Source organism: Acanthopagrus latus, chromosome 19 (genome assembly GCF_904848185.1).
Source record: "Acanthopagrus latus isolate v.2019 chromosome 19, fAcaLat1.1, whole genome shotgun sequence".
NCBI classification, from domain to species: Eukaryota; Metazoa; Chordata; class Actinopteri; order Spariformes; family Sparidae; genus Acanthopagrus; species Acanthopagrus latus.
Window position 1 is genome coordinate 22,017,792 of NC_051057.1, and position 287,716 is coordinate 22,305,507.

Below are 287,716 nucleotides of genomic sequence, written 5' to 3' on the forward strand. Positions count from 1 at the left end.
GACCTAATTTGAAAGATTTAAGCCCGTTGGATCAGTATTAACCAGTTGGTCTCAGAGCTGAGTGCACCACACCAGATTTACATTTACTGTGTTTACACGCAGCACCACGTTGTGTATGAATCCTCAGATGAAAGTAGTCCCGATAAGGGAGGTTTGTTAAAAAAAACTACAATGTCCAGGTTGCGAATTAAATGATATATTTGTGACTTGATTTAAAAGATTCAAGCTCATTGGCTCAGAAGGAAAAGACGCTCAGAATAACCCACATCTGTATCAGCACTGTGTGTGAATCCACAAATGAAAATAGTCCCTAAAAGACAAAAGTATTAGCGCCTGCCCTGTAGCGGTTTAGCATCATCACAGGCTACGTATGATATTTTACCATTCGTGACCTGATTTTCATGTCGGCAGGTCGAGGGGATGTTTCGAGTTCGAAAGCGAGGAGGCTTTACAAGCCAGTGACCGCTGTTCAAGTCTGTGTTTCAGCATGATACCACTGGATGTTTTTAAAAAAAAGGAGTGACCCTGGGACAATCTCCAGCTGTGTTTGTAGCAACCAAACTAGATATTTTTAAGCTGCGACATGATGCTTTTCCAATCTTAAACCCAAACAACCATGTCCGCATCATGATCTGTAACAAGCTTGAACAAGACGGAGATAACAACCAACGCTGGAGGAGTTGGCGGACTGTGCCTTTTAACCAGTCCCTGTGCCCTCCTCCCTTCTCTGCATTTTTTATTGTCATTTTCACACCGACTCTGGCTGAAAGGTGAAGCGGATTAATGAAATATGGATGCCTATAAACACAGAGAGTTGAGAGCTTGGATTTGTCCAGATCGGATCCTTTTCCTCTGACAAATCCTGAAGTATCTCAGCTGTCGGGCATAATAGGAGTACAAATTTGTGCCGAGGTTTGCCCTCTGCGTCCCTCCCTGTCTCGCTGCGTGCCCCATAAATGTCATTTTTTTCCCGTAGAGCAACACATGGTGCATGAAGGGGAATATCCAGGGTTTCTATTCTAATGTGAGGAAGTCCTTTAAAAGACCACTTTAACAGGGGGAAATAAATAATTACTTTTTTAATCTGTCACTGATAATTTGCTCAGGACACAACGAGCGCTCATTACAGCCGGGTTTTATACGTCGTAGATATGTCGTATTAGGACAAAATTGGTCTTCGTGGACCGCTTTGTCTGTTGTGATATGTTTACAGAGGCAGCCTGTTAAATAAACTGCACAAAATACCGAGGCAATGTAAGCTCATTCAGTAGCAATGATGCAGTCAAGGGCAGCGGTTATTCATCTCGGGCTGATCTCCTGATAGAACATGATGCCAAATGCAGACGTCCCCTTGGCTCGCTGCATTTTGCGCTATAGGCAAAGAGTTTGATGTTTGGTTGAGAGGACAGGGCAGCGAGCAAAGTGGATGCTTGGAGCGCTTCCAGGGATTAAACTCATGAATCTAGCAGCAGCCAGTGGTCATCATGACACAAACACTGCATGGGTGGTAACGCATGCACAGCGTGGGGTCTTTTGGCTCCAAAAAAAAAAAAAAGAGAGGAAAATAAAATTGAAGCCATAAAACCATAAACGCCTGCAGACATTCCTTCCATCTTCATATTGCACATTTTAGGCATCTCTACATTTTTATTAGATGTGACATATGTTTTGTGACTCATGGCTCGCTGTTTTGATAACTAACGAGTGTATTCCAACATTGGAGATCTTGTTTTTTTGTTGTTTGCTTCCTGGCACATTATTATAGCCAAACCTACGCAAGTCTTTGTGTATAAAAATAAAAACGTGTTACAATATTTATAAAGTAGTCTGTGAGGCAGAGAGCAGCTAACTTTTAATTTTATATTACCTCTGTTATCTTAAAAAAATCACAGCTTAATTACAGCGTTATCTCAGGAAATCAAGACTTTGTTTACTCGTGATTATAATTTCATTATCTCAACACCACGAGATAACACACTGAACCGCCTTCGTGACATCACACTTTAATTATGTGACTAATTGTGGTCGCAGTGCTGTACCTTTCAGTACAATCACATCTTGTGTTTGGACGCTGAATGACAGCTGATGTTGCCGCTCGACACTGTTAGCTCCAGGCGGATGTAAAAGGTCAACACCAGCTCCGAGGTTGTGAAACACACATGTGTCATTAATCGTTTACAATGACAGAATTAAATGAGCATGAACATAACATACATCGATATATTTATGTTCATATTTCATGTGATCCACCAAAGCATGTTGTAATTATCTTAAATGCATTCTATTTTCAACCTTAAATCATTTGCAACATCTTTTTTTTTAATAAGCCTTGCATTGTTCACAGTGGCTCGATATCATCTTTGCATTGCTGTTAGCTTCACTGCTACGTCTGGCAAACAAGTGGTGTCACGTCACCTTCATGGAGTGTGTTACCTGCAGAAGATGACCAACAAGATGTATTTTAGCCACTTAAAAACACATATCCATTAGAGTGCACGCTGTATTTTCAACATTTGTGGAAGGAAAGGAGTAAAGCCGCTGTCTGATGGCAACGTAAAGCTGCCTCCCTTCCTTTCGTGGCGTGTGTTACCTGCAGAAGGGAGTAAAGCCGCTGTCTGGTGGCAAAATAAAGCTGCTTCCCTTCCTTCATGGAGTGTGTTACCTGCAGAAGATGACCAACAAGATGTATTTTAGCCACTTAAAAACACATATCAATTAGAGTGCACGCTGTATTTTCAACATTTGTGGAAGGAAAGGAGTAAAGCCGCTGTCTGATGGCAATGCAAAGCTGCTCTCCTGTCAGTGCTAAGTGCTGCTTTCCCTCCACACAGGGTCATCTTCTGCAGGTAACACACTGATGACAGATAATTACCTCACATCAAAAGAACCAGAACTACCTCTTTAAACTGAGCGGCGATCTTTAGAGCCATGTATAAACGTGTCTGTAGCAGTTGTAGCATCGCTAGGCCTAGCATCTACTTTCCGAGGTGAAGGGTATGTCAGAGTGTTTCGCTTCATAATTTAGAAAATATCCATGTGGCTTAAGATGATTTGATTTGATTTCTATAATATGTAGTTGATGATTAGCACACAATTATATAAAGGTGTAGCATAGTGGTTTAGTCTACAGTTAGGTTAGCTTTTGCAAATGTTTGCATAAATTATTTTAAAAAGATAAAAACTCAAAATATTAAATAAACTATTCTTGGGCGGTTCCCGTGCAGTAACTTTGAGGCCCCCTAAGGATTACACACCTCCTGTTGAAGGTCAGAAAGGTTTTTTTGTGATAAATACCAACAAAAAAACCAAATGAATAAAATACAAGATCCACTTCATAGGTCAAAATTGTCTTCTCAAAGGAGGCAGGAGTAAATGCTCGCTAACCTCAGCTGTGCACAAAGCCAGTAAAGTTCGCCCTGGATATAATGAATGTGCGTTTGCTGCTCATCCATGTGCGTGGCTTCATTCCGAAATAGGACACAAGTTCATGACCCACGTGAGGTAACCTCATCAGTTTTGCTCAAGTTAGGATGACAAAACGATTTCCACCCCCGCTAACATCACGGAGTCATCAACACGGACGACACGCTGACTTCCTCCTTCCTCCACGTCTGCGGAGCTCAGCGACAGCACAGCCAGTACGAGAATATATTACATGTAAACGTACTCATACAAATAAAATATAACAGATTACAGTGTGTAATCTGGTCAAAGCGGGGCAGTGGATGAAGCATTTATAAGCTGCATTAGTTTGATTACTCTAAAGCCCCCGCAGTTTACAGGCCTGGTCAGTAATCAGATTTCCCTCTAACCTTCTCCAAACAGAGGCCGACATCATTAGCAGCTCGAGAAAAACATCAATGGAGCATGTAGAGCCGATTTCACTGGCAGCGTACAGGACGTCTCACTTGTAAATCACAACGCTGATTGGAACAAAGATCCTTAAAAGAAAGTTTAATCTGCAACAGGGACGTTGAAATACGACCTGCGTGCTTTTCCTCTGTAGGAACACTGCAGGGTTTTTTTATATATTTTTTTAAAAATCAGCTGACGGAGTGTAAATTTAATCCAAATGGTGGTTTAAGCGCGCAATAATTTAACTGCTTATGGTGATATTATTAGTAAAATGATTCTGCGACTTTTCACAAGCCAGTGGTCAGAATATTAAAAACACCTCTCAGCAACAAAAAAAGATATTCAGCTTGGCAGTCTCAGAGGGAGTCGAATCAACACCTACAGTCTTCAGGACGTGTCACAATACGTTTTTAGGATCTCACATCGTGTCTGACAGGGGGCAGCGATCACATTCCAGTCCGCATTTCAGCATTCCTATGTGTGAAACCACTGGATATTTTTCAAGGAGGCATCAGGGCAATTTCCAGCCGTATTTGTGGCAACAAAAATCTTATATTTGAAGCCAAAACATGATGTTTTCCTAACCATAACCTAGAGGATTGTAGTGCCTAAACCTAACCGAGAGCACAAGTACATCCAGGTAGTGGACTCAGGATGTTTGAGGGGCAGGGGCCGAAAAAACGAAAATGTGTTATTGTATTTTATCACATTACCACAGCAGTGTGCAAGAGGGCTTTTACAGAAACATGGTGGGAGGACTCACAGCATTAGCCTGCATTGCTTTTAAGCTAGGTGCACCTTACAAACTGGCAATTTGATCACTTGGTGCACACACTACTGTGCAAAATCTCAAAATCACAACAAGATTATTTGACTTGCTCTAGTCAAAATGTCTCATCACAGTTAAATACAATACAATTAGCTAGGAAGTAAAATTTCACAGATGTTTCCTGCTCATTTCGTGGCCACCAAAACCAGTTTTTTTTAAGAACATCTAGGGACAATTCGGTCCACTTTTGGGGAGCAACCAAAGTGGCTATTTGTCTCAGGACAGTCAGACCATCTCCATCTCCAAACAGGCATTTTTAGTTCAAACTCTGATCTTATCCTAAACCTAACCAAGCGCTTTTTGTAAAAAAAAAAAAAAAAAAAAAACAAACCAACTTAAAGTTGTGACATGAAGTAATGTGCCCGGTGACATTTAATCTGGGTTGTGTCGGCCGGCTGCAGCAGATGATTTATTCAGATCGCAGGCTCGATTGTGATTTATTCAACTGGAGTTTGTGACTCTCTGCAAAACGTGCCGCTGGTTGGTTCTTCCCGCTGCAGCACTTCATGGTCATACATGATCCGTGTGCGTCTGACCGGAGGCTTTTCTTTTCTACAGAAATATCCGTTTGTTGATCGAGTCAAACCCACACTCAACCTCTGACTCTGCAACTATTAATCAGGGATTATGCAAATTGCTCACAGAGAGAGAGAGAGAGAGAAACACGCACAAAAGCGTTATTATTATTATTAAACTGTGCGGTTCTGAAACGCAGCCCTGCGTGAGCGTTAATCCCTCCATCTCCATCTCCATCTTTTGTTTTTTATCGCTCCTGTTCTCCTTCTCTTTTCTCTTTCTCCCCCCTTTCTTCCTCTCTCTCTCTCTCTCTCTCTCTCTCTCTCTCTCTCTCTCTCTGTCTCTCTCTCTGTGTTTTTTTTTTTTTTTTTCCTCCTCGCCGTGTTCTGCTGGGGACTTGTGAATGGCAGCCAATGGGAGGGTTGCGTCCCCTCAGCCTCCTCTCAGCCTCCCTGACATCCAACACAGCGAGAAGTGATGCAGCGCGACTGAGACGCGCAGCTGAGGTGGAACAACGGGCAACACACACACACACACACACACACACACACCAAAAGAAAAAGGCTGCAGTGAACGGATACACCGTGCGCCTTGTTCTCCTTCTCTCGGGCTCCGGGACGCGTTTTTAAAAATCTCCACCTTCCTTCCTTCCTCGATTTTGAACTTCGTTATCAGGTGAGCGGGGCTTTTTATTGCTGTGCAACTTCTTCTTTGCGGGGGGATTGTCTCGAGTGTGGCTCGGGGTTTTTTCTCTCTCTTACTTCTCCTTTACGCAGCGTTGGAAGCAGATTCTGATTCTTGTCCGAGCCGGGTTATTCCGGGCTGCTCTCTCTCTCTCACTCTCTCTCTTTATCTCTCTCTCTCTCTCTATCGCGTTCTCTCTCTCCCTCCCCTCTCTCTCTTTCTCTCTCTCTCTCTCACACACACTCTTAACGATAATAATATAAATAACAGTGACCTATGCAGAGATAGTTGCTTATATAAGCGCTTCGTCTTCGTGTTTCAGTGAAAGCACTCGAGAGAGAAAAAAAATCCCATATCGACTAATTACTGGAGGGTTTGAATGTGAAATGAGTTTGAATGAAGTTATCTGCTTCAACTCGCACTTCGATCAACTTTTATTTTATTTTTTTGGTGTGTGTGTGTGTGTGTGTGTGTGTGCGTGTGTCCAAACGACTCCGTGCGTAATTGTCGTCCGTGTGTCGGTGGAAGGTCCCGCACGATGCGGCGCGTTTTGCCCTGCGTGCGCCAAAAAATAAAACCTTTGCCTCTTTCTTTTCTATCTTTTTCATGCTTTTTAAAAAAAAATCACACATGATACTTAAGTCCTCTGCAACGCTCGCTTGAATCCGTCAGTGGTGGTGGTGGTGGAGTGGGGTGTGGGTGGAGGTGGTGGGGGGCTTCGGGGGGATTTATTTCCTCCCTCTCCTCCTCCGATGGTCTTTGCTGCAGCCGGTGGCAAATCCACGGGATGCGAATCGATGCAGGTGGGACAGCGCGCTCTGATAAAGGCGGGATGACTGTCTGTCTATCTGAGGTTTGCCTGCAGTCTCACTGTGATGCCCTGATGCCTTTTTTTTGTACCGGCTGGAGAGATGAGAGGGCCTGGCTCTCCGGCTATTATTGTTATGGGGTGGAGAAGGTGGAGGCACCCTTGTAGTTGAGTCAAGTTTCCTATGTGTGTGTGTGTGTGTGTGTGTGTGTGTGTGTGTGTGTGTGTGTGTGTGTTGATATCAGTCATGTGGCAGTGGATGTTTTTCTTTGCATGCTGAATAATGCAGACAATGAACTTAACTTACTGTCTGACTTGCTAGCAGAGCGAGGAGGCGCACGCTGCTGCTGCTGCTGCTGCTGCTGCTGCTTTGTAAAGTTTTTTTTTTTTTTTTTTTGCCTCCCTGTTGCAGGCAGATTGCTCCATGTTAGTTATTGCGCTGGCTCAATGTAAGCCTGAGGTAATGTGCCTGAAGGCGGCCAAGAAGTTGTTTTGGGGGAGTTGTCAAAACCACCCCGGGAATATTCCGCAATAATCACTCCACTGCACACACACACACACACACACACACACACACACACATGCTTTTTAAATTACAAACAAGGACGGGCTCATCAGGGGAGACTGGGCAAAGATGCTTTACTTTCTGTAAAGAGTATGTTCACTTCTTCTTCTTCTTCTTCAACAACTTCCTGCTTGATTCTGGGAGGCGAGGAGCAGCTTGTTGAGCGGAGATTGTCTGAACCAGAACAGGTTTCTGTGGTCCAGGTTTTTCCCACACGCCTGGTTTTGAAGTTCAGAGATGAAAGGGACAGAGGAGAATCTGTGGCTGATCAAAGTCGTACAGGAAACACGGCAGGTACTGAATATTTAACGGCTCTGCAAATAGAGCTCCTGCCAGTGTGTGTGTGTGTGTGTGTGTGTGTGTGAGGCACGTACAGCTGGATGTATATCTGTATGTATGTCCGAGCCGTGCGAGGCGGCTTTTTGCATGAAGACATTCAAAGTGGCGGTGCAGAGCCGATGTGACAGGCGGGGGGTCGGACACATCAGAGCCACGCGCATGTTTTTTAAAGCACATCTCAGATCACAATAGACAGTCGCTCACATTTCATCTTCCTCTCCTCCCAAATATCTTCCCTCCGCGGGGTCGTGTGCAGCAGCTCGGGGGACACTCCACAAAAAGTCCCAAACGGCCGGGGCCCCGGCCTCCATCCTGTTCTGTCCCTGCGAGCGCTGACGTCACAGGAATGGCGGGTTTACCCGACGGCCAGACGATGATGACCGGTGACCCGAGTTGATTACATTATTTGTGCTCCAGATGGGCAGCATCATTTTTGATGTGTCCCGCTCACAATATTGAACGTTTTCCTAGTCCGCTCTTCAGCGAGGCATCTGGAGCTAATAAAATCATATCCCTGCGTTTGTTGCCGAGGGGGGAAACGTTCTCCGGCCTTCTCTCCGCCCTCGTGATCCTGCGCTCGGGTACTTGTGGACGTTTGTTGAGCCCGTGTGCACAGTGGCTTTAATATGTGTGTGTGCGCTTGGCATGTTTTGAAGTCGGCGGCACAGAAGCACCCTCGGGGGCCATCGCAGCTCACTAGATGCACCTTGATTGTTTGAGTGCATTAGTCACGGTCTGTATGATGCGATAATAAATCATGACGTGGTTTGTGCCGCGAGTGCTCCGGGATTCCTCCGAAGACGCTCTCCTCGTGCCAAATATTTATCTGGAGTTGCTACTTTCAGCGCCAGCCAACTGGGCTTTTCTCTCTCTCTTTCTCTCTCTCTCACTCTCTCTCTCTGTTTTCTTTTCTTTATCTTTTCTATCTTTCCCCCACAACAATGCCCCCTGCTGTCCAGCACAGACTCACCCTGAAGAAAGTGGCAGATCTGACTCTGTACTCCTCCTCCTCCTCCTCCTCCTCCTCCTCCTCCTCCTCCTCCGCTACCATGACATTGTCTTTGATTTCTTGAGGCTTCTTGTGACCATTAGAGCAAATTTCCTGCAGGCACAATGGCAACTTAATAACTGCTCCCTACTAATGAGACAGATTCCCTTCAGAGACGCCTATTTACGGAGCAGTCAGAACCGTAATTGCACAGAAACCAAAATAAAGGGAGACGTTCTTCTCGCCCGGCAACACACATTGGGAGAAGAAATGTGACGTCTACTCCATTTTTCTTTTTTCCTTTTTTTTTTTAAATCTCTTGGCGGTGGCCGGCATCACCTTCTTCCCCCCTCCTCACCCCCCCCGTGAAGGTCAACCCTGGGCTCAGATTGAATTTGCTGCGACTTTAAAAAAAAAAAAAAAGACGTTCGAATGAGCAGTTCTCGACAGGTTTAGGCGGAAAAAGGGATTTGAGAGCTGGACAGCGTCCAGGAGAGTAGAGCGTCACCAATCCTCCCCTCCCCACCACCCACCCACCCACCCACACCACCCCCACCACCACCACCACCACCGGGAAAAGGCCTGTTTTCTCTCCATGTGCTGGGAAGATAAATGCACATGGATCAGACAGTTTACACCTCACTTAACAATGGCTAATTATCTCTCGCCTGCTTTGTGCAGGAGAACACCAATTACACAGGAATATACACATAAATCTATTCTCAAAGTACTCGGATGGCGTTTTGTTGTGTTTGTGTGTGTGTGTGTGTGTGTGTGTGTGTGTGTGTGTGTGTGTGTGTGCGTGTGTGTACAGTGCTGGATGTGGCTGATAGTATGCAGTGCACGGCTTAAGAGCTGGTGATAAGAGAAAGAGTCCAGCTTTATACAGTACGGCGCACTAGGAACCAATGTGACTATGAAATCACTTAGATTCATGTCTTTGGGGTGGGAGACAGAGTAAATTGCTGCCAATGTTGAATAATGCAGTCTGCCAACAGCTTCTTCTTCTTCTTCTTCTTCTTCTTCTTCTTTTCCTTTCCTCCCTCTTCCCCCTCAAACTGTGGCTTGGCTCCACAGCTTTTCTAATTATGAAGTGGCTGAGAGATAGCTTCACAACTGCGATACTGTGGTGGTGGTGGTGGTGAGCGGGAGCTGGCCGAATAGCAATCTAACTGAATTACCAACAAAGCCTGACAGACTTGTGGACTTTAGCGAAACATATTTGCAAAAGTAACATCCTCCCCCCTGCCGCCCCTCCACCCCCACCAACCAACCACGACACCCACCTCTCCAGCCGGGAAGCGCATCCGCACCGGGATGGAGGGAGGAGGAGGAGGGGACACAACATTTTGAAGTCGCCGCACATGCAGGCAGGAACGCAAAGCAAACAAACCCAGTACAAAGAGGGAAGGTGTACAGTTCTCCACACGCTTCTCAGCACAATTTAACAAGATATATTAGTCACCCAGGAGGCAGCAGAAAGCCAGACGTCCACAGTGTACGGCAGACTGCAGTCTGACAGTGGGAGATAGTGATTTACAACAAAGCCCCGTAGACCATGGCACAATTTCAGAGTTGCCGAAATGACACTGGTAAAGCAGGGGCATGAAAGTATATCCACCAGCCACGGTGCATTTCTTACACCGTTTTTTGCCCCGGGAACGTTGTGGGGGAGGGTGGAGAAGTGATGGGGGATTGGGGGGGGGCAGATGACAAATCCAGGTATTGTAGCCACCACACAATGCGGAGCCCGAGCCCCGAAGTGGAATTCTGTCCAGGGTGTCGCCAAAAATAGGAGCACACAAAAACTTTGAAGGGGGAAGCCACCTCCAAGGACACTGAAGCTCCCCGTCTTTCTTAAAATTCGAGGTGAAATCGATTTCCTGACCCCGGCGAGTGTGCCGTTAGGGATGAGGATTGGATTTGGAATTAAATCTCTACGTCCAGTAATATGTGTGTGTGTGTGTGTGTGTGTGTGTGTGTGTTGAGGGGCGGGGAGGATAGAGAAACAATAATCATCTAATAGTGGAAATCACAGATCCAGATCACTATCAAAATCTAATCAGCTGTTCCCGGGCTCCGGGCTGATCTCTCCACCAAATTTCATGGAAATTTGTTCTTTTCCCAGACACCCTGCTGACACACAGATTAACTAACAGGGGTGACAGCACAACTTCCCTTGGCAGAGGTAAAAAATCTGCCCTCCCCCTGATTTACATTTTCATCTTTAGATTGGAATTAACTTCATGTAAAAATAGACCTCTTTTGTCGAAATCGCATCACCGCTCTCACGTTGTTTTCCTGCCTCGGTTTGACGTGGAGAGGATTTTAACTCTCTGTTTCACTGCCTGGGTTTTTACCACAATGGAGGGTAAAGGACAGGAAGTCCTCAGGGAGGTATCATGCCTTGAATCATCATCATCATCATCATCATCGGGTTGGAACTCCAGGGTAGCATCTATATTAACTTCCCTCCCATCTAGAACAGCTCAGATGAACAAATCCTTGTGATACGAGGTGCGTCGCACCAGATCGATTCACTTGATTTGAAGAACTTTGTTGGCGGATGTCCATTCTTGATTGCAGTTGTCGTCATGTTGAGGTCGTTTTACCACAGACACAAAAAAACCAATCCAAAATAGATCGACCAGCTCTGGATTTTTGGGACCCAGTACCAACATTGATCCACCAGCTGATCGTTTTACAACATGTATGCAGAAAATCTTCATGGACACACATTTGTTTTTTGCAATTATCCCTCAAATGTGGTGATCAAAACTTTGTGGAAGAGACCAAACATTCATCGAAGACAAGATTTTTACAGTTAAACAATAAACTTTACTGACCAAAATGAAAACAAGGAAACTTTAGTCAGAATTATATAATTACAACTGATCCTGAGCATCTTTTCTGCAATAAGAATGAATATATTGACACCTATCAGTTCAGCCAATATTACCAATACAGATATATCTGCGGTAGGTTAATATCAGCTGTCAATATTGCCCAAGCAATATATCGGACGGGCCTTAATCGTAAACAAAGCGTACTGATTTTTGGTCAGATTTGTGGGTCAAAACTTCAAGGTGAATGTTTGCAACTAGTAAAACTTTTTCAGTTTTTGAGTCTCATTCCAAGCTTGTCAAGTACTCGGGACCTTGGGACGGCGCTGACCCGACCTACAATCCCAAATCATTTGACGAGTTGGGATTGAGAGTCAAAAAAATCAACTTCCTCCCAACCAAGAGGTTTAGATTTCCTAAATCTGGTCATCTGCTCCCGCACGTTGTCCGACAGCAACATCCTGGAGGTGATGTGTTGTATGACGTGAGTGTTGCAGCCTGGAGGTTAGCTCGTGCAGGAGGAAGACTGTGAGTGAGTGCAGCAGACAGATCATGTCCGCAGGACCTGCCTTTCCCCCCTCTAGTTGGATTCCTGTCGGTGCAAAGCCCAGAGGCTTAACTCTGGCTGCAGTAAGTGGACTGAGGAACGCTAAACACTGTCTGGGGGAAGGCTGCTGAACATGACAGCCAGTTAATAAGTGTATGGAAGACGAGCGAGTGCATGAAGGAGTGGTGGAGGGGGGGAAGGGGGGCAACATTGTCCGTCTGACTTTTGAGACTTTTGTGAAAGCGAAAGGCTGAAGGCGAGGGTCGGATTGGTCGGGACGGAAAGCGGGGGGGATAATATTGACTGTCGGATGACGAGAGGGTAATAGGAGATCAGAGAGTCCAGCCACAGGACAAGGAGCATTAGCGCCTGACTGGAGCACAATGAAGACAGAGGAGGGGAGTGAAGGGAAAGGGTCGACTGGTGGATAAAAGAAGGAGAGACTTTGAAGGAGTGCTATGCTTGTACCGAGCAGAGAGAGAGGTATGGCGGGGCGAAGGCGATAATGATGCTTACTTTACTCCTGCAAGGCAGCCGCAGTGAGAGCTGTCAGCTTCAGGCGACGCTGGCTGGTGGGACGATGCTGGGATGCCACTCGGTATGTTAACCCCCCCAAGGAACCCAGTGACAGTACGTGATAGATTGCGGGTGTGCGAGCACGTGTGTGTGTTTGTTTGCGAGTGTGAGAGGCGACGAGGGGGGGCGCGGGTGTGTTTGCAGGCCCTCGTTGTTTTCTCGCATGTCTGTGCATAGCGAGGTGCGTCTTTGTGTGACTTTTAGCGTGTCAAGTTTTTTTTCTTGGCAGCGGTGAAAGCAGAGTGATGTGATTTTCCCCCCTCTAACAGCCTCCAGGAGTAATGATCCAGGTTATTGCAGATGACGTGTAACACCTCAAGCCAGCGGGCATTGGCGCTGCGTAAACCTGTCCTTATAGGTTAGGCTTCAGGGAGGCTGTTGTCTTGGCGGCGGCGCCCGTGCGTCTCCCAAACCTGTCACCTTCACACGGCGGCCCCTCCTTCTGTGGATAATGGTCTCCTGTCTACGTCGTGAATGATATCTGGACTCCATTGTGCGACCATTTCCTCCGCTGCGCTATTGTCCTGCAGAATGCCTTTGTGATTTCCCCCTTTTTTTTTTTCTTTTTTTTTTTTTTTGTCGAGGTACAATGTGCGAGCCGGATTCCGAGGTGCTGTAAATGAACAGGCAAACACATCAGCAAAGGTCCTATTTACTTTCAATCCCCAGAGTGAAAAAGAGAGGTTTCTGCCATTGTTCTGCGACTTCTCAAAACATTAGGATGGCTCATTGTGAGCGAGAGAAAATAGAAAAGACCTCCACGCAAAACTACCTGCTGAAAATCAAAGCGCCCGTACCGTTCTGGGACCGCACATTCCTCGGGGAAGGACACAATACGAGCTCTCTGCAGCGACATGGGACGAGCAGTAATAGCAGTGCGCTACTGTATCGGGCCCGAATAATACCCAGGGCGTCTCTCAGGCAGTCAGGGGAAACCTGTCCCCTTTGAGAAAAGGTCACTCTCTGAGAACCCCAACAGCTGCACACCGAGCTTTGACATGAATAACTGACAAACGGATGTGTTCGGGTCTCACAGGCCTCCAATTACTGTTTGACGTTGCTGTCCATCACAGCGAAACGGGGCAGGACCTGCCAGAGGACCTTCCAGTTTGCCGGAGCAGGCAGCCTCAGCAGTCCGGCTCTGAGCTGGAGGAGCTGCGAGCACTCTGCAATAATTGAGTTTGATCTAATGAAGGTAATGCCAAACTTGGGTTATTGTTTGCCCGAGGACAATGCGAGAGAGTTTGAGTTTTCGTTGTTGGGAAAAGACGCCGGGGGAATTTCTTTGAAATGGAAAAATTGCATTAAACATTCCATTTGTATTAATTATATTGCGCCTCTTATTAACATTGGCGCTCTGCACAGCAGCAGCAGCGGCAGCAGTGCTGCCGGTGGTATTGGGCTTAAAGCAGCACTCCAAGCAATAATATTAGAGGCAACCATCCATGCCTGAGGCACGCTTAAACTGCCTGTGATGTCACCGTATGAATGAATATAGCTTTATTCTGAAGCATTGTGTCTAGACCTTTGGTCCTGCGAGACATCAGTCACTCAAGTTAGTCACCACTAGATTCAATTAATCATAGCCTTAATTCAATCCGATGGTCGGGCCTCCCAGCTGTAAGCCTCTAAGTGGGTTTTAAGAGAGCTGCAGTCTGCTGGTGTACAGTCCTCTCCATGCAGGAGCTGGAGGGCTGCTGCCTGTCTAGCGGGGATTTAGTGACACTCCAGAGGTCAAGGGTCGGACTGGAGGTGGGAGGTGGAGTCGTTAGCGAACACAACGTGAACAACAAAGAAAAAAAAAAAGTGCATCTGTGCAGTGGACTACCCACCCATCAGCCCGCCCACATGAAACACAGGGAAGCATGTGGCTGACGTGTGTGTATGCATGCATGGACACCCATACACGAACACACACACACACACACACACACACACACACACACACACACACACACACACACACACAGACTACAATGTCAGAAGTCGACCTACAGTAGCAGGAGCAGGCGCTTGTGAGATGCAGTGTGGATCTCCTCCGTCTCATAAATAATGGACGTTGGTGAAGCATCTGTCAACTTTTCTGTCAACCCTGTTCCAGATGGGAGTCAGACAGGCCAGGCCGGAGCAGCGTGTTACATACACATAACAAACCTCCATCCAGTGTGTCTCACGCACCCTGCGCCCTGTTTACATCAGCACGCTGACACCCGTGCTCACCTACACGCCTCAACCTATCTGCTGATTTATTGGGTCCTGCACCCGGGCTTCCTCGACCGTTTCCTCTGCTCGCTGCAGACACACACTCACACACACACAGACGGACACAGATTTGATCATTGCAAGAAAGAGTGCAACCTCCCTTTGGTACACTAAATAAAAGTTAAAAAAAAAAATCTGTTCTCTGTCTAAGTACACAAACATTTCCCCGAAAACCTCTCAGAGTAAACGCATCAGTAGCACCTCCTCCTCCCTCCTCGCTCGGTGGTGGGGAGCCGGTAAACACACACCTCCGCTGCCTTTTTCGTGTTTGTTGACTTAAATATGGCACCGCTCACTTCACATTAAACACTCGCTGTGAGTTCCTCGCCGACACAGCCGCAGAGCCGCGCGCTCACTAACTCATACTTCCTTGACATCTGGCATCCGAGAGAGGGAGAAAACTCTGGGTGCGTCGTCCACGGGCACGAGGCCAGGGAGGGGACGATCGAGGGAGCGAGGGAGCGAGCGCCGGAACAAGTTTTTCGGCGGCAGCCGGGGCGGTAGGATGAGTGGGCCGGGCACTGCCGGGTGGCGGTTACTGTACGGTTGCTTTATGGACTAAAGCGCCGTCTTCCCGGCCTTGTCGTAATAGAGGATTCAGCTCATAAAGCAGCATCATGATTTGCAATAAGCAGAGTTAGGGGAGAGTAATGAAGGTGTAAATCAACTCAGCCATTCTTTTTTTTCTTCTTCTTCTTCTTTTAATCTGACATTGGCAGTCTCTCTCCCCCTCGCTCTCCTTTCTCTTCAGTCCGCCCCCCTCTGCTCCATCACCACCTCCTCCACCACCTCCGCTCCTTCACCCCCCCCCACCTTCTCTTTCTCTTCCTCCCTTTGCAGTAATGGAAAGCCTGGCACGCTGTAATAAAGCAGAGTGAGCAGCAGTATTAGTAAACAGTCTTTGCAATCATTCAGCCAAGTCCAACTCCTTTATTTCGTGTGTGTGTGTGTGTGTGTGTGTGTGTGTGTGTGTGTGTTCGTACGTTGTGAGGGGTTTGTGGGCGTGGGGGCTAATGAATGAGGATGGAATGAGGAGTATTTAATTCCAGTCTGGGAGAGGGGACTATTTGTTGGGCCTCCTCATAAGAACTCCTTTGTTTTTCATTTTTTCACAGAGGGTTCGAGACAAAAAGCCTCCCTCTTCTTTTTTTGTGTGTGGTTTTTTGTCAATGGCGGCATCGAGAATGTAGATGCAAATGTGCTGCACACACACACACACACACACACACACACACAAAAAAAAGAGTAGAAGGACCACACAGCCGCCACCGCTGAGCCCTCACTCGCTGCCCTTTTTCCCTCAAACAGAGACGTCATCAGAATTTTTTTGAAATGGAGCAGTAAGTCGGATTGGAAGCAGTCATCAAAAAAAAGAGAGAGAGAGAGAGGGGGGAGTTTAAAATGCCTGGCTGGGAATCATGTTAAAATTTCCATTCCTCGCTCCAAATCGATCGTATGGGTCCCTGCTCTCCAATATCCGTGGTCACCTTTGCTATAAAGTAGGGTATTACTTCTTTAATGCAGTGGGGTTTCGTTCTGTGACCAGTGAGCGGAGGAAGGAAAAGAAATGTATCTGGTGACCTCAAACACAAAGAAATGATGGCCGAGGATAATGAAAGAGAGCAGCCTGAATTTCCAATACATATATATTTATATATGTTTATACATATATATGTGTGTGTGTGTGTGTGTGTGTGTCGCTTTGCCAGTTCATGAGCAAGATTAGTTGCTTGAAGTCCGCCCATGACATTGGGTTGAATTATTTTCCCCCGTCTGCCTGTTTAACTCCAGGTAGCCTCCGCGGACGCGTTAATGCAGTATTGATTGTTTATCTGTAATAACACCATGCTGTTGCCGCGCCGGTAACAACAGGGGAGGGGAGGGGAGGCAGGAAGGGAGGGAGACGGGGGGGACAGGGGTTTTAGGGACGGAGAGGGGGAGGGTGGTGAGGTGCTGACAGATAACGCACTATACCCCTCTTTTGACTGGTGGCTGCCGATTGTGAATCTGGGGGTAAAACGAGGTGGCTGAACATATCCTATCTGGCGATAGTCCAGGTGTGAAATGGGAAATAGAAACTGGGGTGAAAACGTCAGTGCAATGTGGCCGCTGCTCGATAAGGCTGTCTCGTGTCTTGGAATAATTCAATCTCCTGGTAACTTTCCCCACCCCCCCCCCCCCAGTGCCAACGCCGGCGTCCACCCACTCTCTGCCCCCGGGCCCGGAGCCCATATGGCCGGCTACAGTGTCTCTCTGTGACCTATGGCCGGGGCCTGTTGTTCAGCCAACCCCCCCGAGGAGCTCGGTAATTACAAATAAGCTGGAAGTCGCACCAGCCACGAGGAAAAAGGTGAGTGTGATTAAAGATGTGTGTACAGCAAAGTTCAAGGGGTGCTCCGATGGCGTGCCAGCATATTGAATCGTGTGTCTTGGCAGCGCTCGGGAATCAAAATGCTAACTCGGATCAATCAGGCTTCTTTGTTCATTAGAGTTCGTCCGTCCCCAGGAGTGGCAATGAAAAAAAAAGAGAAACAAGCCACGGCGGCGCTCATTTCGGTGATGAGGCCGCCGTCCCTCAGGGATAACTAGCCGAGGTAAATAAACATGAGTCACAGTTAAGGTCAGAGGAGATCATGGCCGTCTGTTGTTCGTCTCTGAGGACGCTGCAGATCCCTTTTGACGTGATTGGATTGAGAAGAAGTGTGTCGGCGGTGCTGCAGGATGTATTCAACACACGGCAGAGAAATCCTCACATTTCATTTCTCTGCTAACGAAATGTGTATTTATACGAGGCGTTTCGATTCCGATGCCATCGCAAGCCGCGTGGCTTATTCTTGAGCGGTATTCATACAATTCATATTACTTTCATTTGTTTTGTTGTTGTTGTTTTTTCCTCGTGTATCCCAGGGCTGTGCTGATACCCCGGCAGAAGCCCTCTCCCTGTGACAAATGGCTTTCTTAACACTCGGATGCCTCGGTGGTTTTAGTTGGGCGCTGTTTCGTGAGAATTTTGCACCGATTTAAGAACAGTCAAGAAGCCAAAAGCGTCGGCGCACGTCTGTAGCTCCTCTGAAGCCTCGACTATTAATAATGTAAAAACAGGTGCTCCTAACTGTCGCCGTGTTGTTTTATGGTGGGCTTCCAGGAAAGGTCATTACTCTTAGTCGAGGGGGGAAGACACATTTTCTCAGGCGCAGCCTTTTTATTGGGGCCATATTTTAGGATGTGTGATGTCTTTGTTTTAGCTCCATGTATTATTTAGTGTTGTGTGACAATTGTGTTTGTTGCCCGGCCGGCTGCTGACCCGCTGTTACAGTCGATACGCTGCCCCGAATGGAAATGTGCTTCCACGTCGCTCTCTCGTGTAATTGTCACGACGGGGGGAGGCCGAGGCAAAACGTGGGAACACAACTCCTCCGCTGATTTTCAATTCACTGCGCCGAGTTTGACCTTTTTATGTGGCCCTGAATCAATGCATCTGCTTCCAGAGACCTGCTATTCATTTAAAAAAAGGCAAAGGCTGCGGCGTCGATCTTACATCCTAGTCGGCGGGGTGATATTATTAAGAGGTAAACAACGATATTGATATAAAGATAACAGCTTTTAATTAGCGGATTAAATGTGAGTGTTACTCCTGCGTTGATGCGGCGCTGGCCTTTTGCTCCAGACTGCGCCGGAGCTAAACGCACAGAGAAAAACAGACTGCTGCGCTTCGCTGCACACACTTGGGAGGCTGATTTGCATGGAGACGGAGGCTCCCATAACCACCAGTGTATCACCACAAAGGCCACACTGGGGGGGAAAGCAGGAAGCCGGCGGACTCCCCCCCTCCCCCTCCACCTCCCCTCCATTGAGCCTCCTCCGTCCTCCCATCCCTCCCCCCTCCTCCGCCATTGTCAGTCCCTCAGAGGAGAGCTGTGTTAGACCACACGGCCCGCTGGTGACAAAACATGTGCACCGGTGAACAACACAGGGAAGCAAACAACCGAAGGATGTCTCATCTGCTTACATGTCACCGGCTGAATGCCATTAAGCTATTATTCCCAACCCTTTTTTTTTTCCTGCTCTTTATGCGTGAGGACGTCTCGTGCCCGTCTGTTCCCCGCCCGCCGTCGACGCGAGGATGACCACATCTGTTTGCCACCAGGGCACCGGGCGTTATTAATCTCCACGAGAGGACATTTAGCGAAATCAAACCTCCATTTATTAGCCTCTAGCGCGGGATTGGAGAACTGGCGAGGGGAGATAATGACTTTAAGCTCCCCCATTTAGTCAATTAATTTCTGAGAAGTGGTATCAGAAAAGTGCTCGCTTAAAAAAAATAAATAATAATAATAAAAAAAAAAGAAGTGCAAGTCTCTGTTGTTTATGATGACACAGTTCAAAACCATATTTCTGGGCTGAAAGAGTCATTATTCGGCGACTGGAGCTGGAACAAAACCCTGCTGCCCTAATACACTGAGAGAATCTGGAGTGACTTCAGAGAGGAGAGGGACTCTTTAAAATAATACGCTGGGAGGGTCCTCGGCTAGCCGTCGCATGGCCCGACGGTAAACACAGCACATAAACAAGTGCTGCAAGTTCACAGAAGTTGTTTTCTTTTTTTTTCTTTTTTTTTGGTCAAAGTGACAACGGGGAGCGAAAAAACCAGAAAGAGTGTGAGGAGTGAGCTGAAAGACAAGAGCCGAAGAGCGGCGGAGAGAGCTGGCAACCCGCAATTTAGTCCAGACTGTTGCAGACATGAAATCAAGAGCACTAGAGGAAGGGTTACTTCAGGAAGCCCTCTGTGGGTTTCTAAACTGGGCCACTCCGACGACGACGGTTGTGAGAGCTTTTCGGACTGAGTGATGCGGGCTCGGCTGAATGATGGCGCGGTGGAAATAACCAGAAAACAGGGAAAATGGGGGGGGGCTCTCATTGACTTGGCCCAGATTGTATGATTTATATGGGTTATTTGGTATGCATTTGGGCAGCGAGGCAAGGTAATGTGTTTGCAGTGAGCTCTGGAGCGGCTCGCTGGGATGAATGCTGTGGGGGACAACCCCGCCCCCCCCCAGCATCAGATTGGAGGTGGGGGGGGGGATAGTATGAGCTAATTTGTTTGGATTACTGTCATTCAGTCAAAGGCAGAGTCTCACATGGCTGTCATGTACGATCAGGACGCTGATCAAACACATCAGTCGACATAAAGGTCTCGTACCAAAAGCCTTCTTTATGTCTCCGCTTGCAGTCGTTTGCAGATCCAATAACTTCCTCCGAGGCGAGACGGCACTAATGCCCCCATGACACGTCTTCTCTTGAAACTAGTATCAAGAAAATGGCCCCAAAAGACATTTTTATATACGTGATTTTTAATTCAGAGTTCTGTTGATTCTAATATGTCGAGAAAATAAAAGATTCTTGTCCTTGAAATGTCAGCAAATTAGCATGTTTAACTGGATAATGCCTCGTTTGTGCTCCATTCATTGGCATTTAATTAAACTATAAACACACAGAGTTTTCTTCCTAGCTATATTCTGAAGGTTCCTACAGAGGACTTTGTTCATTTATCACTTATAACCCCTGTTTATATTTCATTTATTCCTAAGAAAAACATGGCGAAAATGATTTCTTTCTTTGCTGTTGACGGTGTTTTCTGATTCGTGGGCTGATAAAAACGAGATTTTTTTCAAATTTCCCTCTGTAAAACCTTTAGACTTTGACAGCTAACATGCTGAGAATTTACAGTTTTATATCTGTTGACAGATATAAAATAAAATATCTGTTGACAGCGTGATAAAAAGATGTGAAATGAGGAGCCTGCCCTTATCCAATGTCCAGATTCCTGCTTTTTTAACTATATAATTACCCTGTTTGCATCTTTAAACACACAATTGCAGAAAACAACTGTCTCAATCTGAGTTAAGAACTTGGGAAGTTTCATCTTGATATCTGTGCGTTAACATTTTTACCCTAGTCACTGTTTCTGTCACAGTACATATCTTTAAAGGCTCATTTTTTCTCAGACTCTGAGCCACAAATCTTTACGTCAGTAGCAGCAATAAGCAGCAAACTTCCTGGTTTTATTCCCGTCTATAATCTGAAGGCTTTTCACAGAAGGGTGTGTTCATACATCATCACAGCCTGATTTATAGGGCACTTTATTCCTAAAAATATGGTGGAAATTCACCTTTTTATGGCTTTTGACAGTATTTCTGAATGATGGAGTGATGCAGAGTGATATCCACAATTCCCCATGTAACAAAAGTTCATTTCTGGGGTTAATTTGTGCAGTTTTTAAACTAGATGATGCCTTATTTGCATAAAATATCAGCGAATATGTATCGTCTGAATGTAATTTAAGGTTTAATGGCGATACCTATTAGTCAAAATGTTTTCCCCCAGTTCACCTGTAGTGTCTTGTTAAGAGTAGAAGTGTAGAAGCAGATCTTGGACCGAAGCTTAATGTGCTGTTTAGAAGCAGAGAGGAGGACTTAAGAGAATCTTGGTGCTGTTCCAGCGTCGTAGGTTGAATCCTAATTTTCGTCTGGAGCGCTGACATTCAGTCAAGAATTTCCTTTCAGCTTTGCATTCCAATTTGACTGGGGGGGATTTTCAGCTGTTTATTCAGCAGCATTTTTTTTTTTTTTTTTTTTTATGATGTTGATTTTTTTTTTTTCTTGCCCTCCTCAATCCGTAGACATTGTGATCAATTTCCTCGCCTTAATCTGTGAGGCGTGCGGCGTCTGTATGTCAGATTGGAGTGGGGGGTGAAGTTATTTTCAAGACAATGCGACGGTGTGTCTAGACGCTGTTTCTCAGCTATACAAAAGATCAATATATATTGACAGGGCTCTGAGGGATTTTTGTTGTCTTTCTGTTTGGTCACATCTGTGTCCACTTTGCTGCAAGGACACGAGACACACTGGTTTGTTTTCTGTTCCAATCGGGAGAGCAAAAGTTCATCCAGCCACCTAGTTTTTTGTTTTTTTTTTCGTTTTGTTTTTGGATTATTTGCCAGTGGGAGCTCGGTTGTGAGCCACTAACCCACATGGGTGATAAGATAAATGGACCCGGATTTGGGTCGAACACACCGGATTCCCGATTCACGCTGTAGATTTCTCCGGCGAAAAAATAAAAGATGACGCCCCTCGACGAGGAGGAGGAAGAGAAGGAGGCCGAAAGTAGAGGCACCGATGGTGGAACAACCTGCAGCTGACACCTCCGCACATTAGCAGCCTTTAAGGGCCTCCTCTGTGGATTGTAACACCGCCGTGTTACCTGTGGCACTGGTGCCCAACCTGCCTCCTCTACCCCCATCGCCTCACCCTCCCTCCCTCGCCTCCTCTCACTCGTCGCCCTGGCTGACATTCTCCTCTCTCACTTTTAATTGCACCCCCGGGGCTCTTTCCTGGGTTGCTGTGGAAGTCTCCGGCTCAACGGGCGCGATAGGGTGCTTTGCCGTGTCGCTCATATCCCTCGTTAGGGGTGGTGGGGGGGAGGAAAAAACAGTAAGAAGAGGTGGGGAGAGGTAGAAGAAGGTACGACGACGACGAAGAAGAAGAGGAGGCGTAGGCCCCCGTTCCAAATTAGGTTAAAATGCCATCCAGGCCACGTTGTGTGTATCAGCACATGTGCAGCTGAAAGGCCATTAGCCGGGGCCAGATCCAATATGTATTGACAAATGCATTTGTGCGACTCGCCCGTGTCCCCGTCTCTATCCTCGTGGCCCGCGTGTTCGATAAAACCAATAGATACATTTAATAGCTAATTGTTCCGATTCAAAATGTTATCCCAGGCAATTCTGTGTTGAAATTTGGAAAAAAAAAAAATTGGCAGCAGACGCATTAATCTTGCTTTAACCGCACAACACAATGCACAACGAGTGGTTGTTGCTCCGCGGGACCGACTCCACACAAATCTGTGACAGGCAATTTAAAGCAATTTACTTTTTTTCATTTTTTCATCAAGCATTTTTTTTTTTTTAATGCAATTAAATGGCACATGATACGAAGCGAAAGACGGTGGCGGGCGCGAGACAGCGAGACAAAGTGAACGAGAGTGAGAAGGAGAGAAAATAAAGGCAGCCTTGTGCTTGCTGTAAACACTGCCTCTTAACTGGGAGAATATAATTATGGTGTCATGTTCTATTACACACCTTCATTATGACGACGGTGCTCCCAGAGAAAGCGAACAGGGAAAGACGAGACCTGTGGCTTCCTTGCTTTTTTTTTTTTTTTTTCCCAGCGACTGGTGTTCAAGGAGGACGGCTGCGAACGAGAACATGCTCATTGTTTTCCCGGTCATGGTTACACAGTTACACAAAAAAGGTTTAAAACAACAGTTCATCGATTTTTGTCGGTAGCGTTGCAAGTTGCTTTCTGAGATCTGGGAACGGCTGTCACATCGGAAAACTGGAGTCAGAGAGCCGAGAGAGAGAAGTTGGCTCGGCCGCTAGAAACTTGGTGGAAAAGAGATGGTAGATTCAAGAAACGCTTGGTTGACGGTGACCGGACGAACCATCAGCCAATCAGATCAACAGTCGGAGAGCGCTACCACCAGAACAGCTAGCTGGTAAACAAAACTCTGACCGAAATCAGGCGACAGAAGAGCAAGAACATATTAACCATCGAGAAAACCCTTCAGTAATCAATATAACTGATGCTATAGCAGCTACGCTAACCTCTTAAGGGGCAGACGGGTTGTGGCTAGGGTTAGGGTCAATCTACCGTCCATCGTCAAGTGTCGTTCAAGACAACAAAATGTTTTAATTCCCACAACAACAAAGGCTCTGCTGCCACAGTTCGGCTAAATTTCCAGGAAAACCTTCTGGTGTAGGTTGAACTCAAGAAACTTATATTACGTCGCGTATGTGATGCAACTTGATCGTTTTAGTAAGTTAAAAGAAGTACTCGTCGACTCCTTGTTTCACACCAGACACCAACAGCGACCATCCATCCTCCCACTTTCTCTTCACATCCTCTTTTGCAGCTGTAATAACCACTGCAGCCACCGGTGGTCGCTACAACACAACACAACACACGTAAATCCAGGTTGCTTTCACGGTCGAACTTGTGATATTTCTGATGTGGAAAGGCTCCTTCGGCCACGAGGTTGTCAGCTGAAGTCTTGCAAGATGGATATGTGAGCGCACATGACTGCGTGATCTCGGGAATCGAGCTACCTCACAAGAAGCAGAAGGTTTATTGGAGTGAGTGCGCTGAAATGTAAGGTGTGTGCCAGAGACTGCAGCAGACTTAAAGCAGGCTGTAAACTGTGCTGGAACCGCTTTTTCTCTTCCAGTTCAGTGCAGTTAAAACTGACTGGCTGCTCTTCTCTTCTTGACCCTATCAGACTTCCCTCTCAGCGGCGTTGCCACATTATCATCATTAGTAATCTGAGTAATTAACTGGGTGCCAATAGAAGCAAAAGGCCAGAACCAAGAATTAAGATCCAAGTTGCGAGAAAATCAGAAACCGCCCTCGAGTCTTCCTTTCCGTCGTGCTTCACTCTCGCACGGCACGAATGTAAAGAGGCAGGCATTTTGTCCTCGCCACTGGGCGACATGCGGCACCATAGCATTCTTAACCCGCTGTGACATTTTTTGACATGGCAAAATAAAGCTTTAGCTGACTTACTCCTGGTCGTGGTCCCTTGTCAAGAGAATTATCAGGGCAGGGAGCTGTACAATATGGCTTCCAGGGTATGACAAATGTGGTCAAGGGGGCGAGTGCTCCTCGGGGACGTCGGAGCCCTCCACACAGTGGAAGCATTAGCTTTCCACGGTGACATTATGAAGAAATCTATTGAAAAGGCCGACTTCCCAGTGCTGGGGGACTGGAGGTAGAAGGCTTCATGAGTCCACCCCAGAGACCGACTGGTATTTCCAACTACGCCGAAGCCTACAGCAAATCAATAGCTCAAAGTCCCACATGCTCCTCACCGGCATCAATTAAGTAAATTCATAAAGTCGAGTGCGCTGGGAGTTAGGGAGAGGGAAATAAAAAAAAATAAAAAAAAGGGGGGGGGGATGCTGGATAGAGGAGAGAAGGAGAGAGGAAGCAGCACAAGAAAACCAATCCAGTCATCTTGCAAAATCTGGATAGGAAGCGAGTAGAGAGTGGCAGTCTGAGAGGCCGTTTCTCCACGGGCGTTATTAAGAAGGCTGACAGTCCATCTCACTTTCACCTGCCTCCATCAGCACACGCACTGTTGACCCGGGAGTCTTTTTCTCGTGCTGAGCCAGGCAGAGGACACATGCAAAGTGACTGGCTTTCAGCGAAAAAGCCCAGCGATAATGCATATCAGCTCCGGCCTATGCAAGCAAAGCAGGCGAGGGAGGGAGGGAGGGAGGATGGAGGGAGGGTGGATGCCAGTTAGAGGGTGAGGGTGGGGGTTGGTGCTATAAACTGCAACGCATGAGGGAAAAGAGAAAGAAGGGGACCTAACCCCCTCAGCTTCGACGGCTCTCAATTTGCCTCATAAGGGGAAAGCAGGGCATGCCTTGGCTGCCTTTGGAAGACAGGTAGCGTAATGGATGGGCCAGTCTCCCAGCCTGACTGCTGACGCTGCTCTGACAGGACGTTTCTACCTCTCCTTCACCTCCCCTCTCTCTCCCTCTCTCTCTCTCTCCCCCGTTTGCCCCCTAGTCTTGTCACGGTAACTAAATCAGAGATCAAAAAAACTTTTTTTTAAGTAGGGGTGTGTTCTGGAGATGCTGCTTCTCCCCCTCACGTCACATCCGGACGGTTTGATGGCATCTGGTTTGGAGGCAGCGACCTGAACAGTTGTCGGTCGTGATCAATATTTTATTGGCTTTGATCATATAGGAGCATGGCATGTAAGCTCCAAAGTTAATCAATATAGAATCAGGAATGCCCTTGCGTCGATCGGGGCACAGTTGACGTAAAGAAAACAAAAAATCTATCCGATGTTTCTCTCCCTTTGGATTCCTGCTGTCACCAAAGTAGATGTAAATACATCAGCTAATTGGTTAAGTGTGTCAGGAGGAATGCAGTTGTTCTGATAATCAAATAGGCTATTTTACAGCTTTCTCTACAGCAACAATTAACAGGTTTTCTCTGTTGTATAATTATAAAGTGAATGAAGTTGGGTTCTGGAACATTGGTAGGAGGAAAAACAAGCCAAAAAACCCTGCAAAGTCGGCTAATATACACAAAATACAAGCCAGCGTGAACAAGCTGACAGGCTACTGAATAAACCATAGTATTTTCTTTATAATTTAATGTTTATTATGTTGCTTTTGGTCAGAAAATCATAATTTGCAGTCCACAAACTGATGTAGGCCAGCACAAAATACAAAAAGTTTGTGCTAGCTAGCTAGTGAACAAGCTAGCATGCTACTAGAAAACTAAACTGTCAAAGTGAGTCTCTGTTGGTTTAATGATTATAAACTGAATATTTTTTAGTTCTGGACAAAAAAAAAAAATCATTGCAAAAGTTGCTTCCTTTTAAATGTAAAAAATCAGGTCAGTTTGCTAGCTAGCAAGCCAACAAGTGAGCATCTACAGTTTTGTTCACTGCTATTTAGCTACAACAGTTAGCCTTCTTGCCAGTTGGCTAACACTGTTTGGCAGTTAGACCGCTTTTCACCAGGTATGTGGAGGTCAAATTGTGTGTTGTTGTGTGTGTTCTCTCTTTTCTTTGTGTCTTTTATAACTTTATACTGGTTGGTCTGTTTCTTTCATCATCTCTCTTTTCTTCCTTTGTTAACATTTTGGAGCTACATCTTTGTAAACTGCTACATAGCTACAACAGATAAAGTTAGCTTTCTTGTCAGTTAGCTAACAGCGTTTGGCAGTTAGACCGCTTTTCACCAGGTATGTGGAGGCCCTGTTGTGTGTTGTTGTGTGTCTTCTCTCTTTTCTTTGTGTCTATCATGACTTTATACTAGTTGGTCTCTTTCTTTTATCCTCTCTCTAATTTTCCTTTGTTAACATTTTGGAGTTACAGCTTTGTAAACTGCTACATAGCTACAACAGTTGAAGTTAGCTTTCTTGTCAGTTAGCTAACAGCGTTCGGCAGTTACACAGCTTTTCACCAGGTATGTGGAGGCCATGTTGTGAGTTGTTATGTGTCTTCTCTCTTTTCTTTATGTCTTCCATAACTTTATACAATGTTTTGGACGTGTGTAAACTGTGAAGTGAGGCTCTTTTATGTTATTATTAACAGAATATCTTTGGATTTTTAATGTTTGTCAGATGAAACAAGCCAAAAAAAATGTTAGTTGTATCCCTCAGAATAACTTATACATACAAGCCAGTGTGCTACCTTGCTAGTGAATAAGCTAGCATGCTACTAGACTTGTTTCTTCACGTCTGATATAACTTTAAACAATGTTTGGGCTTTTTTTTTCTGTGATTCTCTCCCACTCTCTTTTTCTTTCTTGTTCAAAGCGTTTCAGGAGCTGTTTTGAAAACTGCTCCATAAAAGAGCTAAAGTTTATTTTTCTTGCTGGTTAGCTAGCAGTTTTCTGTCGTTAGCCTCCGTTTTTCACCAGGTGCGTAATGTTGTGCATAAACTAAGCAAAGTAAGACATACATACAACATTGTTAGTAAGACACGAGTTCACAGTCTTGAGGGTCTTAACATGGTTTTGGTGTCCATGTCATCAGCGGTCTCTGTTTGGGCCAGTGGGAGTAAAAGTAAACAAGACAGTCAAACTGTCTCCATGAGACGGTTGAACAAAGAGCAAAATAGCTAAAAATGCACAACTGTATCAAACTCTCCATTATATGTGTTTGAACCAGATCTTTCTTTGCTGCGAACAGCTTGACAGACTGGTACAGAACTGAAATATGCAGCTACTGTATTTTGTTTATGGAAGCCAACAAAGACACCCAGCCGACATCAAAACCCCCGCGCCAAGTTTGCTATAAAGCCGTCCCTGTCAATGTAGCGAGACATCTGTTTGTGTAAAGCTCAGCGTTTGTTCTCTGACATTCCTTGATGTTTTTTTCTCTGGTATCAGATTGTTCAGATACCAAACTTAGACAAATTTGTGGTATTGTGACAGCAGCGCTGCTTTTTCGACGCCCCAGCACCTTTTTTTTTTCCCGTACTCGTCTTCTCTCGCTCCATTTCCTTCACTCCCCTTCAGTCCGTCTGGCTCCACTCCTGCATGCAGGTCAGGGTACTTAATTCACGTCCAGAGACATCGCTTCCTCATTCCCTAACACACCGTGTGAGAAAGGGAGGGGGGGGAAGCCGACCAGACCTGCCATACATTGGGACTAGACTGCGCCCTCCTCGCGGCGCCCCACCGCTCCCTCCACCCTCGCCTTCTGAGAACGAGCGATACGGAAGAACGTTACAGACGCTCCCCCAGCGGACCCGCTGATAACCCTCCTACCAAAACCCCAGCCGACGGAACACTGGCGGCCTGGATATCGCCCAGCCGGGGAGGAATAATGAGAACAAAAGCAGAATACATGGCCTTCTTTCTCTTCCTACCTCCTCCTCCTCCTCCTCCTCCTCCTCCTCCACCTCCTCCACCCCCGTTCTGCGCTGTTTCCTCTTGTTCCGTTTCCTTCCCAACATTTGCCAGCGCGTTCTGTGTCGGCCTTCAGGAGGACAGCGGACGGAGAAAGCGAGAGCACAAGGGGGGGATGGGGGTGGGAGAAAAATGATTGAGAGACAGGCGAGCGGAGATACACCACTGCCCACATCAAGGCCTCTTCTCCGAGCTCTCTTTTTTTTTTCCAGCAAACAGTCATTTTGTTCAGTATCTTTACACTGATCTTAAGGTAATAAACTGGGGTTGACATTGCCCAGGGTCTCCCATTGGCATTCTGCTGGGTCTGATAACAAAGTGTGCCGAAGCAGATTGTTTGAAAAGATAGAACCGGGCCCGCTCCACACAGAGCCGCGCACTCTATTAGATGTTGATTCAGGGGCGGCTTAATGCCGATAAAGTGGCTCCACACTTGCTTGTACAAGATGTAAGCCCATACGTTTGGTGTGTAATATTTTCTAATCTGATATTTATCAGGTTAGGCAGCACTCAGCCCAGCCCCATCAATCAGATGACTGACAGCCTACGCGTGTGTGTGTGTGTGTGTGTGTGTGTGTGTGTGTGTGTGTGTGTGTGTGTGTGTGTGTGTGTGCGTGTGCGTGTGTGAATGTATATCAGGAGGCTCGTGTGGACGTGACGGCAGCAAGGAAGTCAATCAACATGCAGGTTACAGATTTGAAGAACCGCTTTTATCTGCTGCTGAACGTCTCGGGCCTTCACATGTCACTGGGTGTCGTATAGATCCACCTTCACTTGAGGCTTGAGTTAGGAATTAGTTTAGTATTGATCATTTTGGGTTATTACCTGGTATAAAATGTGAGAAAAAAAGTGCTTCACATTCTCTGAAGAACCTTGTTTGAATTAGTAATCGACTCATATGTTTCCGTTTGGGATGATACCGATTATTAGTAACTGATTACTGATAAACTGCAATTCACACAAGTACTTTACTGTACAATTTTTGGGTACCTCACTTGAGTGTTTTGATTTTTAGTTACTAGTTACTTTGCATAATTCACATTATTCAGCTTATTCAGTACATTTACCCAAATGCTGTACTTGTACTGTGACTTCTTACTGTCACTCCACTACATTTTTTGGAAATATTGTACCTTTTACTGTCTGCATTTTCTTGTCAATTTTACTTACTAGTTACTTTCGGTCAAATCAGTGCATTTTTATACTATTTATATTTAGAAAAATGCTAAATGTCTGAAAAATAATTTGGCCAGACAGTGAAATACTGTACATACTTACAAACATATGTATAATTTACTTTTACATATATTTACACTGCAACATTTACTGCCAGAAAATGACCTTTTATACTTAAGTACATATAATAAAAGATACTTTAAGACTTTTACTCAGGTACCTTTTATAAGGGTGACTTTTACCTTAACAAAAATAATATTTTCACACAATATCTTTACTTTTATGAAGTATGATTGTTTGGATTTTTAACTTAATTGATCTTATTGACAATCAGACACAAAAAAAACACCAATAATTGTAAAAATACTGACCATTTTCCTGATAATCAATCGATCCATCCTGACAAATGTATTGTTTTTGTCTGATGAACTCCCAAAACAAAAGAAACTTAATATATTCAGCAGGAAAATGCTGCATCCAGAAAACGTTGATTAGTTGATTGATTATTTTCAATGTGGGAATCAGTTTGCGACCGAAACATCTGAAATGTAAAAACACCACAAGTTGTAAATGAGACAGAGTTACTCGAAATGAGAAATCAAGAGAGCTGCGAGTGAGGATGTTCTTATTAAATCACTTGTGTGTTTGGTTTTGGATTTTGGCAACACTTTCACTCAGGCGCGGGCTTTTTATGGAATGATTGCTAAATGTCAGGGGTCACCTCAGATCTTCCATCCCGAGCAGGTGGAAAACTTTTAGAAAAAGCAGAAAAACTGCCTGCGGTGGAGAAAAAGCGTCTGAACTGAGACGATGCAGGAAAAGAAAGTGTGAAGATGAGCAACGGATCTGAGAGTGAAAATAACTTTGTGTCATAAAAAGTAGGCCGATTGATTTTATTACAAAACACTCTCTTACTATTTCTAATTTCAGTGTTGTTTTTTTTTTTTGGTTTACTCATTTTGTTTTTTGTACAGTTTTTCGGTATGATTTCAGACTTTTTGCCTGTAATTTCACTTCATAGATCTTATATCTGTATTGATTTTGTTAAAACATTTTTGGAAAGAGACCTTGAGGAGTCTCGGGTCTTCTCGCTCCCGGTCTTCACTCGTTCCAGACTCAATTTTAAAAAGTACTGTGTGTTCAAACGAGCCAAGAACTCGACTGAGTTGGTCTGGACTGCTGGTTATGAAACACAACAAGAGCCTGTGCGGTGCCGCCTCTCCTCCCTGTATTGACTCTCTGTTTCTGTCTGTAAATGTTCCAGGTACTGTTCGACGCCCTATGTGAGTGTGAGGATCCGTTCCTGGTTCAGTAGATTACAGCATGAGGACTGATCCGATACTCTGACCAGAACCCACTGGACACAGACCACTGAGGGGGGGAGACGACAGAAGGCGGAGGTGGTGTGGCCATGGACAGAAGGAAAGCGTACGTGCTGATGGTGCTGTGGGCCGTGGCCCACCTCAGCTCTCCAGGGTCCGGGCTCAGGGCCCTGCGAAGGACTACAGGGGGGCGGAGGGGGTCCACGGGGCTGACGGGACAGGACGCCAATGGAGTTCCGCTCAGGCGCTCCAAACGAGGGTGGATGTGGAACCAGTTCTTTTTGTTGGAGGAGTACACCGGGACAGACATGCAGTACGTCGGAAAGGTAGATTCAGAACACATTTTCTGTTTTTTTTTCCTTCATCAGACACACACAGAACCACAAATCCACAGCAGGGATGAACACACACATTCAAATACAAACTGCGACACACACATATCACACACAGGTGAAGGGGTGGTATCAATACAATCAATATTTAAAGGGTAAATCCACCAATTTCATACATTAGAGTGGGTTTATTTAGTATAAAGTGTTTTGTGGCTCCAGAGGAAGCTTCATATAGTCTGATAAGTTGCCTCCAGTGATGCCACTATGGGGCCAAGTTGCATTGTGGGTAATGGCTGCAACCTGACTTTTAAAAAAAGAACAACAATGTGTGGAATAAAGAAGTTGATATCTCTGGTTGGGTCATCACCATTACCTGCTTTTCAAACTTTCTGCCTACATTACCCACAATGCAACGTAGCCCCCAAGTGGCATCACTGGAAGCAATTTATGTTTCAAGTATCTTTTTGTGTTTCTTTAAGGAGAAGTGAACTGTGCTAAAATTATAACATTGCCAGAGATCTTTTATTGATTGGCTTGAGAAGATGGTTGACTCGGGGCGGATTTGAGAAACGTGCAACAAATTTCTCAATTTCGAATTTCTTTCTCTTTGCTGAATCACTCAGGGGTGGTATTTTGAGTTGATCTCTGGAATCCTTATTTTTTGGGGGAGTATTATTCGAACTTGCAAAATATACCCCTGTCTTTTAAAAGAAGACTGAAAAACTAATGGACAACTGTCAGGGCATGAAACCAGTGATATGTTAATCAAATTGAATCATGTTATGTTGAAGACCTTGTTTAACCAACCTCCTGGGGATGATAAAAATGCAGAAAACAAACAAAACCTTCTGAAAAATTTATTTTTTGCAACTGTAAGAACAACACATTGGTAGGACAACAAAATCTTTCAAATATATTTGATTAAATTAAGCAGAAAGGCACGTGTCACAGCGCTACGTCGTAATTTAATTTCAGTCAAGAACAGCGAAACATCTGGCTGAGCACTTCACAAGCGTTAAGTATTCACTACTGAAGCTACGAGACCTTCAACATTTGACAACTTGTTTATAGAAAACACTTAAAATTGTAGAAGTATTGGTGTTAAAATTTGGTAACATAATGAGATAAATCAAACACATCACATATATATATATATATATATATATATATATATATATATATATATGAATATATATATATATATATATATATATATATATGTATATATCTATGTCCTCTGCTTGAATCAATTAGTTTAACTGACTCCCAATGACTCCTGTGTTGTTGATTTGTGTTTTAACGTGTAAATAACATTGCAAACGTTTCTATTTATATTCTACAAACGGAATGGTGAATTGTCATTTTCATCTCAGCCCTCTGTGAGAGGCGTTCTCAGAATCTAACCTCTCTCGCTCCGACGGCAGTTTGTTCAGAGCGAATTAAAGGCACCGCTCTGGAAGTCGGCGCGAGCGGCTACAGCCACCCACCACCGTTTAACAAAGAGAAAGAAATCCCCGGGATGCTGGCAACGCTGTTAAGTAGATAAGTGATGTCTGAGGAGTGAAGACACCGCGGCTGTGACCACTTCAGTGACAAAGACGGAGAAAAAAAAACACCTTCCATCTTACAAATTATAACTTTAAGCTAAAAGACAACTGCCCTCGGCCTCGTCGCATTGACTCTCTGTCGCCTATTCTGAGCCTTTTTCCTCAATCTCTATCGTTTGTTCCTCTGCGACTATGCCGCCGTCAACACAACACAACTTGAACTTTTTACACGCCGACATTTGAAAAAGTTGCTATTTTGGTCCATTTAAAAAAAAAAAAGCCTCGTTATGTGCTGTTTGGCCAATACATATTTATAAAGAGGGAATTCTGCCACGTCTCTTTTTTTTAGTCCTCCCCATCCATCAGTCCAAACGAATGCAAACTTCACCAGCTGTATTTGCATGTTTAAGAAAAAATAGATTTGTGACACAACATTTTTTTCGGAAAGTTTAGTCGTTATGATAGCACTAAAGAGGCGGAGAAACCAAAACTACCTGCAATGTTTTTCCTCAGTTGCATAATGGTTTTCTTCTAGACAATTATCCTCTGCAGCCTCTCTACACTCAAAGGAAGAGATCCGCTCTTAATTAGAGGCTTCAGAATAAATAACATCCTGTGTGTGAGTGCATCATTCTGTCTCTGGGAATACGAGAATCATCCCCATCACGGGATAGTAGACGTGACATGATACTCTGATCGGCTATTGCTCATGTATCGGCCGTCCGATCCGTCCTTCCTCAGGCTTTGTGTGCTGTCGACTGTCCGATGTGTTTTGCGCTTTCTGTCAGCCGCACGGCCGCCTGCACCACGTCCATTCCGCTCACATCAAGCCGTCCTAAAGCGGCCGTCCTGCCCTGCGGTACAATATGACTTCCTCAAGGTATTATTTGTTCAACAAAATGAAAACACAGTGTCGACCCAGATAACATTGGGCGACGTTACGAGAAAGACGGGGCTGAATAATGCTTGCTTTACATGCAGCGGAGCGGAAGTCAAGATATCACTCTCCTCTCCCAACCTACTGTAATTGAGGAGATTGTGAAGCATCGTCGCAAGGTCAGGACGGCTGAGGAAGGAAGAAAGGCTGTTTTGTGCGAGGAGTTGAATGGAGCCAGTGCTTTGCATTCCTATCGTGTGTCCACGGAGGATAGAGTCATCCAACCAAATGAGATTCAGCAACATACGTCCTCCCCGAGTGAGGGTTGACTTTCAGCCCCGGTCTAAAAGGATTACAACACTCACCATGGCATGAGGCGAGCAAATACGAGGGGAAAAAGTTGAAAAGGACAAAAAAAAAAACACACGCACGGAGTGAATGAAGATCAAAAGTGAGCACTGAGCATGATCAAACCACTTTGTCTTCAGAGAGTGCTGATTGATGTGCCACTCGTCCTTTCAGCTTGTAAAAGGACTAATAGCAAAAGAAGAATGGATTATCTGAGTGTGGTATACACTTAAAGAGCCAAAGGCTGCGGCCTAAGAGCCCGTCTCCTGAAGACGCCATTAAGGGATCAACCTTTGAGCGCCACACTTAATCATGACTCTGAGCGCTTGTTTTCTTCCCCCTTCCCCTGAGCACATGCAGCTGGGCGCCTTTTTCCTCATTGTCAGCTCACTAGCCAGTTAGTCGCATAGGATTGCGGCATGTAGATCTTATCTGATTGCAATTACTGTTTGTTAATTGCCAGATAAAGTACAAGGGATGAACGAGCCGCCCTAAAAGGAATGAATAGCTTTTTTTTTTTTTTTTTGGAGTTGAATCGTTGAGTACGACCATCTGCATCCTGTATCCTCAGGTGGAGGCCATAGTCTCGCAGTCACGGCGGTTATGAAGGGAGGAAAAAAAAACAGAGACACAAAAGGAAAAGCTTTTTGTCATTGCTGGTGACATCATGGCAAACTGGAGAACACAGCACGGAACAAAACCACTTTTGTTTGCTGTGAAAAAGTGAATTGGAAGTAACACAATGGCAGGTTATTATAAACAAGGGAGCCGCTCTTGACACACAGTAAAAGATAGAATGATGAAACTGCACTTGAATTACAACATCCCGTCTCCAGTTATTTGGTAAACTCGATCTCCCCCCCCCCTTTTTTTCCTCTCTCTTTCTCTCTCTTCTTTATTTATTTATTTATTTTTTTTGCAATGGCTGTATCGAGTTGTGAAGAACAAATGAAACTTTAATCTTTCCTGAACAAGCGTAACAAAAGCAGTTGGAAGAGGAAGGAATTAACAGAAGCGATCGAGATGAGCAGACTCTGGCAGCGTCTTGTCGGGGAGCTGGTTGGCTGCTAATCTTGCTAATCTTGCTGTATTGGCCAATGATTTTTTTTTTCCCCTTCCTGCAGGAGGGGAATTGTACACTGCCTCTCATTAGCAGGCAAGCTGCATACAGGCCTCGGAGGGCCCGGGCTGTCACTGGGGGAAGAGAATGTTTGTTTATTTCATTATTTCTTACTTTACCAAAGGGCACATATCCACTGAAAATGGTTAATGGCCTGTGGTTTAGGAGTGTTTGTGCTGTACTATCATATCTCATAAAGTATTTACAGCCCCTGATAGGCCCCAGTGGTTCTGGGCCTGGTGGGTAGACTCCTCAACATAGTCCCTCGCAAGTAAGCAATGTTCTCTGTATGTGAACAAACACACACACACACACACACACACGCACACACACACACACACACACACACACACACACACACACACACACACACACACACTCCTGCAAACGCTGGCCTCCAGTAATGGGCTGAAAATCAGAGGAGAGAAAAAAGGCGAACGAACACAGACATAATATGCTTCCCAGCCCTGTGTGACTCAGCGGCTGAAGCGACCTGGGGGAAGGACTCGAGCGTCTTATGGCAGCCGAGTGGAAAGGTGCAGGGATTTGTGTGTTTGTTTGTGGGGTGGGGGGGGCATGCTCCCTGTTCATGCTCCCCCATTACCAGCTGCTCACCTTGGCAAAGAGGCAAGGAGTTTGCAATATGGCACAGGCCTGGCTGTACCCGCGCCATGCCAAACCCCCGCGGTCTCCAGCGGGACCTGGAGCACACATTGGCAGTGTTTGTTGATTAGACGATAAGTTCCTGCTTGTGCGCTGGGAGGGGGGGCGACTTCAATTACGCTCGTCTCCTCCACAGCGGTGGAAAGGGTGTGATGAGGTCACGCAGCGACGAGGCCTGGCAAACATCTGTCTTGACAACGTGGCGGGGCGAAGCGATGTCTAAGCGAGATACGCCGACGTTACAGCAGCACCTCGGTTGTTCTCCGTGCTATCGCCTGCCTACTACTGTTTCAACACCTGCTGGTTTTGCCAGGGTGAGATTAATTGATTCTCTATCATCAAACATTCAGGCCCTTTCTCTGTAATCAAGCAGTTTGTTAGCCAAGTTTTAATAATATGGGGCACAAGTAGATATGACAGCAGAGCAGCGAGGGTTTAACACATACTGAGGTCATGAGGCCAAAGTTGAAAAACTACTATACGAAACTTTGTAGGAGGATGATGAGGTTGATGATTTTTCAAACGTTTTCTTGATTTGCAGCTGTGGATTACAGCTGGTTTACAGTTTAAAGTGACACAGGGCTATTGAGTTTTAAATTGGATTAAGCTTCATTGAATAGACGGGAACCGTTGGACCTTGGCGGACGTTTGCGCTCACGGGATGCCATTCCAGTGTGCAATTCATAGCCTTATCTTTAATCTCTAATTAATCTCTAGTTTCATTTGCTTTTGCTTTTTTTTTTAAAGAAAATGTTTTTACAGGTTAATCTGGAAACAAATAACTAAATAACACATTTTTTTCAGTAAGGCTTTATAAAAATCATCAGTAATAAACGAAATGTAGTTAATAGTTATTTTATAGTTAGCAAGCAATTAAATGCTTTAGAGGCCATTGTTGTTATTATATGACTTCTGAAGCATTTCATTGTTTGATAACAGCAAAATTACTATTACCGTAATTAAATGTTATAAAATGTAACCTTTACTATTTTATCACCATATATTGACCTTTTATTACCATTTACCCCAAAGTCTAAACAAACAGTAATTTTTAAATGTGGAAACAAAAGATTTATTCAAAAACCTGTGAACATTTAATATTTCAAGCTTTGTCCTGTAATAATCAACAAGAATTTCTTAAAATGTGTGCCTTTATGGAAAAAAAAAATGCAGAATGATAATGCAGGTTTAAATTTTTACTGGAAACATGTTCAAATAGTCCTTTTAACAGTGACATGTTAAAAAAAAAAAAACAGGGCTCAAAAGACAAAAATGATGTAATAAAAAGACATTTAAGTCTAAAATAAATACCAGAATCAGCTGAAAAACACTGTGTATAGTTTGTGTGTAACTGTAGAATCGAAACAACTATTTGTTTTATAAAGAACGAGACAGAGGACACGACCTTTAGGAAGCTACAGCCCTGCAGCAGAGTAAATACAAACTGTTGAGGATTATCTGTTGCTAAAGGATAATGTGCTGCAAATGAAATATGGGACACAAAATTAAAAGATGTCAGATATCCACAAGAGAGAAATATATGTTAACTGACATTTCACCTTTAAGTCTCTGCCGCTCTGACCACATATCTCAAGTTTACACATCAACAGACATTTGATAGGCTATTTTTGTGCACAGTCTGAGGCTACCATCTGGCTACAGAGAAGGCAGCCAGTTCTCGACAGGCCAGGACACAAGGCCTTAAAGGCTAACTGGCTAATTGCCCTAAGCAGCCCACTTCCCAGTGCCATCTTTTTGGCCTAACTCGAGTGAAGCACAAATGGCGGCCAGATCGAGTCTGCACTAACATTTGCTGCACTTGAAGCTGATTAATTTCACAAACAAAGACGGCTCGCTTGTAAGTTCTCACGCACAGATGTCTGATGAGTACCACTTCACTTCTCAGCCCACTTCAAATGAGAAGATGAAGCATGTAGGAATGGGACTAAATATCTTCTACAGTGGAAAAAATGCCAACCATTGGAAATATTATTATATCACTGAGCCTGAGGCTAATTGAGTGGAATATTTTAAAATACATAGTCTGATGTTGATGATATAACAGTTAATGCATTAGTTTGTTTTACAGTTGATTCATTGAAAAGAAACATTATGCTCATATCTGTCTTTAGTCCTTCGAGTATTACTTTATGTGAATAGTTTACCTGTTTTCAATGCAAATCAAGTTGTTTCAAGTATTCTTTGAAATCAAGTTTCATTTTCCCTGATTCGAGTGCAGCGACTTGATCTTTTTTCAGTCAAGATGAAGAGACTCATCTTTAGAAAAGAATGAAAACAAGTTCATATCTGTGGCAGACAGTTTTAAATCATAGACTGACTGTTTTCACTTCTTTCAAAGGAAGAAATTAAGCTTCAAGGTAATTTATTTGTCTTAAAGTGACACAGATTTGCAAAACAAAAGGAACATTTATAAACTCCTCCATGCTACCTAAACACAAGGACAGTTATTTAACACATCTTTGCGTTAATTAAATGTAAATAGTAGGAACAAGACAGTGATGGTAATGTGATGTTGTGGAGGAGACAGGTCTCAGTAAAGATGTTTCATGATGTTGAGGTCGAGACAGGTCTCTGTAAAGATGTGTTGGGATGTTCAGGAGGAGACAGGTCTCTGTAAAGATGTTTTGGGATGTTACAGAGGACACAAGTCTCTGTAAAGATGTTTTGGGATGCTACAGAGGACACAAGTCTTGTGTAAAGATGTTTTGGGATGTTACAGAGGACACAAGTCTTGTGTGAAGATGTTTTGGGATGTTACAGAGGACACAAGTCTCTGTAAAGATGTTTTGGGATGTTACAGAGGACACAAGTCTTGTGTAAAGATGTTTTGGGATGTTACAGAGGACACAAGTCTCTGTAAAGATGTTTTGGGATGTTACAGAGGACACAAGTCTCTGTAAAGATGTTTTGGGATGTTACAGAGGACACAAGTCTCTGTAAAGATGTTTTGGGATGTTACAGAGGACATAGGTCTCTTGTATAGATATTTCAGGATGTTGTAAAGGACACAGGTCTCCCCATACCCTCTAATTGAAAGGACATATGTCAGTATGGATTTGATCCTCCAGTTGAACTCTTTGCAAGAGGGCTTATAAGCACTTCTCCCAAAATGTCAAACTATTCCTTCAAGAAAATAATGATTTTAGGCCTAGCCATTAGAGCCACAATGACTGGATGAAATGGAGATTTTTTGCAGTCTCCCAGAAGCCCTGGTGTTAATGGGTATAGCGTCATGCTCCCTGCCTTGTTTTTTTTACGATTTGGTACCGTAGGAGGGTAGAGGAGAAAAGGCTAGCTATTGATGTGCCAGAGCTTCTGGGTGACCATACTGACTGCACATGTGGCTTTCTTTTCTCCCCCTCTGACAGTTTAATTGTATTTTCGATACAAATTGATCAAAGGGCCATTGTGAATGCACGTTGGGCTGCCACATTGATTTCTAGGAGAGGTTGGCTTTTTTTTCTCGCCCCTCTTAATTTGAGTAGAAGGGCAGCAGTAAATTCTCCTCACCAGCAAGATGGGCGACTGGGAGGGACGGGGTCACTGCAGCAGGTCCTGGAGTTCGATACTCTGGGCTACCTTGTAATATCCTTCAGGGGGTGAGGAGTAACTCTTCAGAACCGCAAGATCTCTCTGTTTCCATAGAAATGACAGTCGACACAGCATATGTCACACTGTCTATCTCACATCACAGCTGAAAGGAGAGGACTCAACGGTTATTAACTGAATTGTCGTGCCGGCAGAGATAGGCAGCTTGATAGACAATCATAGAAAAGGACATTGCAGCTATAACAGCAGGAGAAAGATAATAGTGTTGAAGTGGATTGTTTTCAGCCAACTGAGTCTCTGTTTGGAAGCACATACTGTAAAGCAGAACACAGAAAAACAAATAAAATTTCTGCAGGATGTTCTCCTGGCTTGGTTAAACAGACAGAATAAGGAAAAACAAAACAAGGGTTGTTTTGACCAGGATTCAAGAGGGTTAATGAAACAGTGCTCCACTGCAGATCCTAATCCGAAGATGCAAAAATTCTGCAACACACTCCACTGGCTTGGTGAGACAGACAGAGAAAGGAATGAAAACAGTCATTTTTACCAGCATTCAAGCAGGCGAACAAAATAGTGTTAAAGATGCTAATCCACAAAGCTGTTCGTCTCGCAATGTGCCAGCTTCGCCCTGATAAAACAGCATGAATTAGTAAAGCTTCCGAGCACCTGGGATGAAAAGCTTTTTAATATATGATGAGAAGGGAGACTTTGCAATGTGCTCCCACGTGACCTAGCTGCAAACGCACAATATCCCCCCTCAGTCTGTCCACTGGCAGAGCCAAGAGCGCCTGTAGACACAACAACTCGCGCTCGGAGGGAAAAAATATGCACTCCGAACTGTCAGAATCAAACGTGGCAGCTCACTTGAGTTAACAAGGTGTCAATAACAGACCTCAGAATTAAGTCCCGGAGTCCACTTAAGGGGGGTAAACATGCAGATGACCTCGGTTTGTACTTTGCAAACACGTTCACCTCCTTTTGCCCTTTGCCTCCCCCTGCAATTATGACCATGTCCTTGGTTATTAAAGAGGAGAAAGGGAAGTAGGAAGGGACGCAGTGGGAGGGGAAATGACTGGACAAGCTTTTGATGAGTTCTCTGAGATAAATATGTTGGGGGGGATTTGGCGGTGGAATTAAAATGTCAGCGCATGCTAAGCTGCTGTTCATGCAGAAAAAAATTAAACCAGAGATAGAGAGGCAGAGCAAATAATAATGAGAAGCTCCGCAGACAAGTGGACTCCGGTGGTCCTCTGGCGTGTTGGTCATGTTGCTGATCCATCAGGGATTGGCAGGCGGCGGACGTGTGCGCACTCACGCTGGTACCTCGCCGACTTCGACCCGCTGGCATTCTGTTTTACAGCACTGTGAAAATGCCACCGTGGCCCGGCGGCAGACAAGCACGGTGACAACCTGTATGTAACAGTAGCAGCAAATGCAGAATCTAAACGCTCTGGCTGTGTGTTTTTCTTCTTGGCAGGATGTGAGTTTCACAGGGACGAGGTGAAGCCACGGATGTGTACCGTCGTAACGCGATGACAGTTTACTAAAGATGATATGAATCTGTTAAATAACACCAAAGGCACTTATCAAAGCTGTCAGAGTTTCTTTGCCAAGGCCCAGGATGGTCAAATCACTGATATGTGCTCAGTGCATCAGAAATACTAAAGTGGAAAACTGTGATTCTGCTTTGAAATTTGATTTCGTTGACATCTCTGGTACAAAGTGCTCATCGCTGGGAGGTGTTTTTTAGCTCTGCACTACTTCAGAGATCACCTGTCAATCATACTCTGCAGCCAACGCTGTGATGTTTTCCTTTTTTCCTAAACTTTATGCAGATGAAGTTTTTCTCTTCACCGTGGCTATTTCTGCTCATGCTAATGGGAGATATTTCCCTGGAAAGAGCTAGCTGACACTCAGTGTTCATAAGAGCAAATTAAGCAAATGTGAAAGCTTTCATAAACCCGAGTTTGAATCACTGTTGTGCTATAACAATTAGCAACAGAGAGCTGCAAAGTGGAAATTTATTAAAATGAAAACGCCACAAACTGCTGTTTGAAATTGTTGTTTTGCTGCTGCAGGGATCAGCGTTATCATGTTTTCTCTTCTTTTCTCTCTGCAGCTTCACTCAGATGGCGATCGAGGCGACGGGAGCGTGAGGTACGTCCTCACCGGGGAGGGCGCGGGGACCCTCTTCAAGATAGACGAGAAGTCCGGGGACATCCACGCCACCAAGAGGCTGGACAGGGAGGAGAAGGCCTACTACATCCTCCACGCCAAGGCCATCAACCGCTTCACCAACGAGGCGCTGGAGGGCCAGTCCGAGTTCATCATCAAGATCCACGACATCAACGACAACGAGCCGCGGTTCACCAAGGACGTCTACACGGCCCGAGTGCCTGAAATGTCTGACATCGGTAAGTTCATGCTGCACATATTCTTCATGAGGTCTTCGTGTTGAAGTTCTACAAGACAGGCCTGTGAGATGTGGAATCATGATGACAATATTGTGATTGAAATTGACAATTGACAATTCTGAGCAGATTTTAAGGTGTTTTGGGGGGTTATTTTATGCGATATCCAACAGGGGAAGGCCATAAACACGATTCAGACTTGACCTTGGAACATTTTTTGTCAAAACAGCCCTGACTCAGTGTCACTGTCAGGGGTTTGAGTCCAGATATTTCCTTTTTCCATTTCCTTTTATTTTGTAGGGTCAATCCTCGTGTGAAATCTTCTGTTTTACACTTCCTGTCTGTGCGGTTTCCTGCCTCTTCTGCTCGCCTTTATGTCACCTTCCCCCCGTTAGTGTTTCCTCCCCGGTGTATTTGAGCCCGTTGTTACTGTGTTGCTCCTCGTGTCTCACCGGCATTTGTTGCTTCTGCTCCGCGTTTCATCCTGGTTTGTACTCAGTTTAGTTTTGCTCTCGGATTCGTGCCTTTTTATTTCCCTGTGTTCTGTTCCTTAGATTTTTTGGCTTTATTTCATTAAAGCTTGCTTTTTTTGTTTTTCAACCTGCCCTGAGTTTTAACATTTGGGGTACTTCTTTGTAAACATTAACACTCGAGGGTCTGCTTACTTGCTTACAGTTCATTAGCAGAAACTGGTGAGATGTTGTTGAAAGCGCTGAAAAAAGTTCAGATGTCGACCTTGAAGATTATTTCCATCAAATCCACTCAGTTTTAATTATTTTTCAAACATTTTCAACAGTGTCTGTTGCCTGTACTTCTCATTCAATCTCCTCATTTGTTCACCAGAATGTTGTTTAGTTTTACAACATTCGTACTCCTGTTTTTTCACTGCATGCAGAGCGTGATGTCACAAACAGAGCTCACAAATCATTAAGAGTGATTACATTAATCCCTCCATCCTGACGGCCTAGATCCGTGTAACCATGCAACCCTTCCCCCATCCCGTAGATAATAATACACTGCATAAACCAAAAAACAAGGCGGCAAACACATAATTAATAATGACAAGACAACTATAAATCAATACATCATAACTTATTCCAGTTTTTTAGCTGTACAGCAGGCAGAGACGAGCACATGTAGTGTGTGAAAAGCCCATGTATTGATCATGAAATAGACGATAATTGCGTGTTTACACAAATTAAGGTGTGTGTCTGTGTGTGTGAGGAGCCGGATTAAAAGGCTCATAATTCAGATGGGATAAAGACGTTATAAAATGCCAGTCCTGCCGGATCAATGGGACTTTATCAATCATAATAATGATGCAGACTCAACAAAGAGGGCCCCGACTAATTAATTGAGGGACTAGGAGCTGTTTTATGAGCGGAGAATAAACAAGGTAAAGCGTCTCTGTGACGGTTACAGCGCTGGTGCAGATAATCTTTTAAATACAGCATTGTATCTTATTAAAACAGTATTTAATTTAATTACCAGCATTGTCAGCTGTGTCATCACAGTGAATAACTGCGGATTCCACTTCTGCAGTGGCAGTTTCTGAGCGCCATTCACTGGTTTTCGCATTATCATTTCTTCTTGTCGTTCGGCACCAAATTAAACTTTTATTCGCTGTGCACTTTGGCTCCAGCTCTTAGTCTAAAAGTACATGCCGGCCTCATGAATATATATATACAATATAAAAAGGCTTCTAATCAATACCGGCATGAAAACATGGAGTAAACGCCCTTTTCTGCTGCTGCTGCTGCTGCCACGCTGCTTCGGGGACTGAGGGACATCGGTCTTGCAGCCCAGACATGTGACAGAGTTGTCACTTGGTTCAGCAACCCCAAGAGAGAGGCCGGCACTTATCTAAGGGCAGCACGGGTGCCCATGGCAACAACCGAGGTGTGATGTCACCGCTTGGCAGAGCATGTGTTCACGAGTGGCTGCGTCGAGACACTGCCCCTTTAAATGTGACATATACTTTGAGTTTTATTATAGTCTCACGGCTCTGACATTGTGCTCTCGGACTCTCAGTCTGGGACGACGTTGACGCCGCCCGTCTTTGACAACTGAATGATTACAGTCGGGGTAATTTAGTCCCCCTGCACAAAAAACTGTGATTATTCCTGACTTGTTTGTCAGAAAATTCTGTTTCTCAAAAGCTTACAGTCGACGATGAGATGGCTGATGTGGATCAGTGATATTTTTCTAAAGAGCCGCCATGTCAGAAAAGCCTCTTTGAGTCTAATTCCCTAGTTAAAGGTATTAGCGATCAAGGTTGGCTGAACTTGCTCAGGAATCTTCCCGAACTGTCACTTACACCAAATCAGACAGCCGTGGTCTTTCTCTCTCTGCTTTCTTGGTTCCCCCATTTTTTTTTTCTTTCCCCAACAACATCCATAAGAATCACATCGATTTTTTTTTAATTTTTTTTTTTTTACGAGGGGGGAACTTTCCTCGCACCCGTTACAGATCAGCACTGACATCAAATTAGAGAAGTTTCATGGGGTCGTTATCACATTGTATTGCACAATTCTATATTTATACCACTTTGCCATTAAATATTTCTACTCAATTAATTTTCTTCTGCATGTAATGAGGCAACACTTGGCCCCGCAAGGCGCCATTTGGGAGGTAGCACTTGGCTAACTGTTTCCCTTTGTTCTACTGAAATAGGGCTTCAGCCTCTCTGGAAGAGAAAATGGATCACAGTTGTTCGCCTCCTATCAGATATTTGGCTTCTTAGACACTCCAGATCTGTGGATACACTAATAGGCTTCTTGGGGTTTGCAGTAGAGCCGGTATCGGTGCTGCATGTTTGCTTAGAGAGATATACTTAGAAAAAAAATACATTAGGACGTATCGATCACCGGCGGAAATCAATCATGTGTAAGGGTATAAGTGGCCGAGGGATAAAGATTGGATGGGGTAATGCAAAAGGACAGAAATGATCGGTCGCATTCTGCACGAGCGTGATTAGAAGAGGATCCGACACCTCATCAGAAGGTGCATCAGCTTAGCCAATTATCCAGCAGGCAATTTTCAGCAGTATTGAAGAGTTGATCTAAATCATTGTGATGAATCTTCTTTCCCCCAGGCACCTCGGTAATTCAGGTGACAGCCACAGACGCCGATGACGCCACGTACGGGAACAGCGCCAGGGTGGTGTACAGCATCCTGGAGGGGCAGCCGTACTTCTCCGTGGACCCAGACACCGGTCAGTAATCAGCCACATGTAAAACCCACACAGAGATCCTCTATTGTTGACGCACTTTGTATTCCCGCCTCCAAGTTTAACTGCAGCAGAAGCTCCGTCTGTCAATGCTGCGAGAACACTTCAACTTGTTCCCTGAAATCAGCCAGTTTCAAGAAGTTTCTCTTCACACACTTTTTAAAAAGCCGGCGCGTGATCACATTCATGAAAACTGGATCTTTGGGGGCTTTTCACAGATGAGCCCATGGCAAGAAAATCTCCATCTTTAAGTCCGTTAAAACCTGAAGAGTCCTCAAAAACCTTGGTTTCTTAAAAGAAGCAGAAAAAGTCTGCAGCTACAGTAACACAACGTTTTGTCAAGGACTTTCTGGATGTGGCAGAAACGAGCTGATCTCATGAAGTGATTAAAACAAATTGATTTTCTTTGAGATCAAGTTAAAATAGCCGTATTTTCTTTTTTGCAGTGTATCATCTGCATCACCGTTATGTCTCTCTTTTTAAATGAATCTTCCGTCTGAAGAACAAAAGGGTACTAAAAAATTAATAAACTAATAAAGGTGCATTCTGTAGTTTTTGGGGAAGACATTTTAGTCTCTTCATGATTTCCTGATTTATTTTCCGCCTGAACAAACTAAAATATCAAACTCACTTTGTTTTCATGACTGAATGAACAAACTGACCTTAAAGGACAAACACAGTTTAATACTACTTTGTTTATACATGGCAGACCCGGCCAAGTTTTCCAGCTTGAAACGTAGTCCTGGGGACCATATTTCCCTCTGATAACAGCTTGTTTATTCACTTCTGGTACAAAACTACACAGTGTCCATCTGAGAAACATTTCAACATGTTCTCTGAAGTCCAGCAATTTCAATATAACCCTTTGCCACACTTTTTAAAAGCCAGAGTTTGGCTCAGCATTCATGAAGACAGGGAACTTTGGGTGCTTTTCACAGATGTGCACATCACGAATGAAAACATCCACTTCAAGAAAGAGCCTTAAAAACCTTGGATTCTGAAGAGAAGTTGGCTTTAAAAGAAACCAACTTTTCCCGTATTCTTCCAGGATCTCGAGGAAACGAGCTCTGCTTGATCTCATTAAGAATAAAAAGGTTTTTCATTGGAATCAAGTTAAAATAATCTTGTTTTCTTTTTTGCAGTATATCGTCTGCATCGCCGTCGTGTCTTTTTTTTTTTTTTAACTGAATCTACTGTCCGCACAACAAAAGGGAGCTGATAAAGAGACCTTGAACCTTGAGATCTCTGCGATGAAATTTGATTGCAGAAATGCATCTGAAACATCAAACGAGATCGTCCACGTGTTTGTCCTCCAGAATCGAAAGGCAAAGGGCTTTTCTTTGGTTTTGTGCTGAAATCTGGCAAACAAATGATAACATCTCCCTGCACAGTTTAGCCTCAGTAGACCAGCATGCTCTGCAGCCATGAAGGATGCTGCTCTCTGACTAACGTACACAACCCCTCGCTCTCATCTTCTGGTGCCGGCACTCTCTCCACCTACATATGTAACCCTCAGCCGAACGGAGGTGGAGACGTAACCGGAGCCGAAACAAGAGGAGGCAAGGCGAGTTTCACCGGGAAAGAAAATTAAAAACAATTTGTCAGAGAAAAACTGGTGGAATGCTTTAAACCAGAACCAGAAATACCAACATGTCTGCCTCCTCTCCTCTTGCAGGTTGACGGGCGTGGGGAGGATTTACAGCAGACAGAGTAGCAAATCACCAACCCACCCCTAAAAAAAAAAAAAATCTACCCGCTTTGCTAGTTTTTAATCATTAATGTGCGCTTTGGAACACATCCTGCTCATGTCTTTTTTTTTTGCTTAAACAAAAGAGAAACGACAAAAAAAAAGCCATTTGCAGATTAGCGGAGGGATTAACAGTAATATGGTTTATCCCACATGTGGTATGTAAGCTGACATCCCCTCTTACACAAAGACATGCCTGGACATCACATTATAAGCAGGATTTGTTCCTGCTCTCCTCCTCCTGTGTGGATGCATTGTAGTCATTTAGCGGGGAACAAAGGTGGAGACGGAGATACAGAGCGAGAGAGAGGCTGCAGTATGGCAGCGGTGGAGTATGTTCGCTGCCTTTCCTGCAACGATCGCTGCTCTCTTAGCGCTGTGTTGTCCGTCAGATGTGCTCCAACGTTGTTAGGAAGCAGTTGCATTTGGCTCTTTTTTCTGCAGCGTTATGTATGGGAGGGAGAAGAAAAGAGCAAGTCGGAGGGCCTTTTGAGCGGCGTAGGCCAGAGCGATGCGCGGCGTCAGCCGCTCTCCCTCTTTATCTTTGTTTGATATGCAATGAATCATCTACTCAGTCTGAGAGTGATGAAGTTTGTCAAGGCAGTGTATTTAGGGTGAAATGTATTTTATTTCATCTCTCTTCTCCCACTCAGGTGACGTCTCTCCCTCTCTCGCGTCTTTTTCACTATGCCTCAAACTCAAACTGTTTAATAGCAGACGAGATTTAAGAAGCCGTCTCTGATGGGTAGATGGAGCGCACACCTTTTTTGAGTACGCTGCCAATTACCGCTTTCACTCCGTCTCTGTCCGGACTCCAAACTGGAGATCTAAGGCAGAAGTAAGCAACTGCATGGCACTTGAAAGGGCTGAACATTAACACGGCGTGAATTCCAAAGAGGAGATAAATGACGGCCAATGCCTCAGAAATTAAAGGAACGTTCTGTGGTGGGGAGGTTAATTTTGGGCCCTTTGGTGCACTTTAGCCGTTTAAATCGTAAAGAAAACAGACCCAGAAAATGTGCTCCTGGGTGGTCGTGGAGCTCCGTGCCTCGCTGAGCTCACCGAGCGAGAGCGCTGACCTTTTCTGTAATAAAATGTTCTTAGTGGGTTTAATTCTCCGGCCTGTAGAATCATAAATCTAAAAAAAAAAAAGAAAAAGAAAAAGAAAAATGAAATATCATTAATTCAATACAGCTGATGCACACTGGGGTTATTTTTAGAGATATTTCAGGTGGGCACAGTGATCGTTGGATATATGTGTGCTCCCACCTGTGGAAACGGTTCATTATTTTTATGGCAGATGGCAGGTTGATTTTAGGAAGGTCGACCAGACTTTTAATTATTAAAAACGAAAGACTTATAGACTATTAATTGGCTCTGTTCATGCCAGAGGTGGGCAGTACATCCACATACATCGTTATTATGATGTGAGACTACATCTGCTCGTGGAATTTGGATATCGGACTGATTTTATTCTGCTGAAACAAACCAAATAAACAATCTCTCTTTGTTTTCACGACTGAATAAACAGACGGACCTTAAAGGACGACACAGGTTCATGCTGCTTATCTTTGTTTGTTTGTGGCGGACCCTGCCACCAGTAAACAGCTTGTTTAGTTTGAATTTCTCAGACTTGTTCTCATACTTGTCTTCACCCACTGAGTCAGTTTATCCATATCATTGTTCATTATTTATCAGAAAGTGCTTTGTTTTAGTATTTTGTGAAAGTACCAACAGTCGTCCCTAAAATGTTGCAATATCGATGTTGAGTATATCGTGTAAAGTTTTTTAATGTCTAATTGTGCAGCTTTAGTTGCTACTGTACATATGACAGTTGCATGTTGATAGTTAAATGTTGACTTATTAATAAAACATAAAAAGTATAAGCAAGTATATGATATGATTTCCTGGCCAGCTGTACACTAAGGAATATTTTCATTTTCACCACATCTTCTGATTATTGTCTCCATGAACTAGTTCATCGTGTAGTCGGGAAAAAAAATGTTGATTTCAGTTCTTCAGAGTCCAAGGTGAGCTGCCAGTGTCTTGTTTTGTCCTCTCATCAGTCTAAAAATTGTTTTATGATGCATAATACAGAGGAAAAACAGCACATGTTGACAACTAAGATGCCTTAACAAGCCAGTGTGGATCATCTTTGCTTGTAAAATGACTTTCTGTCAAGTCAAGTGTCAAACTAGTTACCTATTATTCCTCAGTAGATCGATGAATGTTCCCCAAACATTATGTTTGACAGAGAGCATGAATTTCACAACTATGAAAAGATTCGCTTTATTTCTTTAACAACTTTTCTGATTTTCTGATGGACCCAAATGTTGTATTTGCTGCCTCAGAAGGACACTATTCACGCAGCTCCAGGGTCAACGAGGTCACGAGGTCCTCTTGAGCTGAGCACAACGCTTTCAGCTCCACAGAACCTGAAGAGTGAAAAAGGGAACAAATGAGCTCCGGCTGACATTTGGGAACAAATGATAAATACAAGTGGTTCGACTTTTGAGTATTTTGACGCACTTCTCGGCGAGGTCAGCTTCCCATCCAGATTCTCACCAGTGAGATTGAAAACCCTCCATAAATTCTTTTTTTAGGTTTGCATAAATCTTTCCCCAGTTATTAATCAGTCTCCTCATGATCTTTTTTTATTTATAAAAAAGTCATAAAATAGTGAAACATTTTATTTTTGTCAGACCATCAGTTCACAACCCAAAGATAATCAGTTTTCTGTCTTACATGACAAAGAAGAGCCGCAAATTAAAGCATTTTGAATTTTGAAATAAGAGAATTTATGGCTTTTTGGCTGAAACGTCGACCATTGAATAACTTGTGATTGCGGGAAATTAATGTTTGACAAGTGACTGTTAAGGGCTTCAGTGGATTTATGACATTGGACTGTATAAATAAAAAAATTAAAATCAAACTCCCTTGACTCGACTATATAAATTAAAATGTAAGAACACATAGATATGAGTCAGCAGATTGTGTGCAACTGTGTAAAAGCACCTGATCACACAGACTTTTCCTCTTGACATAAAAAAATCTATGTGTTTTTCCATCAGGCCTGATCAAGACCGCCCTGCCCGGCATGGACCGGGAAGTCAAAGAGAACTACCAGGTCGTGATCCAGGCTAAAGACATGGCCGGACAGATGGGCGGACTCTCGGGAACCACGACGGTCAGCATCACCCTCTCTGATGTCAACGACAACCCGCCACGCTTCACCAAGAGTGAGTCCAGCCTCCTGCACACCCACACACACACACACACACACACAGAGTGACCAGTCCTCATGGAAAACCACTTGTCAGTGTGAGCCGGTGCCAGGCAGGCAGCCCCCCATCTGGTGTCAGTATCAAAATGAATTTGGATTATTGCAGGGAGCTCTGGGTTTTTGTGCGACTAAGGCGGGCCTCTTAAAGGCAGCGAATAATTAAATATAGAGCCATATGACAGAGCGAAGGGTCCTGCAAAGTGCATCAGATCAGCCCTGTAATCCCTATTAAATGAACAGAGTACATTCGCTGAGCTTTATCTCCCCCACTCTTCCGCTCTCTTTGTCTCTCTCCCGCTATTAAGTCCTTTCTTTTTCCTCCCTTTTACTCCATAAAAACCAATGTTCTCAATTTAGTGCTCCAACTGTCCTTGGTGCACTTTATACTTCTTTTTGTTACCCTCCCGCTCATCAATCATCAATCCTTCCTTTCTTCTCCCTTCCTACTCACTTTCAGTCTCACACGTTGTCTCCCTTTTCTTCTCTCACCCCTCTCCTCCTCCCCTCCTCCCCTCCTCCCTCCTCGTCTCACTTCCTCTCATGCATCTGGCAAACGGCGAAGGCAGGCAGATCAGACTGACAGATTACTGGTGTCGTCGTGTTTCCCCCTCACTAACAGCGAGCGGCGACTGTACAGTGGGCGAAACAGTAAGGCACGCGACCGCAGATCTCCCGCCGTCCCCCCATTTATCACTCCCTCCTCCCACCACTGAGCTCAGGGAGGGGAGGGGGGGGTGAGACAGACGCTGTCATCCCAGCCTTCCTCCGCCAATGAATGAGCAGCGAGAGGGGGATGGAGGGAGATGGATACGACGGGGATGGAGGAGGTGACAGCAGGGGAAGATAGAGGGAAGAAAGAGGGAGAGTGATGCGGGCGACAGAAAGACAGGCCTGTGATGGAGGGAGGGAGGGGTGAGACAGACAGAGGGGAAGATTGAAAGAGGGGAGGAAGAGGAAGAGATATTGTAATGGGACACCCAGAGGAGGTAGAGTGTCAGGAAGCGATATCATTGTTGTCTGCCGGAGTGATGCCTCTTCTTTTCCACCCAATGCTAAATACCTGTTAGCCTAGGGAAACCTTCGCGTCGCGCGTCCCTTTCCAGTGTGTGTGTGTGCACGTGTGTGTGTGTTTGCGTGGGGCGGCGAGTGTCATCGTCACGGAGACCTGCCGACTCAGGCGTTGCCAAAACACTGTCAGCATGTTTTATTAGTGTGTCAGTGCTGTTTGTCTCCGCAGGCTGTGTGTATATCACGCCCGCTCCCCTGCTGCAGTCCGGCTATTTATTTAAGCATACGAGATGCAGCTGGGGCCGCCGCCGCCGCCGACAGGCAGCCATCAATTTGTCCGCCTCAAACCACAAAATCATCTTACAGACTAAAATAAAAAATAAAAAAAAGAAGAAGAGGAAGAAGCAATTAATTTATGTTAGGCAAATTGGTCCAGAATTTATGTCACATCCTAAACTCGGGAGTCGATACCGCTTGTAGCGACTTCTGCTAAAAGGACTCAATGTCTGTTTTTGGAAATATGTTTTACTGCGTGAGAAATGTGTGCTGCACACGCTGATCTACAAAAGTTGCAGCACTAAATCTCCCACTCGCCCTCTCCCTTTCACACACTCTCCCTCCCCCGGCTCTCTGATTGGCTCTGACTCACTCCTCTCTCTGAGTCCTGTGTTCTCGCCGCCTGACTCACTCGCTCGCACACGCTCTCTTTTTCCACTAACAGGGTCATAAAAAAAAAAGGCTACTTGGGTTGTGACACTCGATCGGGTGTCAGAAGTGGTGTTATTTCTTTTTTCTCTGGTCTGTCTGATGTGTTGTTTGTAGGTTAATCTTTGAGGTGAGTTTCAGGGCTTCTTATAATATGCAACACTCTTGAATGAAAACATCTAAAAAAACAACTAGAAGGACTTTGTGATTAAAATATGTTGTGGATTTGTGTAGGCTGCTTACATTATCCCCAATGTTTCCAACAATGTTTAAACCGAAGTAATCCAGGATGACAGTGCATTTCATTCAGACAGCTCACTTGTGTTAATTTAACTTGTGGGAGAGAGTCAACGAGAATGGAAGGAAGTCAATGAACAAGACTACAAAGTAAGGTGAATAAAACTCAAAAACATGACCCGGTCTGTGAACATTTGTCCCGAGTCAAACCAGATCTCCTCGAAGGTCCAAGAGAGAGTCAGAGAATGAGGAAGGAAGTCCATAAACAGGATGTAAAGTAACATGAATAAAGCTTAAAAACATCCCTCAACATTTGTCTATTGGTAGATGGCGGATGTTTAAAGGTTTCTTCACCACCAGTAAAATAAATTTCACCCCGTGTTACTTGCGCGAGTTTGAACCCAGGACAGTTTGTGTTTATTCGTCGCAAAAAGCCAGATTACCCATTCTGTATCAACCTCTGACTGAGCTCAGCACTCAGCAGAGTGTTCTGGTTCTGGTTCTCTGTCTCCTCCTCTGTAATGTTACGTTCATGAATTGAAGTACTGTCTCACAGCGTTGCTCTGTTTCAACGTTTCATGCAGCCACCCAATCACAATGATGAAAATCCTCTCTTCGCAGCCCTCTTCGAGTTCAGGGTGCCCGAGTCCATTGAGCTCGGAGGGACGGTGGGACTGATCCGCGCCATGGACGCCGACATCGGAGAGAACGCAGAGATGGACTACAGGATCATCGGGAGCGACGGCCCCGGCATGTTTGACATCACCACCAACAGGAGCACGCAGGACGGCATCATCGTGCTGAGGAAGGTCAGTGATCGGTGAAGGGGTATGATGAGGTCGTTTGAGCGAGGGTACTTTCTTCCTCTCTTTTCAAAATGCAATTTGTCATCCTCCATTTTTAACAGTTTCAGTTTGTTTACTACAGAATAGAGCCCTCTTGATAAAAACATTGATATGCTCATTATTTGCAGCTATTACAGCTGTGAGCTTCATGAGCAACAATGAGCGCTTTGTTCCTTTTTTCTCTCCCTGGACCTCGCCTGTCAGGCTGCACTAACCCTCTGATTGGTCGAGCATATTGAGGCCTCACAATAAAGCCTTCAGAGACGTTTCACATGTGATGTTCAGTCATTTGTCTCACGCCTGTCTGAAAGAACAGATACGCTTCTATTTGAATCAATACAGCTGTCTTCACAGGCTGCGTAACAGCCCGCGCTACATGAAACAAAGATAAGACATTAAAGTAAAGATCCTTAAGATTTTAGTCCTGGGTGATTTGATGTCACCAGTAGTTACTGGTGGTTGCAGCAATTGCAGTGTAATACTACAGCAAACACTCCGAGTGCAGCTAGTCTGTCAGAAATACAACAGACAAAAGCAAACCAGTGCATCTGTGTGCAGCTCAGCCAAATGAACCCATGCTGTTGTGAAAAAGCCAGTCAATCCTTGCACATTACGCAGCGTGTCATTAGCAAACACAACCCGATTTCATGCACGCGGCACCGGAAGAGTTCGACAAAACAGCCAAAAAGCAGAGTACAGTGGAGTCGGTTACCTCGCTGAAGAGCTGTCGCCTCCAGCTCGTCACCTAACGTCTCGCAGTGCCTGGCGCCTTCTCTCTCTTGTTATCCTGCGATATCGAGAACTGATCCGCTGTCAAAAAAATTCCAGAAAATTACCATGTTTTTGATGAACGATCAGAGTCAGCGCTAACCGCGGTGACAGATATGTTTGACTGGTTCACAATAAAAGCCACCCACTGTTTTGCAGCAGCAGCAGCAGCAGCAGCAGCACACAGTTCCTTAGATCATGTGTGATTGAAAGTATTTTCAATCCAGCACTGGAATGGTGGACCCCACCACTATAAATATCCTTACTCCATCCTACATAAACAAATACTTTATATGGCTATTTGTACATTTGGTATAGACCTCCAACCTATGTTCATTGGAGCCCGACTGATATGTCATTTTTAGGGCTGATGTTGATAGAGATTTTAGAGAGTAAAAACAAATCTATGTATGTATATACATACAACATACAGACATTTTTATCCCATGGACCCTCAAACATGGTTATTAGAAAAAAGTGATACAGATTTGTAATGGTGGCAAGATATTTTACAGTTTAACAGTAGACTATGTTGTTTATAGTGACATCAATGTACTGAAACTGCAAATTTTGCTGAAAGGTGCTTTTGTGCTTTTGAAACCAGGTGGGGAAAGAGAGAAAAACATGTTTGTTTTTTTTGTTTCTCCTAAAATAAACTTTTTTCCTTGTGAAAGAAAAATAACCTTTTCCCTCACTTTCAGCAGGAGGGAAATCTTTACAAACCAGACGAAAACAATTTTCAGGACAAAAAGAATGTGTGATAGTGAGTGAAAAAAATAGGAGAGAACCAGAGACCTAAAAAAATAGTCTGAAGAGATTTTATGTTCTCTTGAAACACAAACCGTTATTTCTCAAACAAAAAAGTGTGAGTTTTTCACGTTTAAAACTGAACTGAAATTTTAATTTCACCTGTGAAACTGGGCAAAATAACAAATCAGGCAATATTTTTTTTGTTTTAGGAGGTATAAAGCTTTTTGATTTGTTCAACAAAATGGTTTCAAAACTAGAAAAAAAGATTTTTTTTTTTTCCTTGAAGGATTTTTTTTTTTTTTCTAGGAGGAGAAAAAATTCTACAAGCAAAAAGTTTTGTCTAGGAGAAATTGCTTTGTAAGGAGAACTTGTGAAAAACACAATTCAGGAGGAAAAAAAAGTTGTTTTTTTTCTAGGACAAAAAATATTTTTTCTAGGAGGAGAAAAAGTTTTTTTTAGGAGGAGCAAACAATATTTTGTCTGCAAGTGAGTGAGTTTCAGGTGATAAAAAAGATGTTTCAGCTTAAATCTTTTTTTCATGTTTGAAACTGAGCAATTTAGTTTTTTCAGGAGAAAAAGAAAATCTGATTTTTTAGAAAAAAAAATCTGTAGATGATCATCCTATCAGATTGTTTGCCCACTCTGTACCACTTTTACACATGAAAAGGAAATCTATTAATAAGTCTAACATTTGAATTTCATCTGTGAAACTGAGTGTAAAAGCAATTCAGGAAAAAGCTTTTTTTTAGGAGGAAAAAAAAATATTTTGTCTGAGAGTGAGTGAGTTTTTCAGGTGATGAAAAAGATTTTTAGGTGAAATCCGTTATTCATGTTTGAAACCGAGGAATTTTAAAAAAGAATTTCAGTTCCGGCAGGAGAAAGAGGCTCATTTTGTTAAAGTGTTTATTTTGTGGTACTCACTTTGACCACAGGAGGCTGAAGTGCACTGCCTCATGTTCTGAATAGGATGAAAAGCATTCAAGTTTTCTTTCAGGGGAGTTTTGATTTCTTTCTGCACTCACAAATAAAAATACATGCTCTTCTCCTGATTTTTTTTTTTTTTTGCACTCGGTTTCACACATGAAAAAAAAAAATACAGTTCTTCGGAATAAAACATTCAAATGTTTCCTCAGATTAAAAAAAAAACAAAAAAACGATGATCCTGGCAAAACTTTTGTTTCATAGCTTCAAAACTAGGGGTTGTGAAAATCTATTCAGTAAAACAGTGCGTCCTTTTTTTTGGTAAATAAGTAATTATAACAGTACCTGATAACAATTCTATCAGACCACCCTTATTAATGTGACTAAATGTAAGAAATATCACACAATTTCACTTTCATCTTGGTTTTATTAGTGTTTGAGTAGCTTTGACTGTGTGCGAGCGCAAAAATAAAACACAACACAATGAACTGCACTCAATTACACCAGGGAAACTTTTTTTTTCATTTCCATATCCTCTGACAGGCAGAAGATGGACAGTAGAGTTTATTAGTTTCCAACTTACTCCTGCCCACACTCCCAGTACATGTGTTTAGAGCGGGATTCATCCTTCCTCTCAGCTGAGACCAAAGCAGAAATATTGATGCTCAGTATGGATCGCGGCGTTCAGCGGTGTGCTGCGGTGTGTTTCTGATGTATTCAACAGAATCTGGCAGTTCCCTTATCAAGCGGCCCCTCTCTGCAGCCTGCGATCGATCGCTTCCATCATGCCATCATTAAGTGGAGGATGACATAATTGCCTTTTGTAGCCGCTGCGGTGCTGTAGTGGATGTGGTGAGCAAGACAGAGCGTGTGTGTGTGGGGAGTGAGCATGCCCTAATTCTGAACTTACTAATTAAATGGGCTTGTCAAGTAGGAGTGCGTCCCTTCTCTGCTTGTACCGGTCCTTCAAAGCAACACATTCCCACCATTGACGAGCTGGTCCCACACCCTGCCTTAACAAGAAGCGGCGAAAATCACTGACTCATATTATGTTATTATTCATGGCTTTCAGAAAAACGGCTCGTTCCATGTGGATTTTTCAAGCTTTCATTGGCTGTTTCCAGCGATCACGGGCACGGCGTCCTTTCATATGTACAGTAGGCAAGCCTTGTGTGGGGGTTTGCTCGCTCTGATCCTGCTGCTCCTGCTCGGCGGCTGGGCGCACATTCATTAAAATGCACCGCTCCCCAATTATTTCCATCAATAGAGGGATACCTTCAAGTTCAGAGAAAGAGAACATAAAAGCAGAAGCATACCACCGACCTGTGCTTAAATGCACAACGACAGAAAAACACTGGCAATCTTGCAGGAATCGGGTCTGCTAATCAGCCAGCCCAGAACCATAAATTACAGGATGTAAGAGTGGTGTATGGTAGATGCAGGATAATACGGGATCATACATTAAAAAAATAACAAAGCTGCCTCCTTTTAAGTTGACAAATGGGTAAAAATGAAAGCTTGCGCATTGACAGAAAAGGTCGAGCATAAATATACATTAAAATACCTGCATTTACATGTATTTACTGGCAAGGAAAGTACAGATAGTTACATCTTCAGGGGGGTCATTATTTCCATTTTTCTCCTTTCAAATTTAACACATCGTGTGCTGTGTGCGTGGTTTCTCAACTTTTAAACACATGTGCTGCATCAGCTCGAGGACAAGTGTCTTATTCTGTAGAAAGAAGTTTTCTTACAGTAATCTGTCCGATGAATTATTCAGTGAACTAAAATACAAACGTAGAAGTGCTCAACAGATGTGTCCTTCAGCAGAATACCAGTCATCATATTATTTTATTTTCCCACGTTGAAGCTCTTTTGAGTCTTTTTTACTAATCAGCCTCATTCGCAGATGCAAATGTAGAAAATGTGTACAACCTTGATGCGCCCTTAGAGTAAAATAATAAATGTTTCGCAGAGTTGCACTCCAAACTGTATTTCCTCTGTTGCTTCAGCGCTGATCTGATGCACTGATCTCTTCATTTAACCAAAAAAAAAACACAAGCACAAATGAACAGATGTCACCCAGCGCACTCAGAGAGATGACTTTGATTGATTGTTTCATAGAGAGTGTCGAGGATCAGGAAACCAAGCTGAAAAAAACAACAAAAAACACACAAAAACATCCAAGAAGTTGTCATGTCTTTATTTCACAGCCTAAAGAAACACAAACAAGGAAACAGATGTAAAAAATAAGACTCTATACAGTAAAACCAGACTCCCTGGATGAAAAGCTTCTTTTTAACAGCAGCCTGAGTGCTGGTTTTTGTCCATTAATCCGATGGTGTTGTTGTCATGTTAGTTTCCACCAAAATGCCACATCAGTCACATTATTCAGGACGTCGAGGGGCCGTTAAGTGGAAGGCTTTTTACATGTCCAAAAGAGCACAGAGGTCTGATCTGTGCAGCAGCCCATGTGTGTCCATCAAAAGTCTTGTTAGTGTCCTTGAACAAGATGCCGAGCCCTCTCCGAACGCGCTCATTAGACGATGCTCTGGAAAAAGATTGTCAGTTTAATGAATAAAATCCCCCAATCTGACCTGAAATTAAACATGGCAGGATGGCCTCTGGATATTAGTTTGCCGCAAAATCAACAGCAGAACGTGAGGCTGCATACAAATGACTGTTTAAAAGTAAACGTGAAAGAAAAAAAAACAGGATCAGGGAGGAAACAAAACAACACAAAGTTACAGGATGTTAAAGATCTCACACATGCAAATTTTTTTGTTTTCTGCAGCCGCTGGACTTCGAGAGGAAGCGTCAGTACAGCCTCCGTGTTCAGGTGGAGAACGCCCACATCAACCCACGCTTCTTCTCCGTGGGGCCCTTCAGGGACGAGGCCACCGTCAAGATCATTGTGGAGGACGTGGACGAGCCGCCGGTGTTCGAGCGCGCCAGCTACGTCATGGAGGTCAAAGAGGACGCCGCCAGGAACACCATCATCGGCTCCGTCAGCGCGTCCGATCCCGACGACAAGAACAGTCTCGTCAGGTAACAAAGCAACGTCTCGTCATTTAAAGCTTCAGTGTATTGTGTTGCAGGGATATCTAATGACCTTAGCATGCTAACCAGCTAGCCAGTCAGATAACTTTATTTAATCCCACCAGAGGCAATTTCTTTGACAAACTAAAACATACAGAGACCAAAAATCGATGAGTAATAAACAAAACAAGAATAAGATACAATAAAATCAAATCAAATATGTCAAGGAGCTCAGTGGAATAAAGGAATCCATGATAAAGACATTTGATTATCATTCAATAAAAACAAAAAATCTACAAAGAATCTTAAAAACACTGATTTTCAGTGTGAGGCTGTGAAACCAGTGTTAAAAAACACAAAGGAGGCTCTCAATAAAGGATTGATAAAAGCGACAGTTTAATAATTTTGATGCTTTAACTAGACATAAATGAACCCTTAATATCCAAAAACAAACTTTGTGTTCACAGAGAAAAATCTGAGGTCCAATTAATCTTTGATTTTAAAAGTTTTGATAACAGAATCTTAAAAACTTGATTTCCTAGAACACACGCAGAGACACTCCTAGAGGAAAATATTTTTTTTCTTGGAGGCAAAAGTTTTTTTTTCTTGGAGAAAATATTTTTTTTTTGCTTCATTTCCTAAAAGCAGAGAGTGTGCAGGGACGGAGGGGGTTGTTTAGTTGATTTCGTCAGTCTGAGATATTGTTTTCTTTGTCTGACTGCGATAAAGAAAACAAAAGAAACAAAAAGAAGAGTCAGTTTTCAAATCAACCAAAGGTGAGAAGACACCTGGAGGAGTTTGTACCAGGGCAACATTTCCAGTTGTTTACATGTGAAGATGACGTTATTGTAAAATCCTCTATAAGAATTTGACTGTAGTGATTCACTAACTCGCTTTCTCTGGAGCTTCCACCTTTCTTACAATGATGAAAAGCAAAACAGGTCAGAGGATATTTCCATTTTCTGCTGTACTTCACAACAATTACTTAATGCATTTTGTTACTAGTTTCTTTGCAGACGACATGCTACTTCACAGACAAAGCAGGGGAAACCACAGAATCACAAAAACGCCACAAATCAGATCAGCCAAAAATTCTTAGACGCCTACAGACTTGTAAATACATGTATAAGTTACTCTTTGAGTACATTAATTGCCAGAAAATAACTTTAAACTTAATTACAATTAATCTCAGATACTTTTTAACGTTTGACTTTCACTTTTAGCAGTAAAGAAGAAATATTTCAACACGATATCGTTGTGCATAATAATAATTATAATAACACTGGGTTCTGCTGAAAAGCTCAGGAAGAATCTTATAAATCAACCTTTGGTTCAGAATATTTAATCTCAGATATTACATAAATGATGACCTATACACACTTTCAAACCGGAGTAATTTTTAATCTAATAACGGTGGAATACAACTTTTTTCACCCCTTTCATCAATTCAAGTGGTCTTGGACCCCCTTAATGGGAAAAAGTATTCATGCGCAACACTTGTGGAACTCATTAATTTTATATAATCATGCAATTTAAAAGCACCCATTAAGTGAATTATTTAAATATTAACTTTATCTTCAGCATAAACACAAACACGGCATTTAAAACCACGTAATGAGGCCTCGAAACGGAGACGTAACAGACATGACGAAGGTTCCTGTCTTGCAGATACAAAATTATGCAAGTGTTCTACTAAATGGAAGTAATGGCGGCGGGGGTGTGGGGCAGCACCTTCCACTCCATCTCAAAGACTTTTTCATTTTTATGATGCACTAAGGGATTTGGCTCTCAAGGTTGAAGTTCCACCACTTTATTGCAGGTGTCAAATATGATATCATTCTCTTTTATCGCCCATCATCAAGGAGGTAGCTACCCCGTGGCATTTAAAGCTGCACAGTGGAGGGGGAGGACGAGGAGGAGGAGGAGGAGGAGGAGGAGGGAAGCCTAAGGGCTGCCTGGCATGAAGAAGTCACTGAGATGGTTATCTTTATTAGCTCGCACCAATCGCCACAACACCACAAATACACGTTTACATTCAGACATGGATGTACACATATAAATCCCCTCATACATACACGAAGACGAAGATGAACGGTGCATCATGTTGGAAGGTTTTCTAGTTTAATGAAACTCATTAAAACAGTATTTAAGGTTTTCCAACCTGAAATGATTTTATTCTTCCTGTCACACATACAGGAGCAGTTTTTTGAATATTATCCGTAAGTCTGAAAGGTTTTTTCCACCGACAGGTCATCCCGTCTTAAACAGCTGCCAGCTCTTAAAACAGTTTTATTAGGCCTGGTTTTAATGAAGCATTTTAGTGCCGCGATAATCTAAATGCTGTTTCCAGTCGTCAACTTACCAAGGGCAGACTTTGAGAAACTCTCAGGACTTCAGAGTTTGAATATTAATTCAAAATGTCGTCCGTGCTCAGGTTTAAAAAAACACTAACGCACACCACGTTCCTACAAAAAAATGGAAAATATTAAAACAAAAAAGCTAAATTTAAAGTTCAGAGCTCGTTTTAGACACAAATACCTAAACATTCTCTCGTCACATTTTCGTTACTTAAGTTTTATGTATTTTAGGGGAATTATCACAAGACGGATTTCAACCTACCAGTGAAACAAAGACGTAAAAGATGTAAGAAGTCGTAAAGAGACAGAGAGGGAGGGAGTGTTAGTGTCTCGTCTCTGCAGAGATTTTCTTATTTTCTCACTTTGTTGCTGTTCAGGACGCTTTGCCAATCCAACATGGAGTAGCTGCAGGCTTTTAAATAATGTGTGGGAGTGTCCTTACAGAGTCAGCTGGCCATCAACCATTCACCCTTGGGCTCACCTCACCTATAAATACTGGTCGACCCACAAGCGGCTCTAACGACTCTGAAACCCAGAGCCAACAAGTGTCCTTAACAACTCTGTAGGGACACTCCCACACAGAGTTTTCAAAAAAAGTTCTCAGAGTTAGTAAGAACTCAAGAAGCCTCTTGGATGAGAGGTGAAACATCTCCAAGAGACTGAATCAAGTCCAGCTGCCAACAATACAGAACGTAATATGATGTAAGCTTCAGGTAGCTTTGCATGGAAATGTTTCGCTCTGATACTCTGACTACATTTCAGAGCCTGCCCTTGAATCAGTACCAGAATATCTGTACCTCTACTGGAGGAAAGACTGTGTGGCCCTCTGTCAACAGGCTCGGTATCATATACAGAGTAGTGTTGTTCACGAACAAAAGAGTCCCTCGTCTCAGCCACTTATCTTCACGTCAATCTGCAGTTAATTCCTCGGTGATTCAGTGTTTTCTCCCACTTTTATTCTTTTGCGAAAAAGATCGAATCTCTACTTCTCTAAAGTAACGTCATCAGATATTAGAGGTTTTCACAATTGAACAGAGGTGGAATCACTCTCAACCCACTTAGTCCTTACAGCCTTTCTCGCCAGCATTAAGAGAAATTGAACCGACTCTTCAAAGAATCAGGCGTAACGTCGTAATAGGCATAAAAGTGGGTTGGGGAGCAGTTGCTGCCCCATCTTCGTACTTATGTCCTTACATATCGCCGTCCAAAATACTTTAATTTCTTTACACTGCCAAAGACAATATAGTCTGCTACCAGTTATTGTTCAGCACTTGGGAACATTTTGAGAGGCTCCTTCTTACGTACCTGCTATAAATATATAAACGTCAAATATTATATTGTGGAGGCATTAGCAGAACTTCTGTCCATGATTATTCATCTGTTGCCACCTTAAAATGTACATGTAAGAATTTGCCACCTCTCAGATCATACTCAAAACTAATGGGAGGCAGCATTTCACCAGAGTAATGGCGAACTGAAGCTACCGTTAGCTGTTTAGCTCAGTTAGAAGTGCAGCTAGTAGTCCAGCCTGTGTGTCTGGGACAGGCTTACAGCAACGTAAACCTGCTTGGTGATGAATATTTAAGGGGTTTCTTCAACTACAATCAAGCTTTAAGTCGTTCCTCCAATGGCTCAAACTTTTTATTTTGAGAATAACTTCCTTAGTGAAAGCATAGTGTTGAAGATATTGTGTCACAAGATGTCGTGTCACATGATCCAGAAGTCCATAAAATGCTGTAGAAATGTGAACTTCTGCTGATGCAGATCGTGTGATACGATCAGATGTTTCAGAATAGCGACTAAAAGGACCTGAGGGCGAGACTGTCTTCTTGCAGAGAATCTGAGTCATCTGGGTTCTACAATTAACATTCACACATATAAGTGCTGACAGGACTGAGTTCACATTGAAATCTGACCGTTTAAATGTTGCAACAACGATTCAAAATGAACTTAATCAACGTTTTCGGGTCAAACTAGACATCTCTTGACCTTCAAATCCCTGAATCAGTACTCGCACTGGATGCCAGGCGACTCTGACTCCAAAGAATGTCTTTTAAAAATACTGTCGCAGGCGTGTTGCCTCTGTAGCGAGGACAGAGGATATATGTCCCCAACCCGCTGATCACTAACATTTCTGTAACCCTCCATGTCCTTCTGCTTGGCCTCCCATCCAGCCAGCTGCCTGCCTGCTGAGTGCAGCACTTTGGATGCCCGGTCAGGACGAGGCGCGTTGTTATCTCTGTGCCATTAATCAGGGGAAGGGTTAGGCCCAGCCAGCTGAATTATTGGGAATATTAGAAAAGCAATTAGTAAAGCCCACGGCCGACGCAGCTTTAACGAGGTTAGAGTTACTGTCAGGGGCCCCGGCGAGGTGCTGGAGGAGTGGAGGAGAGGCAGGCGGAGACGAGGAGGGAGTGTTTAGATAAAGACACTAAAATGGTTGATGTGGGAGAAGCAGCAGGGAGGGGGAGGGAGGAGGGAGGAGGGAGGCGAGGGGAGAGAGGAGAGAGTGGTGCGGCGGTGCATTGAGAGCCCGGGTTCATACTCTCCCCTCGGGGGTCTCCTCCTTCTTACGCCAGCCCTCCTGATGCCTGCTACTCCATTAATCACACTGATGTATCACAGTAGTCTGGGAAGCAGAGAAAAACAACACGACTGGGTAACCTGTTGGCTCGTGTGTGTGTGTGTGTGAGAGAGAGAGAGAGAGGAGAGACTGCAAACACTTACATAAATCTGTCATCACCACAGGACACAGCATTCAGACTCTGTGATAAAGGGTCAGTTCACCCAAATCGCATAAAATAGACGGGCACACTCTCCTCTGGCTGCGTCTAGTCGTGCAGATAATTGTGTTGTTTTTTTTTTATCTGCCAGGTTTCTCTGATGTTTCTGCTGTTTGGTAGTCAGATGTTTGAGAGGACGTCTCTGTTTTATCGAATAGTCTGTCAGGCTTCTTTTTTTTTTGTATTATTTCACGTGGTTTGCCAAAAAGAAGTCATGTTTTTTTGTACACGGAGAACAAATCGCCGTGCTGCGGATCAACCAGACTGACAGCTGAGAGGGCAGAGAGAGTCAAAGATGTCTCCGAGCAACAGTTAGAGAAGAAGGGAAAGAAATCGACAGTCATTGGCAAAAGAAATTGGACGCTTAGCATCAGAATCTGTGCAGATTTAAATAGAAATCCTGTTTCAGAGCCAAGTGCAAGATAATGTCTATAACAAGTTGGAATTGACAGATGTGTTGCTCTAACAAAGCTGTTCTTAAAACTGCAGCAAAGAAACAGAAGGCTGGTCTGAGGTCAGTGCTGCAGACTCAGTCAGCTCAATGCAAACTTTGAGACTTGGGAAATTGGCAAACTTGTTAATTTCTTTTCAGGTGTAACTAACATTTTAAACCGCTAGTATTTAATATACTGTGTTGCTTTGTGGGCGTCTTTGATAAACCAGATCTACCCACCAGTCGGACTAACAGCTCGTTTTGTTAAATCTAACCACAAGTAGACCCAGAGAAAAACACGTCCATGTTTCTAAACTGGGAAACAAATTTTTTTTCGGGGGGGAAGTATAAATCTCTTTTTATCCTTTTTCTGTTGGGGACAAAACTATTATTAATTTTTTTTGAAAACACTTGAAGCGAGCCAGTGATCACGATGGATTACACTGTTTTTCTGTTTAAGTTATTGATATTTATGCATTTGGATTCTGTGTAACAGCAACAAGGGATGCGTTCACTGGCAGGAGGACATAAGCTGTTCACTTTGAGTCATTTTTCGTTTGAAAAACATGATTTCCCTTTGAGTGTTGTGCCAAAGTAATCGAGACAACCTGTAAAAAGACCAGTCAATCAATCTGAGAGTGACAGCAGCCGCCAGTCCCTCAGATTGGATGTTGGATATCCAGAGTTGCGAGGTGTTACTACTCAGGTCCAGGGATGTTTTCCAAAGATTAGAGAAACGATTGTATGGTTATTTCACCTGAAAGTTTTTTTTTTTTAGGTTGTTTGTGGTCTGAACCCTGAAAACAAGCTGGTTTTCCCCCAAAGTTCACAAGTTGTAGTGGTTTGCCTCCGATCTTGTAACACATCTCAACACAAAAACCAGCGCCTCCATGACTTTACTCGCCTTAGATCTTCACTTGAGGCTCGTTAAGCTGCAGAAACTGCTGCTCGCGCACCTCAAGGACGATGTGTTTGACATTTCAAGACATCACAATGAAGCCCAGTCGATACAGCTTAACAACACCAACATTGTTTCTCAATAAAAACAAAGAGTTCAGAGAAGAAAAAGGGCAGGAAAAGATGAATTAACGCCCCTGATCGCTCCTAACACGAGGACATGTTCCTGTAAAAGCATACTGCTGCTTAATTTCTATACACCGGGTGCATTTGTGCGGCGGCAGATGTTTCAGAGGCGGTAATGTCCAAACTTTAGGATGCAAACCTTAAACTATCCCGCAGAGGGTAATTGAGAAAACATGTTTTTTGTGATTCGTGTAAGGCGAGCTTTTAGTGGAAGTGTGAAGGTGTTCAAAAGCAGTTTATTAACTCCTGTAGTTTGGCTCATTTGTGCCGGTGAAAAACCAATTTTGTTCCCTTCAACAAAATTGGCCTTTCTTCTGAGGGCAAACCTGCCTGGATTGATGCAAACATTCATATTTTCCTTAATGCTTTCTTGGTATGAATAGCAAAGAAAGGAAATAATGGCAGAGTGCAGACAAGTCCATCATGCTTAGCGTGAGTTGTTTTGAGTTCCTCCTGCCTGCTGGAATCCCTCCAACCACCCCAAATGTCAGTTTAACCACTAGTAGATGTGACCGTTCACACCCGAGAGCCTCTCCGAATGTGACTGTAGCCTTCACAACACAACACACGTCCACGTTTAAGAAGCTGATTCCTTTGTGTGTGTGTGTGTGTGTGTGTGTGTGTGTGTGCGTGTTTTGCAGGTACACTATCGATCGGCGCACGGACATGGACAGAGTGTTCAACATCCATGCAGGCAACGGGTCAGTGTACATCCTCAGGGAGCTGGACAGAGAAGAGAACGCCTGGCACAACATCTCCGTCCTCGCCACAGAGTTCAGTAAGTGCAGCGGGACGGGAAGCAGACGTTTGGTTTTTTGTTTTGTTTTTTTTTTAGAGTTTCGCCCCTCATCCTTCTTCTTTCTGCCGGCCAAATTTGATTTTTGGAGCCGATACTATCTCCTGAGTGTTCTGTGTTGAAGTGAAGAGAGCGGTTTTGTGCTAGAAGTACAACAGTCACTGCCAGTTCATCAGTTATTGGCTGTGAGCTGGTGTTTGTTCACCACTCAAGAGTTACTGGACATAAACTGACAAATATGATGCCGTGTATTAAACACACACTTCGGTACATGGTGCCGGTCCACAGAGATTTGATATATAGTCATTTACAAATCTGAGTTAAAATATATTTAGCATGTATGTTAATATTTTAACAGCAATAATAGGTATATTTGTTCATACGTAGAGAATATATAATTATTCAAAAGCAAGTATATACTGGACAATACAAGCCAATATATTGTCATTTTGCTTCAAGAATATATTATCACTGTACATTTTTTAATATATGTTCATATTATTACTGTATGAAAAACAGTTCTAATTGGTTTAAGTGTCAGTACATATGGAACATTACAGCATCGGACTGATGTATTGGTTTGCCAATATTTTATGTGATTTGCACAGATTTATTTGTTTGTTTGTTTAGAGATTATAATGCACAAAAAGATGCTTGTGAGTATTTATTTATACGACACGACCCTGACAACTCTTCTAGAGCCCATGAGCAGCAGCTGATGGTTCCTGGTGATATGCTGCCCTCTATAATGTTGGAGCTACCTTCAGCAAATGACACATTTTTAATACCAAGAGCGATTTCCAGTAGCTGAAACACTCTAATCTCTTTCATTTCCTTATTAAGTTTTAATCTGAAATGTGTGCAGGAAGTGATGATATTCAGTGACCGTGCTTGAAAGACGACAAAACAGAGCCGACAAGAACTTTCAAAGATTGAAAAGTTGTATTTCTATGCTTGTCTAAGAATCTCAAATGAGAATTAGAACAAATAGATAGAAAATAAATACTTTATGTGGAGCGTAAGACGAGACTAATCAAGAAATGTTTCACCTCAACTCACCTCAATTTCTTTTTGACGTTAATGTAAATGTAGTTTCCTCTTTTACATGTCATATTTAATCTGTGTCCCTGCAGAGAATCAATTAAATATCTCTAACAATGTCTAACAATACAACTTATGCATGGAAACACACATACACAAACACACACTGTGGTAAAGTTTTGTCAGGAAATAATCATTAGTGTAAATTCACTGTCCTCACCTTTTGTGTTTCCTAGACAACCCGCGACAGATCAGCCGTGTGCCGGTTTACATCAGAGTCCTGGACGTCAATGACAACGCTCCAACATTTGCTACCAATTACGAGACGTTCGTGTGTGAGAACGCAAAGGCTAATCAGGTTGGTACGACCGAAAAAACACAAAGCAGTAGTCGTGGTTTCATCTCCGCTTCCCCCGTCAGGATTATGTGTTCGCTTCCAGCACAGCATGTAATTAGCAGACCTCAGAGAGAATTTGTAAATCCGTCACGTGCATGAAGCGAGATGGTTGATGATAACGAACACATCTGGGGACCTTTTTTTTCTCTCAGGTTGATGAAAAGAAAAAAAAAGAAAAAACATTTTTCAGAACAGTTCCCTCTTCCTCAAAGTAGAGATTAAAGAGGTTAAAAACTCATCTGAAGTCAAAGAGTTTTACAGTGACACAGACGCATTATGGACAAACTGTATGTTACATGTGATTCTCAGTTGTGTCTCACTGCTGCTTCCCCTGAAAACCCCAAAGCGCTCTGACACTTTGACTCCGAGTCTTTCAGTTTCAGTATCACTTGTAAATTCCAGCACATGTTCTGCGTTCACACCAAATGTTTCTGTCGACAGTTTATCTGAGCTCACAGATGAACCACTATGTGATGTTCAAACATGGAAAACAGAGGGAAAAAAAAAAAATCTATAAAGAATATTATCTTTGTGATTTTAGACCTCAGCTGCAGTGGTGGAGGAAGAAGCACTCAGATTATTAAACCAACCCCATCCCACAAAAATGAAAATTCCATCATTTTTTTGACTCACCTTCATGTCGATAGGGAGCTGCACAGCGCCTACAATCACCTACATGTTTCAGTGTCTAAATGATTCATGCTCACCAAAAGTTTTGGACTCGGTCCAGTAGATTGCCTCAGCTGGTTGCGATAGCTCTAATCCGTCAGGGCATCTCTGACCGCCAAAGTAAAGTCCACTTAAAGTGCTTGTTGTGCCGCGGACGGGCTGCGGTTGTTATTCTCCGTGGCTTGATTATGGAACTATAACACTATGGAAATGATTCCTACAGAGAAAGACCTTTTTTTTTGTCAAATACTAAGATTCAGAAACACAAGTACCGTTGAAGGAGAAGCTCTGAAAACAAGTAAAGCTCATTTGCAGGATTGTAAAGTTGAGTAAAATGGCCATATTCATGTAAATGTCCTCGACCTTGAGTCAATTCTGTGTCTCTAGGCAACACTGAAAACTGCTTGGTGTAAAAGATGTACATGTGTTTAATCCGAGACGCATTTCCCCTCTGTAAGGTTTATGATTCCCCAAAGACCGAATCATCGCTTACACAGCCGGTGTTGACGTGTAAATAGCGGTCAACAACACACACGTGCTGTGATATCTTTGTTAATCAGACGGTTTTAGAGATGATGTTGGTCAATATGACAACAAACTGCGCAGCATGAGACATTCGCTGACTGTATTAAGCCTCTGTGAGCAGTCTCGTATATGACATAACTGTGGATAGCAATCAGGATGTCATGACAAACAACTCAAGACATCGACCTGGTCTCAAAATTCCCCAGATCCCAAACCGATCAAGCATCCGTCTGAACCAGTCTGATCCACGGAGGCTGGCTCGACACCGTGAGCGCTGTCCTGCTCAGGGGCCACTGCCTTAACGCCTGTCCTCGGTGTGCAACATCAGTGATACTCAGTGTTCCTCCTCATAATGTTGTGACTGATCTGTTTGAATAATATTGCCCACTCCCATAAAGCAGAGTGGTAGCATGATGGGTTCCCAGTTAAACAGAGTGTTAAAGTGTCTATTGAAAACTTCTCAGGAGTTTACAGTATGTGGCTGAATTGCAGTTTTTCACAGCTGATGACTGTTTACGCTCCTTCAGTATGGCTGCTGGAAGGTCGAGTCGCTCACCCCGTTTCTTACTTTCAGAGGATACAAACGGTGAGTGCCACAGACCCTGACGAGCCACTCGGAGGACACCGATTCTTCTTCAGCCTCGCACAGGAGGCTGCTGGGAAGGCCAACTTCTCCGTCCGTGATAACAAAGGTAATACACTCTCAGCTCGCAGTCATGAGATTAACTTCAATCTCCTTGTATGCTGCTCCCATAAGGCACTTACACCTGTTGTTCTTAACCACATCTGCACGATGATGTGATATATAGATTTTCATCTTGCAGCACTAAAAGCACACTCGCAAGAACCAAATGAAATTTCAAGTGGAGTTCATTGAAATATTCATTCAGCTGATATTGATTGGTGCGCAGTAACTGTATCTCCCGATGTTTTCAGACAACACGGCCTGGATCTTGACCCGGAGGAACAGCTACAACAGTCTGCAGAAGAGCATCTACCACGTGCCTGTGGTCATCTCGGACGGAGAGTTCCCGATGCAAAGCAGCACCAGCACCCTGACGGTCAGGGTGTGCACCTGCGACCGCGAGGGCAACATGAAGCTGTGCAACGCCGAGGCGCTCACAGCGAGGGCGGGACTCAGCACGGGAGCCTTGGTGGCCATTTTGCTCTGTGTCATCATCCTGCTCAGTGAGTACAGACGGTCTGAGATGGAGAGGAAGTGCACCTGAAGCTCAATCTCGCAAACATTTGTTTTTCCAATTTGATCTTAATTCAAGCAGGGCGGCTCCACTGGAAATTTGATTTGAGCGTCTCCTGAAGCTGCGCTCGAGAGCATCCCGCTATAGCAAATCGCCCCTCGCAGGTGTTAAAGAGACCGTTTTGTATTTCACTCCTTAATGTGATTCATCGCTTCCTGTGGGCGGATAATTCAGCCAGTGACCGCAGCTGACATGTTAATTTGATTTGAACAGCAAAGCAGCAAAGATCTACAGCATCTGAGCCGAGGGAAGGGAACATTACGCATTATTGCAACCCAGATTTGTGCTATAGGATGAAAAAGAGCGATGCATTTTTACATAAAACTAGTGGTACAGCTGCAAGCAGGTGTGTGTTGCTTCAGTGGTGGTTTCCCAAGTCCGAATCTTTACTTGAATCATATGCAAAGCTTGAGATTCTGTGCACTCCAGGCTTAAACAGCAGCGGCGGCTCTGTAGAACTTTTGTGTGAAAGGCCAGAAAAGTTAAATTTCTGAGTCTCAAAACATAAAAACAATACAGCTGCTCGAGGGACGAGGTTATAAAACTAGTTTTAGGCTCCAATAACCGTATTTTCAATGACCTGCCCACGTAGCATCCAAGGAGGCTTTAACGGCTGGACAAACAGAGAAATACTGACATCACTCAAACGTCTTAATGCTACACATAAGCGTTTCTAGCACACAGAGTACTTTGCTGTTTTCTTAAACTGCATTCCTTTGTGATCTTAAGCAGCAGTGGCCCTGAGGAGGGAAAAATACATAATGCATCCTTGCGGTGGCTGAGGCTGTTTCTACAAAGTCAGACAAAGTCCCTGAACATCAGTGAACACTCATGCAACATCAACAATTCCCCCTGGACAGTCACTGGCCTTCAGAACAAGGAGAGGGAGCAAAGAAACAACAGCAAAAGTCACCTAACTCCGTTACTTCTTTGTTTTTGTTCTCTGCAGTGATCGTGGTGCTGTTTGCTGCCCTGAGGAGACAGAGGAAGAAGGAGCCTCTGATCATCTCCAAAGAGGATGTCAGAGACAACGTCGTCAGCTACAACGATGAAGGGGGCGGAGAGGAGGACACTCAGGCCTTTGATATCGGCACGCTGCGCAACCCAGAGGCCATCGAGGAGAGCAAGCAGCGGCGGGACATCGTCCCAGAAACCTTCTACCCTCCAGTTCGACGGCCTGTGCTGCCTCCGACTCGGGACAATAACGGGGACGTGAGAGACTTCATCAACCAGAGGCTCCAGGACAACGACAGCGACCCGACGGCGCCGCCTTACGACTCCCTGGCCACCTACGCCTACGAGGGGAACGGCTCTGTAGCCGAGTCCCTCAGCTCGCTGGAGTCGGTGACCACCGAGGGCGACCAGGACTACAACTACCTGAGCGAGTGGGGTCCCCGGTTTAAGAAACTGGCGGACATGTACGGGGGCGACGACAGCGACAGGGATTCTTAACGAGAGCCTGGCACACAGACGAGGAGCGAAGCGAAACACATGTTTAACACTTTCTCCGGTGGACGTGTGGCGAGAAAAAAATGGCGAAAGGACCGAGAAACGAGCGCGGTTTCAACCGAGTGCTCTTTCACCGCCATCGATCACCATTCAGTTGTCCCCTCCGGTGACCAGACGTAGGCTTTGTGTGTCCAGTCAGTGTTAGTTGCGTTTTTTGCAAGGGTTCAGTGAAAAGAAACTTTGTGTCAAGACTTTTCTTTTTTTTCTTCTGTGTATACGGGGCGTACATGAGGCCCTAATATATCTATACCGATCTTTTCTTTTTCTTTGTTTTTCCAAAGCTGCGTGTGATGGACACGTTCAACAAGCAGTTTTGTAAACCAACAGATATGCCTATGTATTTTTCAGTGTTTCTGGGACAAAAACATGCTGCATATTGTGAGTTCTAACTTAGCTTGTGTACGTACGGTAATATGATACAATACGCTGTACAGTTGTTTTGTTTTTCTAGGGATTTCTATTGTCCAAAAAAAAACGATCCCTCCTTTCAGCGACGGCTGCCTCGCATTAGCCACTTATCCACAGTTGTGCTTGAGCCAGAAGTGCCAGGAAAATGTTGGCATCGTCGTCCCCTGATGTGAAAATGAGAATCTCGATACAGATTGGATTTGAGGAGGGGATACATCATCAAAATTTGAGTCAGTCGTGGCTCGTCGCTGGCTCTGTTGACAAGTGGCTAATGTTCTTTAAAGCTTACATGAAGCTGCGGTAAAGGAAAGTGGATTTTACGGCCACAACAAAGACACCAGTTTGCTTCTTTTTTTTGTTTTTTTTGTTTTTCTGCAGTCTCTGATTTTCATCTCCGCACAGCTTTCGAGCGTTTGCTGTGAGGTGAGCTGAAATACCAAATATTTCTTCATCGAGCTGAATGTCTTCAGAAGCGTTTTTTCTCTGTGCGGCCGACTCTTCCACAGAATAGTGTTGTTGTTTTTTTTTTTTTCTATGATGCATTGATAAGAATCACTAATCCAATGTGCACCAGGCTCAGTCAGAGGATAGTACTGGTCCTGTTGGGACTTTTCCGCTCATCTCCACCACAGATATGTTTAAGTGTCTCACTCTGTACAGCATGGTGTTCAGTCCAACTCCACATTTACTCCCCGGCGCTGGAAGGATGCCGCCGAGCCTGAAACTACAGCATCAAATTAAACATCTCGTGGACAGTTGCAATTAAAATTCATTGTGCGGTTTTATCTTCTTACCCTAAAAGGTTCATTTTATCTGTTCAGGTGATGAAGGAAATCAAGGAAAATAGCATTTTAATCAGTCCTGGATTTGAATTTACATGAGTGTTTAAACTTGGACTCTGATCGTCTGTGAAGCTTTTTTTTTTTTTTTCTTTCATGCGACTAAAGCATCAAAGTCTATTATGTGAATCAAAAGAGTAGCCTTAAACTCATCTTCACTAGAAATAGCCTGAAGAATAGATTTTCTTGATTTCTCAGAATCTTTGTCACAAAGAGAACTGGATCTGCACTCAGCAGAGTTAAAAACCTCCAAACCTCGAGTCCAACAGTCCATCAAGGCTGATAAGATGGCAAATCCAACAAAATTTAAATCCGTTAGATCAAATTGTGCTCACTCAGAGATACCAGTCACCTAAATATATAAACCTATAAGACAAGACTCATCCTCCCTCCAAGTTTGGTAGAAATCTGTTCAGTGGTTTTTCTGTAATCCTGCTGACAAACTGACCAACGAACGGACCCGAGTCGTCGACATACGCTGCGTTCACCTGCTCCTCGGATGCTCTCGTTTCCTGAGCTGTTCTTCCAAAGTTGTTTTTTTGCATTTTATGCGCTCAGAGTGTTTAAACGACACTTTGACGGTTGTCTTCAGTATTTAGGGTGGAGCGAGGAAGAGCAAAGGAACCGATACTGTGACTACACAGCACCATCCCACCAACCCAGTGCTTACCGTCGTCCGCCATGTCAGCTCGGCGACTTGCGTACCGACATTTTCACCAAGTAGTTGTTTCTGATGATAGACAGCGACAATTCTTAGAGATAGAAAAATGTTTTCTGCACAGATAACTAAACTCTAAATGTACCACATGACTGACAGCATATATGACGAGTTTTTCTTACTTTGAAAATAAAATAAATGCTGGTTTGGATCAAGACTTGGTGGCCTTGGTGGAGAGGGATCAGAGAAGAAGCCCCTTCGAGATGGTTTGGAAAATGGCAGGTACCTTAAAAAAAAAAAACTTAGCAGGTGATCACAACCAATCTGATCAACCGACGTACGAGGAGAGCGTCACCCGCCGAGCCGGAGGTCATGGAGAAAAGCCATCAGTGCCCGACCAACGACAACCAGGCTGCGCTGAGTAGCTTCTCTCGCCGGGCGTCACGTGGCTGGAAGCCTGGCAGCACGGATCCTCGTGTGATCTCTGCACTGCAGAGGAGAATGTATAATAATGTAACATAGCAGCTCAGCCATGAAAATGTGCCAAAAAGCGAAGGACACCAGTATTTTCCTTTTACAAAAAAAAAAAAACAGAATATCCTCCAGTTTCTCTTCTTTGTTCCCTGCCTTTCATTACATGTACTGTACGTAGTGTTAAACACGAAGCCAGTCCAGGTGTTCGACTGATTTCCTGAGGGATGAACAGGCTTTTCCATAAAGGGGCTTATCAAGGGGCACCTGACCTTTGAGCGGTGTGGAATAAGGTTCTTAAACCCAGAGGTGTGTCGTCGGCTCGCGCAGAAAGGTCAAAACATTATCCTGCAGAGAGAACACACAAACAGCTCGGCCCTTTTTTTAATTTGATTTAGAAAACCACACACACACACAAAAAAAGCAATATTGTCAAATTACTTTAAGACCTAACTATCCTAAACTCTGAATAAACAGTTTTGGTATGAAGAGAGCTCGTTGAACTGAGAGGGCAGAATGATACCAGGGAGGAGAGGAAAAAACACAACAAAAAAACAAAAAAATCAGGCGAGCTTAAACAAGCTCTGGCCTCACTTTAGCAAAAGGCCAACCTGTGGAGAGGCTGACATTTATCAGACATTTGAAACAGTAATAACAAAACACAATGGCATAATTGCCACATGGGTACACTTTTTCTCTGCGCTCTGAAGCAGGCTTGACACCGGCGACGGCGCAGCACATTAAACAATTCAATTGATAACAGAGCGGTTGGAACATTTCTTTTTAACGCCCGCCTGTTGTTCACATGTGCGCCCTTTTTTTTTTTCTTCCCCCCCTTCTTTCACCTCCTTGTTTTGTTTATAACCTCGTCGCCGTTGCATAAGTGGCCATTTCAGACGGGCGGCGACGTTGCCACAATAAGCATTTAATGGGTTTAGAAACCTGTCGTCTCTATGAAAACTGCTTCGCTGCCTCAAGGTGCAACATGACGTCTCGAATGGAAATCAACATGACGGCAGCGCTCACCAGAAGCTTCTTCTTCCCTTCAGTCTTCACTGTTTTCTCCGTCGTCATACAGGGTGTCGGGCATATCGCAAATTACGAAGACGTGCTTGTGTTGTCCTACGGAGAGTGTAAATGCCTCCAAGACACCGGCGCCATGATAAGAGAAAATGTTGCACATCGTAACGCGCCGTCACGTCACGTCTCTGGGTTTGTTTTTGTTTGTTTTTTTTCTTTAAGTTGAGGCGACTTGATGGTGACGCTGATGTCCTCTTCTTCTCCAGATACAATAGATCTGTGGTTGTTGATGTGTAGACACTGTCGGCCTCGGGGCTCACCTCTGCTACGGTAATATTATGTTGGTGACAATGTGATTGAGCAGTCGAGTTGTTTTTGTCAACGTAGAAACAAGTGGAGAGGTTGTGGTAGTGCAAACGGGGCCCTGACGTCATTGGCCGTTCATCGATCTGCTTTGTAAAACGTGATATTTTGTACTGAATATTTATATGACACGATTAAATATCTTTAAAACCAGAGCTTCTGTTGTCTTTGTGACGTATTCTTTCACACAATTAAAGGGCAAATCCACCAGTTTTACACATTAAAGAGTGTCGACAGTGGCGTCCTTGTAATAATAAGAGTACTTCTGGCACTTAAAAAGCCTAGTGGAGACTTTAAAATGGGGTAATATTAAAGTTAAATTCAATAAATGTATTTTTAATGATGTTATAAACAATTTTGAGCTCTAAAACGGCTTTTATTAATGTTGTTTAGGGGTCTATGAAGTTTTGAGTAGTTATAAATCAACAATAAATATGTGAATTATTCTTTTATTAACCATTATTAATGTTAATCAGGATCTTATCAGGTCTAATAAGTGGCTTATTAAATACTAACTTAACTATAAAGCGTTAATAAAAAGGGGTGTAAAGACTTTAGTGGCTAAGTTGCATTGTGGGTAATGTAGGCAGCAGGTTTTTAAAAAAAAGAAGAACATGTGGATTCAAAGAGTTGATATTTCTGGTTCTGCTGTGTTTGTTTTGATCGTTTGTTTTTAAACTTTTAAACTTAACGAGTCCAAATAGTGATTTTAAAACACGCTGCCTACATTACCCACAATGCAGCTGAGCCACTGAGTGACATCACTGGAGGTAATTTATCAGATCATATGCAGCTTAAAGCCAGTAAAAGACTTTATATGACTTTTTTTCCACACATGCGTTCGACTCCCTGAGACCTGTAAACACACCTTGATGTGTTTTAATGTGTGAAGTTGGTGGCGTTTCCCTTTAAACGGACGGTTAACGATCTGACGGGTTTATTTACGTGTGTCGTAGCTCCAGCGGACTCTCCTCTCTCCTCTTTTTCTTCTGGTTACGGAGGATAATTTCACTTTTATCTGCAGCCACAGGGCGCGAGAGGCGGCAGTAACCGTCCTCACAGGTGAACGTACATATTATCTTTAATAAATCTCAATATGAAAAAGATCCAGCGCCGCATGTCAGATAGTAATTCATACGACTGTCGTCGTTAAATAGCTGGATCCAGAGGCTACTGAGCTGAGGAAATTGTTAATTAGACAATCTATAATTAAGATCTGTTAGACAGCCAATCGGATTTGGAGAGAGAGGTTAAAAAAGAGAGAGTGGGTGGAAAAAAAAAAAGGAAAAACACATTTTGATTATTAGAGGATGAGTGGCAGATGTGAGACAGATGGTGACACTGTAGTCGTTGAATATAATTGAGTGAACTGTTCCTCTGGTTGAGGCCTCTCAGCAGGGGACTGAGTGGGAGACGATTACAAACTAAATAAAATCAGATTCACCAGCGACTGGAACACAATCTCAAACTTTATTTACAATAAGAACTCGGATGGTTGATTTCACATTTCACTCTCTGTTAAAAAACACGCGACAGTAACGTGAGCTCCTGTTGGGACTTTCTGGATCATTAACTCAATATTTATTTATTTATTTACTTTTTTAAAACGGTGAAACAAACAAATGAAACAACATAAGGCCACCAGTGCTACACAACTAAACAGCATAAAAACAACACAATCACTTCTCACGCTGTTGGACTCCCCATAATAATGAAAATTCAGTCTTTGTTTACTCACCTACAGAACTGAAGTTCAGGAGCTTCACAGCTGAACAGTGCTGCAGCGTTCTCCAGAACAACTGGACCAAAACGGCTCCAAACAGCTCGGCCTCCCAAAAACATCCGCCGACATTCATGATTTTCACAAACGCTCCTGTTTGATGCTTTCGCCCGCTGACCTCCTGATTCATCTCCCGAACAAAATGCGAGTATCTCAGTTTACAGCAGGGGAAAAGATGCAAGAGACGAGTGAAAATGGACCAAAAAGGTCCCGAGAAGAAGAACGTTGCTTCCATGATTCACTCAACCCCGCTGTGGATTTTGATGGTCTGCTGGTCAAAGATGGCTCCTCACATACACTCACACACTTAAACAATGCTAACTCTTTTAGCTTAGCAGCTACGGTGAAGATTTCGGCTTTAATAAAGGGAGTAAAAACCATCTTTTCACATCAGTTTGGAGACTTGGAACACGCAGGATGAGTTTGTTTTTAAATCAAGTCTCCGGCTCGTTCAGTTGTTCAGGAGAATAATGCGACACCGTTCTGCTGCGAAGCTCCAGAAATGTTTTGTAGACGCTGAAACTTTACCTGAAGTTGATTGAAGTGACTGAATTTTCATTGTTTGGGTGAACATCTCCCTTTAAAAAGGTGCAATATGTGAGACTTGGGTAGCAAATCACCTGTGTAATCGCTAACTGTCGCTCACTGTAGCTGCTGTTAGCTTAGTTTGCTCAGTTAGCAGTGCAGCTAGCAGGCTCTGCCTGGACTTCAAGCTGCAGGAGCGACAGGTGAGCGTTGGTACAGTGCAGCTGGTTAGCATGACGCAACATTAACACTATTGTTTCTTCAGTCTCATGATGGTTTTAGTTGAGCTTCGAGTGTCGTAAGCTAACAATTCTTACATGATGCACCTTTAACTTTTAAAATTGCGGACAAAAAAAAAACCCCACTAACATCACCTGAAATCTGTGGGTTAAAAAGTCAAAAACACAAACGAGTTATTCCGCGCCTGCGTCCCGCCCGTGTTCATGTGCGACAATCACCTGTTTATAAAACTATCACACCTTCACCATCATCAACCAGCAGCATCTCTGCTGACGTGGATGCCGGTCCTGATCGGCCTCCTCCTCCGTCCCAAAACAAGAAAAGCTTCTGTCACTTCCTGCATTCCTCCGGCTCGTCGGTCTCCTTCTCCTGCCGCTCCCGCTCTCGTCTCATCTCCTTCAGCTCCTGTCTGTATTTCCGCTCGATGAAGCGCTTCTGATGAGCCATCTGTGGGAAGTTATCTGGTACAGGGAGAGGCAGAGCGGGAAACAGAGAGAAGTCGACCAAGGAGAACAGATAAAGAGAGAAAGACACAAGAGGAAGAGGGTGTGAAGAGACAAGGTCAGTTTCCAACTGGGCGACGACGGCAATTTGGGGGGCTCAAATTGCGGCGACTCTCGCGTTCAGAGCGAGTGTCATGTTGTCACTTCGGGCAAACGAGCGAGAATGTCGCGGGCAGTATTGCGATTAAATTGCCCTCATGTTGTTATTTCATTAATAATGATGAAGCAACACGGAATTAGACAGGCCTTGTTTGGTTTCAGCACAGTGACTATGAGATCTGATAGCATAATTACAAGCGAACGCTCCTAAATGAGATCCGTAATAAGATGGCGTGCTGTGACAGCGGAGGGAGAGCAAACAAAAACAGATACAAGCTGATCGGATGTTGAACATATATGAAAGGAGATAAAACCAGAGAGAAGGAGCGCGTTCGTCCTGCAGACGGAGCGCAGATGATCTTTAAAATCGCCACGAACAGTCGCACATATAAAAACCAAAGCCAGGCGTCTTTTACGGCCGACAAATGCTGCTACTAGACGAAACATGAACGGGAGCGTCGGCCAAATCAATCCATTAGCTTCCAAAGAAAAAAAAGTTCTGAAGCTCCAATTTGGGTTTTTCTGCTCTCGTGCCAACTCGCCTGAAGCCACACGAGGCAGAATCAGACAGAAATAACAAGAGGGAGGTTTCAGAGAGGAGGACTGAACACCAGCGCTGAGCAGAACTAATCAGGTGGTAAAAGTCAAAGTCAAAGCTCAACTGCGGCTCTGATGCTGCAGGTAATCTGAAAAGTAACGAAGGTAGAGGAGTGGAAGTGTACAGCAGCTTTACTTGTACTTTTTAGTTTTCAGATTACTTCGACCACCAGGTGAACTGACAGTAATTCAGCTCCAGCCGCAGTCACTTCAATCATAAATTCATGTTTTTATGTTTGTTTTATTAAAATGTTCTTTTCTGAAACAGTCAAAAAAGAAACAAATATATCACATTTCTAAAGACAAACAGAAGAAGCAGCAAATCTTCTCTAATTGAAAACGACTGATTACTTTTCTGTCAGTCGACTAATTACTTCAGCTGCAGTTTTTAAAAAAAAACTTTTTTTTTTTTACACCATGAAGAAACGTTCAGTCGTTTTGATCCACCGGTTTGTTTTCTTCCTGATGTTCTTGATATTCAGCACTTGGGTAATTTTTCCTCCTCGCTGTAATTTTTAAAACAGCACGTGTGACAGACGCTCGCTGGTTTGTGTCGACTCGCCGAGGCAAATAAGAAACATCGACTTCTGGCTGCAACACTTTCATATTTATTAGATATATTAATGTTTGTTTTCACTCTTGAGGGAGTAAAAAATTCACATCCAGCAGTTTTTTCTTCAATATATACAGAAGAACAAGTTCAATTATTCTGTTCTCAGAAAAACAGACAGATAAAAACTACGTTTTGTCCAATAAATAAAACATTTATCCAGATTTGAAGAATACTTTTTGGTTATTCTGTGGCTGAAACACTTCTTCCAGTAGAAGTAAGTAAAGTTTATTTATTATTGCTTCTAAATAAAACTTTTCACGTTGACGACATCATCATTTTAAACTACAACTGCTGTATCTCCTCCAGGGATCTTTAATCAAATATCACATGAAACATATTTACATCTGCTCGACTCAGATTTTAATTTGGATTCACTCACAGATACTTATCACCTTTTTTTGTTTTCAAATCAACATCTGTTCATTGTTCCCTCAGAAATGAACGAAAATGTCAAAACACGCCTGATCTCTGACGAAAGTTAAGAAAAGATTTCTGGGCCGACAGCCATCTGCCAAAACACGCGACCAGAGTTTTATTATTTCATCTTGATAACGAGAATTATTGTCCAACAAGATGCTGTTTGTGATCTTGTGACATGAACTCAGTTACTCTCTGATCCTGCTGAGTTTATGACGCCGTATCTCAAAAATGACGAAGGTAACGACTGAATTTTAGCTTTTATTTATTTATTTCATTTTTTCATCCTTAATTAAACCAGGAAGCCTCCTGAGCTTTTAACGACGTAGTCCAGAAATTTAAATGCCCAAAAGATATTAAGATAAACTTAAATAAAGTCATCATGTTCGATTTTAGCTTGTGGAAATCACACTGGTGAAACTCTGAAGTTCTCTGCTGGCTCACAGCGATCTGTTTTCTCTGGTTGCTTCTTTAGGATTCCTGTCATTGGAAGAACTTTATATTTTTTAAATAAAAGGTCTAACTTGGACGTAAACGTCCTGAACCAGCGCTGAAGCCGCGAGTCGACACGTTGACCTCTCACATTGTTTCATTTCAGATCCACTTCAGAGCCCAAAACAACAGAAATGCGTCTTTGTCTAAACACTGGAGGCTTCGGCTGTATCGTGGCCCAGATAAGGTATATTTTCCTCTGATAAACGGGAAAATTTAATTATTACTATTGTCCAGACAACTGGACTCTCGGCTGATAACGCGGCGCCTCCGGGGGGTTTGGAGCCAACTATCCAACTTATCTGCTGTGTGGATATTGTGTTTTTCCTGGAGGCGGCTGCAGACCTGCGTCTCCGGTCGGAGGAGCACACGGCAGGAGCAGCAGCAGCAGAAGAAGAAGTAAAAATAGTTCCCGAGTGTTGGAGCGACACATTCTCCATCTGGGTGGTGCTTCGACCTGCCGATCGGGTTATTTAAAGAAAGTCTCGTCTGAGATCCAGTAAAGAGCAGAAACCTGGTTAATGTTTTCTGTCAGGTGACTGAACGTTGGTGCGACTTTCTGCTGCTTTATTTTAGTTTTCCGACGTTTATCGGACAAAACACACCGTTAAAACTCGTCATCTTTAGTTTGAGGAACCTGAAAGTGAAGCTGGGAAGTAACAAGGCACTTTTCAGGTTTCTGTACTTCAACTTCTCTTTGATTTCTGCTCTCTGGTTTGATGCGTTTGAGGTGAATTATGGATTATTTTTATTTGGCGTCATCGCACAAGACTGATTTCAGATAGAAATAAGAATCCGTAAACAGACAGAGAGGGAGGCTGGAATGTGGAGAAAAGGCGTGTTAGTGTCTCGTATCTGCAGAGAGTTTCTGATTTTCTCTCTTTGTTGCTGCTCGGGACGCTTTACCAACCCAACATGTGTCTGTTTCACGTCCTGGGAATGAGACTCAACAATCAACTGTCTTTGTGGTGCGTTCAGGAACAGCTGGGACAAAATCCTACCGATTCTACCTTTAACTTTGAGCACAAATGTCCTTCAGAGGGAGACTTTTTACTCTGATACTCTGAGTCCATGTCAGAGCCTGAACTCTGTTACTTTTGGTATTTTTCACAATTTTTCTTCACCTGACTGACAGGTGGAGTTTGGTTGAACCTCCCCACAAAAAAAAAAAAAAAAATAAAAAATTAACATGACACGTGTGTTTGACTCGTGGAAGGAAGACAAGGACGTATTTCTTCCTCCCGCAAAACTCTTAAGTCGTCATTATGGCAACAGAGAGCGAAAGTGCAAGATAATGGCAGTATCCTATTAAGAAGGAGATGGATCAAGGAAAAAAAAAAAAAAAAGGAAAACCTGAAGAAAGAAAGCAGTCAGTCTGAGGCCACACACACACACACACACACACACACACACACACACACACACACACACACTCTATTTCAATATGCTTTTCGGTGAGTAAGGAACACTTGCCGAGCCTCGGAGAGAAAACTACATATTGCAGTTAAAATATGGAAATCACCAGCATTTTTCCCTGAGAGATGACTTCAGAATAACCCACTCGAGAGGAGGAAGGGGAAAAAAAATAAAAATAAATGAATAAAAGAAAGAAAGAAAAAGAAAATGGCCATTTACATTGTTTAACATGCGGCACAAGAGCAGGCGTCAGAGAAAAGACGTCCGGCTGCACTCTGCATGTTGATCACCTGTCGAGGCGTCAACGCACTCAGCTCAGCTCTTTTGTTTTGCTCTTTTTTGGTAAGACCACTCGAGGACGTGGAGGTTTCCCGCGGCCCGTTGTGCCGATGGCGGCGGCGCTGGAATGTGCGCCCACGCGGCAGCTGGTTGAGGAATCTGTGATGAGGGATCAGCAGCTCCCCCCCCCGCCATGCTTTTTTTTTTTTTCTTTTTAAGGACACAAGAACATACAGCGTCCTTTCACGAGTCGGCCTAAGCATCGGGCTGTGAGGCGACTGAGTCTGTCACCTGGAGCTGGCGCGCACCACATCAGTCAACAAGCCAATAGCGTACAGCGGCGGTGATGAGGGGATTTCCACTGCCGTGCCAAAGGCCAAACAAAAGACTCAAGCCAGTGAATAGAGATCCTGCATACTGTACTTTACTTTGCCTCTATCCATCCAGCGCTTTTATCTGGAGATTAAGGGGGTTTAGAGAAAGCTGAGGGAGAAATGTAGTCATCTCTCCCCTCCAACCAGCACCACCAGGCCAGATCCAGGCTCCTTCTCTTATTCAACAGATATTGCATTGTTTGAGAAACAAGCAGCTGCGAGGAAGCTCAAAAAAAAAAAAAAAAAGATGGGCAGGGGAGGCGGTTGAGTCTTAGAGAGAGATTGGAGACTTTGAACAGAGACAGTACTATCTGAGAGGAGGATGAATGATAAATGGTTAAGCCGTTTCCATGTATATTTGATGTCGCCGCAGACCTAACGGAGCGTGGTGTGCACGGAGCCTCCGGGCCGGGGAAACTCTGCACTGCCGACTCCTTCCTTTCCTTTCCTTTCCTTTCCTTTCCTTTCCTTTCCTTTCCGTCGACAGCGTTCCCCCTACCTGAGCTGCTCTCGGCTCGATTTGTTTGCACTCATGTTCCTCCCGGCCTGGGCCTTGGTTAACATTTAATTCTGCCTTGACGGATACAGGCAGGAGACTGTCAAAACGCAGGGCCATCAAATAATGAAATGTGAAATCGGCTGAGCCACCAGTGGATCGGCTACAGACCAAATATTCGGGCCCGGGTCTCTTTAATGAGCTCTGAGCTGTCGGACTGAACGCGGCCGTGTCTCTCACCTCGCCGACATCGCTGGAGCCGCCGACTCTGTCTGCCAGGAAGGGATGAAAAAAAAAAAAAAAAAAGATCCGCAGCAGAAACAAAAAAAAGTTCAATCCTGCTCAAAGTGCTCCTGATACTCGAGGAGGCCCTTAAATAAAACATGGAAATGAATCCTGACACGTCGCGGGGAAGGTGTTTTTCGATCCGGGGGTTGTAACACGAGGTAGGGGGGCTGTTGTACAAGACGAGTAATGGTGGAGCCGACGCTGCAGCGCCGAGACAATCAATGACGAATTACATGACACCGGGGCTAATGTCCTTGATTAGTCTTGCTATGTGAACAAATGAATGCGAGGCTCTCGACAATCACATGAGAGACAATGCGGCAACAGGAGTTGATGCGTCAGGCGTTTATTCATTTATTTATTTTTTTCCCCCTGCAGCTCGAGTCTCATTATATCAGCTCGTGGTCAGGAGACACATCCATCCTTCAAAAGGCGCGTTTGAACCCTGCTGACCGACCTCGCGTGTTTATCTCACGAGCAAGACGCTCAAAACACTGGAATAATAAGACACGAAAGATATTTGCAAGGTTTATGGCGCAGAGGATGATAATTCAAAAGCCGAGTGGTGAATCTGGAAGACAATAAAAAAAAGACGGCTGGACGACTGTATTTGGACAAAAAGAAAAATGTAACAAGACTCAGGACTCACTTGAGACTTTGGTCAAACGTCTGCAGATTACTACCCGGAACTTTGTGTCTTTTTCAGTGATTGATAATCAAATTTGAGGCACTATCGCATAAAGAAATGTGTCTTTGTGTCTTTATTTATTTATCTTAATAACAATAAATGCACAGTAATAGATCATCTTATCGGTAATTGTCTCATTTGCTTATGTAGGTCGAGAACAGGCATCAGTAATAAACTGAGACTGTATCAAAAGCAGCTGAAAGTTCAGTGCTGCGCCTTTTAAATGTTAGATAACTTCCCTCTTTATCGACAAACAACCGATTCGACTACTTACATCACATTACTGTTAAAATCTAAGACTGAGCAGCCCATTCTCCTCGCTCTAATAATTAATTAAAATCATATAATTGACAAGCTCACCTCAGGTGCTGCGGGTGAAAGGAAAGAGTAAATTGAGCTGAGGGCAGAGTTGTTAATTTGGCGGGTTTTAAATTAAGTGACAATACAAAGTCAAACAAAGACCCCTCGAAAAAAAAAAAACAGAAAAAAAAACAGAAAAAAAAAAAGGGAAGTTTTGGCGCCGAGGGAAGGAAAGACTCGGAGAGATGATTTTAAATCAACTGACCTTTTTAAAAGGCATTGCTAATCTAGTCACATGAAACAGCAATTTATGAGGGGGGGAAAATGTTCATTTACTAGCAATGAGCATCTATCAATCACGGTGACAGAGGTGTACACTGGGGAGAGGAAATGGGAGGAATTAAGGGAGGGAGGAAGACACCGCAGAGAGAGAGAGTGCTGAACTACGCCCCCTGATAAGGAGGGAGGCGAGGGAGACGGAGGCAGCGGCTTTAAATAATAACACCCGGCCGCTAATGTTTCATAAAAAGCTAAAGCTCGGGCGCACAAACAGTATCAATCACGAGTGGCTGGAGGCCTCGTTCAGGAGCCAAATGAAATCAAGGCTTGACCTTCGCGCCCTTTGCGAGTTCTACAGGCCCGTTCCAACAAAGCCATTTGTGTTCACCTCCCGCTAATTAGTCGAGTGAAAAAGAACAAATCGTACGTTTGATTAATGTGGCGGTCGCGGGGAAGGCAGCGAGAGTCCGGTACCCAAAAAAAAAAAAATTACACTTGAACACTAGAACTCCAGTGCACTCGGCGTAATGTGTGATATTATGCATCCGCATGCATATGCATCGACCGGCGAGAGGCGATATGATGGAAATGGTTGGTGGATGTGTTTTTCTGAGAGCCCTGTGATTGCATTTTTTTGTCTTAGTTGGCAGAGAATTAGACATTGAAAATGTGTTGGGGAAAAAAAAAAAAAAAAAGCTGTTGTTTCCTTAAGTGGCGGCTGATGACAAGATGAAAAACAGCCAAGGAGTGAAGCAGCATATAGGGAACGCTTCACATCTGAAGAGCAGCGCTGAGCACCAGAGAGGAAAAAAATTTAAAAATACAAACTTTGAGCGGCCCTTGACACAAACTTCCTGTGGTCGCCCCCCCCCCGTCCACACGGTGGAGGACGCTTAGCTTCCCCCTCCCGTCCTTGTTTTATTGGTTCTCCATCTCTGGCGAGGCCTCATGCCTGCGCTCTGGGCGAGCACTTCAAACAGCCTAACGTCCTATATGTCGCAGCCAACCGGCTGGTCAGGCCACAGCTCTCTGCCAGCCATCTTGCGTACAGTACAGCCAAGGCTAATATTCAACACTGAGGCAAAGCGTGTGAACGGCTTAGAGTGTGAATATATGTGTGTGTGTGTGTGTGTGTGTGTGTGTGTGGAGGGGAGGAGTTCATGTTGCCAAACAACTCACATTTTTCAAGCGCATCCATCGCAGCTCCCATTTCCGCCTGTTGGATGCTAGATTAGAAATATTGTAAAAAAAAAAGAGAGAGAGAGAGGAGACAGACGGAGAAAGAGGGAGAGAAAAGGTCTTTAGCATATTCAAAATGTCCTTTAAAAAAAAAAGGCCCAATATTGAGCGGATTATCAAAAGTGCTTTATATTTGTTTTGAAAGAGCCCTTTTTGCCAAACAATCCCAGGTAACACAGCGCTCACATTTTCAAAAAGGTAAGCCTATTGGCGGCTCTGCGCCGGGCACTGTTTACGCCTGCGATTCGCCGTCCCCGCGTATATATTATGTGCTGTGTGATCATAGCCCGGCAGCGGAGGTGGCTGGGAGCTTAAGTCATGTAAATACAAAAACAGTAAGCTGTCAAAGATCCTATGGAAGGGACAAACTTATCGCCAGCTTAGAGCAAGAGAGAGCGCTTTCAAGTAGAGGGGGCCGTGGAGGGGGGATTTCCACATGTGGAGAAGGAGAGAGGAGGGGGGGGGTTTGGTGGTGTTTGATGGATTTAGGTTTCATTTCTCGGAGGCTCAGCTGCAGCTTTATTGTCAACCCCTCCAACCCTGAAAAGGCCTTCTCGCCGAGATTCACTTTCTTTACTTTACAAAAGCGTGAACGTGTGAGCGCACACAGCAAACACACACAGAGAAAGAGAGAGAGAAAAAAAAAAACTAAACAAAAAAAAAAAAAAAAAACCTCACACACACTCACTAAACATCCCAGGTAAGAGCAGCTCTGAGATGTCGCCTGGTTGCCGACTCTTCTCCCGCACAAAGTGATATTTCCATAACACAATTTACGTCAAATCAATAATGAATCGATTCATTTTCATTCTGCATAATGTCTCTCCCGACAGAGTAGGCCAACAAGAGCTTAATTGCTATAATAAACACCATCAATAAAGTGCAGCCATTATTCTCGAGCCCATTAGCGGCGCATTGAAGAAGAGGAGCGCCTGCGTCCCGTTGTGTGTGTGTGTGTGTGTGTGTGTGTGTGTGTGTGTTGCTCACCTTGGGCCTTTGCCACAGCCGATTCGCTCCCCTTTGAAATACACGGCGACCGTGTAGGTGCGAGCGTGCGAGGGCCCGACTGTCTGCAGGGTCCTGCAAAATTCAAACACAGAAAAAAAAAAACAAAAAGAAAAAAAAAAACAAAACAGAAAACATGGGATGAGAGGCGGGAAGGGAGGGGAGAAATAATCAAAAACACCCAGGAGGAAAAAAAAAAAAAAGGCGCAAGGACACTCAGGGACATTGTCCTTCAGAGAAATAACAAGAAAAAAAGGGAGGTAGGGGGGAAAAAAAAGTTTTCAATTGGAACAAATATAATTCATCTCAAGCGGCGGGTTGAGAGGAGGGGAATAGCGCTTTGATTCAGTGCTGTGCTTTGAGAGCGCGCCGAAGCCATCTGAGGGACGTATAAACAACTTTTTAAAGCCTTCCTCCCCACACCCATCATCCTCAGATACCAGAAGATGTGTGTTTGGGGCGGAGAGAAGAAAAACGACATGTTGGGAGAGGAACTGAAATAAAAGAATGACAACAGTCTTTGAGAAGATCCGCGAGACGTTTGGTTTGCGCTGTGAAAAGAGCTAAAGAGGGGCGACGAGAAATGCTTCACGGAAGGAGCGACGAGAGAGAATATCAGCCGGTTAATCTACAGATGCACCTCATTTAAAAACAGGAAGGAAGAAAAAAAAAATAATAATAATAGTCAAGCTGTCATCTTCGCTTCGGTTCTGCTGGGACTTGTGTACAAGACGGCAGACAAAACTTGGGAGATGTTTGAAATGTTAACATTAGCATAAACATCTCAAAACCCAAGCTGTGAGTCACCTAAATTATTCACAGACAATTTACTTATTTCAGGAGAGCGATCCATTTTTAATGCAATGTGGTCACTTATGACACTTTATCAATAATTCAGCCTCCCCTTTTCTCACTTACAAATGAAGAAGCACGCATCGGCGCGCGTGGAGGCAAATACGACTCTCGCGACGTTGTCTTTTCTTTTTTTTTTTCTCCTCAACAGGGAGAGCGAGTGTCACTTGGAATTATCTCGCTGCTGAAATAACACGAGATGAAGCGCGAACGAGGAAGGAAATGTTGGCGGGCTGCTGGGAGAGGGCCTGTCAGCCGGATGGAGAGGGACGGAAAAAGCGGCACCGCGGAGGGTCTAAAAAGCAGCTACTTTACTGACTCAGGCCCACGTTCTTCTTCTGCACGATGTGGAGGTGCGTATGTGTCTGCTCCCTGGTGTGCGCCGCTCCGGACCAGATGTACAGCAAAGTGATGGTGCCGAGGCTGAGGCGCGAATCTGTCATCAGCCAGACATATTCACTAGGGAACCTTTAGCGGGCGGAGGAGGGGGAGTGTGTGCATTAACTCCTTTCCTTTCTCCTTCGTCATTTAGACTCTTTCCATCTGACTCGCACTCCGGGGTCTCACCTTCCTTTTCCTCCACTCTTCACACTTGTAAACAATTTTTTCCAGACGACTTCTGTACGACGTGCTGCACAAAAAAAAAAAAACAGAGGCGCATGATCCCGGCCAGAGGTCACGTCCCTGCTGGAGATTATCAGCTGCTCCCTGCGTAAAATACGTCGAATGGGAACAAAAAGGGAAGCTGTGATTGAACTCGAGGCTACGACCCAAAAAAAAACCAAAAAACTGAGATTCGTAGTTTTGCTGGCTTTACGTAAGCTTGTGTGTCTGTTACCGGGCGTTGACATTCGAGTCACTCAGGAGCGCCTATTTGTTTCTCATTCACGTTCTTGTGGGCCGATAAGAGTTGGAGGGAAGTGTTGATTGTAGTGTCAGAGTTGCACTGTGTCAAAAAAAAAATCACCATCCGTCGGGCAGATAGACGGAATAACAAACAGAGGAGGAGCGCCGCAGAGACGCTCGCACAAACACCAGGAAAAAAGAAAAGAAAAGGGAGGAAGGAGAAGCTGATTAAATGCTGAATTGTGGAGTTTATTGTACACGGAGCTGCTACATCTTCAGCCGCCCTTGCACGTCCAGCCGACCCCCCCCCCTTTATTTATTTATTTTTTGGGGGGGGGAAACCAGAGAGAAAACGCTGTTTGTCAGTTTCCATGGCGACGAGCACGCCGCTTCATGGAAGCTCTCAAAAGCGTTCTGTCAAATGACAGTTGCTCCTTGACCTTTTGTCAAATAAGAGGTCTCTTTGGGCGTGTTTATTTATCACAACAACACAGACCTTTACACGGCTATTCACAATGTTCAGGGACCAAAGGCAAGGAGGAAAAAAGAAAAAAAAAAAAGTCCGGTAAATTATGTTTGTGCCATTTCATTCCTCTGAATGTGTATTTGTGGTCCTTTGCGACGGCTGAATGAACTCGTCTCGACCCGGAGACTTCGGGGGCACGCCGAAGAAAAGGGACGCCAACGCTGCTGCTTCCTTTCAACGCGCTCGAGGACGAGAGGATGCACATTTCATTCACGTCGGGGTATCGAGGAAAAATAATCAGCAGATATACACCAAGAAACCAAATTAACAATAGATTATCGGGATCTATAAAACTGGGTGTGATGTGATTCAGTTTTTCCTGAGGGAGAAATTCCTGAAATGTTTATCTGCGCTTCGACAAAACGATAGCTAACGCTATCTTAAAGTAATGATTCAGTGACTTTGCTAGCTAAGAAAGCAATGGATGAACGGTGTAATAGATGAGTAACTGCAAGATACACTAATTAAATATTTAGCTATTTAAAATGTCCACATATTTCCTTTTCTTTTTATCTAACTGTTGAAAGTCTTTATTCCAGACCTCGTGGAAAGGCTACACACAGCTGCAAAAGCTAAAAGTGGTTAATAAACAATTAAAATTATGATCCAACAGTAGATAATAAATTGATGAAATGGTTTAAATAGATAAAGTGGGAAAAAAAACAATGGATAAACTGCTGAAAGTGGCAGCTTGAGGCAGTGGATGTTTAACTGCACAGTTTAAACTAGCAGGTAAACAGTTGGAACAGTTACACAAAGTGATCAATACGTAGTTGAATTGATCGGTGGCTGTGGATGAAGGGCCGAGGGGGGTAAATCAAAAGCTTTCCTACCAGTATTTTCCCAGTTTTAAATCTGGATCCAGTTAACCAACCCTGACTGTCAGATTTCTGCTTGTTTTCACTCCCTGAAAACGTATTTCATGACTTACTTGTACAGCGGGATGTCGGGCTCTTTGCCCTCCGTTCTCAGGGTCAGGCAGCACTGCTGCAGCTGAGACTTGGGGTCATTCCAGTCCTGGTTCAGAATGAACTCCTGCAAACACCAAACACACATGAAATATAAGCCACAGAATGAGGAATTAAAATCAGTGGCAGTTGCAGAAACTCTCTCTCCCCTCAGTGGCTCGGGCTTTTACTGCGTTCCTGCCGTGACCCTCTCCGACATCTCTACCCCCCCACACACACTCCCTCTTTCTGCACTCACTTATTTGCTCTCTCGCTGACTGACTCTCCATCTGTTTCTTCGCAGTGAGTACAAATCACAGGCTACTTAAGACAAAAGCCAATCCCCGGCCAGATATAAAGAGCGTCTGGGAGTCTCCCAGGTGTGCAGCCCTGATACATTTCTCTTATCCAAGGGGGACTTCTAAAAGCCCTTCCATTAACAGGGAAGCAGCCTCGTCATAAAAAGGCAGACTTTGAATCCAGAACTGTCTGCTCCTATTAATTTTCTACAAAGAGTGCTTCTGCTTCTGTTGCTCGCGCTCTCCTGCTCTCTCGCTTTACTGCCTCCTCCATCTCTGCTGTTTCTTGCTTTTCGCGCTGTACTTCCCCTTCTTCTCCTTCCCACTTCCTCCTCTCTCTGGGGGGCAACACCCCTTTAGCCCAAAGCACCAAAATTAGGCTGTTTTTTTGAAAAAGAGTGAAGCACGTACACAAGCCGCAGTCTTCTCTTTTTCTAAAGGAAAGGAGCGAACATAAGGAAAGGAGCGTTTACGTCCCTGGGTTTGCCTCTATTTCCGCCCAAATTGGATGAAGCAGCACAGTGTGCAACGCTGTGGTTTTCCAGAGGGCTATGTAAGGAGACGTGCTGGCTGTTTCACAACTTTTTCTCTTGGAAGTGGAAATGAGGTGCTCTCTTGCAGCGACCATGACGCAAAGCTCAGCTCCTCTAGAGCTGGGGATTCTCCCTGGAGATGCACACCAAGACAGCAATTAGCATGGCATATCAGACCACTGCAGCATCTTCACAAGGAGAGGTCCACGCTGTGTGGGTACCGGCACATGAACATGAGTGTGCTGAGCTCGTGCGCATGCCTTCCTTTTTTTTCTTATCTACCGGGAGTGCATGTGAGATCGTTTGTGTCTTAGGGGCTCTTCTGTCTAAATTTGGACAATCCAGCGGTGCTTGAGAATAAAATGCCCGTCCTTCCCTCACTCAAATCTGACCACGGGAGTCTTGACTGAAACTTGATTTATCCGAGTCCTGGAACACGGCAGAAGTGGACGCCATTAGCGGCCCGAGCACTTCTTGGACCGACAAAGAAAAAAAAGAAAAAAAAAGGCCAACGCCGCTGCTGAGATTCCCGCAAAAGATGACAAAAATAGCGATCAAGCCGCCGTTGCAGCGAGGGGCATTCAACAGCCGAGCACCACTTCAGGCCTCTGCGTCAATGCTAGCACCATTAGGGCCCAGCCATTAGCTCTCTCCTCATCATCTCGCCTGGTTCTTTCTCTCGGAGGTGCCCGGCTAAGCGGCTCATTGATCAGGTGAGAGTGGCGAACGGCTATGAATAGGCGCTCACCTTCAGTCGGGGGAAAAAGCAGACGTTCATGAAGGTGTGCACATACTCCAGATCTTTATCAATGTAGAGAGCCGCGATGAAAGCTGCAGACGGAAAAAAAGGAAAGAAAAACATTACACAAAGAAAAAAAACCACACAGAAATAAATAAATAAACACGATAGTTGATGTTCTCGTAACAGTTTGCTCTCGTTTCGCCGCGCTCAAAGTAAATAAAACATTATCAAAGACCTCCACTGTGGCCCTCCACTGCAGGTAACGTGACGATAATGTAAAGAACTGGAGGAGATAGTTGAGTAAGTAAGCAACCCTGCCTTTTTCCATCAAACGGGAAATGAGTATAGCGAGGGGCCACGGAGAGTTCAAAGAAACATCCATATAATATAGGAGATAGAACTGTACGTCTGGCTGAAGTGAGAGTAACCGGCGGTGTAAGATAACTGAAAATGTAAGCAGTAGGTGCCCGGTGTCATCTTCATCTCGTCTTTCTTTTTTTTGTTTTCCTCTTCTATTAGCTGCCAGAGCATTTACTCATCTCCGTGACTAAGACAGCGGGAGACACGAGAGAGGAGGAGAATAATAGGTAATATTTCAGGAGGCCAGTCGCAGGCCGTCGCCGCAGGGCACGGCTGCTCATATGCCGGAGAGCTGCGCTCATTTCCAGCGCTGACCCTCGTCCCCCTTCCCTGTGTCATCAACTCTGCTCCGGCCTCCGAAACCTCCGAGGATAATTTGAAAGGCAAATGACTGGAAGCTTGTGTATTAAAGGGGATGGGGTGGGGAGGAGGATGCTGACCTTGAACGCATCACTGCTTTTATCTTCCCTTTGTTTTTTTGTTTCCTCCACAGTTTGTTACACTTTTTCTGCCAATCAGGAACAAGTCTGTTCCCAGTGAACTCACTGCTGGCTCCCGTCGTCAGCCTCACGTGGACCGCGATAGAGTTCTGTGGAGACGAGTCCTGACACCCGGAAGCACGTTAGCATTTTTCTGTACTCGTGAATTATCAGATCTATCTCAAAACGTCATATACAAGGTTTTCTCTCTCTCTCTGTTCCCACCTTGTCTCTGCTGCTGTATACTAATCTGGATGAGCAAGGGGCTTAAATATTTTTGCTCCGCTCTCCTCAGACTCCTTCTGCCTTTTTGGTTGTGGTTTTGACCATTTAGCTGAAATTTGAGGACTTGGAGACGTTGTGCATTTGTATCAGACCAGCTGGATATTTATTAGAGGAAGTATCCAAAACATTTTATTTTTTTCTAAGACTGACACTGCTTCCCTGCAGCCGGTCTGTATCAATAGATTTGTCTAAACTCTCAAATTATTGACATTGATTTGGTGATTGCATTATTTTCACATATTTAGTTTCCTCCCTCTGTTCCTTTTTGTACTTTCATAATGTTCACATGATACATTTTACAGTTTCACCACCTTCGCTTTCACCTGCTTCAGGAGTCGAACTTTGAAATAACTAAATAACGGAGGGTTAGAGTTGGAATTTACAAGGAAATTAAATGTGTTTCTAACCAAATTAGCGGTGCTTTGTTGTCGGCTAGACGCTCCTTCAACTGCAAATCAACACAAGTGCATCATCCGTTAAAGACACGCCTGTAGGTAGGAAGCCATGTTGTCATGGAAAAGCAACCAAAACACCACAAAACCTGTAATAAAGTCTTCGACTATACGTTTAATATCCCTCAAACTTCACAATCCTCCCCGCTGGAGCACATTATTTTTATTTAATTCATGTTGTTAAATTTAAATCACCTTATCAGCATGATTTTTCTTCTTCTGTCCATCTAAGACGACGCACAGCACAGCTGCGTGCGACACGTGTGTTTAGTATAGGCGGTCAAATTCTGAGAAACAGGCCTTCGAACTCTTGTACTCATTAACAGCATTAAGTTGTGCGGACTCTCTCCCCTGGAGCACACACTCTGAGTCTTACTGTTATTAATTTTCTTTCTTTTTTTTCACTTAGCTAACAATTAAACAGAAACCGGCTCTCAGTGTGTAACGAGGCCTACGAGACGCTCCACCAGCGTGGATTAAACAAGCACCTGACAACGTGAATCATTTTTCTCTCTAGCCGCCAATTGCGACTCCTCCGCCGTCCGATTACTTCAGCACACCGACGTCTTATTCTGCTTTAAAAGAAAAACAAGCTATTAAGCTTGTAGGACACCACAAGTAGCGCGTTAATTGGGGGGAGGAGGGGGGGAATACTGCGGCAGATGTGGTGGCTGGAATAAAAAGAAAACGAAAAACGAGAAAGGAAAAATCACCACAAGTTATTTCTTAGCGCACGCAGTGAGCCTCTCCCAGTGTCTTCAGCAGAGATGTGACTGTGTTTGACATCTAACACAAAGGGAACAAAGAAATCAATAACGGCACTTCATGCTGCCATCTTAAACTGTGCATTCTGGAGAGACTTGCACGGGAAAAAAAAAAAAAAAAGGTTTAGTAGGGGTCTAAGGAGGTCTATAAAGATTTTTCTTTCTTTTCCTTTTCATGCTTCTGCAAATGAATCAAAGAACCGTGAACGTACACTCCAGTAAGTCGGCCAGAGTCTTCGTCCTCAGCGCGACGGGTCGTTTGGTTTTGTCGTTGGTGATGGCGAACTCCTGCATGCCCAGCTCCTCCGCCACTTTGGCCTGCGTGCGGTTGTTCACCAGCGAGCTGCGGAGAAGCTGCGGACAAACAAATACAGCATCAAGTCTTCGTGTCGGGACCCGAGAAGACGCGAGTGAACTCCACACAGACAAACAGAAACGTACAAGAAGTGCAAGAAGGGAAAAAAAAAAAAAAAAACTAAACATCAAAATAAACCCGGCATGGAATAATTCATCAAAGACAGGAATGGTAATGCAGAGTAAATGTTTCAGGGAGATTGCAAACGTCGCTCTGTTAAATATTACATTGTGACTCGGAGCTTAGCGGATGACAACATGTTAGACCGGCCGAGGTACATTTACGTCCGTAAAAGAAAAAAAAACAAAAAAAAAAACATGTTAAATATAGCTGCGAGATGCGGAAAAGAGCAAATAGAATGCAATATGACTGTCTGAATCTGTCTCGCTGTGATGTGCCCTCCTTAACAGTACACACACATACACACAGACCGACACACACACAAACACACACTGGTTGAATGTGCACTTTTTTTTTTTTTTTTGCCCCGATATGAAATCCATTTCAGATGTACCCCATCTTGACTCTTGGGCATAGGCATTGCTGGAGCTTTCAGTCTCTCAACGAAAAGCTGGCTGGAAGCTTTTAAACAAATGACGTCACGGTTTCCATCTATACAGAACATCCACGAATAAATATCAGACTGCGAAAGGTTCCTTTCTGCAGTTTGTCAGACCGAGTTCAATCCCTTCCGGCCGTGAGCAGTCAGTCTTCTTCTTCTGAAGAAGAAGAAGAAGAAGAAGAGGAAGAAGAAGTGCTGACGCCTGACTGAAAAGAGGGGGGAGCTGTAACGCCATCTGATGCTGTCAGAAAATGGACTCACGCATTTCAAAAGCGCCGATCATTTGCTTTGTACCTGTGTTACAAGCCGTGCTGGGGCTTCGCGCACACACACGCAACTTTATATATATTTCTTCATTTTTTCCAGACGCTTGACAGCCCTCGCCCCCCCTGCCCAAAAAAAAAATGTGCCGACAAAGATGTGTTATTGAAAAACCGCTGAACAATTCTGTCTCATGACAATACCCATCACACGGAGTACAGTAAACATGCAGGCGCTGTGTTGGGTGAGCAGAGGAAGAGAGTTATTTTGTGGAAACAAGCAGAGGAGGAAGAGGAGGGGAGGGGAGTGGAGTACCTGGGCTGGCACACGGAGGTTCAAAGATTGATGTGAAGGATGGAAAGGAAGGAAAAAAATAAATAAAAAATCACCCACACACACACACACAAACACAAAAGCACAGCTGTAACTTCATGTTGGGTAAGAAGCAGGAAGCAGAAGCACAAAGACGGAATAAAGACAACACAGAGGTGCAGAGATGCTGAATGCCCGAGGAGCCCCTGTGATGATTTATGATTTGATCTTACTGTTAAATGTCCTTCGTGGTGGTCGGGGAAGTGGATGAAGAGGTACTCTGTGGCCACCAGCTGCATGATCGAGTCTCCCAGGAACTCCATCCTCTGGTTGTGGCCGCTGGACGAGAAGGAAGAAGGAAGAAAAAAGGGAATGCATAAAGAGCAGCAGGGCTGGGGAGAATTGTTCACAACGGTGCAAATTTTTACCCTTTTCTTTTAGATCACAAATGTCATTTTAGTTGTAGATAGAAAGTCCCAAAATGCAACTGGCATTGCTTCAAAGGAGGAAGCTGTTCAAAGACCTGGAGGCAGCTGGCAAAAGGAACATTATTAACAAGACGTTGAGGGCAGCAACGCGCTGTTGCAGCATCTAGTCTGCTTGATCTAAAGAGGGAACGCGGACATTTTTGTTACATTATTGTCAATATTAGAACTGCTTGCATACTCTGGGTCGACGGTGTGACTTTTTCAGGTCCAGTACTGATAATCAGAGATTAAAGAGACTGAAAAACAATGTGTATGCAGTACAATTCTCTGTTACTAGTTTCCTTGCAGATTTCAACGTGATAGTAAGTTATGAGATGTGGAAGAAGACGCCGATGTCTCGCTGTTTACGCGGGAGTGTGACTGTAGGCGCGCTGACGTTAGCTGCTTTAACGTGACTCGGTACTAACGACGCCATTTGGTCGTTACACTGACGTTCAGAGCCCTTCACTAATCAGGAGGGAATGGGAGGAGTGAGCCTTACAAAAGGATACGAGGGAATTTAAATTGTAGGGGTGGGTTGGTGGGAGGGGTAAAGAGGAGGGGACAGGTTATTCAGCGACACATCAGCGGCGCATGAAAGGCATCATGCTCTCTCGACAAATCTACCCGGCTTTTAGTCTTTTAACAGAAACGGTGAAGTCGGGCTGATGTACATTTCATGGGTGGCCTCTGGGAACAGCTGCGCTGACAGGCTGTGTGACAACTCCGAGGCTGCCTGAAGTAGCAGCCCCTCTAAAGAAAAATGGCCCGCTTTGATTGCAATTCAAATGGAAAAAAGAAATAAAAAAATGGAAGGAAAATACACGCTTTAAATAAAAAAAAGAAAAAGAAAAAACCTCTGCTACACCTGCAGGAGTGCCTGTCAAAACCCTAAAGCCCCACAGAGCTGCAACAACTTTCAAACCCGGCAATGATTTCTAGGAAAAAAAAAAAAAATCTCACAGCAGCGCTGCGATACTGTACATCAGCTTCCTGCCTTTCTCCCCATCAGTGAAAGGCAGGTCATTAATTAAACAGAATTATAGATTAGCATTGCAGATGTGGGCTGGTGCTGTGCCAAGCAGGCAGGAAGCGGTCGGGCAGGAGGGGGCGTGGGGAGGCGCTGGTGAGCACCACGCGAGGAGGCACATATACATCTACGAGCTCCTCGCAGGAGGTAGAAGACGAGGAGAAAGCTGACTTCACCCCCCGACCACGCTGATGGAAAAGTCAAGTGAAGTTTCATAGTCCACCAAACTGAGCTGCAAGTGGATGAGGACGTAGAAACAAACCTGAAATGACTCCAAGTCTACATGAACCCCGAGATTCCAAACTGATTTGAAAAGACGTTTTTTTTACACCTTCTTTTTTTTTTTTTTTTAAAAGTTGAAGTCTTCACCGTTGCTGCTACGCTAAAAGCGTTAGCGTGCATCCTGTCGCAAGTGGGTGCGACCAGCTCGACAGCATTCGAGAGCATAAAAACAACATCTTGTCAGATCAGTTTGGGCTTCTGGAGACCTGGACGACAGCAGATACGGAGCCATGATGTGTTTTAAAACACGTCATCTGACTTTCCAATTCGTCTTAGGGTTACGTAGACAAGGACTGAATTTTCTCTTCATTTAATACAAGATTTAAAGACATGGTAGTTATTATTTCCAGGAAAACATCAACATAACACCTCATATACGTAGATGTTCACCTGCAGCGGACATTAATCCTTCACTTCTGCTACGGCTAGCAGCAAAAAATTACATCCCGGGCGTTAAACAATTCAACCGATTTTCTGAAGGATCATCAAATACTTTCTTTTGACAAGGAAATCAGTTATCGGCGCTCTGATCTTCAGATTCAGTCCTTCATTCAGGGATCTTAACACTCATGGAGTCTCTGAAGAACACCGAGATTCAAAAGGAGAAATCCCCCCCCACACACACACACACACACACACACACACACACACACTCCATCCACTGAGAGGACTCTTGCTTCCATCATCACTTCTCCTCACCCACATTGTTGTATAAGACGGCCGACGAGGAGGGAAGAAATGAATAAATTCCAGTCACTCAAACCGCAACAGCAGCACTTTTAGAAGTGAACAAAAACTTTCTGCCGACCGTCGATATCACTTTTCTTACCTTGAGTTCCGAAAGATTTTTGTTTTTGACGTGTTTTGGACGCCAACGGTTCCTTCCAATAGCTTTATTCTGTCACGCCAACAGTCTAAAAACTCGACTGAAACTAAAATAAAGGAAAGGATTTTGATGTATGAACCCAGAGATGGCAGATCAGTTAATCCGGGGACACGGGCGGAATAAGAAGAACTTGAAAGGCTACTTTTTTTTTTTTTTTTCATTTGACTCCGTCTTTAAAAGGTCCAGATCTGAGCTTCATTAGGAGGGAAGGGACACTGCCTGACGCGCACTCCCACATTAAAAATAATCACAGAGCTTCTTAATGAAAAGACTCTGCCACAACACATGAGAGCGTGAAGAGCGGAGGTTGGGATGAGAGCAGGAGGAGGAGGAGGAGGAGGAGGAGGGTGACAGAGGAGGGAAACGGAGGCCGGTGGGAGGCTGAGAGAGCTACTTGTTCACCCTGCACTTCACTACTGTACATGTGCAGACGCCAGAGAGAATTTGCCGGGCAAGAAGCAGATTGAGACGGTGCAACGTGAGCGTTATTCGGGTCCAACCCTTGGAGGAGCCAGAGAGATGGGGGGGGAACAGTGGAGTGACAGGGAGAAGGGCGAGAGAAGGGGGGGAAAAGAAGAGATGTGGAGGAGAAAAAAAAAAAAGGGGGGGGGGCAGATAGAACGGGTCGTTGCTGTGCGAGGCGCTCACAAAGAGCCGTCCCTTATTCACTTCAACAGCAGAGGCACAATGCTCCAGTAAGGTGGGGGAAATTGAAGTAAAGTGTGGAGCCGAGGTCTTTATTCGCCTTTGACTTTGATCTAAAATACCTTTAACAGCCCCTCTGAAGAGGCGGCGACAAGCTGCCCGCTCCACAAAAAAAGACGGGGAGCACTCCATTTTTTTTTAAAGCCAATTTTTTCTTCTTCTCCCTCTCCCCGTTCTCGGGGGGGGGGGGTGGGGGCAAGAAATAACGCCGTTGTTTCCACATGTGCAACGCTCGTGCAAAAGGGGTTCAAATGTGTAAATCTGCCTGCTACGTTTCTACAAAGTGTGACTGCGGGGCTTTGGGAATCAAACAGTCAGCGGCAGCGGAAGAACAATCTGTCGGTAACGTACGACGATAGTGGGGGGAGAATGAGTTTCACAACATCAAAAGATCAATATAAATTCAAAACGGTACTTCAGTATAATGGAATCTCAGGGTCTCTCTTAGCAAAACCGCACTAAACAGAAAATGAATTAAGTGTTTTTTTCTTTTTTTGTGCCTTTTTTCCCGCTGCAGAGGTGCCTTGGCTTTAAAGTTACAGTACAAATCATATCAGATCTTTGGAGACGTGGACGAAATGCTGCGTTGCTTGCGTTGTTCCACCCGTGTCTGTTTGTTGGTTGATCTGTCAGCCACAAAGATTTCCACCAAACTTGGACACCACATTAACTTTTGGGTGCAGATCTGGATAAACGACGGTCGAAGACGAGGGACCAATTTCTGAATTGTGTTTCTCACTTTGCTTTAATTTTTTGGATTAAGTGGCTGATATCTGAGAGTGAGCAGATCCAGATAAAAGATCTATCGTTGTTCCACAACACCATGGAGATTATGTTTCCACCTGCCTTCTGGTCGGCTGCTACAGAACGGCTGATCTGAAGTTATGTAAAGCTCAATGTGATCTTGGAAAACGTATATTTTTAGTGACACCACTGTGGTCAGATTCAATACCGTTGATAAACAAATGTACACATCGTGATAACCCTCACTTTCTGTACAGCTGTGTACCTTTAATTTTGGTACAACACTGCAGTGATGCAGGGGATTAAAGGGGACTGTTGGGCCTTGGTACCTGATATGACACATGCAAAACACCAACTATCCATCTATTTATTCCCTACCTGAAACTGTCTGCTGAACAACACTGATGATTTTAAAAAAAAATCCAGAAATGTTTCCTTTCAACTTTGGCCAACCTGAATCTGTTTAGCAAAGCGATCCTTCCCGTGTATGAATGTTTCAAGCGACTCCCCTCAAAGCAGCACAGTGAGATGTACTTTCATTTAACTCAACTCGAAGAGAGAGATGGATTTCTTTTTCACCGACACTGAAATTCTTGCAACACCCGGCTCTTCCGCTGCGAGAGGAGATAGGAAGCCCAGCGCCTGGGGGCCACGGCTCTCCATTTCTGCTGTCTGATGGTAGCCTCCGGTCTCGACTGCTTCACAACAGGGTCAACTCCCGCACTTTCTTCTTGCGCTGTCTTCTTCTAGGTCAGCCTGTCCTCCATTTCTGCATAAAGTGACGGGCCAAAGGCCGGCCCAGGTCTCGTCTCCTCATCTGCTGTCTACCTTATTGTCTGACCTTCCCTTTGCGTTATCTGACCTCCTTCTTCTCTCCATCACGCCAGCCTGGCCTACTTTCTTTCACAACCTTTGGTCCTTGTGGGCAGCCGTTGCTCAGTTCTAGCTTTCAAGTCAGTCGGCTCTATTTGGGTCAAACCTGCCTTTGGCCACTAATGAGCTAATGAACATAAATCAGCCTGAAATCATATGAATTATTTCCTCTTTTTTTGCTGCAGGAAACATTAAAAAAAATACAATTCTATGAAATAAACAAAGGCACCAGGTTAAAATCACACATTACATAAAGAGGAGTGAAGCCACTGGATGTGACGCCGAGTTCCAGAATAACATTGGAATCAACCTTGAGTTGGAAAGTCCTCAAAGTAAAGCTCAGCGGGAGACGAACCTCTGGACCTCTAATCGACTTCACTGACCATGAGTGGGGAGAGGTTTGACATTTAAGTGATGGATTAGAAGATACACAGCGGCGTAGTGTGTGTGTGTGAAAGTGTGGACATGATACACACACACACACACACACACACATTCACACACACAGAGCGATGTCCTTGTGGCAAACCCAAGCAAGCAATTACAGAGAGCAGGCTGCCAATAAGATATCAGAGGTGTGCTGCCAAGGCTAATTTGCTTTAGCTGTCAAACTCACTATTGTGTTGCGTTGTAAGGCTCAGAAGTGAGATAAGCCTCCGTGGTCATTCTCATAATCGGAAACACCTCAAATTGGAGTAAACGGTGTCATTAGTTCGTAGGTTTTCATGTGAAAAATGGCAGCACTGGCTTTCCGACGATGAACGGGGAAGGTTACACCGCTGCTGCACAATGACCACACGACCGAGCCGCCCCTCATCTCCGAGTCCAAGCAGATGTTTGGAACTTTTACTGGCTATTGAACAAAGTGTCAAAGTGAAACCTGGGAAAAAATAAATAATAAATGTTCCCATTTCAGGGCTGAAATCATAACTGCATCACTGTGAGAGCTGGCAATTAACAAGAGCAAAGCAACTGAAGGAACCAAACAAATAACTCTCCACATAGAAGGGATGCGAAATAGACGTCGGCCTGACATTGGAAAATGTATATCGTTTGGTATTCGTCAGCAAGAAGATTCAAACTGGCAGCTGTGTTTATTTCTTTTTACAGAAGACGACATGATTGCAATGTGGAGGAGGGGAGAACAATTATGATTATAGCTGTGGAAAATGAAATCATCCATCTTTGCTCACTACATCCACTTATCCTCAAGTTTACTTAAACTACAGGTTAAGAATTTAACATTAAATTACTGGTTATCTCACCAGTGTCGACCATGACAAGCATGTAATTCAATTTCATATTGTGCAAATATTATAGCCTGGTGTATGTCAGCCCAGTAAAAATGAGTATATCTGGCATCGGCCTTTCCTGATTGATCCTTCTCATCTTCGTTTAGAGCTGTGCAGCTGATCGGAATACGATTAAGTTTAGCTGGGTCGGATTAGACGATGAGGGAAAAACTCAACTAAATGCTGCAGCAATGCATATGGAATTAAACATTACAATTAACTTTCAAGTCTGTTATTTGATAACCTAAAGAAATTGTAGGCAATCGATCGTATCGCCTACTCTTGCGTTACACTTATCAATGCTTTAAATACTGATATTTTATCAAAACATGCAGATGGAAGCACAGATTCCTCCGACAGTTCGACTTAAGCTGTCACTATTTCTGACTCCTTGTGGTGTAACAGATTGAAAAGGACTGAGCATCCTCTCTTTGAATATTTTACTCCAGAAGTGTTTTTGCTTTCTGCCAGTTCGATATTTTGCCAATTTATGGCCGTTTTACACTGCGAACGACGACACACACCGAACATGGACGAGTTGTGTGTGAGTGTGTGTCTATTTCCTTGCACTTCACCTTTGGGAGGTATTGTGACATGAAGAAGTAAAAGAGGAGGAAAAAAAAAAAAATAAAACCCTGGCTAAATTAAAATCTGGATGGAAAAACACAGAACGTGATTATTTCAGTGAGAATGGAGGAATTCACTTCATGCGAGAAAAAAATAATCTCTCCTATATGAGATGTGGCCGCAGTAAATGAGAAAAGATGTATTTCAAACCTTCAATCTTGGACAACTCAGTGAATCAAAAAGCACATTTCCCATGAGGCAGTGGGGGGTTACGGCCTCACTGGTACAGGCAGACTACAGATACCCTTGGATTAGGCATCGGGCCAAAAAACACTGTGAAAGAGGAATCTTTCACCGAGGTGCTGCGAGTGTGACATCACTCGTTATAAAGGCAGTCTTAGTGACTGCCGGGGAATGTACGCGCTGCAGGGGGTGAACATAATGATGATGTGGGAGGAGGCGGCTGCCGCATTCACATCAGAAACAACAATTTAAAATGCTCTACGTATGATAAACTCCCAGCATCTCCGATCATATTACGTATTATAATGCATCATGCCTCATCACCTCTGAAGGGAACAGCAGACGAAGTCGGAGGCCGGTTCTGCTGCATCCCTGCAAATTATATCTGGCTGACTGGCACCTCACTTTGCATTTTAATTGGCTGTAACGCCATTAGGAACAAACAAACACTGACCGCGTACTCACAGGGTGAGGTGGTTGAAGCCCACAGTCCTCAAGGTGAAGGCTCTGGCCAGAAGACGCACGTGTGTGAACAGAACGCCGATAGAGTCCTCAAAGCTGGTTAGTTTCTGAAGGACTGGAGACGTCTCGATGAGCTGCCGGTCCGTCTGAGGCTCCTGGACCTGTCGGGGGGGAGAAGGAAGGTGATCTTGTAACCCAAAGACAATCAGTTAACTGTCACGGAGTAGTGAAACAGTTTTCTGAACCAGTTTACGTTGTTGTTCCTGAGGTAAAGCATTGGGAAATGGTGGAATATTATGTCACAGTAAACTTGATCTTTGACTTCTGGACATAAGATATTTGATATTTGGGTGAAACTATCAGAATTACAGTATGAACTGTTAATTTATTGTGTTGACCGTTGACCACTACGTTCCAGACAGACAAATTTGAAGACATTTTCTCAGGACTGGTTTCTGGGATGTGGCGCTGGCAAGACTGGGACGCCATGAGGTCACGGTGATCTTGACCTCTGACCACCAAAATCTAATGAGTTCATCCTTGACTCCATGTGGACATTTGCACCAAATTTGAAGACATTTCCTCAGTGCTCATGGAGCGGGTCGCACACACCAACAACCCAAAAACATACCCACAGTTATCGCTATCGTGGAGGCATAAAAAAATCCTCAAATAGAAGCAACAACGAATCGATTATTTGATTAGTCGTTGGCGCTTCACATCCAACATCTGTGGCATTGATGCAGATGGTTTTGGGAATCAAATAATGGATGAGGTGTCCACATACTTTTGGCCATGTGGTGGAATTTGTTGAATGAGTTGTAAATATTTTCAACATGAACTATTTGTGTGATACACATGAACTTAAAAAATGGATGTCACAACCTTAATTTGAATCTCTAACACAGCGCAGCAGCCTCTGCAGCTGTAATGATCATTTGTTCATGCATAATTTAAAACATCTCGTCTGCTGCTTGTTGTAATTTACTTCATTAAATGATTTTGGGTTGTTTTGGGTTTTATTTTTTTTTGGGGGGGGGTCACTTAATTGTGTTGTTTTTCTTTGTGTATACTTTTTTTTTTTTTTTTTGCAAATGTGTTAGGTGTACTCATCCATGACAGAATAAAACAAACACCGAAAATGAGAAGAAGCTCCAGCGAAGGACAGAATCTCAATTCTTATAAATAGCACCAAAAAAATAAATAAAATAAAAAAATGTGCCCAGTAACAACCAGCGTGACCGCTTCAAGGATCCTCAAATCAGACACGCACGCACCCAAAAAAAAACCCCCAAAAACCCTCTATTTGCTCAATGGAATCGTTCCGCTTAAGAGTGTCAAATAAATCCCCTAAATGAAATGAACCTCTACAGTATGCGCTGCTTGAGGGCCTGTTTAGAGTGTGTGTTTTTCACTCCGCCTCAAAACAAACTCAGATGATCTGCAGCAGATGGAATCTCTTCGTCATTAAGTTTTTAAGTCAAACAGCTCGCCTTTTTTTTTTTTTTCCCTCCCCCTCCCTCTCTCTGGATCTGGTGATTCAAGCGGTCAATTAATATCCCCGCTGAAGCAGTCGTACTGTTTAGTTGCCTTTTTTACTTGCTGTATCTTGTATCTTTTGCGCGGGCTGTATCAGAGACTCCCCGGGTCTTACGACTTTGTAGAACAAGTTCGTGGTTGGTAGAAACGTCGCTGCAGATTGTGCTCTTAACATCGGTTATTTTAAGGGCTCGGCGAGTTCAAAGGTAGACTTGTTCATAAAAACAAGCCACTCGCTTTTAACTGCAGTAGTTTCTCACGTCTGTGGTCATTTAAAAAAAAAAATATGAAGAGAAACGATGAGAAAATATGTGCATGCATGTTTGTTGAATCAAGAAATATCCTTATGGGGGCATTAATTAGGCTGCTAGAAACATCTAATTGGTCTCTGCGTGGTACGACTGTAAGCTTGACCGAGACATCTTTTCCAAAGAAAGAGAAAATATTGAGCGACATAATTTCATGCGGGCATTCAAAAGGGAACTAAAGCACATTCAATTGAGCATTTTAGGTATAAAAGAATCTTTTGGAAAAAAAAAAAAAGAAAAAGAACCTGCATTCAAGGCTCTCCAGGGGAAGATAGACACTTCTCTTCATTTTCCAGCATCTATTTTGCGTTTTCATGAAGAAATGACAAGCAAACAGCTTTTCCCCCCATGTCAAGCCAGCACGTAGAGCTGAGATGTATTTTTAAACTCAGTCTTTTAATTGGAGTGCCGCCAGTAATGTCATGGCTCCATCTTCCAATATGTCCTAAGAAACATTTCATTCCAGCCCCTTTTTCCCTCTGTTAATTAAGGAAAAGGCGTTTAAATGTCATGCATCACAACTAACGGCATCTGACGAGTTCAGCACTCATAGGCGCTAGCTATCCTTCAGGGGGAATGGCCAGCAGCAAGGCTTCAAACGAAGTGAAGAGGAGGAAAAAAAAAAAAAAAAAAATCAACAGCAGTTGTGAAAAAAAAAAAAAAAAAAACACGTTTGAAATGGCTTCAAAGCATCACTTTCAGCTCAGTCCAGGCAGAAAGCAGAATCAGAGCCGAGGTCTTTTGAGGCCCAAAAAGCCTGACACCCGTGTATCTCCGCAATAAACCAGAGGAAAAAATGTTGAAATCCGAACTCGACGTAAATGACGCCCGGGTAAATTATTCTGGAGAGCCGAGGGTGATGATGCGCTGGTGCGAATATAGCGAACACGAAAGACATAAAGATGTGCCTCGAAGCGTTCCACTGCGCTCTGTCGGGCACGTCGGTGGCGAGGCTAATGCATGCATGCGGGTAAACGCATAATTACCCACGCCATGGCGAGCTGCCATTGCCATCCAATCAAATCTCATTAAGGCGAGCTCCTCTTTCACCTCTGTGTTGTCGTCCTCGTCTTGGTGGGCAGCGGCGGAGGGGGGGGAGCTGACACCGTGTTACCTCTCCGCAGACATTTTGGGCATCATTTTCCAGCCTAAACTCCAACGAGCCTCCATCAATATTTGACTGATAAATTTAATAAATAATGAAAGCAATATATTTTTTTTTCCCTTTAGTTGTGTGAACCTTCTTGGATATCATCATCTCAAGACAAAAGGTCAGGATGCGATCAAGCTACCAAGTGGTTGGTGCAATTTAACAGGCGTTACCCCACTGGCAGGGGACCACCCAGAGGAAACCTCAGCCACGCGCAGTGAGCGGTAATGAGGCAAACCGCTCTGAAGCGGCTAATGACTACTCATGCAGCACACTGTGGTGGTTCCTCCTCGCAACACAAAGCGGTTGTAGGCCTGACCCCGGGGCTCCACCCTAACCAGGGTGCCTGCCGCTGGGGCCTCTGCTGTGCAACTCAGCGGGAAAAAAAAAGACTGCCGGATACAATAGAGTGTCAACAAGCTCAAATAAAAACATCCAGCTCTGTGGATCTTCTTTGGGATAAAAAAAAAACAAAACAGGGTTCGGAAGTTTAAACACATATATACATATAAAAATGTGATGTTGTTTTGTTTTGCGTATGTACACGGGAACGGGAAAGGCGCAGAACTCATGCACATTGCCGGGAGATGAAGAGAATAAACTGCTTAAAGACGAGTCCCGGCATACACACAAAGAGACACTTTCTCCACACAAACACATCAGAGAGAAGGATGCCTGACGGTCCCTGGAGGCCCCATGTGATTTGGGACTGTAATCCTGTTATGGCATCTTTGATCTCTTCTTCCAAATCCTAATTTCAAACAAACACTGTTGACATGTTCAATGTTTCTGGGCAGATCATGCAAAAGCAACGAACGGCACAACAGAAAGAGAGAAAGAGAGAGCGAGATGATGAAGGAGAAGAGGAGAAAGAGGAGAGAAAAGGAGCAATGGCGAGGAGGAAGAGAGGGTGAGTGAATGAAAAAGCGGATTAGGGTCTCGACCAAAAATGGAGAGCAGCAAGAGACACGAGAGCAGAACAATGCCGACTACTTGAAGGCTACCGGGGGCCTTGTGACAGCTATAAAGCACTCAGTCAGCCTCAGGCAAAATAACTAACAGCTTGCCCACCTCTGGTTAGCAACACACACACACAAACAGTGGAAAAACATACATTCTGGCTGGAAAACTTCAAAGATGGGAGAACGCCTTTGTGTCTTGGGGGTGAGGTGAGTTTTAATGAGAGACACCTAGCCAAAATAAACATCAATAATAAAACATTTTTCAACCCACCTGCAGGGGGTGCGATGGATAGTTGAGCCAGACCTCCCGCAGATTCTGAAAAAGACAGAAAAGAAGAAGTGGGGAGGTGAGGAGAAGACAGACGAGCAGTCAGACGAAAGAGATTACAGCACGAGGGTCAACCGAGTTTAAAGAAAATATCATCTTAACTGTACAAATAAACATGATGACAGATCAGACATTTTGGAATGAGGGTAAATAGATACATACAATATTTAGAAAGGAACATGACGTTACATAGAGAACAATCTCATACTTTTTGAGTAATCATACCTGTTGTTGTGCGCTGCCTCACGCGGGGCAGGTGTCGGTAAAGACAAAACAAATCCAGAGACTGTTCGGCAGTATTTCTCTGGTGAAATAACTTCAGCGCGATGTGTGATTTGCAGTCCAACATTCACATTTAACAAGTTGTATAAATGACCGGTGAGTTATTATAGGAGAGCATCTGGAAGTGTTTCCTAAATGCCATCAATTAGCCCGCATAAAAGAGGCCGGCTACAGTTAGAAACCAATATCATCATCACTCCTGCAACATTGTTTTGCTGAAAAATATTCTCGAAAATCCAGCTAATTGATGGTCCTGTAAATTAAGATGGATTTTTTTAAATTTGCAAGTGAGTGTTTCTATCGTTCATCAAACCGCTGTGAGAGTGATCCTCAACAACTGAATCCATCATCGTTGTCGTCGTTGGCCATTCGCACAAGATATACTCATGTCTTTTGTTTAAGTTATCGTTCTGCAGTGGTGCTTAACCTCCTCTGCATTCGTAGGTGGAAATCACAGCCCCAAACTTACACAGACTTCTGGATTGTGAGGCCACAGGTAAGATTATCAATCCTCCACAACTGATGCATGTATGTATGGATGTGTAGGATAAAAGACTGGGGAATGCATTGTGTATTAGATCCAACAGCTATAAACTGCACTGGATAAAATACTGTCCAAACGCTGAGGGTAGTTAACGAGGAGCATGGCTCCCTCAGCCCCCATTAACTATGCACATCCTGGTTAACCATGTTTATTAAAGCTGCAGTCATTGATTTTTTTTGTTGTTGGGCCACTTGGCGTCAGTGGAACAAGCTGTTAACACAATACTGACATATTGGCGTGTTATTGGAAAAACATTTTGTTTATTTATTTACTTTCCTCGGTGCTCATTCATCATCGCATTGCTTAAAAGTGTCGTTTCTCTGATTTTCTATGTGATTTATATGTTGTGCTGGTGCTCCTGGATATATGAAAAATAAAGGCACACCAGTACAACCAATGTGCAAAGTAACGTCCGTGTTTTGCTTTCTGATAACTCCAGAAGGATACACCTCTCTCTCTTTTGCAGCGAAACACTCCACTATGTTCTCTAGCTGGTTGCCAGATCGTCTGTCTGCCATAAGGTGCAGAGCAAAAAAGTGTAAAGGATCTTTTTTAACAGCTTGTTTTGCTGTCTGGGCCGTTGAAAAGGAAATTGGTTTAAAGAGAGTGATAAGAGTGAATTAAAACAAAAATCACAACTGTTAAAACCAAGACAATAGCTGAAAGATGCTAAAATGTTAAAATGCTGTGCTTTATTCTGTAGTAATACACCGACAGAACTGACAATGCACTCCAAAAATCAGAAATAATATTTAATTTAACACTTGATGATTGACTCTGTCGTGGGCGAAAACAATCTGTGATTGTGACAACGCAGCACAGATGTCAGGAACACTCATTTCTTAGGCCAAGTGCTCTCAGGTGCCATCAGCAGCCGTAATAGGGGGCGTTAAAATAGCAGCAAATGAGTCGGCATCTCATTTTCAGACCAAGAGGTCTGTATATCGACCACCCACTGGGGAGCGAGGCGGGAGGCGGCGGTGTGGATTTGAGCGGAAGGCGAGGGGTGTTGTGGTTGGAGGGGTTGGTGGGATTTGGCTTGTGAGAGGTGTGCTGTCTCTGGAGGACACACACACACACACACACACACACGTCGACAGGGGCTGGACTCCCTGTGCCTCCCTTGCCCGTGGAGAGAAATATGTGCTAGATCAACATGTTTCCTCAACCCTGCTCTGTAGTAACCAGACAAGATCGAATGGTAGAGAGACAGAGGCTCAGAGGTAGATCGCAGAGAGAGAGAGAGAGTATAAGCTGTGGCTCAAGTTGTTGCCAAGGACAACGGCAGTCAGAAGCAGTGTTGGGCCTGGGGTCTAATGTTAGGTGAGTCATAGCGGTGATAGAGATGTGGCGAGGGCCTCTAAAGTACAGTATCACTCAGGTGTTTAAAAGGTTCAAGGAGATAAACCTTTAAAATGCGTCTCTAGCCTACGGGGGGGGTTGTGTGTGTGGTCAGCGGCATCGAATGGGCGCCTCATCTCCTCTACCCACCCAGCTGGCAACCCATCGCCTTGAGCAGCCGATGAAAAATTCATGAAAGTGGTCAATACGTTTGAGCAAATGCTTCCTTTCGGTTGCTTGTCTCTTAGCCTGGGACTGGAGTTGAAAAGCACTAAGTACATAGCAGGTATCAAGTCAACACGGAGCCTGCCTGTGAATACAACATGGGTTCTTGGCTGTGGAGGATGGCATCGCTTGAAGGAAAGTCAATACCGCTGGCTAATGGATCGCTCGCGTTTTTTTTTTTTTTTTTTTTTGACATAGTGATTTTGCAGCCACACAAATTGCTGTAAAATACACATGAAAATGATGCATCTCAAACGCAGGACAAGCGTGCAGAACATGACGAAGAAAACACGGGGAAAAAGAAAAAAAATAGAACAAAACAAAACAAATAAAAAAACAAATAGAGAAAGTGAAGTACACACAAGTTGCTTTGGCGTGCGATCGTGGCTTATGATTAAAATCCGTCCACAGGGCGCACACGATCCGCCCACATGCTGTATATAGACCCGAACAGCTAATGTTTCAATTACAGCCATTGCGAAGACAAGGCAGACAATGATTAAGCCAGCATCGAGTGGGGATTTAAGAATAACAACAGGTTTTTTTTTTTTCCTCCCTCCCTCCCTCCCTCCCTCTTTCTCTCTCGTTCTCTCTTTCCCAGCACGTGGAAGGTATAATTACTGGGGGCACAAATCATCATGTGCAGCAGCTGAATCACAGCCATTTGGAGGATGGAGCTCTTGTGCTACAAACAGAAGGGGGAAAAAAAAAAGAGAGAGAAAGAAAAAACATATGCAAACATGTTTATTTGAATGTCAACGGCCTACCCATAATGAGAGCTGAAATTATAAGCCAAAAAAAAAAAAAAAGCAACTTGGTGAAGCCGCCTATGATCTCCGTTTAAAGGTGGGCTTCAATCAGCGCAGCCACAACCCACGGGGGAGACGAGACGCAGGCTCGGTCTTGCAAATACTAAGGGCTTGCAAGCCAACCGTGAATGGGCAACACCGCTATAACCGGCTGCCCACACACGCTCCCCCCAACCCCACACACCCGTGGGACCGTTGGCCATCCATGATTGGGACATAATGGTGCTCTTCTCCGACAAGGTCCAATGCTCCTTGACAAATTGGTCTCCAGCTACAGGCTGCCAATCAATCCATCAAACGTAGTAGTGCAGCAGGGAGATCAATAGGAGATAGCGTCGCTGATCAATACCAACATAAAAGCGGCCCTAAGTCCGAAATGGAGGCTTCCTTCAGCGAACGGTCAAGGTGATCTTCCAATATGTGGAAAACTGATGCTGACTCTGTGGTGAAGTCCATCATGCGATTCACGGTGGAGGTGAACTTTTTTGTTTTTTTTACAGTTCCTGCGAGTGTGGGCAGCGGAGTGAGTGCGAGTGTGAGAAAAGGCACACAGATTAATTCTCCGAGCTATTATCAAACCAAGGACGCAGGCAGAAAAGACTTGCGCTCAGAACGAATTAGCTGCAGTTTTCATTACACAACGGACAAAAATAGTAAAAGAATATGAACAGAGCGGGGACGCTGAGACGCTGAGGGGGTACAGTAGCTCAATGAAAACAGTGGAGTGTATGTTTGTGACACAGAGAGACTCATGCCCGGTGGATGCTCCTCCTCCTCCTCCTCAAAAAAAAAGCAAATGATCTGTTTTAATGCAGCCTGAATGCTCCTAACAGCGACAGGGGTTACTGCTGCTGCAAGCCACTGAAGTGGCCTCAGTGTGGAGGGAGTCGTCAGCCAGCCTTTCACCCGTGCGAGCATGTAAGCCTAGCACACTCTACTGGTGTACCAAGAGACCAAAATAATATCAGAGTGGGCAATGATAATAAAATACACTTAAAACCTGATTTATGGAGCCCATTCAATTCAGAATACATACCAGAAGTGTTAACATCAAAATGGGGAGAAAGGGGTTTAAAAAGATTTTGATCGTTTTATGCCATTTGTGCTCGAGGCGAGCTGGAATCCAAAAACCCTTTCTGGCACTGCACCCAGGAGTGAGGGAGGCAGGAGGAAGGCTTGCAACGCCACCCCACCAAAAAAGCATCCGTGCCAGGGTGACCATCTCAGTTGTCACAGCAACCTTTGTCACAGTTGGCGTCTGAGTGCTTGTGCTTTTGCGGGCTGGTGTTAATAAAAGCCAACAGATTAGCCTGTGGGCAACCAGTGAGATCATCATTATGGTGATTGCTCCTCAAAAAAGAGGCACTTCCCTCAGGACAGCTCAGTCGCATCAACATCTTTTTTTTCCCCACTGATATTGCACTGCTGTTGAGTCCAGGTTGGGCGCAATCGAGCAGCTCCCCCCCCGAAGAAGATGCTTCCTGCCTCTGCTGATGCTTTAATAACCTCCACAGTAATGTCATTAGCAAATTAGCATCTATTGTTTCCTGCGGGCGTCTGTGTGCAACGAAGCTACATTCCATCCTCCGCGAGAGCCCCCGTTGTTTGGGAACCGGTGCCAGCAAAGGTGACGTGTTGAGAGAAAAACAAGTGGATGGAAATAACTGTTGCGCTCCACCCATGAATGCCATACCAATTAGGGAATAACAGAGAGAAAGTGGGGAGAAGAATGGGGCCACTGTTTGTCTGGCTGGGTCTTGAGGTGGAAATTACATGCGTGCTTTGTTTTTGGTAGTCAATTCTGAATTCTACCTCCGGAGTTGTGGAGCTTTTGTGTTGACTTGTCATAAGAGGACTGGAGTGAAACATCTGTGGGGGTAATGACATCCTGGGGTGTTAGAGAGAAGGGGAAAAAATGGAAAAGAAAGATGGAGAAAACAAGAGGGAGCACCAGCCGGCATCCTGTTGTTACAGAGAGGGGAAACGAGGGTATGGGACTGATCGGCCATGTGTGAATGGAATACCGCAACGACAAATAGGGGCAGCGAAACCATCCAGGTTGCACGAGGGGGAAAATGTGGAGTCCTTCGGTTTTGCACGGCATCTCATTAGTTTGGTAATGTGCAATGCGAGGGACCAATTCTGACGTGTTAGGCTGGAAATAAAGACGGATTCAAAGTGATCCCGCAGACCACAGAAATCTCTGCCTCCCTCTGTCTGTCCATCTCTTTGGTCGGCCCCACAGCTCCACACCCCCACAGCCCATCATACCACCCGGCTGGTGTTTGGCTTTCTGGTCTGTGTCCATCTGTCTCCTCGCAGCTTTTGTATGACAGAGCAGCCATCAGGAGGATTCAGCGGGGGGGTGGGGGGTGGGGGTGACATGCCGTACTATTTCAATCTTTAGTCTGCATGGCTAAAAAGTTTTCAAACCGAAGTTGGAAAAAAAAAAAAAATCACTCAAACTTCTGGCTTGGACAGCTTCTCCTGGGAATATCTGTCAGCTGCCTCTTCTGCCCCCGGCTTTGAAAACATCCTGCTCACGGTGGGTCGAAAGCGATTGACGTGTAAATACCGACAACTCCCCTAGTTGTTTGAGTTCCCAGTCCCGGGGCAGAGACAGATAACTGGGCTGTTAGCTGCACGGCTAACTGGTGAACAGCAGCTACATTTATCGGCAGTTACCAGTTAGTTTAAGAAAAAAGTAAAACAGTCCATCTGAACACTGATGCACAGAAAACCAGATCTGTCTTTTCCATGAAATGTGATCCAATTTTACCAAAACCAGTCAATGCAGATCTCCTACAACTCCAAGCTAATGTAGCTAATAACTATATTAAAAGGTGCATTCTCTTCTCTAGTCAGGTCATTTATAATCATCAGGGGAATCACAAAAGTTCTTGGTAGTCACAAAGTGTTCAAATATCAGTGTGAAGCATGACTTCTTCAGATATGCAGGTAAACTTAATAAAAAGCAGCCTGGATTTGTTGTGAAGACATTTTATTAACCAATATGCTGCGAGTGTTAACCGTGCCGATCATTACGTTTTATATGACTGACAGTTTTCAAAGTTCCACTTTCTCCCAACAGATGTTTCAGGTGGAGTTTCTCATAATTTCTCCCTATGACCACTACAAACTGATCTCATTATATCTCATTATAACAACAGGTGTTACCTCCTAGATTAAGAAATACTTGTCATCACGGGAAAATGGAGGAAATACTGTGTTTGACCCGCGGCCATGTTGGGTTTTCTAAATATACGTAGGTACAGTTTGACTCTGTGAATGAAATAATTTGGTATTCTGAAAAAAATCTACCAGACAGATGACTTAAATTCTGATTAAACTTTAAAGATCTTTAAAGGTGCACAAAGTTTTTGGAGAAAATGATTTCAGCTTTATTACTTTTCGTATTGACCAATTTAATTTCTTGTGTTATTTTTTTTTTTTGAACAAAGCTCACACTCCAGCAGTCCAGTGGATTCAAAAATGCTGATGAGACACTTTAAAGTAGAACAAAAGAGAATAAATCACATATTTGGCCTTCGTTTTTACAACACTTCCATTAAGACTATAGCATTGATTTTTAAGATCTTGCCAATTACTTAAGTTGGAAGGTCTGATGGGTTATTATTACTAAATCAATCATCAAATATAGATGATTTCATCTGAGACTGACCACAGTTTGAACAATTCTGCAGCTGATGTCACTCTCATTGTCTACTCAGCTTCCTTTTGAAATTTACTTCTAATACACGCTGTCTTTGTCTTTTGTCTTTACTCATTGTTCTTGCGTACTCCATCTGGAAATCCTGTCATAAGCACGCCTAACTTTCCCTTCTCATCTGTTGTCTCCCTGCAGAAACAAAACGCCCATGCTCCATATCCCACCATCAACTGGACTATCACGGAAACAAGCAACAGCAGGGATCTTTTGTAATGAGAAGACATGTTTGTTAGTGCCTGTTTCACTTTATCTATGCAGTGTGTTGACTGCAGTTTTAAGCACTGTATCGAATTATTCCACAACTTCAGATTTAGTAGTTTTCTTTTCAAATCTGTGTCTGTTCGACAGCTCCAAAATCTCAACTTTTTTTTATTTTTAACGGGATTCTTTCATCATACAAATAAAGATCTCTATTTTTCTGACAACTGGATAACTGCTGTCAACTTTCACGGCCGGAGGATGACAGTGAAACAGAATCGAGGACGCCTCAGCTCTTCACACACAGAGGCAGATACTGTACCGTCAGCGCTCTCACACAATAGCTGGTCGGACAGCGGAGGAGACTTACGGTAAACTGGGCCAAATGTTTTTGTCACTTAAAAAAACACTAGTGAAGAATCAAGAGTATAAACCACTCTTTCAGATTTGTGTTTCAGGAGGGGTTCTCACCAGTAACGCTTAACTTCGGGGGGATGTTTTGTGGTGTGTGGGGGTTTTCGAAGATTTAGTCCTGAAGCTTCTGATCTGGTCTCTCAAAGACTACCAGTTGTTGATGTTCAATAGATCTCGCCGTGTGTCCTGGAGTGTGTGGGAGTCACCAAACGAAACCGAGACGAAAACCCTCCACGGCCAATTAGAACCAGGCCTGCTGCTAAATACTAGACGGGCTGCAAGTCTTTTTAATTGATTCATAACATATCTTGCCAGGATAAATGCAAATACTGATTCATTCATCAATTATGCATGCCTGCTGATCACAGACACACACACACACACACACACACGCGCACACAATAGCAGGTGTCCTGCTGGAGACTGGCAAACCGCAATGTTCAACACCTCCAGTTCATTTTTGCAAAACACAGAAGCCAAGCTACGGCTTCATCCAGATTTTTCTTTTGTCTCAGTTATATTGTTTTATCTTTGTGCATATCAGTGCACACACAATAAGCGGCTAGTCATACGTATTGCGAGGGTAGAGCGAGCATTGTGAGATCTCAGGTTCTGAGACTGGCAAGGCCTCAATATCGTGCAATGTGTGGTACTTTGCCAAAACATGCAGTGTGTGGGTTTGAGCGAATAAAAGAGACCAGATTGGCGAAAATGTTACAGTTTGTCTTGCACAGACCGAAAATAGGAAAATCTTGTCTAGTGTGTCCACAGCTCCTCTCTAAGACGAGATGAGTGCATACACATGAAAGAGAGACACATGCACATACACATCTCGTTCGGTGGCAAAGGACAGAATCCAAATTAGACTCGAGTAATAAACTGTCACTTACCTCGCCATTGAAGAGCAGTCGACCAAAGAGCTGCCGTGACTCCTCCAAGCCGCCTTCTAAATACACAGCGCCTGAAAATAAAACACAACACACACACACACAAAGAAAAAAACCCTCAGAAAATTCAGAAACGAATAATGAATGAAGACACATTTAATCCAGGAACTGTGTGCAAACCAGAGTATTTGCTGGAACATGCTTTAGTGAAAACAGGAAAACGAGTCCTCCAACCTCCACCCATAGAAATTTGATGTAACCGTGAAAAAGCGCGACACTCCACCACCACCACCACTGCATTTCTGGTGTAAAAAAATTTCAAGCAATTCTCGGGCAATTTCAGACTTCTCTCCTAATGGAAAACTTAAAATTAATTGAACTCGGCAATGAGTTATAATTGCTTTATTAAAAGTAGGAGTGCATTTTTATTGCTTTTTGGCGGCGAAATGACCTCAGGGTTTGGTGCAGATCCACCTCCCCCTCTTGTCACAGCGCAGGAGGAGGAGGAGGAGGAGGAGGGGATAAAAATATGGCTGCACCACTGTGCTGAGATGGAACCGGTCAAGGTCACATAAACATCAAACTTGAATTTAGAGTGGCAGGCTGAGCCTGTGTCACATGGCTGTATATGAATACGCCTGACAAACATGCAGAAGCGCACATACAGACCCGAGCACTTCATGCTGAAACCTATTCACGGACAGTGCGGACCAAAGTATAATGTCCTCTTTGTCGCTCGCCCACACACTCTTTGGTGCGACTTATCTGTGCAGATGTCCACACAACACACAGAATGTGGTGAATCCAACTTGAATTGTGAGGGCGGAGGGGAAAAAAAAAATGAAAACACATTTCATACTGCCTGTGCATACGCAACACACACACACACACACACACACAAACACAAACACACAAAAGATAAGGCACAAAGAAAGAAATTCAATAGAGGATTGGTCCCAAATTGCAAGAGAGAAGCTGCTGTCACAGCAAGCAAAGAACAAGTATCCCAAATTTTTCTCTCTACGGGAATGATATGCAGCGTCTCCAGCTCATTCGGCTACAGCAGTCAGCTCCTTCGCCCGAGTCAACTCTCCCTTTGTGTGTCTTGTTGTTTTGCTCGTCTACTGTTTCTACTAAAATCAGTGGAACTATCATGGTGCCTTTAAGCTCCGTACAACTTCCAGCCATCACACTTAGGGTGGCTCATTCAATTTAGAAAGCAATAACCACCTGGCAAATTGGGTATACAATCGTGCAGCGGTTTTTATTATGTGCATAAATGAGCCAGTGGAAATGGGGCGCGGTGCGGTTGCAAGTCTAAATGCGCAAACTGCTTTCATGGACGACATCAAAAACATATGAGGGATTCATCATCTGGGGAGGGAAACTGCTTTCAGATGGCTAACAGGCCATTTACACACACACACACACACACACACACACACACACACACACACACACACAAACAGTGAAGATGCGGACTATATTACCAAAGCCATAAAGAAAAGAAAAAAAAAATACAAACAAACCACCTCGCACAAAGACAAACACAAATGCACACCCACTCTATCTGCCTCGCATGCCCTTTACTTCTAAACAGAGTGGGAAATTACTAGCAGCCATTGCCCAAATGTTCGTAAAATTTGATTAAGCCTGACAACTTTGTCTCACCCTCGCAGCCACTTTGGCAAGTAACAGGCTCTCATTCATTTGGAGGGTCTTCACTAATACAAAAATGCAGCTGAGTGGTGAAATAATCAAAGTAGCTTGTGAATTTTGGACCCGTCACTGTGGGTTGTTTTTCCCTGTGATGCTTACGAGCCATCGAACATCTGATCACAATACGCTTATAAATCATTACGTATAAATCTTTAGTCTGCTTGAAGTCGTCCACAAACACAACATCCCACTAAACTCCTTGCAGATGTGCATCAGTAAGCGAGGCCTCTGTAATCTCATGCTGAACGTCTCACTGAGGCTGACCGCAGGAGGCTCTGGAGAGGCGAGCGGATGTTTTCCACTAAGCATCAGCTCTGAGATTTGTGGTTTTACCATAATGTGGACCTCAGTTCTGCAGCAGATGATTCCTCTGGAGACCAGCTGTGGGAGGATAACGGCTCCCTCCCAGGATCAAGTTTTGAATGTCTTTCAACCATCACCCATAACGCATTCATGTGTGTGAACACCGAGGCTGGGTGGGGGTGGGCGGGGGTGTGGCTGAGGCCGGGAGGCAGTTTTCATCATGTTTTGATGACACAGCAGATTTGCAGAGTTCCTCAAATGGAGGCCTCAAAGACGTCAGAGATCTCAAAGTTTCTGCTTCTTATTAGATTTTTTAAAACTTCTTCCAAGAGGCAGGAGAGGGTGGGGGAGGGGGGAGGGAGAGAAAAACCAGGAGAGCCTCAAGAGATTTATAAAAGGTATTAAAAATCTCAAAGCAACACCTTTGGTGTCAATCAAAGGCCCTGGATGAAGAAAACCCAGATATGCAGTTAATTCTTACGAGAACACTCTTGACAAGGCGGCTGTCCATGCAAAAAAAAAAAAAGTGTGCCCCAAAGCAATCCAATCAATCGCACAACTTGCCGCAATCATTAAACGGAGATCTGGGCTTCGCAGTGCACCCCATCAGCCTGCAGAGTTGCAGCTGACGCCCTGAATGCACAGAGACCACAAAGACGCCGCCGCCGCCGCTGCAGACTCAACCGGCAATTACATGCTAGCATCTCTCCTCAGCTCATCTCGCAGTAACATCATGCGCTGGCCAAATCACTCAGCAGTCTCAAAGCGCCGGCACATTCAAACCACTGAGTTGTCGACTCAGGCAGAGAGGCCAGTATAAAAAATGTGTGAAGCCTACGAGGGAGGGAATCCTGCCTAGAATACATGCATTAACACTGGGACTCTGGATTTGACTGGATATGAGCGTGAACTGGACGACTTTACACATTACAAAATTCCAGGAAAATGTGACTGATTCACAAGCTCCTACAAAACCTAATATCTTCATATTAAAAACTGGATTCCAACAGCAATTGTATCTGAATTCAGTATATAATGTAGTGAATGCATTGAATCAGCTCCTTATTTTGGAACTCTTACTACAAGAGTTTTTCAAATGCAGGTAAATCCTCTAAAAATAGGCAAAAGACTCCTTTCTCATTGCTAGGAGACGAGCACATAAATACCCCAATTTCACCAAAAAAGTTGTAACCAAGGCTGTTTATAGGTCCAATTAGTAAGAAAATTTAGTTTTGTGACTCATTCCCAACTCATCAAACACTGACGCTTTGCGATGGTGGCTCGACCTACAAACCCAAAGCCTCAATATCTGACTAGTTGGGAATTAGACTCAAAAATCAGCTTTCTCACTAACTGGACCCTTGAGCAGAGGAAATTTATGATAATCAATCCAACAACCACCAGGAAACCGGTTTGCCGTTTTGTCTGTTGTTCCTTGTGGGTCAGATTCGTCATCATGACAGGGAACAGTACAAAAAAAAAAAAAAAAACAGCAATCATTTATTGTCAGACTAAATTCAGATGATGTAAAAAAAAGATTTTCATCAATATCATTCTGAATTAGACACTTTTAGAAAGATGGAAGCGGCTAATTAGTGAGACATCTTGCTTCTTTCTAATGTCAGTTGAGAGCTGCACGTGTTCAATCAGGCGGCGGTCGTGGATCAGGTACTGACGAGGAGGCCTTCGAGAACAAAGCGGTGGTTACCTTCTCAATATCCTTTGCTTCTGTCTCTTTTTCAGACACTTGTCATATAATTGTGCCTGAAAACAGATCAGAACTGTGGCCAATAAACACCCGTGACGACTGCCGAATGCCGACTGTACAGGTTGAAGTCAAAAGCCACATGTTAGTGTGTTTTTGGTCCAGTGTGAAAGAGGTTAAAGTTCTGTGCACTAAATCTTAACTTGTTTCAAGGTAGATTACCTATTTGTTATTTCAGAAATCATCGTCTTCACGCAGTCCTTTGCCTTTTGTTAAGACACTAAGATGAATAACTCTCGGTGCTCCCTCTACCTTAAAAATGGAACCAAATGGAGTCCAGGTCCAAAACTGATAAACTACAAGTTTCACCTTTTCCATTTGATATAGGTCAGAGAGAACAGAGCGTGCATACAAAGTTTTCACCCAGTTCTGCAGAGAGAATATCAGTCACGGCCAGAGACGGCCAGCCACTAATGAATCTCCACATCTGTCACAAGTCTAATTCAGACAGCCATGCCGACTGTACAGTGTTATGTTTAGGAATAGAATTCCAATGTCTGTGGGCTTTCAGTGACCAATAAAAACCCAGAGTCAGGGGCATATGAAACACCAGCGGCTGACAGTCACATTAATAACCTAGAATGAATTATTCAAAAACGCTCAGGCTCTAATCCATCAAATAATATATTAAGCCGCTCCCTCTCAGCTCAATGGGGGCTGAAGCAGCAGACGGACACAGAGAGCAACACATTAAGGGCAAAAAAAATAAACTAAAACCAGAAACAGGAAAATAGAATTATTATTTTTTTCACCGCGGCGAAGACAAAAGCAGGCTGAGTGCGTCGAAACATCAAACATCTTACTTTTCAAAAAAGACAAAAAATAGAGACGTTTAAAGCGAGGGGGGGGGTGAGACGGAGAAACAAAAAAAAAAACAAAAAAAAAAAGAGGGTGCACGAGAGAAACCAACTCCACCACTGCTACCAGTGCAGCAATTAACAAAGGGAGCAGTACTCGCTCAATGAATACACCGGCTGCATTGTGTATGAATCTGATATTCAGCAAGTGAGAGATAATCCTTTCTCTCCGTTCTTTTAATAGGAAGAGCTTAGAGAGGGCCCTCACAAAGGTTCACCATCTGTATCCCCCATGGCTGCTGGCAGCGTATAATCCACAGATCAACTGTACAAGGAAATTAGGGCCATAAAAACAGAGTGGGGCCTCTTTTCTTCTTCTCTCAATTCTTTTCAAACTGTTCGCTAGGAAGGAAGCGACGTGTCTTATCAGTGAAGAGGACCTGAGAGGGAAACGGGAGGGCAACAGGCGGGTGGAGTTTCTATGAATACGCAGAGGGAGAAAGTGTTTTTTTTTTTTTTTTTTTTTTTCCCTAAAGACGGAGAGGTAAAGTGGGCAAGAGTGAAAGTACAGGCGGGAGAGGGTGAGAGAGAGCGAGAGAGAAGGGGGGAGGAGGAGGAGGAGGAGGAGGTGGTACAGAATGGGAGGTGCACGGGCCAAAAGAGCCCAAATGAGAATGGCCCACTCCGGCAGAAGTTAATGACAGGGGATCAGAAAAGCAAGATTTCCATTCAACACTTTGAATTATTCAGGGTTGCAGGGCACCCATTTGCATTGCAGATGCCTTTGCTTTCCATTCCTCTACTGCTCTCCCTCCATTCTTCCTCCCTCTCCAGCTCTCTCCCTTTCTTTCTGTCTCCGTCTCGAGCAAGAGAATGGCCCTGCCTCAGGGTTAGGAGATAGACACATTCTCGGCTCTGCGGAGGGAAAGCTTTGCCCATGCAAAGCAGGAGATTATCTGCCATTTCCAACAAAGCCCAGGTTCAACGGTCACCGTGGCAAAGAAACAAATAAAACAAAGGTCAGAAAACATGCATAGTAAGCCGTGAGAGCTATCTGCCAGGGCCTTGGAAATATTATGAGCATGTCATATTCCATCACAGCTTTCAGAAAAGAGAAGCATTTGAATTCCACGCGTGTGCACGCTGGAGGAAGAGGGGGGAAAAAAACTAAAAAAAAAAAAACGTGTTGGAACAGAAAAAGAAAATCAAAAAAAGATGACGGTACCTACAGACAACGAGGCAGCGACACATCTGCGGAAGTGTACGTCTGTTGATGTGGTGCCTGCTGCTTTTGCGAAAGTGGCGGTTTGACGTCTCTGTCAGACGGAGAGGCCTGCGTGAGGATGAAATGACAGCGGCTGTATGCCCCCTCGCACCATCCTACGGCACGTGTGAGCGATCCGAGTTTGTCTTGTAAGGAGAAAAACGCTCAGTGCGGTGAGAGAGTCGGGAGGGCTGGAGGGTGAGGAAGAGGGAGGAGAGGAGGTGTGGGGGGATGACAGAGTGACAGGATGACTCATCATCTACGTGGCACATCTTTCACCTAATAACACCCAAACTCTAGATCACAGAGGGGGGAACAGTGAGAGATGGAGGGACATAAAGAGTAAGTCAGAGACAGGGGAGGGTGGAGACAGATAGACTGCTCAACGACAAGGTCTTAAAGGAGGCGTTTGAGCTAAAAAAAAAACTGAAATGAAGATGACAAAAGTCTCAGCGAAAGAAGAGAGGCAACATCAGACGGCATCTTCGGCGCAAGTGACTTGAATCTGTGCGTATGTGTGCATGTTTTGCCCCTCAGCATGTGTGTCTGCGGTGATATTTCTGAGTTAGTAATCCAAAGCTCGTCACAACAGGGTGCTTCTCTGACAGCAGTTTGCTCACAGGTTCCTTTATAACGGCATCTGTTTATTCATCACTTTTATTAAGTTGAAACTTGTGATAGAAGACGAGAGAGAGAGGGGGGGATGGAAAGGGAGGCATCCAGTGTCGCGGCCCCGCTGCCTTGCTCGGATGTGTGCAGCAATGAGGCGTCGACAGCCACGGGACAGAATAGATTATGACTCCCGTCTCTGCCGATAATGAACCCGTAACAAGAACGGGGCCCCGGGGCCGACAGGGGGCCGCGGTGCCAGTCAGTACTCCCCCCCCCACCCCCCCCAACGCTCGTTGCACGCTGTCGTTTCGGTGCGGGAGGGGAAGGGGAGCGAGGAGAAGATTTCTTTAAAGCCACCCACTTTCTGTATCTATCATCAGGGGAGCGCAGAGATGGCTGAACTGGTTCAATCAAGATGGTGATAAGATGAGGAAAGCTGCCGACGCTGCAGCTCTCCAGGACTGAGGCTCGGCTTAGCGCTGCCCATGGGGTCGGATGGAGAGAGGGAGACCGCTCATGCCATGAGATTTTATATGTGTGTATCTTTGTGTGTGTGATTTCCAGTCCGGTGTCCTAATCACTGCACAAACTCTATCAGTGAACTGCTAGCGAGATGAATAGCAAGCTTATGGATGTGTTTGGTGTGGGTAAAGCAGAGCGGCGCTCTGGGGATTGCCTGTCCAGCCAGAGGTCAAACCACATCTCCTGAGATCAATAAAGCTGTGTAATGTTTCCAGGGCCTAATGGGAGATCCACTGCAGCTATTTACACAGCTTAACACACATAGACACACAACTAAACCATTAAAAGAGTTTTATTTAAAGCATGTGAAGTTGGCACGTAGATTAAGAAACTGACAGCCACTGCCTATATTGGTTGAAAAACTACAAAATGACCTATGTTCAAAAAACTACAAAATATAATATGTTAAAAAAAAAAAACTACGTTCAAAAAACTGCACAATACACTATGTTAAAAAATTTAATTTTCTCCCTCCCTGGCGCGACCAAATGCTCTCATAATGTCTTGCACTGCTTGCACGTGACGTAATGACATCACCACGCATGTATAACGTGATTTAGGCGAAAACAAAAGCCTTTTGCTCGCTGCTGCATAAAGAATGAACAGTAGCTATTATGGTTTTTGTTTTCAGATCAATTCAAAACAGGATCACGCCAACAGCGAACTCCTGCGACCGTTTTCGTGGGAGTCCGCTGGCGCCTCCGCTCTTTGTTCCGACTTCTTGCACCTCACGTCTCGTGACATAATGATGTCATCATGCACGTATAACGCGATTAGGCAAGAGACAAAAAAAAAAAAGCCTTTTGCCTCCTCCTACAAAAAAAAGAATGCTGTAGTTATTATGTTTTGGGTTTTTTTGCGTTTTTTTTATAATTTAGATTGATTTAAGCAGGATCACGTCAACAACAGTCTCCCACGGCCAGTTGAGGGGCCGCCCACGGTAGGTCTGTTTTCACGGGGTTAAAAAACACATTTATGCATAGAAGCGTTACCAAGACTTTCACGCTGCTGCAAAGTCCAGCAAATCAGCCCTCCTCTCTGAAACAGTATTAAACCCCCTGCTAATTTCTGTGTTGTGTTTGTAAGAGTGGAGAGACAGCATTTGTTTTCAGTATATGTAAATCTATCCTTTTAGGGAATAGATTTACATATTTAGTTCACTCAAAATGCAATTCCTTTTTTTTTTTTCCCTTTTTTCTTTTTCGTGCTCTCCAGTAAAACCGTCATCCCAGCTTTCAATCTCAGTCTCGTGGGAAACCTCACCGATAAGAGCCTCAAAGCAGTTGGCCATGGCGTGTCGCAGGTCCGACTCCCGGCACAGATCGGGTCCGTGAGCGTAAAGCATGAAGCGATCCAACTCCAGTTTCTGTAAAAAAAAGAAAAAAAAAGAAAAAAAGACAAGACAAACATTCATATCAGTGTGCTGCCACCGACACCTCAGTAATAGCCTCTTGGAAAAAAAAAAAAAAAGTAATAGCATTTTTTGGTGTTGCACATTTTCATAGGCTCTCTACAGAAAAAAAAGAAAAAAGAAAAGAAAAGGGGGCCAAAAAAACTCGAGGGAAATGAAAAAGATTGCCTGCCCTTGCTGGAAAAGGTTCTACTTCATGGCACTGACAGATGTGCCCATGTGTTGTCCAGCTGTGGCATGATGCACTAAGCCGACACAGGAGGAAAAATGTTCACACAAACATGCACATAATCACACTGTCGCACAAACACAGACACACACACAAACACAGACACGGCAGATAATCCCGAGATAAATTGATGGAATAGAAACAGTGGTGACCTTCGTTTCTGTCTGAAACATAGGGACTTATTTCACTGGTTTAGACATTAGTGCTGTAAGTGTGAACAACAGAGAAGCGACTTGAAACTGCAGCTGAGAAGAGCCGATATTGTATTTATTACACTGGGAGTTACAGTAAAGCTGCGACTACTCATCTCTGTCGCATGATACTGTGAAACACCTCTATTCAACATGCATCTACCTGTGTGTGTCTGTGTGTGAGTCCAAAACCTTGCTTATACATCGCTGAGCAGAATATTATCCACTAGCAATACAATCTGGACGAAATTACACTTCATATCGTCTATTTTGGATTCTTTAATACAATGATATGACGTAAGTGCTGTCTTTTCCTGGTTTTAAAGCCTGAACTTGAACTAACCAGACTCGTTCTACTTGTTTTTATACTCGTCTTTACCTACTTAGTTATAAAATCCACATAATTGATGGGTTTTTTTGTTTTTCACCCAGTTCGAGTTTTCATGAAGTGCTTTAGAGGAGATTTTGGATGTTAAAGCAGCAAAAAAATTTTTTAAAAAAGACATAAAGAAAAGCAGAGATAAATAGTTAATTCCAAATAAATGATTTAAAAGTTCATGAAATTTCAAAAACAAAAGGAGAGAATAGGATAAGATAGAAACAACAGAGCAATTAATCTCTTGACTGGAGATGCTGATACGGAAAACAAGATAATTATCTGCTTCTCAAAGCTGATATTTCTATATTTTAGTATTTCAAAAAGATGATCTTAACCTGTAGTTTGTGCACATCTGAGGGGCAACTAAGGCTGAAATGTATGATTAATATTCTTATTAATTACGATTTGTGGGACATATTGTTGCATTTTACTTCCTCCCGTTGTTGAACAACTGTAAAGGTGCATTCCACCACCTACTGTACCAGAGTATGAAGATACCATGATATTAAGCCAATTAAAGTACATTTTGTTTCATGTTATTATCTATTATTATCAGTAATAATATCACAATATAATATCACATTTCCCCATATCTGGTGATAATATCAGCAGGGAAGTTGACAGTTTCAGTGCACTGCGTAGTGTCATTATAGACATTAAGAATATCTTTTTAACCACATTTGAAGGATCATGAATATATCTGTGTATCAGCCAGGATCTACTATACACTTTCTTTTATTCTAGTTGTTTATTGTTATTTATATGTTTCTATTAACCGTCTTTCTCCTCTCCAGCACCTCCTCCAGTGTCTTTGCGTCATTTGTTCCATGATTTATGTGACTTTACACTTCTCACAGTGTAATTTCCCAGTGGGATTAATAAGGTGCTCTGCCTTTTCCAAAAAAAAAAAAAAGTTTCTCCATGTTTTAATATGTTGTGAGGAGTTCGGGCTGCTGCAGGAACAATTGCTGATGTGGGCCTGTGAAGCACCGCTGAGACAGTTTATGTCAACTGAACCGCGCAAATGGACTTCAGTGGACCAAAGATGACCTGCTTGAAAAAATATGTGATGAGAAAGTTGAAACTAATTGACCCAATGGAGCAAGTTATATTGTTCAACCTCCAGGGTTTGATACAGCACTGCAAGGATGCAGCAGGACATCAATGAAATAAACAATAATAATAATAAAAAAACAACGTAATGCTTAGTTTGCATCTAATGTAAACAAGCGCTGTGTGGGACTGCGGGTCAGGGAAAACTTTCTGCGACTATTTTCCCTGCGCCAACTCAAAGAGTAGCCCGACTTGGCTTTACTGGCAGCGCACCACAGACGAAATACCCCAGCAAAAAACAGTCAGGGTGCTATTTAATTACGCCTGATAACTGTTGGTGGTATCCCACCCCCCGTGATTGCACACACAAATTAAATCACAATTCATAAATACTCCAACTCAGAGGGAAAGCGTTCTGACTTTTAAGCCTTCCAAGTGAAGTGGCGGATTGTGCCGTTGCTCGCTGAAGATATTTTTTGAAAGATAATTGCGAGTGTTCTTGAGCAGACGGCTTTAGAGGAGCCTGGTAAACAACTTGGCAACGTCGAACACTGTATCACACTCACTTTACCGCGAGCGGCAAATTGAAACAAGCCAAACTGCTACACAGCACTAATGCAGATTCGGGCGGCTGCATCTTTGTATTCAGCGGGGAGCAACATGAAAGATTGAAGTTTTTAATTGCTTTCTCCACATCACGGGACGATTATTGTTGTGTTCTTTACAAACGTGCCAGTGAGTGAAGCTTGGCTGTACAACGCTGCCAGGAGAGTGAGAGAGAGAGACGAGGGGAAGCAAAGGGGGCCTAGCGATAACAGGAGCTGGAGAGTGTTTCGGGAAGACCTCTAGGGGCCCACAGGGACCCCTGCCGCACTAGTCTAGTCCTCCAAAACAACAACCTTTTAACTCCAATTACAAACCTGAGGGGGCAAGGAAAAAAAACAAAAAAAAAAACGAGTGGGGATGGCAGAAAGACAAAATTAGTGTTCTCCCCAGCGCCCCCTTAGAAAGAGGCAAAGTCATAACAGCAAGACAGAAAACAATAACACCGTCTCACGCATGTCCTCCTGTCAGCTCGCAGACCCTCCACTGCTCTGACCTGCGCACTCATTACGAGCTGGAGGTGGGTTTACCTTGGCCAGCATGGCTAAGTGCTGGTTCTGTACGATGGCTGTTCTGTACGTGGCCAGGCCGCCCTCCTCCAGACTGGGGAACAGGTAGTACAAGTGGACGCTGTGGACGGAGAAATTAAGACAAATTAGACCAGTGGGGTCAGAAGTCAAGATGTTAACAGTCACTTGGACACATCTACATGTTCAGTAGATAAAAATACAGGATTACAAATGGCTTAGGAAAGTTTAGATGGAGACAAAAAACTCATGCGGAAGTCTAAAACATCCAAATTGCATCTAAACCTGCGGTTCTGTCCGAGTTCACAGTACAGAAACACCAAACTGTGACTGCCAGTCAGACTGAAACTCTCTAAGATTCTTCTGAAAAAAATGATATATGGCACTTTATGTTAACTGGTTGTAAAAAATAAACAAATACTGGAGAACTGGACGCCCCAAACATGGTCTTGAAGGTTATAATATTGTAAAGTTGCAACTTTAATAACACTTGTCCAAATAAGTTTAAAGATGAACTACACAGTATTTGTTAACCATTTACAAAGTATAATAAATATCAGTGACAGACTTTCAATAAACAATTGCTTAATAAATGGTTTGTTAACTGATTTAACTATTAACGGAAGTTTAATCAACAATAAATGTACAATTTCTTAATGAATTGAACTTGAAATAATTAAAAACTGAACTTAAACTCTTCGCCTGGTCAAGAAAATAATGGACGATGAAATTAATCAATACTTAAAGCCATTAAGACAGTTGAAGACATTTGTTTCATGTTGCGTCATCCTGTGCTGACTACATTTTTCAAGACCAACCAATTAATTTTTCAGACATTTCCAGCACTTTCCAGGTCGGCGCTGGAACCCAGAAATGACGGCGGACGCTTCAGTGGTTCCACAGCTGGGTTCCGGGCGAGCAGGTTCCATTTTCATTACGGTCCAGCGTCTCCCTAACCGCGGCGTATCATTTGATTTCATTTGAATTAAAACAGGCCATTTAATTCAGTCATTTCTAATCAATGCAACGGGAGGAAAGCAGGTGGCGTTCTGGGTTTTTTTTTTTTTTTTTCCAAATCCACGAGAGGTCTATTTGTCAGGGTATTGTGATCTTGGTGTGAAAACAAAGCACTTGGAATTAATAAAAAGCACTTAGCGTAATGAAAAATAATTAGAGCGGAGACACTTGGTTCGCTGGCAGAGGTGTCAGTCAGAGAGAAGCGGCCAACTGGGCGGCCACGGCGGTCTCCAGGTTCGCAGCTCGGTTTATTAATCAGGAGCAGATTGGCTGATTCGCAAGAAAACAGCCTTCAAAAAGTGAACTATCGACCTCTCAGACCGAGCTCGACATCAAAGTGAACTCTCAGCTTCTCGCTCTTCTCCATTTTCCTCGTGAGCGGGAAAAAAAAAAAAAAACCCAAAGCAATGTTGACTTCATCTTTACATATTTCTACTAATTCAAACACTTACCTGGACTTTCAGAACTCGCTCTAATGAATTATTTACTTTTCACAGACCCAGGATCAAAAAATATTGCTAGTGGACTTTTTTTTTTTTTTATTTACATCATCTGCTGACCCTTAAAAAAAAATAAAATACATCCTATGACCCCCCTCTGTTCAACACTGGCTCCCTGTGTTGGGTCTATTCAAATGTGCAAAATATTCTGCTGGCTGGACAGCACAGGCACAGATAGCCTCCAAGGGCAGCGCGCACTGGAGGGCGCACAAGGCAGTTGGCTGGATCCGCTGTACCCATTTAACTGGACAAGAGGCTGATAAATAATTCAGAGGGCCAGCGCGCAGGCCAAGCATGTCTCGTCAGACGCTAACAATCAAAGAAGGAAGGCAGAGGAAGAAGAAGGAGGAGGGGGGTGGAGAAAGTGGCGAAACATGCCCAGAGATATCCGGAGAAACAGAGGCTAACCACCTTCTTTGTAACACTGCTCCTGCTGCATAAGGAGCTGGAGCAGTGTCCTGTGTAACCCGGCGTCAGTTCCCATTAAGGTTTAAATCCTGCTCCTGAATGTTCACTGATGTGGAAGTGTTAGCATCGAGGGTTAGGAATTAGATTTTGGTAGTGGAAGTTGGGCAAATGGAAGTCAGATTAAAAAAAAGAAAAGAAAGAATCTATTCTTCCTTTCTGCAACCTATGAGAGTATAAGAGAGAGAAAGAGAGCGAGGGGGCACACACTCTATCGTTTTCTTCAAGTAATATCCACTCCGAGGAGGAGGTAGAGGTGCAGCAGGTAGGTGGGCACCCTCTCTCAAGATTAATAATAGCTATGTATAATTAGCGCTGTGCTTATGTAAGTGCCGGGCAGCAACGCCTGCACTCACCTGGGAGTCAATAACACAGAACGGCATTCGAGACAGCAACGCCAGACAGCTAATTGCAAGTTGTCATGGAGAATTTCAGGCCGTTGAAAAAAAATAAAAGAGGGGGGAAACAGAGAGGGGGATAAAAAAAAAATTACATCCCAGTTCCAATTACCAGTAAATCACTGACTTGAATGGGCGAAAAGTATGGAGAGGAGTGTGGTTGTGACAGACGTGGACAGACAATGAAAGCGAGGGAGAAGTGGAGTGAGAGGGTGAGAAGGGAACGGAGGGGGGGTGGGAGAGAAAAGGCCGATCGTGTTTTAGTCGGATTCAATTAGCGCTCGCGTCCATCAAAGATGTGCAAGCGGCTTTCTCACCTGGTGAGGAACTCGACGACGGCATCGCCCAGGAACTCCAGTCTCTCGTTGTGATTGATCCTGGACAGGACGAAGGGGGAGGAGACAGCAGAGGGGGGGGTGAGGAGACGGAGGGGGAGGTGGAGATGTGAGGCCAGTTAGGAGAAAGATGCACTTCAGGCAAACAGCAGCTCACGTTCAATAATAAGTAGTCGTTGCCCTTAAAATTAGCTCATTTCATTTCCCCCGAGAGATCCCTTCCTTGCACAGTTAAAGTTAATTTTCTTGTCAGCGGGCCTGCCGGGTGTATTAATCACAAGAATCGCCCCTTTGATTGCTCCCGTGGTCAGTGATAGCATGAACAGATATGTGCCCGCAGGCAGCTTACCTCGAAGGGGAGGGGTCATCCTGCCCCAGACGAGACATGATGTTAATCAATGTGTTGATTCCTGAAAAACAAATCCCCCACGGGCGGAGAGGTCAGGGGCCGTGACAGACCGAGTGGTCAAGACGAAACGAGGCGTGGAGAGAGAAAGTGAAAGTTACCCACCTTTCTTCCTCATGTACATGTGGTGGACCTTCCTGTCTCCGTACTTCGGCTGGCGGATGCCGCAGTTGGAGAGGGAGTTGCGGGCGTGATCGGGATTCATGCCAAAGTTGAGGTGGTGACTGGGGTGAGTCATGGCGAGCTGGAGGAGAGGAAGAGGGAGTAGTTCAACACTTTTCAACCATTTTCAAGAAGCTTTCTAGGCACTCAGACACTTGATCTCTGTTCAAGCTGGACGAACCAGAGCCTTGATTTACCGTCCTACTTGAGTCGTATTTCCTGCCCCCAATGAGTCGTTGCTCCTCGGGGGAGTACTTTCTGACGGCCAGTCAACAGAGTCCTCATGCACAGGCCGATAACTTGTGTACAGTATTCATTCACACACAGCAGTAAACAAACACTGGCTGTCAATAGTGTCAATACAAGTTAAAAGCAGTATGGTTGACTTCTCATTGGGTGTTAAACAAACTGAGAGGAGCTACATTCTGTTTACTGCATGTCATGGTTCCCTGCCTGTTACGAGGCTGTGATGGAAGAAGTAATCAAATGTCGAACTAGCAGGTAAAGACACGGGTGCTTGCAAATTCTGTAAAATGCAAATGTATGACGGTGACGTTAAAGAGAGAACAAATCTGACTTCATCTGTTAAGCGAACAGATCGGACCTCAGAACTGCTTGTTGGACGGTTGATCGTCCTCAGAAAAGCTTGAGCCCGACCATTTCTGTAACTTTTCCAAACCAACAATCCAATATTCAACATTTTCAACTCAACAACTGGATGCAAAACTGTGAATGCTGTCTGAAAAATGCAATTATACCGGTGGTTTGACTGCATCTTTCCCTTCACAATGAGTCCACTTTCCATCTTTTATTTACAGTGTGGATATTTGGAGCAACAATATTTGGACAAGATGCGTATCAGCCAATACCTAGCTCAGATCTGACACCAGAGCGTTCAACAAACAATATCAACAAATGTGAGTTGGCCGAGGCTTCTTGTGCAGTAAAAAAAATCTGTTAAGTTGCAATCAGGAGCGCCAGAAAAAACAGGATCCGGTTTCTGGGCTAATAAATGACGTGATATTGGATCCGTGCATCAGCTCATGTACTCACCAATATCTGATCCAGCATTTTAAGCTACATCTGAGGCATTTACAATCTGAGTACGACGGCATTCTTATCGACCATTACTTGACTCTTAGCCCGTCACCAAAGCGTTGCAGCTGAGGTACCACAGATGACTGAAACATCAATACTTAAAGATAAGTGTAAAATTAGGATTGCTGTCGTTTGGAAATTGATTTTTTTTTATGTCCAGCGAGCATGTTGCATTTTCACCCGTGTTCGTTTCTTTGTCTCTTGGCTGGTTTGTCAGCGAGATTGTACAACAACCAGGGCGAATTTCAAGATTTCTCAGATAACGCATCGATCCTGATGAAAAAATCATCATTTAGGTGGCTGGTGCCTGTGAGTGAGTACAATTGGATGACCTTGATCTGGTGTGCTTCAGTTATGTGATGTTGGGCTATCGAGTCTGGACTGTTAGGCCTTGGCAGAGGTATGCATTATCCATTTTGGTCTTAGTGGTGTTTTTAGTCTCATTCGATCTCTGCACATCTGCTTTTCAACATCCACTCAAGCTTCCAAGTTGCAGAGCAGTAAATTATCAAAAAAAAAATGCACCGAGTTGTTGTATTGTCCTGAGCACCACAGAGGCTTTTATTTCCTGTGTTTAGATCCGTTCTGGGGCTTCATTCCTGGTCACAGAGGGTCAATAGCGTGCACAGAGAGCAACAAAAGCCAAACTGACTGTGTTTGGACGCCAACAACACGGCCCAACCCCAGGCATTGTGAAAAGCATCCACAGAGCCTCATCAGTTTCATTTCAGCTTTTGGATAAAGGCTAATTACAAACAGTAACGGCGGTCAAAACAAATCATGTTTTTAATTTTGGATCAGCGGTCGCTCAAAGGAAAAAGACGAGAGGTATCTGTACTTAGGTGTCCCCCCTGCCTCTTTGTCACGGTGAAGTTGTTTGTATGAAATTTAATGACTTAAACTTTCAAACGCGTTAAGAGAGGCAAAAGTGGGAATTTAAGGTAAAATAAGCCTGAAGGAAACGCATTAGTCGACACTCAGCTTTGTTTGAAAAGAGGACGGAAACCGCTGTGCCTGGAAAGACTGCCGCGGCTGAACATCTCAAACTCGCTGAGGGAAGAAAAAGGGAAAAGATAGGACTCAGTAGGATATGTCAAGCCTTTATCAATCTTACATTAGGAGAATGTTAATCTCAGCCCAAAAAAAAAGGGAAAAGAAAACTCCGACTACTCTCCCCCCCTGGGCTTGCTTTTCAAAATGCTTGTCTCCTTTCAGCCAACTTCAAATCAATTTCAAGCTCCAATGAGATATATATGTAAAACGTTAACAGAGAGGTTTCAATATTTATAGTTGCTCAAGAGGCCCTCAGCTTTGTAGCCTTGAACACAGAGATGACAAATTCAACAGTGATTGTATTTTTTTTTTTTTCTTCCTGTGGTTAAGAGGAACAGCGTTTCTTGGTGGGAGGAAAAAAAAGCTAGTTATTTGACACGACACAAGCAGAAATCTAGCAAATCTCAGTGCCGTCTTGACAGTTTGATGGAAAATATAAATAAAAACAACAACAACCACCACTTCTACTTCCAATTTCAACTCCCCCCATTGTGCGATGTCAGACACAAGTCAATGACTGCCTACTACACAGCCTGAACTACAGAGTTAGGTACGCTGAAGGAAATGCATCAAGCAAAAAAAACATCAGTTACTCTGTAAACACTGCAGGTCCTTCACAGTTAAGGACAACATCCAACAACAGTCTTGGCTTTTAAGCTGAATCTGAGGAGAGGATTGACGTCTGCAACCGTTCCCGTCAACATAATGACTGCGTAAAGTATAGGGGGGATTTGGATTTAGTGATCACTGCCTCAGCTGCTGCTCAACTGCCTTTGGCTAAACGGGTATAAACATCATCGCTCAGTGGAGAGCTGCAGACTTGACTGGAAAGAGTGTTGTTGGACCGGCATGCAGGGAAACTGATGGGCAAGCTGCCTGCTTGGCAAACAGCACTCAATGTCATTACCGTGTACTGCATTATTAAATACAGTACACAGGTAAATCAGGATTCAGGGGCGAAAAAACACAGCAGGTACAGCCAGTGTTCACTCGCAAAATCTGAATATTCGATCCCTCTGCATTTTAATGTAAATGACGTGGAGGTTACGCGAGATAAAATGTGCCATATATATATAACAATTGCCTTTGCGTTGTCCTTACAGTACATTGCTTTTTGGATCACAGAAGGCTCCACACTGACTGCAGCTAAATCAATCTGTCCCTCCGACCTACTGATCTGAACATTCACACCAGTGACGTCCAGCAAGGAGGGACAGCCAAAATGAGAGCAGAGAGCCAAGTATGGGAAAGGATATTTTGGCTATCGAGCTTGGATTTTTTTCAGTTCTTTGAGGAATTTAGCTATTTTTGTCATTGTGTTCTTCCCAAACGAGACAAAGTCAGTTTTATCAGTTTCACTGCTGAAGTTTTTGGCCAACTGCCATTAGGGGTTGATTTACACCGATAAGCCACAACACTGAAACCACCTGCCTGCAGGTTTCCCTCATGCCGCCAAAACAGGCCTGACCCATGAAGGCCATCGGATTTGTTCTGGCAAGCCCCACGGATGCTCGATCAGATGGGGATCTGGGGAATCTGGAGGCTAAAGGTCGACGCACTGAGCCCTAGTCTTTTGCGGTGTTGCAATCTGCATTTTACTGCTGGGTAGGCCACTGCCATCAGGGATTACTGTTGCAATGAGGGGGTGTGAGAGGTCTGTACTGGCATCCACATGAATGCCAGGATCAAGGTTGCATCGTAATGAGAGGATAAATGTTTGAATGTTTTGTCTCTCCGTGTTTGGTGATTAGGCTAAACAGGTTCATGCTTGAAGAGAGAGAAAATATTTGGTTTTACTATTTACTTAATCCAAACAGACTGGCTGATACAAGGGATTTATGGGTGGTTAAGGCCTTATTTAGGCAAAACCGTTCACACAAAACTGACATCTAATGGCTCATTTATGCTCTACATTAGATACGCAAAGGGATACGGGCGGAACCTCCTGTCTGTACTCTTTGTTAATTTCATCCAAATTTCTCCACACCTTCTGAAATCTTACCGATATGGACCAGCAGGAAGAAGACCAAGAGGAAGACGTGTTAAAAAATGGTGGAACTTTTTGAGGAGAGGTTATACAAGTTGGCGATAAGTTTTAAACATATGTATGTTACTTCGCCCCGGCATCAAAACATGTGTTAAAAAGTGCATCACTGTTCAAAAGTTTGTACATGCCTGCCACAATGCTCTTTATGTTTTGTATATATGGAAAGTCCTCTTCAGAAAATAGATATTGTTTTGTGTATAAAGGCTTTCCAGAGAAAGGTACATGTTGTTTTGTATATTGAGAACAAAACGCTGTACAATGGTTCAACTAAACTGACAAGTGAACGGGCAGAAAGAGATAAAGGACACCTCTGAGCAACAGGAAAAGAAGAATATAATAAATCACCAGTCATTGGTGAACGAATGTGGAAGAGCAGCATCAGAATCGGCACAGGTTTAAAAAGCGACAGGTGCCTGTTTCATTGCCAAGTGCATAATAATGTCAAGCTGTAATTAACAGGCGTGTTGCTTCAGGAAAGATGTTCTTAATACTCCCAAATAAAAATAGATGGTTGGTGTAGGGTTAGCACTACTGGAATTGGATCACTGAATATCAGCTGAACATGCTGCGGGGAATGAAGAATCACGGTTTAAACGTGGGACGAGCAATTCTGGAGAAAGATCAGTTCATTGTTGGTTCTCCCAGGTCGTCAAATACCAGTCAGAACTCAGTCCAAGCCACTTTTGTTTATTGTTAAGTCTCATTCACAGGTGGTCATGCACTGACAACTTCAGAATGAGACTCTACAATCAACCATCTCTCTGAATAACTGCTCACCCTCTTTAATCTAACCAGTGAATAGTCTGCAGAGGGCTCAAAAAAACAAGTTCCTTAAAATATTTAGAGCTTTATTGCATCGTTATGGTCCAATAATCATTTCTGGACTGGAAAACAAATTCTAAATCAAATTATATTTGGATGAAAAAATGGTTATAGCAGTATTCAGACATCAAATAAGTGGGCGTTTTAAAAACATTACTCTTCTTTATTTGGAACCAAAACCCCTTCAGATGTACATAATACACTGATGTCTGAATTATAATGTGAATAATGCTGATTAGTGTCAAGTTTAGGAGGTGGCTTCAGGTTTTTTTTTGTTAGGGGCCATGTCTCCATTAGAACAACATTCTTGCTCGTGTATTACATCTTCATCTCCGTTCCTTATATTACGACATAATAAACAACATTAATATTCCATATTCCAACAAGGAATATTCAAATATTTACTCGGAGACACAAGCTAATATTCTAAGGCTGTTAATTGGTGTTCATGGCAGCCCTACTTGAAACAGATGGACACCTCAATCACATGACTGGGCACACATCGCCATGAATAACAAAACAAATATAATACAGCGGCACTCTGTACACAGAGTCAAAGCCACATTCGTGGAAGCACACAAACAAAAGCATGCATATATCAGAGCTGGGGCCGAGGACTTGTACAGTTAAATTATTGAGATCCTCTGTGATGCCTCTCATTCTGTCAGCATGGGTCAAAAGTGAGGAACGGGGATGAAGCAACAGGGGGTGGAAAGGATTATGAGGGTCTGGTGGTTGTGTAGATGCGGGAGCATGTGGCGACCATGTCTCTCCAACCCCACCACTCTCCCCGCACCCCCCCCAAAGTTTTAAATGTTAAATGTTTAACAGGGAGGCTCTCAGAAGAGGAGCTTCAAAGGACCGTGGCTCCAGTGGAGCCAGGCGGGGGGATGTGCCGAGTGCAGAGGCTCCTGCTCCCAGGCAGGGTTTTTGTCAGTTGCCTCATGCCAGGATCACATTGCCATTCTGTACTGCAGTAACAGGTATGTTGCTGCACTGAGAATCAAATGATCTCACGGCTTTACTGACAGTATCCTATAGTGATTATACATTTACGACATACGCTCGTCTTGCAATTTTGATTCGCAGACATGCTTTCATTAAAACATTACAGAGAATGAGCTGGAAACAAGCATTGATTCGGCACAGACCCACCCAACTCTGGTTTCCCCAGATGATCCGCTGTTTCATCTCTTCTAAGGAAAATATGAAAAAAGGGAGATAAATTCTCATTCCTTCAATGGGAGTGCAGCTCATTACCCTTCATAGCTAGAACAAAAATTCTTATACTGAAGCACCTATTGAACTGTCCCGAACTAAGAATAACAGCCCAAGTCTTGTTCATCTCTAGAAGTACTTATTTGAAATCAAAGCACAATGACCAGAAATAAGTGTGTGATCAACATGTCAGAATATTTCTAAAATGTTAGACTAGTACAGATAAATCGGTGTGTGACTACTAGTATCAAGGAAAAATGCTGAAGGACTTTTGTTTTTAGGAAAAACTCTGATTCCAAAAGATGATGAAGAATGAAGATTGAAGAATGAAGAATGAAGATTTTTGAGATACAAGCAACTGAAAACCGTACCAAGACAATATATTTAATGCTTTACCTCATCAACTCGATATAATTTGTAAATGTATGCTCATTCATGCCAGCAAAAGTCTGGGAAAGTCGAGGAAGATTCCAAAAACACCAGCAAATGGAGGCAGATCAACTCTCACATCCCTGCCTGGTAAGCATCCAACATACGTCCCTGTGCCAGGTTTAAAAGTGTCTTCATCTGCTCGCCACATGTCCGTAACTGCGTTGTGTTCAGCCTCAGAAGCTTATAACAACGTTAGCCAGCTAGCTATACTGAGGGAGCCAAGTGAAGAAAGCGCAAATAATGGAAGGACTGAGCGGTACGATGGTACAAGGCTCGGAAATGACTGAATCATCAGCGATTGATGATGGCAGCAACCATCAGCCAAACTCTGGTAAACAGGTTCTTTGGTAACCAGGTGAAAGCATCATGATTGTGTACGAGTGGGGCATCCTCACGGCTCAGTCGTTTACAAGCAGAGATAGGGCAAAGGTTCAGCACTTTGCATAAAAGATATAGCTACAAGGGCTTAGAAAAACTAGTCTGTAAACTCATTTCGATTACAAATGATTACGCTCTGTTTACACAGCAACCCAACGTTTTGGGGATCAGGGTTGTAGTATCCCAGAAGTCCTCAGGAGGGGCAGGAAAAAAGCAAAAGAACTACATCAAACCAAGACTCTTGACACTTCCAGCAGGTTAAGGTTGCTAGAAAGATTCCTGAAAATGGTCCTCTGTTTGCAAATGACTGCGTTTAGTATTCCTAAACTTGGACACTGCAAATCATGCTGGTCGAGTCCTCAGAAGAAGAGAAGACCAGACAATATTCCAGAGGTGGTTTCTAGAGCTGTTCCTGTGCAAAGGGTGGGCCCAACTACAGGATATGCTCTTGGTGCATCTCCACCTCTTACAACAGAGCTCAGGCTACATCCCCACCAGAGAGGTTTGTGGGCGTTCATGGATAAAAGCGGCATGCTACTTCTTTTTCAGCCTGAGCCTGAAACAGGCGCCACATACCACTCGGCGGAGGAAGTGGATTTGGATTTACAGGAGTTACAAAGGATTCCAGTGGGGATCAGGGAGTCGACGTTGTTTATAGAGACCTCTAAAACAAAAACCTTAAAACATGTGGCTTTTATGTCACACTATCACCAGCTCCAAAAGTGCTACTGAAAGAAGCATCTTGGGAAGTGCCATCGTACAATCCTCAGGACAGACACACCCGAAAAACAGATGCTCAGTGTGTTATAAGATCCACACTGTGATTTGAAAATGTCTTTATGCATCCTTTCATTATACATACAGCCGGAGATACATTAATTCAAAGCACACAAACCTCGTATGGAAGCACACTTCATTTATAATGCAATCAAAGAGTGAAGCACATTCTCTCCTGCTCAAAATGAATCGACTGCTACTGGAAAACATTCAACCCATTAGAGGTGCTCATCCCATCAGAGTGGAGGCAAATGGGAGGCGATGGCGGGCCTGAAATCAGTTCTGACTCGGATAGGGCTGTTTGAACAAGCACCATTGCACTCCTGCAGCTGTTCTGTCCAAACCTATCTGGGCAGAAAGTGTGTGTTGTGGGACATTACCCGCCGATGTGTGTATGCAGTAGATGAGGAAGGTGCTGTAAGCCCAGCGATGATGGCTCCCTACTTGGGCCATTTCGGTCCCAGTGGTGGGGGAAGTGCTGACAGGTCCGGCTTTGTCCACACACACAAACAAGCGATGTCACAGTATTAACACCTCAGTGGACAGAATCGCAATACAGACAGACAGGCCAACACACACTCCGGAGGCCTGTGTGTGAGCAGTTATGATCAAACTGATTGTTTTTCTTTGCTTTGTCTTTTTGAAAGATGACGGAATTGAATGAAAGAGAGGGAGGGACAGACCCATTAACTTCTCCCCGAGAGACGGCGATGTCAAGCTGAAACCGCCGTCTCCACGATGAAGGGGCCGCGGCTTGTCGGCTGCCGGCTGGCCTCGCAGCAGGTCAGTGTTTCCTTTTTAGCGCTCGTAATGACAGGTCATCACTATGCAAACGACAAAACGGCCAATCATCGATCGATCTATGCAAATCCCCTCACGTACACACACCCGCAACCCCTGAGCAGTCATGCACGCAGACACACACGCACAGAGCCTTGAGCGAATCTTAATGCATCCTTCCCCTCTTTAACTATGAATAGGCTACAACACATTGATTTCTAATGTATCAGGTTATGACAGCTCTTCAATATTGCTGGAGGCAGCCGTGGGGCTTGCTCTGAGAGTGCACAGCTTGAGGCTGCAGACCTGACAGGGGAGAGCTGGCATTATGGAGGAGGCTGTTGCTGTCCTCTCTACTGTCACTGCGGCTCACAGCAGACCTGCGCTGCACGCTGCAGAGATATGACTCAGGCCGTGTATGTGTGTGGGTTACCTTAGCTGACTCCCTCAGCCCCTGTTTCCACCTGAAGTATCCCTGCAGAGGTGGAATGTGCACAATAATGAGGCAAACGCTGCCTCTCTGGATCTGTGCGCACAAGAAGCCCCCGAACAAAATGTTTACTTTTTTATCAGGCTATCTAACCGGCTGTAGACGGCACCCTACCTAAAAGAACCACAGGGATTTGCCTACCCTTATCCATCCTGCTAGTTATCAACTATGGCAGCCTTTAAATAATGCAGCTCGGGGCACAGAGTCACATCGGTTTATAAGTAAGCAGCTGTCATGACTGTGCCTTACCTGAAGGAGGCAGCGCTCCTTGAAGACATAGCCGATGAGCTTATCCAGGTGCATCAGACACTGGTGGTACCGGATGTGATGGGTGAGAACAGGCAGCATCATGGCGTGCTGTGGAGGACAGAGAGAATTGGCAAAAAGGGCGAGAGGGAAGGCAGCACAGGAGGGGATTATTGGAAAGGGGAAAGAAATGGGAAGAGACAGAGAATAAGGATCATGTGTGATATGAAAGAAGTGTAAGGGGAGTGAGTTTTGAGAGAAAGTGAAGATGAAGAGATTGCGAGAGAGAAAGGGGGAGAGTGATAGAGGGAACAGGGAGGGAGAAATCAATCAGCCAGTCATTATTTATTAAGTGGTGCTCTGCAACAGAGAGATGAAATAATCAAAAACCCAATCGCTGCTCTGTTAGAGGGAATGACAGAGAGGAGGGAAATTCACATTTGGACAGGACAGTCGAATCGAAGCCCATTTCGACATGTTGACACACTCACATTCGGACAAACACTGACAGCCCCCCTCTGACCCTCGCATGATAAAAGGAAAAGTTGGAGTGAAACAAAGTGTGAGTGAAAAAAAAGGAAAGGAGGGGAGGGAGATGGGTGTGAAGGGAGCATGAATATCAATGAGGGGAATGTGACACGGAAAGTGAGAATGAAAGCGAGGAGAGAAAACAGTCAGTGGTCAGCAAATGACAGCGAGAGAGCCAATCTACAGAATCATTAGTGGAGGCCTATCAAGTCGGCCAGTCAGAGTGGCGGAGAAACTGTAGCAAAGGCTGGTGTACACACATTAACCCCGTGCCACCACATGAGAGAGAAGGGAGCCATGCATGTTTTAATTAGTGCTACTGGGGAGGGTGAGCCGGAGGCCCGGCGGCTACAAGCAGCACTGCCACGTAGCCCTGGGGCCATCACAGGGGCCGTTGTGACACACTCCCCAGGCCTTGTTAAGCAGGCCAATTAACAAAGCCGGGCCCCGGTTGTGTCTACAGCTCCTGACCTGTTCTGATGACTGCCGGAGTGACTGAGTGTATGTGTGTGATGCAGGGTGGCGTGGGGGCTTGTTAGAGTTGATACTCAGGTAATTAAAAGGTGGGAAGTTTCTAATTTACTGTCACGGATGACGTTTGGGCATTTGGACACCGTCCAAGTGGACCGGCAGCCGGAATTTTCTTTTCCCCTGGCTGAGATATTGCAAAGCATGAATTTTAAATTGCACTTCAACTCGGTATATCACATTTTATTAACTGCAATGTCAAGAAATGGTCATACCGATTTGTTTTCAGTGTAAGCAGTAATGGTGTAACGGTACATGCGTTAATCCTGATCCATCACGGTAAAGATTTTGTGGATACATCCGACTTTCACACTATTCCGAGTAGGTCTGTACAATATATCACTTCAGCATCAACATCGCAATGTGTGCAGTAAAGCAAATCAACTCAAACATGTCATGCTTTAACTTCTTTGGCTTCTTGATATGAAATAAAACTTGGACAGCTTTTAATTTTCCAATCAGTAAACTTTTTTTAAAATCTCTATTAGCTTGCTTTTGTTTTGATTGTCTTGAAAATAGTTTCTAATGTCTAAAGGTTGTTGGTTGATTGGTTTCATTGATTTCTGGTTGTTTGCCTTGTTTATTTGTTGGCTGGTTGGTTGGTTCATTTACTGGTTGATCTGTGTGGTTTGTTGGTTGTTTTTTTTTTTGCATGAATCTTGATGAAAGAAATCAGGTGTACTCAGGTGGTTTGTATCAATAAGTAAGGGCCTTGCTGGAGGTACACTCTCTACTTTCATTTCTGTGTACCTGTACAGCACTTTGAACTACCTGCTATCTCATGTGGAATTGACCTGTCAGGAGAAAAAAGAAACCTTGACCTACGCATTTGTGTTTTTATGTTTATGCACCGATACGAATGTGCGTGACAAACCGAGCGTGACTTCTGTGTTCCGCTGCCCCTCTTTTAATCACATCCCTTTGTTTCTTACAGAGTAAATAATAAACTGAACATTAATGCCGATGTACGCTGCATCTTATGTAATAAAGAGGTCATTCTAAAGCTAAAGGCTTACAGAGCTCTGTTCCAACTTATTTTAAGAGATTTTATGAGGCAACGTATATTCAACAATTCAACAAGTATTTAAGCTCCAGAGATTTAATCCACCTCCTACTTAACTGCCAGTAATAAAAAATAAAATAGCTGTATTCCTCTGTGCTATGGCATGATTTGGGATATATTATTTGGCGGATTAATGTATATTGCACATGATAAATAAATAGATAAATACAACTCATTGTTTCAATGAATAAAAGACCCACCCACACTTATTTTTCTCTGTTGTAGACACAAGCTGCTTTTTCCTTGAAATGTTTTTGACCAACGGATGGCCTTCACACCGATGTGATAAGGAATGCAAAAAAAGCACGAACACAGAGCAGGAAAAAAAAAACATGCAAACATAAAATACTAAAAAAAAAAATAGATGGATAAATAAACCCCATTCCTGCCTCCAATGTGTAACCCGGTCCTTGACAGAGCCTTTCAAGTGAAACAACCTTGGTGTAGCCGAGCGATGTCAGTAATGAGGGGGTTGATTCTGTTCTGAATAGGGCGCCGGATTTAGGAATCAAGAAACTATGGGTCAGTTCTGCCGTTATCTCTCGTCTGTGTCACACGCTGTGCAGACTGTACCACCGTGGTTCGAACTGCAATTATTCATGAACCAATTAGTCGTAGCAGTGCGGCTTGAAGCAAATATAATTGGGCGGCAATTATGGATCGGATCCTTCTTTGCTAGACCTTGCTGTAAGAGAGGTCTGGTTTGCGAGGCTAGAACTTTCTGTCATTCCTCTCCAAATGTGAGCATGAGTATCAGTTGTAGGCTATCCTCGCGTGAGTTCACAGGAAAAAGATGTGCGACCGCTGATGGCAATTATTTCCCAGAGTAACAGGCAAAAAAAAAAAAAAAAAAAATTGAAAATACTGGAAAAAGACGATAAATAAAAGAAGTAGAAAATAAACCATACGAGTCAATTTCATTACAGACAAATGCAGCTCTGGGTGTTTTAGTGGGCACCGCGTGGCACTAACACATTCAGAGTCATGGTTCAGATCTCATTAGGGCCGCCCATGCTAAACTGTATTCACACACGGGACCGTGAGCTGCATATGTTGCCCCACTTCCAAGAGACCGAGAGAACACATAGACCGTGTGGAGATGTAATCCAATTCTGGTTTACTTCGGTGCCAACGAGTTCATGAAGGGAGATAACGGCACATGCGCTCTCTCGCCATGCTGAGTGCTGGCGAAGTAAATAAAATGTCGAGTGTGAGACATTACCTAATGAAGGCAACAGTTTCTGAGGCTCAGTGGGAGTCCACTTTCCTTACTCCGATTCTGACACTTGAACGGGAGAAGTGACGCAACGTGTGGAAAGATCAGAAGTTTCTGACTGTGGCTGTGCTGTGAGCAATGGTCTGTTTTGACCTCTTTGCCGTGTATTACAAATTGGGTCTCATCTCTCTTTTTTTTTTTCAGGGTTCTGGCCATCATTATTCCATCTGTCTGATATTCTATCAGTTACTGTATCCTCCCTGTAAACAGACAGGATGTAGACGAGCCAACAGTTGAGAAAGATCATCTGGACTGAGAGAGTCAGTAATGATCCAGGAAGTGGTTCCGTAAACTGTGATTGGATGTTTGAGTAACTGTTTTACTGCTCATCTCAGCACTAAAAAGTTCATTAAATGTTTCTGCGTTACCTCTCAATCAGTGTTTGACTTGATTCAAATATCTTATTGATAAGTTCTAGGGCTGTTCGTGATACAGCCCATCACATCGACAGGCAACATAATAAAAAGGCTTTGTTTTGTTTGTTTGTTTGTTTGTTTGTTGTGATTATAATGCAGGAAAGATGGAAAGAAGGTAAGTTTCTGTGAGCTGATGTCAAAGTGTATTGTTGAACTGTAAAAATATTACAGTACTTAACTTTGTCACAGGTGCTTAATAACCAGCTTGTGCTTTTATCAGATTGAAATATGTTTTTTTTCTTTTTACTCCCTAATATTTGGATATATTTTGTTATTTATGTTGAAAAAAATTTGAATATTTCTTTTTTTACCATATCATGCATCCCTAACTCATTGTTTCAAGACATTTCTTAACAATAAATAGTGAACATTCTTTTGTTTCAGCTTCTTAGATGTGTGGATTTGATCTTTTATTTGTTTCATATGATTGTAAGTTGAATATTTGGGGGTTTTGAACCGCAGTTAAAACCATGCAAAGGTTTTGACGGCGTTCATTTTGGCTGAGGAAACATGTTAAGGGCATTTTTGATAATTTTATGACTTTGCAATGAATTAAAAATGACTGAAAATGAATCTAATCATTATTTGGCGTCCTTCCAAATCTAGATGGGTCTTTTATTTGTGTTTGTGCTTCAATTTCTGGTTTCTCACTATTATTGTTTGTGGTGTTTCCTCTGTTCTGTCTCTATATTGGATCTGTCTTCAGTGATTTTATGAATATTTTTGATATTTTCTCTCACTGTTAACACGCATGATCAGTTTCATTGTTATGTGAATGTCACACAGCGAATCTGTGTACGTATTTGTGAGTGTAAGAACACTACAGTCACGTGTTTGATGCATGAGTATGTACTGCAGTATGTATGGACGTGTCAGTGTTTGCAGGTGTACACAAACACACACACACACAAACACAGTTAACGGGTGTTACCTGACAGACGTCGGAGCGGATGCCAGTCTTCCAGAAGCCCTGACTGCTGAGCTCCACTGTCACCTCACGGCGCATGGTGTTCTTCTGACGGATCTTCTGAAGGGCTTCCTGCCAAACAACCAGCCAGTCAATTATTGATCCACTGGAGCACAGCCTTCAGGGGACAGCTACCATCCTCAACAACCCCACCCTGCCCTCACCCGCCTCCTCTCCCCCCCCCAACCCCTTCTCATAACTCCTGCTTCCTTGGCACATGCAATAATCTGAAACCTCCATGGCATGACACACATACAGTACAGGAGAGGATAGGAGCAACAGGGGAAGTGACAGCTATGCCGGTCCTGACTAATTGAGGCACCGCAATGGGTCAGGATGGCTGTGGGCGGTGGTGGAGGTGGTGCTGGCTATAGAGAGGCCGACACCGAGGGCTTCAGTCTCAGTCACTGAGAGCCCAGTCACCTGGCTGCCCATTAGGACCACCGCACAGGAGCCTAGAGGTACCTCCATCAGCAGCAGGAATCATTACACACACACAGAATCATGTCAGCCCAACAGCAAATAACTGCAATCTTAGAGAGTGTGTGTGTGTGTGTGTGTGTGTGTGTGTGTGTGTGTGTGTGTGAATGTGGGGGAGGCTGAGACAAGAGGGTCCTACAAATAACAACCCAAGATGGGAGATGTATTGACAGACCGCACGTCCTAAATGTGTGTGTGTGCATGAGTGTGTTTTCATTCAGCTGAGACGCTATCGACTCCGTCTGAGTTCGCCGTGATCTGCCTAAAATGGAACGCCAGGAATTTTTGACTCGCAGAGGAAATAAGAACAACAAAGGCATGAATAAATAATGCCATCCTACTTTGAACTGTGCATCAAAGTGAACACGCTTGCCCGCGCGCAGCACATGCATGCGCAACCAAACACACACACACACACACACACAGATAGCGAATCCTTCCATGGACAGCCAGCCACTGTATATGGAGAGCAGTAATCACAGCCAAGTGCAAATGATATGTAAATAGTTTATTACGGGAGGCTTTCTACGGGGTCAGGGAATGGACAAATGAAAGGAAAAGTTAATAATTAGGACGGGGAGGTGGAGAGGAGAACTTTCTGCTGGTCGAACACACAAGTCACGGATCATTTGACTTTTATCATCACATCCTTCTGCTGAGAGGAGTGTTTGTGTTCTGGATCAGGGCGAGGTCAAACAGCAGAGTAACTGTCTGAGGAGGGAAAGTGCACATCTGTTGCATGTTTTCTCTCCCCCGCGCTCACTTGTACTTGTGCAGGTTCATTAAGGGCACTTTATCCTCGTCTACAACACATAAACAGAGTCTGCACAAGGACACCGTGAGCCTAAGACATGTTACGGCGAGGTAGTAAACGTTCATGAGAGCATTATCTGCTGCGCTTGTGTGATTTTTGACACTCTCTGTTTTCTGGATGTGTTGCATGCTGCCACAAACATTTTTAGGTGACATTAGCTTATTCTCATATTGTTTGAGCAATGGAAAGCTAGACAATTTAAGTTATAGGTGGGCTAGTATACGTTTTTTTTTTCTGGAAATAGATATTCATGGTTGCCAGAGGATGAATCTTACACCATTTTTACACCCACATTAGCAGAGGAGTGCAGCCGTTTTTCGTTTTTTTCTGTTTTTTTCTCGCGTTTAACATTTGTCGCCACAAACACACTAGAAAAACAAGTCGTTTTCGAGTGTAAAGCAGCAGATAATATATCTTTATCTACATCAAGAAGGCATTAAGCTTGTTTTAAAAAGTCTTGATGAATAATATTCTGAATGAGAAGTATCATTTCTTGTAGAGCTGATGATCGAAAGTCGCTAAAGAGGGAGACATCTCCTATATTTTATTTTTTTTTTCCACCTCTGTTGAGAGTTGCACATGCACAGAACGGATCAGGCCGCTCAGAAGGATCAGATACTGACAAGGAAGTCTCTGACAAAGTAACACTGGTTACTATTTTTGGATGTTTAACTTCAGTCTGTCTTCCAAACTCCAAGCGTCAACCGAACAATGTTTGACTGCTGCTTGGACGAGAAGAGGAGACGAGGGGGGGGGGAAGTACTATCAAGCCTTGATTTTTGCTGTAGGATCTTTTCTTGATTGTTTGCTAAAACTTACAGTAAAAGCCAATTGACTACAAAATTCTGGTCAAGAACCAGAAAATGCCAGTTTATGTGACAGTGGGAAGCTGATTCTTACAAAAGAAATCCCAGTCAACACTGCAATAGACTGAGAAAAATAGCGTTAAGTTCCTGTGCGGCCCAGCTGAAGCCCAGACTTTAAACCAATGGAAAATCTGTGGAATGAGTATAAGATAGCTTTTCAAAGATGCTCCTCATGCAGCTCTACTCAGCTCGGCCAAATCTGCAAGGAAGAATCAGAGCAAATCCCCAAATCCACATATGCCGAGCTGATAGAGAAGACTCGACGCTGAATTCACCGCCAAAGTACTGACTCTGGGCTGCGTACTTATTCAAATTAGAGATATGAGATAACAAAGTAACAAGCTTTTGTATTTTTTTTTTACAACACAGTTACAGAAATGTTTTATAACCTGCGCTCTCTGGTTATATTGTATCGACTGTTCAACAAACATTTAAACAAGAAACTTGTTCGTCAACTGTCAGAGAATGAGTCAAAAGGAGTTGGAGTATTATCTGATGACAATATCAGTCTGTCAAGTCAAGTGTTTTGGCTGATGGACTCGCACAAAATCCGTCTGTGAACTACAACACTGACAGTCTGCACATCCCTCAATGCCACGAGAACTCTGCCCACACACACACACACACACACACACACACATACACAAAAACCCTCGGTGCTCTCAGCGTGAGATCTGGAGATGGGAGCAGAGGCGTGCGCCCTGGTGTGAAGGCCAGATCGAGCCGAGGCACACACCTTCGGTCTCCGCGGAGCTCTGAGGACTCCGGAGCTCAGAGGTATCAAAAGAGCCGGCTGGAGAAGCACAACAGTGCTGTGAACACCTCTGACAAGGTGACGCTTAATGGTAGAAAATACCGATGAAAGGAAGACAAGTTTAGTCTTTCAGTGAAAGACCATTTACACAGGAAGCCTCAGTGTTCCCTCGGGCATTAAATAAGCATCGATGCCACACTGCCACTGCAGTGAAGAGACAGTGACGTGGCCAATGCTTGTGGTGGAGCCTGACGGGCCCGGTGTGTGAGTGCGCATGTGTTTGGGTTCACTAATTGCTTCGGTGCAGGTTGACAGTGGGATTGTCAGAGCCTGTTAGCTGGAGAGTTCTGCAGAGCTACCTGGGAAACAAGCTAATTGAGCTCCGAGTTCTTGCTCATTATTGGTTCAGAGTGTATCAAACAGACCAAAGGAGGAGACTGGATCAGTAGCACACTCACAGCCGCAAGAGAGAGTGGATAAGCTGTAAGTGAGGAATCTCTGACCGTATGTTGTCCGCCTATCTCAAGAACCCTTAATCCGATCCACTTCACACTTGGGAGGTTTGGTGCTGATGACCCAAGGAAGTGTAGTGTCGAGTTCGGTGCAATTTGGACACAAGGCGTGTTCAATTTGAATACAATTTAAGAGAATAGCGCTGTGGGCGCGTGGCTTCACGGCTCACACATGATCCCATCAGGTGATCTCATGGGGAAGCAGACGTAAACAAAACGGAGATAACTTGCTGTAGTAACATTTCTGGATGTTTGTGGGGGGAATGCGGTCAACACAGCTTTTTTATTCTTCAGAGAGAAATGTAGGTGAGAATTTAAGCATCTGTCAGCTGCAGCATGCTAACTAGAGTTAGCCTCAAGGGCCACAATACAAAATGGAGGTTGGCCGCGGTGCAACAACTTGCTATGGTAACGAGTTGCAGCGAGAAAGAAACAAAAGCAGAAGGTTAAACAAGTCTGGATGAGTGGCAAGACGTGATACATTCTTCTATTCTTCAGCGAGAACTGAAAGTAAGATTTCATGCTATGCTAACGTTAGCCTCAAGGGTTACTAGCAGCACTATTATCTGCTCTAGGATGTTTCTCTCATTTATTATTCTGTTCCGGCTCAAAAAGGACCGAAGTAAGCATCCAGATTTTAAATCTAACAAATCCAAACATTTGATATTATCGGGGCGCCCCCCCCCCCCTGTGAGTTTGTGATGATCTGGAGGTTTCAGACCGGATCTGTAAACCCCGACAACATCACCAGATAATCTGTGTGGAACAGCATGTTCAGCACGGCAACTACACTCATAATTACAGAAACAGAAATCTCTGCTGTGATAAATAAGGACAAGTCCAGATAACGTGGGCGAGATGTTGCAAATTGTATTTTTGGGTGGGCAGCTGGGGCGTCCCGTCTTCTCTCCTCCGGGTCTCTCCGCTCCCTAACCATTCATAAAAATCATAATTTTCATAATCTGCTGTGATATGGCCTACATAACACTCGGATTGCATCATAGCTCTCTGCTTTTTTAATACATTTGAAAGAGACATTACAGTGTTTGACACCGATTGCACCCACAGCAGTCGAGCAGCTTCTACGTGGGTACGGCAAAACCACTTGGACAAACTACAAACAGAGCAGATTCCAGACAGCGGTGCGTGGTTGCCTTTAGATCTTTTATGTCAAAGTATTAGGGGAAACATTTTTACTATATTTGAATATTGTAGCGAATGTGCCTCCCAGTTATATACAATAATTACAGCACTGGGACAAAGCCCTCTATTCTGCTACCTCAACCACACACAGCACACCTGTATCCTGCGATTCCCTGCGGCGACACGGTCATTACTTCCCCAAACCTAAACCTTTTCCATTCTCGGCCCCTGGTGGTGGTCTGACCTTCACGCGCCGTTACAGCCGCTTTACTCTGAGCTGTGAATTCATCTAAATTATGCATTATTAAGTGGGATAAAAGACAAAGTATTTACCTGGAGTACAGACAAAAAATAAGAAAAAAAAAGATTACAGCAAATGATAATTCTGAGCCGGAAATGTGGACGCATGCTGGGAGAAAGGCTCTAATGCGAGGAAAGGAAATGGCTGTCACACAGCGTGCTTCCAAATTCCTGCATTAATACCAATTGCAACATTAAGTTATCTTAAATTCTTTAAGCTGTTCAGCGAAGGTTTGGTGAATAACAATGAGGAGATGGCTGCTTGTAGAGGAGAGACAATTTGAATGCATAGTCAGAGTAAAGCTGGATCAGTTAAGTATCTAACATGGAGACAGGAAGTAGAGGCGCTATAGAGAGGCGGTATAAATAGAGCAAAGAAGATGGAGAACAATGTGTTTTACACAAAGACAGAAACAACTTAATGTATTGCATTTACTGCTGAATTTACAACAATTAAACAATAATAACTTATTAAGAATTTGTCAAAGACGGCGTTTCACAAAGTTTCTCCCAACTCAACAAATCACTAAATTGAGCGATTTTAAAAGGGAGTCTGGTGACTTTATTTCTTTAAGAAAATGGAGTGTAAATGGTCTAACAGTTTGTTCAAACAGCTGCTAAATGTTGGCAGGTAAGATGCACTTTATACCCAGAAGCAAACAGGCTGCTGCCACTTTTTACAAGGACAGAAACGACTGAATGTTTAGTTTTTAATGCTGACGACCAAAAAGGTTTATGAACTGTATCCTAACAGAACACCTCACAAAACTGAGTGATTTTATAAGGGAGTCTGGTGACATCTTCATCTCCATGCACTTTACTGTAGTTGTAGTTGGCTGCATTGACTTATCGTATGTTAATGTTCAAGTTTTCCGTCTGCTGTGGTGCAAAAACATTCTCAAATGTCCCCGGTATCAACAACTCTCATGTCCGTGATACAAAAGTATAAATGTTTCCTGGATGCAATATCAAATATTCTTCTGTTGTGGCAAAACATTAAAAGCCTGAAAGTGAGGCTTTGGTTTTCTGGTTTCGATGCAATTATGTCTTTGTATGTTTTGGCTGTCTCGCTTTTGTTTGGTGAATCAGCATCCGTGTGACTTTCCGGAAATAAACGGACGACCAGCAGTGAGTCGCAAGATGAGCAGTGTTTGAATCCGTGTGCACAGCAGGAATTATAGTAACGCTAATAGTTTTGTTTGGGAAATGAACGGCCTTGAAGCTTTTTTAATTTATGCAGAGCGAGTGGGTGCTCCAGCGTGTCAGCGTAACCTTTCGTAGCTGCAGGAAAACGAGCTCCCCAAAATATTTAAAATGACAAAAAAAAAAAAAAAGAAACCACACATGCGAGTGTGACAAAAGGAGACAGAGAATATCAAAGCGTGTTTGTTTTTCTTCTCTCAACCCACCTCTCTCTGCGTCAGCTTCTGCTTGTCAATCTGCTTGACCTTGGGGCTGTTGGCCAGCAGGTGGCGTAGTTTCACGTAGCTCTTCCACAGCTTCTGGTACCTGCCGACAGTAAATAAGGAGGTGTCAGGCTGACAGGAGTCCATCTCTCCCCCTCTCCTTTCCTTTCTCGTCCCCCCCGCCCCCCGCTGTGCAACAACACATCAATATTTCATCTGCGGCTCGCCCGATATTAAACATAATTTAACAGTTGCCTGCGGCCGTTATTGCATTAGCCGCTTGTGTGTGAGGGCAGTGGACACAGAAGATTCTCTGTCTTTCAGATGTCCACTGTTTGAACTGAGAGCAGCAGACACACACACTCACACATTCACACACACACACACTGACAATTCAAGCTTCACCTTATTTTCCTTTCTGGTAGGAAAAAGCTGTAAGTTGTGAAACATCTTTGCAGCCCTGACACACGTGACACGAGAGCTATCTCCCAACCATTCTCACTCTCATTTTCCATGAAACCTCATTGTCTTTGCTCTCATTTGCATCTGAAAAGAAGGCAGGGAGTTATCGGCAAGGTGACATGTAGCCACCATACTAACCACCTACCCTCTCTCCCCCCCACCTCTCTCTCTCTTTCTCCCCCCACCACCACCAGTCTCTCTCTCTCTCTCTCTCTCTTTTCAATCAGACCTCTTGATTGATGCACTGAGGGCCGAGTGTGACCGTTCTGCTCCCATTCAGGAGACTTTCTCCTCATTTACCCAGAGTTATTCAATTATGATTGGTGGGACGAAGGGGTAAGGTGGCGGGGATTGGGGGGGGCGGGGGATAGGATGGCGCATTGACGGAGAGAAAGGCAGAGGGGCATAAAGAGAGAGAGAGGGGAGGAAGGAGAGGGAGAAGGAGAGGGAGAAGGAGGGGAGGTTGGGGGAGGACAGAGGGGTGTGCTGTGGAATAGAAGAATTATAGAGCTTTAATAGTGGGGACTTCATTAGAGACTGAGACGAGGGAATGAGACGGCTTTACCGCCTCGATTATCAGCTCACCACCACCTCCGCACTGAAGCAGCCCGGGCGGACGAGAGACAGAGAGAGGAAGCGAGAGAGAGAGAGTCTATCCAGCCTGGGAGGCCCCCTCGTCCCCAATCCGCTCCAATGACCTTTCCACAGATCCGCTGTGTGCTCTCAGGGTAGCGTTGCCGAGGCCCTCGCCACTCCCTGCACATGCTTTCATTAGCATATGCTGCCTCTTTCTCTTTCCCTCTTTCTCTCTCTCTCTTTCTCTCTCTCCTGTTTCCTGTGTCGAGCACTCTTCAGGCATGATATCTGCAGCACCGCCGGCTTCGTCTATCGGAGGAAGTAGCGCCGTTTTCTGGCACGCGAACATACAGAACGTATCCGTTTGTGTCGACACGAAAATGATCACGCACGTGCTGGGTTTTTTTTTTTCTTTAATTCCACTGAAAGCACACAATGTACTTACGTTTTTGTTTTTTTTCTTTCTCTTGTGTGTCGCGCTCGACCGTCACACGCGGACTAGATAACAGGGAACAACTGGAAGCAGAACGATGATCGGAGACATCTTACAGCGGTTACTTCTTTATATATATTTTTTTTCAACTTGAGTCTCTATTTTAATCACAATCAATTTAATTTTTAGCTCCATTCAAGAGCTGCTTCAACTGAGACAGATGGAGGAACCATTTATGTGCCAGTGTCCAGAAATTCAACATGCGCCGCAGAATCTCGGCTCCGCTAACGGAAAGCAACAGCAGCTAACATGAGTTCAGAGACGAAGTCCGCTAACGTAACCTGACGCCTGGCTTCCACAATGAAGTTCAACAGAGGACCTTTAACATTTAGCTTGCAGATGAAGCAAAATAAGTGGCTTCTTGCTACTTTAACCAACTTGTCTTCATCAATGTCATCAATCCTGCCACCTTAAAGTGACATACAACCAGTAACTGGTTCAGTAATGTATCTGAGATGTTTTTCAGTGGGAAACGATTGCAGCTATTAGGCGTTAATATTCAAGTAATCAACTATTTATTCAGCAGTTGATAACTTCCTAAATGCAGCACTGACTTTAACTTAATCCCTTTTAGGTCACGTGCTGAATGTAGAGAATTTTGCTGGACACCTATCACATAAATATTGTAAAAGTTGAATCCATTCCCAACCACGGAGACGTGACAGGATGCAATCAGAGCTCAACTTCACGCAAAGGTTCTCTGACGCACACGACTGACAACCTGAAGACAGCCTATCATTTTTTTAGTTTTTGCCGTCCTCATGAAACGGAGGTACGTAGTTGTTTTCTACTCCCGTCAAGTACGGAAAAAGGAAAATGGAGGACAACAGCTCTCGAAAAATCTCTGCAATAAAACTTTCATAAGCTAGCGGGGCTTGAAAAGGGAAAAAAAAAAATCATACATGGAGACACAGCGCTCGTACTTATATACTTCAATATGCGCCTGCAGAGTGGCAATGACAGGGAAGGGAAAAAAAAAAAAACACCCCAATCAGAGCTGAGTATGTAAATGATGTGCTCAACTTCAGTCTCATGAGAGAGACGGAAATGTGACAGCATTCAGCTGAACTGGAGCGAAGATTGGGGGGTGTTCGAGGAACGTTACCGGGCCCGACTCTGTCAGACTTCCATCGTGACTTTACAGAAGAGAGACGTATTTGATGAGACCACATTCATGTCAGAACGGGGCTTCAGTCTCAAACCTCCTCTGGATTATGTTTTCTGCTCGTATCCCCGTCCCTCCCTCAGTCCTTCCGTCATGTTCCTCTCTCGCATTTCATCCGTCGCCTCGGTCCTGCTCTCTTTCCTTTACGTTCCCTGACCTCTGACACGTCATCATTCTTGCCTCAGCAGTCGTGATGGAGCTGGAGAGGCTCGAGTGGCGGCCTTGAACACAAATGCATCCAGTGGGCAGTTTGAAAAGGAAGACGACTAACACAGCGTCTTCAGTCTCCTGAGTTAATATATGCTGCTGCTGTGTCCGAGGCTCCATCTCTGTGGCATTGCCGCCGCCGCAATCAACACCGACTCCTGCCCTCGCTACACGCATCATTAGCAGTGGTAGGAAATCCTTTCCGCTGGTCTCTTACTACTCGTTTCTGCATCAGCTAATGATGTCCCAGTCCATCCATAAATTTGTCGTTGTCTGACGCTTTGAGGAGTTTGACATGGCAGCAGGGTGCACAGGGATGAAAGAGCTCAGCGGACAGGCGGCTAAAATGTAGCGGCGGGGGAGAGGGGACATTAGTCGGAGGAAAGAAGCAAACTAGTTCTGCCTAAATGGATTTCCTAATGATCATCCTCTTGTTTGCATCTTCATCACTGGCATCCCCCCCCCCGCCCCCTCCCGCCAACTGTTGTGACTCAGGCCAGATATTGGAGTTGAAAGAGAAATCCACAGGTTTAAATTTAGACTGAGAGTGCAGAAACCGAGTTGTGCACCGACTTCTGATTGGTGCTTGGCGTGGTGTCGTCGCTGCATCTCTCTGAACACCTCGGAGACCGCGGCTCAGATGATCTAATACACTGCTTTTGTTAATTATGCAGCAGCACAGTACAGTATTCCCTGCTGCAGCCCCGTGGCGTCTGTGTGTGTGTGTGTGTGTGTGTGGCATTACTATTCACGAGACGTAAAAAACCCGCAGAAGATCCCACGGTGGAGGCGCACAGCGGAAACCTGGGACCCGTGACGACGCATGCGAAAATGTCACGCCACTCGTTTTCTCCCCCCCCCCCCTTGTACTCTCGCTACTCCCCTCCTCTTTTGACACACGTCGTCCTCCTCGACGTGCAACACGAAATATTCTGCCGTCTCAGTGTCCTGGGAGAGCGCCGGTGAATAAGGATTGAGGGAACGAGGGAGGCGATACACAGCAGGCAGGCGGAGGGAAAAGATCGGCGCTGTGATGTGTGATCGACATTTATACGTGTGTGTTTGTGTGTGTGTGTGTGTGTGTGTGTGTGCTTACTGAGGGTCTCCGGCGTAGCTGAGCTGAGCAGGCCGGATCCCAAAATGAACGATGATGGGGAAGGTGATGACGTCTGGGTTGAACTGTTCCCTGTCCAGTTGGTCGATACGCACCGAGCTGGGTTTCTAGTGGGAGAAAGAAGCCAGAACAGTGAGCCATGATGCAGCACACACAGTCATGCAGCTATGAGGCAGCCGCCGCCGTCATTCAATCACCTGCTCTCAATACGTGAAATAACAAATAATCTGCACCTTAAGGATCGTCTGTCACAGGAGTGTAATGAGAGATCGGGCCTGTGAACGCGCACGACAGTGATAAAGTGATGTCCGGGACGGGGTTGAGCCAACTTCTGACGCTCTTATCGGGGAGGAGATTGACAAGCAACATGTCCTCCCCTGACTCCCAAATCACAGTTAGCCTGTCAGGCGTTTTGCGAGATCAGAGGAAGGAGATGTAGCATAAGGCGTGATGAGCTGCGCGGCAGATGGCTCGAGGCTCGGGCTCACCTTGACATTAGCCACGCTCGCTCGTCACGGCCCGCATACAAACTTTGATTTGAGAGCGAGAGGTCGCCAGACAACTTTGATTTTGCCTTTAAGGCGACATAATCAAGTTTGATTGGCTTGATGGAAGGCTTGATGACTGCCCCTGTTTACAGTCCCGACACAATGTAGATGCTAATGTATACGTACGCCGCTTTCTTTGGCGTCGTGTTAATGCGCCATGGCTGTTTGAAGGTTGCCGACCGTTTGTGCCCTCATTAGTGTGGAGAATAATCACTCCAGCTCGGCGTGCTTGATTGGCGTCGGACCCCTTCATTTGGAGAAGTATGTGTGACCTTGACATCTCACAGCGAGGAATGATTTCCACAATAGGAGAACATGTATGGAGTGAGACGGTCCACGTAGCTCCGGAGGGATGATTTATTGATTACAGAGCGCCGAGCAGCTGTGTCTGTTTATGAATTCTTTACATCCGCGAACATACTTCCTCTGCCAAATGTGAGAGTTTGACATCACGTCCAATTAGTGCGAAAAAATAACCAGCAAATGAGTCCGAAGCTATTTTTCTTTTTTAGAATAGGATGATTGTTTTAATCATTTATCGAGCATCAGAAAGAAGAAAAAAAAAAGAAACTGGATGCAGCTTTTCAAATTCGAGACTTGTGTGCCGCTTTTCACGCCCATTTTATATTTCGCTAAATACGAATCACCTCTAATTCTTAAATCATTCCAAAAACAAGCTACTGAGCTTTGTAATGAGGAAATCCTCAACTTTTTAGCCGGTTTTACGCTTGTAAATCTACCAAAAAGTCTCAGCTAGCGGTTTAAAATCCTGAGGATATTTGGGAAAACGTCATAACTTCACTGAGAAGCAGCCTTTAAAACCAGGAAAAGAAAAAAACTCAGTCATATCACGATAAAACGATATCCAATATCTAAGACGATACAGTCTTGTACATAGATAACTATATAATAAAAGACAGTAAATAGTCTGTAAGGAGGACTGACTGTGTTGCAGCAACTTTTCCACATATCTTATACAACTCCATTACTGCTGTTTGTTCTTATAATAATGCTGAGTGGGCTGGAGTGTGGGACATCTCTTCTTTTCATTTTGAAAGACTGCCGTTATCCAGCAAAAGGATCCATTTTGTTGTCAGACTCTGAATGCTGGAGCAGACAAAGAGAAGTGAAGTGGATCGCAGATTCATTATAAAACTGACCTGCAGCTGCTTTTATCTTCCTCTAGATTGACTGAGAAGCATTTTCTTCATCGCGATTTACAAAATCTTAGAGCTATTGGAAATTCCGGCTTTATCAGGGTTAAAACAACATCATTTTTCAAATCAATCTGAGATTTCAAGGCTACAGGAGGAGGCTTGGAGCCATTTTATGTTTTTGTTTTGGTGACAAGTCTCCGGCTACCTCAGTTAGCAGCTAAAGTAACGATTTTCAACTTTAGTCTCTGGAGACTTGGATTATATATCGGGCGAGGCTGCGCGGAGCCAATTTATCTCTACCTCGGGTTGTTTTTGACATATTAAAACCAGTCTCCAGCTACTTCAGTTGTCTGGGAGAACGCTGTGACTGCGTTTTGCTGTGAAATGTGTTATGGACTAAAAAAAAAAAAAACTTCACCTGACTTTACATCAGGTGAGGAGATAATCCCTGAATTTCCATCTTTTGGTGAACTGTTCCTTTAAGTAATTGGTTTCAGGTTTCTAAAACCTTCACACGATCATGAAATAACCCCTTAAAGAAAGAACCTACAAACCAAACTCGCTGTAAAAAAAAAGAGAGGAGAGGATAACCACTGTTGACCGTCGCCTCAGATCGCTCTATTTTCCCCCCAACAGGGTTGAATCTCTATATATGACCTTTTTAATAGACTTTGTTTGACTGGCAGACCAATCTTTAACTTCAGTATAGGGACGGGAGACTATTATACACCCACCTATCTGGAAACCCTGACAGCAACAATTCAGCGCTGCCAGCGAGAGGCCGTTGACTCAATAACTCACCCACGCCAAAAGGTTACACAATCATATTCACTGCTCATATGCAACCTTTTAGCTAGCAATGACATCTTCACCTTTACCCAGACACAATTACTGTACATCCTTTAAAATATGGGCCAGACAAGAAGGTTAACCAACTTCATCGTGACATAAAAAAAAAGAAATAAAAAAAAAAGGCATCGGCCACCGAATAGTGTCGATGACAGCGAACGCCCTTGGGGATAATAGGTGAGGTTGCTCATGTCACAGGCTAACAGGAACAGCCTTATTCCTGCAGAGTCGGGGTTGGGGGAGACGCCTGCCCTTGAAACGGCAGACAAGGCCGCCTCCTGTCGTAACGGTGCAGCTGAGGCCTCACCATGCCCGGGTTGGTGACGATCATGCCCTTGCACTCCTCCGCGTATTTCTGCCACTCCAGCTCCTCCCACTGCAGCATGTCTGCAATCTCCTCCTCGGGGACCAGCGGCTTGCTGCTGTGCAGCAGGTACAGCAGCACCTGATGCATGGACAGCACCTCCTTCCCGCCATCTAGGAAGATTAAATCCACATAAAACACACATCAGAAAGAAATGCATACAAGGACACCACGAGAGATTTGCAGGGAAATTGAAAGAAGTGCAAAACTCTGAGGTTTTTTTGTAGCAACAGTTGGTGGAATTAAACAAGCTGTGACATTTTACACAAGGGAGAACATTTCATACAATGTGTTCTCTCGCTGTTCAGAAATCCTTGGCCCAAAATCAAGGCTGATGTTGGGAAAGAAAAATCTTTGTTTTTGTGCAAGCGGCTCACCCGGCCTCACCTCTGCCAACTCCGGGTTTCTGAACCGATATTACTTACTGTGAAGGTGTCCCCGTGCATCGCGATCGCATTGTGCGGGCAACGCACAGGTGAACAGAGGCGCCGATGCAAGGTTGGATGCCTGACAATACGTGGAGGCACATAATGACGGGCGCGTGGACCAAAATTCAAATCAACCAGACAGACACATACACACAGAGGAGTGCAGCCGGGCACACGCGTGCAACCCACCGGGTCAAAGAGAGTCGGTTTAATAGACGCTCATGCAAAATTTATAGACCTCCATTTACAAGAGTTCATGTGGACAGAAGCACAAAAAGAAAACCCACTGCCCTCTCAGTCCTGGAAATGCATTAAGACAATAACAAATGCACTCAACTCTCACTGTAACTTTCCAAACGCATCACAACACTCCCACCAATAACTCCCCGTCTCCTCTCGCTGCCTTCCTCTTCACAGATCACATCAGAAAACAATGCGTCGGACAGTTTTTGTTTTTTTTGTTTTTTCCATGTGTGCTTTGGTAAAAAGAGGCAGATAAGTGTTTGTAGCGGACTAAATTGGGAGAGCTAGGAGAGAAATTGTTTTTTGATGGAAAGAAGGTAGGTGGCACGGCTGTCATAACAAACACTGCTGGCAAAAAAAAAATAATAATAATAATCATAGTGCACCAGCACCATCATGTGTACTGAAGATGAACGCCATGCAGCTGCACAGCTGCTCAGGCACTGGAAGTCATTTTGCATTGAACACAAATACGAACATCAGCGTGTGCAGAGATGTTTAGCGACGGTATTATAGAGGACACACAGCTTCCTTTTGTCTCTTCTGTGGCATGTCTTAACTTGAAGACCGAGTCACCGCTGACCACCAGAGGGAGACAAAAGAGGAAAAAGGAAAGCAGTCTCGGTAGGTTTTTGGCAGTCTTACCAGGCAGGAATCGTACAAAACGGGGCATGAAATGGAACTGCGGGCATCCAGAGGTCTCACTGTCCCACTCAGGACCTGGAGGGAAGAGCACAGAAGAACCTTTCAAAATAAAATCTGACAAGCTTTTGAAGACGGGGGAGTGAAGAGTCGTGGGTGACATGACGATGGTCAGAATTACATCCCTCAACGGTTTCTTAATCTTAAATCGTGTCAGTGGATGTGAAGTACGATGACCATTGAGGCTGAATTCATAATATCGTTATTCAATGTTCTGCCTGAGGATAAACCTGAGATGCTTTCGGCACATGTTTCAACAGCTTGCTTTGTATTACATTGGAATATTGAATTAAACATACATACATATACATAATCAAAGTTCACTAAAAAAGTAATGTTGCTAATTTAATTCCTCGATCTATCAGAAAACATTTCAAACTACCTATAAAATGAACTCAATGACCTCAAGCGCCAACTTCAGATACATGCTAACACTTTTAGCTGAGCAGAAGATATAAACTTTTTAAAAAAAAGGGTGTGAATATCATCTTTTCAGAGTGATTTTGGCCTCTGGAGTACTAAGTGTAGCGATATATCACCTAAAAGGTAAAGGTTACTTCTGACAACTAAACCCTGTCTGCATGCTGAGACTCATAACACTTTCCACTCCCATGAAAACAGGATTTATCAAGAGACTGCAGAATAAATCGACACTGTGATTTCACCCATTCTCAAGCCATCTTGTTTAATTTGGAGGCAGAAGTTCCTTAAACACATCCTGCTTTATCGTCTATTGTCCTCTAAATGGGACCATAATTTACAAAACTGACCAGTGAGACCATTAAGAAACTATTTACTGAGGTCGTAACTCCAGTGAGAAGCAGGATTGTTTTCCCATAGGCTACACACAATCAGACTTCTTTTTGAAATCAGCGAAGTCGCCGCCTTCTGGCGAAAGCTTTTATTCTTTTTATTTGCTCTTATTCATAATGACATTTTGTGTTTTGCCTTCTTGTTTTCACGTGGACGTTTTATATTGTTGTTTTTATACGTTACACTGTCTTCTTGAGTTTCCTGCTTTTACTTTGTCCGTAAAAGCACTTTGTAAATTTTACTTTTAATGCGCTATGTAAAAAAGTTACTATTATTGTCATAAATGGAAGGATTCAATAGTCAATTCAACCAAATGTCCTTGTGCAACATCCAAGCTGTGATTTGAGGTGATTTCATTCGGCTCTGTTTTGACACACAGGTAGGACATCACTGCTGGTGAATCCCTGTTGTGAAACAGACCCCGTTTGTGGTTTGGCAGTCGTACCTTTCAGGTTCCAGTCATACAGCTCGAGAATGTCCTGGAACAAGAAGGCGGCGAACAGCTCCAGGCCTCGGACACAGTAGTTCTGGGCACGGGGGAAGAGACAGACGACGTTCGAGAGCGGCGTTATGTGATCATACAGTTCAGACAGAAGCTCTAATACTGCCATAAAAAAGTACCTTAATGTAGATATGACTGATAAGTAAATCCAGTTCTCTAAACTTTATCACATAAGCCACCCTTATCGGTGTTATCAACCTGTGCAGGTTACAAAGAATCTCTTTTCCCTCCTTCTACAAGGATTAGCACCTTGGCTCACCCGGGCACTGAGGTGTGAGGGTTACATGTGGCTCAGCCTCAGCCGTTTGAGATAAAAACAAAAAGGGGTGAGAAAGGGGAGAGAAAGAGCTGAGAGATAAAGTGGGGTTTTACCGACCTCCGGTGTCATCTCCTCTATGAAGTGAATGGTGTAATCTATGTTGAAGCGGATCACACGGCACAATGGAATCTGTGATGATGAAAGGAACAGAGGACGAGAAGAAGAAAGGACGGACCGACTCATTACCATGGCGTTAGGCAGAGGTTACAGCTTTTCAAGGAAACTCATTAAAAAGCCCCCTCGTCTCAGCTGTGGGGAGCTCGACCAACATGGCCGACACGACCACATGCATGTGAAGAAGAGGGGGGGAAAAAGTAGCGGAGGAATCGCACTTTAACTCTGCTGTAAAAAAGTGTTTAAACATGCACAACCTCAGGACAATTAAATGAGCCCTGTGAGATCGAATGCCTCCACACACACACACACACACACACACACACACACACTTGAAAATTAAGTAACTCAAATCTCGCTAAATAGATAAGCCTGCTCTTCTGTGTTTAATCTCCCTAGTTACACGGTCTTTGTTGTCAGAGCGTGGGGGTCCATTTTAAGAGATTAACCTGGGAGCCACATTCATTCTTGCCCATCCCGGCAGCTAACTAGCAGGGGGGCTAATATCACTACGCTCCGAGGTTCCTAATCCCCGCACTGCCGCGAAGCGTTTACCCCGAGCTTTTAACAAGGCCTGCTTAAATTATCCAGTTCAAATCACGCCTTAATCCTCGGGGCTCTTTTCAAGCTAGACGGATATTGACCAAGTAGTTTATTATTCAAACATGCGGCGAAGAGCACGAGAGCACACTGACGGACACGAGGCACATGAATGTTCCTACTTTCAGGAACGAGGTGCGGCGGTCCCCCTGTGGACCTCTCGCTCCCCTTTAAACTTCCTCCTTGGGATGAAACGGAGAAAGAGAGAGAGTCACGACCTCTCCGATGTTTGACAGTCGCTGATGGGCCTTCAAAAAGCGAAGGGAGAGGACTCAGCGACAAGGTCAGCGCAGCGAGAGGAGCACTTTGTCCGGGCAACAAAGAGGCCAACCCGAAAGCCAGAAAGCCGATTTTGAAGTTATTTTCGAGGAGAGTGGAGTAAGAGGAGGAGGGGATTTTTCACTCAAGCGCTGGCCTAAATTATATGTGTTGCTTGAACGGAGATGGTGGGAGGAGGATGGGGGATCATACGTGGTCAGCAAAGAGCTGAATGAGCAGCAGCGGTCAAATCGTGTACGAAGGGAGGTTATAAAACGGTCATTACACAGCGGAGGTTCAGAGAGGCGGGCGCGTACTCGCACAGCAAAAGAGGGTGAAATACTAGGACAGGGCTGTACAGTTGAAACTAAAGCCTCGTCTATGCTAATACAGATATTTTGCAAAACTAACACTTTCCTGTCACACAAAACGCCTTCTAGTGCGCATTTTGTTGAAAACTCCAGTTTCTGTGTATCTGTAGGATAGTAAAACGAAGGTTTTGGGGAGATTATGCCGTCATCCCTCAATTTCTACATGTGGCTATTGTTTCTCATCGTCAGTTGCTAAACACGTTTTTTCTTTTTTCGGTTTCTCTACGACACCTCGGGCGTCGTGCCAGAGAGGTGTTAAATCAAAAAGGTGAGAAAATAAGTTCTGAATAACTGTGAATGAATTCATCATTCGATCATTTGCTTTTAAACTGTCCGTTGTGAGTCCAACACCAGATCAGCGGACTGCTTTTTAAAAACCTGCCGACTACATTAACCACAATGCAACTTGGCCACACGGCTTGAGGCAGTTTCTCAGATTCCATTCAGCTTCTTTCTGGAGCCACAAAAAGCTGTATGCTACATTTTACACATATGCAGTTGTGCTACTCCACACAAGAATGTGTAAAACTGTCGGGGTTACACTTTAGGTAACTTTGTGTGTGTGTGTGTGTTTTGAAATAACAAGGACACACTACATGACTGATCAGCAGCGGGGGGGAGTTACACTACAACAGGACCTCTCACTGGGAGGAATCCCTTAAAAAGGTCCATCTGTTCTACAGCAACAACATTTTGTCACAAAAACAACAGAAAAGTGACGCGATACGTGAGCGGTCCGAGCCGTTTGTGTTGTGACTCACTGCGACAAATCGAGGAATCAACAGAAAAGAAAACGGATGAGAGGTAAACAAGTTTTTTTTTTTTTTTTTCACTGAAGACATATAGCCGCATTGTTGTTTTGTAGTACAGCAAGGACGACGGGGTTACAAATACTGAAAACAAGCTTGCATGTATGCCAACGAATTCTGATAGAAAGTGTATCATTGTGCCGCCTCCGAGCAAACTGATGCATGATAACAGCGGGTTCAGAGAGCTGCTGCAGACGGCAGCAGAGGAGTGTCGGCTCTCATTGGCTGTAGCTCGCTGCAGCTCCTCGGCACAAGCGAGATATTTAGCCCGCTTGACATCTCGAGCGTCTGTGAGGCATCGGCGAACTTTCGCATCACGTCTTTGAGCGGTTCACACACAGGGGCGGGCCCAGATTTGCCTCTGATCTCTGGGTTTTGTCGATAATCTCCCACAGAAAAACTGTCTACAATCCTAACAGTGTGAACTCGGCATTCTGGGTGATTGTTGTATTACAAAGCACATGACAATTTACTTTATGAATAACAGGATCACGAGTTTTTTGGTCTTCAGGTGAACATTTGTAGTATTGTGCCTTGTGCGTAACATTGCGTAGGTCCTCGAGTTTTAGAGGCTGCGACAGAAGTTTTAAGCAGCGCGGTTTAAATTTTCATTTCACCTTCGTGAGGTTTAAGTGGACTGTTTTAAAATGAAACAGTCAAGAACAGTCAGTGTGAGAACCTGCCCCTGAAAACACAATATGAGAGGCAAAGAAATAAATAAAATATAAAATGACATTCAATATAAAAACAGGCATAACAGGCGCACTCTCAAACATGCAGCAGTGTAGATTTGATGGTTCATGGCCCGTAAGGTTAACAGTTCAAAGCAGGCTTACGTTGGTGAGAGGTGTGTGGGAGAAGAGAGAGAAGCCTTCAAACAGATACTCATGGTCATCGTACTCGATCACCGTCGGCCTGTCGGTCTGACACAGAAAACATATCAAACATACCAGAAAAGAATTCAAATAAACTCTGCTACTTTAATGCAACACTGTCCACAGACTGCAGAGAAATACTGAAGAACTTCGTACTCAAAAAGGTACAGATAATATACATTCTGCTCTTGTATGTCAGTCAATTACATAAAAGCGGCTCCTCCAATTTTAGGGGTCTTAATAAAAAAAAAGAGAGAGATTTACCAGGAAGTTTGTGGGCGGAGACACGGTGATCCTGTAGTGAAACAGTTTTCCTGCGTTGTTGTTCATCAGTCGACACTGTTTCACAGGCTGAAAGAGACACAAAGTCAATAACTGACGTGTATCTGTATGTCTAATCGTCTCGAAAACAGCAATTGTGCTTCAGTTTTACACACGTAAGAGAAGTGATAATGTATATAAACTCAGTGTCTCAGTTTTAGGATCGTATCTGACTTCAGAAATCACAATCGTGATTCCAAATGAAGTTGGGATGCTGCAGGTGAAAAACAAAAGACTATTTATTTACATCTCACACAGTCTTTTTTGGAATCGGGGTTGTAGAAGTTAACACTAAACAGCTGATGGATAAAATGTTGGCGGTGAGCATCTCTGTAAATCACTGACATCTTCACATTTGAACAAACCAGATTGACATCCCGTGTTATATCACCTTCACATAGCAGGAGGTGGAAGCATCTGTGGCGGAGTAACAGGCAAGAATGCTGCCCAAAACAGTGAGTGACGCAGAGAAATCCACGTTTTTCTGACAAGGGAACGCAGCGTTACAACATTCGTAACTATAACACCACTGGGATATTTTCATAGAAGGACTACGGACAATTTCCAGCTGTGTTTGTGGCGACTACAGCAGTTATTTTAAGCCCAAACATGATTTTTTTTTAACAGTTTCCACAGCATGGTAATGATATAAAATTGAATCGTACATTGCCAACATTTATTCTGGCAGAACATTAAGAACAAACTGTATTTATTTACCATCAACGCCTGATGACTGAAAAAAAAAACAACTTGATTGACGTCCTTTTCATGAATACAGTCACACTTCCTATTTCCTGTATCATGAAGCCATTAAAAGAAACAACTAATTGACTCATAATTTCCAGGTCAACCACGACGGTAACGAGCAATTAGTCGTCTAATGGACTAACAAGGTGGAGAGTCCTCTTCATTTATACCGACACAGATTCTCTGAAAAATGACCTTCAAATAACGCTTGAACGCCTGCGAAAGTGAAAAAAAAAAAATAAAATAATAATAATAATAATAATAACTGCACTCATTAAGTTTAATCAATGACCTTCACTGGTCTCTACTGACAACAACACTGACTGACTTCACCTCCAGCTGAAAAAAAGCCTCCTTCTTTTTTGAGAAGTGAATAGTTTAATAATGATTAAAAACAAGCATCTGTTCGGTAAAAATGGATGAGTCACTGGTACTGATAAACTCTCCCGTCTCATTCTTACAGTTGTAGCATCATCATTTGGGTCTTTTAGACTTTTAGAAGATACGATCCGTTTGTCCCTCTAACACAAAAGGGAAAAAAAAAACAAAAACACAGCCACCGCACAGAGAATACATTCAGGCCCGAGCAGAATAACGTCCTTGGCCCCCGTGTACAAGGTTATGAAAGGGTGATTTATTCACGGCGTGTCATACCTCCTCCCCCGGGTAGATGCTGTGGCGGATCCCTGTACGTCTGGCCTTGGCACTGCACTTACACAGGGGGCCATCATTCATCTGGACAGAGAGAAATACGTAAATCAGACACAACTGCTTCACTTGCCGTGAATGGAGGAGCGGCTGCAGAACATTTCACATCTAAAAAAAAAACAAAACACAAAACTGCACCGCTGCACACTCCTGACCTTTATTCCTTCACTGGAGCTCTGAGTCGTCGTGTTTGATGGTGTCTGAGCTACGTGAGGAGCAAACTCTGACTTCATCGATGTTTTCTGTGCATTTCCCGATAATTCCAACTTCATTTTTTTTTTTTTTTTTTTTTTAAAAAGGAGAAACAACTCTTTTCCAATTACATAGTGAGATGTCAGAGCGCAAACTGCCTCGTCTACTGAAGCAAGCGATTTCCAATATTTACCAAAATGACTTTTAAAAACCTCCCAGAGAGGAGCCTGAACTCGGTGCTCGCAATCAAATAACGCTGAAACATCTTGCTGCGTTTTCTACATGGTGACGTCTTTCTTCCATTAGCAGCCAATCATTACTTATGATGTGATTAGGGGAGGGAACGCAGAAGTTGTGTATGCTTCCGTCGTGCCATCGCTCAAACATTGGAAGGATTCGTAAAAAAAAAAAAAAAAAAACATAAGCTGCAACAGAACGGGCAGCATATTAAATATCTTTTAATGTGAAATATGCATTCAGGGGATCAGAATTATCCTCATTTCTGTGCGACTTCTGCTCCTCTTCAAGCTAATAGTTTTCTCCTCCAGCATCGCTCATGGCCGTCTGATCCTCCTGCACAGCAAAGATCAGCCTCCCATCTGTTACCAACAGCTGAATTTATTCCATCATACTCGACTGTGCATAAATGTCGGCGGAGGGACACGACTGAACGTTCAATAATTGGTATAAACAGACAAAATTCACATTCTCAAAACACTTAACCTAATTGATTTCAATGAATATTGAGATGTTTTTTGTGTACCTCGACTGTGGGAAACCTCAACGATGTCTGAGGCTCAAATAAAGGCTTGAATTTGATTATTGTGAAGTAGAAACTGGTTGGATTTGGCTCAACTGAGCAGCAGATATATGCAAACCTGTTGTCTTACTACATGAGGCAGAGCTGCAGTCTTCTACGTTTATTTGGGCCTCACGGTTAAGCTCCTTTAAATCACAGTTTTCTATGAAATTCAGTTAAACCAGAAGAATAAAACAAATTAAATCTCAAGATTCAACTGCATTTACTTTGTTATGAAGCCTTGTTATTTTGAATTCATGATTTTGTTCCACCATTTTTAAGAAATATAATCACAGAATATTCATTTTTGATAAAATAATCACTTGCTTTTTGTTTTTTCAAAGGATGTGTAACCAAGCTGGACGTTTGCAGTGTAAAGAAATAAACTTGTGAGTGCTCTCTGGTGGACAAATTGTGGAACGAAAACACGGTTTCTTCTCTGCTTCCCTCAGGCCATGTTTGGTATTCCTGCACTGCCGTGTTTCAGCTACTTATCAGCATCTACAATAAAGTAATACTGTCTGATCTGACAGGCTGCAATAGAGCTTACACCTGGTATCAACATCTGTCCTGAGCTCATCTCAACATGTGATCACACCTCACTTCCTCCGCTCTATATGCAAGTAAACATCACTGGAACAATCTCGGAAGATGTTTTCTAGACAAAGAAAGAAATATTTTCATGAGGAACATTTGCCGAATTAACGAGAAAGCCCGAGTGAGTAAGGATTTATCATGAACAGCGGTAACAAAGACTGCGGAGTATCACCAAACTCAACAAGTCTTAAAATTGTGCGATTTGTAAAGGGGACTTTCTCCACAGGGTGACAAAGAAAGAGCCCATATCGGTAACTCTTTAATGTATTTGTTTATTTGACATGTTTACTGTCAGTAAAATGTTGTTTTCTGTCATAAATTAGGTGTAACTGTGCGTTCAAACAGCTGCTTAAACGTTGGCAGGTGAGACGCAGCGGTTTGTCTGCTTCTGGCTCTAAACAGACACTTTTTACAAGGAAATAAACAACCTGATGTTTTGGATTTAACGCCGAATTTACAAGAAGTCGCTAATGATTTAGAATTTGCCGCTGGAGTTTCGCTTTGTTCAACAACTCTCTAACAGACGCCATTTGATAAAAGGAGTCTGGGGAAATTTTGGTTTTGTTTTAATCAATTTAAGACTAAAATTGACTTGTAATGGAAAAGTGTTTGTTTTTAGGATCGTATCCAACAGCAGATCTTATTTTCTCCTTTGGTAGGTTACTAACAGAGTGAAAGCAGCTAATTATTATTCATTAGGCAAAAAAAAAAAAAATGACTCATATGCACATCAGACTTAGATTTAGCTGATTGCCGCACTCAATAAAACCAGCGGCTTGCTTCAGCGACGGTTTAACTAATGTGCCGTCTTTTGAAAAAACAAAATGTTATCTGCACAAAATCTGTTAGCGTGTGGAACTAAATCTGTATTTGAATCCATTTAACTGAAGTGGATTATATCATTTGTTTGTGTTTATTAGATTTCATTTAAACCCTGTGTACTGTTAATTATCCTGGCACAGCTTGGCTGCTTGTCTCCATGTAGCTGCAGTTTCAAAAAAAAAAAAAAAAGGTCATGTTCGTCGGGATGTAGAGCTTTGTGTTAACACTATTATATACTGCCATCTGCTGTTGGCTGACATCTGTATGAGGAGTGAACATTTCAGCTGCTGTCAGGTGGGAAAACCAGATTTGGCCGCTGCCCTACAGTGTGTTATGATCCCAAGGTTGTTGTGTTGTTGTGATATCATTAGTCGCACTGTTATTTCCATGTGCCTTAAAGTTACTCAGGAACGGTTTCGGATCTCAGACTTGTATGGCATCACAGGAGAGGAGAGATAATTGGATATGAACATAACATTTGGTTTTATAATAACACATTTTAAACGAGAGAGGAGCGGACAAAGACTGACCTGCCCCGGGTCATTGTACCACAGCTCCTCGTGCAGGCGGTCAGGATGAGCTTTCTTCCTCTTGATCTCGGCGATGACATCAAAAACCTCTGAGTCAGAGCTGCTGGAGCAGGTGCTCCCTTCAGCGTCTGACTCACAGTCTGACTCACTGCTGCTGTCGTCTGAAACAAAAAGTGCAAAAGAGGTCTTTAATCATCTGAACCTCACAGGGCTGAAGACCGAGACATCGTTCGCTGAGCCTGGTGAGGCCTCTGCTCGGCTGAGCCCTCACAAAACATCCTACGACATCAACTCGTGCTGTTGCCTGCGATATGGAAAAAAAGTTTAAGATCTGTTACCTAATTTCTTAAGCCAGATGAATCTGAGATTAAACGAGCAAGCACAGCTGCCAGCGGCGACATCTGGTGCTTTGTCATTCACCAAAAAAGGAGCCTCACCACCAAAAGTGAGCATTTTAATCACCCGGCAGCTGAATAGCTTGCGCTTCTTAACTGAGCAAAGTCTTCAATTCTTATCGGCGTTTTAACTCCAGTGCTTGATTGTGTCGGTGCCCGGAGTAACATGTTGAGCAAATTAGATCTCCCTGAGCGAGATTTATATTATTGCAGCGCTGAAAAAGACAATCGAGCCGACAGCGACGCTGATAACATCATAAACACTGAACTTAATCTCTGCCTCAGCCGAACGCACCGCTGAGAAGACGGCAAGTTTGTGTGCATATCAATTACACAAAGATTGTAAACAGATGTATCAACTGTTCACATATTGTTTTATAGCTGTTTCGCTTATCCACGACAACTTACATCTTTCAATTACAGGCATATGCTAATATTTGTATCGAGGTGCTTCAGTAATATTCGACTTTACCTGGATCCTCGTCCAGTTTGGTCTTGGGCGGCTCCCACTGCGGTCGAGCCTCCTTCGCTCGCGCCTGTCTCCTCCCCAGCTCCTCCTCAAAGCGTTCGTACAGGTCCCGCAGTTTACTGGTCCCGACCACCGTAGAGTCGCCCTGAACGAAACCAAACACAACGCACTCAGATAAAAGTTTGTAACAACACTTCAGTGCAGCTGTTTGTCGAAATAAAGTCAAGACTTCAAAATCATGAGGCTTATTTCGAGCAAACGATGCACATCATGTTTTGTTTTGTTTCAGCAGCATAATTTATAAACTGCATAAAAAGAATGGAAAATAAGTTGCTGATTTAAGCCGTTCCTATCAAATCTAAATCAAATAAATGTAATTTGACTTTTTATCATAGGGGGAAAAAAATAAGAAATCAAACAATAAAACGATTTGCTTCCCCATCACCAGTTTTACCAAAACAAGCTGAGCCCAGCTGAACCTCCAAATGAGGTACGGTGACATTTTGCAACAGTGGCCGAGTTTACAGAAAATGAAAAGTGTTTAAAACCAAAATTGTCAAAAAGCTGTGAGGACAGCCGATCCGTTGACCACTACTCACGAAAAGCACGTCATTAGTCAAAGCAGAGTCAAAATATGTCAGCACATCTGCATGGAAAGTAGAAGTTATGTGATGACATCCATCTATGTGCTGGATAACTCCGACAGTTAGCGTCTTTACTGTCACAGCAGAAACGACGGATCAGTCCTGAAACTGTTCATAAACGAGCAAAGAAATAAAGTGCCTCTCCATCTCGACATTTACCTTCACTTTGGTTTTACTGAAGGACGGGTCAGGTCGGGCTGAATGTGTAATTTGCTAGCTGATGACAGCATCAAGTGAGAGCTAGAGACTACCACAAAAGGTCAGAGTTTTAGAGAAGAGAAAGGAGTTGGCACTATCCAAAAGACCCACATTTAGAAAAAGCATTTGAGAGGGCAGGTGGTGATTTGCAAAGCGAGCGACTTTGAGTGCTCGCTATTAGCTGAAAGGCTTGAAAAACATCCAGCTCAGGAGAGCAGCTAATCCAACACTTTAACAGCAGCACCAGACAAAATTGATAAAATGGCAGACGGAAGATTAGGGAAGTTTCTTTTTGCCAGTCAGTTGGATAAAACCAAATCAAGCGAGTGTGTGCTCAGCGTTAATGGGCACCGTGCTCGATGCATTGAATTAAAACGAGTGATTCTCCTGTTAATCCAACTGCAGGCAATGACAGTTTTATTGTTATGGACTCACAAACTCCCGCAAAAGGGAACCAGGAGTATAATAACAATTAGATATTACAGCAGCTACCAGCTGAACAAAGGATGGATATAATAAAGGCAAAAGTGCAGACGGTACCACTTGGTCCATGGGGTCGTTGGAGTAGTAGTTCTCTGCATGCGTGCAGCGGATCCAGGCGGGTTTCAGCAGCTCTTCTTCCTCCTTCTCCTCATCCAACTTCTCTTTTTCTTTCTCCTTCTCCTTCTCTCGGTCTCGTTCCCGTTCCCTCTCCCGCTCTCGCTCCCGGTCAGCGAAGGACTCCTCAGAGTCTCTGGTCCTCATGGAGGAGTAGCTGCGCTCCCTGCTCTGGCCGGAGGAGCTCTCTGACCTCCTGTCGCGCTCCTCCTCCCAGCGGCCACGTTTCCTGTCTCTGCTCGAGGACCGACTGCAAAGCACAGACAAAATGAGACAATTATCGTTATCGGCCAGGATGTGATTATGATGTGACCAAAGGGACCGAGTGAGGGTTGCATGATGACACCTGAGCAAGCTCTAATCGCTGAAGTTATTAAAGGCGAGCGCTGCTGTTTTACATGACAAACTCAAATTACAGGTTAGTTTTTATTAGAATTTTGTGCGAGGACATTACTCGTGAAAATGAAAGCTCGGCTGTCAGCATGGCATCATTTCAATCCGCTCTCATGTCTCATCACAACTAAATGAATGAATAAAGTCACGTTACGTCTTGTGGTTATGGTCGATTTTACTCCAAGGAAAAACAGAAACAATCTAGTTGTCTTTGCGACTTCTGTGCCAACGATAACACTACTTGGAAATGCTAGAGGGGTAGAAGTTGTCATTGTTTCCACTGTAAATAAGTATGTACATGGAAAAAAAGTGAACAAACAATCATCCAAGATCGCTGAAATGTTGAGGGAGGTTTAGTGGGGATACATATTTCACAACCGGAGAACATTTCTACCTTCGAGGCCTTTTTCTGTGCCTGTCGGGCGACTGGGACCTCCGACTGTCTCTGTGACGATATGACCTCTCCCTGTGAACAGACATACACAGAGTAGTAAGAAATAATCTGACTGACTGATCTCATTCAGGAGAGTCACTGCTGCCGTTTCTGTACCTGCTGCGATCTCTGCTCCTGTGTCTGGGTGGAGTCCGGCCTCTGTCGTACTCAGACCTGTACCGTCCTCCCTCCGGCCTGCCACGCCTGTCCGGACTCCTCCCGCGGTTCTTACTCTCTCCGGAAAAATCCATTTTATGCTTCTCACTGTGACTGCCGTAGCTGTAACCCTTCTGCCGGTGGTCATCGTGGCGATAGCCCCTTTCTGGAGACCTCCTGCTGTCCATGGGCTTCTCATACTTGTACTGCCCGCCGTGCCTGAAGGTGTGGTCGGGTTTGAATGTGCTCGGGCTCTGAGTGTAGCCGGTGTTGAAGGGCGGGGGAGGGAAGGGAGGGTGAGGAGGATGGGGGTAGTTCATGGAGTACGGAGAGTGGTAGCTCATAGATTGAGAGGCGATCGGTGGAGGCATGGCCGGGTGTGGTAATGCCGGTGGGGGCACGGGAGGCATCATGTAGGGGTGGTAGGCATTCTGAGCAGACAGCTGGGAGCCTTGTGTGGGACTGCCTGTAGAGCCGGGGAGGGGAGGAGGTGGAAAGTTAGGCGGGGGTTCAGGGAAGCCCTGCCGGCCGGGGGGCTTCGGGAACGGTGGGCGCACCGGGCACTGGTTCAGAGGACTGGGTGTCTGGGACGCCGCTGGTGGAGGGTACTGCATGAAGTCGGAGTGCGAAGGCATGTAGCCGCTGTTTCCATGGTAGCTTGAACCGGGAGGAGTCTGAGGGTCGTAGTGGTACTGGGGAACGGGAGGCTGCGGAGGAGGCGGCCTCAGGTTGGTGGGTCGGTAGTTTTGAGGTGAGCCGTGCTGACCCGGGGGCATTCCTCCTCTGGGACCCCCTCGATCCTGATGGAAGGACATGACTGGGGCCAAGAAGAAATAATCAGGTTACAATGTTGCACTGACATGAGCGCACATTTGGGATTCACAACAGTTGCAGCTGAATACGGACATCTAACAGGCATGGAGAGGTGAACATCAGGCTAAAGCACAAGAGGAAAGATAAGGATATTCACACATTAGACATTAAACTTATTTGTGTGCATGTACTGAGGGGAAAAAAAGTTTTTGTCCTTATTTTGAATCAGAGTCACAGAACTTTTTAAGCTGTTTGAATCTATACATGCATTTTTTTCCTGAAATAACAGCCTCAGGGCATAAACATGCCAACTTGTCTAAATGGAGTTTGAGGAAATACACCTGAAATTTAATGCACCGAAATCCAAGTCTGAAGTCGACACTGAAGCCAGATTACAGGACATTTTAGATTCATGAATTTTTGAAAGAAATGGAACAGTACATTTCAGGCTCTTGCTCACAAGATGAAAAAGCTATCAAGCAATGAATGTGCGGTAACACTGTTTAAGTTCTTAAACAAATCAAACGTAAAAGAAAAAAAGACATCAATGCAATAAATTTACTTGTCTTATTTCTGCCGGTCACTGCTTTTTGTCCTGTTTCATCAATACTTTCTTCTGATATTGGTAAAGGGTTCAGAAAAGCTTAATTTAAAATTTCATGCTTCAACCTCTGAACACTGGTCTAAGTTGCTCACCTTCTCCACCTGAGGTCAGGCCTCTCATTAGGTCATGAGTGGTATACACGAGTAGCTGGACTCTGGGCTGTGCGCAGGTTGACGTGTTTGGGTTAAGTTAGACAAATGCATTTCCCTGAATGGTGTCAAGGTTTTACATGCTAATATTCAGAAGTAATTTGTAATTGTTGTAGTGTTTCATACGCGCCTCACTTGTGAAATCCCACAGATACACCTAAATGAACGAATGCACGAAGCAATGTAACACAAAATACTCAACTGACATTATTAATCGTCAGTTAATCTTTTACGTGTAGTTGCAGCAGCATCCCATCAACACTAACCGCCTCCACTGACATCAGCATCATTAGCTGGCTAGCGTTAGCTTCCACAGATGTCCCTCCAATAAAAACGCATAAAACGCAGGAAAATTACGTAAACTAGCCGGATAAATGTCACCATTAGAAGAGAAAGTAGTCACACTAGGTCAATATTAGCATGGTGTATTTTTTTTTTTTTTAGCTAACAGCAGCAGCTAGTTAAAAGCTTCTGACGGTAACCTGTTAGCAAGCCTGCTGCTAGCACACGATGACGGAATACGTGAGGAAGAACTTACCTTCAGAAAATAAAAGGAGGACTAGGAACAGAAGCTTATCATTCTATCTTCACCGCGGAGTTTAAAAACGTACAGTTACACAAGTGTAAATGGTCTAAAACAGGGTTATTAGTAACAAGCTATGAGATTCAGTCAGTCTTCTCTTCGGTACCACGCTTTCCGAGGGACCGTGTTTCCAGTCGGAGGAGTGAGGGTGAGGGACAAGGACGGACCAATCACGTTCAGCGAATCGGCCGTCGACCAATGAAATGATTTTCTCGCCGGACTGAGACACCACTGCAGGAAAAAAAAAAAAAAAAACACTACTTTTACACAGGAGAGTCACATCTTAATACGTTTACTTTAATTAAATTTAATGTACTGAGACATTATTTATATTTCTATTTTATTGACAAGGAAGAAGAAGAAAAGTGTGCAAGCAAGAAAATAAAAGGATAGACACATAAATACATTAAGATGATAATAATACTCATTTTAAGATTAATGCAAGAGAAAATACATAACAAAAACAACATGCTTAACATAAATATATAGAAGTCACTTTTATATATAAAAACATTAAAATGGAAGCAAACTCTCACAGCTGTCTTGTTTTTTGTTATTGTCCAAATAAATCAATGCTTTTCTTGATTGCATGGAAGCGAGGTATTTACCTTAGATGAAGTACAATTATGAATATAAAAACACAACATAAATGTTTAGTTATCTTGCCACAGTTTATGAGTATGTGCACATTTCCACAGCAGATAGATGACAGTCTCAGTATGGGAGTTTAAATCAGCTTACATCAACACCATTTTGAATATAACCAGGAGACATCAATGTCTTCTTTGATCTTACTGAAAAATTATTTTTGTGGCAGCATAAACTGTTCAAACCACTGTTCCAAAAAGCTACAACAGGTGTGACCGACCTGACATTCTCTGACCTTTAATACTGGACTCATGTGACATTTAGCCTTTTACATGTTTCCACTTCTGTGGAGCAGATAGATATCTGTCATCCAAATGGGTGCATTTTTAAAGTGAACACAATTAATTTTATAACCATTCCTGGAAATCTATGTCAAATCATCTTAAAATGCCTAAACCAGTGCAGCTCAGAGTAAAAATCAAAGGTGTTGTTGAATGATTTGAAGTACAGACGTGGTTTTAGTCTCTTCCGAAAGGTTACAGTCTGAACTTTATCCAAAACTGTCATAAGTTTTATAGATGCTCCAATCATTGATCTATAGAGGCCTGAATTGCTTGATACAAGAATAATTCTGCAGATAACCCGTAACTGCTCCTATTACCTGGAAAACACGATGAGTCCACATCATATTGTCTTTCATGGTCCCAGTTCGAATAGGACAACAATATCACTGAAGATGCACGCGCAGCACGTGTTTTCCTAACTAAATATCAAGGTGCTGGGGTTGAAAAAATGCCCTCTCCTGACCCCAAAGTACCAGTCTGAGAGTAACAGGAGCATTAAAATTTTTACAGTTCTTTATTTCCTTATATAAAATAGTAAAACAACAAAAGCTTGGGTGTGAAAACAGCCTATATACAAAGACAACACTGCAAATCAAATGCCATATATTCATGTATTTGAGATCTCATTGGTTTCATTGGTTACATGCTGCTGCACAGAGGAATGCTTGCAGTATTTCAACGTCTTGTTTGGTAATTTGTTATGTTTTGTGTGAAATTAAACTCATGAATACATTTTCAGAAAGGAAACAAAAACAATTAACTGTATATTTCTATTGTTTTTGAGAGTACTTTTACTGTCGTTTGTTGTTTTGCACCTACAGGCCACAGAAAAATCCTCGTATGTGTGAACGTACTTGGCAATAAAAGCAATTCTGGTTCTGTTGTGTGCTTCCACCATGAATCCACCAGAGGCCAGCAGAGGTATTTCTATAAATTACAATGAATAACACTGAGTCAATGCAGCGTTACCATAGAAACAAACCACACATCATTCAAAGAATGAATGGATGAGCAACAGTTCTCATAGTACAGTCGCGTCTTCAGGCTAAACTTTCTTGGAGCATTTTCTTTGAAAACCTCAGGAACACTCTGGCCTCATCTATGCAAATCTCTCTGTGAGGGGAACCTGTTGGACCTCTGCCCTGCATCGATCTGACCCCGGTCCCAAGACACGCTGCCCTGGATACATGGCTCACGGCCCAGTTGTTACCCTCTGTGTGCTGCAGCATTGACGTGCACCCTGCTGTGATGTTACGCGCCTCCCGATGAGTCGATGTGGAGGTTAAGGTGGCCGAGCCCACACAGTTTGCTCAGAGGAATCACACACACACACACACACACACACTCTGCTCCGACCGTTAATCATCCGACTAGGGAGACCCTGTGTAGAAAACACGAAGAGTGTTATGTGGCCAAAAGTATGTGGACATGACTGCTCGCATATTTTTTCTTTTGCAAGGAATCTTAGATCTTAGATTCAGTCATTGTCGTCAGTAATCAGACTGTAAAATCCTTCATTTTTTTTTCTTTAATCAAACTTTACTTTGGCTCTGTTTCTATTCCTAATTTTCCTCCTCATTTTTTGACAGCAAATGTTTAGACACACTCTCTGTATACCTGCATAAATTTAGTTAACAAAACAGATTCTGATCCAAGATGGTCTAGAAAATAGTGTGCTTGAAAATAGTAGCTACAGTTTGGGTCAGAAGAAGTTTTTTCCTTTTGCAACATGATGATGCCCCATAAGTTTCTTTTTTCTTTTTTTTTTTTTAGTTTTTACAGTGTACGGCTGCAAATAACAGTTACATTATCTGTTCCCAATGAATCAACATTCTCATCTGCAAGATGTCAGAAAAGGGCAACGTGACAACTTCTCGAAGCTACAAAATTACATCCTCAAATAATTTTAATATAGTACCACTAGTCCAAAACATCACAAAGATATTAAGATTAATATAAATCATATGACAAAAGCACCATAACCTCATAACCCTGACATGTAATGGATCTGATCTGAAAGCATTTTTTGACTTGTATCTTTTGTTGAAATGCTCGTGCTTCAGAAACAGCAGTGGTTGAAGTGGAAGATAAATAGCGTTTCTTTCCTGTTGTGACTGAGGACACAGCGCTGTCCTTCAACCGTCTTGACAAAGAATTCCTTTGAACAAGAAAGGTTCTGTTTTCTGCAGCATTTAGTCATGAACGCCTCTGAGAGGTGGAAGACAGAAGAACCCTGCGGTTCCTCATCTAACACCTGAATGAGATCATTCTTTAAGAATGTATAGCTGCGTAAACACTGGTTATACCTCTCAGGCCTGTTTCACCTGGGCACATATCTATGGTTGTCATGGTAACAACAAGTGCATCTGGCCACCTTGTGCATGTTACATCTCATCCAGGCTAAATGTGCTTTTAACAAAGTCGAGGAAAAAAAACATTATTGCGACTGTGATCTGATGCCAAGCTGCCGGGCACCAAGCCGGCGTTTTTCGATCCTCTTCTTTAAAAAAAGAAAACACAGAGAGCGACCGCCGGCTCGGACCGTAGATGCTTTTAGTGATGGATGCAGTCGGCGTCACAACAAAGGGCGTGCTGCTACAATTCACCAGTCTACATTTATTAATGTGAGAAAACTTTGCTGCTGCTCTGAGTGCAGATCTTGTTTCAATCATTTCAGTATTCGACCTCACATCTACGTGCATGGAAAGTGAATCTCCTTGATGTTTAGGTTTTTGGCAGGTACTTAGATCAGGAGAAGATCCTAGTCATGTTTACTTTTGGTTTCGAGAACCCACATCAGGCACACGACCCTCAGGTTTTCAGGTTGTCCCTTTATTTTAAAGCAGCATGAATCATTTTTTCCTGTGAATCCCCTCACAGGCACACAATGGCTGTGTCCCAATTCAGGGGCTGCATCCTTCAAAGGACCCGGCAAGTCCTTCGTAGAGACCTTCGAAGGCCATGTCAGCCGATCACCAGATGTTTAGGCAAGTGATGATCTACACCACGTGATATCGACATTTTCTTTCTTCATTTCTTCTTTTTTGGGCATGCAAAGAATCCTGGGATATGTGAGGCCAGGAAGGAAAAAATATTACATACAGATACAGGCGCCAACATACATACATAGGGATGGTTAGTGAATTTAAATGTGTTAAAAGATTGTTGCAGTCGTCCTTGTTATAATTATTAGCCGACTTTAAGCTCACGGTTTCGAGGTTAGTTCAGGTGTCCACATACTTTTGGCCTTATATAATAGTCAGTTTAAGAAACTACTTCACCTAAGATGTGACTTGGACAGCGTATGTTTGGGTTGATTCTCCCTGAACTCCACCTGCTGACAGGAAGAAGAACAGCCCACCTGACTCATAACCGTCAGCTTGTTTTCCATCTTCTTTCAATCATCACCAAACACTCAACACAAACACGTTCTGACATCGATTCCGCATTACATTCCTGTCGCTGGGCGAAAACATGACGGAGTCGAGAAAAAGAGGCAGAATTGATCTGACATGTCTGATGGTCAGCAGAACTCCATTATGATTCACCCCAGGTTCCCTCCAGCAGCATTAATATTCTTTGTGCCGGTCACACCCTCTCTCTCTCTCTTTCTCTCTCCATCCTCTGAAAATAAATAAATAAAAAAGAAAGATTTTCTCTCTCCCTCAAGAGAAATGCACCACATGGCTTCCAGTGAACCTGCCACATGTTTTTAAAGATTCATTTCACAGACTGAAAACTACATTTCCAGCACGTGTGTAGTCGTGTTTTTTTTTTTTTTTTCAGGAGCTGATAAACGGTCTCGAGCATCATCACTGCCGTGCGACAACCTTGAAGTGTTGCCTTTGTGTCATTATGAGACATTTAAAGATGACACCTGTGGAGGGCGAGGGCACAGGCCACAACAATTTTCCTCTTCAGCTTATAATAAAAAAAAAAACAAAAAAAAACGTGTCGCGTGTGGTTCAAAGGGCTGAAAAGGAAAAACATTTGAATGACACGAGGAGACGGTGGAGAGCGTTTAACACGTTTCTCCAAATGAGACGGAGTCATTAATCTGATCTGATCAAACACAACTCATCTGACAGTAACTGAGCAAAATGACCTCACGTCACATTATATAGATATTTTCCATTTCTGTGTTTTTCTCTGGCTGATTATTCCATCTCCTTTGGCTGAGGGGGGCTTTCATCTTCTCCATAAAGCTTTATTCAAAGGCTAATAACATACATAAGAGGCGAATGTGCTCATCAGCAGCTCACCACGGCCTCTGCGGCTGACAGAAGCTGCACTTCAGAGCAATAAGGCACTTTTTATGAAAGCGGTATAAAAAGGGGCTGGTGTGAATGCAGAGACAGTGATCTACCTGAGCTGGTGTGTACAGATTATCAGCTCTATAATCTTACTTAGGAGGTTCTTGTGTCGTTGCTTCGATTAAAAGCAGAGGTCGGAGAAGAGGCAGCAAACTCTGTGATACACAAGATACAGGGTGTATTTTTTTTCTTTTTTTTTTTTTTTTACATAATGCACTTTTGTTGCATGCTGGAATGAGTTAATTGAGTTACATCCAAGGCTAACTCATTTATTCACAGGTTCCAAATGAAAATAAGGAGCCCTTATGTAAAGTGTTTGGCCATCTGCTTTATTACAGCGCTCATCATTGAAGCGAATAAGTACAAGGCTGGAGGCTGGAGGACCCCGCCACGGAAAACATTACAACGCGGCTGCAGTCGTGGCGTTCGCTGTCCCTGCACGCAGCACATCTCTGCCACGATGTTTGTGATAATTCATTCAATCTCACATGCCCTCGGCGTTAATGCACAGAGAGACACTTTTTCCTCGCTCAAAGCACTCGCGCTGAAACAAACGAGCATTCACACGTGGGGTGATGATGTGTCTCTCAGCTGGGCTTTCAACAAAATGATCCGCACTCCTACGATAGAGTCATTTTATATGACATTTGGGGGGAGAAAGTTGTTAGTTTTCTTGCTTGAGTGTTAGAAGAGGACAGGAGATCAACACCACTCTCATGTCAAAGGCTGCAGCCAGGTTAGCTTAGCTTAGCTTAGCTTAAACACTGGAAGCAGGAGGAAAGGTAACAAAACCAAACAACTTCTGTAACTTGTTTGTTTAAAGGAGTCCAGAATCATATTTACAGCCCCACTGTAAGAAAAATAAAAAATAATAATAAAAATATTGAGACTTTTCTCCTAAAAATCTGAGATAAAAGCCGAAATTGTGATAAAAAGATACATCAGAAAATGTCAAGCGGCCCTTTTCCTCTTCCACTTAAGATAAATATGTGATTTTCTTTTTAAACATTCGAATAAATAGTTCTGTTACTTCAAACACATTAATATATTGTGTTCCAGAGGTCGCATGCTAACCATGCTAGCCCTATAGTCCCGTCTTGTTATACCACTTAGTGCCACAAGAGGTGATAGTGAGTTACTGCAGCGTCCAGTCAGGGATGTTTAAAAGAGGAGCCAAACATTTGAATAGAAAAAGTCGGTGATCAGATGGTGAAACATATCAGCCAGAAACAAAACTACGATTCCTCTGATTTTATGCACAATTTGACCGTGAAAGTCTGTGTTTACATCCTGTGTACTTGTCTCCTCAAGAACCCAGCAAATGACAAATACTGCAGCCACTCTTTCAAATGTCTGATTCTGCCTGTTGCGAGGAGTGCAGTTCATTAATTCATCAGGGTAAAGAATCAGAAACAAAGTCGAGAATTGACATTTTAATCTAAATTGATGTGACAGTGAGGTGCTATTCATTAAAACAACATAATCAGAGACATCCTCCGCCTGATGATTCAGCTTAAGGGAACTGGCATTTGAAATTCATGTCATGTTACAGCAGAAACTTGATGGTGGATTATCAGTTGATATTTCACTGCGACAAAAAGCTACGGTCAAACCAACAAGGCCACCAGGCACGGTGACTCAGATTCTCTTATTTAACTTTCTCTCGGAGAGTCGGATCAAAACCTGCGTCACTTGCGTTTTCATCCGAAGCCTGCGGGGTTTGACAAATGGAAAGTAAGGGTAAAAGAGGTTTGAGCAGCGTGGTGGAAAGCAGGGAATAATCTGGGGCTGAAAAAATTCAGATGAGCGCAGGGGAGTGGAAGTGGAGGCGGCTGACGATGACCGCGGGTCCGTCGGTTTGGGGTGGAAACAGCTTCACACGTTGCAGCATTTGGACTGTTGATGATGGACCCAGTTTTCTGCCTGTGGTGTTTTTATTTTCATGCCTTTCTGACGCATTGCAGTAAAAAAAAAAAAATAAATAAATAAACAAATATTTAATTAACTCTCTCTGGTCACCTTTTCGTATTCTGCCCTTCACGGTTCAGTCCCACAAACTGTCCTCGACAGTCACATTGCCTTCATGCCGAGCTCTGAGCTGACGCCTGAGAGATTCTGTGTCTAATTGAAAAAGCGGAAAAAAAAAATTTCAAGGATATTTGAAGAGTTACATCACCGGCACGATTACTCATTCCAAAGTTTTCCACAGATGTTCTTCGTGCTAAACGGCTCATTTAAGTACGCAGGCGTGAACTCCTCTCACCTCTTGTGATTACAAAGCCACCAGTTGGCTGAGTCAAAGTGGCATTGAGTTAAATTAAAGGACTATTTTTCGCTAGAGAGCAGAAACTAGACAGCGATAAGCCTTGATGGTGCCTCGCAGCACGGGACGCTTGCTGCAGCCTTTACAAACACTCTCTTACTTCAGTGTCAAGACAGTGTCGGACGCCATCATAGGGAGGTAGGGACCCTATGGTGAAGAATAACCTCTGGAAAAAAGCTGACTAGGATATTTCATCTTGTCAAAAAGACACAGAACAGCCCACCTCATGATGTCACATTAAAGGGATATTCTGGCGTAAGTTTAATCAATTTCTTTTTTTAGTTTTAGCAACCTCAGTATACTGCAGTATACACCTCCAACAAGAAACTGCCATCAAAAAGCCAAAAATAATGCGCAGAACAGCACCAAACTTCAGCAACAGTACAAACAGGGTCCCGGCACGTAAGTCAAGGCATCAAACATCTGCTAGCTTTGCCGGATTTCTACTGAATAGACAACACAACTCACCACTCTCCTGCAGCAGCTTCCTGTTGTGGGGAAGCCCTGACGAGTCGATTACAGAGTGCGGTTAGAAATGCTCAATTCCATTCTTTTCCCTGTCCACTCTCGATAATGATATAAACTGGTAGGCAAGACACATGTGAACTTTGATTGCATTTCCATGGAGTAATAATCATACATTATCATCCTTGAGCTGTGGAACTCTACTGCACTCGGTAATCGACTCGTCAGGGCTCAGTGTCACACCATGGATTAAACCTAAGACGGAATATCCCTTTAAGAAGTGGTTCATCATTTGGACCGCAGTCAGTCTACAGGTGCGCAAAAGCTTCGCTGAAAGATGTTACTGAAGACATTTTTTCCGATGCTGCATAATCTGCCTTTATTTTGACTCGACTAGGGTTCGAATTTAGGAGGATTTCCACCAAAAATTAGCAGGTACACCTGCTAAAAATCACCTTTTGAGGACAGTGATCAGTGATCTTAATCTCAAGCGTTACATTGTGCGTCACGTTTCGTGTCACTAATGCACCTGAAACAAGTTGTAACAGAAGAGAAAACAACCTCAGATTCCTAAATTCCTTCTTTATTTACGCGCCACGACCGGACGTTGATGGCGCTTCATCACGTGTTCACCCGGTCTGAGTCAGACAGTCTCGCCCTCATTCTGAGCGAACATTAAATTAACTCTCCAGCTCACGTAATGTGTTTTTTCTGCTGTCTTACAATCAAGGAAGATCTTACAGGCCGACACGCTGCTATTACTTGCACATTACGTTTCATTAATAATGATTACCTAACCGTAACGACTGGATGTCTTTTGAAAATCGCTGCAGTTTTGAGTCATAGGAGGATAAATTTAACTCTGTTTTTCACAGAGACAACATGGCTTGTTTTGATTAAAAATGAAATAAATACATTTTTTTTAAAAACCCACGTAGAAGAGGTAATTATTCTAATTTGGGCTGCAGGCAGAAAAGTTGCTCCCTTGACGGATGCAGATAATGTCATTTTCTTGAGGAGCATGCTCCTTATTATCTGGCATTTACCATCTTATTCACCGTGCATGCGCATACATGGACGCACATAATTACCGCGGGCAACATGCAGAAATTGAAGGGAACATTTTTCATTTGGGGACAGATGATGCATTTCACTGGAGTGCCGAGAAGAGCAAATGAATTTCAGAGAAAAATACGGGTCATGAAGTTTCCTTTAATGTACCTGCCGTCGGTCCTGAGCACTGTGATTATCTGTCATTTCCCTGTTTCCAGAAGAGCGTTCAGTTAAGAGCCAGCAGCGTGTGGACTGAGCTCAGTGGGTTTAATTGTTGAGTTTGTTCTTTTTATTCAGGCAAGCGTATGAAATGTGGAGGATTAAGGTTTGCTCAGTGTCTTTATGTCAACAAAGGTCACGTTTTCTAATTAACTTAACGAGAGTACGTTAAAAAACAAACATCTGTGATATTAATCATCAATAAAACCAGATGAGGTAAAAAAAAAAAAATACATTCATAAATACACAATTAATACCTTAAATATGTGAATCAATAAAGCACTTTTATGCATCTAAACGAGGAGCCTCCAGAGTCCTCAGAGAATATGTTAGTTTCTTGTTTTTCGGCATCAGCTCTTACTCAGAGGCCGATACAAAGAGCAGCTGAGGTTATTTATCAACATTATTTTTTAGCCGCCCTGTCGTCTCCACCTGCGCACACACAACACAGCTTTACACTTTCAAACTGTGTGCAGCACAAATGCCAAAGTACAACTGTGAGTGTAGGCGAGAGGCCAGTCTTTATATTAAGTCACGATCGTGTCGTCTTCTTCTGAACTCGTGAAAAAAACAAACGCCCACTCCAGCGATGACACCTGTGGCCCCTCTCTACATTGCGTGGCTCTATACAGGTGCAGCAGTTCTTCTTCTTCTTCTTCTTCTTCTTCTCTGTGTTTATTGGTGGCTGGCAAACCAACTTTAAAGGTGCGTACCGCCACATACAACACAGTCAACCATAACAATTTGTCTTCGTATTATTTGGTCTATTTCATTATCCGCTGCTAACCGATAATGCATATTTTCCATTACAGGAGCAACATATGTCGGGCATCCCTCATATAAAAGAGTAAGAAAGTCCAAACAGGTTGGTGGTTGATGTTGATGGACGAGTATCTGTCGCCTGGAAGACAAAAGTCACCACTGACTTATTTAAACACGTGTCAGCAGACGTATCTAACAGGTTTTTAAAAAAAAAAAAAAAAAATCTAACCAAGTATCTGACTGCTCTGAACATTTTGGACCTATGGATCTGCTCTGCACAGGAGTTATCATCTGCACACACACCTGAAAAACTACAGATGTAAGAGGAGCGGTTTGGTCAAAACACCCAAGAATAAATGAGAAAGAAGTTTGATGCCGTGGAGAGAACTCACAAACTGCAGACAGGATGAAAAAAAGGATGAAATGTCAACTATCCTTACAGTTATGAGAAAAAAGGTCTTTGTTAATTTTGCAGACAGACGCTGGTCACAGTGATGTCACAGTGATGTCACAGTGATGTCACAGTGATGTACTCATTGTACTGCTGTTGGTTTTTCAGCCAGGTGACTCACCAATGCAACATTTAACCTTCTTTTATGTTGGAAATAACATGTTTCTTTTTATAAATTCAGCCTCACATTCGCATCATTTCACACTTAATAATAATAATGGAGAAAAAAAATCCTGTAAGTCTCTTTTTTTCTGAGCTTAACTTCTCAAAGTGTGGAGATGAATTGAAGTGCTAACCTTTCCACCTACCGCAATCAGTCATTCCTCTCAAATATGAAGAAAAAGTACAGTTTGTCAGTCTTTCTCCTGTGTGAGGCTGCTGTACCTCCTAAAGAATACAGATGTGTGTATTTGTGATTTTGGTGGCAGTGCTGCATGAATCGTGCTCTCAACACCGATCACAGATTTACAGCACACAGAAATCTGCTGTGTTTAATCACGTTTTACAGCCACGGGTGTCTACAACCTCGACAAAAGTAATGTGCAATATTGGACTTCTGAAAGAGAGCGTGGATCCCTGAACTGCACCCGCTGGGGAGAAAAGGTTCAGTCATGTCATAGATATAAAACATATGTATAAATATTCTATCTACATGCATAAAACAGCATCAATCTGACGTCCTATTGCTGAGTATGTCACAGTCAGGTGCTGAGAGGATGACAGGTGATTTTATAAAGTTTGCAGCTTGCTCCAACATAGCGGACGCAGCTGCTGCCAGACTGAAATCAAAGCATGAATCACAACAATGAGCAGGTTTCATAGTAAACACAAAGAATCGAGATGGCCAAGGAAACCTGTCCATGCACTCCTGCAGCTGCTCCTTCTTCCGTCTCTTTTCTGCTAAGAAAGTCCTGCGTCACAAGTTTCACTGCTGTGGTTCAGTAGGTTGCGTCCATTTAAATTTAATGTACTGTCTGGCTGTAATTTGAGAAAGTTTGTGGACAGGCTGCAATTATTTTCACGCTTGAAAACGGACCTAACACTGCCTCAACTCACAGGTGTCGCTCAGTGTTTCTCCAACACCAACAAACCTAAGAAATCAAAAATGAACTGAGAAGATTCCAGACTGATTCTACTCATTTGTGTAGAGTATTGTGGTGCCAGGAAAATCAGGAAAATCAGGAAAATCTTTCACCAGTCTGCAGTTTCTTTGCTCGGACGGCAGCATCGGGGCTGCCCCTGCAAACATTAGTGCAATAACTACTCTGAACCTGTTAAGAGTTGGCGGTGGAGACTGTTGGACAAACTGTGATCCATCCTGGAAAACATCTTGCATCTTGCCTCCACAACCAATTTGCAGCCAGAGACACAGTGATGAGAAAACACTACGGGAGGTCACTGCTGACAGCCGCTGTCAGTTTGTGTAACAGCTTCCTCGACTGTCTCACTTTTGACTTACACACATTAAAGATTTAAACTTCTGTTATTTATTTATGTTCCACTGTGTGCTACACCGCCAGACTGCCAATCATCTGTTCCTGACTGTGTATCTTATATCATCTGTATCTCACTAGACACTGTCATTGACCGGTTTTATTGTTTTAAATCTTGGTGATCAGTTTTACACATCTAAAAGCCTGTTTACTGGTCTACAGGTTCTTCCTGATTTGTTAAACATCACTGTCAAAAGTGAGGTTACAAAGAAAGTAAAGATAAATATATAATAATCATTGACTTCTTTGAACAGCTTGCATTTCAATTTATATCTTTTCTATTTCAACCTGTCCATCATGAGTCCATGGCTGAGGTCCCATGAAGTCGAAATCAATGATGAAGTGTTTTAATTTCACGTCGTGCAATAAATCTCACTTATAAAACATTGTCAGGTCAAATAATGGCGAAAAAAGTTGTTTTGAAGGTATTCTGAGTTTTTAATATCCTGAAAAGCAATTAAAGAAGGAGGATGCCATCAAAGTGGAGTGGGACGGACCTCATCTGTACTAAAACTTAACTTTTTCCACTGATTTGGGTGAGACTGGATCTTGTCTTGCAGAGAAAATATTCCCTTGTTTTCCTTTTCATGTCCTCCAGCTGCTCGTGCTCAAATCTGGAGAGATAGCAGTCAATTTAGCAACAAGCAAAGCTTACTACTGCTAACCAATTACCTCCAGATACACCTAGGCTGTAGACGTTTCCCAGCACAATGGTGGCCAGTTACAGCACCAAGGTGATTTATGGCCATCCGCTAGTTAGTTTGGTTAGCGGCCCTGTTTTGTGACTCAGACCCCAGGTGCCTGGACCCAAGCCAAGCACGAAAACCCCCTTTGGTGCTGTATTCCCTGTTGTTAAACAACCCCAGCGCTGCCGGTCTGGGGAGTTTAGAAGCCAGCGCTGCCGGTCTGGGGAGATTAGGAGCCAGCGCTGCCGGTCTGGGGAGATTAGGAGCCAGCGCTGCCAGTCTTGGGAGTTTAGAAGCCAGCGCTGCCGGTCTGGGGAGATTAGGAGCCAGCGCTGCCGGTCTGGGGAGTTTAGAAGCCAGCGCTGCCGGTCTGGGGAGTTTAGAAGCCAGCGCTGCCGGTCTGGGGAGATTAGAAGCCAGCGCTGCCGGTCTGGGGAGTTTAGGAGCCAGCGCTGCCGGTCTGGGGAGTTTAGAAGCCAGCGCTGCCGGTCTGGGGAGTTTAGAAGCCAGCGCTGCCGGTCTGGGGAGTTTAGAAGCCAGCGCTGCCGGTCTGGGGAGTTTAGAAGCCAGCGCTGCCGGTCTGGGGAGTTTCGGGGTCGGACCACTTTAGCGTGGTAATGTATTGTACATTCAGCATTATTAGCTACTGCAAATGCAAATCAATATCTGTGACAAGCCCTCCATAGCTGCCTGTTTTAAGAGAGAACACCTAATTGTATCAATAACTCTCTCCGAGCTGTTTCATGGGAACTTTAAACCAACTTGAGTGTTTGTTTTTGTGAACTGTGTGTGTTGTGATTTTGGTTGCCAGCATCCTTCAGTGCAAAACACTCCACCAACAACATCCTTTCATTTCTTGTAAGGTTCCTCAAAGCCGGGATGTTGCGGGTTTGTTGTGCTTCCAGTCGGGTGGGTCAGACTGGGAGAGAGCTTGTCTGAATCTGGTAATATTTTAGCGGATGGTTGAGGGATTTTAGAAGGTGCTTTGTTGATTGCTGGACACAAAGTCTCTCTTTTGATGCCCTCAGCTCAGCTGCTGAATAACATCCTGCTGAAAGACATCATGACAGAGCAGATCTGTACTTGTCTGCAACTGAAGGAATACAACGAAAATTTGACAAAGCACCTAGTACAAAAAGTACTTTTCAACTGATACATCTTTTTTTTCTTCAATTTTCTGGCTCAGTCTGCCAACCTGATGTAAAGAGCATGCAACAAGACTAATGAATGAGAGCTTACAGTGATTATCATATAAAGACAGTTTCCTTTCTCATGCCATGAGTCAGAACACAGTTTAATTTGTTGTTTTGAGTGTTGAGTTAAATGAAAATGAAGTAGCTGTTTTATGTGACCATGTTTCATTTACAAACACACAAGAAACAAGGTTATTGGGAGAAGTAAATTCCAGTACGAAATCCGACAATGCTTTTAACTGCACTATAATAGCCTGGATACTGAAAGCTGATGGTCCTAAAACAACATGAATGTCCTGGATCCTTGTCCTGGAACAACATGGTGGTCCTGGATAAACATGCCAGTGACATACACTGACGGTTGATGGCAATGCAAGGTGCCCGAACAATTTGGGGTTCAGTATCTTGCTCTTGGATACTTCGACATGGAGCTGGGGGAGCCGAACCAACGACTTTTATGTGCTCTACGTCCTGTGTTACAGCTGACCCTGGTGATGATGGTCCTGGATCAACATGGTGTTGCCCGACAGACTGCACCTAACTGATTTTCCTTTACTTTTAGGCGAAACTGCACTAAAGTTTTACATAAAATTCAGCATACTTAACAGAAGGAGTTAGTTGTTTGTCGTCTTTTGCTCTGGAGAGGCTTTGTTAAGTTTAGAAAATAGCTCAGCATGGGTTTGAACACAGATTTGTTATGTAGTTTATCGTTAGGCACGACGGTGTTTACCAGACACAGGGTTTTTTATAGGATCCGGTATTTTTGGAGCTTGACTCATACAAGAGGATAAAAGCCAGGATAACTCTACTTCTGCACTTTGATTTTTTACCCTTTTATTTTTGAGGACTCTCTTGTGAGTCCATACAGCTAAATGACATTGCTATAAGCTGCTACATTACTGGAGGAAATGAATGCCACAGATGCCACTCACGTTAGTACAGATTGTATCTCTTCACCGAGAAAGCATATTGGCCCTTCACATTATTGCCTCTGGGCTTTTATCAGCTCATACAGGCAGACATATCTGTGCCTTCTTCATCACTTTTATCATTTCAACATCTGTTTCCAAGAGTTGGCAGGTATATTATTAGCATAGAAACACCTGGGTTCATACAATTTGCGTCACTCCCGGCAAATTAGGCCTTTTTTTTCTCTCACCTCTGCAACACCTCAGAAATAAATCATAACACAATAATTTGCAAGTGAAATTATGAAACATTTATCAACCTAAAAGCAGGAGGTATGGATAACTGAGGTGTACCACATCTGTTTCAGCATAAAAAAAGATAAAAAAGGATTTCAATTAGCTCTAATCGCACTCCCGCTCGTGACGAGCAGTCATGCCCGCTGCACGTGTTCTCACATTTTAGCATCCAGATCGCAATTACTGACTCGTGTGTGTGTGTCTGGACGTACTAAGGAAATTATTTCCATCGGGTTGAAGAGCAACGTTCTTGGAGCTGGAGGCTTATGTAAGAGGCCTGTGGCCAGCTGCTGCTGCTGCTGCTGGAGCAGAGCTGAGCCTGATAAGACTCCCATTGATCAGCAATTGGTAAACAAATCAAAGTTTGCCTCAGTATTTCTTAAGAAAAAAAAAGGTCATCCGGTAGATAAATCATACCCAGCGAGAGATTCGGCAGAATAAAAGTGCGTTACATTACTTTATGTTGGTCACTTGCAAATGTTGAAACACAGTCTCGAACAGTGGTCACTGGCTTGAACATCTCTGGTTTGCAGAAGATGTTTACTACCAACACTGTATTCCTGCGACTGGACAGTCGTCCCACAGACCAAATGCAAGACTTCAGTTTCTTTCTGACATCTCGTCTGAGGTGCGTTGCCTTTTGCATGCTGGGAGCAGCTGTTTTATCTTGACCCTGAAGAGAAATGATGGAAATATAAATGGACAGAGAAATGATTCGTCGCTCAAGATGACATTGGCTTTTCACGCCCAGCGTCCTCCTTTTTGTGTTCTCTAGCAAGGATCAATATATAAAACGTCTTTATGTTGTTGTTACATAGGAGAAACGATGGTGCCACTTCTCTGAACTAAAGAAAATGTATATCAGAGTTCAGATATTTCTGCCTCTACATGTCTCAAAACTCTACATGTGCTAATAGAACCAGAATGTTTAACGACTGAAAAGAAAATCACATATTCAAGCCGACAATGTGAACAAACTCTGGCCTTGAAAACATAAATCTGAGAACTAACATTCAAAGAATTAGTGTTTCCATTCCGAGGGACTGCCGTGGTTAACTACATTTCTAAAGGCCCTAACAAGTCTTTAGAGAGGCATCCCTGGGCGAGCCTTGGGCTGGAGGGCAAAACAGATAGCAAAGAAAATATAGTGTTTGAATTCCTCGAACCTGATTACGCCCTGTGTTTGCTTGGACTCGAGTCTGAAGTGGCTACGAAGCAGAAAACACGAGTAAAAACAGCAGCCTGGAGCACCGTGTAGCCACAAGTTAACAAGAATCGGCGATGGAACATACGTGGAAAATGTTAAAAATCACATGTATAACACGTCGCATGGGTTTTATTCTATACGTCCCTGTTCCACCCACGCTGAGGTCACGTGATTATCTGGCTCGGTTTAAGGGGCTAATTTGTCTCATTCATTTATTTCCAGTTCGCTGCAGATTAGAAATTTTCTTTTTACCCCCACAGTGCATTTTTTATTATTTTTTTTATCAGCAGTACTGCTGACAAACACAATCTGCCCCGCTCACCCACAGGCACAGGAGAGAATCAGTAATCAGCCTCCTGTTTGTGTTTATATTCATGAATATTAATATCGTCGTGCCCGGTCGGGACGGGCTGATCGCTCGGCCTCTGGTGTTCTTGTGTGCAGCCGCTCATCCAAAATTCCTTCACACTCGACACTGACTGCTTTGGGTTAGCGAAATGTTAAAGGTGCTCTAAGGAACGATTAAAGGTGTATTTCTTGCCGATATGAAACGTGACATCTCTCAGCAACCCGAGTGCCTCGTCTCAGTGCCTCTGCCAAGACAGCACAACAGTAGCTACCGTTAGTTTCAATATGGAGTCAGCTAACACGCTAAAACAGCTGTTATCCCTTTCAAATGTGATGTTTTGTTACCTTACCATCCACCTTGAGCTCCTCCCTGTGCTCCTGTTGTCATCACTTTATCTGTCAGAAGGATCTGAACTGAACTGCATGATGCTCTCATCATCTCTGCTTCTCTCATTCGATCAAAAGTTAATATTTTGACACCTTCACCTTTGTTTCACAAGTCTTATTGAACCTCATCTGAGCTAGATTTGTATGACGCAGAGAAATAAAGTGTTAATAAGCAAGGATGACATGTTGCCATGATCTCTGAACAAGCAAATTTGCATGCAGACATCTGATTGCAAGATCAGTTACTGTCCGCCTTTTATCCACGAGTGAATACGTGGCCGTGACAGCGGTGCTGTCGCACAAAAGGCTGCTGCCTTCACTTCTACACTCACTTGTTAGTGATGAACTGTAATAAATCGACTACTTTTACTTCAGTCTGAATGCTGAAGGTTGATTTGAATGCGTTGGTTACTCAGCACCCGGGTTTTATCCATTCATGTTGGCCCACTTTAATTTGCTTCACTTCAATCAGCAGCTCCTCAATCAATCATGCGAATCAGGTCAGAACAAGCTAACGACGTGAATGACGAGCAGAGTACAATACTGGGGAAATTACGGACACACACCTGGAGGATTATGCAAGAAGCTCCAAAGCGGTTTGAAGCATGAATCTCCTCAGTGAGGGAACCATCGATGTTTTTATTTGTTCCTGGACTTGTGATCAAACTCAGTGGACAAACATGACATGTGACAAAGGATCGCAAGCTTTAATTGATCCCTAAACTTTTGCAGGTGCAACTAAAAAAAAATGTGTCTTTTCATGGCGCACCTAGCTCCTGCTGAAAGTTTGATTAGAGTCTTTCAAAAACAGGCAGTAAAACCTCAGACTCAATTCTAAATCTCACCTGCAGCCAGTGAACAGCAGTCAGGACGACTTTCTCTCAGCACGGGATCAAATCCAGGCAGCTGCATTTTGTATCAGCTGCAATCTGGTTGTTTTCATCGTGTTTCACCTGCCGGTGCCGGTGTAAAGCAAAAGGTAGATAGAAAAACACAAATAGATAAAGCTGACTGGAGGTGAGAGTGTTTATACTGCGAACACAGAGGAGTTATAATTACATCAACATTCATAAATCTCACCTGGTGCGTGAATGCACTGCCCCTCCCCCGCACCTGGTCCCAGTTCAGCTGCAGAAAATGGATTGATGGAGTTTGACAAATTGATTACAGTTCAAGGTCCACTTACCGGCGTTTCCCCCGGAGCAGACACTCAGCAGCGTTTGTCTCCGACGGAGGAATTTGGTTTGCAACAGCAGGCGACACAACCAGGACACGGTCATGTTTTGTGGACTTCGAAACTTAAGTCAGGTACATAATGATTGGATTAACTGGAAGAACTTTCTGACTGACGTGTAAAAGAAACTTCTTAGTGTAAATCCACATCCCTGACTCTCCCTCTCCTGCAGAAACTAAACGCTAATTATCACTTTGACACCTTGACTTTATTGTTTGAATATGCAAATCTGCGTTTTACACCCAAATGTCACAGGGCTGCCGGTTCAAAGTAGTACTTCAGATGTATTAAAGCTTTTGCCCCTCAATAACACGGTGGAGAGCTCAGCGGCAGCCTCGACATAAACACCGCGTTTGTTTGAACGTCACCTTTTTTTGGGGAGGGCTAATTGTCCAAAACGGTTTGAACAATTATACGTGTGGCCTGCGATCAGTTAGCGCGGCCCTCATTCTGGCACTCGTGCAAACACTTTATCAAATCAGAATAATGAGCTCCGCGTATAAGGATAATGGATCAGAAGGAGGGCAGAAAGGTCTGGAGGAGGACCAGCATCCCTAATATTACAAAAAAAAAATTATTTGAAAAAATCACAACCCTTTGAACTGTATAAGCGAAGCACTTTGTCAAAAACTGTGGTTTTGTTCCACGGTCGAGCAATAATGGCTCATTAGAGCTACTTGAAGGCTGCGCTGCATTAAGTCTGCTCGTTTTATTGGCTTTATTTGAAAAGTGAAAAGGGAAAGTTAGAAATCAAACCAAACTAAAGTTTCTTTCTGACTGAGTTTTTGTCCTTCACCTCGACGCTGTTTGCGACAGGGGCAGTTAAATCACAGGGTTTTAAAGTGTAGTCCGACCAGAGTAACCGCTAACTGTTGCAGCTAGCGTGGACGAGCCAGGGCTAGCTGGTTAGCATGCTAACTTCACACACACAATCCTTCCGATGTCTTTGATTACATCCTGCTACTGCTGCTCCCCTGGTCCATCCTCTTTTGCCTCCAATTTCTTCTTGTTCAAAAAGAAAATAGCAAAACAAAAGTTCTCAACCTAAAGGGAAGCACACCACGTCTCTCATCACTTTGCTTTCCTCGGTAAATTCCCGGTGATGAAGTCAAGTCACCGCAGTCGGTCAGAGAAAGTGGTGGAATTCCTTGAGCGCTCAGCAACGGAGAAGACGCTACAGTTCCCTCAGCGATGTCGGTGCTCTCCTGCTGCTTCTCCTCCCCGAGCGAGAGAAACCAGATTGACCTGTGCTATTGATGAGCGGCAGTGATTCAGAGACACCCGGCACAGCAGGAGCTCTGTGAAGCCTCTCGCATCAACGCTTCAGAGGGAGGGCGGCTCGGCAGGTCCCGACTCACCCCACAACCTCTGGAGTGGATGCACTCTTCAGCCTGGAGAGACAGAAAGAAAACCTATGAACCTATTTCATCATATATATATGTGTACTGCTCATGTAGGTTTTCTATTGTGCAAAAGCAATATATAACAGTGTATTCACTGCAAATACAAGCTGCAAACACCCCTGGATTTATCCAGATTTCTTCCTGTGAGCGTTCATTTCTTTCCTCTCAAAGCGTCAGTCAGAGCAAGCTGGGAAGGCCATTTCCTGCTGGATTGCGAAGAGAGTGGTTTGCAGTCCATCGTCAGCGTTGCCACCCTCATGAATAAGCCAGGTAACCCTGCCTGCACAATCAATCAATACACAAATGCTCTGTTTGAGCGTGTGAGTGTGTTTTCTTAAGAAAACAGTCGACAGCCGCTCTCACAGCGGCGCAGTTACGCATTTTGAGAGTGAATCACAGCAGCATTACGGTTTACTTGTACAGTTCTTTTGGCTAGAGGGAAGTAGAAACGACGTCGTCACCCTGTTTAAGCTTTGTTAAACTGTAAAGACGTGTTTTTTGTTTTGTTTTTTTTTAATAATGTGTTCTTTGGCAATCTACATCACAAATGTTTTGAGCGTAAAAGCGTTCAGGATAACAAAAGAATCACCAGTGGAAAGGTCTTGGATTTGCTGGATGTTTGTTTCAGATTTCACGAAACTGTGTTTTAATCCAACGGTAGTTAACATTTCTGTGTGAGTGTACGCTAATGCGAAAGGTCTCCTGTCAGTCCTTGTTTGGTTCATTGGTTCACTGCCTATGAATTCTTCCTCTGAGCAAAAAAATGTGGAGTTTATCGTCTGTGTAGCTTCTTGCAAGAAAATTATACTCGGCGGGCCAAGTTGTTCCATTGCTGGGGGGGAAAAAAAAGAGCTTCAACTTTACCCAACACTGGAGGGAATAGAGAAATAGCAAATGTGGGAATCCTCCCACCTGGATTTTTTCTTTTTTTTTTTGCCTCGATTCATTATGCAGTCGGATCCAGAGCCTTCGTAATGCTTCAGCTTCCCCCAATAAACCGAGCCTCAGATATCATCTGTCTGCTCAGGCTCAGACAAAAAGTGAAGGGGAGCTCACAGTTTTGTGGAAATGAAAAGAGATTTCTCACATTCAGAGATGACTTTGCCTTAAAGTCAACAAGGGACAAATGATTTGAGGCACTATACATGTATTATATAACTGTTCAACTGTACAAGGTCTTTTAGGTGAGCTGTCACCTCAGAGGTTTATAAAAATCTCTTATGTTGAGTGTTACTCGAAGCCTGAACCAAATGCATTAAAGTCTTTACTCCATTTTCCAGGATAAGAAGTTTGTTCATAATGAATGTAAAGATCTTTATAGGTTGTTATACATATTAAACAGTACTGCGGCTCTCAGTCGGGCTGGGCCTGTTCAGAACCGAGCAACAGTTTGATTTCTGCTTGACTGAGTTTTGAGGATGCACCAACTCTTCGTCTCCCCCGATACAGAAAATATCTGATGATATTGATCGTTAAATTAGAGTTGAGTTACCAGTCGGTTAAAGTCAACGAAAGCTCATGTTCAGCGTTTGTTTTATTTCGCGCTTCATCCACCAGAGCTTTTCTATGCACACGAAGGCCAAAGGCAGAATAAAATTCTCTCGAAATTCATTCCCCACAGCTCTAATAAACACCACCACAATAAAAATAAGTATGCTGCATATCGGTTTCAGGCATAACGAACCATCCTGTTAAGGTTAAGGCAATAAAACTACTTGGTTAGGTTCAGGGAAACATTTGTAGTTTGGGTTAAATAACTGCATTACTTCTATAACTTACAAATGTACCAACTTAACTGCTTTTGTAAACCAAAAATAACTCACCGCTCACTTTCCTGTTGGCTACGGATGACCTGACAATCCATGCCGACCTGCCGTCACACTAACTTCCTCCTAATAATCACTAAAGGTTGCTGCCAAACAGGAAACCATTTCTACCGCAACTACTAGTTATCACAAGCGTTTAGAAAAATGGGTCTGTTTCCTGCTCAAAGGAGCCACGGCAGGAGGTAAAACTGTTACAGTAGCATCTCCAAAGTGTTTGTAGGCACGACTTACCATCTGTATTGCAAATGAGTTGTTTCGTACTGAGAAATTGATCAGTTATGTCCCGCCGACCGCAGTGTTCATGCTATGCAAGCTGCCTTTCTTACAGTCCCGACAGCTTTTTAATTCTAATTTCAGCCCTGTTGTTGTGTCGACCAGCGGCTGAGTTGACTAATGAGCCGCTGGGTGTGATGTTAATTCCCACTCCGTTTGCAACATCGTTAAGAGGTTGGTTTCGCTTCCTCACACTCAGACGGTTGATTATCCAAACAACTGACTGAGGAGGAGAGAAGCAGTTTCATGTCGTTCCGAGCGTATTTGATTAGTTTTCTGCATCGAGCCGCTGTTTGCCTCCCTCATTGACGGACATTGTCTGTTGTCATGGAGACTTCCGGAGAGATATTTGGACAATCCTTTAGTTTTGAGGGCTCCATCGAAGACACAAGAACTCATTTCAGTCATGACCAAAAAGTAATCAGTGTCTATGTAAGATTGCATAAAATTGCTTTTAGTGCAAAACGCTGCACAGTTTTATTTTCTAAAAAAGAGACAGTAACACCATTCTTGGAGGGAAAGGTTTAAAATTTGGGGAAATGCTTTTTTTTGCCAAAAGACAGATGAGAAGGTTGATACCACAACAACTACAACATGCTAACAGCTCAACCTCCATCAGAACGAGCTAACTTCGACTTGGCAACTTTGCTAAACGCAGCCAAACATCAGGCGAGTGCAACAACGCGAGAACTTTAACGTTAGCAAGCCAGCAAACTGCTAGTACTACTACTCAAGTCTGCATCTGTCATGCAGCCTTTAATTAACTGGATCTCTAAGCTGATGTGTCTCTTTTTCTATAAGCTTCTCTACAACCTAGCAACCGACATGCTAAAAATGGCAAATTAACCCTTACCTGGCCGCTAATCACTCAAACAGTAATGAGCGAGTAGTTGTTGTCCTTTTGGTTTTGCCTCCTGACACGGACATGCAAGTTCACCCCGTCACTATTTTGCAGGGCCGCCGCTGCTCGATCCATCACTTTGATTAGGCCTGAGGGTATTTTCCACTATAGCAGAATGATAATAGATTCAACCTGTGTCCTCTGGAGCAGTTCAACCTTAGGCATCGTTTGAATCTGCAGTCATTCATCACAACATCTGATAAAAGTGGTTGATCATTAAGTGTTAATGATGATATTTGAAGACTTTGAAGGATGTGCCTCATTAGAGGAGAACAAAACTACGCTGGCAGATATGTTTCATTAGACGTTTTATAAGATACAAAAAATTTCCTTCATTCTCTGGATCTGAACTCTCTAGATGGAAGCCATTCCAAGCATTTTATAATTCATCTCCGATGCTAATCAAACCTCCAGTGTCTCAGTGGCTTCCTATCCTACTTTACGAAAAGGTTAGTTTATAAAAAAGAGTAATTAAAAGTTTGGGCTGTAGAGCACGAACGCTGAATGAGGAGGAGATAAACAGACACAGAGATGGTGGAGCTGATCGGTATGCTGAAGGCTGCGCAGGCTAGCAGAGGATGTCAAAGATGACCATGTCAGCGGCTGTCAAGAAGAAGAAAGTTCCCCCACCTGTTGACCTCCACACGGGAGGTGTTTCTCCCAAGGGCCACACCGCATAGTGAGTGCAGCAGCCCTGCAGCCATAAAACCACCAGGTGGATAAACACAGTGAATACTGACCAAACCTTCCAGGCTTTACGTGGGCGTTATTATATTTTTTTCTCGAGACGAGGATTTTCATGCTTGTTTCAAATGAGTTCTGTTTTATTAGCGTGGACTCCCTTCAGAAATGACCTTAAAGGTCCAAATGTGAATATGAGCTCCTACACTTCCATTTAATTCAGTGCCACAGACGTGAAATGTCAGGAGAACAATTTTCTTTTTTTTCTTTTCTTTTCTTTTTTTTTTTTTTTTACCGAACACAGCTAAAGGTGATTACACCCACTTCAGACCTGGTTTCATACCTGCCAGTATTCTCGCGGATGGGTGTCTGCTCGAGCCCCGATGACCCCACACTCAAATAACCAGATAGATAATAGACTGAATATAAAACAAGTAAAATTACATTCCTGTCAGGCTTCTTCTTGAGACCCGTTTCTTCTGGTAGCAGAATTAGCTCGGCGCTACATGCTGGGAGGGATATTTCATTGGCGAACACACCTTGGTACTCAATGACACTGGACTGATCTTAAGCACTCCTGCCAACCCTGACTCCTAGAAATATGTTAATACATGTAACTACTTTGTTTTACCAGTTACGTTCAGTAGGAAAACATAAATCGCTGCCCTGGCAACATTTCTTTTCCGTCATGAGAAGTGAGGAAATCTTGTGTTCTCTGTTGAATGCTAATAAATAAAACCGCAGCGAGCCAGCATATCAGGCACTGGGCAACTCATCAGGCGCGATTAAAGGTTCAGTGCCTTGCTCGTGGACGCTTTGACACACAATCCAACCCTGTAACACTCAGGCAGCTGCAGACACAGTGGCCATTAGCCTTAACCACCGTTTACAGCTTGATTGGCAGTTCATGCCCACGAATCTCTTGAGACGCTCCGCAAATAAAGCGGGGCCGACTCTCTAAACCGTCTCATTAATAACACTGATTTCCCTCTTGCTTTCATTTAGCAGCCGCTTTGTCACTTTTGGAGGAGTCTGAGCTGCAAAGTAGAACAAATGATCCATTGTGAATGCAACATGAACATTTATTAACCTTCATTTATCTGCTGTCAGCGTGACTAAGGAGTGCAGCTTTTCATTTCATTTTATTTTTTTTGCCAGTAACATCCTGATCTGATATTGACCGCTGAGAGATGTCCACAACATCCCGTCTGTAGCTGCTGACCACTGTGCGACCCTGCATGAGGTTTTTTTTAAGGTCAAGGTCTAAGTCTTGCTGTTTTATACCCACGACTATAAAGTCCAGAGGTTTTCTTCAACAGTCCCTGAAGCACAAAGTCCTTAAACATCACTGGCGAACGATCGAGCCTTTGATACGTGCTGGAAGATCTCTCTAATACATTTACAACAGCTTCTCGTTGTCAGTTTCTTCCTGTTGTGAAGATAGAGCTGTTTGTTTGGATGGAGTCGTGAGGATTCTCACTGAACTATTGTATACATTCCCTTCCTTTTGGTTTTATCCCCTCAACTTGCTGTGTCGGTCTGTTCCAGCCTTTCAGTGAGGGTCACTGAATTTGCTGAAATATTCAAAACCTAAACCGAGCTTTTCTGGCTGCACCGTTTCTTCGAATCGAAATATTCACGGGCGCACTTCAGTTCGCGCTCAGTTGCGGCACTTCAACATGAAGTTTTCTGTCGAGCAACATGTTACTTGGAGTTTGGTTTGGCTTTGAAAACTAGACACAAAGACTCCTGGTGAGGTAATCACGGACTTGGGCGAAGTATCTACTTTCACATCAACCTCCTGCAGATATATTTTGGCTACTTCAAGTCCATGCACTGAGCCTAATGTGTACAATGTATCTGCATTGATTTAACCAGCTTGAAGTGGCCTCGTGCTCAAAGAAACTTTTTACTAAGTTTTTAACTCACAGCCACCAATGAACCTGGATTGATTCATGGCTGACAAAATGCAGTAAATATAGAGTTATTTGAGTGTGAGGAACTGGAAACAGTCTCTTTATGTGTGAAAACTTTATTTTTCAGAATTTTACTTGTAATCTTTGCTGTCTCACATGAATTACTGGAAACATTCACTTATTCAGGATTCGTTCGGTGATGAGTTGATACAGAAGGACACAGCATTTTAATGCAAAGATACTTTATAATAACAAATTCTGCTTTAAAACGTCTAAAAAGAAAACTAGATATTTGTTGTACATTTTGTTGAGTACTCACATTATCCCACACGTTTCCAACAAATGTTTTAATTGGCTGATAGGGTAGACGGGGACAGGAGAAAACTTAACCTGAATAAAACTTGAAAACATTAACTCGTCAGCAGTGGTGGTTGTTTAAATGTGTGTTAACCACGAGCGAAGTGAGTATACATACATTACTGTACATTAGCTGAAAGCTAGCCAGCAGTGGCTCCTACTAAAGAATGTGTGTGCGTCTGTGTGTTTCTGCTGCAGTCAGGTTGATAAACAGGAGTGAAGATAATTCACTTTTTAATCCTAAAAGTTTAAAAGTAATCTCCTATCGGAAAACTGCTCCGGATGAGAGCAAAATCTGATGCAAATTCTGGCTGTTTATTCCTCCAGAAGTTCTGGCTTTTAACCCAACCCTCTCCTCCACATCAGTCCATGAGCTGTAAAGTTAAAAAGTGATATTAAAGCTCTCCTCCCGTCAGTAAACGGAGCAGAAACTGATTTGACTCGAGGTGTTTATTCCTCCTGAAGGTCTGGCTCTGCACTCTACTATCTCCTGAAGTCTAAGTTTTATATCTGATGTGTTTTTCTGGATAAAAACGTAATGATATGAAAGAACAAAAAAGCTAATTCAAGTGTATCATCAGTTGTTAAGTAATACTGTGATATTTGCAAGATTAATATGAAACTCTCGCCAAAATGCAACCTAGGTTTTTTTTTTTGTGTGTGTGTGTGTGTGAATGTACTCGAGTCAAACCTTCGTGTAAAAGCATAATTACTACAAAAGAGGCACTTTTAAGATTTACTGTATTTTATTTTTTGGCTCAAACTCATTTTCAATGGGAGTGCTACGGGCACTTTTACAATAGCATCAAAATCTCTATTTTTAAAACAGTAAGAAGGCTCGACACAACATGAAACTCACACACATGAACACCAGCAGTGAGAACATTGTTTGTGTACACAGAGTTTACTAAAAAGAAAGTTTTTGAACATCTCTCGTTAGCAGTAGCTTGTTCCTCTAGCCGTCGTCTCAGGGATCAACACGTCTGGGTCGAGTGTAAGTGGTTCAGCTGAGCGACACTGTTCGTTTTTTATTAAGTTCAGCAAAATGTCTTTCTGACATTACACACATTCAAACTTGATCTTAGAATGTAAAAGCCAGAAAAAGCTAAATATTACTGCTCTGACATTAAGTCGTGTTCTCTCTCAACCCTTTATTAAAGTCTGGATACAACCAGTGGCACAAGATAATGACTGTTGTTCCTGACTAGAAGAAAAAAAAAAGAGTGGGTGCAATGAAGGAACAGTTTAGCCTCGGTGTAAAGGTTTCTATGGTGCTATGAGAATCCAGCCCAACACATAATCATTTCCCCAGGTTCTGTGGCTGGTGCTCTGAGTCAACAACGTATTGTTAGCTGTGATATAACAGGAGATGACACAATGGCGGCGTGAGGTTCAGGGTCAGAGGGTTTTTTTTTTTAATTCCTAGATCAATACATCTCTTTCTCTTGAGAGGATAACTGTGTGGGATGGAGGGAAAACATAACGGAGCGTCATGAATAACGTACGTTTTCTTCATCGGCATGTGGAGACATACAGAAAATATATTTTATCAGCAACATGTCAGAATATTATGACGACCACCATCATTTGGGGGAAAGTGGGAGAGGCTGCAGGGTCAACAAATCAATGCTGCCTCTATCATGAATGCGCATATATTTTCTTGTCAGTCCAGTAATTGGTTTTTCCAGCGGGCTACAATAGGAGCTCCACTGACATCGGCAGTTCTTATAAAACAGCGTGGATGAGTGAACGGAATGAAGAAGACGTCTCACTGCAGGGTTATCAGCTGTAGTAGCTCTTCTTGCACAATTAGTGATACATTTCTAATTAATTTACAGGCAGATTGTGTGTGAATGTCAGCCGTTGCAAGGTGTAGAGCGACGGGAGATTGTTCGTCAAATATACCTGGGAACTCCTCCTCCAAGTAAAGTCTATTTGTGGGAAACACTGGAAATGCTGGTTGAATGGGACTATAGACCAGATTGCCATGAGTATAAGCTGTTCGACAGCAAACAGCTCCACGTTTGGACGATGCTCTGACTAAATATCGTCTCACTAAAGCAGCGTTTCTCACACTTCTTCAGAACAAGAACCACCTCCAAACTCAGACATCCTAACCGCCCAGTTAATAGTTCAATAGCCCCCCTGTAACACCACGAAGTGCCATTTTTAACAAACAAGACATGAAGTGTTAAGTGGTGTCCTGAAGGTGTTGGTGGGCGAGTTGTTTCCCTCTGATTACAGTCTCAAACTGTCTGCAGGGTCCAGTTTACATATATATATTTAGATTTTTCTCAGTTTCTCAGCAAGAAAGCAAAGAAACTTTCAACCTATATGTTTTAAAGTATTCACCTAAAACTTTTCGAGACTAGTAGCAAATTGCCTGAAAGAAAAAAAAAAAACTGGTTACATCGTGATGAAAAATGGAAAAAGAGAGAGATCTGCTGCCAACTAGCTAAAATCTAGTGTGTGTAGTTTTAATTTAAAGGGTCAGTTTGGCTAACAAGCTAACTGAGATGACTTATGAGGGATATCAGGAGTCGACTAACAACCTAAAATATCATAAAACCTTTCATTAAAACAAAAGTGCTGCTCGGCTCTTGTGAGTTTCTGTGGCATTCTGCACCACTTGTATCTTGAACGGGTTGAAGTATGACTCACGCATGTATACGGTGAGTTACAGACTAATAAAGGCATGGATAACCGCTGCAATTTACATCTATAAGCGCATTTAGATTTCTGAAGAAGAGGCCGATTTGTTGTCTCTGGGAAACAGTACGATTGGACTTCTTCTGTGAAAATGACTCCAGGTGCTCTCGTCTTCTCACAGACTCAGAACAGCGTTATTTATCTCAGGTGGGGTTGGTTTTTTTTTCGTCAGCAGGGGTTTAAAGTGTAGGTGTGAAGCTTGTTATTTACTTGAAACTCTGAGGCTTCTTACGTTATCTTATACAGGCGATGTGTTGTTATGGTGACTATAGCGCCCATTGTCCTCACTCTCTCCCTGTCTCTGTCTCATGCAGATGATAAGAAACACATTCTTACAACAAGTGGTGGATGAACCAATGCAGTTACATAACGTGCAATCACGAAAATGAGATTTTTAGAACAACAGGTCAGGAAGGGGCTGAACAAACCAATCACAAGGAACAAAAGTTTCCACTGTGACTGTAAGGAAGTTTTCCTGACACCCTCAGCTGGGGTACAGAAAATATCACATCCTGTCGCCACAAAGACGCTCGTCAAATGTCCCGATATCTTCTAAAAAAAATACCCAGTTTGTAGACACAATAACAGCTCGACAATGTTCCGATGTCTTGTTTGACCTACCTGGCTAGAAAAGGTCTGCACATATCGTTAGAAATTTCATTTTTTTGGCCACAAGGACAGCTTGAAAATGTACTGAGCTCTATTTAAAAGACAGCTGCAATATACCTGAGGTAATGTTTAAAAATACCTGGTTTCATTGCCAAAAAACAACCTGGAAATGTCCCAACATCTCATTGACGATATCTGGTTTTGTTGCTACAAAGACAGCGTGATAATCTCATGCTTCAGGTCTTAAAAATACCCAGCTGGTTGCCACAGAGATGGCTAGAAAATGCACTTCTGCCTTGTTTGAAGAACCCAGTTTTGTCACCAAAGACACCAAAAAAAAATGTTCTGTTATCCCGTTAAAACTACCTGGTTTGTTCACGGACAGACAGCTGTTATCTACCTGATACACTGTTTGAAGATATCTGGTTTTGTTGCTACAAAGACGGCTTGATTAAAAAGATGTCTTGTTAAAAGGTCGCTGGGAAATTTGAGACGTATCACTTAATAAATACCCAGTTCTGTTGCTACAAAAACACCTTGGAAATGTCCTGACGTCTTCTCACAGACAGCCAGTTTTGTTCCCCGTGCCTCCTTGATGAATATCTGATTATGAAGCCACAAATAAAGCTGTAAAAAGTTGTGATGTCTCGTTAAGATCATTCCGTTTTGTTGCCAGAAAGACGACTGGAAAACAAGAGCAGCTGCAGAATGTGTCAGCGGTCGTATCGGTGGAAACAGGAAGTGAACGGTGGTCTCAAAGCGGTCTTGAACAGGAGGTCTTGAACTCAGCGCGCATCTCACCCACGTGTCATGTCACAAAAATTAAAGCAGAGTATTTTCTGCTCTTATTGAGACAAATTTGTGTCACAGAATTGCTATTTCAGTACCGGGGACACTAAGCATGCATTTCCAGCAATCCAATTTAGCCCATTAATTGAGGCTAACAGAGCGGATCTGACTTGGGCATCAATTCCTCCATTATTTGCCGTCACTGGTGGACGGCGAGAGTTGAGTCAACACGGTCTAATTTGATGCAGGCAGCTCTGTGCACAAATCCCCAGGAGGCCCGGCGTGATAAGGACGGATGGCGCCGATGAGAGCCGGAGGCGAAGCGGCGCAAAAGGCCACATGAAAAGAGAAATGGTCGTAATCCAGGAGATAAAAAAGGCTGCAGCACCTTTTTCCCCACTTATAAATTAAGTGTAAATAAGGACTCCGGACCGAGAAGACAGATTTCATTGATGATTTCGGGGAGTCTCTGCCGAGCTCGTCGGCTGGGTGGAGTAATGAGTGTGCGGGTGATACATGGGAGGCAGTCAGGCGAGGCCGCCTCACTCCAGCTCATTAGGATTCAGCTGAAACCTGGAGTTAAAGATAGTATACCACAGTCTGAGCAGCAGGGAGACCAAGCGTTACAGCGCACACCGGAGAAAAACTTTGCAAAGTTCAGACGTCGATGCCGATCGAAGGACCACACAGGTGTCACGTTTTAGCCCAGTCACTATAAATCTTGAGTGTTCAACAGCTTCATGTAGGAGGAAGTCGACTTGTGAGTGCAGCTGTGGGATTTTATCTCGTGAGTCTGCGCCAAGGCCGGTTTTAGTTTCAAAGCAGGATTTTAAACAAGGTTTTCTTACTCCTCGGTTTTGCAGCTCCAGCTGTTTGGCAGTGTTGCACTCGAAATGGAGCCGGTGGGGGCTGACGGATGACCGAGCAGATCCGCTCCGCAACGTACATTCAACCACTAGAATTCCAGTGTTAGCGACACCGCTAACTAATGTCTGCTCACGGTCCAGTGTGTTGTTCGACTGTCGCGCTACATTGTTGGATTTACTGAAGTTTTAAGTGTCATAAATCTCTGCTGTGAATGAGTTTTGCCTGGATATGAATACAGGTGAGCCTTGAAAACTTTGGTGATTCATTTTTGTATCTTCTTTTGTCTTAATTTCTTAGTCAGCTTGAAAATCTTGTTTAACCTACGTGGTGTTGTTCTCACAAAGATCACGAGAAAATGTCCGGACATATTGTTGGAGATATTCTTTCTTTATCGGCCATGAAAACAGTTGGAAAATGTTCTGATGCTTTGTTGAACAAATATCCAGTTTTCTTTGCACATAGACAGCTTGAAAATGTTCTGACATCTAGTTAAAATACCTGTTTCGAGGACAGCTGCAATGAACCTGATGTAATATGAAAAAAATCCTTTTTAATTGCCACAAAGAACCTGGAAATGTCTCGACGTCACACTGAAGATATCTGCTAGAAAGATGGCTTGATAATCTCATGTATTGGCAAAATCAGCCTGGTTTTGGAGCCAACAACACCTGAAAAATGTTGTGATATTCCGGTAAAACTACCTGGTGTTGAAGTCACAAAAAGGCTCGAAAATTTCCAGACATCTGGTTAAGAAATACCTGGTTTGTTCTCTCACACGCAGCTGACAAACCACAAATGATTTTTGTTTTACATGCTACTTTTTGTAAGATACACTGCAGGACCCAAGTGGATTACTTTCCATAAAATATAAGACATGTCTTCATATTTCTTGGAAGAGTTCATAGCACAAGTCAGTTTCTCCAAAGCTTCGATATTTCCCTGAACCACTGACAAACAATCAGTTTGTCTGGGTTTTTCCAAAAGAGATCAGTTGTGTGTTTAGTTGTCAGGCCAGAACGTTTTTGTATCCATCCAGCATTTTAGTTTTCAGTTATTATTCGGTCGATGAAGCATTTACAGCCCCACAGTGTCGTCAGCATGGCAGCAAACCATCACTCACCAGTTCTGCAGAGAGGAAACATCAAGTTCACACAGCTGAATTTGCAGAATGAAGGGAAAAAAAGTCTAATATGAAGATTTACCGGCCCGTGTGGAATTAGCACGCGTGTTAGCAGGATGTTGTCGAGTTCACCTGTCCACTCGACCACTGAGCCGACTTCATCTTTCCATTTTGTTCACAAGTGGATCTTTAGATTAACAAGTAGAGCAGACGAATAGACGAAGCGGGGACAGACTGTTAGTTACATCCTTCAGCTTGAGTCTGAATAGTTTCCCCTGCCGCATTTCACACGTCGCCTTACATTTGTCAAGTTTCCTAGTTACCTTTCTGCTACTTCAGGTGAATATATAACCTTAATTACTTCAGAGGGCCCGCTGGTTTGTCAGAGATCGATGGAGGCCGGTGGGAAGAGCTGAATGCTGAGCTGTAATCAGTTCTTGGGCTTTACGTTCGAGGCTGTTGTGAAGTGTGAGTCAGCTGTGCTGCACTGTGATCGGGGACAATATGAAACAAGAGCAATGAAGAACGCATCATCATCATCATCATCTCCCTCACAGTCTGAATGTCAGAGCTGTATTTACACCTCAGCGTTACTTTAAAATGTCACACTTCTTCTACAAACCACCATTCACTGTTTCTGTTATAATAATAATAATAATAATAATAATAATCGCTGCAGAAACCCGTGACGCAATGAAACGGCTTCAGAGCGTTGCAGGGAAAAGTCAGGAACTCACTGATGGCTGGTAAGTAATTAACGCAATCAAGACTGCTTGCTGAGCTAACCGGCTAACAGCAGCTAACGTTACATTTAGCGCTTGCTTCAGCGGCAAAGCTAACGGCGTCTTCCTGGCGCCTCTGTCGTCGTTCTGAGCTCCAGAGGGAAAACTGAAAAAAACGATGAATTAAGTTATAAAGTTGTGTTTTTGTACGGTAACCTGTGAGGTCCAGTTCTGAAAAAACACACTCCTCTGGTGTCATTCCTGTCTTTATAAATCCGCGGCAGCGTCAGGAGAAAAAGAAAGTGCAGGATGAGTCACTGCGTTTAAAACCCCTTTAAAAATACCTACAATAAGCATTTTTTTGGTGCTTAGTTGAATAAATTACTTACTTAACTGTGTCAATTTTGACTTCACAGGAATTTTAAGACGCTACAAATTACTGATGGTTAACACAGAAGTCCAGAGAGTCGCAGCAGCTGAGCCGACACGCGTGTGAACTGGCAGGTTTTCAGGACGTTGCCAAGAGGTGCGTTCGGTTGATTAGGTCTGAGGATGCGTCGGGTGGATCAATAGCAGAGCCTGGAGAACTGAAAGAGAAGCAGCTGTTTTTCATTCACATCACGACATGTCAGTCACTTCCTTTCTCCAGTTCAATGAAGTTTGACTCCCAGTGGGAGCACAGATCTGAGCAGGTGCCCGTGTTTTGTTCTGGCTGCTTTTTCTTCCACGCTTCAAGATTTTAAAAGACCTCAAAGGAGTCAGCACACAACCAGGACGGCATAAAATACACCTGCCAGTGGAGCTGAGATTTTGTTCCGGCGTGCTGAAGTCCGAACAAGTTGAAAATGAAAAGAGAAATAAAAAGGAAAGCAGCTGATCTGAAGTGACGGGAGGCCAAACTGAGGCTGTCAGTCTGAGATGACTGCATCCAGACGAGGACGCTGAGTCACTGCTTCTTTATAATTATACTAGATTTTATATTTTATTCTGCAACTTTCACCATTTATAAACATGTGCCTCACTGTGTGGATGCATGACATGATTGAGTTTGTCAGCCTGAACATGTTTTTCAATGTCTTTTATTCATTTCCAAGCCGTTTTCATAACTTCTTTACATTCAATTAAAAAAAAACGATGTTCCCTCATCAGATGGCTTTGATGGCACTGATATTACTCTGCAGATTCAGAGCTTCGCCTGACATCTGCGAATTCATTAAGACGTAATTACATTCTCATATTTCCATTTTTCATACCGATGCTCCCGAAGCAAATGTCGAGTGCAAACAGTTTCCCGGAGTTATAAATGTTTTGTTTACTGCGGTTTGAATTATTCATCGTAATTGGGAAACGCTGCGGGGGACATCTTCCTGGCAAACAAAACTCTGGTTTCTTACCTCTGGGAAGAAAAACAGCATTTCCACTTCTTATATTTAGGTGAGATTGATGTGCATACAAAAGAGTCTGGGGATTTTTCCACCAGCATCAAAGAAGTAGCCAATATATTGTTTACTGTTGTCAAATCTGACACAATTACCTTCAGCAAAATGGTGAGTTCTGTCATAAATTTAGTGTAAATGGTATCAATCAGTTGCTGAATGTTGGCAGGTCAGCACAAGGAGAGAAACATCTCACTGTTTTGTATTTAATGCCAGTCCTTGTTCCCTGGTGATTAATGCGTCACGAAGCCAATGAGATTTCATTGATTTTAAAGCCCTAAGCTTGGAATTTTAGTCATTTTATGCACTCTTGTCGTTGTCTAGGCTGTTTGTTTTTGACCATTTTGTACCCACAGAATGAGAGTTAATAAGAATAAATAAAGAACTATAATGAGTTTAGTGCTCTTGTTACTCTCAAGCAGGATGTTTCGAGGTCACAAAATGACATTTTTTTTTTTTTATCAACTAGCCGCCTGGATATTTGTCAGAAAAACATGTGTCAAGTGTCTATTTTCAGTGATGTTGTTATCTCATCTGAACTTGGACCATGTAAGACAACATGACGTGTGTTTTCCAGCTAATAGGAGCAGTTACAGGTCGTCTGCAGACAGGCGAGAGAAAAACATGAATAATTAATTGAGTTCAAACTCTCATAGATTAATGCCAGAAGCACTAACAGAGCTTCTGTTTGTTTTGGGGTGAAAAGATTTAGACTGTAACCCAAAAATCATGCGTTTACTGGATTGGGATAAGATGTTAAGGGTTCATTTTACATAATAATTTAATCTGTGTACTATAGACCCAACAAGAGGTTTTACTGGTGATTAATTCATGATTCGAGCTTTGATTTTTCCCTTCCTTCCTGCAGGTGTTTTCGATCATATTGGCTGTTTTCACATCTGGATCTGTGTTCTGTTCTGTCAACAACCTGGTGTTTGTGCAAAGGTTAAAGTCTGGTATCCCACGAGGAACGCTGACAAACAGAGAGGCCGGTGCTGAGGTGGCAGTTTTGATTTATTGAAGCTGCTTTTTGCTGCGGTGATTCACAACGGGATGCAGTGGCTCAAGCAAACACCTTCATATCGGCACACATGAATCAAATTCGTTGAAAGCGTCGAACGGACGGACATCCCGCTCTCGTCCGTTCCTCTCTGCAGCGTAGAAATGCACTTCCGAGTTTTAAAAAGGCATGAATAATTAAGGCAATATTGAAAATAGCATTTACATATAAAGACTTGATTACACTGTCACAGAGGGAGGCGGTTGCTCTTTACATCACAGTGCGAAATATTTAAGGCAAGGAATCAAAAAGCAAAACACGACAACATGTTATGTACATAAAAATACATTCAGTAGATCTGTCTCCGTACATAAACATGATGAAAAATATAGATTTTTTTAGTTTTTATGTTCACATGCTGAGAGTGAGGACGACTCACGTGTGCAAAGATTCACACAAATATTCACGCGAAACACGAAATCACGACAGCTTTGATTGGAAATCGAGAGAAATCAGCAGGCTTTCTGTTCACGTCAGGGATAAAAAAAGAAAAACCAGTCTAGAAGCAGCATCCCTGGTCAGACTGGGCTGTAAAATTTGCAGTCAGTGAGCCAAAAAATGGTAAAACTCCCCAGAGGAGAAGGAGCCGAGCCACCTTTTATCAGTAGGTGCCAATAAAATGCCTCCTTAAGTGCCTGAGTAAACTGACGTTCTCTTGATTTTCTCATTTTAAAGTCACACTTTTAAACCTCTTCTGTTCTGTCTGGAGATGTCTGATCTTTACTAAATATATGACTCACTTTACAATCATCACATCTTTCATTTTAGGTCAAAGTCAATAAATATTGTGCGTGGGCATAAAAAATAAAATAAAAATAGTCTGGTTGTGACTGAAAAGAAAATTGTTGCATTTTGTCTTTGTGCTTTTTGTCTCGTCACTTCTAGATCATCACCAGCAGTCAGTGCCTTCATCCTTTTCAGGACAGCTCAGATAATCACGTCTCTTTTCTGCAAAGTAGTCGTCGTCTTCCTCCGTCTTGCATTTCTTTGTAGATAATTTTACCTCCATCGCAGCAAAATAGCTCTCCTCGGCGAGGCGGGGTGTTCCTTTTTCTTTTCATTGTCCTCCTTTGTGACTGGCAACGTGATGTAAGAGGGGAAAAAAAAAATCGATCGCATCTCATTAAAGGTAAATGCCACACATCTTTACATTCATTGTTATGCAGATCAGAAGCAGTGCACGCCAGCAGGGACATGCATGTCTTTGCTTGCAATGTGCAAAAACGCTCCTTCAGTTATGAAACATAGAGGTAGTCTTTCATACAATATATTAAACTCTCTGTTGGGTATCCAGTGATTCATATAGAGGACACACACTGTGGCATTTAGACTTCTACACTGCAGCAGCTGCGATATTTAAATGCCATAAACCATGATGATATGATGAGATGATGTATTTGATTTTCTTTGACAGTGAAGAGCAGGGTGTGTGTGAAGAACGGATCACAGTTTTGAGCATGTGTGCAGATGCTGGTAATACTTTGAATTGCACTTCAGAGCAGCGCCTACTACGAAAACAAAAGAGCGTTTCACTACAGAGCGGTACTCTATTTTACAACCCACCTCTTACACAGCCTGACTCACGTAAGCACGGGCGAGCGCCCCGACTCATCAATCATTTACAGCCGCCCGTCAAAGCACAGGGCACAACAGAGTCACGTCAGTCAACATGGATTACAGCTCAAAACACCTCAAAGTCCTTGTCGGACTGGTTTTCACTCTCGCGTTGAGGCTGTCGGGGTCGAAGCTCGGCTGACACTCGACAGGCGGCTCACACACACAGGAAAGCGTGCGAGCAGCAGAAAATCTCTTTGAAGGTCTTCCTCATCTCCTGGCTGCGGAACGCGTAGATGATGGGGTCGATGACGGAGTTGCACATGATGAGGATGAGGTACATGTTGAAGTGGGACATGAAGCAGGTGCAGTAGGGGTTCCTGGGGCAGGTGATCATGAGGATGAGGTGGAGGAAGAAGGGCGCCCAGCACACCACGAACACCCCGAGGAGGATGGTGAGGGTGATGGCGCCCTTCATGTTGGCCCGCTGGTGGATGGGCGCGTTGCCCGGCAGCGCCGCGATCCGCTTCATGTGCAAGCGGGCCAGAAGGAACATGTGCACGTAGAGCGACGCCATGAGGACGAGCATGGTGAAGAACAAGGTGATGAGGCAGATGAGCACGGTGGTGCTCTCTGAGTAGATGATGAAGAGGATGCCGGAGACGGTGCAGCAGGTCCAGATGCTGGTGATGACCAACATCGCTCGCCGCAGGGTGACGATGTTGTGGTACCGCAGCGCGTAGAAGATGGTGATGTAGCGGTCGATGGCGATGGCGAGCAAGCTGCAGATAGACGCTAACAGGGAGCTACAGATCATAGAGTCGAACACGTTGTCCATGCTCTTGATCAGCGTGGCGGGGATGGTCAGGTTGCCTCCGTCGATAAGCGCTATGACGATGGTCTCGGAGGCGTTGGAGACGCTCACGAGCATGTCAGCAACAGCGAGGCTACAGATGAAGAAGTACATGGGCGAGTGGAGGTTCTTGTTCTTGACGATCGCAGCAACAACCAGGATGTTCTCCAGCAGGCTGATGATGCCCAGAGTGAGGAACACCTCTGTAGAGATCAGCAGCTGTTCGTAGCATCCTGCCGACGAGTCCTTCTCGTCGGCTGGTAAGTCTTTGTTCAGAGGCAAAGCGCCTGATGTTTGGCTCCTGTTGTGGTAGCCTTGGATCAGTCCATGGAGATCCGTGCTGTTCATAATGTCTCCTTTTAAATCCTCCTCGTCTTCTCCTTTTTCTTTTATACGTCCATCTGGCTCAGCAGCTTTAAAATCTCAGCGTCTGTGCTTCTCAGCCATCCTCGTCTGGAGGACAAGCACGAATCTTTGCCGTTTTTTCCCCTTTTCCCTCCTTTCACTCTTCAGGCTTTCCAAGAAAAGCAATTTTCCTCAGACATCTGCTGCTGTTGTTGTTACTCTCAGCCCAGAACAGTCCCACGGCTCTCCTCTCATCCCTCCACTCAGGAGGAAATTAGACTTTGGTTAGAAGTTGGATAAAAACGCTGAATGAAAGGTGGGAACAGGAAAGCAGCATGTGTGAGACTGATTAACAGTGAACAAGAACACAAGATGCTGAGAGATCAGAGCGAAGCAGCGTGCTGCGTGAGCGCCGGCGGATCATCACTTTATAAGCTGCTGTGGTCGTCCCCCTCTCTCTCTCTCTCTCTCTCTCTCTAGTATTATATCACACACACACACACACACACACACACACACAGCCCTGAACCCTCCTGCTGGTTTTCTGTCCTATCCCCTCACTGATGGCAGGAGGAGGAGGAGCCGTCTCTGGCTTGACTCACATGAATGAGCAGATTAAACTGAATGGATTTTAGGGGCCGATACACTTTGACTACAACATATGAACCTTTAAGCTGAAGTTATAATATTTAAAAAACAAAACAAAACAAAAAACATATGCAATAAAATCTAGTATGTTAGCGTTTAAACACCAACTATTCAAACAGTCAAGACATTGAATGATAAACTGCAGGTTGAGTGATATAAAATGTGTTCTCACTCCCAAATGAATGGTTATAATAAATATGAAACATCCTGTTAGACTTTCAAAATAAAAAACAGTTAATGTATTATGACTTTTGGACTGTTTGTAACAGTGTCAAACAACTGTGGTTTGATTAGGTTTAGGAAACAAACTACTTGTTTTGGTTTAGACACCAAAACTACTTGGTTAGGTTTAAGAAAAGATAGTAATTTGGGTTAAAATAACCAGGTTCAGTTTGGTAACTAACCTAAATAAGTGACACAGTGTGTTAATTTACATAACATGACTTAAAAGCAAACACAGCTTGACTCTTGGGGGGTTCAGACTTGAGATGTGAACCCTGGTGTCCAGCGGGAAAGTCCATCCATTTGTCTCACTCTCAGTTTCTACAAATTTGGGAACAACATGCACTTGGAAAGGATTAAATTGTTCTGACCATCAATCAGCTGCATAAGTCATGAACAACAACTTGACTGGTGCTCGGAGGCAGACGTCAGAAATCAGTAATTCAAGATTTACTACTACTAATACTACTACTTAGCATCTTTGCAACTCCTCGCAGTTTTATTACAGCAAAAACATCGTGGTCTGAATTACAGTATCCCTGTGACTTATGTAACTTCAGTTATGTCATGTACGTGATGTAATTTAACTGCGTTTCACACTTGACACCAACAGTAATCTCCTGGGTGAAAGTCCTCTGCTGGTTTCACCGAAAAATCCTCATCATTGCACTTCACTTGACTTCCTCCTTTGCCGCTGTAATAATTACTACAGCCACTCGAGGTTGCAGGCTAATAAGAAACGTGAACAAGCTGCTTTCAGAGTCGACCTATACGGTTGTTTTTTTCTGATGATGACCGATGGCTCTACAGGGCAAATGTGACACGGTCGGGCCAGAAGTTAATCACAACACTGAGATGTTTGCCAACTATAAAACTACAACAGTGCAGCTCCTCTCACCTCAGACTGAAACTAATTAGATACCGCCGTCATTCACACTCCTCACTGCTGCCAGCGACCAGAGGGAATGATGAGAGGTGCCGTGGTGAGGACACAAACCATAATAAGCATCTGAGATTTAATCAGAGTACAGAATATAATGAGGTTTTGTAGCGGCGGTCTGAAGAAGTGGAGAGGAAATGTGCTGCTAAAACAGGAAAGACCTCAATCAGCGAGGACTTCGGCTCCGGCGGGCATCGTGACGATACAGAGAGAGAGGAAGAGAATCTATTGCCGACATTTATCACTGTCACCGCCGCTGGGAAAGTGACTCACATCGCTCTGAACTGTTTGTGTTGATGTTCAAACAACAAGAGTTCCTCAAGAACTCTCACAACTACAGAACGTGATTTTATTAAGCTTTCGTTCAAATGTTGATGATACAAAGGAAAGGAAAGGAAAGGAAAGGAAAGGAAAGGAAAGGAAAGTAAAGGAACAAAAAAGACAGGAACATGAAGCAAAGGAAAGGAAAGGAAAGGAAAGGAAAGGAATGGAGAGGAAAGGAATGAAATGGACTGGAACTTAAAGCAATTAAAGGAAAGGAAAAGAAAGAAAAGGAAAAGAAAGTAAAGGAACAAAAAAGACAGGAACATGAAGCAAAGGAAAGGAAAGGAAAGGAATATAAAGCAATTAAAGGAAAGGAAAGAGAAAAAATGAAAGGAAAGAAAAGGAAAGGAAAGGAAAGGAAAGGAACATTACGCAATGGAAAGAAAGGAAAGGAGAGGAAAGGAATGAAATGAACTGGAACTTAAAGCAATTAAAGGAAAGGAAAAGAAAGTAAAGGAACGAAAAGGACAGGAACATGAAGCAACGAAAGGAAAGGAAAGGAAAGGAAAGGAACAGTTAATAAAGGATATCAGTGGTGTTGTTCATCTCTCTAACTCCCTGTATGCAGCCAGATCAGGCTTTTAGCGTGAGAGGTTGGGCAGAGAATCATGAATCTGTGGATCATGCAGGCAGAACAATGGCTGGAAAGCCAGACTGAACACAAACTGGACAATTTGGCCAAGGCAGTGGAAGTTGGCCGCCACATACTGTAATCTGCAAGACTAATGAGGTCAGTGGGGAATGGGTGAGCACGTGGGCGGAGATGGTTAGGTGATGGGAGGAGTGGAAGGGCTTAGTGCAGGGCAGGAGGGAGCTACTGGATCTGAGACGACAGCGAGAGCTGTATGTGATGGAGCAATCAGCAAGCAGCAGAGTGAATACTGGCAGCAGGAAGTTGTGTTGGTGATGTGCATTTCAGTCCAGTTTCCAGAGGAAAGAGACATTTGAAAAATATTGTTTTCACACAGTCACGACTAAAAGTAAAAGAGTATCAGAGTAAAAAGTCTCCCTCTGAAGGACATTTGTGTTCAAAGCTAACTGAAGCTCACGTCATATTAATAGAATTCAAAGACTATTAAAGTTAAAGGTAGAAGCAGTAGGATTTGTCCCAGCTGTTCCTGAACGCACCACATAGACAGTTGATTGTTGAGTCTCATTCCCAGGACGTCAAATAGACACATGTTGGGTTGGTAAAGCGTCCCGAGCAGCAACAAAGAGAGAAAATCAGAAACTCTCTGCAGATACGAGACACTAACACGCCTTTTCTCCACATTCCAGCCTCCCTCTCTGTCTGTTTACGGATTCTTACGGCTTTGTTTCGTCTCGCTGCGTCTGCCGTGTGCGATGTGCTCTGATAGGTCGACATCCATAATTCCCCTAAAATGCATCAAACTAAAGTAACACGTCTGTTTTGGACATGTGAGGAGGAGAAAGTTCAGAGGTTTGTGTTCAGATGTAAAGAACAAGATAACCGGAAAAAAAAGTATTTTCACTTTGTGTTTTTCTCTGACACCACATACTGATAGGTAACAAACAAAAGCACAACAAAGCAATATGAGGAGGTTACCTGAGCATCATGCAGGCGTGGGCGGCTTTCTTAAGGAATCTGGCAGGAAGTGACTGAGAAGATAATGCCAAGCGATTTTAATGAAAGCTGCCAAACCAAGATATCAGTGAGTGAAGTTTATGGTGTCCAGAAATACTGTGTTGTGTACAGCATAACTTGACAGTTGAATACTGTTGGGGATAAACATTTTTATTGACAGATGAAGTGGCTCGGCTGCGGTTTAAATCCCTGCAGGTATTCATCTGTCTGTTTTGTTTCTGGGCCCATGGAGAGCAGCTTACAGGATTAAAACAAACAGTCTGAGACACCTACCAGTAACATCTGGGTTTAGTTTTGTTTGGATCGTGAAAGGAACACAGATGCTGCAAGCCGATTTTAAAAATGTTTTTCTTCTTCATTAATAGACACAAGAGGTGCAGTGAATTAAACAGTGTGCAGTCAACACCTGTCTGATAATGGTCGACAAATATGTGCCGACACAGTAATCAGCAAGGAGCCTTCACATTTTGACAAAAACATATAATTTATTTTCCTTTTCAAACTATCCAGAAAGTGCAGGTGTGATCTTTCCTCTGAGCTCTGAGCTGAACAGTAACATTACTGCGCTAAAAGGCTCATAATTCCCACAGCGATGCTGCCACGCAGCTGTAATGTTTCCCACGTTTACTATCTTAGTTTAATGTTTTAGCATGCAAAGTAAAATGCTTATTAAATATTAGCATGCTAATGAGCGCACAATGAAGCGTTATTATCGATCCTATTGCTTTCTTGCCAAGAAACGCCCTACTCTGAATCTGATTGGCTTGCCGCGGCCATTTTTTTTATGAAGAAAAGTTGCTTCACAAAAGTTTTCGAGAGAGTGAGGGAGCTTGATGGGACCTCAAGCGTCTGTTCTCGGCTGTAAGGAGCCCGGAGACACTCTGAAAGCAAAGAGCTGCTCTGGAGGATGAGTGACCCAGAGAACAGCAAGAGGCGACTGTGAAGGAGGTCGAAGAGGTCGGTGTGTTTACTGGGGAAACAATGGCGAATAACCACCATATCGTGCAAGAAATGCAAGAACCAATCAGTTGGGAACCTTGAAAGAAGTCATTGTGTGGGGCTCATAAATGTTTGTTGCTATCAAGTAATTCTTGAGATATTTCTTTAAAAACACACCATAAAAGTGACCTCATGGTTGCACAAGAGAAAAAGTCGGGGGATCACTAAAATCTGTTGGCTTCATCCACTAGAAAATAGAAATATCCAACCAAAATTTCGTAATGGTCCAGTCTTATCAGTCTTTTTCTTCCTTAGTACGTCCTGTTCTTGCTGACTTTTCACACCACTGTTCCTGATAGTGTTCAGTAAATTATACACGTCATGTTGAGAACGCCGCCTGAACAAATTATTATTATGGATTTGGTGATGAAATGTATCTCCAGCTCTCCGCAAACCCTCTCAGTTAGTCAGCAACATGTTCGACTTGCTTACAAGATGTCTCCCGTCGCATTGATTAATAACCATCGAGCTGAAAAGCTTCCATCAAAAACAGCCCGGCTGCTGATGACGAATCAATAACGTCACACGCTGGCACACAAGACGCTGTCTCGGGAGGAGAAATTTCAGAATGGATGTCAGAGGATAATGCAGATGGATAACCTGCAGTGAAAAGATGGTGTGTCTCTCTCATGGGAATAATGCTTTCAGGCTTTGATTCAGTGGGAGGCAGAGTAGCAGTCAGTGTCACAGTGCAGTAATTATCTTTTTATAAATAATTGTAGTCATAAAAGACAGCAGTTATTATTCAAAGTATGCTAGTGGTAATTTTTTAGCTCTCGATTTGACAATAATTGTTTCTAAGAGGTTATTTAATCACAGGAGTTAAATACAGTGATATCACTTAGGTATTATAAACCACTTTAGTGCGATCACTAACAACAACAATCCGTACAATATGAACTCTCAGGGTGATAAAATCATAGATCGTAGTCTGCAGTTCTTCTGGTCCAAAAGTCTGGGACCACCAGAATACTTCTTTTTGAATTTGATTGAGATAAAAAAAAAACAACAACTTTATTTTCAGTCCGAATGATGATCAATGTCTTCAGATTTGCTGTTTTACTTTAATGACAACATGCACTCGAGCTGCCATGGGCTCCACAAGTTTGTCTGAAACTTGATGACTCATCCCAGAATGTTCGACAGAGATTCAGGTACTTGTCAACCAAAACACGATTGTTCCCTAACCCTAACCAAGAGGGTTTTTTGTGCCTGAACCTAAGCAGACAAGATTTAATGTAACCTAGAAAGAAACTTATAGTTGCAACATGAAGAAAGTTTTTGCTGCTTCTTCTCTTTCCAGTATGATCCAGTATCAGGATTAAAACTTAACATACGACTAATGATACTGACTGTAGAGTCTAATAGAGAAACATGACCAATAAAATACCTTAAATATAAATTTTAACATCTTTGTTTTGCTTTATTTTTGTTTGTTGCATCACTGTCTTATACTCGTATGTATGTATACGTATGCAGGGATTCTGTGTTGTAAGTGTTTGGTTTCATGTTGAGAGAGGGGAACAAAAGAAAGACACACATGAATCACCGCCGGGCTTCGTACGATGATTGCACTTCACAATGACCGACTGTACGACGAGCAGCTTTCCAGTTGGACATTGGTTCATTTATCCCGCTCTGTCATTACTGCGAACACTTTCCACTCCTGCTGTACAAAAGCCACCTCCATCCAAACGCTTGTAGGCTCAGCACACGTCTCAAGGTGAAGTCTGACAAGTAACTCTTGTTTGCCTCCCACACGGCCTCAGAAAGTGTGAATCATCTTTTACAACAGGAGAACAAAAACGGATTTGTCTACTTCGTTCTCGTCTCGATTTGATTTCTTTTATTTCGTGGGTTGTTCACTCGGCTTGTGTTAGCGGTGAGGTACCGAACCCTCGTTAAGTGTAGAGTCCCCAGCTTCGCCACTTTGTTTTTTCCTTTTCAATTGCACCAATCTACAGCCAAGTACAGCAGTGGGCTTTGTTATTAACTGAAAAGACAAAAACAAAACTAAGTAAATATTTATTCTCCCATGAATCCACAACGTCTCATAAAGATTTTTCACTTATTCATTTATTATCATCATTCCCCAATCTCTGCTGTGCTGTGTGTAGTGACAAAACCAGAGTTATATATTAATGAATTCAACCCCAAACCACATACTGAAGGTGCGTACTTGCTCTGAAGTCCTTGAAAGCCAACATTTATGATTGTCACTCTCCAATTTCTCCTGTGCTGACCTTGGCACATGGTTGTGGGGAGTGATGGAGAATTATGTGAGGGATAATGTGTAGAACGGCGGTCATTATCGAGAAAATAAGTCCCGACAGGACGAATTTATTTTCCGGATAATGACCGCTGTTCTATACATTTTCTATACGAAGAAAAACTTAACACAGTGTGTCTTTTCACAATTTATTTGTTAACATTCATGGTGTTTTTCAGCAGAGAAATATTCTTCACCAAACCGACGACACAGACGTTGAACAGAACTTTCTTCAGAACACGTCCAGTCTTTTAAACCTGACATGACCCACACCGTGCTCTTTTTTTTGTGTTCAGTTCTTGTGGATCTCTGTCATCTAAAACCTTGTGCCGTTTCGCTTCTCCCTCTTCGCTGCTTTCCCCTCTTTTTCTGACGACAACTCAGCCTTTTGCCAGGAGTTGAAATCACAGTATTTTCCAAAAATACTAAAGTGAATGTGAAACTCATTCATACTGGTGGCCTCCCGTGGAGGCAAAGTTCATGACTGTCACTCCCCAAGTTCTTCTGTTCTGGGCTTGGTGATATATTGTGACCAGGTTGGAGCTGTAAAGTTGTAAAACACTCTTCATCGCCCCTTAACACACTTTCAGAAGTACAAGCCGAGAGTAACAACCCACGACTTTGTATTCAGTGCATTTAAATCTGATTTAATACTCTAGAACAAAAGAAGTAAACAGCCATTAGTCATTAATACAACTGTCTTGAAGCAGTGCTGGAGGTGCCAATCATTTATTAACAGTTAATACTAAGAGTGCTGCTGAGTGGGAGTTCTGACCAAGACTGAATATTGTTAAATTGAAACATAGAAAAACTCCATTACCATCCTTTTTGTGAAGAAGGAACCCTCAAGATGCTCCTCCTTGTTCCAGCTGGAGAATCTAATCAGCATAATGCATTAGAGAGAGATTTTGTGATTAGAAAAACACTAAATGAAACCACAGTCAAGGTTTTCACCTCCTTATGAAGTGCCTTTTAAAAGATGTTACCATGGTGAAGGTTTAGAGCAAGTGAGCGGATAGAAAAACAATCCTGAACTTCGTATCTGATCTGGAGATGTTGATCAAAATCTACCTCTACTTTGTGTTTACTTGTGATATACATGAAGATACATCTGAATTCATTCTCGCTGTTCATTTCATGAAATAATGTTTGAGAAGATACATTATATCAGAAAACGTGTTTGTTCTTACTCTGAGGGCGATCGTATTGTTATGTTTGACATTTGCAGGTATGTCCAACGAGTGTTTAGTTCCGTCTTTATCTGTTCCGGCTATGCTTTTATCTCATGTCGCGTCTTGGCAGCTCACCTTTTGTGATCGCAGTTGTGCTTGTACGTTAAGCGCCTATGCCACGCAGCGTGCAGAGAGCCTGAGGAAAATCACAGTGACAGAATTACATCACTCTGTCGCTGCATGCTGGAACAATCGATGGAGTGATGGAAATATAGGCTGACAGGTACCACAGTGTCTTTTGTTGCAATAAAACGACGCCGGACACGAGGAATGTGTGCATTTTCTTTTCCATTTAAAAGATACAAAGAAAGGCCAAGAGTGCAACAACTGACTGTAAGAGAAAACTGTAGTGCTCACTGACGATTAACGCTTTATTACTGAGAGCTTAATGCAACTCAGAGTGGCCTTTGTCTTTGTTTTCACAGAGACTCTTAGAAAAGTCTCTTAAAGTTCCCAGAAAGTAGCAAAGCTAACTTTTTTTTTTTGGTAGAGAAAAAGAGGAATTAAAACTTTGATTCAGACAACAGTGGAGACAAAGTGAGAAAGTTACAGAGTAACCCGAGTAAAACAATTTAATATGTTTTTAATGATAATACTGGTTCAAAAAAGCTGTAAAAAGGTTCTAATCAATCATTTTCCAACTTTGTCGTAGGTACCATTCCACTGACTTCCTGAAGATCACTGCAGCAATATAAAGAACAAGAAAAGTTTGAGTCTGAGTTTTCCTCCAAAGACTACAGTTTGCATCCCATATTTGATGTTATGAAACACGTTGGCGTGCATAAATTACTTAACTTTAGTTAAGTAAAGCTTAGACTGGAGCCTTAACCTAACAAAATGTTTTTGGTAATTTAACCCCATTAAGTAATTTGGAGTCTAAACCTAACCAAGTAATTTTAAACCTAAACCCAATCAAGTAGTTTTGTTTCCTAAACCTAACAAGTAGTTTAGTTTCCTAAACCCTAACCAAATAGTTTTGTTTCCTAAACCTAACAAAGTAGTTTTGTTTCCTAAACCTAACCAAGTAGTTTAATTTCCTAAACCCTAACAAAGTAGTTTTGTTTCCTAAACCTAACAAGTAGTTTAGTTTCCTAAACCTAACAAGTAGTTTAGTTTCCTAAACCTAACCAAGTAGTTTAATTTCCTAAACCCTAACAAAGTAGTTTTGTTTCCTAAACCTAACCAAGTAGTTTGCTTTCCTAAACCTAACAAGTAGTTTAGTTTCCTAAACTTAACGAGTAGTTTAGTTTCCTAAACCCTAACGAGTAGTTTAGTTTCCTAAACCTAACAAGTAGTTTAGTTTCCTAAACTTAACGAGTAGTTTAGTTTCCTAAACCCTAACAAGTGGTTTTGTTTCCTAAACCCTAACAAAATAATTTTGTTTCCTAAACCTAACCAAGTAGTTTAGTTTCCTAAACTTAACGAGTAGTTTAGTTTCCTAAACCCTAACAAGTGGTTTTGTTTCCTAAACCCTAACAAAATAGTTTTGTTTCCTAAACCTAACCAAGTAGTTGTTTTCTTAACCTAAACAAGTAGATTTGGTGCCTAACCTAACTTTTGGCCATGATATGTTATATACATGAAGAGTTTGTGTGCTAGTTTTATTGTGAAAGGCTAACGAGATGTTGCATATTACTTATGCTAGCTTAATATCAAAGCCCTCAACGTGCAAAAAGATCACTAGAGGGGTATATAACTTGTCATATGTTGCCGTATTGATGGGTTGAGAGTGAGAATGTGTTGTAATAAACTACAAATGAAGAGAGTGAAAGGAGAGCGAGCTTAGATAAGTAAATAAAGAAAAGTATGGTGACACAATAAAAACACATACAGAAGTCTTAAAAGAAGACATTCTAACAATAACTAGAATATGCGTGAAGTGAGAAAGAGTCAAAGGATCCCTGCACAGAGATTTAAGTTTGTTTTTCAGTTCAGATGGAACTGCATAATGATGTCGGCCAAAACTCAAATGCGAACATCAGTAACTGGTAATTACTGCGAGGCCTCTGGGTGTCACAATAGTCGGAAACAAGAAAGTGACCTCTCTCTGGTCGAGAAACAGCGTTCAGTAAGAAGTAACAACAACAAAAAAAACCCAAAATAATAGCATGGCTGACCTTTGAGTTGAATTTGCGGAGAGCAGAAACTTCACTTCTTGATGAAATGAAGGGGAACTGTGCCACTTTCTGCAACGGCTTCTTTAAAGGTCAAATCAAAAAAAAAAATTAAAAAAAAACTTTCCAGTCAGTAGTTTGAGACAAACGATCACAGCAGAAGATGTCTGGACTGAGCAGTACAACACCGCTGTGGGGCTGGTGTTATAGAACTGAGTCAGAACTAAGATGTACGGTCTGAGTCCAGGGATCGGGCCTCAGTGAGTTTTAAAGGGATTTGTGATTCATGTCTTGTTGAGTCAGCACAAACAAGGACATGTTGCTGATGTCTTGCAGAGTTCTTCAGGGCTCCAGGTTGTTTATCATCTACTTACACGTAAGATTTTTCAATTTTGTCCTCTTTAACCTCGTGGCAATGACACACAGCTTTCTGTCATTACAGAGGTACAGAAGTAGTAGTAATGGTGACATTGTGTAAGTCGTGACACATTTACATCTGCTGTGTAACAAAGTACTTTTACTCAAATAGGTACAAACTTCTATTCCACTACATCCGATGGGCAGATATTCCTCCGACAGCTTCAGTTAATGGTTACATTTCAGATTAAAAATGTTTTAATACCTCTCTATCCCTCGACCGGAAAAAGGTGGCTTGTCCCCTCCGGGTTGGGGGAGAGCTACTGCCTCAGGTGGAGGAGTTTAAGTATCTTGGGGTCTTGTTCACGAGTGAGGGAAGGATGGAGCGTGAGATTGACAGGCGGATCGGTGCGGCGGCCGCAGTAATGCGGTCGTTATACCGGTCTGTCGTGGTGAAGATAGAGCTGAGTCGAAAGGCGAAGCTCTCGATTTACCGGTCAGTCTACGTTCCTACCCTCACCTATGGTCATGAACTTTGGATCATGACCGAAAGAATGAGATCCCAGATACAAGCGGCTGAAATGAGTTTCCTCCGCAGGGTGGCGGGGCGCTCCCTTAGAGATAGGGTGAGGAGCTCTGTCACCCGGGAGGAGCTCGGAGTAGAGCTGCTGCTCCTCCACATCGAGAGGAGCCAGTTGAGGTGGCTCGGGCATCTGTTTCGGATGCCCCCGGGACGCCTTCCTCGGGAGGTGTTCCTGGCATGTCCCGCTAGGAGGAGACCCCGGGGAAGACCCAGGACACGCTGGAGCGACTATGTCGCCCAGCTGGCCTGGGAACGCCTTGGGATCCTCCCAGAAGAGCTGGAGGAAGTGTCCGGGGTGAGGGAAGTCTGGGTGTCCCTGCTCAGACAGCTGCCCCCGCGACCCGGTACTGGATAAGCGGAAGAAGATGGATGGATGGATGGACCTCTCTATCCAGTAAAGTTCATGAAAGTCCAGTTGTCAGGATTAACGTTAAATGGCACTTTCATACCACTCTGTGTGAAGGCTGCCAAGCCAGTGACCACAGTTCAAGCCTGTGTTTCAATGGTTGAAAGTGTGAAAATACTTGATATTTTTCAGGACATCTTGGGACAATTTACAGGTGCATTTGTGGCGACAAAGCTAGATATCATAAGACAAGAAAATGACCTTCTAAACCCTAATCAGAACATTAGCACGTTTCAACATACCTTTTTTATTTGTAGCGGAGTACTTTGATTATTTATCCATCACTGTTCAGTTTAGAAACACAGACTGAAACTATTTAAGCACCATGGAGAGAGACACAGAGAGAGAAACAACAATGCCGAGCAGGCCAAATTCAGACTCAAGAGTTTAAACTTGGTTCGTTCACCTCAGCAGCCCAAAGAAGACTCAGAACCGACGATTTGAAATAGTGACAGCAGTGATCTTGGTAATCCGCTCTGCTGACACCTGTTGTCCCATCTGTTTGCACTGCTTCTTTTCATTTTCACGTACACAGTCAACCCAGTTGTCACTGAAAAGGTTGGCAATAGATGCTTGTGCAAACGAAGGAGGTGTTGAAACTTTAAATATTTCTTTTGGTTCAATTACAAATTGTATGTGACAACACTGTAGTTATGTTCTGGTTAGGTTTAGGCACACATACCACTCAGTTAAGTTTAGGAAAATATTATGTTTTGGCTTATAATACTCACTGTGGTCGTCACAAAACAAATAGAGATGCCTCACCTTAAAACAACTATATTGGCTGACTGTGAAAAACAAATGTTGAGACCCAGTCTCGCCCAGCTGTCGTTGGCTCGGCAGCCTGCTTGTTTAAATCCACCGCCATCCCCTCCAACTCCCAACATGAAAGTCATGAGACGTATTGCTGAAATGCCACGTACAGATGTGAAGGCATGCATGGTTTATTTAATTGAAACAGCAAAGATTTCACCCCGAAGTCTTACATTTTCCTTCCAAAGGGCATTATTAATCAAAACGTTAGAGACATCAGAGTCAGCAGTAAATTACCAACAGGCCTGCAGAGATAAGACTGTTTTCTCCCAGAGATGATAACAGACACTGGCTGGTAAGTCATCTCAAGAGCTGCCAAGACGACCAGCTGGAGTCGTCCCTGCAGCTGTAGAGGGGACAGCACATGGGACGATGATGAGATGAGTCTTGAGGCACCTTGCCACTCTCCATCATGAGCAGGGAGTCAACCATCACTATGGCTACTGATGGATACCTCGCTCATTCGGCAGCGTGGGTTTAAAGATTCGCAGGCGGTCAGCAAATGGAACAAGCACTTCAGTTATTCTCTATGAGGACACTGTGATTGAAACATACCGATTATGTGGTATTGGTGCCAAAACTGGATGGAAGAACAGTGGGGAATGTTTAATGGGCAAGTTAAAAGCAGAGAGACAAGATCTCGCCCAGTTCAGTGCTGATGATGAGATACCGACCCTGTGCTCCGTTAAAATAACATGTTCTACTGGTGCATTATCATGCTCATTTCCCTCGGTCCTGCGGGTCAATGGGCAATTAGCAAGGATTTTAAAGTAACTTTGTATAACACAACGTGCTCTGAAAACAAATCAAGAGTTCCTTTAAAAAAGTTTTTGCATACTGAGCAGCAAAAACAATCCTCAAACCTTTCTCAGGGGAGGCTTCAAAGCTGCAGGCTGCCCGGAGAGATAATAGCACAGACTATTACTTTGAACAGCACCCAGGAAGAGTAGCAAGAGTCGCAAAGAGTGTCAATCTAAAGCTTTTACTTGCTTTTCAGATAACTAATTTACTTTCCATTTGGGCCGGAGCTCTCTCGTAGAGAGGCTATACTCTCGCCGTGGAGGAGGCTTCTAGATTCGGACAGAGCCTATGGTGACTTTTACACCTTGTAGAAGAGAGTTGGGTCCAGGAACAGTTTTTTCCAAATGTCTGGACAGTACACATTACTATTTCAGTACACTGAAATAATCATTTATAAATGTAAAGCATGACTATAAATGGCACATTTATTTGATTACAATTCGGCATTGTTGTGGTGTTGATGTAACTTGTGGTCTATGTAGAAAAAAGTTTAAATAACCCATTTGACTCTTAAATGTTCCCCCGATACTTGATCGCAGTTTCAACCTTTGAACACCCCGATAGCGTATTAGCTCGCTGCTTGACTGCAAATAGCAAAAGCAGAAAAATAGTTCTTTGCCTTGACATATTTACTTTCCAACAGAAGGTCACGTCTGAACACAGTGTTGTTGCTTTTTTCCTCTCTAAAGTTTCTGGCCCTGCTGGAGTGTATTTGTCCTGTATTTCTCTTTGTTACACTCAGCTACATACAGCTTTGACTCATCAGCAGGAAGTCAGGCTTCATTAGGGAGAAAACACAGCGGAAAAATAAAACAACCAAAGAACAACTCAACCTCTTGAGCACACGGACATACCCTGCATAAGCACTGCAATGTTTATGTGGAGCAACGGGTCACATTGACCTCAGATTTATTGTCATATGAGATCAGGTTGTGGCATCAGGACACAGAGCCGCTCTACATCACAATCACTTACATTATATAAGTGTAATTTATGGCCCTGCCACCACTCACCTCCATATACCACTTAGATAAATTGAATTATTGTCATACTGCCCTCTAGTCTTTATGAGGACCCGAGCACCAAACAGTCCTACTGGAAGTCTCCCGTATGTCTCCTATAATCTCCTATATGTCTGAAAGCTGGTACACATGTGTACCACCCATGGACCCACAAAAAGGTTTCTTGACGACACTACCTAAACCCAACAGGAAGTCAGCCATGTTTAATTTAATGCTGGCGTCACATGTTGTACATAAACAAACTCGTCCTACAGTTTTAACCTGATGGACTGCTAATCCTGCCAGGGAAATGTTACGTGCCGATCTTCTATTGCATTTGGTAACATGCAGTTGCAAACAATTACTCGCCGTGAAACAGGAAGTTTTTCTGCTATAACTTCTTTGAAAATGGGCCAGTCGTTCTTTCCGGTTGATCTTGATCTGAGTCCTGACCAAACACTTAAATGTGAATTAGGAGGTGTAGTCTTTGCCCCTGCTGGCAACAGAAAGTCTCTCATGACAGTCATTCTTTGATTTGCAGGACATATATACGGTGCATTCTAGTCTTGATTTAATTCACCCTAATGTATTCTTAGTAAGTGCTATCTGATCACAGGAAGTCATATTGAGTCTGGCCGACGGACTGCAACTGGCAGATCCTGACGGCGTGGTGTGACAGCCCGATGTCGCCGCTTGCAGCTTTAATCTACTTGTAGTTTATGAAATATGGGATATCCTTTAATACAGTATGAAAATGGTGCATTTTCCAATCCAATTTAAAGCCTCGTATTACTCAATGGGACCTATGACGGCAAAAAAATATTCATAATTCAATATGAAAGTGATTAATTAAGACTCATTATCAGGTTAATTCCTGCTAACAGACAGTGCTACTTCATTGAGAGGGGGGGAACCCATTACCATGAACAAATGGCTGACTGACTCCGCCAGGCTCCACAGCAGAATTACTTAGCCAGTTATCTCATTTTGCACTATGAGTTCAGATGAGGGAGCTGTCAGAATGCGAGCCGAAATTCAGAGGAAAAATGAGGCTTTGGGATTTTATCTCGACCACCGTGCGCCGCGGCGAGGAGTTAATCCATCATGTATTCCAGAGGTTTTGTTCTTCGTTTGTAGCTGAAGGCATCAGTCTCCTCGGTGCCGTGGATTCTTTTCAACACGTACGAGCACAAATATGTTATTGGTAATGATTTCTCTCATAATACACGGTGCAACATTTTAGAACCTCTGTGTGTTTCACAGATGTAAACATGTACATAAACATCAACAGCAATGTTAATTAAGTTCTGTATCAATAGGAACTGGCGGAAATCCACAAGTCTTCTCTTGTTGGTTTAGAGCTTTAATCTCCTACCACATGTCGCATTTGTTGTCCCAGTGAAACAGAGTCAGTAAACACACCATAAAGAAAAGTGAGATTGAAAATAAAAGTGAAGAATATTGTTGAAAGCAACAATATGGCCAGAATGTTAGTGATAACATTAACAAGAGTGTGAATAAACAACAGTGTTATTGTCAAAGACATCTATGTACTGTGTTGCAGAGATGTCTACTGAAGTTAGCATGCTAATCAGCTAGCCTCGGACTGTCCTGTCTCCTAATACCACTTTGCACCACAAGAAGTGATGGTTCAATTTCCCCTGTACCTGCTGCTTTATGCTTGGCCTGTCTCCACCTGTAGTGTCTTGTCATAGTCCTGGTCAGAGCTGCTGTAAATCGCCTCCATACCTGCTGTCTTTAAACTGACCTCTTTTGGTCTTGGAGGCTTTTTTTTAAATTCCCAGTTTGTTGTTTAGTCAACCCAGTATGATCTGAAAAAAAAAAAAAAACAAACTCTGGGACCACTGGCTTCACATATTACTGAGGCATGAGCTAATTAGCTAAAGGTATCTAGCTACAGCCACATTAGCTAGGAAAGAGCAGCAGCTTCTGGCCATGTTTTTACAAATCACACCTTTAAATCTTGCTCCGATTAAAGAGGCATGTTTTGAAATCTGCTTTGAAGTCTCACACAAAGACACATTTGAAAGAGCACAGCCAGCATCTAAATGTGAAAAAAGAAATAATGCATTACCAATGAAAACACATCAATACCAAGTCTTTTAAAAAATGGGAGTCATTTCAAGGAGAACATTATGTGTTGACAACATTTGCAGACAGAGGACCTGCAGTGTTTTTCTCCTCACGTCACACTCTGAGATGTACCCTGCAGACTGAAGATGTTGTTTATCTCTGCTGTACTGTTGTCAACTGTCACTTGCAAAAGATGATTCAGTATTTTGTGTTCAGTATTTTTTTTAAAAAAAAACTACTCAATACATTTTGTGTAATAAGGCTTGAGTTAGTGCAGCATGTCTTACACTGAGCGGTGTAAAAATCGATAATTAAACTATGAAGATGATGTTGCTGCCATGCTGTTTGTCTTCCTTTCACTGCTGCTGTCAAGGTTTGTATAATTCAGAGAACTCAGATACCAGTAAATTCAGCTCCAGCATTATTTTCCTCTGGGTAGTTTCTGTGGTTGCCATGGTCGCACAGCAAGCCCAGGTGGCAAGCTGAAACTGCAGCATTCGCCAACTCCTGCAGCATTCACAGAGCAGCACAATCATCTGGAGTCAAGTTTGTGCACATGAACTCCTGATAAAGTCTGATTTTCACTATTTTTTAGGGTCCTTACACGTGTAAAAACTTTATATTTATATTTATATTAACCCCAAAATAACTTTGCAGTTACAATCACATTTTCCTTTTAACTCTTTCCTTTAATGCTGCTTTTATAAGCTTTCTTCTTTGCTGTGTATTTGATTGTTTCATTCAGTTGAATTAATATAAATGTCTGTTACGAGCAAATGTTGCTACATCCACATTTAACTGTGCTGATCCTTCAACCTTGAAATGACAAAAACACAAAGCTCACGGCAGTGTGTTCATTTTGGATCCAATTAGTCAGAGTAAAGAGCTGATTGAGGATATTTGCCTTCAGGGCTTTTAAGAAGCCAAGAACAATTAAGTATTCTTTAGCGTTCATGGGGTACATGTGACTCCCAAACATGCAAAATAAATAATGTCACATCACAGTGATTAACGTTACATTAAAACATCTACAAATCTTATATTGAAATGCCAAAACCACCACAAAACAGCTGTATAACGTAACAGTATCAACAGGAAACAAATGCACCAAAGATTACAATAAAAACAGCTCAATTTAAAATCCTTATTTGGGTCTCACTCCCAACATCTTTGGGATTGTAGGACAGGTCGACCGCCGTCGCAAAGCCTCAGTTTTTGGCAAGAAATGTGATTCAAAAATCAACTTTTCTTACAACTAGGACCTTGAAAAGCAAATGGTAAAATAGCGCAGCAGTGTTTTTCCACATAGTTTGCAAAAAAGACACTGTTAAAGGTGAACAGGAGGAGCTACGGAAGCCCTGCAGGTTGCAAAGGAAGCATTAATATGAAAATAACTAATAATTAATTGAGATAACATTCACAAATACCCCACTGAATAATAAACTGGATTGGATTAACTCTGTTAGATAAGCACATGCAGCCAATGTCTCAGCACATGCTGGATTTAACAGTTTTGTTTTTTTTTGTATAGCTGGCAGGAAGAGTGGGTGTTCCCAAAGAAACTCTAATAAATAAAATAAACAATCAGACATGAGGGCAAAGTGCTGCTCTGCTCACATTCCTCCCGACTTGTGTTTTCGCCTCAGGGGGAGTTTTGATTTTAACTCCTCATGATTATACACTAAACTGTGTCTGGATAAGCTCTTGTTGCTCTCAGCAGAGGCACTCAGTGATTTTCACTTGCACAACCTGTTTTTCTCTCGCTCAGAACCGAACATTCAAGCCTGTGCACCCCTGCTGCACACCCTCCCCCTGGCCCGACTTCCTGCACCTGGGTCCAGTACTGTTCATTAGTCAACGTGTGATGTACCTGGAGGTAATGCACTGTCTCTGAATTTTGTCTCTTCCGCAGGAAAAATATTTAAAAAAGAAACCTACAAACTGTGCATCTCGATGCATCGATAAGGCATGATGGGTATTTCAGGTTTTCTACAATCACAGAAATTGGCTGAATTATTGAAGCCATTACGCTTCAGCACACAGCGGTAAGAGCCGGGCGCTGCAACGGGAGAAAATGGCCCAAATGGAAGCGTGACATGTGCTGACTGAACTGTGCTGCACATAATTACCTGAGGCTTTCTCTTGGAATTGATCCCTGCAGAGAGGACTAATTCGCTGAATTTTCAGGCCAAATGACGCAGCCACCTTTCAGCTGGGTTCAAGTCCCAAAGACAACTGTGAAATTTCACCTACCTCCCTGAAATCACAAAACATATCTATCCATCAAGATTGTTTGGGAGTTTTGTTGTGAAGCTATCAGAGGCAGAGACGTTTGCCTTTCCACGGAAATAAAATGGAATTGGATGGAACTCGGCTGGTGTTGTTCACCAAAACCAAAATGTGATAAGTTTGAAAAACTCAACAGCCACTCAAGATAATCGACAGGACCACCGTGACATCAACGATGAGCTTCTGAAGAGCCAGAATGAAGCTCAGGCTGGGTGGTCCCGGCTGATCAGAGATGGACAAAGAGGTGGAGCTGCAGCAAGCTGAGTTAGAAGCTATCGTAGCGATCGGTAATGAGGATGTTTTTGTCTGTGTGTGTGTTCAGTTTAACCTCCAGCCGAAGTCAGCACTGTCCTGAAGTTTCTGTCATCCTGCAGCATCTTTTTGTTTTCCCCATCTCCTCTGTTAGTTCATGAACGTCAGTACATTTCCTTCCATTCAACAGTTAGATAAAAATGATACGGTACATTACAGTGGACTTATTCAAAGCTGCAGACAAGTTGCGAGGCGAGAGTGAAGATAAATCCACCTTCAGCCCCAAATGTTTAGAAATAAACTCTGTTTGCCTTCTTGACTCTGACTGTTAACTCCTCCAGGAGCTCACGTTAAGTTTTTATCTGTATTTATTCAAGTTACTTGAGGGAGTTTTTCACCCGAAACATCCAGAATACTCTAATTAAGCTTCAAATAACAGAAGGCACCAGAAGGTGTGTGTCCGTGTTCTTGTTCGGAGTCCTGATATTTCTTTTCTCCTCCGGGTCTTTTTTACTCTCCAGTATCTTTTCTGTCAAAGAATTACAGTACAGAGTGACAATAGATCCACTTTTAATCCCAAAAGTTTTAGAAAACAACCCTCCTGGACTCCGGGTGTTTATTCCTCTGGGTTGTTTACGCCCCACAGCTGTTTCCTCCAGAGCTCGCCGGCTTCAGCAGCCGCCTGCCGGGTAACTCCTTACAGATTCGTTAGCATCTGTCGCTCCCCTCCAATTAGCCCCACGCAGAGATATATTATAGTCCAATATTTGCATGAAAAATTCTGCAGAAGGCACCAACAACACAAACAAATCCAAGAGAAGATCAGTGTCTTCTCAACCCCCTGTATTGTCGTCATGAACAGAAAACTTAGCTATTGGGATCGACTGGCTTTCGGCAAGTGGCCATTGGAGGAACTGCAGTTTTTGGTACGTCCATGTTGGCTTTAATTTTCTGATGGTTAACACGTAATCATGACATGGAAGGCAACGAACATCTTCCTACGGACAGGCGGCTTGGGGACAATACAGGATGTTAGCATTAATGGCGTCCTCCTTGGCTGAGCTGTAACTTTAGCTTGCTAGTTAGCTTAGGTAGTTAGCCTCTTATATAGTTCCTAAATGAAACTGCTCAGAACTAGAGTGACTGGGTATTTTTTTTTTTTTTTTTTTTTTGGCGCTTTAAGTCCAACAAATCAAGCGCCATCTAGTTTTATTATACCCAAGAGAAGACGGACATCTTTACGGTTATTATCTCCAAAACTCTGTAACTCGCACCGAAGCAAAATAGTGCCACAGCTAAGAGGAAAAATATGGTCTCTTTTCTGGGTTGAACTGTCACTTTAAGAGTTGGAGGAAGTGTTGATAAATCATTTGATAAAAACAGGGTTGTTGGATGTTGACACATTCAAAGATTAAGGGACATTTCCTGCAATCAGAACAAAAACTAAACCTGTATTACAGTTCATGCCTCCCAGAAAACAAACTCATGACCCGGCAGCCAAAACAAAATAGACCTTTTGGGTTTGTTGACCTCTTTGCTGTTTGTCAGATTATGGCGGTGGCGTGTTCGGGTTCAGTTTTATATTGTTTGTGCATACACGTCAGTTCCAGAGCACATTTCCTGCTTATTGCGCAGTCACAGAAAAAGTTAATGGCGTCTGATAAAGGCTGTTTCATAAAAGCAGCAAATGGCACAGACGGTCCACCGCTGCTGCAGCTCTATAATCAGGCTTGATTGAGGCCCCACACCCTCTCTGAACTCTTTCATTTTCACAAGGGTTACGCTGTACCATCATTCCCTCACTGCCCCTATCATCCGCTAAAACTGTCTGTGGAAAGAAATCACATAAATCACCGGCTAAGCCTACAAAACAACAACTTATGTATCTCAGCAGGTGTTAATTTGACTCAAGTACCGCTGGCAGTTTTTAATTTTGCTTCCCAGCACCCTTCAGGAGTGTTTAATGCAGCAGTATGTTTCAGCATTAACTCGTCCGGCGTGTTTTACTTTGGCCTTATTCGCACTTACCAGCTAATATCCATTAGCCTTACGGGACAATTTCACCTCGGTGTCTGGCTTTTTTTTTTTTTTTACGCCTTCGCCTCTTTTCAACAAGCTCGATCGACACCCACACACACACCCACACCGACACAAACTGTGGAACCTCTAAAAGCAAAACACCCGTGTTTTTCACCAGACGGATTATAAAGTGTATCATTAAATGTACAGCCTGACTCTTATCTGCTTAATTAGAGCGACAAATCCTCGTCCCTAGTTACACAATAGCTCATGCAAACTGTAGTCTCAAGTGTGAAAGTCACATTGTGCATTAGAAAACCCCCATAAGAACCATCTTTTTTTTTTTTGATCTGTGTCCAAATAACACACTCAAAATCAATAATGGTTTAAGCTAACAGTCTGCTAACAGAGAGCAACAGCGGCTAACGTTAGCATTTAGTTGTTATTTATGAATGTTTCCTAACTAGGTTAAAAAGAAATTGTAATCTGTAACATTCTGAGTTGTTATAGTCGTTTTCTTTATTTTAAATAAGATATATAAGGCCTTTGGATACACAGACAATACTTATCAGGGGGATAAATTAATAGCCTTTGTCTTTTGTTGACACCAAGAAAAATCGAGATCATTAGCAGCCTTTATCCTTTAAATCCAGGCAGTCAGAAGTAGGATCAGACTCATGGTTTAAAGAAACACCATCGTATGAAGAAGCAACTTGAAATATATTTCTTCCTCCTCAGTCGTTGTTAATGTCACAGTTCCTTCTGCCTGCTGCTTGGAGATTCATTAGCGAGTCATTCAAGAACAACAAGACAAAAAAAGTCAGAAATATACAAAATTTTCGAGCTGAGGACGGACTTAATCAGGGTTGTTTCCTTTTGGAGGCTGCAAATTGGGAATCATTCTTGCAAATGCACACTTGGATGACACCACTCCGAGGAGGAGATGGGTTCGCTGAATCCTTTCGTGATCAATCATCATCTTACAATCACGGCTGCGTTCTAAACACCAGGACAGCAAAAGAGGAAGTGAACGCGCTGACAGCTGGACAGACGAGTAATGAGGTAGCAGGGTGGTCCACCTTGTGTTAATGAAATAATGAGATGTGACAGAGGCTCTCTGAACATTGTCCACTAAGTGGCATTTAAAAACTTGTCTGCCAGATGAGATTGTATGAGTAAGAATTAAACGCGGGAGGGAAAATGGCTGATTCACCTGATGTCCTCAGTTAATCTCATTTTTTTTGGAGCGTCGGCTGTGTGTGTTTGCTAAATGAGGTCGGGTGTAATTCAGTAATATTTGGTAATAACTCCCAACCACAGTGGCCAGTATGGGAATATTACCATGGAGGGCACGCCTCGCTCATACAACAAATTACGGCGATGCATACAAGAGTCGGTGCTAACGAGAGGGCAGCATGGGCACTAAAGACACAACCAGCTCACAGCTGCTATATTCAAATTTTAATTGTCCATCAGATGATAGTGCTCGTCCAACTCTCCTGTGCTGCTTTTTTATTAGCTCACATCTTTCTTCAAAATGAAATGCTGTCTTTGAAAAACAGCCGATAATCTACCTGGTATGCAACGAGCACTTTCCAGCTTGATATGCAGATGTATACCTGTAGTGTTTTTTTTACTCAAAGACGGAAATACTTTCACGTGTAAACTTTGCCGAATTAACAAGAAGGCCTGAGTAGTTAAGGATGTGTTGGAGAAAGTAATTCACAAAGTGGATAAAAGGTGTCTTCGTGCAACAACTCTCAAAATGTAGCGTTTTGTAAAGGGAGCCTGGGGACTTTCTCCACGGACGACAAAGAAGTAGCCTAAATTGATTACTGTTTTACTGTTTTTGTGAAATGTAATGTTTATCTTCAATGAAAATGTGTGTAATTGAGTGTAAATTGTGAAATCAGTGTAAACAGTGTGTTCAAACAGCTGCTGAGTGTTGGCAGGTAGGACTTTAGTACTTTGGACACAGAAGCAGACAGGCCGGTTACAAACTGTCGCGTTTTACAAGGAAACAAACAACTTCATGTTTTGCATTTGATGCCGAATTAAAAAGGAAAGTCTGAACAAATGAATAATCTGTTGTCACTGAGTTTTGTAACTTCTTCTCAGTCAAAACTCTTTTAATCAGATGATTTCTTAAGGGAGTCTGGTGATATGGAGCCACATTAACCCTGTGCACAGCGCAGCGACCATCTAAAGCTATTTTAGTATGCTCGATATAAACCAGAACACAGTACAAAACATGTTTGCTGCTGCATAAGGGTTTTGTTTTGTATTTTTTTTCCTGATAGAACGTGGAGTACATCGTGTCCGATGAGTTGGAACATTGTGCGCAGTGTCCACAGTGGGAAATAACACCCAGAGATTCATCAGAAGGAAAGGAGACAGTGTTAGCCGGTGTTCAGGTGTCAGAATGAACCCGTCTGTCTCTCAGATTGTGAGAAGGTTTCTGTAGTAACAAGGGTGTAGAGGCATCTGTTAGGCAGAGGAGATATATACTAGTGCCGCCATCAGTTCAAAAATATGACAAGAAATCTGAGTTATACCACCATTAATTACCACGTGGCTGTTTGAGTGCTGCTGCCTGATAATAAAACTGACAATTTCTGACCTGTAGGAGTTTGAAAGTGCTGAATTTGTTATAACGTTAACCAAAAATAATTGAACCTTGATAAGGTTTGATATTTATTTTCGGACGCTCCATCTTGGAGTAAAGTCATCCTTCTAGATAGAATAAGATTTATCAGGCTTTCTTTTACAACAAAGTGTTAGAGATAATTTAATTTCTATAAAGGTGAGAGCTTAAAAGCAGTCAGAATATAATTGAATGTCATCTGAATGAAGAACACAATACCAGTAAAAAGGGTTTCTTTATTCACTTTGCATTCAGATTGTGATTGAGTGTAACTATGTTGGAGGGGAGCTTTTATTCAGAGCACTTTAAGTATCATCAAAGTGTAAATGTTAAGATTTGTTCCACTCAAACAAACCACCTGGCTTTTGTTCAGATAATGTGGTGTCACAGTTCATCAGAGGCAGGTTGAACAACAAAAGGTGAGCTTCAACGAAGAGCTGACAAAAATGCAAACAACAAAAAAAAGCAAAAACTGAAGACAAACAGAAGCCACGGAGAACAACGTGGGAACACAAGAGACACGTGGGATGAAAAGAAGAGTAAATGAAACACAAAGACTTAATTACACAAAGGCAAATGAACAAATTACACACATGTGTAGATGGTAAAAAAAAGAGGGAACGTCAACAAAGACAGGAAGTGAAACACAAGAGATGAAAAACAGACGAACCAACGAAGAGTAAGACAAGACAAAAAAACAAAGACAGGAAGTAGAACACAAGCGACACGGGTGACACAGGATTACATGGAAAAAATGGTGGAAAACAGACAACGACAGGAAGGGAAACACAAGAGCGAAGTAAAAACACTGAAGTAAATACACAAGGGCGAATTAACAAATTAAACACGGGTGTATGTTCCCAAAAATAAGGGTTGGAAAACAGACAAAGACAGGAAGTCAAACGTAAAACCTGACACGTGGATAAACTTTCAACATAAAACAGGAAATCTAATCTGAACTAAAGCCAAAGACCAAGACATGTGGTCTAGATGAATTAAAAACAGACACGAAGCAAGACTGCCACGTCAACCTTGAGCCCGTTCAGACCAGAAAGTAGAAATTCACTGATTTGTGGACATGAAGATGATTCACAGAGCAGCCTCTCAGATGTAGAACTGGATGATGCTCCAGCTCGCTGTTCCATCGAAGGTCAGCAGTGTCGAGATGTTTTACAATCTGCTAATGGCACAAATTTGCATAAAAAAAAGCTTGAACTCCCAAAAAGGTCTAAAAAATTATTGATTTTAGCCTGAATTTGGGTGATTTATTAATGCTGGTGTGACTCTGAGATCAATTCTCCCTGTTAATATATGCACAGAGTGGCCTTGTACCGGCCCCAGTAGGCTCGTTTAAATTAGGTGCACCAGGAGGTTCTGAGTCATTCATTTAGGCTATAAATGACGTATTCTTACAGAAATATTAGCTCGATTATCTGTACATTTATAATGATGAAGCCATTAACTGCTTCACATGAGTAACTCGTTGGCATTCCAGTCATTAATAAGAGACTCGAGTCGGAAAACGGTGTCACTTGAGTCAACAAACCCTCTTTTTTTGTTGTTGTTTTAATGAGGGTCAGAGTTTCAATCTATTTCTTACATGTGCACAGGGAGCTTTGGGTGGGAAATGTGTAATTCTGCATGAGACCATAAACTCATTAGAAAACTGTTTTCAGAGGGAATCAAACCAAGTGAGAAGACGGGTCATTTTCTCATACGCTTACATACAATCGGACATCTGAAACCAGTAAAGTCCCCCCCCCCCCTGCTGGCCATTAGAGGGACTGCAGGTATCAAAAGGCACTTGTGTTTTTAAGCTCCATCCTTCGTCTGTTTCACGGATGGCGCCACAAACTAAACAGCAAAAACGGACGGAAACAAAAATGGTGGCGTGAATTTAAAAAAATTTGCATACAGATTGCGACTGATTTCATTTGGGCAACTCGTGTGTTCAGCCTGGAAAAACAACTCTGCTGTGGATAATCAGAAATGTCCTGATTTTTTTTTTTTTTTTTTACTTTTCACACCAGCCTTTGAAACAAGGGTCATTTTTTCTTACCCAGACTGCATTCTGTCAAGAGACGTGGATGGGAAAAAAAGCCAAAAAACATTTTGTGATTCGAAGCTTTACCCATAAAAGTGGCCCATTTTTTTTTTTTATTTCAGTTTCCTGGCAGTTTTAACACTCATCTGAATAAAACCAGCTCCCTTCTGATTTCACCCTGTCGCTCTGCAGGTGAGCCACTCGCTCGATGTGTGCTGTCTGCAACTGTGTATAACCGAGTGGTGAGAGAAAAAATAAAAGTCAGTCAGAATCAGAAACTCAAAGATTCGTCTTGTGTGGGTTCAGACAGACAGTCGGCGAGGAGTGACATCACGCAGCGCCACGCCATTATCCATCTAACCCTTCAAGGTGAGTTGTCATGGAAACCTGATATGGAGAAGTCGGTCAAGGTATCGGGATGATGGCGGCGTGTATGATATTCCCCCCCCACCACCACCACCACCCCGCAAAGATGGCAGGTACTTCGACGAGCTTCTTATAATGACTTCAACCATCTTCCCACAGGTTTGAAGAAGAGGAGGAGGAGGAGGAGGAGGAGGAGCGCCGCTGGGAGATCGTCGTCTCATTTCTGTGTGGTAAACATTTCAATCTTGGAGTTGGATTGAAGTGAAATTGCATATTTAAAATCACAGATAGAAAGGAGGGGAAAAAATGTCTCGTTTTCAGATTTTCATCCTTATTTTTTTGAACTGTTAACGCTCAGCAGATGGAGGATGTAGGACCCAAAACAAGGTGTTTTATCGACGAAGGTGAGAAGATGGCGGTCGGGGGAGATGAGTGACTCACAGGTTAGAGGCTCAGGTGGAGAAGGCTTGTGACGGAGGTGAAGGAGGCTGGGTCGAGGCGAGGACAGGGAGTGTTCAGGACAAGACCAAGAACCAAAGTCCAAACGTTACAATTAACAGAAACTGAAATGCGAAGAGAGTTTTGTTCATCATCTGCATGTGGGGACAACGTCAACATCGAGCTTTCGTCATCGTGTTTCCGATGTTGACATGAATCCACGTTTATCCGGAAACGTGCTGACTGATCACAGATGTGCCGAGTCAATACGCAACGTTCTTCTGGCATTATTGATCTCTGAGTGCACAGAAAGCCAAACTCAATAGCGATGTTGGTTTTAGTAGAGAACAACCGTTTGTGTACCAAATTATTTTTGCTGGGGGACGATTAATGGTGGGTGCAGCACCCAGTCCTACGTCCATGAGTCCAAGGGTTTTATTTTTATGTTTTACATCTGTTTCCATGTGAAGGACTGTGCGCGTGTCATTTCATTGTTGTTGAGCAACAATCCAGGTGCTCCAATAAAGAAAATATCAGGAGACGAGGAAGGAAATTTATTGAAGTGGCTTAATCATCAAAATGGCAATAATTGGAAAGCTTTTTTGGGGGGTTTCTATTTAAGTAGTGCCCTTCAGGATTTTTCCTTCCTTGATGTCTTTCCTGGATTGCTTTTTTTGAAACCTTTCTTTTCTAAGAGCGCCCGACAAAACCTTTTTGCCCACAGCTGAAAGTTTATCAACGTTAATTTATCGTCTCGTTTGTCGACTCACACGCGTCCTTTGAGAAACAGTGTGTGGCCCTCTGAAATTCACCGAGGGAACTTTAGATTTACATGAACCCGGCTACCTTTTAGCAATTTTTTTTATTTTCGACACCTCTCACTCACTTTACAAGCAAACAGTCGAGGCGCTGGACAAAAAGGCCGTGTCTCACTTATTCACTGACCTCCCTCATTAAAAAAGGAGCATTATGTAGTTTTATCGGGATGAAATATTCACCAGGAGAAAGAGAGAACGACCTTCACTGACTTCTTAAACTCACCAAATGATCAAACTCTGCCTCTTCTCATGTCTGAATAAACAAATTCACCCTAAAGGACGACACCGTTTCTTACTGCGTGACTTTGCTCAGAGAGGTGGCGGACCCTGCCACCTCTCTTACCTTATCATGAGAACAGCTGATTTATTCGGGGGGGAAAAAAAAAAGGTTGAATTTCTTCCTCCAAAACTACATAAACGCTCCTTTGAACGAGCTCAGATAACAGAGAGACAACTAGAACGACCGACAGAGGCGACTGATTTACGGACGTTATGTAAGAGAGTTTTCTGCAGCTTCACTGATTTTAAACTGAAATCAACCCGTCGCACATGAACACAAACACCTAAATCTCATGAAATCTGGTTGTTTTTGTGGGACAGATTTAATGTTTTTGAAAATAACCTTTGCTGTTGTTGCTGTTGTTGCTGTTGTATGTGTTCATTTTCACAACTGCCCTGAAACTACTGATGTAAAATGAGCGTATAACTTCACTCTGGTACAGTTCAGAACGTTTCTAATGTTTCCCCAAGTAAAAACACAATTTAGTGAAGCTCATGTTTCTGTTTTTTCTTAATCTGATAATCAGCTATTGGACAGATTTGTGCAAGCAGACTATTTGTGTTTCTGTGAGCGCCATGAAGCTTAAATCTTGTCGACGAGCGCCATCTGCTGGCCTCCCTGAGAGCTGCGTCCTCATATCTATAACATGTCACGCATATATAAACAGCACAACCCCGGAGTCTCTGCATGGTGTCGGCCAGGCTCAAGCTTTTACTGTGACGCATTATGAAAAGTGTGATCTCTGTTATTAACCTTGACGCGATGAAATCCTCAAAAATCTGTCCACGAGGGGATTCTGATTAAAGAGAATTATAGAAACCCGTAAAATATGGACTCTGACTGTGGATAAAAGCTTAATGAAGTGGAACCGGCCAGCCAGTCTTTGTTTGCCTGTTTCGAGCAGTTTGTGCACCCAACACGTCCTCGTGTTAACAGATGTTTCAACACTGATTAGCAGCGCTGTGTAATCAGGCAGCCGCTCAGAACAGCAGCTCCACGCTGCAGATACTCAGAGTTCAGGGCCGGTCCATTTGAAAAAAACTGAGGATAAAGATGGAGGGAGAGTCGTTTTTCTCTCTCAGTGGAATCAAGAACAAATATGTTCAAGTAAAACACAAAGAAAAGCAGATTTTTTGGGGGGTAAATATCTGCAAATAATTAATAATATCTGTTATTATTAGGTTTATAGATAATATTGAAGAAATGCAGAGCTGTGCATAAACTTTTCCAAACAAAGTTACAGGAAGTGCTTCAAAGAAAAGTACAAGACTGCAGCTACAAACAGAAATGAAGTAAATCAGATGAAATGAATAAATAATAAACACTCAAATCTAAACCTGCTGACATAAAGAGGAGGAAGGCTCGTCACGTCTGACGACCCAGAAAATGAAAGAATGAACGACAGAGAGCCACGCGGCGTTGTTCATTAACGGACTTTGTTTGGGAAAGTCTCCTGGTCCTGATGTAATCGCGGTCTCGGCAGCTGAAATCAGTTGGACCTGCCTCGTTTGATCGCAGCATTATCAGCCCCGTCGATCATTTGGGCGGGAAATCATTGTTAAGCTTCTCTCTGAAGCGTGTTCTTTCATTCTGTCCTGAAACGCAGACACGTCGGGTTTCAGACCAGCTGGAACGAGTCAGTGACCTGATGACGCTTCCTTCTCTTTCTTTTTTAAAAAGTTTTCCAGGAAACTAAAGAGGAAAATGCTTCGGCATCAAAATGCGTTCAGGCTCTCTCGTTAACTGGCTCGTCAGAGGAAGCGTTTGCAGAAATTTCTCTGCTGTAATGTCAGTATGACCTGAAAACATTATTGTGCAGGATGGAGGGACACTTGATGCTAATTTCTCTTGTTTTTCTACCAAAGCACAAAAACGCTTCATGCAACAGTGGAGTCAGTTTGTCCTATTTCTGGAGTGTGATGGATAACAGAACGGTGTAGTGTTGAAGCGAAAGGTCTCATGTGTGAAGAGTCGGTGTTGATAATGTCGTGACACAACAGCCGTTCAGCTGAGAACTTAAATGCAAAGACTGGAGACGCTGTGAATCACAGGAGGAGTTGAACAAAACACAACGTGAAATAAAACTTCAAAGTGTTTGTTACGTCCTCGAGAAAGTCCAAAGAACGAGGGGAGCGACATTAAATAGGCACATGGGGACAAAAAGGAAGCAAGGAACCCAAAAGTACAACTCAGTATAACACAAACTCCCCTGAAAACATCCCACTGGCACCAGCTGCAGCTCTCTGCAGGTTTTAAAGCTTGAGGCCTTGACGACAAAATGGAGGCACCTGTGTGACGGGCGGCAACCTGGAGAGAGACGGGGCACCGAAAAGAAACTCAACTACAGATAACTGTGAGGATAAATCGAAAATAATTCACCTCGAAGTTGATTTTGGACACTTTGGGATGATGGATGACCCGTCAAACAATCCCAAAGCATCAGTTTTTCACCTCTGAATAGAAGGAATATAATTTGTTTTATTCACACCTCCTGCTGTTTTTCTAATAATTCATTAACAGGTTGGAGTTTAACGCTGCGATCCACTGAACTCACGTGAACCATGTCAGAAACTCCCGACTTCCAACATGATCACCATCGTTTTCTTTAACTCCATGAATTGTGGAGCGCTGTCACCGCCTCAATGTTGCCTGTTTTCATTTCCACTCAGTGGATTTATACTCACAAGTCTATTTTCACGGCCGTCATCTGTTAAATCAGCTGCTGAGAAGTTGGTGAAGTTGACAGACTTGACGCACAAACATCCGTCAGTGTCCGTGAGAGTTAAAGAGGACGGGGGGCTGATGCCGTGTTCCCATCGTGTCGGCGCAGAAAGGTTGCCGTCACGACATATTACGCTCTACAGCGGCGTCTTGTCTTATCCCGGTTCGCTCCTCTCTGATCATTAAACTACAGTCCTTGTTACGAACAGAGGCAATCACCATCTGGAGTTGTCTGGACGGCTGTTACCATGGGAGTCTTCCATCCATCGCACACGACACGAGCGCGGCAGCAATTTTCATACCGAACGACTCGTTTCTGCAGCAGAGGCGGGTGAGTGGAGGGAAAATGTGTGTGTTTAGCTTCAATAACAGACCGCGGGTGACTTGAGGACTTTGTTTGTTTGCTTTCAGACATTATTTAGCACCACATCACACATATTAGAGCTTTTAGATTGTGCCGTAATGACCACTTGAGGGGCTGGAGCGAGCCGTTTCCACGCGTCGGAGATGTGGTAATAATGATAATAGCGACGCGCGATGTGAGATGGAAATGATGCCTCTCAGACAACATGTTCCCGCCAATCCTCCAGCCAGGCTTTGAAAATGTTCATTTCTTTTTCCCTCATCTGTTCTCCGGCTCGTGTGAGGACAGCCAGCGACGACGGAGCATGTGGCAGTTCTGAAACATGGCCGACTTCGGGGAGAGCGCTCCAAGAGGTCCTCGGTGGCTCCGGCGGCATCCAAGTCAGGCTCAGCTTAACTCCCAGTAATGCTTGAGAGGAACGGCGTTTGAGTCCAGCGCTGCAGAGAGAGAAATCTGAGCATAAAGGCAAGAAATCTGTCTGACTGTCTGTCTCAGCATGTCTGCTTCAAACTCGGAGGGTGTGCCGCTGGGATCCAAGGACGTGAAGTTGTCTGGATGAGAGAATGTCATCAAATATCATCCAGTAAGGCGACCGCCCAACAGCCATCAGATGTCTGTTTTTTTTCTGACACCACTTCATCCAAACGACCTCATACTGGGCGGGTTTACTGCTGAGAACCCCAGAAAGAACAATACCGAGCGTGAAGTTGTTTTGGACTCGCCGAACTTTAACGAAACTTTGGATAAACGAGGGAAACAGCGAGCGAGTTGGGAGTTCCTCCAGAAACACTAAACAAAAGTCTCAACCTGATCGACGTCATGGCTGATGGGGAACGACTCTACTTTTCTTGAGATCCTGAGAAAATCTGGTTCATCAATATCCTGATTTCAGCCTTCAGGGTCGCTGTCATGGCCGCCGAGGAAGATTCATGAGTCGGCGACAGATTAAAAGACGAAGGCTGAACTGAAGATCGTCTCAAACGAAGGAAGACTTTGTAAATATTGCATGTTTCTGTTTGACCTTGACTGAAGAACGGTCTGGTAACAATAAGCGGGACTCTGTCTTGATTTGACTTTTAAATCAGTTGCGACAGTTTTCAAGGCGTGATACAAATTTCATGTATCCACACGATCCAGGAACATCACTGTAATCCACCCACCAGGTTTTTGTAAAGTCATAGCTCAGCAGAAAAAGACCCAGACAGGAGACGTTGTGGTTTTTACTCGTGTTTAAGATCTTGAACGTGAATATTTTACCCAAACCATGTTCTCATCAACCCAACCGAGTGCGTTAGTCTGCAAATTACAGTCTGCTGAGTGAAAGTCGTCTCATTCAGCAACAACAGCTTGAATTTTTGGTTGATCCCTCGTAGGTTGAATCGATTGTCCTGTAGCAACATTAGCTCAGACGTTCCAGGCTGATCATTTCCATATATTCTGGGGAAAAGTCTTTTTTTCAGAATTATCAAATTAACCATCTAGTGATCTTGAAAAAAATGATACTCAAAAATAAATCCAGACTGTTCATGACTTCGGTTCTGGCGAACACAGTCGTGACCTTTAGAATAAACATATCTGACATATTTAAAAATGGATGTCTCTGCAAAGAGTTCTTATCTATATAAATTTGTTTTAACAACCCAGGTCGCACTTCAGTGACCATGAGATCTAATTAAAGTTTCTTTTATTGGTGCAAATTGACGCAACATGGAGCCGGACTGGCAATTTTTGTTTTTAAAAGTGATACTGTATGTTTTACTGTATATTTTGTATAATGGACGTGTCTCTGTATTATTCTTTTATGGCTGTGTTTTTTGTTTTATGCCTCATGATTTATTGTGAAACTGTAATCAGAGTTAACTTGGCTGTCCATCATTTGTCTGCGGTCCAATAAAAACCTTGAAGTTGACCCAACAAACACTTGATGGACGGCTTCATCCTTCATCCTCCTCTCTGTGTTTTCATGCATTATGCACCAGATTTTCGACGAGAATGCACTTAAGCATGTTTTTTGTGTTACAGTTTGAGCTCCTGGATGTCCTCTGGATGACTGTCCCGTCTCTGCAGCAGGCAGACGAACTCTTCACCCTCCCGACATCAAGAGACGCATCTGTGATCTTCTGCTACATCACAAGCTCACAGATGCGAGAGGATTCGTCCAGATCAGATCGTCCCAACTCTGCCTTTATTTATTTTTTAGAATCGACCGGGTTAAAAAGCTTTTGAAGCGCGTGCGTCGCATTTCCAACGCAGCTCGGCCTCGTTGCTAAGAAGAAGAGAAGCGACCTCATGTAGGATTTATGCCTCGTGTAGACACGAGAAGTGGATTTCCTTCTCTTGTCCTCCGTCTCGTCAACACCAGCACATGTATATTTTACTGCTGATGCCGATGACAATATGCACAAACATCAGTCAAGCAAAGGAATAATGGAAGAGACGAGTCTGCACACGACATCAGACGTCTCCACAAGAAAAACAGCAGATGTCAGAGTCAAATCTGAGACGGACTTGGCTGCGTGTGGACAGCAGAGGGCAGAGCAGCATGCTGTTTTCACTGGAGCTGATGCACAGCAGAGAGAGATCATGTAAGCTTAAGAGGGAAACTGGCAACTAATAAAGAGCTAAACAAGCTTTGCAGAAGTCAGAACCTTCTCAACCCAGCGGAAATTAAAAACGAAAATTGCCTCCGGAAAGAAATAAACACGCAGCTTCCAGAAATCAAATATGTTTAAGCATCTTTTTTTTTCTTTTTTTTCCTATTCTACCATCTTTAAATGGACATTGTTGATGACTGCAGGCTCACAAAGACGAGAGTGTTTAGTTTTGATTCAGTATGTTTCTGTGTTTGGTGGAGGAGGGGGGGGATGGTAGCCAACTCCTCTGGGTCATACAGTATTCATTACCCTCAATGCACTGCAGCACGGATGTTCTCTGTGTCTGTCTGGTGAACCTTCCAGGTTCATGTGTGTAATCTGTCTTACGTTCGCTCGCTCCTCATGCCGGCGTAGCAAAAAGACTCATAGCTGCACGAGGCGAATAAATGACCAGCTGAAAAATGTTTCAGATTCTCAGTTCTGACAATCCTGCGCACAGAGAAAGAAAGAAAGAAAGAAGAGTGATGACTGATGGGCAATGGGAAGATTTACTGTAGGCTGGATTAGATTTAATAGGCCAGGAGAAAAGTTCGCTTGTGAGACGCTGTTAAGAGGACGTTTCTGAGCTCAGACCAGCGTCTGTTTTACCTCATCAGAAAGGTCAGACGCAGAGATGCTGCAGCGACTCCAGTGTTAGTTCAGATGCACTGATGAACATCTTAGCAAGTTACAGCAGACAGTACAGAAAAATCGAATCATGGGAAGATAAATAAACCCCGCTGAAGTTGACTAATATAGCTTAGCCTCCTAGATTTACAAGATTTATGGGATGATCTTCAAAATAACATATTGCATGCAGCCGCCATGTTGGGACTTGGAGGTCAACATTTCTTCGGACCACGGCTGAGCAGTTTCTGTGGTGGCGGGGACAGACTGTCTTGCTCAGGACGGACGCCACTCAAGGACATTTTTAGTTATACCTGGATTAAACCATGGAGGCAAAGTCCAAATCGTTGCTGTGAAAGCTGCTCAGAGACGCATGAAGCCAAAATGACTCGACTATCTTCCGTGTAGCTTCTGCATTGTGTCGTAACTTCTGTTGTTTTGTAGCTGGAAGATCAAGGTTTTACAACTTTTATATCTGTTGCACAGTTTAGCTCAGAGCCGTCAAACTTCCGACTTCCTGTACCAAATGGTTTGAGACGAATATATAGTTACTGCCATGGTCTGATCCTTAAGTGAGAAGTATCCGTGGTAAAAACAAATCTTCGTGGTCTCAAATATGGAGGAAGTAGAGCGATTTTCTTTATCTCAGCCTTACTGTGCGATTCAAACTGATAAGACGCCGTATTTGTACATTCCTGACCACATGACAAAGACACGAGTGACTTCCCGGGCTAAGCCAACTTAGTGGGCGTTTGGAGCGGTTCGGAGGAGATGGAGGGATTTGAAATGGAGAAAAAAGAAAAAAAAAGAAAATGAAAAACCAGAGACAGACAGATGGACAGACAAGGAAGGTATGGAGGGAGGAAGGATGGTGAGGGAAGAGATGGAGGGTAGCTGCTGCCCTGTGGGGGTTGATGCTGTGTGAAGGTGACCTGGGATTACTCCGGTCCTGTTCCACAATCTCATCCTGGTATCTGAAACTCATCGCCCAGCCGAATGAGCTCAGCTGTCCACATCCCTAAGTAAGTCTTCGGCTGAACCCCCAATCTTCCCAGAGCAGGAATGTAAGCTGGGCTGGAGGATATTCACTTTTTTTTTATTTTTTTTATTTCTGACAGACAATGGGCCCCCCCGCTGTAGATGTGGGTGATGACATTTTGTCAGAGGAAGCTGGAGAAGATTCTCCCGCAAATGTAATGACGGCTTTTACCGCCGCTTCCGCCGGCTGGGATGAAAAATCTATATTTTACCAGAATGAGCTCTGTCAAAAAAAAAAAAAAAACCTGTGTGGCAAGACTGTTGTATGAAACTGTGTTTTGTGTTTCTGCTGCTTACTTCTCCTATAATTTTGCGTATGTAACATTTCAATATTGGAGATTTATACACAACTAAAACCACTCTTTTTCTATTTTCCATTTTGGATGCAGGAAATGTTAAATCTACGCAAACCAAAAGTGGCTCAAAGACTGTGCACGGCTAATGAAAGCCAAATATTTTAGTATTCTAGCCTCTTTTGAGTTGTTGTTTTGTCGTTTTGTTGAGTCTTACAGCTCTCAGCAGCAGCAGCAGAAGCTGTTATCAGCAATCAGGCTCTGATAAACCCTCTGTAATCGATCTGAGCAACAGCAAACAGCAGACAGACAGTTAGCAGCTATCTGATGAAGAAGGCGGAACGTCTCGCTGCTGTAAAGCCTGACATCTTTTCTCACGTCCTCAAAAATCAAACAGGAACATGTTGCTTGTCAACAGCCTCTACAACAGCAGGTCTGCCAACATTTTGTCGACCGAACCATCGACCCTGACCTCTCTCTACGCAGACTATATCCCTCTATATCTGTGGAATCACCTCGAAAACAGTTAATCATCAAATCCAACAACTCAGGAAGTCGGAGGAATTTGGACCATTTGAGGGGCCAAGACAAGAGCATAACGCCACCTGACTTCCTCCTTTGCGTCCGTCATACTACAGTCACTAGAGGGCGCCATCACTTGAATGTAAACATATATTGTTCTCAGCTTGGTGTGTAAAGCAGCATGCATGTTTTAAGGGGAATCTGGGAAAAATAATATCCCACTTCCCGGGTGTAAAATTACTCAAATCTTCCAGATAGCTTCAGCAAACTCCTGGTTAGGAATCCCGCAAACTTGAATGGCGATAAAATGATTTAATCGTGCAACACTTCCACACTTTAATTAATGTAATCAGACCAAATGTACCAACTTCTGACAGTGAAAGCAGTAATCTTGCCATGGTGAAAAACATCCTACTGTCCCTGTATGATGAAACGACCATGTACCTCAAAAATGACCTTGTTTTTTGTTTTTTTTTACATTTTTTGATTTAATTGAAGAGGCTGGAGATCCACAAAGAGCGGTTTGTTTATATAATCCAGCTGAATGATGCAAAGCATTAAAAGCCTTGAGAACCGATTGCACTTTTTGTTGCTACAAGGTTATTTTATCCCAGCATGAAAAACCAAAGTGTTCCATTTATTTCTTTCAATTAGGCATTTTTATTTTCATACTTCTATACCGCTAGTAGATCGGCCTGTCCAAGATCACGTCCCACACAGCTAACAAAACATCACCGACTGCAAAAAAAACCAAACCCGGTTCAAAGTTGGTTATGTTTTTCTTTTGTTTTTTGTATTTCTGCAGTTTCGGGCTCCATGTGCTCATCAGCATTTTTGTCAAATTGTCCTTGAGTAAGATGCCAAAATGCAACTTTGCCTATTCAGGATAAACCCATCAGTTAATCTCCCTAAAAATAACCTTCCAAAAACATAAACAGACACACGCAAAAAAACAAAACAAAAAAAAAAGTCATGATTTAATCCTTCAACAATACAGCCTGTCTTATTTAAGAATAGCTCCTCTGACTCGCTACCAGCTGTCAATCACTCGGGGATCGCAGCATCAACTTAATGTGTAAATATAAATGAGGAATCAACAGATGTGCCGGTACGTTACAACTATAATTACTTTCTGCAGACGCTGCGTGAACCCTCGCTGGTTTTCTGCTCGTCAATAATAAAAAATTAAAAAAAAAGCTTGAAGAAAACACCCCAAAAAAAGTTTCCATGCATAATAGAAAACCTGTTTATCATATTGTTAATTAGTTATGGAGTTGTGTTCCTTCGATTTACTGGTGATACACTAAATGTCAAAGCACACAAACACATATAGGCCCTAGAGAGGATTCTTAGTAACTGCGATTTAATTTAGCTGGCGTTAATGAGATATCAAATATATATATATGTGTGTGTGTGTGTATAATATAGTAACCGCAGATGTTTTTCATGAAGCCAGATTGATTTGTTGAGCGTGGCGTGATGAAACTCTGCCGCCTCACTTCGCTGCAGCTTTCTGGCAGAGCAGAAAAAAAGAAGAAGAAGAAATGGGAAAAAAAAAACAAAAAAAAAACAGTAGCAGGTAGGTTGGAAAGAGCCGGAGCTGATGGAGAAGGAGAAAAAAAAAAAGAGAAAGATTGATGGAGAAAGACAGAGCATTAGAGGAGGGAGGAGAGATGCTGAATAGATGTGGGGGGGGGGAGGCAGGAGGCTGAGCGGGAGTCAAAGAGGTATTGACATGGTAGGAACTGGGGAAAGCGGGGATTTACATTTCATTTGAATGGGATGATGAGCAGCGCACGGAGGCAGGGAGGTGGGACGGCGAGGGCTCCCGAGGCCCTGCGGTGGAGCTGCGTTCAACATAAATACTTTGCTATTTCAAACCCATCAATTCAAGGGGACACGCTCATCACGCGCTTTGTTTTTTTATTTCCCCCCTCCGCTCTGTTCTGTCTCTCTCCGGCTCTCGATGCTATAATTGCTTTGCTTATGCGCCGGCACATGGGTGATATATGGAGTCTGCGCGCTCTGGGCACCGTTGTTTGTGTGCTGCTGTACGCAAGTGTTTGTGTGTTCGAGCTTATGGGCAGCTTTAATTAAAAGACAACTTCTTATTGTAATAGCTCGCTTGCTGTAAGCCGCAGCCTTTCTCGCGGTTGAGTCTTGATTAATGAGATTATCACACGCTCGACCCCCTCGTTGGTTCCACCGGATAAGAAAAGAAAAGAACAGAAGAAGTTCACACCGCACGGCCTTTGGACAAAACACAACTTCGTGTCTAACGGATTCGTGTCGGCTCTGAGGTCTCGTCCACATCTTTTTGAAAGTGTCTCCGTCCTGCTTTGGAAACCGTCTCCGTCCAACACACCTGAAAACGCAGGAAGCAGATTGACGACTCTCGTTGCTTAGTTATAGAAAATTCGAACGAGTCAGGCAAACGTACGACAGACGAGAAGGTTCTGACTTTTCTTTTCACAATTCTGACAAATCAAAACATTTTATTTTACTTCGTTAGTCTGAGAAAAGAAATCAGAATCCTGCAAAAAGACGAAATTCTTGGCAAAAAAGTCAGGATTCCGAAATTAAAGTCGTAATTCTGATCTTTAAATCGGACTTCTGAGGTGCAAAGAGTCAGAATTGTAACACGTATCCCGAGTCCTGACGCCAAAAACACTGAACTGTTTCTGACATATTTCAATCTGGGTTTTTGAAATTGTGAATCTCATCTTTTACAAACCGACTGAAGGCAGAGTGTGAAGGAAAAGAGGCGGTCAGGTCGCGCTCAGGTACATAAAGTTTGCTCTGCGAGTCTCGACTCACATCATTTCATTGTGAATAAAAATAGCAGGTTAAGTACGACTTCAGGAGAGTCAAGAAGTCTCTTCTTACCTTCCCCGTGCATCACAATGATCTCTCGCTGCAAGGTCACCTGCACTTCTTTCAACCGGTGCCAGACACAAGAATTACATTAACATCAATTTTGCAGATGGTTATTTTCCTGGAATAGAAATCACGACAGCCTGGACCCGAACCGAAGGGTCAGAGAGTTCTGGGCCTCGTGTGGATTTCAACTTTAAAGACGTGTGTTTTGCGTCGTGCCATTGTTTATTCATTGTGTTGATCTATTGTTCAGCTCTGATAAATATCGTGTCGGCCAAACTGTGACCATCTGCCGGAGTCTGTGCACACCTACGCTGTCTGGAGGTTCAGGTGTCAGATTCCTGTTTGTGGGTTGCCGCCATAAAAGCGTTTTTTGTTCCTTGAGGTCTGTTGGACTCCCTGACAAAGTCTTGATGCTGAAACATGTCTGAGTTTATTTTTAAGGTCTAACACGACTATTACTGTGACGATGAAGGTATTTTTTGGGGGAGTTTTACATCTATACGTATTTTTGGGGGGGTTTTACATCTATACGCACTCCGATCCAAGAAGAGCACGTCTGACAAACTCAATTTCAGTCCGGGAAGTGCTCCCAACTGTTCGCTTTTCTGAAATACCAGTAAAAAACAGCAGTTTAGTTGTCGTAACAGTGTGTGGAAGAGGAAGTGGTGGATGGACTTAACTCTGCGTGGCAGCTGGATTTGCAAGATCGCGTGATCAAGCTACGCAGTCACGGCCAGACACACAGGCGTCGAACCAATCAACATATGAGGATCTACTGGCAGCTACAGACGTGGTTAAATTGTGAGCAAGACCCCCAGGAAGAGTTTCAGGATTTGCAGCCAACATTAGTAGCAGCCAAACTGTATAATTACAACGTCACGTGATGCACTTTGTCCCAAAAAGTCGCCGTAAGTGAGGAAGCAGCTGTAAAACGGTGGATAATTTGATTTCGAGCATCACAGCCTCCATGAAATGACAAGTTTCATCATCAGAATTTTATCTCTATTCAAGTTAGCCGGGTGCTAAACCGTTAGCTAGCCCCACCACGCAGACGATCTGGGTTTGTATGTAGGTGTGAAGTCGAGTTTTTTTGGCTTCCAGCGCTGTTTCCAGATTTTAATCTTAGTTGTGACGCGCAGTGAGAGAAGCGACCGTGCGTTTCAAAACAACAATGGCGGCTCTGCAGGAAGTTAGCATAGCTGCTATAGCATCAGTCATATCCATGAGACCCGAGAGTGTTTTAGTAATAGTTTGATTTACTAAGTGGTTTCGCTGGTGGACCCACTCTCCTGTCGTTAAACTGACTGGATGATATTATTCGAGGAGAAGTGGTTTTTCGTGCCTAAACTGAAGCAGATCATAAGCTGAACATAAAGAAACATAACTGCTGTTTGCAGAAATGTAGATAATCTGTCGAACAATACCTCCAACAGTGACTTCTGTTTCCATTTGTTCTCCTACTTTCATCCCCGACAACTCGAAATCAAACAAAGCATTCAGAGTTTAATATAAAACAGAAAAATAACGACACAAATTAGAGCGGCGACGCTCCGACATCAGCGTCAGGAAATACCGAATCATAAGCTCGGGCAGAAAAGTGTTTATCCCGCAAATGAAAAGTGTAATTTTCACCACAGTTTGTTCTCTGATGGAAAAAGAAAAAAAGAGTCCAGTGTTGGGTTTGAACAGATTCCTTCCTGCGTGATGTTTCCTCGTACCGATACATTAGTTCTAAGAACAAGGGGCTTTCAGCTAACGAGGACTTGGTGGGAGCCGTCTGATTCCAATTTCTACAGACTAAATTGCTTCTCTCTGCACATATTAAGTATTCATAACTGGATTGCTTTGTGTCCGTCACTCTTGCTTGGCTTAATTGCGTATCTTGTAGCTCCTAACTTTGTGATTGTGCAGTCTTTTGAGAGTGCACAACAGGTAGTATTTTCTTTTTTTATTATTATTTTTTTTAATATAATTAGTTTCGTGTGATGTGATTACACAAAGCAACCAAAAACTGTAAAATGAGGTGTTTTCCATCATCTTTAAACATATCAGGATGTTAACTAAAAGGTGTTTTTTGGGGTTTTTTTTTCAGTTATTATAGCTTCTATCTGATGAAGGAAATTAAAACCTGTCAGGATGAAGGAATGGTGTCTTTTGAAAAGTTTCCACCTCGCATTTTTTCCTCCTGCTGAGCTGCATAAATTAATTAGATTAACGGCTAGTCAGAAAGTACCAAAAGAAAAAAAAAGAAAAAAGCTTAATACAAATGGGTATTGAAATGGAACAGGATCTCATTTTTTTCTCCACCTGCCATAGTTAAAGTCACTTTATTATAGTCGAAGAAAGGAGCCAAGCCCCATTAGAATTTTCTGCCTTTCCAGCACTGTACTTCAATTTCCGAGCAGCGAACCCCGCGGTCCCCGATGAAAGACCGGCACACCAGGGTGCCCGACGCCATGAAACACTGAATATGTTTAAAAGCACTCTCTTTCCTTTTCCGTGCCCTCAAAACCAACACTGGTTTTGTCAGCTTACTGCCTCAAGACCTGTTCCAGTTCCTCACAGACGCTCAGTAAACTTGTCAAAATGATCTGCTTTCTCACCGCTGTCGCGTTCATGACACGCTCCTGCCGAACAGACGAACACGGTAAAAGACTAACAAACGAGTCGAATTGTTGAATAACTAAAATGGGGACAGAACAAATACTACAAGAGCTTGTGGCATAATTCAAGTCTCTGACAACCCTCTTCAGACGGTTCACGTATCAAGAAAACCTCGACTCGCCCTGTTCGTTCCCGTGCAAGTTGCTCAGTGGCGTTTGACTTCCCGAAATGCTCAGTGTGTGAAGAAAAACAACCAAAGAAAGGGACCATTAGTGAGATCTTGTAGCTTGAGATGCTGTTCCAGTTAGCCTTCAGTGTTGGTGGTGGTGGGGAAGTGGTCTAAAAGGTCGACACCGCCACCAGGCAAATCACAAAACCAGTAAATATCACGGAGGCAGCATGAAAAATCATTGTCTCCTGACTGAAAGCGTGACATCCACCGGTGGAACTGCCGGGTTCAGTGGGATGTGTTGAGTAAGGATCACCACATCATCGTCGTGTGTCACAGGAACTAACAATCTTTCATAATCAAAGCTCAGCGGGTTTCATTACAGATTGCTGAAGTTGGATTCAGAGCTGGATCCATTTGATTGCGACCCGTTTCTCTTGGAGACTGCAGGTACGGGGTTTTTTTGTGTGTGTGTGTGTGTGTGTGTGGTTTTAAATTGATGTCTTCCCAGAGGTGGAGTGTTACCGCAGCACTCAGGTCTTAAAAAAAAAAAAGAAAAGAAAGAAAAATCATCATTTTTATAGCGCTGGATGCAGTAGATGAAATTACCTCTCGCAACCCTTTTTTTTTTTCCATATTCAAAGTGAAATTTAAAGACGCTGAAGATTCTTATATTGTTCCGTAACTCTACGACGTCTGCAGGTCTTCGTCCTCCGCGACAGAGCAGTTTACATTCATATCTCACCTCAGCATTAAAGCCCTCCTTCTCTTGCCCGCTCTCTCCCTGACATTTATTTTTCTAAGGCCACTGTCAGTGTTTGGAATTTTTCCGCTTCTGTTATCCTTTTGTCAAGTTTGGAGTCAAAGTTAAGCAAAAGGAAACTGTAGTGAAATGTCGAGAGGTGAGAGGCTCAACCTTTAGACATTTGCAGAGGTAATCAATCAGTTTGACAGTCGCGCCGAGAAAAACACAAGCCCGGGTTGCCTGATGCTTGTAAAACACGCCGTCGACGTGCCATGTGAGGAAGCCGGAGCTCTCGCAGACGTAATTAACTTCAAAACTTCATCATGGTAAAGACTAATTAAGATAAAGGGTCACGGAACGAGGTCAGCGTTTGGCCCGGCTGCTTGATTATGGGCCTCAGGAACAGAAGCGCAGCCACGTTTGTGTGTTATTAGTTTAGCTGAGTAGGTCATAATGGTCATTATCAACGTGCTGTAAATCAGCGTGGGCTGCACACAGGCATGGTATAGACTCAGGAACAATTAAAATAACAAATGCACGATTATGAACATTAATAAAACGACGTCTAACGTGGCCACAGTGAAGGCGGCGAGGGAGAAGTCTGCCCACTCTTCATAAGAAAGGGAAATAAACAAGACGCCGTCCTCCCGGATTCAAGACAAGAAGCTTAAAAGAGTTTGTCAAAACTGTCATCCGCAGCTCAGCCGTGTTTTCTATTATAGCTGCTGTTCAGCTGGAGGGTCTACGAGGAGCTGACAAGGATTCAAAGAGCTTTAAGTTAGCTCAGAGAGTCTGACAAACAGCTAACAACGCTATTAACCTGTTCTGAAGCCACTGTCAAGATTTGCTTTCTTTTTAGCAATTAGCCTAGCATTGCATGCACACATAATTGTACAAAATAGTTTGGTACCAGGGGCGGCTGTAGCTTGTGTCGCTGGTACAAATCCCAGCTCCCTCGGGCTGATCTGCGCTGCGTGTCGAAGTGTCCTTGAGCAAGATACTGAACCCCAAATTGCTCTTGATGTGCGGTTGGCACCTTGCATGGTTGCAGAATCTGCCATGAGTGAAGGGCCCGGCGATGAGCTGGCGACTTGTCCAGAGACAGCTGGGACTGGATCCAGCAACAAACCCCATGACCCCGTAAAAAAAAGAGATGAAGTGGTTACAGACAATGGATGGATGGAGTTTGGTACCACCGTCACAGCTGTACTGTAAAATGACCAGCCTACAAGTTGAAGAGACTGGAGAAGCTGGTAGAGCTTGTTAGCAACGAAAAACACTTCATAATTCAAAAATCTCCAAACCTTTTATAAAAACAGACCTCATTTCAGGTATTTAACCAAAGAACGGTTCACAAAAACATCGAGACTCAGGAGCTGGAAGTGCACAGTTGCTGCTGGTTTCAGGACTGATTCTTGGACTTGCGGTACTTTATACACCTTCTGGGTCTGTTGAGGAACAGATGTGAACAAGTCATGACTTTCTATCAATTCGCTGGTTGGATTATCAGATGGACTACACGAAAACTACTGAACAGAGATCAACAAGCTTGGATGGAGGACGACATTAACTCTTGGTGCGGATCAGGATAAAAATGGATCCAAGAATTCTTCCTGGACTTCCAACAGTTTGTTTGTGTTTTTGACAATTTCCTTAATTCCTCTGGGAATAATAAATGTACCTCGATGACAAACGCGTCTTGTTTAGGTGGCTGGTGTGGATCTAGTGGACTTAGAGGGATTTATTGGTCTCTTCTGATGGATGTCATTGATAAGCTGCTTTACTCCTTTTTAAAAAAAAAAACAAAAGCACTTTCATTCACGTTTTATTTGATTTCCGTGCCGTTGTTTACACCCTAAAAATCAGAAGAGTGTGTGATAGATTTTGGAGATTTTGTTGTTGATCATAACTAACACAACCTTTGAAGCCCGGGCTTATTATTTATATTTTCGTAGCTTCTCAAAGCCTCGAGAACACGCAGGAGCAATCAAATCCCTTCCTCCCACAGCAGCCACCTCCAGACGTTTCCCCATCGTCGCTGTGTGCTGATTGGTGGCTGATTATTTTGGCTCAAAGTAAAAAAAATAAATAAATAAAAAAAATCTACAAGAAAACACAAGGAGCTGGTGAGGCGCGCCGCTGTTTGTTGTCTGGGGAAGCTAAACAATGATTTTTCTTTCTGGTAGAAGCGAGTTCTCAAACAAAAAGAGAAGAAAGTCAGATCAGGTCGGAGTAACTGAAGGCAAGGTTGGATTGCTTGTGTGTATTGATTCCAGCAGGTAAATACGGAGTCATCAGATCTGTAACTGGATTTGATGTCTATATATAAAAACAGAGACCAGAGAGAAACATGTCGACGCTTTGAGGAATGTGTACGTTAAAGCGCAAGATGTGAAAAGATGAGAGATTAATGCTCCGAGCAGCCAAAAACTCTGTGATCAGTGAAATCAAAGGCTGCTTTGAGATTTCAAAGGACCGAACCTGCATAGTTCCCGTATCAGATGTGAAAAGTGTGTTATGTGTGGTCTTCAAAGTGTAGCGATGTCACAACTGTGGTCCAAAAACCATTTCTCTAAAATGAAAAAAAAAAAGATTTTGATGAACTTCACATTTAAAGGAAGTTAAGAAAGTATGTTTTCTAATTTCAAATTGTTGGGGGTGAGGTCAGGTTCCTTGTGCAGCGAATGAACTTCATCAAGGTCAGAGAAAGACTGATGAAGGATAAATTAATGAAATACCTCTTCACAGCATCTCTCTTCTTCTTGGGACTAAAAAGAGAGATTTTCGAGGCTCAATAAAGCCAAAATATCCTCCTGGACGAACTATAAATGCTCTAACTGAGTGAAAAAGATGGATGACATACAGTGAAGTTAATCCCTCGGATGGGGAAGTACAGTGAGCCGTGCAGCTTTTTGTTTTCGAGCGGCGGCTCTACGTCACGCAGCACATCCAGACATGAAATGTTCATTTGTTGCTTGAGTGGGGAAGCCATCGAGTCAGACCAAAAGGCATTTCTCAGTTTGAAAATTGTTTTTTTTTTTAGAAATCTATTTTTCTATTTTGTTTTGTTGGGGTTTTTTTTTTTTTTTTTGGGTTGCTGTGGGCTCCCACGTCGCATGTCAGAGTTTGAGAGAAACTTGGCAGTTCTTGAAATGAGCACTCTGACAAAAGAGTAACAGCCAGGCGCTGGAGGGCTGTGAAGGACATCTGGTCGCGACCTCAGACCCCACCAGCTGCAGCTGCCCTCATCCAAGCGCTCCTCCAAGGCCGCAGCCAAGCCCTCGCTCCTGGCACTGCAACTTTCTGCAGCACTCCGGTCCTGCCAGTTCTCCACTTTCTGCTTCAAAAGAGAAGGAAAGGTTCACGCCCTGAATCTGAAATATATATATATATACGTTCAAACCAGTGCACCCTAAAAACTTCTTGACATCTAATTAGCCTGGAGAAAAAAAAGTGTTGATTGTTTTCCAACAAAGGAGTTTGTCAGGGATGTAAAGGAAGCGCTTCATCGTGTAACTGCTAGCTTTTTAAGAATTGTTTTTATTTGGTATATTAAGTGCAGCCAGGTATTGTCACTGAAAGCTGCCTTCTGCTCTGTCAGGTGCTGCCCTGATAGTTGTAACAAAGGTTTAGGTGGCAAATGCACTAAAGTAAGAAGTAATTACTGGTTCATAAATACACAAAGAGTAGAAGTACAGTTATACAAAATGAAACGGCAGAGAGACTCTACGAATCAGCGACTTGTACTGGAGTCACACACAGAAACGTGAGACTCGTCTGCGATCGATGACGTAGCTCAAAACAACATCCTGTCATCCGCTTCGGCTCTGAAGACTTCAGGCACAAACAACAGATTCGCCAAATGTCTGCAGAATCAAGATGAAGTCAAAGTTTATTAGAGGTCAGTCAGTCGGTTGTGAAAGTTAACGTTAGCATCTCAGCTATGTTTAGCTCAGCACCGTTAGCTTGCTCGATTAGATTGCCGTTGGCTGAATATTTTTGAAGAGAGTGTTTTCATGCCACACTTGTTCACTTAGTGTTGGCTTTGCTGCCATTAATATCTGCTTATATTATCACTGTATGTTCATGTTACAAGGCAAAAATACAGTTATGAACTCTAAAGGGAATCTGTCATTGTGTGTTTTCTGATATTCGAATGCAAAAAGCCTGTTTAAAGTGATCAAATAGCTAATATATAAGGGAATAATAAAAACACAGGACATGCTTTCAATACCTGCAGTGGTTCAAGACTGAAACTGAGCTGAAATTAAAGGAAGAAGACTGTCATCATGTCCTCACTGGATCTCCACCTCGTACTTACGATCCAGAAGCCTTAAATTTGTCAGAATAAATGACAGTTTGTTCCTTTTCCGTGTCCTCCCTTGGTTGTAAATAAATGTCATCATACTCACATCCATCTCGTGCCAAACTCCATTAATGGGGACCGATCGCTCGTCTTCCTTACATTCCTCTTCCTCCTGCCGGTGTCGGCACTCTGTAGGAGATATGAGCCCTCATTTCCCTCTCTTCAGAAAAAGCCATTTGCTGCCATTCATCCTTCAGCGGTATGGAAACCCAACTTCAATAGATCAAGATAATCCCTAACAGAGAATATGAATCACTAATTTGTTTGGGAGTTTCTATTTGATCATTACTTCATTGTGCCCTAGTTGAGTGTTTTCATATGACTGCACACATTACTTACTGTGCTCACTGTCAATCACCTGACGCCCAGAGGAAGAAAATGAAGCGTCTGCTGGGAAATATTCTCTGAAAGACGAGTCGCTTTACAAGCTTAACTGTCACATTTATAAGAACACGTCCTATTTGTGCCATTTGTTGGCCAAGACAGCATTAAATCCTGTCAGTAAAGTTTCTCTGTTGGAATTCTAAATGTCTAATTTGATTCTGTTTACTTACCCTCACCCAGGAGAGTCTTCTGAGTGTTGTACATTTGTTTTTTTGGAGAGTTATGGTGGAATTGCTGGCCCAGTACTAGTGCATGTTTTTTTAAAAAAAAAAAAAATTAAAACAAAAGAAAAGCCAGACCATCATTTCTAAAGACACTAAGGTTGTCGAACATGCAGGACATTTCAAAATTGTCCGTCTTATGAGGTACGGACGATCGTTATCCCGTTATTTTGATGGTTGGATATTTTGATGTGCATTTTACCTCGTACTGCTTTCTCGATTGTGTTAAACACACCATCACGACTGGCCGTCACAGCTGCAGTGTCTCTGGGCTCGTTCTGTACGGTCTGCTCTACCAGACGAGCCCAGAGTCCAGAAAAGAGGCTGAACAGGTCGGTTTGTTTACCTGGAAAACTACAACTTACAATCCACAGTAAATCGACATTACCGGAGCTACTGTGTGTGTTAAAAGTTTGAATGAGCCTTCGAGAACGCTACCAACAAAGCTAACCAGTCGGAGGTGAAGTAAGGATGTGATAACACATCTGTTTGATAATTAAATTGAACATTAAATTAGCTTGGTGATTGATTTTGGCGCTTGAAACAGATGTGGATTGGTCGTGATCCCTTTCATCCTTTGCTAATCTTAAGAATATTGTTCATAGCAGCTCATCACAGGTCGCTATCGGACTGCTAGCTGCGTACGCTGATCAACTAGCGTGCAAGAAATTAATTTCAAACTGAATTAGCATGGGATGTGCCCCTATATTGATCGAACTGATCAAATTCAACCTGGTTTCAAGCTGCGGCAGCGATTTGTTTTCAGCTAAACAAGTCGGCGCCGAACAGCAGATGAATAAAATTTAGCGATAAGCTGATGATGAATGTGTAACAATTAGCAGCCGAGCAAACTCCAGCTAAACAGAGAGAGTGAATATCGGACTTGAATTAATCAGCTGGACACAAAGAAGACTCCAGATGAATGTTGCTGTTGTTAGCTTAACAACTGTGTAAAGTGATTATGTGTTAGCGTTCAGTGACTGATCAGCAACCAGGCGTGGTTTTCACAGAAATACAGGAGCACTTATTCTGGATTCTTTCTGCTTTATTAGATGTAAACAGTCAATAGTAATGTCAGGCGCAGATAGCACTTTAAAGCAGAACAGTATAGAGTCTGTCTCAAACACTGTAGGCTTCTCTTTCACAGTCCATCCTGCTCTCTTCCCCTGCAGCGATATTTATTTATTTTATTTTATTTTATTTTTTTTTGCAGAGGAATCCCATGACTTCCCAAGAAGCAACATGACTGCAGCACTCATGAGTTAAATATACAGAGAAGGCAGAAACCTGGAAAGACAAGTGAGAGTTTTTTTCAAAAACTGTAAGAGAACTTCTAGAAGTTGGTTACAGGAGCCGAGATCAATAGTGAGGTCTGAAACCGCCGAGAAAAAAAAAAAAAAGAAAGAAAGAAGAAACACACAAACACATAAAGACATGACTTCTCTGCCCTGTTCTGATGTTGTCTCCTGGTATCTCCATCTTTCTCTCGCTGTAAATAAATAGCTACAGGCTAATGGGATCTGGTCAAAGCAGTGTGTGTGTGTGTGTGTGTGTGTGTGTGTGTGTGTGTGTGTGCAGCAAACACACACACCGAGTGAAGACATCTGTCTTTTTACCTGCTGCCGTACAAATGAAATTCATGCGAAGCGGCAGAAAAAAAAAAAGCTGTAAATGCAAATCCTTGAAAGGATGGGACGCCGACACCTAATCGCACACATTGAGCCATTAGGATGAATTATTGATGCATGCTCATATTTATGCAGGTAATAATGGGAAAAGTGTTAATCTTTTCTACCCAACCTACAGCGCAAAGTGCCTCCATCACTGTTCCCCGCTCAGTGGCTTTATTTTAATCAGAAAACAGACGGCGTTCAGTATGTATTGAATTAATTCTGGCAGTTTCCCAGGAAGTGCATTACAGTGAGACGTCTTCAGCGCTCTCGCTCGCCGCCTCACCTTTCTTCTGTCTGACAAAGGTCGGATATCCCAGACTACCTTTTGGATAAGTCCGTGACTTATTGAGCTGTCTCAATTCTACATTACATACTGAATCTATATATATATATATATATATATATATGGTGTTTTATGTAAGTATACAAGAACGCTGAAAATCTACGCTTCAGCAAAAGTTAGGGAAAAATTACACGACCAATTATCGGCAGAGGAAGAAATTATAGCCAACAATTCAAAGCCAGATCGCTTTTGTTCACTTAACAAGTGCAGCGTGAGTCTTTATATTTGCTAATTAGAATAGATTTTTTTACACAAACCAATTTTTTATCTGCCTGACATATAATTGTTTAACTAAAAAGAAACAATAATCTGTTAACACACTCCAATCCCTGTGAAATAAATCAATTCAGTCTCTTTCAATAGATATTGAGCAGATGATGGAATGTTTTTTAATTACTTTAAATTCTTTTAATAAGCTGTAAGTGTCATGAATGTTGGTCGATGTTACCTTTGTTTCTTTACCTGTATTTAGTTTTGTTGTGTTATAGCTTACACAAAATGTAAGACTTTCAAAATAAAAGTACATCACTCACTTACATCATCATCTCTTTGAATGTCTGACACTCTTTATTTAGCACTGACAGTCAGTGTTCTGGTAAAACAAACTACAGTCCGACTTCCTGCGTCGGCTGCTTAACATCAGAGAGGACAGACGTTTATGTTCAGTCGGCGTGGTTCGTTCTGCCGAGTCAGCAGTGTGTGTGTGTGTGTGTGTGTGTGTGTGTGTGTGTGTGTTAAGAGGTGGAGGTCCTCGGCTGTCATAACATTCGCAGGGTGGTCTCAAGGTTAAGCCAGAAATAGAGTATGTGTATTTAAAAAAAGGACGGATGAAGTCTTTTTTTTCCTCTCACTGTACAAACTGTACCGCGGTCCAACCTGAGCCAAACACCTCGTTAATCCCTTTCAGTACGTCTTGACAGTAAATATATATATTAAAAAAGGTACACAAATTAAACCTCACCAAGAGGAAACACGGTTAAAACCTGGCATGACATAGAAATCTGAGCGCGCTCGCTGCGGCTCTGTATTGTTTGTTTATTTACTTTCCGTGTCAGTCGGGGTGAGCGTGTGGAGATTAGAGCGTTCACCGTAACACGGAGAAAATCACAAGCAGCGGCGACAAAACACACACACACAAAAAAAAAAACTTAGAGGAACAGCGAGAGAACAAAAGAGTCAAAGAGGCGGCGGAGTGAATATGAGGATTTGGTGAATGCAACAGAGGCGTAAACAAAAGGCAATGAACTGGAAAAGGAAACAGAGAATTTTAAATACGCCAAACAGGAAACGCTGCCGAACTGTTTTCCTGGTTACAGCAGAGGATCTGAGGCGGAAGAAATATATTCATTACACTCAAAGCTTACAAATAGAAGTCAGTGAGACTCATAGACTCAGCGTGGGACTTGGAGGTGCACTCAAAGACGTGAGACTTGATCTGAGACGTTGTGACTTGACAGGACTTGTCTGGATTAGTTGAGACTTGGACTTGTCGTCAGATCAAGACTTGACTGGGACTTGAAATTTCTCTCTATTGACTTGAGACTTTGTTTAGTCTCGTCAAGGAAAATCGCAAGTCAGTTCTCTAGTCCTTGTGGGCAAGTGTGACTCAAGTCAGTCTCAAGTCTCTTTAAAGCAAGTCTTAAGTCAAGCATCAAGTTGTGGAAGGCCAAACCAAATCTGAAACTGAGACTTGATGGGATTTGCTCCCAAAGACTTGACAGGTGACCTTATCTCAATTAACCAGAGACTTAATTTGGACTTCCTTTTATATATTTCAGATTTGATTCATCTTGACTGACTTGAGACTTGTCTTGGATCTGCCTGAATCTGACTCGGTCTTGTCTTGGACTGTCTAGAGTCACGTGAGGTTTGATTTGAACCTCGAGGCCTTGAGACGTCACCTGGACTCGTCCTTACGTCCTTCAGATTTGACTTGTCTCTACTGACTTGAGATTTGGTTTTGACTTGAGACTGACATTAATCCTGACTTGACTGACTTGAGACCTGATGTAGACCTGCATGAACATGGAAAGCAAGTCCAAACCAAATCTGAAAGCTGACGTCTGTGAGGGCGAGTCCAAGTGAAGTCTCAAGTCAGTCAGAGTCTCGAGTCGTAAAATCAATTTCAAGTCAAGTCTTATGACAATCAAGACAAGTCCGAGTTTCAAGCAAGTCTCATGACCTCATCGGCAACTTCCAAGACTTCAGTCATATTTATGCATCAGGTCTCAAGTCAGTCAAGTCATGCTTAAGTCCAAACCAAGTCTCAAGTCAGTAGAGACAAGTCAAATCTGAAGGACATAAGGGCGAGACCAGGTGACGTCTCAAGTCCTCGAGGTACAAATCAAACCTCACGTGACTCTAGACAGTCCAAGACAAGTCCAAGTCAGATTCAAACAGATCTAAGACAAGTCTCAAGTCAGTCAAGATGAATCAAATCTGAAATATATAAAAGGAAGTCCAAATTAAGTCTCTGGTTAATTGAGATATGGCCAAGTCTTTTGGAGCAAGTCCCACCAAGTCTCAGTTCTTGTAAATCAATTCTCAAGACTCTTCTCAAAACAAGTATCAAGTCCCTGAGGACAACTCCAAGTCAAGAGACAAGTCTAAATTAAGTCAGTGCACAAATCCTTGAAGGCAACTTAATTTAAAAGAGGGGCACGTCTGGGAAATTTCCATGCAAGTCTCAAGTAATCCAAAACGAGTCTTAAAATCAAGTCTGATCGAGTCCTGAGTCGGGTTCAAGTTCCAGTTCTGCAGTTTTCTCATGTTCAAACCTGCTGGATCTTTTCCACATGCGTGCGCAGGCTCAGGAGGCGTCCCGGGTGTTACGGCTGATCTGATGAACCGCGGAGAAACTTTGAGGGCCGACCTCATTGATCACGAGCCTGACAGCATGTGGGTGCAGGATCATTCCTCCAGAAACGCCGACACTCCTTCAAACCTCTCTCCCATCGCCTTCGTTGTCGTTGCCGTCGTTGGCCGGCGCAGGAATAACAATAGCAGGTGCACAAAGGTGTGTAGAAAAACCTGAAGGTCACAAACAAACACACACACACGCCGAACATGATGAAGTGAGTATCGCCGAGTTTCTTTCTCTCCATCTCCTGCTTCTCAATTTCACCCCCGGCCTCCCCCGCCAGCCTCTCCCTGGTTACCGCTCTTAACTCCTAGTTTGCACTTCGCCTCTCTCCCGCCTCGCCGTTCCTTTATTCCTCGCTCGCCATCTCTCCATCTCTGCCTCTGTTTTATTCCACTTCTGTCGAGGGGATTTTTAAGATGTCATTGAAGAAACCTTGAGACAGATGAGGTCTTGAGCGAGAGGCGACGATCAGCGCCGGCACTACGGTGGAGTTAGAAACGGTATAAATCAGAGGATATGATCAGGAGTGACAGCGTTGTTTGCCTTGGAAAGCCCATAAACCCTGATGCAATAATGTTTGCAGGGAGAAATGGCGGAGGATGTCATAAAATCAAACATATGCTCAATATGGGCGACGCATGTGTGTGTGTGAAATTGAATAACCTGCGTCATGTGACAAAGTAGTCTTAAAAAAACAAATTTGAATCCTTTATCCCCCCCCCCTCGCTTCATGGGATCCATTTAAATGCAATCAGCAGAAAGTGGAGGGGAAAAAAAAAAAAAGAAGTAGAAGGAAGAAGGGCATTTCTGCTCGGGTGAAATATGTTTCTCATTAAAGATGTCAGTGGGAGAAAAGCGGGGATGTTGACGCTTTAATCGCCTTCCTTTTTAAAAAACGTGAATTGTAATGGGACTTGAAACAGCTGCGTCTCAGACGGGAGGGAGGGAGGAGAAAAAATCTGTTAGTGCGTCATGTGGTCAAGTATCATGGAGACCCTCTGTAAATACTCAAGTCGCCGCGAAGGAAAAAGTGGATTATTTTAATTCGGGTGGGTGTAGCGGAGGGAGGTGGTGGCAGGACGGAGGGGAGGAGTATTTTCCCCCTTCTAAAGATTTAAAAATAAATGCCAGACCTCCTCACCCCCGCCTCCCCTTTCTTCCTTTTGCCTTTTTATCTTCAGAGACCACATGCAAGCCTGCAGTTCTTCCCCCCTCCCTTTTTTTTTTGGAGGTTTGTGGCAGGTTATTTAACTCAGAGCAGCGACTGAGCGAGCAGCAGGATGAGGACGGCTGGAGTCCTCCTGTTCACCCAAATCAAGTCCAGATGTTTGTCTGCTACTGTTAACTCCTCACTCAGCTCAGTTATTAACAATCATAATACGATTTATTCTGTAAAGCACTTGCGGATACAATCACTCAAAGGCCATTTTTAGAAGGGATTTTAAATGTGACACTCCTCAGGCAGGTCGGCCCAAAGAACAGATCCCAACATTCGTAGATCTGGAACAACAAGAGAAGAAACGTCCGAGGAGGGAGCGCAGAGCGGTGAAAAGATCTGCTGGATAACTCTTCAGCTTTTCAGGGCTGTTTAAAGTTTCAACACCTTGAAATCGATTCTTAAAACAACAAAAACACAAGAGGGAGAGAGATTTCTAACTAACACCAGAGAGCAAGGAAGTGAAATCATCTAAATCAACGAATCATGAATGCATGAATAACAGTTTCAATAACTACGGTTAATAAAAATATGAAATAATTGATAGTTAATGAAAACTTTGTGATGATTTAGCAACTATAACATCTGTCAGTCGGTCCACGCAGACTGAAATATGTCAACAACTATAAGATGGATTGGCGTTAAATTTGGCGCAGACATTCGTGCTCCCCAGAGGATAAATTTCGCCAATTTTTGCGATCGCCTGAGTTTTAATTTTCAAACCACGAGGCTGCCAAATTACGGTTCTGTAGTGAAACGTCTCAACAGTGAAAGTGAAGGATCTGAATACTCCCCTTTAACGGTTTTAGTTCGACCTTGACGCGGCTCAAACAACTCGGAAACACTCAAATTTTCTGATATAATATTGATCTGAAAATCAGCTCGCCACCACCACAATATCTTGCAGTCACACTCCTGCAGCGCTTACTTACTCTGTCAGTTCATCCTTTTGTTAAACTGGGGCAATTTGACATCAGCGTGTGCTAAAAACAAGCCGTGAAAAATATATACAGATTCCATGTGGCATGTCTTGCGATGTAAAAAAATAAAAAATAATAAAAAATACAGGCATGAGACATGTTGACACTGAGGAGTGGAGAGTATTTTTAGTAAATAGAAAAATGTGACACAGTTCAGTCTGAATGTGAAGTCGTAGTCGTGTCTCACATCGCAGGAATCCTTTTTAAATTATTATTTCAGATGTGGTTCAAGGGCGGAAATAAAGAGCATGTTGCAAGAAATGAGCCCGGAGAAAATGTTTCGCTAAAAAAGGGGGAGTTTTATTCTTCTTCCTCATCAGAAAATGTGATTTGGATTCTGTTCTGCTCGAGTTCAGGTGGGTGTGTGGGGGGATTTCAAACATCTCTCCTTCACCTCAGCAGCACATGTACATAAAAAAAAGGGGGCTACAATTAAATTTGTCATTCTCGACACGTGTAATTGTACCCGCGGTTGGTGGTCTACCTGCGCCCTACAGTAAAATACCACCTTAATACAAAGTGACACCTTAAATAGTCTCATTTCCTTTCAGCTTTATTCATGAAGCCCTGCAGGTATTGTTTTCCAGGACCTTCCAAAATGTAGATCAACTGCATCGCCACAAGTTTTTGCCACCCTCTCCTGCATCCAGCTCACTAACCTGAGATCCCGTCTCTCCTCTCAGAGTCGCAGCATTTGAAATGTTGTCGCTGTCACAAGTGTTTTAAATGTCACCCGGTGTCACTGCTTATTTGGGTGTCAGGCGACGGAAAGGGTAGCAGCAATAAGAGCAGAGCAGCCTGCCAGCTCTCGAGTCCTTTCCCGTATCCATCGCTGTACGGTGGAGCCCAGAATAACCTGATTAATCTTTGCTTCGCCTCTCCGGGGATGTGTTGTTTTGAAATACCGGTTATTTCTCTCTGTGTGTGCGTGTGTGTGTGTGTGTGTGTGTGTGTGTGTGTGCAGAGGTGCGTTTGTTTATGAGCGAACTCTGCTTCTCATAAAGGTTTGTGGAACGAGTTTAACACATAGACGGATTATTGAATGTGTCTGTGAGCTTTAGTTTTAAGAGACAGTTAAGATTTCTTGTTGGATGTGGTTGTTTGTGTCTCTTTGTGGCTGTTTTGTGTCTTTTTGTTGGTGTGTTTTTGTGATGGTTTTGTTTCTCTCTGTATTTGTTTTGTGCCTCTTTGTGGCTGTTTTGTGTCTATAAGTTGTTTGTTTTGTGTCTCTTTTTGGCTGTTTTGTCTCTTTGTGGTTGTTTTGTGTGTCTTTGTGGTTGTTTTGTGTCTCTTTGTGGTTGTTTTGTGTCTCTTTGTGGCTGTTTTGTGTCTATAAGTTGTTTGTTTTGTGTCTCTTTTTGGCTGTTTTGTCTCTTTGTGGTTGTTTTGTGTCTCTTTTTGGCTGTTTTGTCTCTTTGTGGTTGTTTTGTGTCTCTTTGTGGTTATTTTGTGTCTATAGGTTGTTTGTTTTGTGTCTCTTTGTGGTTGTTTTGTGTGTCTTTGTGGTTATTTTGTGTCTATAGGTTGTTTGTTTTGTGTCTCTTTGTGGTTGTTTTGTGTCTATAGGTTGTTTGTTTTGTGTCTCTTTGTGGTTGCTTTGTGCCTCTTTGTTTTTTGTCTCTTTGTGGTTGTTTTGTGTCTATAGGTTGTTTGTTTTGTGTCTATTTGTGGTTGCTTTGTTTCCTCTTTTTGGCTGTTTTGTGCCTCTTTGTTTTCTGTTGTCTCTTTGAGGCTGTTTTGTGTCTTTTTGTTTTTGTTGGTGTGTTTTTGTGATGGTTTTGTTTCTCTCTGTATTTGTTTCGTGCCTCTTTGTTCTCGTTTCATGTGTGTTTATGGTTTGTCAGTGCTCCTTTCTGGTTGTTTTGTGTGTCTTTGTGCTTGTTTTGTGTCTAAAGCTTGTTTGTTTAGTGCCTCTTTCTGGTTATTTTGTGTTTCCCTGTAATAGTTTTGTGTCTCTTTGTGGTTGGTTCTTTTTTGTGCCTCTTTGTGGTTGTTTTCTGCCTCCTTGTAGTCATTTTGTATCAGTCTGGGTGTTTTCATGGGGGCTCATAATCCATCCATGGTTAACAGCACGCGGAGAATGTGAGTCAGTTTCATTAATCCCACACAGGCGACACACTCACATGAAGTCGTATGCAGAGCTGCGAGCGGGCCTCCAGCTCTCACCTTGGCTGCTCGCTCTGCTTGCTCGTTAATACCACTCTGGGGATGCCACCTCCCCTGCCTCCCCCCCTCCCACCTTCACCTCCTTTGGACCGGGTGATTAGGAACTTACAGAAATTCCTTGTTCTCTTCGCACTTTCTCTTCATTCCCTTACCTCTAGGCATCAAGGGAAATGAAGATAATCCACTGACGGCTTGCCAGGTGAAGTGAACAATGGAAAAATGGAGGGAAGTGGAAGGTGGATGTGATTCATCATGAGGCTCTTCTCATTTTGCAGGAGTACGCCTGGCACAGCTGTTTGAAATGGCACCCCTCGCCTGCAGACTTTGGGGAAGGGCGCTTTATGAAGATGCATGAGTCGGAAAACAGACTATTAAAGTTAGTGAGAGTTCATTAACCTTGTAAAAGTAGGCTCTGGCTCCCATAAAGCGCCATATTTCAGGATTTTCCCCATCATTTTTTATCATAAGTGCTCTTGGTGGCCTGATAGTTCATTTCACACGTGACAAGCATTAAATGAGACAAAGACAATAGGAGCTGGAGCTACGCACACGTGGCGCCTAATGACTGATTTTGTGGCCGGTTATCAGAGAGGAATTAAACTCAGCTCTCCGGCAGCTCATCTGCTTTCCTGCACTAACCTTTCAAAAGTGTTTTTTTTTTCTTCTCTCTTTGCACACAAACTTAGCAACACCACAAGCTGAGTCTAAATTAGAAAACACAGAAGGTATTCGCAATCAAGCGCGTTGTTTGCCAGGCTAACATGCCTAATCATGGACAACGCAGAGGGGGGTTCCACACTAAGCGATATGGCACTATCGGTTCACGAGGAAGGGCGTTGCAGAGGAAATGGAAGCCATGAGCGAACCAGCATGGCGGCTTTGACTCGCAGACAGAGCGATTTAAGTGTCTCTACCATCTGGGTGACTCATCTGCTCCCTCTCATCGCTGTGTACCAGGTTCTTATAACCATCATCGTTACTATCCACACTGCTGGATGCTCCCCTTTGGGCGCCACTTCTGATTTTTATCTTCAGAACATCACTGTCACCGCTGCATAAAAATAGCGCGCGATGAAAACAAACACGGACGCCGCAGACAACAGAGAGTCTGGAGTGTCCTCGAGCTGAGATCGTGTGTGCATGTTTGTTTGTTTTGTTTTTTTTATTAAAGTATTGCGCTGGGTTTATTTTGACCTGTTTGTTTTGATATCAGCCAGATTTACTGCACATTAGTGCAGCCAAATTATGGAAGAGAAAATAATGACTAATTCTGAGCAGATGTACAAGTGTGCCCAGGAAAATAAAAAGGCTAATATATGCAAATCACTGCTCGGCTTTGTTTTTTGAATGCGAGAGCAGCTCGCTCCACATATTTTCCTCAATGTGGCGGTGCTGGTTGTGTGATCGTCTCCTCTGGGCCCTCGTGAACAAAAAAAAAATCTGCAGCCCATGAGTGAAATAGCCTGTAATTTTGTCTTACAGCAGCGACCCGAGCATTCAGTTTGTCAGCAACCAGAGGAGAGAGAAATGGCCGTCAACACGCCGGGGAGACTCAGCGTATCCGCGGTGATAATCGCTCAGCCCGGTGAGACGCCCCGCGGCGCCGCTTCCCCGGGAAACTCCCACTGTGGCGCTGAACAGCCAGCAGCTGCATCCGTCTGCAGGAGGAGAGGCCGACCGGCCAGAGACGAGCTTCATCAGCAGGCGGATAAAACACACACACTGAGCGTCATTATGACAGCATCGTGTTCCAGAACGATCGCAGCACACAAGGAGGAAGAACTGATTTTGTGAATAAAGTTTTGTGCACAAATTTGGAGCTCCTACGCCCGCCCTGAAGCCTCCAACAGCAAATGGATGCAGGCCGCTCACCCACTCTCTCTTCTTCCTCCCTCCTGAGCCAATTACACGCCAGCCTCCAGATGATTGATGCATCATGTAGCCAATGAGATTTCACATACTGTAGTATAAAGTTTATGTCAGTTTTTAAAGCCCTAAACATGGAAATTATGCAAGTTTATGCAGTTTTATGCATTTTGAATAGGCTATTTTCCCATTTTTGCACTTGTTGACTATTTTATATGCACAGAATAATAGTGTAAATGTGGAAATAAAGAACACTAATGAGTTTAATGTTCCTCATTAGATTATTTTGAGGTCATAAAATGGCTTTTTTTTGCCATTTCATTAGGGAAACAAGTGTTAAGTGATCGTTTTCAGTAATATTGTTATGAAATTTTAACTTGATGTGGACACGTTGTGTTTTCCAGCTAACAGAGGCAGATTCAGGTCAAAATATTGCATTAAAAAAATTCAGTTTATAACGTTTCAGAGTCATGTCTGTACTCCAAAGGCTTTGACAGGCTAGCTTTGAGTTTACTCTGAGATAAAAACACTTCACATACATTTCCAGGATTAAGATGAGGGTAAACTTCAGATGGTTGTTGTTGTTGTTGCACAGTCTATAAGAAGTTAAGAGCCTGTAGCATCAGAATCATCCACAAGGTCCAATCTAAAGGCCCCCATACACCATCCAGACTCCAACCAACAGCCACCTGCCTTTATCCGACCACTGTGTTGCCTCTCGTCTGACCCGTTCAGCAGAAAAGTTGCACTGAACAAACCGTTTCGACGTGCTGTCAGCTCCACAGTCGCATGTACGTTCAGCACTTGCGTGAGATGCAATAAGCCTCCTTAACATCGGGTGGCGCTAGTCTCATGCCAGTGATCCAAAACATCAGAACAGGAAATGACCGGTGTGTTTCAGGCTTAAACGACTTGGAGCTGACAAGTCTTCAGTGACGACGATGATAATTATTCCTCTTGTTATTTCTTTTTTTACGTCTGCACAGAAAGTATTTTCAAAGTATTTCAGAACGCCAGCGACGCTGTTAAAAACATCCCCAGTTGATTCTGTGCTGGCAGGAAGAGTCTGAAGACTTCTGATCGGCGAGACAAGCGGCAGCTCTCAGGAACACAAAGCCGCCGCCGCTCATAGTTTACCACTCACTCCTTTTGAATTTCTGGAGAGCTCTCATTATCCAGAACGTCGGCGGAACTTTTCTTAACAGCCTCGGTTCCGCTTTGTTGACGGAGGAGTAACTTCGGCCCGGACGCGCTGAGCAAACAACATCAAGGCTGTTTGTGATAACGCGCCGCCGTCCGCTCTATTCCCTTAAATCATTTAAAGTTACTCGTTGTTAATTGAGAGCTTTCGGCATGAGAGTGGAGCATCGTTTGTTCCCCCTCCATCCTCAGCAAACGTCTTCATGACTCAGATCTACGCTTACCTCGCCAGAGCCCGGCGCCAGCTCGTTATGCACATCCCTTGCACTCATTTGCGTGAAATCAGAAGATGAGAGGAATTAGTTCCTGTCTCTTTTTACCCCCCCTCCACCCCTTCATCCTCCTCTCCATCTTTCCTGTAGTAGTGCAGATGTGGTGGGTCCTTTGAGGGCCCATCTGTTGTGCTGTCGTAGCTTTGGCCCAGCCGGCGTCTGACTGGGGGCCAGATGATTAGGCCGCCATCCAAGGAAATCCACCCAGGTAAGCCACGGCTCCATCGCCCTGACCGGCCCTATCAAGGAGAGACAGGAGACGGATGTTAGACGCAAACACATCATGCAAAAACCCCCCGAGTGGAGCTCAAACCAGAAGAGGTTTTTACATGGATATATACAAGCTGATGACGTGAAGAAAAAAAAAACCCTGGAGGTGAAGCGTCTCAGGAGCATCAGAGAACAATGAGTTTTTTCCTGCAAAGAAGACGTCTTAACACTGGCGAGGAGAGAAAACACGGGGAGGAAAACAAAGCCACCGCGGCCTGAGGGGACGCACGCTGCACTTTTTTTGATCCGTGGCAGCGATCCGGGAACGACTTCTGAAGCTTTTTCCACAGCTGAGAGGAAAAAAGAAACTCTCCAGCCGACAAAAAACAAATGAAATGAAACCCTAAAACGATATTAATGCCCTTTTTTTACTGTGTTGCTTCCAACTGTGACTAAACAGAAACATTAGTAACCCAAAAAAAACCCCATTATTCATCATCAGAAGTGCTAAATACTCCAGTGACAGCCTGTTTAGAATAATAAATGAAGGTGATACTCGGAGGATTACAGAGCTCAAGTAACCTTGTTGTGTTGCGGGACGTGGTTCTCTGCAGGACGATTTGATCCTGAGGGATCTGATCTTTAACCGTCCGTCCATCCTGCGGGACGTCTAACAGTGTTAATCTGTAAATCTGCTAATTATCCTATTTTTAAAAACTTTACTAGAACGGCAGAACGAATCTTCAAGTCATGGAAGATGGGATGAGATGAAGCATTTAAACAGTTATGGAGGAAATATTCCTATTCTTTACTTCAGTAAATGTGCTAACTGTAAAACTGCTCTGTTACAAGTCACACCATGGAAAACATGACTTTAAATTAAAGTATGTAAATATAATCAGTAAATTGTGTATAATATAAACAGTCTAAATGTCATAATAAAGTAATAGTTGCATTCACAGGTGGCTTGTTTTGTCAGACAAACCTCCAAAAACAACACACAAAACTGTTCTTGGTATTTTTGCTGGAAAATTACTTAAATTATTAATGACTTATCAAATAGTTATAATAATGAACTCATCACATACCTGTGAACCTTGAGATGTCAAAAATAGAGAGGATCTTGTAACCAAAGAGGAGTTCTGGAGGTCCAGACTGTGTTTCCTGTATTCTTCTAAGTAAGTAAAAGTACGAACACAAGTGATGCTACAGTATCATCATGACCAAATATATTTAAGATTATGATCTTATCATGATGTCTAATGGAATTTGGGGAGAAAAATGCTCAAAAGCTGCAAAAAACCTAAAGAATATGAGTGCATGGAAGAAGAGAAACACTCTGTAACCATAGCAACAAAACAAACAATACTCAATGACTAGTGAAAAAGAAACCAGATGAACTCAGACGTTAATCACACAATATCAATATTTCTACAGAACCAGAAAAATCACTTTTTTATCACACACTTAAAAAAAAAAACCTGCTGCCTACATTACCCACAATGCAATTTGAGCCACGAAAGGCTTCACACCACTTCTGCACACTTTAATATCTGTTTATTTGTGTTTACTTTCTTCCTTCTGCACAGAGAAGATGATATATAAACATTTTTCAAGTACAATAAAGACTTTTATTCATTCATCTGTATCTCATGCCGGCTGGAGACGTTCCTGCTCTTTGTCTTCGTGTCTCCATCGTGTCAGACGAGCTCAGATGGCCGACGTCCAAACTCAGCAGTTCACCGGTGGCGCCCGATCCTCCTCCTCCTCCTCCTCCTCTTCCTCCTCCTCCTCCTCCTCCTCCTCTTCCTCCTCCTCTTCCTCCTCTTCCTCCTCCTCCTCCTCCTCTTCCTCCTCCTCCTCCTCCTCCTCTTCCTCCTCCTCCTCCTCTTCCTCCTCCTCCTCCTCTTCCTCCTCCTCCTCTTCCTCCTCCTCCTCCTCCTCTCGACGTGCCGCAGCTTCAGTCTGAGCTCCTTCCAGATCACTGCGCTCCTCCGGGACTCGTGGCGAGCGAGAGGCCGGCCTCCCCGCGGAGAAAACCTCAGATCACTCGATTGTGTCCTCGAATCCCATTCGGAGCTGGTGACCATCAGAGAGGGTCGGGATGACAACTGACTGCTAAAACACCGACGAATTCATCTCATGATGAGTGTGTGAATAAAACACGGAGAGAGTTCGGTTGAACCCCCCTGACTTAGACAAAATCGCGTCTTCTTGGATTTTCAAGCCGAATAAAATACGTGTCTTAAATGCTCGAACTGACAACAGGCAACTTATTTGCGTATCCCTCTGAATTAAATACTGATGTCACAGAGTGATGACTGTAGAAAGGGCGGGAAGAGAGCGAGTAAGCTATTGGCCGTTAGCAGCTGATAGGCGTCAATGTGTTTGGCTAACAGAGCTAACGGAACTAGCGATGTTTAAAGCTTGTGATGTTTCGTTGATTTTGGAGGCGCCTGTGGCACAAAGTCGGAGTGTTTCTGCCATTAAAATGATAAAATATAATGTCGAAAATAAAATGACACAAAGAAAAATCCCCTCCTGCGTCTGACAGGCTCTTCTGAATCAGAAAAATTAAATAGAAAGAGCAGATCACAGACATATTCAACCTGATCGCTACATCAGCAGGACACATTTGCAGATGGCACATCAAAAAGAACAACTAGAAAACACGACCGTCACCTTCTCCTGCGATCTCTAAATAACCTACTAAGTGTCGTCTGGTATCGATACGTCATTGATTCGGCTTTCTTCTGTTGAACCTATGAATGGCTTTCTCAGAAAGTACTCACCGCCACGTTCTCTTCATCAATGTCTGGGAAATGTTCCCAAAAAACAAAAAAAAGAAGAGCCTCCCTGACATTCAGTGGAGGTCAGATATAAAAGACAGAGGTTTGCTTTTAAAAGAGTCTTTTATTGAATCCAGTCTGGACTCACACTGTGGTCAGAGAGAGAGAGATCATTTGATGGGGAATAATTTGTCGTCTCTTCAGCGTTGGAGGACTGAAGAAGCTCCTGAATCGATGATGTTTATACTTTTGTTTCAAGACGTTTTTGGAGGTTGGATGGACGAAGTTCATAGGCTGTTTTCTGTTCCTGTGACCTGCTGACATTTTCAAAGATTAAACCACTTTTGGTTTGTCTTTTCCTTGGTGGCGTGGTGTTTCACATCTTAGCCTTTGAGGCTAACGTTAGCTAGCATACTGTTGTTGACAGAAACTTAAAATCTCTGAAAAACGAAGAAAACCTGTTCTTAGTCTCCTCGCTCATCCGGACTCGTTTAACCTTTTGCTTTTGATATCACGACTACCTTAAGTTGTTGCGCCACGCTAACCTCCATTTTGTTTACGTCTGCTTCCCCACAGGATTAATTCAGAGTGGCTAGTGCTTCATTAGTGCCAGACCCTGCCAGAACAGGATCCGATCGCAGGACTAATCGGATCTGGCACACCTCCTTCGGCTCCGCTCATAAAATCTGTAAATACAATTTGTGTGATATTTAAATCGAATCTGTTCTGTTCGTCTTCTATAACCACAGCTATAAAACGCTCGTTATCCTCTTCTGGGCGCGTTTTAAATCAGATTTTTAAAAAGGCGGACGGACAGACCGAACACGTCAGCTGATTTTGTTTCTTATCCTGCCGCTTCTTCATGGTTGTTAATAAAACTTTCTGCCCCGATTACGTTTCTCCTCGTCGCTGAAATCATCCACACACCGACTCTCCTTTGCTTCCTCTCCTGTGCGTCCAATTTCCTGGACTTAAACGTCTCTAAAACCGAAGAATTGATCATTTTTGACGTGACAGAGACAACAACGATAGCATCATTCACAATCCTGTCGTCGTCTGTCGCCTCTATCAGTCTTTCATTGAGAGATCCATCTGCTGGTCAGAAACAGTCCGGACAGCGTTGTTAAAATCCGCTCTGACATCACAGGAGTGACACAAACTTCTTCCTGCTTGTAAAACTAACCGCTCCGCTCGTCATCTTTTATTCCCTCTGTGATTCGTCTTTGAGTGATTTTACGGTTTCATTAATTGATGATCAAAGTCTTGTTTTATTTATTGCTCATCAGTTTTTTTAGTCTACATGTGACTGTATGTTTTAGTATGTCTGCAAGGCCAGCGGCTCCTGGTGGGATTAATTAAGCTGTGTGAGTCCACAGGTCATATATTATATATACACACTGTTCTTCCTGTATGTGTGTCATCTATATTCACATGTACTCTTTATAGGAAATTTTTTAAAGTAAACGTCAAGTGTGAAACCACTCTTCATACAGTCTGCGTCACCAACAAACATTTTAATCACAAATAGTGAATTTTTCATGGTTTTCTCCCAGACTCCCTTAGAAAAACGGGGATTTTAAGAGTTGCTGCATCGTAAAGAGAAACTTCATTGAATTTGTGAAACAGCTACGGTAAATTCTGAATCATTAGAGCCTTCTTGTAAATCCGGCATTAAGTAGAGTATACTGCAGTGTTTTTTGTCATTTTGCATCGCTGTAAAAGCCTGTTGTGTCTTTGGAGAGAGAAGGAAGTGGTCAAAGTCGCCGGATTCCCTTACAAAAATAAGGATTTTAAGAGTTGCTGTATCATGAGGAGAAACTTCATCGACTTTGTGTAACAACTGCTGCAAATTCTGACTCATTGAAGCCTTCTTGTAAATTCAGCATTAAGAAACAGCACAATGCAATGTTACTTTTAGAGGTTACAGGAAGTGGCTGTGGTGAAAACGGGTTTGGCGGCCCGTCTTCTTCCCCTCACAGCTCTACAAACGTCCCAGAACTGTTAGAATATCAAAACGTGACTGTTTACCTTCCGACTGGCAGCGCTTGATTTTGTTTGAACGATTTTGTTTGATTCAAAGCGCCATGAATGCATTTTGTGTTAATACCCTGAAATGTGATATTCTCCGTGCTCTTCCTTTAGACGAGGGTGCAGGCACAGATTACCCATGAATCAGAGATTGCCACCTTTGTCACCGAGCACATATTCACCGTCAGATAATGCAACATAAACATCTCGGTTTACAGTGATTTCTGGAGCATTATATCCTCTCTTATCTGAATACCGAGGGGGTGGAATATGTTTTTGAGGCTTTTGTCTGAGCTCGCCGTGTGTGGAGATCGTTTTCCAGTATTCCCAGTGAATGCACCGTCCCCTCTCTGCGACCTGATTTGGCACCATCCCGGTCGATTAGGGCCCCGAACATAAAGGAGGTGAACGCTGCTGCTGCTGCTGCATGTGGAGGGGCCTTTTTGTTCAGCTGGTGGGAGTTTCATTTGCCTCAGGGAAGAAAAAAAAGGAAGCACTGCTCGAGGAACGCGGCCTTGTTTTGATTGCCCTTATTGCAAAGCATAATCTGCAAACAGAGCCGTGGGGGAATTGAGGAGGTCAGGCAGCCTGATCAATACACACATCTTCACTAAACATGCTGAATATGTATGAGAGCGTTCTTCCATGCGCCGTCTATTTCCCCTCGTTATTTTCCTGGTTGAATGACACGTTTGATGCCGTGCCCTGGCACCGCTCCCGTTATCCTTTCGTAAATTACTCGATTTGGAAGTGAGATACGAGCGCTACAGCGAGCGCAGCTGAGAATCCGAACACCCACGTCACCGCCACGTCCGTCTCCGGGAGCCGAGGCGTCTCGTATCGACTGAGGCTCTCCTGCGAGGAGACGACGTCACGGAGGCAGTCGGGTGGGATGTTTCCTCTCATTCACTAGAGGCTGCCCACGTTCACATCAAAGTTTATTTATAGGGAGGTGGAAGAACAATGTTACCAAGTGTCCACGGAGGTTTAACAGCTGCAGCCAGAGGCCAGATTAACCCACCGGGAGTTAAAGGTAAGACGTGCGTCCCCTCAAACACACCAACCCCCCCGAGTCACAATTATTTACAGCCATTAATTTGTATTCCTTTACAGCCAAAATCTTCACTGTGCTGTCAGAAGTGGGTGCACGAGCTCAACCGTGCATCAACGGCATAAATAACGTCCTTTCATATCAAATCCTGTGAACGAATGTTGCACCACAAGCATTTATTCTCAGCGCCACATTTGTACATTTGTACAGCAAAAATCTCAGAGAGGACAAATCGTATTGGTTATATCACTTAATCCAGCTAAACGGAAGAGCTTTAATGCTCATAGGGAACATCTGACACCTGTGCAGTACATGAAATCTACATATAAACCCGGAGAGGCTTATGAAAGACAATAAGAACAGTCGTTTCTGCTCTGAAAAAAAGAAATGTCAAATTCATGAACGACTCATCAGCTCCAACACCGTAATCTTCAGTTTAAGGAAACACTGGCGCTCGTCGATCAAGGCCCGACCGCACGCTCGTGTAATTATGAATTCAAAGTGAGAACTCTTCCTCGGCTGCGTGCCTCCCCTGAGACGACTTCTCTCCTGGCATTTAGAAAAACAATCAACCTGTGGGAAACTTTCAAAATATCACCGGATTTAAAAAGACAAAACAGCCCGGAGCGGCGGCGACGGCGGCGCCGTGTGTGCAGCACAGCTCCTCGTTCTGCGTGTTGTCATTGTCATTTTCATATCCTTTCGAGTGTGCCGCGGGCTTTTTAATAATTGAATTAATTATATTGACATTGTTGAGTATCCTCCTCTAATTGTAATAAGGGATGGCGGCGACGATAAGAGTGTCTGTCAGCCGCCGAGTCGCAGCCGCTCACCTAGAACCCATCTGCTCGCTGCCTCTCTCTCTCTGGACACACGGACGAGTGCAGCAGTGTCACATGAAGTTAAAATATAAAATACAATATGTGCATGTTTTTGTATGCAGTGCGTATACAAAAACCACATTATCCTATTTATTATTCCTATATTGAATTGTTGTAGGAAGCCGCACCATCTGCTGCGTAACCTCACGCTGCGTCGAGAAAGACAATGAACAAAAGGAAAAAAAAACAAAAACGGTCGAACAATCTGTCTCTGCGAGATGACCTTCCAACTGTTCTCCAGTCTCATCACACGTCTCACGTCTGTACAATATATAGTTATTTTAGTTTTTAAACTCAACAAAGAGGTAATAAAGTATGTAGGCTTCAAATAAAACGAGAAGTTTTATCATCCACGATGCAAAATGCAAGACGGATGAGTTACAGCTGATCTGCTAAATTCATCGTTTTGATATTTTGATTTGTTTAATTTGAGTATTTTCTACTTTCTTTTCCTCCTCTGTGACAGTAAACTGAATATCAAGAGATTTTCAGACGTCGTCTTGGACTTTGTTCTGACATTTTACGGACAAGTAATCAATTGACTGAGGAAATGACAGATTATGAAACTTAACCGACTATTGAAAATGATCATTAGTTGACGCTTTAGTCATCAAACTGCTTCTCTGGTGTCCAAAACTGAACGTCTGGTGTGTTTTTGACTCTGTGGGGAAAACGTTTCAAGGTCAAAATCATATATTTAATCCATGTCATTGATAACATTGTGCCAATAAATGCATTTCGTTCTTTTCTGTTGCATTCATGTTACTGCACTGCTGCTCTTCTGCCCATCAAGTGGTTGTTGTAGCTAACGTTGCTAACACCAGCTAGCTAACATGAAGGCAGTAAGTATGTATCCTCCACATTCACACTCAGTCCAACCACAGTCTGATCTGTTGGCCTCAGAGTTAAAGGCCTTGCTCAACGGCACCTCAGTGGTGGTAATAAGGGAGGAGCAGGGGCTGCCGTTCACTTTCCAACCCAGATTTACATCCTGCCGGTCCGGGGGTTTGAACCAACGACCCTCCGGTCACAAGCTCGACTTTGTGGGGTTTTTTTGTTTGTTTTTTTTTTGTAGGTTTGGGTCGGAAGTTCAGATAATAAGCACCAAAAGTAAAGTTTACAGAGTTCAACAAAAGATAAAAATTCAGTTGGTTACAAAGTTCAGTTTCCCAAATCCGTCCAGAGTTAACCCTCCACCAAAACAAATCAATAAAGGATCTCTGAAAAAGAAAATAAACCCAACATAAATATCCGATTTCAGATTTTTATGCCTGTTTAAGACTTGAAGCATGAGACACAACAAATGTATGAACATTTAACCAGAACCGCGATCTTTCTGTAGCTTTAACTTTAAAATGTCTGTTGCCTAAACTGAACCACAGTTTGTTCCATTACAGGTGAGTCTGAACTTCAAAACAAAAGTTTCACCCACTCGCATGAACCTCTTCTATTGGACAGAGTTTTGATCACCTGTCATCCCCACCAGGTTGTAGATTTAGTCAGCAGGGGGTCGCCGAGAGCAATCGGATTAATCCCACTGCTCCGAACTTCGTTAAGTCTGATGGATTTATCTGCTCTGTTTGCCACAACTCCCAAACTCTGTCGGTCGGTGAACGTGTTGATCGTCTCCAGAATCTCCTCATCTACAAATCTGCTGCCGAGAACAAGTCCTCATTAATCAGCATCACGCCGTAACTCCAACACGTGGTCAAAGTCGTAATTCATGAGAGCTGGATCCAAGTCCTTTGAAAGTGAAAGTTAAAGTGGAATTCTTCGGATGAGAGTCACTTTTAAGAAGAAGGGGTTTTAAAGATGATTGTCAGGCCAGTTTCTACCAAAGCCCCTCAGAGCTGGGACAGGAAATGTGCTCTCACCTTTCAGGTGTCAAGCCTCCTTATACCCATAATACCTTGCATTCTGGGATTGTGTTATGTTCTCACAGGGCGAATGAAGACTTTCTGAGGTTTTGCGGTTGAAAATGAAAAGGTTCTTGAAAAAGGCCTTCGGGCCGATCAAAGGGCCACTTTGGGATCTGGAAGCGAATGAACAGGCCTTTTGTGCAACTAGTTGCTATTTTCAGTGCTGCATTTGCAGAGAAATGATCAAATAAAGGTTCCCTGAAGGGCACAATCATTTAAAAAGCAGCATGACAATGTCAGTGCATTTAACTACAAATTTTGTTCATTCGGTTGTGTTTTTTTCAGCCATTCAGAGATGATTCATTTAAGTAAACGTGACAAAACATCCTCGGTGACCCCTGTGAGCGTCATTACTGTCACTATCTGTTTACTGCTGAAGCTTGTTGAGTGAAGCTGATCTTACTGCTGTTGTGAAGTTAAATCTGTTGACAGGCACCATTTTACTTTTAAATATGTCCTTAAATGTATGAACATTTAATGCCTTATTTTAAATCACAATTTTTTAATGTTGTGTTTTCAAAAAAGCCCTTCAAGAGACGGATGTTGCAAATAGCATCTGCTATAAAGATCCTGTGAAACCCACAATAAAATAATAATACAGAAAGAGTCAAAAATACAATATATTCCCTTTCAAAAAAAATGTATGTGTGTTTATTAATAAATGTAGTGAATACAAAAGTTGCTCCAAAACAACAGGCTAGCTAGCCGTTAGCATGTAGCTCTGTTAGCCGTGGAGCTAAGTGTCCCTGTTAGCTAACGGGAGGCTCCGAGTGAACACGGTGGGACACCATATGGGGACTGAACACAGTTTCCCCAGACTGTTAGAGCTCAGTTTGGAGACAGGGGATGAAGTATGGAGGCGATTTACAGTAGCTGTGATCCAGACTATGACTCCAGGGACCGGAGAGGCATGAAGTGCAAAAAAAAAAAAAAAAAAGGTGCGAAAATATTTCCTTTCTTGACGTTGTGAGTTTATTTTGTTTGACTAAGCAGCAAAACTCGCCACTTTTATAACCCCCAGCTGAAGCTACAGGGGGTATTTTACTATCGTCTCTTTGTGGTACAACATGACTGTTAGCACGATAACTTCAGTAGACATCGCTGTACATCAACACTGGTCGTCTGCTCTGAGTTGAGATTTTTCCACACAGAATGAAGCTTGAAGTGATTCGCATAAAGTAAATGTGCCAGGACATGCAAAAAGGTTTTCTGGTTTAACACGTCGCCTGCGCACCATAAACATTCCCACAGTTCACTTGAAAGACGATTTGCATTTTCAGATGTCTAGTGAGATTATTTCAGTGCAACGTTTACTCCGATGGACAATCTCTGTGCCGTAAAGGAATAACACTGCTCTGAACATGCTGGGTGTGAAGGCATGCTGACATTCATTTGTCTAAAAACAGACCTCATCCAGAGGTTAACGCCTCCGATGTTCAGCCGCAGGGCAGCTGCTTGTTTGTGGGAGACAAAGTGTCAGAGTGCATCATGTCCAAGGTCCTGGGGAGAGGAGATACATCAGACACCCAACTGTAATGGGCTGTAATTAGAGAGCTGATTAGTAGAACTAATGACCCAATAAATGATCCCTCTCCCATATCTCAATGTCTTTGGAACGAGGCTGGAGCGGGAGATAGGGGACAAACGGCGTGGCTGGACGACGACGAGGACGGGCCTCACTCTCGTTAACCTAATTGTCATCCACGCAGGTGAGTAAGTGATGACAGAGGATGATGAGGCAGTCCGTAGGTGTTTCGCGAGATTCCAGGTGACAGCTGCGTGGCTCCCGCTGTCATATTTAATGTTATATCTTTGCTCTCCTGACGAAGACTCTCGCAGACAACAAACACATCTTTCTTTTCATTGAGTGAGGATTTTTGCCAGAGAGCTCCCCCTCTCTCTGTATTCATCAGAGAGTGCTGCAGGCCACGGGGTAATAGGTGGCTTGGGGCACATCAGATGGGGGAATAACAGTGGTGATTATCTTCTCTACCTCCTTGAAGTAATAGATGAAAGCCTCGCCATCATGTAATAGGCTACTTAAGTCTGTCAAGGCGGGAGAACATTTTTGCCCTGTCCTTATTTGCCTGGATCCTCTCTCCCCTCTTTTGTGGTTAAATACGCTTTGTCTGCATGCCCCTGATGAATAGCATGGGGGCCTTTCTTCCTCCCTCTTCCCTGACATGATAATAAAAAAACGCACGGGCGATGTGCTTTTAGTCCCCTTCAGGCTAAATCCCTGCAATCAGGAGTCATTTAAGATATGACACATCCAGGCGCTAAAGTGCAGTCTGGCCCGGGCAGGAATAATCACACTGTTATCCATACTTTGACATCATTAATGAGGCAGAAGAGAGGGACGAACCCCGAGGTGAGGGGGAGTAGAAACGAGGCAGATAAATGGGCTTGTTTTTCCAGGAGGGGATCGTATAGCTGATGTTTTTGCATGATCATATCACTTAGCCCTCTGCGGCTGCCTCAGCGGGAGCCGTTGTTTGGCTGTTTTTGAAGCGACCCGGCTCGTTGTTGTTAGCGGCGAGGCAATGACACCTTCGCTATCTTAGCAGCATTGATCTGAGCGAGCGTGTTATCTTGTTAAAAGCTCACCTCTAATGGCTGCCAATGGCTCAGAGTTTGGTCTTTAATTTTCCTTGAGCACCATCCACCTGTTTGGTAAACCCTACAGCACCTGCATTATATCTCTGCATAATCCTTGCATAAAAATCCTTGAGATGTAGAAACGTCCTTTAATGTTCCTACTGGGGGAGACAACCCGAACGTGTCAGAATCAACTTCACAGAGCAGATAAAACTATCTAAATGCAAATAAACAGCATAATCGTGTCACAATCGATTCAGAGTTTATCATGCCGCCGCTCCTGCAGGGCACATTGTTTTTAAATCAGAAATCCTCCCTCGCTCGTATGATCAAAATCCTGCCCTTCCATCGCTGCTTGGTCAGACATTGCTTGTTATCCCTTTATCGTCTGGGGGGCAAATTTTAAAACCCCAGGAAAAATGTTCCAGCTCTCTAAATGTAGCTCTCTTCGCTTTTTAAATGCACATTTAAACTGACGGTCTGCAGCTCCTCTTGTTTTTTCTCTGTCTGAGCTCAACACTAAAAACACATTTTTGGGCAGAGAAGGTGTTTTTTTTTTTTCTGGCTGTGCTCCTCAACTGCCTCAGTAAAACTAACATAGTAAAATATGACAGTGGGTTTAAGTTTGACACATATTAGATTGGGTGAGACATATTTGCCCCCATTTCAGTAATAGTTTCACTTTGAAAACAATAAAAACAGAGTAGAAGTGTTATTGGATTACTTACTGTGGGATGTGACAATAACAGGAATGTTTTTGTTCAAGGCTTTTTACAACTTAGTCTATTATCTCTCACGATGACAGATTAACTCTTTTTTTTAACATGATAACACTTCAATTGGTTTGCTCACTTTTATTGACTGCTCCATTATCGGATTCTGCAACTCTGGGAACATAGTATGCTGGTTTCTTAGGACCCTATAAACATAGTTTCTTAATTTAGGATGCTGGGAACTTAGGACCATGGTTTCTCTGGACCCTGGTTACATACGATCATGCCATCATAGGACCTTGGGAAAATAGGTCCATTGTCACTTAAGATCTTGAGAAGTTGGGTACCTCGGCACATGGGGCCCTGGTTACTGAGGATCATCCAAAACATAGGACACTGGTTACTTGGGACCATGCAAACAGAAGACAAGCACCCTGGTTTCTCCAGACCCTGGGAACATAGGGCCATGAAAACATAGGACCCTGGGAACCTTGACCATTGTAACTTAGGATCTTCAGAAGATAAGTACCAAGGATAATAGGACATTTGTTACTTAGGACCCTGGGAAGATAGGACGCTGGGAACTTAGGACCGTGGTTTATCTGGACCCTGGTTGCTTAGGATCATGTGAACATAGGACCTTAGTAGAATAGGACCATTGTAACTTAGGATCTTGAGAAGATAGGTACCTTGGCACATGGGGCCCAGGTTACTTAGGACAATGCACACTTGGTGCCCTTGTTTCTCCGGTCCCTGGGAACATAGGACCTTGAGAAGATACATACCTAGGAAAATAGGACATTTGTTCCTTAGGACCCTGGTTACTTAAGACCATAGGGACAGAGTACCCTGGTTTCTCCGGACCCAGGGAACATAAGACTATGCAAACATAGGACCCTTGGAACTTAAGAAGATGGGTACTGAGGAACATGGAGCCCTGGTTACTTAGGACCCTGGGAAGCCTGGTAACTTAAGAACCTGGGTAAATAGGACCTGGAGAACTTGGATCTTTGAACTTCTTTGAACATAGGTCTATTCAACCATTGGACCCTGTGAGCATAGGAACGAGGTAATGTAGGACCACGGGGAACATACAGTAGGACGTTGGGAACATAGGATCCAATGACTTGGTGTATAAACATTCTCTCCCTGGAACCGGGGTGACATTGACATCCACCCAGAAATACATAATCAGTCTGACACAATCGAATCAAAGCCACAGTATAAGATAATAATCCAGGTCAGGTCTTAATGGAAGTTATTGTATTGGCTTCAGGTCCAGTGTTCGTGTTTTGAAGGGTATAACTCACAGTTTTCAGCTAATGTGTCACTGCTACATAGATGTCAATCAAAAGCTAAAGCCCCTTTTCTTGCTATTTACCCCAAATTTTGCAATCTTGCAGCAGTAAAAACAATGTAAGTTGCTCTGTTCTTTCAGGGTCAGGTCGGATACTCAGATGCATCCTCTGATCCGGTCTTGTAACTCATATAATGACAGTTTTTTTTCCCAGAGTGGTGTTGGCTTTATATAGCTCAGCTGGTGCTCATTTGATAAACAATATGCACAGAATATTTATTTATTTATTCTCTGAAGGGAGGAAAGGTCTAAAAAATAAATAAATAAAAAAACCACATTTGAGCGCTGCACATTCAGACAGCAGGAAGAGGAAATAAAAAGGGGGAACAGAACCTGAAACGGGAGAGAAACTAATGTAACTGGCAGCGTGTTTTGTTTTTGTGCACAGAGAGCTTTCCTTCACAATGGCCTCCCGCATGTGACCGAGGGAGCTCATCAGCAGAAAGTGAAAGCATTAATTACCTGAATAAAGGCAGCTGGCATGGCAACTTCTTGAAAATTCACCTCTCTTTCAACCGACACGTGAGAGAGGAGAAGAGATTTCAAAGCTTGCAGAGGAGGGAGCAATTTTATGTAGCCTATAAAAACCATTATTTTCTACATAGTTGACAGCATTGCAAGATCATATGATTGAAAGGAGGTAATGGTGCCTCTTTCAACAATAACAGTTCCCAGTTTATTTCGACTAAATTACCTTTTAGCAACGCAACGTAGAAAATTTCCCTTGTTGCACTGCCGAGGGGCAATTTTCAGTAGTTGCGCATCATATTCATGCATCCTGACTTCATCTCGTGTTCATAAGGGTTTATGATTGCTGCTGCTTGCTTCCTCCTGGTTATGACTTCCAGTTAAATTGGTTTTGCAGTGTTGCATAAAGTCTGTTTTCCGAAAAAGGAATATCAAAGCTTTCATCTCATAATGATGAAGAAGTAAAATGCGCGTTATCTTCCCTTAATCCAGGATTTTATCAATGGAGTCTGGTTGGAAAAGTACTGTTGGTAGTAACCGTTTGTCGCTGCTTCACACGCTGGACCAATAAACAAAAGCTCGTCACGTTCTCCAAATTAGAACAAAGGGAACGATAGTGACAACCTCCCACTACAATTCCCAGATCACGCTGCGTGTTGCTGTGTGAAACAAAAGGCTGATCCTGGAGCTGCCACGCTGCTCCGGTCCCACTGGGTTGTGTAACCAAATCATTACAAGGCCTGTGTTTCAACAGGCACCTGTAGACAGATCACGCTGCTGCAGGTATACGAGCTGCAGCAGGGAAAAAAAAGTCAGAGGCTTGTAGAGGAGACAAATCTCAGACAACATTGCTGCTGCTGCTGCCTTTATGGTACATTTGAGTCGTGCACCAGTGTCTTAAAGAGGCATTTCAGTGTTTTTAAGACAGCGACTTCTATTTTTTTTAATGTTTTGGTGTGTAAATTCCTGGTTCCACATGTATTCCCGTCATTTTCACAGATGTAATCCCATCGTTTTCACGTGTGTAATCCTGTTGTTTTCACATGTATATTCCCGTTGTCTTTACAGATATATTCCCATAGTTTTCACATGTGTATTCCCATCGTTTTCACATGTACTCCTGCCATTTGCACATTTGTTATTCTTTCATTTTCACACGTGTAATCGCTGTAAGCCAGTTTATAAGCACAAATAAGCCACGACTCTGATGCAGGTATCCAAGTTGAACGGGGACTTCTGTTGGGCAAAAAAAAAAGTTGCTGGATTGCAAACGGTTTCCCTCAACTAGAAAGAACAAGGACAGCATAGAAATCTCAATAGGATCGTCTAAACAGATCAGAGTCTTTGGCTGACAACCTGGTGGCACAGAATCAGACTGATGTGGGTACCGTTCCTTCCTCTCTTAAGCCTTCAGAGAAAGGCGTCGCTACACCCTGATTGGCTGGGAGGTGAAAGCCTGGAGCTGCTTTCCCTCATTAATTAGCAGCCAGTCTCCATAACCTGCACACAGGTGATCTGAATCCACTGCAATCAACCCAGAGGGACCTTAAAACTCTAAAAACAAAAAAAACTGTAACTGGGGCTAGTTTAAGGCGAGACGAGATTTAAATGCTTCTTAAACAATTCCACCTTTAAACACTTTAATTCTGCACGCCGCTGAATTATCTCCCAGATTATTTCACGGGTCTGCATCTCCGGGAGCAACCGACAGCAAACCTATTAGCCATCTCCTTCAGAGCTCATTAATCATCGGGGATGGGGAGAGATGTTCATTAAACGAGCATACAGGAAGCTGCTTTTATAAAAGACACACGGTCCGCTTGTCATTTATCCCTTTCATGTGGAAGATATGGCGTAATCAACAGGCACTGGGCTGAAAAAAAAAAAAAATAGAAGCCTGCTCACCAACGCTGAGAGCATAAATCAGCCCGACGTACTATCACGAGGTGACAGGGCTCATATTAAAGCCTTGTTAGCATCTATGGCTGAGCCCATTAAGCTACATTATTCTATAGGTGCAATTAGGAGGCGTTGAAATCACCTCAAAGTGTTAGAGATCACACACACACACACACACACACACACACACACACACACAAAACCTTGGTAGGATCAGAAAAAAGTGTTGATTCTGCTGCTGCTGCACAGGAGATAAATAATGATGTCAGGTTGGCAGATATCAATAAAGCTGCTGAGGCTGCGAGGATGAAATGAAACTGAAGGAGCAGCGGAGCGTGGACACGGTGGGTAACCGGTGAGCAGGGGGGCAGGTGACTGCAGCGAAGGTGACGATGACGACGGGTGAGTTAAAAACAGATTACTGCGATGACCCGCTGAGGATACAGATGAGATATATGGCTTCGAGGTAGGAGAGAGGGGAGAAAAGCTGCAAAAATATCAAGTTTTATACATTAAATTCTCAAATGAAGGCTGATATTTAACTAAAGGTGCATCTCACAGGTGAAACTGAAGGCTGGGTAGAAAAAGATGGAAGGCTGGAGGTGATGTCACAGCTCACAAGGTAAATTAAGCCTTTTATATTTTCCGCGATGCTACTTTCATCAGTCACACACTCACCGATCTGACATCAGGAAAATGCTAATCTCACACTCCACTTGGCCTCCACTTCATTCGTCTTGTTTGGTTGAGCTACTTAATTAAAGCAAACGAGTCCCGGAGATGTTTAGCATTAAAAGGTTAAGTGAACAATTGAAAATTAGGCTGCGTTCGTCAAAAAAAACCATCATGTCATTCAGTCTACATTAGCTACTTCTGTAATTGTATTAATATTAAAATGGAAGAAGATCGTGCAGAAAGATGATAAAACATTTGTAAAACCGGGTGAATT

General features: G+C 43.4%; 3 protein-coding genes and 2 long non-coding RNA genes across 10 annotated transcripts; 2 read left to right on the top strand and 3 right to left on the bottom strand.

Moving 5' to 3' along the window:
* The first annotated feature begins 5,710 nt into the window (after window positions 1-5,710).
* LOC119008768 (cadherin-6-like) lies at window positions 5,711-74,265 on the top strand. 4 transcript variants are annotated; one of them, XM_037079419.1, is made up of 12 exons: window positions 5,711-5,875; window positions 30,745-31,128; window positions 41,379-41,673; window positions 44,765-44,884; window positions 49,718-49,885; window positions 52,501-52,688; window positions 57,958-58,211; window positions 65,500-65,636; window positions 66,932-67,053; window positions 68,861-68,978; window positions 69,223-69,474; window positions 70,495-74,265. In XM_037079419.1, the coding sequence occupies exons 2-12, from the start codon at window positions 30,892-30,894 to the stop codon at window positions 70,995-70,997; spliced, it is 2,394 nt and encodes a 797-aa protein (XP_036935314.1). In that variant the 5' UTR covers window positions 5,711-5,875; window positions 30,745-30,891; the 3' UTR covers window positions 70,998-74,265. The 4 variants fall into 4 exon arrangements, with proteins under 4 accessions (XP_036935314.1, XP_036935312.1, XP_036935316.1 ...); XM_037079417.1 differs by lacking the exon at window positions 5,711-5,875 and adding an exon at window positions 26,266-26,407; XM_037079421.1 differs by lacking the exon at window positions 5,711-5,875 and adding an exon at window positions 26,440-26,631.
* A 1,996-nt stretch (window positions 74,266-76,261) lies between these two features.
* drosha (drosha ribonuclease III) lies at window positions 76,262-173,608 on the bottom strand. 3 transcript variants are annotated; one of them, XM_037079406.1, is made up of 32 exons: window positions 172,818-173,134; window positions 171,270-172,125; window positions 171,114-171,185; window positions 170,270-170,576; window positions 168,891-169,032; window positions 168,024-168,184; window positions 165,030-165,110; window positions 163,572-163,658; window positions 163,269-163,355; window positions 160,338-160,409; window positions 159,905-159,986; window positions 158,590-158,664; window positions 157,217-157,386; window positions 154,338-154,462; window positions 150,342-150,441; window positions 144,028-144,135; window positions 139,289-139,396; window positions 129,888-130,026; window positions 129,726-129,786; window positions 129,359-129,418; window positions 126,665-126,764; window positions 123,532-123,634; window positions 115,290-115,360; window positions 106,800-106,844; window positions 102,573-102,730; window positions 95,252-95,357; window positions 93,741-93,882; window positions 91,195-91,277; window positions 89,599-89,702; window positions 86,426-86,518; window positions 85,379-85,425; window positions 76,262-77,819 (listed from the first exon to the last, which is right to left on the bottom strand). In XM_037079406.1, the coding sequence occupies exons 1-32, from the start codon at window positions 172,843-172,845 to the stop codon at window positions 77,689-77,691; spliced, it is 4,104 nt and encodes a 1,367-aa protein (XP_036935301.1). In that variant the 5' UTR covers window positions 172,846-173,134; the 3' UTR covers window positions 76,262-77,688. The 3 variants fall into 3 exon arrangements, with proteins under 3 accessions (XP_036935301.1, XP_036935302.1, XP_036935303.1); XM_037079407.1 differs by lacking the exon at window positions 172,818-173,134 and adding an exon at window positions 173,413-173,608 and having other exon boundaries at window positions 77,689-77,819; XM_037079408.1 differs by lacking the exons at window positions 76,262-77,819; window positions 85,379-85,425; window positions 86,426-86,518; window positions 91,195-91,277 and having other exon boundaries at window positions 172,818-173,149.
* Window positions 173,609-208,346: 34,738 nt separating this feature from the next.
* mc4r (melanocortin 4 receptor) lies at window positions 208,347-211,594 on the bottom strand. Its single transcript, XM_037078329.1, has one exon. It carries the CDS (start codon window positions 211,150-211,152, stop codon window positions 210,169-210,171), a length of 984 nt encoding a protein of 327 aa, XP_036934224.1. The 5' UTR covers window positions 211,153-211,594; the 3' UTR covers window positions 208,347-210,168.
* Window positions 211,595-240,359: 28,765 nt separating this feature from the next.
* LOC119008681 lies at window positions 240,360-244,516 on the top strand. Its single transcript, XR_005071484.1, has 2 exons — window positions 240,360-241,061; window positions 243,816-244,516. It is a non-coding gene; the product is annotated as an uncharacterized LOC119008681 (long non-coding RNA).
* An 18,946-nt stretch (window positions 244,517-263,462) lies between these two features.
* LOC119008295 lies at window positions 263,463-272,370 on the bottom strand. The gene is made up of 3 exons (XR_005071385.1): window positions 272,153-272,370; window positions 269,922-271,093; window positions 263,463-263,634 (listed from the first exon to the last, which is right to left on the bottom strand). It is a non-coding gene; the product is annotated as an uncharacterized LOC119008295 (long non-coding RNA).
* Between the last annotated feature and the right edge of the window lie 15,346 nt (window positions 272,371-287,716).

Excerpts from the sequence above, each read along its gene's own strand:
- LOC119008768 (XM_037079419.1), top strand. The coding sequence starts at position 30,892 with ATGGACAGAAGGAAAGCGTACGTGCTGATGGTGCTGTGGGCCGTGGCC. Across the intron at positions 44,885-49,717 it reads CTCCGTGGACCCAGACACCG|GCCTGATCAAGACCGCCCTG; the intron begins GTCAGTAATCAG and ends TTTTTCCATCAG. Across the intron at positions 52,689-57,957 it reads GCATCATCGTGCTGAGGAAG|CCGCTGGACTTCGAGAGGAA; the intron begins GTCAGTGATCGG and ends TGTTTTCTGCAG.
- drosha (XM_037079406.1), bottom strand. The coding sequence starts at position 172,845 with ATGAGAGGCCTGACCTCAGGTGGAGAAG. Across the intron at positions 163,659-165,029 it reads GCATCTACCCGGGGGAGGAG|CCTGTGAAACAGTGTCGACT; the intron begins GTATGACACGCC and ends TGTCTCTTTCAG. Across the intron at positions 93,883-95,251 it reads ACCACGAAGGACATTTAACA|CTTCTCCGCAGCTCGCTGGT; the intron begins GTAAGATCAAAT and ends GTTTGTCCGCAG.
- mc4r (XM_037078329.1), bottom strand. The coding sequence starts at position 211,152 with ATGAACAGCACGGATCTCCATGGACTGATCCAAGGCTACCACAACAGG.